Source organism: Bacillus rossius, chromosome 7 (genome assembly GCF_032445375.1).
Source record: "Bacillus rossius redtenbacheri isolate Brsri chromosome 7, Brsri_v3, whole genome shotgun sequence".
NCBI classification, from domain to species: Eukaryota; Metazoa; Arthropoda; class Insecta; order Phasmatodea; family Bacillidae; genus Bacillus; species Bacillus rossius.
In genome coordinates, this window is record NC_086335.1 from 60,499,413 (window position 1) to 60,787,770 (window position 288,358).

Here is a 288,358-nt window from a genome sequence, read left to right on the forward strand (position 1 = left end):
GCATTTTTTTTGTTTGGATAACACTGGTAGCACTGGAAGAATGAGGAATAACAAAGGACCCTAAGATTGCGGCAGAATAAATGAATAGGATAAGTCAGCATCCACGAACCTTCAAGTTTGTTGCTAAGTTTCTTTATTGCTAACTCTACAACACCATGTCCAATGTCAATGTTTAGTCGAGAGTTTTCGGTAGGTGTAATTGGTATGTATGAGGACACCGATGTGTGATGGGGAACCAGGGAGCCTCAGCGGCCATCTTTGATTAAGTCACTTCTGGCGGCAATCTTGGATTACGCTATTTTGTTTTCTAGGACATTCCGCCATTTTGAATTATGATGTCACGTCCCCCATCTTGGTAATCCACAATTATTAACTTAGAAAATTTGAAAAAAAAATTAAAATTTATATAATAAATTATTAACTATTTCTTAATGAAAATCGCGATGATACCATCATCGAGAACCCCACTCCTATGCTTTGCAATTTTCGTTATGATGATATCGAATGCCCTACTGCTGTATGTTGCAATTTTCGTTACTCTGCCATTTTAAAAATAAATTTATCATCGAAAAATAGAGAAAAAATATACCATCATAGTCTACTGGAAGCAGCCATCTTGTTTAGTGGAGACCGCCATCTTGATTTCATCTGATGGATGACGTCATCGAGTGTCAGTTTCTTAAGTTCATCAATGCATGTAACGATGTGTTTCTATCCTCTACCAGTGGTGTTATGAACCTTTTAGACCAAAAAATTTCACAAAATCTAGACATTTTGTTTATGACCATCATTTTTTTTCTTAAAGACATAGGTAATATATAATGTTTATATGCAGAGTCTGAGATATATGTTATCATATATCAAATTAATCGTTTCATCGTTATGGATTCGATGTTTCCATTTATTTCAAAGTAATAATACCTTGCAACTTTTCTTCCATCAAAATTAATTTATGTACTCTATCATAGTCATCACAGGACCATAAATTTTTCAGAGTCCTCACTCACAAGTAAGAATATCTTCTGAGCATTATCGTGTTTGCGTATTCGTATTTAAAAGCTGCATAGAAGCATATATTTTAAATGTTTGTGTATATATTTAATTTTTACTCTTCTACAAGTCAATGTTTACGTATTTTTATTTAAAAGATGCATGGTAGCAGATATTTTAATGTTTGCGTGTATATTTTCATATCTCAGAGAGAAATATTTAATTAAAATTAGCTTGAGAAACACAGGTGTTATACTAAAATAGCAAACAATATGTATTGACGCCGACCGCCAATGCTCCTCTATGTCGCATAGACCGCTATGCCTCATCAACGTCTCCTAGAAGCGTGTGCACCGAACGCGCCCGTGCGCGCAGCTAAGTGTAGTGCGTGCGTCGAGGCGATCGCCGTGCAACGAGTGCTGCGCCGGTGGAAGGATCCGGCCGGGTGTGGCATATCCTTCCGCCGCACTACAACAAATTGTTATAATTATGTTTTTCCACAGGATTTTATTAAACATTATTTTTCATTAATTAATAATTCAGTCTTTGCAAAACCATGTTTCACCGTGCGATTTGTCCCGAACCTGGCCGGTTCAGTTTCCCGCGAAATTCACACGTTTCCGCGGGAGGGCTGGTGGGGGAGGGGGGTCGCGCGCGGCGACACAGGCAGTGTCCTTCGAGAGCTCAACCAGGCCGGCAGCCTGCGCGCAACGCGGAACCTTCAACCTTTGCATTCACCGACATGTAGTTTTCCATAGTGTAATTTCTTTTCAACCTTTTGTACAGTTCCGCGGTCGGCCTAAATTTACCATGAGGTACTTAACTTAATTCAATCAGTGCTCCGAGATGAGTGTTCCACATCATACGTAAGTACTGTGGGGAGAGTATGTGGTTTTACGTCGGCGCTTCACGCCCAACCTAGCCTACAGGCTACTTAGTTTTGGCCCGCACGGGGCAGCCAGCAGGCGACACGTGCCATCAAACTTAATAACGATTCAGTCCCTGGGACACATCTAGACACCACGTAGAGTCGCCGGAGACACGGGCCTACGTGCTGCTAGCCCAGTTTATCAAGTGTAATATGTTAGTGGAATAGTTGTTCGCCTAAGTGTAATTCGTCATGTCAGGGCTTATGTATCACCGTCGTACGGCAGTGCGCCACCAAACTTAATAACGATTCAGTCCCTGGGACACACCTAGACACCACGTAGAGTCGCCAGAGACACGGGCCTACGTGTTGCTAGCCCAGTTTATCCAGAGCTAGGTATTAGTGTAGTGTATTGTGCTTCAAAATATCGTGTGCCATGTCAGAGTATCTTTTGTAACTTTCGCGTCACGTATACGAGTCTGCCCCTCACGCGCATAAGAATCGTGAGCCGCCACTGAGGAAGTGAGCTGCGCGTGTGACTAGTCGCGTCGGGCAAACCGTTACGGCCAGAACGGGCAGCACCATGTATTGGGCTGTGCTGTATTAAATTCACCAACTATCTGAAGAAGTTTTGTGTTATTATTCAGGCGTCCCGAGTGGCCTCAACAGCTCGGGGGGCCCTACTGCGTTGACCCCTACCTCTAGCCACAAGGCCGAACCCTCCCTGAGAACACGAACCGGACAAAAATTACGTTTAAATAATCAGAGGTAGCGGGGACGGCGTCAGTATATTGAAATAAAGTCGGACTTTGCATAAGCCAAACTAACAAAATATCTCAAGGGAAAAAATATATACATGTATATATATACAAAAACCGAAACTAAAAACAAAAAACGGAAACTATTTACGGAGTATATATTTATTCGTCTTGTAGAGTATTATATGTGAGAGAGACCATATCCAACACATAACATTTTACGTTTCAACCTTATGTCTGATCGCTGTAGTGTATATGATGCAGTTACAACACTCACCTCAGCCATTACTGCCTCGATGAGATGCACACACAACTCTAATACTAGAAATATATACTTAATTGATGTTAATTATAATCGTTTACCTAAAAAATCAATGAATTTTAATAAAAGTTAAAAAATTTAACATGTTACCTTTGAGAGTAATATGTGTCTTTCAATAAATTTAGACTAACTTTAGAACGATGGTTTGAATCTAAACCTTTGTATAAAATATACAATTAACGAATGGAATTATGTAAATTTAAGTGTACTTAAGTTTGAGTGAATTCATGTTAGTAAGCTTATATATGTAATTTATTCACTTTTATTGTATAAGATGATGTCTATTGAACTAAGTGTTAAATGACAATAAATGATTATGAATATAATTGGCCATCCTTTACTTATCATTGAACTCACAAAAAATGCTCAGGAATTTCTTGGCATCAAAAAAGTTGAGAGCCCTTGAACTGAAGCCGAGATACAAGTATTGCCTTCATTATGTGTCTATACTTGACACCAAATTGAATACAATAGGCATATTATATATTGTGGGATAAATGTCAGATACTCAGTATCAAGAAGCATTTACACTTTAGAGTAAAAAGGTCTGGTATCGCAGGAGTTCAAGTTTTCTCTCAGACACCAGGTCTCAGGTTGGTCAGAGTTTACCCTTGAGATAAGGACTTGCTCGCGCCCAGCGTCCATCTTTAACGCCAGCCTAAGTGTGATTCTCGGCTATCCGTTGCAGACATCCATTGGCCCACTGCACCACCTGTCTGGTGTCCGAACACATGTGGAACAGGCATTAAATGTCGCTGTCAAGTTTTTTTACACCATTCCTCCTGACATCATAACCCTCTAGTTGCAACACTTGCTGATTATGACATTTATCAGAACAAACCTCACAATCGTATTAAGGACTCACTGAAACAACATCCCATAAATGGTATGTACAATGAAACAATGAAACAATTAAACAAAATTTAATACTTTCTATAATAAGATTTTACACTCAAAACCTAAATGGCATTTGGTTATAATTTTATCCTTCCATCCATCAATAGTATGAAGTTAAAGCAGAATTAAAATAGCAAAAACTGTTTTTTTTTTTCTAAGAAATAATGTTCTGAGTCACAGAAGTGTATTAATTATGAATGGTAACACTGGAAATATAAAAATAAAAACCAGATTGAAAAAATTTTGATTAATGAGTTTGTCTAATCCCCAACTGGGGTACAAGGCTGGAAGTCTCAGGCGGGGGTGAACCCCCCCCCCCCCCCTGGGCGCAGAGCGCAAACACATTGTCGCCGAACAGCTCCTGAAGGTGGGCAGCGCACCTGGCTGAGAGGGGCTGCGGCCGCGGGTCTTCGGGTCGGCCATCAGCGACGCCTGGCCCGGGTGGACGCCGGGTCTGAGGGGGTGGGAGGTCGATAAGGACGAGGGGGCTAGTGGGTGGCTTGATGGTGGTTGGGGAATGGGGAAACAGGAGCTCGGTGGTCGGCAGGTGCTCATGTGAGTAGGGGACAGGGGTGAAGTCGGAGGAGTGGAGGGGCTGTACGCCACTGAGTCCACAGTACCCGAGAAGTATCCTCGTCAATAGGCCAACAGCTGCTCCTTGCACTGCTACTTGTCTCTCTTGGGGTGCCTCTTGCCAGCCCTCTTGCTGGGCATGGAGAGAGGAGGGGAGGGGTCAGGTAAGGTACGAGGAAGGGAGTCAGCCAGAGCGAGCTCCCGAAGACCTTTTCAAAGGGGGGGGGGGGGAGTAGGAATCCTAGAGCGAGCTCCCGAAGGCCGCTCCAGGGAAGGGAATCTAGAGCGAGCTCCCAAAGGCCGTTCCAGAGGAAGAAAGACGAGAGAGAGGATGAGGGCACAATAACTTTCCCACTACAATATTGCTTTCCAAGCATATATAACTATTACACTTTGAGCGTAGTGTCATGTCCACCAGTTTGGCCTCGGCTGGTATGATAGCACAAGCCCCAAGTGCGCCACCCATCCTACATAATTTATGGGGAAGAAAGTTAGTTCGCGCCCCGCCCCTAGATGGCAGACAAAGGGGAACGTAAATTAAGGAAACTTTGTCTACCTGCCCAGCCTAATTCAGGACAAATATGTAAATACCCAGTGTTGTATCAAGAAGCCTTTAAATTATACAAGTGAATGTAAATAGCATTGTAATTCGAATATGTATGCACAGGAAGGGTACAGATGTGCCCTCCCTGATGAATATGTACATACATTTTAAATTTACGCTGGCTGAGCTAAGCCAGGCAGAAAGCTCTTCCCAGTAATTTCTGGGTTAATAAAAGGGACAGAAAACTTGAGCAGTATAATTTAGGCAGCGACCTCTCTGGAGGACCGCTCCTCCTTCCTACCTCTCCCTGCTCTTGGGCTACGACCCCTGCTCGGGGACCGCTCCTGCTCTCCCCCCCCCCCCCCCTCTGCCCGGTCTCTCCCTGCTCTTGGGCAGCGACCCCTGCTTGGAGACCGCTCTCGCTTCTCCCCTCTCCAATAACAAGAAAAAAACTTTTGATACTCGCAAACAAGAAATGGCTACCTACATACAGCTACAAGAATACAGCAACGTCGTGATTTAATCATCGTAATAGTATTAATGTAAAAACAAGCTGCAAATCAAGTAAATTGTTGTTACACTAAATCAAGAAACGTTAGCATAATTGAAAAGTATGCAGGATATCAATTACCTAACTACACAGAATAGCAATAAATGCCAGTTTGCGCCTTACTTAACGGGTCCTGTACTGTTTCATATTAACATCAATTACTCAAAATCATCCTCCCCAGCCAACAATTCAGGGTAGCCACCGCCCACACTAATATCTCGTTCTTTATGAATCCATCCAACAGTTATTAACATTAGATGCATAACACTGCTTTTTCAATAGGTATATCTGATTACATTTGGTCCTACGGAATTGCGACATTGTCTATTGCATCATAAATATCATATAGATAGCAACTATAATAGAGGCGATAAAAATAGTATTTCACTAAAATAATCAAACACAATTTACCTGTGAAAGGTTATCTTCATTTGCTTTTACTTCAGTAACTGGCTCTCAGTTTTCCTATAACTTCTGTTCACACAACCATACGCAACACACGATACCATAATATATTAATATATCATGCTTTTTAGATTGTCGCACTGGTTCAAAATTACACATTCTACTGCTAAAACAACCAAACTTTTGAAAAATTACAACAGATTCACCTACAACACTCAAAAACCAAATTAACGATACATAAATTAACAAACATTCAACTACTCGCAATGTAATCAAATGGCGAAATCAATTATGTTATTCACCAAGCAATATGGCGGACTTTCCCCCTCACCAATCCCTGACTGACTCAAACCCCTCAACTAAACGATGTGTTCATGTTCCATCTGGTCAATTTATCTTATCTTAATTAGGGTGGCTTACGGCGTTGCACCAACAGCCGGAGGGTAATTTGTCCTTATCAGAAATCTTATCATATCGTCAGCAATCAATTTTCTGTGTGTAAATTAACACCCATGCCTTACCCGGGACTCGAACCCAGGACCCCTCGCACCGTAATCCTGTCTGCATCCGACTATGCTATGGAGGTCGGCCTTCAAGGAGTATAGAAGTAGAGGTAGTGATAGTATTTTTCCATTTCAATAATGACAACTGTAGAGAAAAATTTAATTATCTGGATTAATTCCCTTATGTTATTATATTAGTTAAACAATAATTCAATCTAAGTACTTATAACTTCTCATGTCCACCATTATGGCCTCGGGCGACATTCAAGGCAGAGAAACAATTTTGATACCAACATGGCCGCCTCCCCAAAGAAAACAGTATCCCACAGGCTTCTCTACGCAAGCCTTGTGGTCAAGGCGACGATTGGTATCACAACCCTACCTAGATGGCAACAATTGATATTGCCATTTATTACAATATATATATTGTACAGTTGATGTACGACGTTAAATGCTTAACAGTGCTATGTAGTGATATTAAATAAATACTGATCATTATTGCGGGATGATAGGTGACAGATAATGGCCTGTTTTTGTAATGTGTCTCTCTTGTATCAGTAATTATTGTATGGGGTAAAATTCTATATTGAAAGGAAAACATGTAATTATTACACTTTAACTCTGCATAGCAGAGTTGCGCAGTAGTTTTTGATACCTCCTTTCCGGAAAAGGATTGGAGGCCACGACTAGTTTTGTAAATTTTAACTGAAACATAAAAAGGTTTATTCTTAAACCTGTATTCCACGATGGAAGTTTCCTTGGAAGGTCTTCCATGGCAGCTGGCATGGAAGGTTCTGTGGAATAAATATCGGAGCGCTGGCCGTTTCCATGGAAGTTTTTGTAATCGGTCGCGTTTGAATTTCCATGGAAGGTTTCATAAAATGTGAAAATTTTAGCCAATCAGAATGAAGTAGTGTGCCCCTAGTAGAGGTGTAAAAGTAACGAAAAAATGTGTACCCGTATATATTCGTTACTATAACAATTAGTACTCGTTACTTTCGTATCGTTACTCGTTACTTCTGATACCGCATGACATGGCACATGCTATGTTAAGTAACAGCATCGAATCGAGTCGTATTTCGTACGCGTACAGTATGACGTCGCGTAAATAAAAATAAATCGAATATAAACAATTAAAAATATTTGATAATTAACAGCTTTTGTTAACCAAGAAACAATTAACTCTCATTAGAGCGGCTTTATTATAATATATCTTTTAAGATAAGAACATAAAACGTGAAAATATGCGATTATAAAAAACAAAAACATACATATTTATAATTTGTAAAAAATACTTTCTTACGTTGTTTCTGTTCGAATCTAAAACTTTGTCTACACACACAATACCTTTAATAAACAGTAAAAAACTTGGACGACGAATTTCCAAATTATACTTTTATTAATAAACAAACATCGTTCTTTGTAAAGCTAGGCCTACACCAGGCACAGTCGTCCTTGATTCTACGTGTAATAGTTTCTTCCACGGAAACATCCATACCTGCTGCCCTGGAGGCTTGGCTAGCAGTTTCGTAGGAAGCTTTTAGAGGAGTATGTACGGATCCTTCCATCGTGGAACACGGGCTTTAGGGACCTGCGACTCGCTTCACAGTGTCACGCCCGCAGCGACTCGCGCCAGTGACACGCTTTGCAGCGACACGTGACCCGTGACATGCCAACCGCGCCGTTACTCTTAGCGACCTGCGATCCACGCCGCAGCGACTCGCACCGCGGTGACACACTCGTAGCGACACGTGACCCGTGACACGCATCGCAGCGACAAGCGCGAAGAGACGTGACATTGGCCCTGTTACTTATAGCTAAAGTCACCGCCGTGACACGTGACATTGCAGTCACCGTGACAGTAAATATTCCCCATCCCTACCTTTATGTATTCGTTACTATAACAATAGAGATGTAAAAGTAACGAAAAAATGCGTACACGTATGTATTCGTTACGATCGTTACGTTACTCGATACTTCTGATACCGCATAACATGCTATGTTATGTTGCAGCAACGAATCCAGTCGTATTGCGTACGCGTACAGTATGACGTCGCGTTAATAATAATAAATAGAATATAAACCATTAACAATATTTGATAATTAATAGTTTTTGTTAACCAAGAAACAATTAAATCTCATTAGAGCGGCTTTTTAATATTATCTCTTTTAAGATAACAACAAAAAAAACGTGAAAATACGCGACTATAAAAACAAAAACATACATATTTCTAATTTGTAAAAAATACTTTCTTACGTTGTTTCTGTTCCAATCTCAAACTTTGTCTACACACACAATACCTTTAATAAACAGTAAAAAAACTTGGACGACGAATTTCCAAATTATACTTTACTTAATAAACAAACCTCGTTCTTTGTAACGTAAATTCATCTAATATGCGCGCGCATGCGTAAAACATACGAAAAATGCGAGTAACGAGATGCAGCCGTGTGTAACGTTTCGTTACTCGTATATAGACGGAGCACCCGTTACTCAGTACCGAATACATACGGTTTGCTACAGCTCTATATAACAATTAGTACTCGTTACTGTCGTATCGTTACTCGTTACTTCTGATACCGCATAACATGCTATGTTATGTTGCAGCAACGAATCGAGTCGTATTGCGTACGCGTACAGTATGACGTCGCGTAAATAATAATAAATAGAATATAAACAATTGACAATATTTGATGATTAACAGTTTATGGTAACCAAGAAACAATTAAATTTCTATTACAGCTGTTTTATTATATTATCTCTTTTAAGATAAAAACGTGAAAATACACGATAATAAAAAACAAAAACATACATATTTCTAATTTGTAAAAAATATTTTCATATAAACAGTAAAAATCTTGGACGACGAATTTCCAAATTATACTTTACTTAATAAACAAACATCATTCTTTGTAATGTAAATTCATCGAATATGCGCATGCATGCGTAAAACATACGAAAAATGCGAGTAACGAAATCCAGCCGTGTGTAACGTTTCGTTACTCGTTACTAGATGTTGCACCCGTTACTCAGTACCGAATACATACGGTTTGCTACAGCTCTACTTATCACAGAATAAACGCCGACCTCGTATGCAATTCGAACTGGGACTTTTGCCACTAACCCTCCATAGAAAGTGCTTCCTGGGGAAACTTTGGATACGCTCAAGGGCATCTCATGTTGCCGGTTATATGCGGGCGGTGGACAAACTGGATTTGGATATTCCGGACGCTCTTAAACGAGCAGAGTCCCATATCGTTTCTACGCCCTGTTTAAACAAATATACTTTAACATATGATATTACGTTTCAACCGCTGCGAACTCAGGTCATAGGTAGTAAGGGACAACCGTCATATCTAACCGCTCAGGAGTTCTATGAAAGCGTGAATCATGTGCATTTGCATCGAACTATATATACAGATGCTTCCAAAACCGACACAGGGGTAGGAGCTGCCTATTACGATAGTCACACTAAAACTACTGGCTTATATAAACTGCCCCCTATAACTACCATTTACTATGCTGAGGCGTATGCGGTATATAAGGCATTGCAATATGTGCTCCGAAAAAAAATTCACCAATCTATTATTGTAACAGATTCATATAGTTTAATTCAGTCTCTCAATTCCACCCTTCTTCCTCGAGAACCTGTGGTCTGGCTTATTAAGGAACTTACACTCACCTTGTGTAGACTTAACATCAGTGTACAATTTTTCTGGATACCTAGTCATATCGGGATTCACGGGAATGAAATGGTAGACCGCCTGGCCAATTTGGCTCGATGCTGTGGTAGTACGGTTCCGGCGGTATCATATAATGTCCTTCTCCCTTACCTCGACCGGCTCATTATGGAGGAGTGGGATGCCGTATGGCGACGCTATGCCAGGGATAACGCAACCGTTTACGCGTCCTTATATCGACATCGACCGGTCAGCACGGATATCGTCTTTGATAATCAGCCGCGTCACCTCGCTGTCTTATCATTTCGACTCCGATCCAATCATACTGCTGCCCCTGCCCATTTGCATAAACTCGGTATTCAAGACAATTCTGACTGCACATGTGGTGCTGTCCTGGCGGATGTTAATCATTTACTTTTTGAATGTCGTTGTGTCCGTTCGCGGGATAACCTCTATGCTCAACTTAAGAGTCTTAATTTGCCTTTGCCCATGGCGTACCCTTCCTTGTTGTTTACGTCTACTTGTGAGGTCTGTATCGTGCTGTCCCATTTCCTATTCGAGAATGACATCCACATATGAGTTAATGGTAACGTCCTTGGGTCCCCTGTCCTTGGTGACCGGTGTATTATATTGACATTTGACCTTATTCCATGGCCTTCTTTCCATTGGTCGATGGGCCTCGACCGAGAAGATAGTTAGCAATGAATAGTTCCTGCTAGGTATTCCTACTATGCCCCTCCGCCTACGTGCGCTCCGCCTGGTATATATTTCAGTTGGATCCCGCTGGTGTTGATCTCTAGAAGAGGTGGTTTTTTGCAGCGTGATATTGAAGACATCTGGTTGTGAGGGACCATAAGACGTGTTGACCACGTGCGAGTATAGTTCTGGTTGTGGGCGAAAGCCGTTAACCAAAAAAAAAAAATAAATAAATAAAAAAAAATAAACGCCGACCTCCGTAGCGTAGTCAAATACTGTAGATGTGTAGAACAGTATTTGGCGTAGTCGGATGCACACCGGCTTACGGTGCGAGGGGTCCTGGGTAAGGCATGGGTGTTAATTTATATTAAGAGGTTTTTATGCTATGATATGATGAAGATACGAATGATTTAGTTCTGGTTGTGGGCGAAAGCTGTTAACCACAAATTAAAAAAAAAAATCACAGAATAAACCATGGGTAACAGAAGCGACAAAGTGGGTTTATACCCGTACTCGCTCATTGTTTGTTTACTATTCGGCCGCCATCTTTTCGGGGCGCATTTAGCCAATGCTGGGATAGCAGTTTAGTCGGATTTGAATTAAGTACTGTATTAGTGATTGCGAGTGAATTCTGGCATTGTAAATGATTTAATTATGTAGGCTTCACATTTGCGTACACTGATTAACATTATGTAAGGTTTTTTGTTTTGTTTTGTATTGACGTCTAGTCTATCTTTTTACAAACGTGTACACACAGAAGATCTGACAAGATGGACAAAATAAGCTAAACAAAAGGAAATAATGATATGTTGTCCTCCCATTAAGAGCTAAAACTTACAGACATAAAAGTTTCTTTAGTTAGGTACAGAAATATCACACATTCTTTCCAGCAAACGAGATGACGGACACGAAGACGCCTACTGGCTTTCAATCATTATTTAATAACATGTCGAGTTACACCAAAAATTATGCATTCTTTCTGAAATAAATTTGTTCCGTATTTACTGCACAATTCCCTGAATCACGGAACACAAGGCTAGAATGCGCACAAACTAGCTTATTTATTCCAATACAAAATAATAATGTTGATTGGAATCACGCATGGATACTCTAAATACTATGAATTCAAACATATTTGTGAAATTACGACAAATTATTGTATTTACTACCACACAAACTGTTCATTAAATCATAAGCCTCTTACTTTTAATGGGAAAACATCTTTTATTTACTAAAGTACTTGATACTTTTCAAGTGTACTCGTTTGCCGTTCCTGCTTCCTGATACAGGCGCGTATCAGTGCCTAAGTATCAGGTTGATGCGTTTCGACCCACCTCTACTTTATTTACTTTATGGTTCAAATGGTTCTGGAATCGAATCCCAGCTAATACATGGGGGTAACATTTAAATGTAGGTATTACGTTGAACATTAAACTGAGATTGCGAAAGAGAATAATGACACTATGGTTGTTCCTTACGTGCTTTTCTCCCCCCTTTTCCACATAATATATAAACAAATCTTAAACAACTCGGTGGCTGACGGACGCAACAGGAATTTGTAATAGCTTAACGTAAGTATGTATGTATGCATGTGAATAAATTCTGATATTGAAAGTAATACAATATATCGCGATACACTATATATATATGTATAGGAAAAGTAATGTCAGGCATATTTTTTTTTGGTAATAAATAATACATGATGTAAAAGGGAATACGTACATTAGGGTTTCGTCATAAATTTGTATACAAACAAAGCTACCTAACCTAATGTTTAGGTGCTGAAGAAAGCAAATTATTCCAAGCAACATTTACAAAAGAAGGTTCCAGTAGTAGGGAATGTCGCAATTATATTTTTAGAAAAATATATGTATTGAGATGTGTGGTATATCATTTGATAACAAAAATGTTTTTTTTTTTTATCGAAGAGAAATTATATTTTAGTTGCAGATAATCTTAAAAGGTTAAGAATATGCTAGGTGAGCATAAATGGAATGACTTTTGAACAGAAGGTCTGTCGACATGATGTAGTGATATTTGTCTTGGTGGAGAGCAGGGCAAAGAAGGAGAGAGGGAGGTTATATACCTATTAAAGAAGTCTGTAAGGAGATTAAAAAAAAAATGGCAGCACTTATCAAGAATCAGTTTCCATAGCATACCACAAAAATACTACATTAGATGTTTTGTTTTGATGGTTAAGATACCCTGGAGACGTATGTAGGTGTAAGGGAAACTTCACATTGCCCAGTTTCACTTATATGGTGGGTCAAAAGTGTAACTGGCATGTGTTGTTGGCAGAGATGCAAGAATGTGTGAAGTGGTGAGGAGTAACTTTGAGGAAAAGTTCCCGGAGATAGAGCAGACCCTGAAGGAAGCCACTTTCATAGCCGTTGATGCAGAGTTCAGCGGCGGGATCAGCAATGCTGTTCAGTCGAGCAAGCCGAGGTGAGTCGATGCTCGCAGCCGTCATTATCACAGGGGTAGACGTAGCCGTTTGCCAAGTGGAATACCCCTAATCCCCGTATCACTTGGGCTTAGGGCATGTATTTGTGCAGACAGAAAAAAAAACTGGAATACAGGGAAATCTCATGGAGTTTAAAGTTGGTCTTTAAAACCTGGAAACACAGTGAAGTTGGCCGATTGTAATGTACTAAATTGGATTGTTAATTTTTAGTACTAGTGTGATCCTTTAATTTGTTACAGACTGTCTGTATAATAATCACAAATGCAAATGTAATTGAAAACCAGTCTGTTTTTTAAGAGAATGATGGTTTTTAATCACAGTGAAATATTAATTTGTCATTCAACTAATCCCAGTCAGTAATATATTGTACAAACTTTGACCAAATATTGTGGTTTTTGGTTTTTATAAATGAGGCGGTGAAAGTAATAATGGTGTAAGTCAATTTAACAAGGTTTTGAGTAATAAGAGGTTTTACTAGTTACGCTACAATTAATTCTACGCCTTTCCGTTACATTTAATTATGTTCTATATTATCTTAGCAATAATGTATCTAACTTTTGCTACCATATATGTAACAATTATGTACACATGAGGGTGAGTTTAAGAGGGTTAATATAACTTACATCACTTTTCCTTCATATCTTTGGGCATGTTAACACTGCTGGTTTTAAAAGTGTAACAAATTGTATTTATATAAACATAGTGCATTAAGTAGTACATACGTATGTTAAGTATATAGCTGGCATTAGAAACAAATGTGAAGAACACATTGAAACACTGATGTAACATACATTAAAGCACTGAAACACTTTGTTGTTTTAGTGATACGTGTTGTTTTAGTCATCACTTTCATCCTCGTCCGTCAGAGGTCCTGCATCTTCAGTGACTGTAGCATTTACTGCGAGATTCTTGAAGTACGTATGGTGTATTAGTGGGATGAAAGGTAGCAAGTCACTCATGTCTTTTTTCTTCTGTACATTTACTGGTTTAGGTCCGCTGTGCAGGCAGTTTTGACCAATGTTTTGCAAAAGCCTGAGCCTACCTTTCTGTTTGCTTGGGAGTATACTGATAGTCGAGAAACACATTTCTTCATCATTTTCTCTTTGTAAAATAAAGTGAAAGGCTCATTACGCTGGCATCAAATCCACTGGATTTGTAACCACGACACATCATCATTATCCATATTTTGTTTTCTCTTTGTAATGGCTTTCACAAGGGTGGCTGTACTCTTAAAATTTCTCTAGCCATTTGTGTGACGAAGGGTTTCTTTCTTCGTGATTTTAGAATCGTTGAGTACCAATCTTCTGGCAAATAAATATGCTTGCCTTTGGAATTCTTTCTCAACTGACCCAAAGTCTTCGTCATTGGGTAAGTATGAGTGGCCGCTGACCATAAATTTATGGTCGAGAGTCTCAATCTTGTTGGTGTATTTTACCAACTAACTTTAACATCGATAAGGCAAAATTCCAGTTTGCGATTTTGGCCTGTACATGAATCACTGTATATGACAATGTGTTTCGCACTCACAGCCTGAATTCCTAAGCCTTTTTCGGGTTTCCTTTTTATTTTCATATTTTCGTCTTTTTCTAGTTTGTTTTGGAGTTTCCCTTTCCTCGTGTGAAGAACTTCCTTTCCTTTCTAATGCGTGCTTGCCTCCTTCCCCCTTTTCACTTCATGAAAAATATCCACAATTCCATTAGAGCAAAAGTAAAATTAATTTCTCCCAATACACTCTACCATAGCACTAGCCTATTTCCATTTGAATTCATGTGTTCCATAAATAATTTGTCTCTTATAGGTTATCTAACTTAAGAGTTAAATGATGGTAATAAATTAAAAGTACATCATAGCCAAAGTCACGGCAAAACTAAAAATACAAAACCAAAATAAAAAGTACTGTAGGTTTCATGCTATTTTGTAGGTTAGTTTATGTTTTCATTAACAATCAATATTACTTTCATTAATATTTACACTTACCAGCATCATCTAAACTTGATGGTTCCCATTCATCAGTTTCTGAATGTGCTAAAATACTAGGCTCACTGTCATCATCACTTACATCGCCAATAACACCATCAGCCATTGTAATGTTTACACTATGAACATTCCTCTCTGACTACGCTGTCCAAAGAGGAGGAAAAGTGGTGTAAGTCTGACTTGCACCACTATTCTACAACCTAAACAATACGTTCCCTTGACATTCAAACAAGTGCTGTTATCTATGGGCCTACAGTAAAAGTTATGACTTACACCACTTTCCCATCTTACAGAATATAATGCTGAGAACACGGGTATGCCATTATCTCAATATTTAAAAAAACCTGACACCATTATTACTTTAACCGCCTCAAATATTACAGACTGTTCGTGGTTCACTGTCTCGTCATTGTAAGCAACTGTGTTTGTCTGTGCCATGATGTTGTTCTGACCAATTACCTCCACGGAATTCTCTTGGCTGATTTTTACTTATTTTTCTGTGAGTTTGTGTATTAATTTTTTCTTGTCCATTCTTGCAGTTTTTCTATGACATAGGTACTGTGAAAACCAGCAATGACGTCAGTCCATAAAAATGTTTTCAATAAATTTCTTGACGCTTGGCAGAACCCATTGTCGGTTGCGATAAGTCTTTCGTGTTTCCTGCAGCCTGTTCGACTCGGCGAGCGAACGCTATGCGAAGCTGCTTCGGAACTTGGATGGCTGTATCATCATCCAAATGGGCCTGACCGCCTTCCGCTTCCACCGCGACGAGAACAAGTACGTCGCCTCCACCTACAACTTCTACGTCTTCCCAAAGCCCTTCGCGTCCGTCGACATGAAGTTCGTCATGCAGTCGTCGAGCGTGGAGTTCCTGTGTCTCCATGGCTTTGACTTCAACAAGGTAATGATGGACGATATATCACTATTGCCCATTCCATTAGTTTAGTCAACTAGTGTGGGTTTATTTCTGGGGTCACATAAACAAAATGTTGTCTTCTGTAGGTCTAGTTTCTGTGTATTGGTAATGCATTATGTGGCTGGTGTTTTTTTCCGTCAGGAAAATGCTAGTGCATGATTCAAGCGCAGTGATATAATCTCGGTCATCGCTCTTGCATTGTATGGACAGAAACTTTCCTTTATTTTAAATACCTTTGTTCACATTGCTTATTTTTCCAAATGTTTTGAGATTTTTTTTTAAATTTTATAAAAATTATTGAAAAGAAAAAAATTACAGCCTGTAACTGTGTATTTTCTTTATATGCAGAAATTACAATTTTTTTACCAAGAAAAAAAAAGAATAGTCTTTAAAGTGTTAAAAAAGTTTTTCAGGAATCCATGTAAAAAAAAATTTAAAGCATTACATTTTTTATCACCTTTTATGTATTTGGGTGATTTTTATGCTAAGGTAATATTTCACAGTTCTCATTGAAATATCAGGCGGAACTCTACACAGTTCAAACCAAACTTTTGCTGGAAATAAAGGCCTGTGGAACTACCAGTTAAGTTAGTAGCAAGCTGAGAAGACCAGTTACTTGTGGCATTGCCTAGCTAAAAGTTTTCTTGTTACTGTGTGGCCACTGAATTTTATTTTTATTTATGAAATTAATGATACAAATCAGCATAACTATTTCTGAGTTGCACATGTTTGACACATGATGCAAGGATGTGCAATTAGCTTGAAGTAGAGCTGAACTAGGGCAGGCAAAAAAAAAAAATGTTGATTAGGATATCAACTACAGCATGTTCCAGCTAAACTGAACATTTTTGTACCCAACTTCTGATACTCGAAACTGTCCACAACTATATAAAATTTAACTCGTTTATAGTCTACCTTACATTTTTTTTTGAACTGCCAAAGACTTTGGAGAGGACGTTTCATATCTAGCCTTGCTCACTGAAAGAAAAATTTTTTAGCAAGTATTTTGATACATCAAAATAAATGCCTATACTAATGATGTACCAAATTCAACTTTACTTTATATATTCTTATGGTGGTAACAACGACCATTGTTAGCTCCCACAGGAGATGGTAAATATATCAGAATTTTGTCGTAGCCTGTCAGAATGGAACTTTGAAATTGTGTACTTTTTATTTTTTTTTACAGAAAAGCTTATATGCAAATACATTTTTTTTAAATGTGATTTGTGCCCTTGTACGAGAAAGCTGGTCTTTGAGTGGTCAGTCAGGTCCTCCCTGTATGGCTGGAGGCAGTTGTGCCATCTTGCCAGTTCTCTGATGTGGACTAAGTATGTCACATTTGGCAGTGGCTCGTGTATTGAGTGACACACTTTACGGCTGGCCTGAGCTGTGCCGTTTCTTAACCTCTTTTCAGAACTGTTACCTACATTTCAGTGATGTCAGTTTTCAGCACTCAGCCTACAATGAACGGAGCTTTATTTATTTATTTATTTATTTATTTGCTGCCATCCTAAGGACATGTTTGTCCTTGATTAAGTCAAGCACTTACTGGGCTTTACTTTACGAGATGGAAGTTATACGAGAGTATTTGGAAAAAAAATTTTTTGGAATCATCTAGATTAACAAACATTCAATTTTCGAGCAGTGAAAATTAATTTTTGGTATTGTTTGGAAAACGTGTGTAAGATTTGTGAACATCGTGTAACGGTGGACCTTGTGTGTAAGTTCAAGGACAAACATAAATTTTCATAAATTTAACTATCTCTTCTTCAGAACTATAAATCATCTTGAATTCACATTTTTTGTGAAACTGACCTCAAAAATTTATTGAACTTTTCTGAACAGTTTTCTGTAGTGAAAGAAATTATTTTCAAGAGTTTTTTTTTTTAATGCTGATCAGTTTGTATGTAAGCCGGGTAAAAACAAGTCGGTTTACGGACGATAGTTTAACGTGACAACGTCATAACAAAACATTGATGAAATTATTGCATACTTTTATGAATAAAATTGAATCATTTTTTTTGAATTACCACTATTTTGTATGGATACAAAGAAGGAGTGAAATGAAATCTACAATTTAATCGATAAATTTACTTTTATTTGCACCCATTAATTCAAATATGTTTATTACCTTAATGAAGAGATCATTTCAACTACAACTTTCATACGTGCTTGCCATTTAACTTCTTCCAGTCTGTGTTATTCTGCTAAGGATAGGACGATGATAAGGAAAAAGTAGGAAAAACGCATGGGAGTGTTTCAAATTTGACGTGCCTCGAAAAAGTCAAATCGCATGGTTGTTCCAATTGAGTGGAAGAGAGATAGATGCGGCGCAAGCGTGCAATGACCATAATGGGACAATGTGCGTAATGGGACAATGTGCGTAACGGGACAATGTGCATAACGGGACACTTTTTTGTGCGTGCGGCCGGCGTTCATTAATTTATTCGACGTCACGTCAAAAGTAGAGGCCAACTGTGAGATGTACTGTGACGCTAAAGCCGGTGCGTGCGGGCGGGATGGTTGCAGCCCATGCACGAGGGCGTGGGCTACCTGAGCCGGCCGCAGGCAGAGCGGCTGCGTGCGGAGCTGGGGCGCGGCCCCCTCACGCAGCACGTGGAGCGCGCGCTGTCCCTGGAGGAGGAGCGCGCCGTGCAGCACTGGTGCTCGCGCGTGTGCGAGTGGCAGGACAGCGCCGTGCTGGGCGACCGGCTGGAGCTCCGCGCCGGCGACCGCGACGCCTACCTCCCGTATCTGCTGCACCGCGAGCTGCGCGCCCGCTTCCGCGGCGTCTGGACCTTCCCGGACGCCGGGCAGGTGCGTCGATCCGTTCCCCCGCACGTTTGCAGCCGATCCGATCCGTGTTTCGATCCCGTGGAAAATCAGGTTAAATTCAGAAATGAAGACGCAAGCTCTGTGGGTCGGTGAAAAAAAAAGCTTTTAACCCGGCAGGTTCGGGAGCACGGTCATGCCAGGTTGGCGATTTTTGTCGGATAATCAAACATTAGTTACAGCTGAACGTGAAATGTGAAAATTTTAGACATCATGGTAAACTCTGAGCGAATTGAGAATGCCGGCAGTGCAAGGTCAACGGCCGGAACCCACCGGAATGTATATCTGAACGCGAGCACTCAATTGGTGCCAGATTGCGGAACATGCAGAACAATTAAATGCCGGGATAAAGACCATTACATTGTACGATCTGATTCAGATTACCCGTCAGTTTGGTTCCTCACTTAAGACGTTCAGGCATCCATTAAGGGGGTATCTGATTCTCCTAGTTTGTTGGGGACATAAAATTGCTCTTAGAGTTCCCTAACATAAAGCAGATTAAAGCGTAGCTTTAGGAAGTGCGCTTTAACTTTTATGTAGTTTAATTTTTTGTTATTGGAATTCACCGTAGTGTCATAATTAAATGTCAAACAATTTTTTTTACGAAAATTATCAGCTGGAATTAAAGCAGTCCGTAGTCTCTTGTGTCATAAGCGTCTGTGTTCCTTCCAATTAAAAGGGCCATGGTGGTTGAGTCGTCAAATCACTCGCCTTTTATCGAGACAATCCGGGTTTGTTTCCAGTTGGGATAAAACGCAGATTTTCTCGCAAATGGACAACGTTTCAATGAGTCAGTAAGTTTTTTTTCACGCAGAGCTCACGTTTCCTCACCAAAGCATCCAGTCACTGCTCGGTCTTACAGTTTCACCCCTCGTCCATCTGTAGTGATCTCAATGTTTACATAAATTTAAACCACATTCACGTATCCATCCGTCTCTCCAACCATATCTCCATCCGTCCGTCAATGTATGTCTCCATCCGATCGTACATCTTTCCTTCCGTCCGTCCATCTACGTATCTTTCCATCCGTCCATCCATATCTCTTTCCGTCCGTCCATCTACGTATCTTTCCATCCGTCCATCCATATCTCTTTCCGTCCGTCCATGTATCTCTCCATCCGTCCATCTATATCTCTTTCCTTCCGTCCATCCATCCATTTGGCCCTTTAACTATGCCACTACAGTAAATGCCAATATCAAACATTTCTCTGCACAAAATTATGAAGCACGTTTCATAAAGCCAAAAATTAATCAGCTAAATGGGGGCACTCTTTCCAAAGAGCCATCCACCCAATAGGTTTGTTTGACTCGAGGTCTCTCGTGCTCCTCGGGAGTTGAAAGAGTTGGGAGCAAGTTGACCTGAGGGCAAAAAGAGTCGGTAACTTTTAATACACGAAGAAAACACTATTTGTTGTAAAACAATGATGGCGGTAAATATAGCAGACATCGTGAGAAATTTGTTTGGAAATGAAGATGAAGCTGCTATTGATTTACTATATATTGGATTACAAATTATGAGAGAGCTTGATGAAGGTAAAAAAAAAAAAATGTTGCTTTTTGACTTAAAACCGCCTGTGGTATGCATAAGCTAACCTGTACTAGGAAACGTTTGCAAATATTGTGATTGTTAAATAAAGGACGCTAAATAATTATATTGAAATGTTTTTCCGCTTCAATGTCGTCATCTATTAAAGTATTACCGTCATCACCAAATGTAGCTTGATAACATTTTTGACTCCATCGTCAAATTCGCGCCAAAACAACCAGCAGACGACTTGCCCTCGCAACTCTTCCTCGCGAGGAGGAGCATCGAGAGCATGACCTGAGTGACCTGAGAGCAACTTGCCCCCGCGAGTAAAACGACCATCCGCTATGTTGCTTCCGGAAAAGGGCGCCCCGAGAGTTGACAGGTCAAAAGAGACCTCGAGTCAAACAAACCCCAATGATGTTGTGAACAGGTGCTGGTGGTGAAGGTTTCGGAGAGCGAGCGCGAGCGTTTGGAGGAGCAGGAGCGCCGGGAGAACACCCTGGACCGGCAGTTCCTGCAGTCCGCGCTCGGCTTCTCCAAGGTGTTCGGCCTGCTCGCCGACCTCAAGAAGCCCTTGGTGGGCCACAACCTGCTGCTGGACCTCATGTTCATGTACAGCCAGTTCCACGAGCCTCTTCCAGGTACTCGCACTTCGTCGGCGACGCTGTAGATCTCTTGCCGGCGAGTTTCTCTAAGGATTTCAAATTTCGGGTTTTACTAACCAGAAAAACTTCTCAAAAGGCTTGAATTAAATGTCTATTTAGATAAAAGGTTAATATTTAACAGGAAAACTTATTCATTGACAACTTTTTAAGGCTCTCTTAGCCAATTTCGTTATGTCATATTTTTCTCCATTGCAATTATTTAAGGTTTTCATTTCATTTTTTGATTAGTAGCAAATTTTATTGGTAATGGACACTTGTTTGACTTCTTACATCAATAATAATTTAATACTCTAGTGACAAAAGTTGTAACGAAACATAAAATGAGAAAGAGCTTTAGTGACAAATTAATGAGAATAGCCCTTAGATGATTGTAATGACAAGAGATAACCATCATGACTTTGCTAGTACTGTTAATTTAAATTTAGATTATTATTTACTATTTTTTTTTTAATTCCTGGGTTTATAATTATAGTAGCATCGTGTTTATAAAATTTCCTGTTTAGTTAAGAAGTTTGCCTTTAAATTTATTCCGGTAGCTCTCTTGAATTTTTGGTTGGGTTAAAAGTTTTCTCAGCAGGCATTTACTTTAAATGTCATGCAAGTGATCATAATTCTGAACAATTTTGTGTCTCTTTACACGTTTTAGATATGTAGTATTTAATAAACATTTGTTGAGAAAATTTGATATATAACATGGAATGCAAGAGAGCTATTGAGATGAATTTAGAGGAAAAGCCCTCAAAATAAAATAATGACAATAAAATAAAATATGGCAGAGGAGGCAGACTGAGCCTTAATCATGCCCACAAAACTTATTTTCATTATTATTTTAAGCGAGTGGCCAAGTGTCTTGGCTCCCACCAAGGTGACCTGGGTTCGATTCTTGGCGAAGTGGTAAAATGTAGCGTAAGTTGTCGAGCGAGAGCGGATGGGTTTTTTCAGGGTACTCCCTTTCATCCCCCCTCCCCCTCTTTCCCAACCCAGTTCTCATCCCACCATCCTTTTCCGCTTCGTCGTCTAGCGACCTCGACCTCGTTCATTCAGTATTATTTTACCCACGTGTAAAGTTTTGACTCGTTAAACCTTATCCCATCAGAAATGTCGTAACAGGGTTCCAATGTATTTATTCTGTTTCCTCATACCTGTTGTAAACTTTTATAGTCATTACCATTAGACTAAAACATTTGTTTATCAGTGCTTTATGATAATAATGGGTTAAGATTATTTTTACACTGATTCTTTATTAATAATCAGAATGTTAAACCACCAGTTATAATTATCAAATTTTAAATACCATAGTGTCTAAAATTTAAAGTAATTTTAAATAAATGACCAAAATAATTAATAATATATTTTAAGGTGAGTGGAATCAGAAAATATTGTAACTGAGCCATCACTATAGATTATTTTTTTATTTTTTTTTATTTAGATTTCAGTTACAGAGATAACTCACTGTATTAATTAACATTTTCTTCCAGTGATCTAGCGGTGATATATTTTTCAGCACAGTACTTGAAGTTCAAGAAGAAAATCTCAGAGCTGTTTCCAACTGTGTTCGACACAAAGTACGTCAGCTTTGAACTGATGAAGGAGCTACGAAAAGAAGGTATGTAAATATTGTAAAGTGTGAATTGGTCCATTCAATTTTGTATGTTACTTAAGTACCAAACAAGTCTGATATTTTGTGATGTTTAACTTAGCTATCGGCAGGAGTAATTTATTGAATGTGATGGAAGTGTGTAACCACAGTGCTGCTGTCTGCGGCGGATGGCGCAAACCCAAGTTCACAAAGCCAAAGGGAAACTTCATATTATTAATCGTTTATTGAATTTTAACAAGATGGGCAGTATTTCAATAAAATTTCTTGTCGAAAATTAGGTCCAAAGCCATAGTTTATTATGTTTTTCAAGGTTTTTTTTTTTTTTTTTTTGTTTTATCGGAACTGTTTCATTATATAGTTTAAAATTTTTGTCTGCTAATCAAATGATTCAATAGTTGACGCAACTGCTCCGGCAACAAATTATAGTGGCGGGTGCAGAAACTACGTGTGATTCGCATCCAGAAATGTAGTTGAAAACGAAACTTGTGTATATTTATCACGTTCAGCATTATTTTGAAGTATTATATTTTAAAATTAATGTCTGAGTTTCGTATTATAAGGTGTTTTGCAACATTGAAAACACATGAATCTGCTTGTTACCGAGGTTAGATGCTATACTTCACTGGCAAATATTGAAAGACTCGTTCACATTTTATTTTTGTATTCATTAAATGAAGCTGTATATGAATGAACGCACTGCATATTATTGTGGTTTTTTTTTTTTTTTAAGTGGCTCATGGTTGGGTTGCTAGTATTTATTTTTCATCTACCCAAATTTGTACTACTCAATTCATATATGTTTTATATTTTCTATTGATTTGAATGTGGTCTTTTTCTGTGGAAATGCAATTTGTGCTCATTTGGCAGATAAGTGGGTCTCGAATATTCTGGAGGAGATGTACACATACTTCAAAGAAGCTCGTGGCCGCGAGATCGTGATGTATTCGCCGCTCGTGGAGTCCACAAATGGCTTCCACTCCAGTGGTGAGTTTACTCCTCGACACGCACAGCACAGCGCTACAATAAGCAGTTTCATGTGTGTTTTGTTTTGGTATCATGTGCACAAGGCCGTGTAAGGTATGGCTCAGATTTCATGAGCTCAAAGTTATTAACAACTGATTCGGAGCCCACTACAATGATTTGAAAGTCATGCTACTCTAAGCCTTTCTGTGCATGTTTGTGCAACTTTGACCCTGCCCTTAACCAAGTTCGCAGAAATTAGCATTTCATATTGGAGCTACCCCTCTCTAGCCATGTTATCATTTCGCTATTGTGTTGTTAATTTGGAAATTAAACTTCTTTACAGCCAGTAGACTTAAAAGTAATCTTTTAATGTTTTAAATTCAAGGAATGTCATTTCTAAACAAAGAAAATATGTACCAAAGTGCATGTATCATAAAAATTAATTTAATTTGTTTTATTGTACATTTCTTATTGAATCACTTTGAAATGACTAATGCTTGCTAATTTATTTATAATGTTCTGCATGTATCTGCTTTGATCAATATATTACAAATTACTTTATCGTAAAAATGTAACACATATATTTTACCACTATTTTGATGGAATGAGTATTAAAAACAGCTTTTATAAAAATGAAAACAATAACACTATGAAATCTTCTGTTTTAAAAACTAAAAATAAACCATGGACTAAAAATAAAACCTTAAAATCTTGACTCTACACTTAATGCTTGGGGAAGTCATTTGCCTATATTTTTCCTGGGTCACTTACTGTAGGTGTTTCTCTGTTGGTTTTATTTTTAGCCATGTTACTGTTTAATTTCCAGATGTGAAGAAGAAGTTTCATGAAGCCGGTTGGGACTCATACTGCACTGGATTCTGCTTCGTAAAGATGATGCACATAATTGCTTCCATAAGCCACAGCAGGTCAGCAAGTTGTACGAACGACAAAATTCAGTAATCATAGGGGTGGGTGAAGAAATCAAATCTTAAGTATTCAAGGAAAAAATTAGAAGAAAATTATTGGATGAAATTTAATAAAATTGAACAATTTAACACAAGACAGCTCAGAAGTCCTGTTATTATTTTAGGTTTTTATGTTTTAATACTAAATTTAATATTTTTTTTTTTATTTCTTGTATACTATATAATTTTTTACCCTTTGAGACCTAGATTCGAATTTGAGTAGTATATTCGAAGAACTGTTTTTGTTTTGAATTTTTTTAAGATATCGATCCAAGAAAATTGGGATCTGACCTGTCAATAATCAACTCTTGTCGACGTGTGCGCCTTATAGGAATTTGAACGCTTGCAGATGAATGGCTCAGTGCAGTGTTCACACTTTAACCAACTGCAGAAAATCTGCTCGGTATCAATCCAGATCGCTGGGTGGTAAGAGGGGGGGAGGGAGTTGAGTGATTCCGCCCCTCGACTTCCTGTAGCCTCATCGGCAAATTGGAGAGATTGTTTTTCTCTTCGTTTTTTTTTTTTTAATGATATAGCATAGCTCACCATTTTTGATGGTTGAGACTGTCATCCAATTTCATTTAAACTTTAATGCAAATTAAGTACATACTACTTTAAGGAGAGTGGTCCTAGTTCACCTGAAGATAATCTTGGTTTTGAATTCTCTGCAATAAATAAACTACTTCCATCATCATTCCTGAAGTGTTACAAGTTCTTCTAGTAATATTAGTAAGTGTTGTTCAACTTGCATTTTTGCATGCATTTCCGTGAGCCACATTCGAAGACAAGTGTTTCAAAAACTTTTTTTAAAAATGCAGATGTTATGTGCATAGAAGCCCACGAGGTTCTTTTGTTGTACACATTGTGTTTCACTTGTTTAACTTTCACACTGTGAAAGAAAATAATATAAAGTTGTTTCCCATTTATTTTATTTTCAAGATAAATACCTATGAACTATCAGAAGAAGCCCAGGGTATAAATTTTTTCCAAATCGTGGGGGTCTGGGGTGTCTTGTGACTTACATGTTTTATGAACGACTGTGATATCCATGCGTTGGTTGCATGCGTTACTGGCTAGATACAAGATTTAATGGTTTTATTTTCAGGCTAATTTCATTTTTAAAAATGGAAATTTCTGTGTAATTGGTTTTATTTTTTAGGAAACCTGTTATTAAAAAATAGCATATTACTGGGAAAAAATATGACTTTTAAATGTTCCATGATACTAATTTCTCCAAAACAATGTCATTTTGACAGAATGTCTGATGCTCAGGACCAGTGAGGAAAGTATAAACTAAACCCAACCAAGCAAAGCCTATACATTATTAGTGTAGGTCTCAGTCTCTATTACAGTACGCACATAATTGTAGTCGGAATCACTCTGTTCGGCTCAGGTTTAGTTGGGAAAATTCAACGTGGTTCGGGATCACTCGGAAGTGATTTGCGTGCTTTGGGTTTTTTTCAGCATAACTCTGCAGTCGTCAGCAGCAAATTCAATTTTGGCCTGTATTTGTATTGAAATGTTCTACTAAGCAATGTTTGCTGCGAAGGGGTTTAGCATTTAGTAATCGTGGGTGATACTGCTTGGTAAGCCAGTGCCTGCAGTGTCTCGTGTGCACCGGATTATCGGAAGTCCAGTGTGTTAAGCCACGGCTTGCATGGCATCTGCTGCTCACGTCTTATGTCTCGTGATACGGCGTGGCACAGAACCTAGCATGGGGCACTTGCTGGGGTCAACACTCCTGGTCCGAGATAACAATTATAACAGCCATAGTCGCCCAGTTATTTCCTTGTAGGAAATAACAGGAGGTTAGTGAATATAATATTGCTACAAGGTATTAAAGCTTGGGAAGATATGACTTGTGCCTTGTCATGCAAGAAATTTGGATAAATAACATTACATTGAAACCATACCAGATGGCTGGGACTAATCATTTTTTAAGTGGAGTGATAGAAGCTGAAAAACACCATATTGGTTCTAACAGTTTTATGCCATAACAATTTTTTATTGAGCAATATTGAAAATTGGCCTTCACACATTACGAGATTTATAAAGACCGTAACATAGTGGCTACTGACAGAACTATCATGGTTGTAGTCACGCCTGTAAATTAATCCAGTGACTTCGCAAGGCAAACTTTTTGTAGCAGCCAGTCACTTTTGTCTTCAGTCATTCCTTTGAATGATGTTATCTTGCTTTGACAAAGCCAAAATTTTGGAAATCAGAAAATTTTTACGGCCTTGAAACTGTTGGAACAGGGATGGCGTCTTTCTGTTCCTGTCCTCCCTCCTTTGAAAGACTGCTTTGGCGGGAGCACGCACGGCTAACGCAGGCGACCGTGGCGTGCAGGCACGGGTTCCCCAGGGCGCTGACGAGCTCGGAGCACCTCGCGGCCGTCGCCCGGATGAAGGGCTGTGTCAACATGATCCGAGCCAGCGTTTCTCACGTGGTACGTCCCTGCTGCGTTGCACCAGTCGTGCCTGCCGATATTCAACGTCTGCCACCGGCGTTATCAGGTTGTCTGCAGATCAGGAAAGTCACGGTTAAGTCCCAAATGAACACCAACGATGCCGGAAGTCACGAAACTTTATAATTTCCGGCATCCTTTCTGTTTACTTGCATTTTTGTTTGTTGACGCCTCAATTCAGTTGTAGTAGGAGATTGTCCACTTAAGTCACATAGAAATAATTTCTTAAAAGGCTTTAGTTTTTCAGTATAACAATCGGCACATTCTTGCTAATACTAGTAGATTTATTTTGGGTTATGTTTAATATTGCATATTATATACAAACAATGCCCCTGTGATTTAAAAAAAGAGTAAGAAAATTTACCTAAAATGTTTTAAAAATCTTCTGGCAATTGCCAAATATCTGTAGACTACCTGATCACATTTAGGCAAAGACGCTAGAATTCAATGCTGGCCAGCTGAATGCTGTTAGCGCATGCAGATTTGCGACAAATAACCTAGCAACCTGGAATGACACTACAGTAATAGTTTACTAACAAACAGTTGGATTATGTATTCTGTTATCTCATGACAAACCATAATTTTTTTTTTAATTTGAATCACTTTAGTTTTATTTTACCACAGATTCCTATAGTGGCAAAAAAAGTTTTTACGTACAGAAAATAAAGTTGTTTTCATTTTCATAGTGTTGGTATTGTAAATTTTAAGCAAATACAATATTGATTGATAACACATACTCTGCTATCTATTTGAATATCATAACAACGTCAAGTTTTATCACGGATATCCTTTAGCTGTCCGGTATTATTCTTCAGAGAATTTGTTTAAGGAGATATATGATCACTGTTTAGTGACTGAAGTAAATTATTTTTAAAATTACATTGATAGCAATGAGAGGTAGCTACGTAATCTGTGAAATATGTTAATATTGATAGATGTACTAGGTAATTGTTTCACACTTTTTTTTCTTTCAATTTTTTAGACATTAAGTTTTTTGTGATATAAACATTGTGAGCAAAATAGTTGAAAGAACTGAAAGATTTTTTTATAGTGAAAGTGGAAAAAATACTTAAAATTTCAGTGTTTGTTTTCTGTGTTGATGCCCATGGGGTTTGTTTGGCTCTGTGATCCCTTATTTACTTTACCAGTTACTAAATTTGTTCTAACCCATACATTTATTGGGTATGTGTAATAAATCAAAATTTAGTTTCTGTTGATCATGGTGTAAACTGTAAAGTCAAGGATTTTATCATATTTTTCTTTATTAATATAATTTTTTTATGAAGTACTTAATGTAGATTTTTTAAATTGAAATTACCTTTATCTTTCAAACTTTTAGTCAATAATAACCGAGCAGACAGGCTGTCCGTTTCATCTTCAAGCATCAAGGCTTCTTGAGCTTATCTAACGCTGTGATTGTTCGGTCAAGTGAGCTCACAAACTGCCAGTCACAAACACCTGACGTGAACACAGCTGAAGGAAGTGCATGTGTGATGGCAGAGCGGTGTTCTGCTTAAGTTGAGCGTTCGCAGTGCCTGCTGGGAGACGACCCTCCGTCGAGGAGACCTCGGCTGTTGCACGTCGCCGCCAAGGGACCCAGAGTCATCAGCAGCTTGGAGGTGAGGCGTCTTGTGTAACAACGTTCACACAAACTTTGTCCATCTGGGGGGGGGGAGTGTGTGGATCACGTGTCACTTCGTGCACCGGCCTTGAGGTCGTGTGAATGTGTGTCAAGCTGGCGACTGCTTTGTTCGACACAAGAAAGCTACTTCTTGGATGTGTGTGTCTAACGCACGAATATTAGTAGGACAGATGTCAGCAGGATAATTTTACTGCTTTATTTGGGGCAAAGTCATCAGGGGAAACCATGTACACAGGGGCAGATAATTTTGTCAGGTCTCATTATATAATTTACAACTTTTTAATCCTCATAATTTAATATATATATATATATATATATATAGAGAGAGAGAGAGAGAGAGGTACATACTTATGTATGCTTATTTGAAGTTATACTTACTTGGCATAATAAAAAACAAACTTTAATTTTTTTTTTCAAACAATTAATATAAATAAAATAATTGAAGTGATTTATAAATACGGTTGGTAAAGTATAAATTGAATCAATTAAAATATTTAAATAAATACTCAGTATTCAGTATAAATATAAACAGTATAAACACTATAAAAATAATTATTTAATTTAGTAAAAAACACAAGCTAAAATTTAAGTAATAATGAAAATCAATAAATATGCTGTTTATTCTAATTCAATAATTTTATTTATTTATTAAATAATGTAATATTTTATCAAATAAATTATACATACGGGAACACAACCTCACAAACACTCATAAAAATGACCAGGAGACTACTAAACCTTCCACAGACACACCCCCTGCTAGCGACAATGGAAGCTTACACACAACGTGACATCGTTATACATATGGGAACATAACCTCACTTATATTAATACACTTGAAAAAATTTAAACCTCATTTTGCTACCCTGTTTTGTGGAACGTAAAATCAAAAACAGTTATTAAATCTTACATATAATCAGCATGTTTCCTTAACTTTTGAATGTGAAAAGACTAACCTATTTACAGCATTCGAGTGTTACGAATTATTGAAGCACTGAGTGGTGTCTGGTCAGGCGGACTTGTGTATCTATAATAGATTTTCATGTTGGCCTTCCTACGTCTGATCTGTGTAGATTCAGCCTCGGTTGGGTAGTGTGTGCGGGTTTTTGTACCATAGGAGACCGAATAAGAGTTGTATTTTTAAAATACAAGCAGTTCAGTTCTGAGTTTAATTATGTAGTAACTAATTTCATGGTTAAAATTGATAACTGATTTACACACATTCAAACAAAATGGTACATTACTTCGAATATCTTACAGACTTGCTCATAGCTCGTTCATTATGATTTAAAACTTCCAAGGTTGACAACTCTGCACATTACCTACTTGGATTACTTGCAAAATGATCATTTTCACTTGATATCATCCAAATAAAATTGTCCTTTTTTTTGTGATCAACAGTTGGCAGCACTATTTGCAGCGTTTGGCGCAGTTGACGTAAAGCTGTGCTCCAAGAGAAGAGCCCTTGTCGCCGTGGGAACACACAGAATGTGAGCATAATATCATGGTTCTTTAAAAGGTGTTTTAAGGAAGGTAAATACATACATACATTTATACCCAATCCTTTGGAAATTTATAATGGGTCCCTTTGTTACGTGTGAAAAAGAATTGTGCTTCAGATCCAGAATTACTAATTCATAAAAAGTGCTTGTAATGTATGTCGTGAATTTTGTTGGATCTTGTTGCACCTAAATCATGCTCAGGCATTTTTGTAGGTAAATATAAATAGGTATATTTATTATTTTTTCACTACTTCAGTGAAAGATCTTAATGTGGTATTCTATGGATCGGCTCATTCTGTAACTTGGCACCAGTTAACCTCTCACATTCAGATGGTTTTGGGTGAATGCATTTTTTACGTAATGATTTTTTGAAGATGATCAGTGCTTTTGCGTCCTTTTTTCTTTCTACAGAGTACCTTATTGTTTTGAATACTATTGTACATGTTACGTTGTCTTTTGTATTCCCGTTAAAACTATACAACGTTCCAATCCAGCCAAACCGTAGGAATTAGAGTATCCGGTCTTTAACTGCCACAAAGGATTTTTCATGTTTATTATTATTGTTGTAATTTTCTATCCATAAATTTTGTTATTTTGTGTTGTGTCTATCTCTGTGGTGTTTTTTTATTTTTCCTTTTCTTTTCTTTTCTTTTCTTCGTCACTCTAAGTAGTATGTAGCACGCTCATCTTCCTTTGTTGGCCAATTGCCGATTTGCCTACCTGCTGCAGGTTCCCCTCAGGTTGTGCTTGCCTGCTCTTGGTACCGACGAGGGGGAGTGTCCAAGTACTTGCAGTTGACCATTTTGTCCTTGTCTGTATGTGTTGTGCTCACCGCCAAAGCCCTCTGCTGTTGGTGGGCATGTAACAATTAAAATAATAATAATTATTATATTTTTAAATTATTATTCTGGCAAGGAAGTGGTCTCAAACCTTGAAGACTCCTTGCTGTTACTTGCAAGTAAAAAAGTATTGGGTTTAAATTTTTATTTTAGCCCCTATGATTTTCACAAAAATGTGTATCTAGACCGTTGGGTAAAATTTGGCTCTTTATTGTTTCGGACATGTCTCACACCTCGACTTCTTACTTGTGCTGTTGATTTTGATAACGTTCTTGAGTATTTTCCGAACCCTAAACGCATTATTATGTTCATAAATATATCTTTGTATGTGTTAGCTCTCATTATCATGTAAGACTTTTTTATTTTATTTTATTTTTTTGTTGGGTAAACATCTTAGTTTATAGTATACGGAAAATTGTATGAGGAATTTCGTGAAAATGGAAAATAAGTCAATGAACGACTTGTAACACAAAGATGGCTGCCCCACGTGTAGCAACATAAAAACCAGTATAATAGTTACTTTCGTAATCATTAGGGTTAGGGTACATACCAAATGTGTTGGTGTGCCAAATGAAACTTTATGTTGGTGAAACTACAGCCGAATATATTTTATAAACTATTAATCAGTACATTTATTAACCTCTGCATTATTTTAAAGAATTCTGCGTTAAAGTTTGTGTCAAAGAGTTACGTATAATAAGTTACTTTGCAATTTGAGAACTCATGAATTTACTCGTTACCGAGGTTAGATGTTTACACATCACTGGCGAGCAGGGGGGGGGAGGGTATTTTGCCCCCCCTCTGAAACCTTGAAGTGGGGGCAAACGGGGGCAAAGAAAGTGCTGTGTAATCAATTTTTAGATAATAAAACTGCTTAAATAGCACCATTATCCACCTTGAAATACAAATTTTCCCGGGGGAGGACCCCCGGACCCCCCGCTTCAATAGGGGGGATCGATGATTCTTTATAAATAGGTATATTGCCCCCCCTTTGGAAATTTAGTTGTTTCGCCCCTGCTGGCGAGTACTGGAAGACTCGGTCACATTTTTTTTTTGTTTGTTTGTTCCTCTTAGTCGGTTTTTGTTTATCCAGAGAGCTGAGTTGAAGGAGGTTGACTTAACGAAGTTCTACAGTGCTGTTACATTCAATGTTGTATGTATTAAGCGAGGGAATGTTTTCAGAGCCAGAGATGCCCTCAGCTCCTTCAAAGGCCACAAGGAACTGGATGTGAGCCTTTACAGTCCGCTGAGACACTCGTTGCTGGTGCGAGGGCTCCTCTGGTGAGTGTCTTCCGAAACACCGAATTTGGCTGCTCAATTTACCACAGTACCATACTGTAATATGTACTGATCGGCATACGTGGGTATTTGATATCATCAGTTCTTTTTTAAGAATTGTCGGCAAACAACATCAATTTTTAACCAATTATTCTGATTTTAAACTGCAAAAGACCATATTTTCCCGCACATAACACCACCTAGATTTTCAGATTTGTAATCATTCTATTATTACTTGGAAAGTTATCTAATTTTGGCTTAGGTGACAATTACATCAATTGGTTCTCTATTTATCTTAAAAATATAAGTTTTTTTTTTAATTTGTTAACAATAATAACACCTCTTTATTTAATACTGGTTCTGGAGTCCCTCAGGGAGGTAGGTAGATTGTCATCTGTACTCTTCAGTATATTTATTAATGATCTCACTAAGGTTCTTAATCACTGTACTGGTGTACTGTTGTACATATGTAGAAAAATTATTACTCTTAATTATTGTTTCTTAATTCAAACTTGAAATTAACAAAATTAAACTTAATTGTGTTACTAAAGTGGCATACACGATGCGGTTTACAGGCAGAACATGTAGTTTTTTCAACTGAGGTGTTCCCATCGCTGTTGATTTACGTTCTTCCAGCTGGCAAGATACAAGTTTGCTATTATAATACAACCCCCCACTTTTAGTTTCAACTCTTTTGTTAAAAATCATCACATTATTTTCGGGTGAATACGTTTTTACTCTGTAGTGATGTTTAGCTGTTGGACCAGTTTCCCTGCCAAGCACAAAAATAATGTTTAGAAATGTTCCAACTGAGGACAATTTTGTTGTTTGACTGCAGATCTTTTCGGTAGCCCAGATTGAAAACGATTATGAGTTGTCTTGCGTGTTTGCAGGATCGGGCTGGTAACGTCTCTGGCCGGCTGTAGTTGGCTCGTGATGAGGAGTCTGAACAAGAACTGAACTCCAGCACCGGGCGACCGGATAGTTTCCATCACCGTGAATGTAGAGGGAAGCTGGGAACCAAACGCTGATCTTATAGCAGATGATGTCGCAAGCTGCAGCCAGGAGGTTGTGCATGCTGTGATAAAGCCAGAAATCATACATCTCACAGCTGAACATTAAATAGCTTTAAATTTCTACTACGTATGTTTGTGCTACAACTTTATTTTTACTAATTGAATTGAAATACAGTATTACAGTGAGTAAGTGCCAGTGTTGCAATCAATTAATGAATCTTGAGAACCGAAATTTATTATCCTGAACCTGATTATGTATTTATATTTATTATAATGGGAAAACTACCGTATTGGCCCGAATATAAGGCGACCCCGAATATAAGGCGACCTGCAGTTTCAGGAGGCCAAACAAATGTAAAAATAATTTTTGGTATAAATTAATGTGAAAATTCATTAGACATACATTTTGTGTTGATAAATTGTTTTTGCATTTATGTATAACAATTAATTTATATTTATCACATTACTTATTTAAAATAAGTTTGAATGGCCTACCCTAAAAGTCAAAAGAAAACAATTAGAAAATATTTACATTTTTAAGTATTACACTAGAAATCTTTTCGTATGTTTACTCTAATGAAGCTGCATAATTGTCATCTTCAGAGCTGTTTATTTGTCTAGGGCTCGTTCCCCGCCGTTCCACCAATGTGTGATTGTTCATTTTTCACAGTTTACTGTATCTACGAATTTAAAATTTTTACAATGGCTATTAATCCCTCTTAAAATACAGCATTTAACTTTCCGTTTGACTTAAGCTACATATTACCACAGAACAAGGCGTATTACTATTTAGTAGTGTGTTAAACGTAAAAAAAGCAAACAAAGAATGCATCTTGCCGGAACAAAACAAGTGGCTAGCTGACATGATGAAGCATACGGCCAAGAATAACTTCGGTTACGTGACCGCGTATATTTGTCCATATTACTCTCTGACAGAGAGAGTCTGTTCTATGAATTTGAAAGAATAATCTATTATAATTATGAAAGGTTTTTACATAAATAAAGAGTGGATTATTAAAATAGCTTTTGAAGCAACGTACCAAATTCCTATTAATATGGCGTCTTCGTGCGTGTTCGGCAATGTTCGTTTTACAACAAAGAAATATTGTGGAAAGACAGTTGGCAGCCGTGAATTTCCAAACATTACATCCCAAATGTTTGTAAACGTAAACAATCGTTCTGAAAATAACTGTGATGTTTTAGTACAAATATTTCCGTTAAAAATCTGAAGAAAAATTACCGTAAATGTTAACACGCGATTGTACACAAAGTACAAATATGAATTGTGAAATAAAAGGTTGCCATTTTGAGATGCTTCAACATTCACGTTTTTACTCAAGAACAAATATTTTAATTTTCAACTTCAAACAATTGTCAATTACTGCAATATTAGGTGGATTTATGGTTTTTCCCCGTGTGAGGTAACAAAGTTTTAGTTAATATAAAAAATTGTGAACGTTTTGTTAAACAATGTTTCTACTGTAGCTTTCAGCTTGGAACTAATGTTTGCGGTTCTGACGTCTTGGGTGCGAAAATAAGGCGACTTCCAATTTTTGCATCTCTCGTTTATGTAAAAATGGTCGCCTTATATTCGGACCAATACGGTAAATTATTTTGGTCCTAAAACACTAAAATAATATTTTTTACTGCATACAGACCATGAAAATGGTTTTAAACGTAGTGGGTAAGCATGTAAACATTTAAATGACCTTTTTGAGAGAATTTTTTACTGTGTGTAGAACAAGAAAATGGTTTCCCACCTGTGTGTCATATGGACTTTTAATTTAGATTGTTGAGGAAAGTTTTTACTGCATACTGAACAGGAAAATGTTTTTTCACCTGTGTGGGTACTATGACTGGAGCTTGCACGAGCTAAGTACACCAGGAACTGCCAGCCTAGAAGTTGGACAGTGCTAGGTACAAGCCGTGAATAGTGTCGGGCTGGTAACCCGAGGCTTAAGATGACATCCAGATGGAACCTGTTTGCAGAACTCGTTATGTGGATACAACGCAAATCGTTTATACATGAGGGCTGTTTTTTTTTTCCAACCTCCAATGAGCTGTAAAAAAAAAATACATGACATAATTTTATCACCAAAAGTACAGTAGGGTCTTAATTATTTTATTACATAATCGCAAAAAAGATCGAAGCATGTGTCATATCGTGACACAAACTTCTCTATGCCTTCATCGAAGAAGTTAGCCACCAGTGAGATGAGATACAGAAACAGCATCTGGATCTCCCTCTCCCTCAAGATGCCGCTGTGAGGCTTCCGTGTCAAATCGTATTGCAAGAGATGCAAATAGTAGGGCAGAATTATGATTTTTTTGCTTGAAGAAAATATCAATATTAATCTTTAAAAAGTAGTGATTTTAAAGATATTAAGAATTAATAACTCTAAAGCTGCACTGACTGAACTCACTGTCAAAAATTTTTGAAATTTGTGGTGCTCATACATTCTTCTTTCTTACTGACTGACGTAATATATGTGCTAAATAAAAACCACGTATTCCTGTGGAAATTAAGCCAAAATAACATAGAACTCCCCACAAATTTAGATTTGTTGGTACGCTAGAAGCCATGGTGGCTAGCCAGGTTACACTACACTTTAAAAAAATACTAGTCCATTACAGTACCCAACGTGTATGATGTGAAGATAAAATTTATAACCCGTTCAGATGATCCAACCGATAATTTGTTACAAAAATATATGGAAAAATTTTATAACCAAATATATTCAGCAGGTAAATATACTGCATTATTTTTATAAATAGTGATATAAAGTAAATATTGCTGAACTTAATTCATATTTGCCAACTAAAATAATATTGTCAGTGCTGAACAAGAGATTACCATCAGCACTCATTACTGCTTTGCAATGCTAGTGCAGTGTCTTCTCATCACTTCACCTCGTTAAGATCTGTCATATTCAAAAGTCGTCTTCATGTTAAAATTATTTATTTTTGCTTGGAATTAAGGTAACAGTAAAAAGTATATGCTTTAGGTATGCATTGGTCTCAATATTGTGTCTTATTTATAGTACTAAGTGACATTCGTGGGGATGTTTTGCTGGAGTTTCTTTGGGAAACATAGGAGGACTGGATAGAGTATCAAACCCATGTTCTCTGGAGTGCCAGTGCATTTCCTTCTCAATACTTCACCTCACTTTGCATGAGAAATGTGAGCTGAGGTTTATTAATATTTTTTCATTTATTTTTTCACATTCATTTTCATGTTGTTAATCTCTTTATACAAATTTTTTAGCATGAATGGGGCTTTGATTAAGCTATTGGTTTTAATTCAAATGCTTGATATTTTCATAGCATTATTAAATTTATAAATATTCCCATTGCTAATCAATGCAAGAGATAAAATTCAACTGTTTAAAGAGTTCAATTTGTTTCACACGTGTTAGTAGAAACATCCTGGATGTGTTGTGTTTCAAACTATCTTACTGTCATTGCTTGTTTTATACACACACACACACACGCACGGGTGCATCAGGTGCTATCGCAAGGCATTATAGCTTGTATCAGCGAAGGAATGAACTTCTTTCGGTGACATGTTAAATCTTCTTCCTTACTTATCTGTTATCTACTTGCATATTTTCCCTATCAGTGTTTGCATAGTAATGGTAATTGTGTTTAGTTTTTTAATGTAACTTAATTATTATATGGTTATAAATAACCCCTCTCGTTGTTAGTACGCAAGTTTAACTTACATATTAGTGTAGATGAACAGTATCCTACTCATGACAACTTAGCCTCAAATATGGTCATGCAATTTATATTCAAGAAACATCTTCGACCAAAGGATTTCTGACACTGACTACAGCTAAATGGTGTTTGGCATTGACCCAAAATATACTCACTACTCTTATGATGTTTAGCAAGTTTTCCTTCCTTGCCGTAGTTTTTTTTCCACCCAAAAACCTCATTTATTAGGTTAAAAACATACAAAGTAACATAAAGCACTGCACATGGTCCAAGGGCTAAAAGGTGACATTAAAAACGATGATGGTGATGTGGTTGGACTCCGCCAACGACGAGTGTTCCTGAGGGCTGCTGGGGTTCCAGTGTGCTCCTGATTATTCATTGCGAGACTTCTACTGACATTCTTTGAGTTTTTCTGGTTATTCATGAGAAAACAATCCCTGCATGTAATTTTTTTCATTCTTTGACAAGCAATTTTATTTAGAGTTTTGTTTACTTAGTGAATTTCTGTTACCTAATTTGCACTTACAATATAGTATATACAATAGTATCGGTGACTATAAACGTGAAAACCCACGATCATCTATAGCAGAACACTCCTTGGAAACTGGACACAGCATTGATTTCAACCAATTCCACATTCGACAGTACAAGAAAAGATACATTCCAGAATCAGTAGAAATATTAAAACACCCAGCGAACATAAATAGAGAAGATGGCTACAAATTAAGCAGAAAATGGGATCCACTCTTCAGAAAACCTTATAACCTAGCTCTGCATCTAACAAAAGACAGGTCACATTTGGTTGGCCAAACAGCCCAGCCAATCCGAAGAGAAGAGGCACCTGATTTGCCATCACCCCCAGCCAATCACAGAAGCCCAGCTGCGATTGGCCAAACCAACAGGCTAACTAGACAAAATTAAGACTGTGATTGGCCCACAGCTGCAGCCAATCGGGAAACACTCCTCTCAGGCTAGAGTATTAGTCAGAAAAATAACCTCGGTAGCTAAGTCTACCCTAATGATCAGTAACGGATCCAGAGGGGGGGGGGGGGGCTACGGGGCTCAAGCCCCCTCCAAAAGCATCTGGGTCCACTATGGTTTTAGTGTTTGCCTTGATAAAGCCTAGCCTCAGCTAGGTCAAGCCCCTCCCAAGCAAAATCCTGGATCCGCCACTGCTGATGATGGCGACTGCTCTGTCAACCGTAACATCGGTAATATATTAGCCTTGGCCGTGGCTACAACCCAGAAGCCAAGCTACTTCAGACAATGGCCGCGAAAGCCTGCGAACTTTATTATACACACTTCATATTTAACAAACATACCTACTATGCCCATACATACCACTATTCATAGAAGAAAATATGCATATTACTTGACGCCGTCCCCGCTACCTCTGATTATTTAGACGTGATTTTGGTTTGGGTTCGTTATCTCAGGGAGGATTCGGCCTTGTGGCTAGAGGTAGGGGTCAACGCAGTAGGGCCCCCCGAGCTGTTATGGCCACTCGGGACGCCTGAAGAATAACACAAAATTTAGTTAGTGAATTTAATACAGCACAGCCCAATACATGGTGCTGCCCGTTCTGGCCGTAACGGTTTGCCCGACGCGAATAGTCACACGCGCAGCTCACTTCCTCAGTGGCGGCTCACGATTTTTATGCGCGTGAGGGGCGGACTCGTACACGTGATGCTAAAGTTACAAAATTACACCCTGATATGGCACATGGTATCTTGACGCACAATACACTACACTATTACCTAACTCTTAGTAAACTGGGCTAGCAGCACGTAGGCCCGTGTCTCTGGCGACTCTACGTGGTGTCTAGGTGTGTCCCAGGGACTGACTCGTTATAAAGTTCGATGGCACGCGTTGCCTGCTGGCTGCCCCGTGCGGGCCAAAACTAAGTAGCCGGTAGGCTAGGTTGGGCGTGAAGCGCCGACGTAAAACCACATAATCTCCCCACAGTACTTACGTATGACGTAGAACACTCATCTTGAAGCACTGATTGAATTAAGTTAAGTACCTCATGGTAAATTTAGGCCGACCGCGAAACTGTACGTGAAAGGTTGAAAAGAAATTACACTATTGAAAACTACATGTCGGTGAATGCAAAGGTTGAAGGTTCCGCGTTGCGCGCAGGCTGCCGGCCTGGGTGAGCTCTCGAAGGACACTGACGGTGTCGCCGCGCGCGACCCCCGTCCCCCGCCAGCCATACCCGTGGAAACGTGTGAATTTCGCGGGAAACTGAACCGGCCAGGTTCGGGACAAATCGCACAGTGAAACATGATTTTGCAAAGACTTAATTATTAATTAATGGAGAATAATGTTTAATAAAACCTGTGGAAAACATAATTAAAATAATTTGTTGTAGTGCGGCGGAGGGACATGCCACACCCGGCCGGATCCTTCCGCCGGTGCAGCACTCGTTGCGTGGTGTTCGCCTCGTCGCACGCACTGCACTTTGATGAGCGCACGAGCGCGTTCAGCACACGTTTTTACGAGACGCTGATGAGGCATAGCGGTCTATGCGACAGAGGAGCATTGGCGGTCGGCGTCATACTATAAGGACTTTATTTAAACAACCTGAGAAATTTCTTATGACATGTGCGCACAACTAGAGTAGGTACATAAATGTAACCTTAGGTGCATCATGCCTACACTTCACCATCCAAGATGGTACCTTTTTATATTCCAAGATGGTGGAATGGAGCGAATTGATAGCTTTTTTTTTTTGTTGCGCCCTATGCACATAAAGTTACAAATCCTTAGGTGCACAATTCCTATACCTCACCATCCAAAGTGTCGCCTTGTTTTATTCCAAGATGGTAGGGGATAGGGCGCATTAATAACTTTCCTTATGCACTTCGAGCATGTAAAGTACACCTCTTAGCAGACGAAAAGCCAATCCTAGCGGACAGCTCTTGAATTAAAGAGGGTGGTCGGACGAAGGTGAGTAATATCCTAGTAGCACTCTATGCCAACTAATTTTTGAAATTTGGCACACAACATGCCAATTAAAGATAGTCGACTATGGCACCCTCTGAGAGCATGTAGGAGTTTGTAGTTGGCAAAGTTACAAATACATTGAATCAAACAGAAATAAATATATGTTAATATTTACATGATGTTGATGTCTTGCACGGATTTTTACTGGAGTAGGCCAGCACTGTTTTTATGAAATGACTATAGTTACTACAATGAGGTAATCAATAAACACAAAGATGCTGGTTCTCCACATGACAGCTGTCCGCCCTTGGTCGCGGCCCGATGAAGACTGAAGACTGCCTGGTTTTTTGAAAGTGACGAATGGTTGGGGGAGGGGGACAGAGCCGCCTCCCTTCAAACCACGTAAAAGAAGTAAAACTAATTTTACATGAAACATAAGAACCAAACAATTCACAAATCTCTCGAATAAAAAATCTAATATTAAATTAAGTGGCTGAATGCCTACAAATGTTTTATTTAATACTGCATAAAATTAGAGTTAAAATTACTTGTCAAATTGGAGATTTTCAGTGTTTACTGTGAACCACTCTGTAAATATATTTAAGATTGATTTAAAATCAAGATGTGTGATCAAGAATAACTATGCATAAAGTTAGGTCTCAGTCCATGAGGAAACAATGTCATTCACAAAACAGGGTGCCCTTAATGGACCAACATACTTGTATGAAGCACTATCCCTTGTAGCACTAAAGGGATTGATGCAATTTACATCAGATGGCCGCTTATCACAACACTGGTTATTTCCCTTCCGTGTCGGCCAGTTGTGTCGTTGGCTCATGGGCGAGGGTAAGGGGTACGTTTCAACAGTGGGGTCTGGTACTGGCAAGGTGGGGACCGGGCTTTACTACCACAGGAAGTATGATGTCAAAACATATGCTTGATTAGCGGCCAATAATGTCTGCAGTATCTCCAACGTAATGTATATGTGCAGAGCGATTAAAAAAAGTTCTTGTATCTGGCAGGCCTGTATGCTAAGGTCATGCAGCCTCTGCGGCTCCGTGCCACCGAGGCCGCACTTCCAATACAAGCACGTCAAGAGTGGAAACAACTCAGGCTGAGTTTTGCGACATAGGCGCACAGTGAACACTAGTGGTCTAATTTTTAAAAGTAGTTCAAATTCAGGACCTTATATTATATTCATATTTTAAAATAACTCTTTATATTCTATTTATTGGCAGAACATGACAAACTCCAGGGTTTATCCATTTGGATAAATTCACTGATATTTAAAGTAAGCAGTTGCTTCCGATTGAAACAGGCCAGTCGTCTGTGAAACGCAGAGATGTTGTGGATGTGGAATTAAATGTTTTTACCTAGTGCTAGCTCATAAAAGAAGAGTAGCCTCCCACAGAGAGGTGAGTCACTGAACACGCAATGCTGGCAATTATTATGGATGTTCCACAATCATTATGGAACCACAGTGTGATTTTTTATTTAGTAAGGAAACAGAGAACTATAAAAACACGTTATGCATTATCGTACTGACGAGATCCGTCAGTGTTCTTTCGTTGATCGCACAGGCTGTTATACCACATCGTTACCTTGCCGTCGTCCGGGGTCTCGGGCTCGAGTCCCGGTGCGGCTCCTAGCGGGAATGGCTATTGTCGATGTAGTGTTTACAGATGGGCGCCAGACTAGCTCTGTTTCTAGTCGGTAGGTGGGTCGTGGGGTCGGTTGCTCTGCGTGGCCCACTAGAACCATCGGCGGTGTTGCATGGGATATGAGGAATTCCCTACTTGGTGGTGGTTTCGGAGTCGTATGGTTAATTGATTAGGCGCTGAAGTAGTGCAACAAATGACATGCGTCGTTTATTCATGCGACTGTGGGTTTGGTGTAATACCGTTGATTACACACCACGTCGTACAGAGGGTGACGTCACACAATACAGAAGTTACACAATTACACAAAGTTAGTCTGAAAAGTTACGTAATAAGGCGTGGCACAAGTTTACAAAAATGTTACGTGATGGTGCATTGCACAAGTTTACTGAATGTTACGTGGTGGCGCGTCGCACAAGTTTACTAAAAAATGTTCCAGGTTCAAGGCGTCGCACAAGATTACTAATTGTTACGTATTAGCGTGGCACTAGGCGGTTCTGAGCCTGGTTACCCAAAAGAAGGGTGAGGGCGATTGGAGGCGGCCAATCCCGTATATCAATGTCTCGAGGCGGTGTTCGCGTCCACTGTAGTGGAGCGCGGACCGCAGCTAAATTCGTCCAAGTTCCCTTATTGGGTGGTGTCAGCGCCGGGGCGACTGGTTTTAGTTCAAGTTCTGTGGTTCGGGAGGCGGCCCGTGCCGTATACTGAAACTACCCCGCAGACCAAGTGTGGTGCAGGGGGTTTTAAAAGTTATGCGGCCGGATTAAGTCCTGGACCGGGTACGCATGGAGAGATTAGTAAAAAGAGGTTTCGAGGATGTGACTATAATTACCAGAAGGAAGTTCAATGCAGACAATGGATGATGTCTCTCCGTGGGACGTGCGTCCGCCCCAGTCCACGAGTCGCGCTGTACTGGCGTGATGTCATGGCGTCCGGCCGAGGCTCGGTGTCCCTCGTGCCAGGGTTGACCTCATTACGTTATTTTCTAATGTAACACGTTAATAAGAGATTTTAAGGGCGCTAAATTCCTACATTAATTATTAAGGCTAAATTAACATTACTCATCCCTTCTAAAATTTAGAGTTAGTATGTTTACGAATTATGTCCTTTAAATTATACGTCACACCAGAGACTTTTCGTCTCTTGCCGGACTGCTCCGGTGGGGGGTAATAACGAAACACAAGGTGGTTAATAATTATGTCACATGGATTAATTAACTAATCTAGGCAGAAGGCCGCCAGGGGGACACACACACGTATCGACACATTTACACACGTGAGTGTCCGGGCACTCTTACGTCTCACTTTCGTTAAGCCATTTTTAATTTATACGTAATATTGTTTAGATTCTGTGTGTGTTTTAGCAACGTGGTCGGCTGTAATGTCGGTCTGTTTATTATGGGGCCGGGTTCTACCTTGGCTGCTGGTGCCTCGCCTGACTCGGGTGGGCCATGGCTAGGGGCGCGTTCCGTTAGCGGGGTTGAATACTGGCGGTTGCAGGTCGGGTTTTAGGGTAGCCTTCGGTCGGACGACGTCAACCTAATAGGGGAATAATGTGCGCAGCCAGGTTAAATGTGTGAACATATGTACTGCATCATAGCATAGCTAAGTGCCACGAGGCGAATATATGTCACTGCCTATGGATTTGACGCCCGCGCAACAATATAATAGGGCATAATGCTATTTTCATTCCAAACTTATGTACCAGCTTTAAGATAACACTCTCAAGGAAATAATGACATTTCTTTATTTAATGATGAATACCTACTAGATTGGTGCGATAGTGCTTCGAGACATGGCTCCTGTTGCATGATTGGATTATAGTTCCGGTACCACATGGTAGCCACAGCTAGGGGTCGTCTTCACGCGAAAATGTGCTCTTGTCGCCTCACCTAGGGTATGGGATAAACCACGAACATATTTGACGCAATTGGGGGGCTCTCAGGGGCTGCGCTCGCAGCATTCGTGCAAAATACCTCGTCACTACGACTGCTGAAAGACCTGTTACCCCAAGAGGACACTTCATCTCCTATGATCGTCGGGATCATCAAATTGCACCACTGTATGATCACCACCATCACCACCACCACCTCTATAACACAATTCCAACCTTTGTCAATGCACAATTCTCTATTCAAGATGGCACATTACTACCACCTTAAGTTGTCTGAAATATAAATTCCTTCTTTTCCTTTACGATATTTATAAAACATAATTACTTAAACAAAACCTAAATATATGAAATTTTAGGAGAATTTTAAAGTTTGTGTGATTTTTAAATTTTTATTGTGCTAATAATAATTCGATACTTTTGGCTTGTCGACTTTAAGCTTTCAATTTCGGAGACTGGTTGAAGCTTATGAAAATTTACTAAGCTTTAATTTTTTTTACCTGCTGATGCTGACATTTATTTGTGTACTCTGTGTTAATTTGTAGCGGGGTTTCTGGGACAGCCTAAGTTTCACCCCCATAGATCGACATGCCCTTCGGGCTGGTTCGTACATGTTCGGTTTTATTTATTTATTTATTTTTTTTTTATCTGTACGTTAAAAACAAACATTGCAATATTGATCAAAAAATTGTTGACTAATGTTATTTTATATTTTTTTAAGAGTAAAACACATGTACACAAATATGTTACTAATTATGAGATTTTCAGGTAAGTTATTGAGCTATTTCTGTTTGATTTGTTAGGAGATTAGTTTGTTCCGTTTACAAGTTAACATTGCTTGTGTTATTCTTGCCAAGTAATCATTTCTTATATAAATTTTTGTACACTATAGGCTTATCTTTTTAAATTTTAGGTAGCGTGTGGAGATTTCATCTTATGTTCATGAGCGCACAACGTATAAAATCATAAGAAATGTTTTCTGGTGGTGTGTAGCAGTTAACCGCATTTAAGTAAAAATATTTTAAAATAATTGTTACCAGAGCTGAATTACATTGAGGTGAGTGCACTTAATATAATTTGGGGTATTGCAGGAAAAATTATAAATTCCTAAAGTGTTTTTTACTTCCTGACATGTTTAAAATTATTATTCTCTATGAGGGTTGTTTGATACTGCAAGTAGTTTAACATGTGGATAGGTTAGGATTATTTATTACAAATCTGTAATATTGAGATACTGCCCTTGGGTTAGCTGGATTAAAAATACAGTGAAATTTGTTAGGTTAGTAACATTATACGTACAGTGATTCTAAGTACAGTGGAATTTACATTTGGTTAGCTTGGGATAGCACCAATTAAAAATTCTGTAAAATCAATTGAACGGTTGGATGTTACTAACCTAATCTAACCAACCAATATACATTTTACAGTGATTTTTTAGGTTATTATCTCACGTTGCTGCTTTTAGTATGCAAAATAAACTTTGGACACTTTTTTTTTTAACTTTAAATATGTACCTGTATTTACTCTGAAAAAAGTTTTTTCTAAATTCAGACTGGTTTTTGAGAAATCACTGTTTATAGGTTACATTACATTACCTGTGCAGTAAAGGGCCTGTCACCATGTTGTTCTTTAATTGAGTTGCAGATCTTGTTGTTTTTCATACACAAATTGTCTATTTTTTATTTGGATATTGCAATGCAGTAACGTAAATTAACACATTAAAAAAGTTATGTGACTCCTTATTGTGCATTCCAAACCCAAAGCATCAGTCCTTGAGAGCGATATTTTTTAGCAGTTTATAGGTGCAAAATTCTGATTTTTTACGTGAGACAACACATAACCTGACATATAAAATAAATTTTCATTTTGTAACAAATGATTCCTTTTATACGTCAGGTTACGTGCTATTGCAGGTAACTAATCTGCGCTTTCCGCCTCCATACTGCTATAAAAAATCCCTGTCAAGGGTTGGCGTTTTGGTTTGGATACACATTAGAGACTCGTAACTTTTTTTAAAACTATTATTTACGTTTCATTAGGTTATAATATTCAAATAAAAAATATATACATTCTTATATATATGGAAAACCACAGGATCTGCTATGCAATTAGAGGGGAAAATGGTAACAGCTGCTTCACTGCATAAGGTATCTAGCGTGACCTGCAAAATGTGATTTCTTGAAAACCAGTAGGAATTAAGAAAAGCTGTTTACAGTTTTAATAGAGGAAGGTTTTTAGTGTCTGAAACGGTATTTTCAAAATTTTATAATTTAATTTATGGATAAGCAGCAACAAAAGAAAATTACTTTTTTTAAATTTAGCTAACCAACCATTCACATGATTTTACAAATTTTGTATTGTTTATACTTACCTACTTTAACATTAAACTACTGTTAAACAATTTATTTCAATTTTTTAAAAATATATTTGGGAATTAGCGCAGTATAATCGAAGACGTTTACTGTATTGATGATTGATTTACTTTATTGATGCACAACGAAGTTGTATAATTGTTGGATTGGTTAAGCAAATTCAAGCATCAAGGGTACTGATCAATGGTTTTTAACTTTATATTTTCTTAATGAATCCATTGGTAAAACGTTAAAACACTGGAATGGCTAAATTTCCATCGACTGCTTATGTTTTTTTCCGCATGCTCACTTGAAAACAATTACAGGGTTATACTGTAGTTCACAGTTGCAATACTTGGTTAGGTTAGTTACATAAGTGCTGTTAAATCATGAAAATGGTTAGGGAAAGGTAACTTCTTCATAACTACTGTAAAATGGTGTAAGCAATTATTCTTTAGGTAAGTTTACCTAGACTTTAAAAATAATTTATTTGGCGAAGTACATAGTACTAAGAATTACTATTTATCAAATTTGGTTTGTGTGGAAAAGTTGTTACTCTAGGAAATTTCTGAATCCATCTTTGTAGGAAAATAAACTAATATTATTAGAAACAAAAAAAGAACAATGTGTGGTATATTTTAATTTTCTAACACCCTCTGAACTCTGCAGTTATGCGATTACCGATAATAATTGTAAATCATTGCAATATACATCCGACACATTTTGTAGTGATTTCACAACTGTATTATGAAGTAATGCCATCGACTGCTGCAAAATAACATGCTGACATCTATTCTTGTGTAGGCATTTTGTTGATACGACTAAAATATGAACATATAGGATATATATAGAATCTTACAAATTTTGGTAACCTACCTACTAATACTCTCCCCGAAGACTTTGGTTAGATACTTAAAAAAAAAAAAAAATTAACTGCTTATGTGACATGCATTACGTGAAATTAATTCAACTTGTAAACATTTTGCTTGAGTTAAAGCCTAGATTTGCTTAAGCTAATAACAAGCAATTACATCACTTGAGGCCCTGAGAAACAAACTTCTAAAATTGTGTAGTTACTTGGATTGTTAAATACCTAGTTTTTCTGCAATAATGGGCACAAGAGCAATAGAATTATGTTTTTCATATAATTTTTTTTCACATAAATGAGTTTTTGTCAAAAAGTATTTGGAAAAAATATCTATTTGAAAGGACAAAGAAAAATGTTAATTGTAGTACATAAATGAGAATTTACCAAAATATTTAATGTATCAAATTTCTAACTAAAATGGTTTTGAAATTAATTTATCATTCTGGTATGCATAACTTTTTTCTTTGATACATTTATTTATCAGTTTCATTTCTCTTTAGTACAATATATATCATTTAACTTTGATTTCTTTTTTGTTTCAGGCTTGTGGAGAACAGCTTTTTTTTATCTACTCTTTGGCTGGCCAATGTAAATAAGCAATGATTTCGTGAATGCAGCGAGAGAGTTTATTTGATGTATTTTTAAATCACTGATAATATTTATTGATGTATTTTAAAATCACTGATAATATTTATTGATGTATTTTAAAATCACTGATAATATTTGTTTTGTGGCTGGAAGATGGTAACCATGGTGACTTGTGAATTTTTATGAAGATTAATAAAAAGCAGTAAAAATTATTAATGGTTGTCAGAAGGAATTTTTTTTTCAATAATCAATCAAACATCTACACTCTACAGTAACAATTTTCCTTAACTCAAATAATATTTCAATACATATCTTATAAAGTATTCATATATGTACAATACAGACCAATTTTGAGCTAGTCTGATATCAGTATATTAGTTATTATGAACATATACTATCAGAACTACCATTTGCATATAGTGCACATACATACATAACACTAGCCAACAACCATTTAAAAAAAAACACTACTATATACACTTACATAAAAAACAAACAAATCATAGACAAGTACAGATTACGTATTCACTATTATATTCTAGAGCCAATTCCAATAAGTGTATTATCAATAAAAGAAAATAATTTTTTTTAAATAACAATATTTCAATATGAAGGAAAATCTGTATTCTGAAGTTCTTGTATATGTTTGGTATCAATCAATGTAAATTAATCAATCTTTGATATAAAAAAAAATCCGAAAATGATTAATAAATTAAAAAAATTATTGCCTACCAGCTCTGGGTTTTGCATGAAGGTTCAACTTCTCTGACTTCTGAGATTACAGACAAGATTTTAATTAATAATACTATTGTCTTCATTACTAGATTATCTTTCAACCTATAATTTTTTATTTGAATCAGTTCATTGAACTGAAATATTTGCAGCAATTTCTTTAAATGTTTATGAACTTGGATTATTTAAAATACAAATGTAGGTAGGCTTACTAGACCTTTAATGCCATAAGATTGTAATCACATAGGCCTAATTTCACATTTACAACTTAAGTCTTGGAGCTGATTTACATTAATATTTGTGCTAGACTTTGTAATTCTTAAAATTTTATTTTCTGCAATGTTCCAAAGAGCATTGCTCTATTTTGGAACAAAACAATTTAATCTGACAGTTTGTTACAACACTATTCTTCATAAAACAATGCACGTTAGCCTGTATAATATGAATTAGATCTAACATAAGAACTACAAACTGCACATTTGCACTTAAAATATTCATCAAACAGTTAGGGAAAGAGATTAAACATAACATTTAACTCTTAAATCGTCATACTTCATTTTAATTATCACACTTATGCCTGTATGTGAACGGGATCAGAAATTAGCACTGCAAATGCACTTTTAACACTAATAATTAATTATATCAAACACAAATGATATCAGTAACATCATACTTCATTTTTGGTGTTACAGTAAGCTTCCATAAATGTTTCTTTTTCTCAGAACATACATCAGAAAACTTTTCTTGAATTTAAAAATTACAATAAATTTTTAAATACCTAATGATTTGTTAGATAGCAAACCTTCAAAATATGATTTACTTCCAATTTTTGGATTAACGGCATTGAAGTTTTGTATTGTTTGCCATGGAAAACAATGGAAATAAATAAACAAATAAATAATTAAAAATATAAAGACACAACTGAATCAGCTGTAGTTGAACATACAGAACCAGCGAGGAGAATAAAAATATGTTAATATGTTCACTAAAGGTATGCAATGGATGGAGGATGCCCTACATTAATAATAATTAGTAACAGAGAACAAAGCAAATTTGTAGAGAAGAGACTTTTAACAGTAGTAGAATAATAAAATTCCGAAAAGGGCTGTTTCAAAAATTGCAAACATTCCTACACATAAGAAGCCCTTAATCTCAAAGGCTTCATTCAGTACACTGGTCATTATCTGCTGCTCACGATCTGTAAAGGTAAGGTAATTAAATTAATGGTGGAAAAGGTAATAAGCATTAGGTTTGTGGTCTTATAAATGTGGTCATTAGAGGCAAACATTAGGTCTCTGGGTTTGATTCTCAGCAGGGTCATTAATGGATCTTTGGATAGTGCGGAACATAGCAAACATTGCAGTGGTTAGTTGGTTTTCTCAGAGTTCTTACATTACTTCACCCACCCATTCTGTCATATCATTAGCATTTTATAGCCCTTCATTTTTTTGTAATGATCTAGAGGTCACCAAGCTGAAAGCTAAATTAATTTCCTTCATTGACAGATATAAGGGTTGAGGATTTGAAGCAAGCAAGATAAACATTTTAATGTTGCTTGCTTCGTCTTCTACAGAAAATTGAATCTAATATTTTGAATTGCTCCTGTGCTGCACTACTTCTGACTGAGAACGAGTAACCTGCACTTTTTAAGGCATCAAAGAAATTGTTATAACCGATTTCACTGTCTACATATCCCATAATAGTGTTATATTTATCACTTTTGGTACAATTTTGCAATTTATCTCTTGCTAGATCAAAAAACGATATCATTGTTCACGTTCAAAAGCTGTAGCTATAGCCCGCGCTTTTCTACTACCGAAGTTACCCGATCGAGCGACGTACTTCGGAACTGTTCGTGCATGTCGATCTATGGGGGTGAAACTTAGGCTGTCCGGGTTTCTGCTGGACAGCCGAAGATTCACCCCCTTAGATCGACATGCCCTTCGGGCTGGTTCGTAAATGTTCGGGTTTGTTTTCTTTTTTTTTTCTGTACGTTCAAAACAAACATTGTATTATTGACAAAGAATTGTAGACAAATGTTATTTTATATTTTTTAAGAGTAAAACACATGTACACTAATATTGCCTTGTTACTAATTATGAGATTTTCAGGTAAGTTATTGAGCTATTTCTGTTTGATTTGTTAGGAGATTAGGTTAGGATTATTTATTACAAATCTGTAATATTGAGATACTGCCCTTGGGTTAGCTGGATTAAAAATACAGTGAAATTTGTTAGGTTAGTAACAATATACGTACAGTGATTCTAAGTACAGTGGAATTTACATTTGGTTAGCTTAGGATAGCGCCAATTAAAAATTCTGTAAAATCAATTGAACGGTTGGATGTTACTAACCTAATTTAACCAGCCATTATACATTTTAGTGATTTTTTAGGTTATTATCTCACGTTGCTGCGTTTTGTATGCAAAATAAACTTTGGAGTCTTATTTATTTTTTTTAATCTCTAAATATGTACCTGTATTTACTCTAAAAAAGGTTTTTCTAAATTCAGACTGGTTTTTGAGAAATCACTGTTTATAGGTTACATTACATTACCTGTGCAGTAAAGGGCCTGTCACCACGTTGTTCTTTAATTGAGTTGCAGATCTTGTTGTTTTTCATACACAAATTGTATATTTTTTATTTGGATATTGCAATGCAGTAACGTAAATTATAACATTAAAAAAGTTATGTGACTCCTTATTGTGCATTACAAACCCAAAGCATCAGTCCTTGAGAGCGATATTTTTTAGCAGTTTATAGGTGCAAAATTTTGATTTTTTACGTGAGACAACACATAACCTGACATATAAAATAAATTTTCATTTTGTAACAAATGATTCCTTTTATACGTCAGGTTACGTGGTATTGCAGGTAACTAATCTGCGCTTTGCGCCTCCATACTGCTGTAAAAAAATCCCTGTCAAGGGTTGGCGTTTTGGTTTGGATACACATTAGGGACTCGTATCTTTTTTAAAACTATTATTTACGTTTCATTGGGTTATAATATTCAAATAAAAAATATATACATTCTTATATATATGGAAAACCACAGGATCTGCAATGCAATTAGAGGAAAAAATGGAGACAGCTGCTTCACTGCATAGGCTATCTAGTGTGACCTGCAAAATGAGATTTCTTGAAAACCAGTAGGAATTAAGAAAAGCTGTTTACAGTTTTAATAGAGGAAGGTTTTTAGTGTCTGAAAAGGTATTTTCAGAATTGTATAATTTAATTTATGGATAAGCAGCAACAAAAGAAAATTACCTTTTTTTAAATTTAGCTAATCAACCATTCAAATGATTTTACAAACTTTCTATTGTTTATACTTACCTGCTTGAACATTAAACTACTGTTAAACCATTTATTTAATTTTTTTTAAATATCTTTGGGAATTAGCGCAGTGTAATCGAAGACGTTTACTGTATTGATGATTGATTTACTTTATTGATGCGCAACGAAGTTGTATAATTGTTGGATTGGTTAAGCAAATTCAAGCATCAAGGGTACTGATAAATGGTTTTTAACATTATATTTACTTGAGTCCATTGGTAAAATGTTAAAACACTGGATAGGCTAAATTTCCATCGACTGCTTATGTTTTTTCCTCATGCTCACTTGAAAACAATTGCAGGGTTATACTGTAGTTCACAGTTGCAATACTTGGTTAGGTTAGTTACATAAGTGCTGTTAAATCACGAAAATGGTTAGGGAAAGGTAACTTCTTCATAACTACTGTAAAATGGTGTAAGCAATTCTTTAGGTAAGTTTACCTAGACTTTAAAAATAATTTACTGTATTTGGCGAAGTAGGTAGTACTAAGAATTACTATTTATCAAATTTGGTTTGTGTGGAAAAGTTGTTACTCTAGGAAATTTCTGAATCCATCTTTGTAGGAATATAAACTAATATTATTAGAAACAAAAAATACAATGTGTGGTATATTTTAATTTTCTAACTCCCTCTGAACTCTGCAGTTATGCGATTATCGATAATAATTGTAAATCATTGCAATGTACATCCGACACATTTTGTAGTGATTTCACAACTGTACTATGAAGTAATGCCATTGACTGCTGCAAAATAACATGCTGACATCTATTCTCGTGTAGGCATTTTGTTGATACGACTAAAATATGAGCATATAGGATACATATAGAATCTTACAAATGTTGGTAACCTACCTACTAATACTCTCCCCGAAGACTTTGATTTAAAAAAAAAAAAAAAAAAACTGCTTATGTGACATGCATTACATGAAATGAATTCAACTTGTAAACATTTTGCTTGAATCAAAGCCTAGATTTGCTTAAGCTGATAACAAGCAAATACATACATCACTCGAGGCCCTGAGAAACATACTTCTAAAATTGTGTAGTTACTTGGATTGTTAAATACCTAGTTTTTCTGCAATAATGGGCACAAGAGCTTAATTTTACAATTCAATGTTGCTGAAGCATCAAATAGAATTATGTGTTGCATATAATTTTTTTTTCACATAAATGAGTTTTTGTCAAAAAGTATTTGGAAATAAAATATCTGTTTGAAAGGACAAAGAAAAATGTTAATTGTAGTACATAAATGAGAATTTACCAAAAGTATATGTGAAAGTATCAAAATTCTAACTAAAATAGTTTTGAAAGTAATTTATCATTCTGGTACGCATAACTTTTTTCTTTGATACATTTATTTATCAGTTTCATTTCTCTTTAGTACAATATAAATCATTTAACTTTTATTTCTTTTTTGTTTCAGGCTTGTGGAGAACAGCTTTTTTTATCTACTCTTTGGCTGGCCAATGTAAATAAGCAATTATTTCATGAATGCAGCGAGAGAGTTTATTTGATGTATTTTAAAATCACTGATAATATTTATTGGTGTATTTTAAAATCACTGATAATATTTATTGGTGTATTTTAAAATCGCTGATAATATTTGTTTTGTGGTTGAAAGATGGTAACCATGGTGACTTGTGAATTTTTATGAAGGATTAATAAAAAGCAGTAAAAATTATTAATGGTTGTCACAAGGAATTTTTTTTTCAATAATCAATCAATCATCTACACTCTACAGTAACAATTTTCCTTAACTCAAATAATATTTCAATACATATCTTATAAAGTATTCATATATGTACAATATAGACCAATTTTGAGCTATTCTGATATCAGTATATTAGTTATTATGAACATATACTATCAGAACTACCATTTGCATATAGTGCATATACATAACACTAGCCAACAACCATTAAAAAAACACTACTATATACACTTACATTAAAAAAAACAAATCATAGACAAGTACAGATTATTCACTATTATATTCTAGAGCCAATTCCAATAAGTGTGAGGGCGTACCGGTGTTACGATTTGAATTATTGGTGGAAATAGTGGGCGCCACCACGTGAGTGGGCACGTGGACCCGGCTTGATACTCTTGCTCAGGGCGTTACGTGGCCCGTGTGCGGCGAGATATTAGCCCTCCTGATACCTAATTCAGCACCTGTCCCTACCCGAGCCCGCTTATACTTAACCGCAGTGGGCTCTTAGGGCGTCCCACACGCCGCTGACTGGTTAAGGACCCACGTGGCCCCCTCCGAACACAAAGACACGTGATTCAATTAAGTTGGTTTTATTTACTTACACGTTACACGCCCTCATACAATCCTTCCGTGATACTGTTAAAAAAACGCCCGAGGCACGAATCGGTTTAGTTGAGGAGGCGGACCACACACGTGGTTGCCTCAAGCCTTTACTTAGAACACAGGTGGTTAAAAACTCCGGAGAGTATATAAATCACTAATTAAACAGCCCCACCGACCGAGAGAGACCCTGAGGGTGAAGAGAAAACGATTTGAATTAATCAACTGAACAGAACTACTTATCGGTGAGACAACGGTGATATCCTCGGGGTGTCTGCAGAGACGTCCGCTCTCGGCCGGCTGTAGAAGGAGACGGGTGAGACAAGGGCTTGCGGCAGGAAACATGGCGCTCTTTATAAAATTACCAGATACACATCCATGACCAGACCGTCTGTAATAATTACTTATGTGATAAAATATAGTTTGAATAAAGTTATGTGTTGGTTCCGTCGTCACCCGCTAGGGAGCGTTCGTGGCCGTGCTTGCACATACTTTATTACAAAATATAACATATTAATAAAACAAAAGGCACTTACTTACTGAATCGTCATGACACTATTTTAGGGGCGAAAAGAAAAGATTACAATAATATTAATTATAAATAGGTGTGCGGCGCACTGCAGCTAAGCGCCCTCTTGCCGGGCTACCAACACACGCACGCACTCGCTAGCGGGAGGTTTGAATATGAACAGAGGATGGAGGTGTTTGGGCGGTGGCATATCGGATTCGAAAGGGGGCCGCAGGCCCGGACGACGTCAAGTGTATTATCAACAAAAGAAAATAATTTTTTTTTTAAATAACAATATTTCGATATGAAGGAAAATCTGTATTCTAAAGTTCTTGTATATGTTTGGTATCAATCAATGTAAATTAATCAATCTTGATAAAAAAAAATCCCAAAAATGATTAATAAATAAAAAAAAATTATTGCCAACCAGCTCTGGGTTTTGCATGAGGGTTCAACTTCTCTGACTTCTGAGATTACAGACAAGATTTTAATTAATAATACTATTGGCTTCATAACTAGATTATCTTTCAACCTATAATTTATTATTTGAATCCGTTCATTGAACTCAAATATTTGCAGCAATTTGTTTAAATGTTCATGAACTTAGATTATTTAACATACAAATGTAGGTAGGCTTACTAGACCTTTAATGCTATAAGATTGTAATCATATAGGCCTAATTTCACATTTACAACTAAGTCTTGGAGCTGATTTACATTAATATTTGTGCTAGACTTTGTAATTCTTAAAATTTTATTTTCTGCAATGTTCCAAAGAGCATTGCTCTATTTTGGAACAAAACAATTTAATCTGACAGTTTGTTACAACACTATTCTTCATAAAACAATGCACATTAGCCTGTATAATATGTGTTGGATCTAACATAAGAACTACAAACTGCACATTTGCACTTAAAATATTCATCAAACAGTTAGGGAAAGAGATTAAACATAACATTTAACTCTTAAATTGTCATACTTCATTTTAGTTATCACACTTACGTATGCTTGTATGTGAACGGGATCAGATATTAGCACTGCAAATGCACATTTAACACTAATAATTATATCAAACACAAATGATATCAGTAACATCATACTTCATTTTTGGGGTTACAGTAAGCTTCTGTAAATGTTTCTTTTTCTCAGAACATACATCAGAAAACTTTTCTTGAATTTAAACATTACAATAAAATTTTAAATAATGAAATGTTACATAGCAAACCTTCAAAATATGATCTACTTCCAATTTTTGGATAAACACCATTGAAGTTTTGCATTGTTTGCCATGGAAAACTATGGAAATAAATAATTAAAAATATAAAGACACAACTGAATCAGCTGTAGTTGAACATACAGAACCAGCGAGGGGAATAAAAATATAATAAAATATAATATGTTCACTAAAGGTATGCAATGAATGGAGGATGTCCTACATTAATAATAATTAGTAACAGAACAAAGCAAATTTGTAGAGAAGAGACTTTTAACAGTAGTAGAATAATAAAATTCCGAAAAGGGCTGTTTCAAAAATTGCAAACATTCCTACACATAAGAAGCCCTTAATCTCAAAGACTTCATTCAGTATACTAGTCATTACCTTCTGCTCACAATCTGTAAAGGTAAGGTAATTAAATTAATGGGGGAAAAGGTAAAAAGCATTTGGTTTGTGGTCTTATAAATGTGGTCATTAGAGGCAAACATTAGGTCTCTGTGTTTAAGTGCTCACTTTTCTATCACCAAAGTGATCTGGGTTTGATTCTCAGCAGGGTCATTAATGGATCTTTTGATAGTGGGGAACATAGCAAACATTGCAGTGGTTAGTTGGTTTGCTCAGAGTTCTTATGTTACTTCACCCATACATTCTGTCATTATATCATTAGCATTTTATAGCCCTTCATTTTTTTTTGTAATGATCTAGAGGTCACCAAGCTGAAAGCTCAATTCATTTCCTTCATTGACAGATATAAGGGTTGAGGATTTGAACCAAGCAAGATAAACATGTTGATGTTGCCTGCTTCGTCTTCTATAGAAAATTAAATCTAATATTTTGAATTGCTCCTGTGCTGCACTACTTCTGAGAACGAGTAACCTGCACTTTTTAAGGCATCAAATAAATTGTTATAACCGGTTTCACTGTCTACATATCCCGGAATAGTGTTATCTTTATCACTTTTGGTACAATTTTGCAATTTATCCCTTGCTAGCTCAAAAAACGATGACATTGTTCACGTTCAAAAGCTGTAGCTATAGCGATTTTTTTTTTTTTTTTTCCTAACCTAACTAAAACTAAGTGTATTTTAGAGGGGTCCGGGTTAGGGAGGGACCTAGGTGCGTCTCAGGCCGAAGCCTATACGCCTAGTCATGCTGGGATTAGCCATGCAAGGAGAGGGTCGCATGCATCATGTGCTAGGAGGGGATTGGCCAGCCATGGCAGCGATTGGCGCCATGACTAACTCCCCTCACTCTTAAATCTAGACTATAACTAGAGATAGGTTGGGCCCAGGTAAAACCTGCATAGACACAGGGAAAACCCTGGGCACATTCATGCGGGATGCAAATTGGCATGCATTACGTGTAGGAGTTTACAGGAGACAGAGGATGGTCTGGATGAAGTGTTGGACAGAGTAGAAAAGAGTCTACCATGCGGGGGTTGGGAACTTGGACTCGTAGTCCGCTTTGCTTTTTATCCAGGACTGGATTTAGTGACCAGGGACGCAAGCGCCCCTGGTGGTGAGTGGTTGCACTGACCACTCACTCCGCCGCCAGTCAGCACTAGCTATAGCCCGCGCTTTTCTATAACCGAAGTTAAACGATCGAGCGACGTACTTCGGAACTGTTCGGGCATGTCGATCTAAGTGGGTGAACCTTAGGCTGTCCGGTTTCTGCTAGGGATGCAACATCGCTCTTAAAAACATCGATATCACGAACATCGATGTTCAAACGAAAAAGTATCGATGTAAAAAAAACATCGCTCTGACAACCGATACATCGATGTTTTAACCGATGTTTTTAAATATTAAGAAAAACATGCCGAAATGATTAAAATTATAGTATGTATCCAAAAGCCATACTTACTACAGGTTCCTGACCACAATATCCACAACCCATTTACAGTTGTGTCTCATGCAGAACAAAAAAAAAGTATTAAAAGCTGTTGTCTGTAAAGTCAGTTTACGGACGATAGTTTAACGTGAAAACGTCATAACAAAACATTGATGAAATGATTGCATACTTTTATGAATAAAATTGAATCATTTTTGTTGAATTATCACTATTTTGTATGGATACAAAGATGGAGTGAAATGAAATCCACAATTTAATTGATAAATTTACTTTTATTTGCACTCATTAATTCAAATATGTTTATTACTTTAACGAAGAGATTATTTAACTAGAACTTTTATACATGTTTGCTATTTAACTTTAAGATCGTCTAGAATGTTTTACGCTTTTTCGCAATTAAACATTTAACGACGAAGTTTGTTCGTCGTGAAATTAAACGTAGAATTTAATAAAAATGCCCTTGCAGTTAATAAAATAAGTATTAGTAAGTTTAAGAAATAATTTCGGCTTTAATCTCTAACCCAGACACTCCTGGTGCGCTGGGGCTGAGATTAAAATTCGTTGATAATATTTTACGTTTTTATGTCTTCCAGTGCTCAAAATGATATACAATTGTGGCCCCGGTCACGAAATTTTATTTATAATTCATTCATAATAACGCCCCTCGCGATAAACAAAGGAAAATATGTATTAACGAGTGCCTGGTTGCCGCGGAAGCGGGTAGATAGCACGATTCGTTCGGCTCGCGTCCGTCACCATAGATGACAGCGCCGTAGGGGAATAATATGATTTCGTTTTTATAATATAATTTTATAACAAATACGCATCCCAAATACACCAAACTTATTTATAATGTGTTACAATATTTTTTTAAAACATTGTGCAAAATATACCGGGTATAATTAGAATTATTATGTGTAACTGTAAAACACCTTTGTGCGTACAAAAACGTATTTGAAAATTCAACATTACTTTTGAATTACCGTACCGATTGTGCTGAAAATCGGTGGAGGATCGTTAAATTACATAATATTAATAATTCAAACGACGAAAACATGAATGAAAAGTCAAATCGATGGTTGTTCCAATCGAGTGGAAGAGAGATGCGGCGCAAGCGTGCAATGAGCGTAACGGGACACATCGTAGTAGGTCAATGTGCGTTACGGGACACTTTTTCGTGCGTGCAGACGGCGTTCATCGATTTATTAGACGTTGTAACGTCAACAAACAGATTTGAAAATTCAACATTACTTTTAAATAACTGTACCGATTGTGCTGAAAATCTGTGGATGATAGTTAAATTACATAATATTAATAATTCAAACGACGAAAACATGATTGAAAAGTCAAATCGATGGTTGTTCCAATCGAGTGGAAGAGAGATGCGGCACAAGCGTACAATGAGCGTAACAGGACACATCGTAGTGGGACGATGTAAGTTTTTGGACATACTCCATTGCTAAGAACTTTTTTCTGTTGAAGAAAAACTAAAAAATAAAAAATAAAGAAATAAATAAATAAAACCCAAAAAGGACAAAAAAATAACAAAATTAAACAAAAAATTGCTGTTGTCAACACGGATATAAACACCACAAAATATTCCGTAACAGGAATATGGTCAACAAAACAAAGAAAAAAATGTACTAAGAGAACGAAAAAAAACCCACAAATGATGATGACACGGAAATATTGAACCCAAAAAATTCATCATAACGGTTGAAACGAAACAAAAACACGACAAAACGAAAAGACGAAACAAACGTTGCGTTACGGAACACTTTTTCGTGCGTGCAGCCGGCGTTCTTCGTTTTATTAGACGTTGTCACGTCAAAAATAGGGAAAAAGCATGAAGTGTATGTGAAGGATAAAAATGTAACATTAATTTTCTCGATAGAGCTAGCGAGACCGTTTCGGTACCAATCACTAGCTTGTATGCAGGGGCGCAACAACTAAATTTTCAAAAGGGGGGGGGGGGGGGGCAATATACCTTTTTATAAAGAATCATCGATCCCCCCTATTAAAGCGGGGGGTCCTCCCCCGGGAAAATTTGTATTTCAAGGTGGAAAATGGTGCTATACAAGCAGTTTTATTATCTAAAAATTGATTACACAGCTAGTGGAAATAACATATCCGACTTGTACAGCACTTTATTTGCCCCCGTTTGCCCCCACTTCAAGGTTTCAAAAGGTGGGGGGGGGGGGGGGGGGGGGCAAAATACCCTTGCCCCCCCCCCCCCCCTGTTGTTGCACCCCTGCTTGTATGTACAACAAGCTATGAAATTGTCTATGAAGTCTCGCTGCTTTTTCCCTATATTTTTCAAAATATATAATAAAATTCTTATGTAAACAAATATTTTTAACGGTATTTATTTTTTTCCAAATGATTTTACACATCTTAAAGTACTGGAAAAAAAATTGATACTGAAATCAACCAAATAGTTCAGTATTTACAACATTTTTGATACCTACTTAAAAATTTAGGTTTTTATAGTAAGATAGACAGTTAAAAAAATTGTATCTTGAAAACTAAATGTCGTATAGTAATGTTTTTTATATATTCAATTAATAGTCATTAAATGATAGCCAAAATATTATTAAAAATTAGGGCTATTTTAATGATGAACGATGTCGATGTTTTTCGACTTTTTCGTCGATGCATCGGCGATGTATCGCTCTTCAAAACATCGATGCTAACATCGATGTTTCATGAACGATACATCGATGTTTTAAAAACATCGATGTATCGTTTGCATCCCTAGTTTCTGCAATTGGACTGGAGAAGACCGTGGTCAAGTAAATGCGCTGGACAGCAACAGCAAAACATGGCGCCATACTGTATGGGAGGTAATTCTACTACACACGCTGAAAACATCACTTTTTTAACATAATTTAACGAAAATAAAAGCATATAAAAGAAAGAAAAATGTATGAAATATACAACATAACAACATATATGTACCATAATATTAACAAAAAAAGTTTTAAACAATAAAAAACTTAAATTGTTGAAATATCAAGATAAACACAGCCCATATATTTTACAAATTTCTTTATATTTAAACGTCTCCAGGACTCATACCATGTATTGGCCGAACATCAGCCATGTACCAAATGAAAGCTGTCACCTTACTTAACAAAATATACTGTTCAGAATTTTTGTCTGGGCCGACACTTTTAATGCCGACGGACAGCAACAAGATCGCGCGCCCAGTTTCACTTGCAGGCAGAAGCTTCACCCGCCCATTACAGGCCTTGAAAAAAACATTTTACTTCTCCGTTAAAAAGTGAAATATGAAAATTCAACAACGAGGTCCTAAGCACAAGATATAAGGCTTTTTATTTAACCTAAAAAATTTGTAATTTAAAAACATTTTTTAAAATTATTTAAGGTCAAACAAAGTTCATATTTCAGAAAATGGCATTATATTATAACGACTCCAGGACTCATACCATGTATTGGCCGAACATCAGCCATATACCAACTGAAAGCTGTCACCTTACTTAACAAAATATACTGTTCAGAATTTTTGTCTGGGCCGACACTTTTAATGCCGACGGACAGCAACAAGATCGCGCGCCCAGTTTTACTTGCAGGCAATAGCTTCACCCGCCAATTACAGGCCTTGAAAAAACCATTTTACTTCTCTGTTAAAATGTGAAAAATAAAATCCAACAACGAGGTCCTAAACACAAGATATGAGGCTTTTTATTTAAACAAAAAATTTGTATTTTTAAAAACATTATTTAAAGTTATTTAAGGTAAAACAAAGTACATATTTCAAAAACTTGCATTATATTAAAACGACTCCAGGACTCATACCAAGTATTGGCCGAACATCAGCCATATACCAAATGAAAGCTGTCACCTTACTTAACAAAATATACTGTTCAGAATTTTTGTCTGGGCCGACACTTTTAATGCCGACGGACAGCAACAAGATCGCGCGCCCTGTTTTACTTGCAGGCAATAGCTTCACCCGCCCATTACAGGCCTTGAAAAAACCATTTTACTTCTCTGTTAAAATGTGAAAAATGAAAATCCAACAACGAGGTCCTAAACACAAGATGTGAGGCTTTTTAATTAAACTAAAAAATTTGTATTTTTAAAAACATTATTTAAAGTTATTTAAGGTAAAACAAAGTACATATTTCAAAAACTTGCATTATATTAAAACGACTCCAGGACTCATACCAAGTATTGGCCGAACATCAGCCATATACCAAATGAAAGTTGTCACCTTACTTAACAAAATATACTGTTCAGAATTTTAGTCTGGGCCGACACTTTTAATGCCGACGGACAGCAACAAGATCGCGCGCCCAGTTTTACTTGCAGGCAATAGCTTCACCCGCCCATTACAGGACCTGAAAAAACCATTTTATTTCTCTGTATAAAACTGAAATATAAAAATCCACCTAAAGGGTCCTAAACGCAAGATATGGCGCTTTGTATTTAATTTAAAAACTTAGTATTTGTTAATAGTATTATTAAAATTATTTAAGGTCAAAAAGGTACATATTTCAAAAACCTGCATTATATTAAAACGACTCCAGTACTCATACCAAGTATTGGCCGAACATCAGCCATATAACACATGAAAGCTGTCACCATACTTAACAAAATATACTGTTCAGAATTTTAGTCTGGGCCGACACTTTTAATGCCGACGGACAGCAACAAGATCGCGCGCCCAGTTTTACTTGCAGGCAATAGCTTCACCCGCCCATTACAGGACCTGAAAAAACCATTTTATTTCTCTGTTTAAAACTGAAATATAAAAATCCACCTAAAGGGTCCTAAACGCAAGATATGGCGCTTTGTATTTAATTTAAAAACTTAGTATTTGTTAATAGTATTATTAAAATTATTTAAGGTCAAAAAGGTACATATTTCAAAAACTTGCATTATATTAAACCGTCTCCAGTACTCATACCAAGTATTGGCCGAACATCAGCCATATAACACATGAAAGCTGTCACCATACTTAACAAAATATACTGTTCAGAATTTTAGTCTGGGCCGACACTTTTAATGCCGACGGACAGCAACAAGATCGCGCGCCCAGTTTTACTTGCAGGCAATAGCTTCACCCGCCCATTACAGGCCTTGAAAAAACCATTTTACTTCTCCGTTAAAAAGTGAAATATGAAAATTCAACAACGAGGTCCTAAACACAAGATATAAGGCTTTTTATTTAACCTAAAAAAATTCAAATTTAATAACATTTTTTTAAATTATTTAAGGTCACACAAAGTTCATATTTCAGAAAATGGCATTATATTATAACGACTCCAGGACTCATACCAAGTATTGGCCGAACATCAGCCATATACCAACTGAAAGCTGTGACCTTACTTAACAAAATATACTGTTCAGAATTTTTGTCTGGGCCGACACTTTTAATGCCGACGGACAGCAACAAGATCGCGCGCCCAGTTTTACTTGCAGGCAATAGCTTCACCCGCCCATTACAGGCCTTGAAAAAACCATTTTACTTCTCTGTTGAAAAGTGAAAAATGAAAATCCAACAACGAGGTCCTAAACACACGATGTGAGGCTTTTTATTTAAACTAAAAAATTTGTATTTTTAAAAACATTATTTAAAGTTATTTAAGGTAAAACAAAGTACATATTTCAAAAACTTGCATTATATTAAAACGACTCCAGGACTCATACCAAGTATTGGCCGAACATCAGCCATATACCAAATGAAAGTTGTCACCTTACTTAACAAAATATACTGTTCAGAATTTTTGTCTGGGCCGACACTTTTAATGCCGACGGACAGCAACAAGATCGCGCGCCCAGTTTTACTTGCAGGCAATAGCTTCACCCGCCCATTACAGGACCTGAAAAAACCATTTTATTTCTCTGTTTAAAACTGAAATATAAAAATCCACCTAAAGGGTCCTAAACGCAAGATATGGCGCTTTGTATTTAATTTAAAAACTTAGTATTTGTTAATAGTATTATTAAAATTATTTAAGGTCAAAAAGGTACATATTTCAAAAACTTGCATTATATTAAAACGACTCCAGTACTCATACCAAGTATTGGCCGAACATCAGCCATATAACACATGAAAGCTGTCACCATACTTAACAAAATATACTGTTCAGAATTTTAGTCTGGGCCGACACTTTTAATGCCGACGGACAGCAACAAGATCGCGCGCCCAGTTTTACTTGCAGGCAATAGCTTCACCCGCCCATTACAGGCCTTGAAAAAACCATTTTACTTCTCTGTTAAAAAGTGAAAAATGAAAATCCAACAACGAGGTCCTAAACACACGATGTGAGGCTTTGTATTTAAACTAAAAAATTTGTATTTTTAAAAACATTATTTAAAGTTATTTAAGGTAAAACAAAGTACATATTTCAAAAACTTGCATTATATTAAAACGACTCCAGGACTCATACCAAGTATTGGCCGAACATCAGCCATATACCAAATGAAAGCTGTCACCTTATTTAACAAATTATACTGTTCAGAATTTTTGTCTGGGCCGACACTTTTAATGCCGACGGACAGCAACAAGACCGCGCGCCCAGTTTCACTTGCAGGCAATAGCTTCACCCGCCCATTACAGGCCTTGAAATAACCATTTTACTTCTCCGTTAAAAAGTGAAATATTTAAATTCAACAACGAGGTCCTAAACACAAGATATAAGGCTTTTTATTTAACCTAAAAATTTTTGTAATTTAAAAACATTTTTTAAAATTATTTAAGGTCAAACAAAGTTCATATTTCAGAAAATGGCATTATATTATAACGACTCCAGGACTCATACCATGTATTGGCCGAACATCAGCCATATACCAACTGAAAGCTGTCACCTTACTTAACAAAATATACTGTTCAGAATTTTTGTCTGGGCCGACACTTTTAATGCCGACGGACAGCAACAAGATCACGCGCCCTGTTTTACTTGCAGGCAATAGCTTCACCCGCCCATTACAGGCCTTGAAAAAACCATTTTACTTCTCTGTTAAAATGTGAAAAATGAAAATCCAACAACGAGGTCCTAAACACAAGATGTGAGGCTTTTTATTTAAACTAAAAAATTTGTATTTTTAAAAACATTATTTAAAGTTATTTAAGGTAAAACAAAGTACATATTTCAAAAACTGGCATTATATGATAACGAGTCTAGGACTGATAGCAAGTATTGGTCGAACATCAGCCATGTATCAAATGAATTCTGAAATCTTTCTTAACAAAATATTCCTATCATAATTTTTTACTGGGCCGACACTTTTAATGCCGACGGTCCTCAACAAGTTCTTACGCCCTGTTTTCCTTGCAGGCAATAGCTTCACCCGACAAATATGTTGATATTTTTATTTATTTCATTATATTTGAACCACTATTATAGATTTTATTATTTATTGCATACTTAATTATTGTATATAAGTTTTTGATATGTCTTACTAATACTGCAAGGGGTGGAAAATTTTCAATCTGCGCTGCCATCGGAAGAGGACGTGTTGTGGAGCTGCTCCAAGGGTTTATGACGAGCGCAACGACCCGACCTTTCAAAGTATAAAGAAAGGTTTCCTTTCTGCTAAGACGCTCAGGCTATAAAAGTGTCAACTCATCTATAAACTTAGTCACCCGACTTGGCTACACCCGGGAAGCTAACATCCCTATAGCCTTCTTGTCGCCGGGCGTACATTCGCTAGCTTCGCTCGCGCGTGCTGTCGGCCGGGAGTGCCCTGCGCCCTTTGGGAATCACCTAAGGCGTGCAGTTCACCGAAGGGGAGTTGATGCGGGAACCGTAGCGTTTACTCACGGCATGCGCGGGGTGTGTCGCCCTGCCCAGGCCCTTGTCTAGGAAATACAAAAAGAATCACAAATCTGTGAAAAATTTGTCCATAGCTGAATTTCTGCCAATTGTTAGAGTTGACTATGCTTAATAACATACCTGAAGTTTACCGTTGTAGACCTTATGCGTATCACCGAAAACGTGCAGTTAAGTCCTAGAAGTTAGAGTCTTACAGCAGTCCATTAAAATGATTCCCGTTTACGCAGTTAATAACGTAGACTCTCTGTAAGTGCATAAAAATAATCCAGAAACACTATTCAACACGATCACGTTAAAAAAATTCAATGTTGAATAAAAAGTTGAAACAAAGTCGATAACGTTATTGATTATGTTTTTTTTTAAACATTCATTGAAATAAAAGTATGATTTACATACAAAACAAGGGTCGGCGTGTGTGCCGTCCTGCGGCGGTGCTTTGGTCGCAGCAAGCCGGCGCGACGAGCGTTGCACGCGACCTTCATGGCCAAGTTTCAAAGTTCCGAAGATTTAGTTTAGGGATTGCTGCAGATATGTTACGTTTATTCGATTTAACAAAAAATCCGTTAAATTATCGCAAATAAGATAATAATCTAATATTTTTTCTTAAGTTATGATGGCTCCATAAAGTTGCAATAAACAATTTTGTTAGAACTTGTTAACAGGAACACCCAAAAATACCAAGTTTAACAATTATGTATACAAATATCTAAAAAAAATTGGGAAAGCTTTCCTTCTCATAAAGAACGATTTAAGCTTTTATTTTTTATTTGACTAAATCTGTTTGAAATGGGAAAATCGAAACACTAATGAACTTTAAAGTAATAACTCTAGGCATCGGACGCATGACGTCACATTGGAGATGAGGCACAATATCAATATTTGAGAGCATGTTTTCAGTTCGTAAACTTAAAAAAAAAATGCTTTAGTAAAGACTGAAAAACCAGATTAGAAAAACTAAGTAAAGAATTTAAAATTAATACCAATACTAATCAACAAATAAATATATGATAGTTATTGTCTTATTCTATTACTTCAGTAACGTAATCTATTTTTTATCCAGGCTTCATGGTCTATTAGAAACAAAACATTTACAGTTTTCATAGCGCCCATAAAGGTTTGTGGTTTTTATCTTAGGTAAATATTTTCATTCTGATGTATTGTAATAAAATCAAATAAACTTTTGCATCTACTTACATTAGTTAATTGGAGGAATTTACTAGCGATTTTTATCTTTATTTTTAATATCTTTGTTGCCTGTGACTAAAACACTCCAACACAAACGACTTTAGCATGAAGCCTAGAGCAGTACACATTGCGACGCTCTAACGGCTCTAGCGACCCAATAGGTTATTGTAGACAACTAAATATATACCATTTAAAAACTAATAAATATCAAGAAACTTAATTTAAAAGACTTTCAAGTTCCTGTAGTTTATATATATATTAATTCCTGCGATTTTGTAAAAAAAAAAAAACATTTCGCAAAATTTTGTTGATACAACTTTCTTATTTTGCATTATATATATATATTAATTCCTGCGATTTTGTAAAAAATATAATGCAAAATAAGAAAGTTGTATCAACAAAATTTTGCGAAATGTTTTTTTTTTTTACAAAATCGCAGGAATTTATATATATATATATATATATATATATATATATACACACTTCTAAACTTTCAAAAGTATAAAAGATTTTGAAAACTAATTTTATTTGATAACTGAGAAGATACAATAATAAAAACGTTTGTAGAATTCATATTTGTAGAGCGCAACAAGGAGCTAAGATTTAGGACATAACCGCTAGTTTTCTGAGTGATGCACAAGGTATGGGGCGATAAACTGTTGATATGTTACTACAGAACGTTGATTCTAACTCTACTAAATAAATTCAGCGTTTATGTTTTTTTTATATTAAAAGTGTTAGTTTCCTAAGAGCTAAATTCACCGCAGCCCAAGTGACTTCAGCACCTCCCGCAGTAGAATAGGCCTACACATTACGCCGCTCGGAACGCTTCAGCGCCAGCGGGCAGATCAATGGAGTCACACTCTTAAGCAATATACCATTTGTTAAAGCTTAAAAAATATGCAACTTCGTTGGTTTAAATGAATTTTACGTGGGGCCTTTCATGTTTATGTAATTGTATTTTTATTTTCTTAAATTAAAAAAAAAATTGGTTGTCTGTAAAGTCGGTTTATGGACGATAGTTTAACGTGACGTCATAACAAAATATTGATGAAATGATTGCATACTTTTATGAATAAAATTGAATCAATTTTATTGAATTATCACTATTTTGTATTGATACAAAGAAGGAGTGAAATGAAATCTACTACCTATTTAATGAAAATATATTTAATCTTTATAAATGTGTTTGTTTTTAACAATTGAAGTTAAGTTCCTAGAACATTTTGGGCTTCATTATGAGATTATACTATAGAAATTGCATTTACAAAATTTATTTTTGTGGGTCAATGCAAGAAATTGTAACTTAGGCCTTAACTGCACGATTTTGGTACAACGCACAGGGTTTGCAGCGGTAAACTTTTGATATGTTACTAAGAAATATTGATACTGCTGCTGTACAAAATTTCAGGTTTTATGTAATTTTCCATATGTTAAAAAACTTTGTTTCCTAAGACCTAAATTTGTTCCAACCCGAGCGACTTAAGTACCCACACGGTAGGATACACACTACGACGCTCGGAACCTTTCAGAGGCCCGGTCAATTGAGTCAGAGAATTAACCAATATACCATTTTAAAGCTTTAAAAATATGCAACAACGTTTGTAAAAGGGATTATTACGGCGGACCATATATCTTTATGTTAATCGTGTTTTTAATTCTTTCGTTGTGAATAAAAGACACTTCTTATTACTTCATCGAATAATATCGTACCTTTAGTATTAACATTTTGAAAATGTTTTAACATAAATGTGTAAAATGGTGTTTCTAGATTATTTGGATGCATTTACGGAGAGTCTACGTTAATAACTGCGTATACGCGAATCATTTTAATGAACTGCTGTAAGTCGCTGCCATCTAGGACTTAACTGCACGTTTTCGGTGATACGTACAAGGTCTACAGCAGTAAACTTTCGGTATGTTATTAAGCATAGTAGGCTCTACCACTGTGCAAAAATTCAGCTTTGGGAAAATTTTTCACAGATTGAAAGCTTTGTTTCGTGGACGACTCGGGGTGCTCGCCTCGCAACAAGAACCGGGGGCGACAGCTGCAGGCACTCTGGAGCCGGGGCGCCCGCCCGGGCTGTGTGCCTGCGGGGAGGGCGTAGAGGCAGTCAGTCACGCCCTGGAGGTTTCCAATACAGGAGTTCTTTGTTGGGAATATAGTGAATACCAACTCGCGGACAATTCGGCGGAAGTCGCTGTTGTATCGTCGGCCCTGAGAAGATCAGTGGAAGCCGATTTTTCAAGTCGATAATGGGAAAGGAACGAGAATATTATAATAATACAAATTTGACAAAAAGTTGCGTGTAAAACGTTACACTACCAAAGCGTTGTGCTCTTATTTATGACAACTTGGTATTGTTCCACGTGGTGAGAACAAAACATGCAACACGCTTTGTTGCTGGTAAGACGAGAGTCGTAGCGCCAAGGTGCCATCCTTAAGGACGTGGTTCAGGTGTATAAAACATTTTCTGCCATTGCGATATTTCACTGTTATTCTATTTGAAAACGGGAAAACTTCTATTGCTGCCTATTCGAAGACTTAACTTTGCTATTGCAATTAAAGCTAACGATAATTAGATAAAATAACTTTTAACTCTAAAAATAGGAGCTAGAGTATGAGTCAAAATGCTGTCAATCAGTGTTGTTATGTAACAGATACCTAACATTTTATTCATACATGATAATCAAAATATGTAGTTTCATTGTTTTTCTAAAGTATTATCCCTAAAGTCTCCTACAGATACAATTGGATCATAGTGCTCCATTAATGAGGAAATAATTATTTTCTTTATTTTGGTGAATACATGTGATGACAAAATTAAAATTTTTAAGTGAAATAAGTATAAATACTGCTAAGAGTAAAAGAAGTTTTATGGATTACTTAGATGCTTTGTGCGTTTCCTTTTTTTTCTTAACCTAACTAAAACCAAATGTATTTGGGAGGGGTCTGGGTTAGGGAGAGACCTAGGTCCGTCTCAGGCCGAAGCCTATACGCTCTAATCATGCAGGGGTTAGCCATGCAGGAGAGGTCGCATGCATCATGTGCTAGGAGGGAATTGGTCAGCCATGGCCACCATTAGTGCCATGACAAACTCCCCTCACTGACTACTCTAGACTAACACTAGATAAGGTGCGCCCAGGTGAAACCTCTATTGACAGAGGGAAAACCCTGGGTTCATTCATGCTGGATGCAAAATTAATGTATTAATTAACAAGCAGGTTGGTTACGGGAACAGAAGGGTTGTTCTGGAAGAAGAGTTGGACAGAGTAAAAAGCACTACTAAGCGAAGGTGGTGAGCTTGGACTGTTTGGTCCGTGTTCGCGCCATGATGCCAGCCAGCACACATTCTTAAACTAGAAATATCAGTATGAATGTGTACATGTGTATGGGATTATTCTTGGGCGCTTCGCCATTCAAGGTCTCAGGAGACCAAAAAAGTGGAAAATCAGACGATAATTCGAGCCCTGCTGGGCCGAAACACGACAGTATTTTTCGCCTACACGGAAGGACCTACAGGGAGGGCTGCGTCGGTGTTGGGCGTTGTATGTCAATTAGAACCATATTATACTTAATAATACTTAATACTATGAGCTGCCAGCTTAGGATTGCAAGAACTGTGCTTTTTCGCTGGCTCAGTATATGTGCTTAATGAAGCACCCCCTCAGCAGACTCTCGTCTGACTGATAAAGGGATAACATCATCGCCGATGAGGGCCGCGGGGCCCGAATGCCGCATCTTGGCATCGAACTCCGCGACCCTTTAGGAGTACCAGGTGGCTTACTGCCGACCCATAACCTCCTGTTTTGCCTAATGTGTTTTCGGTTTTGACTTTTTGTGTGACTGACTTTTAAATAAGCTGCGAAGCTGTGTTTTGTTGCAAGTGACCTGGTATAATCTACTTTAATTTCGTGTGGTGACTCTACTTTAAACTCGTGTGTTGTCCAGCCCTCCCTTTAAGTTTAAAATTTAAATTCAAAGGGGGGGAAGGGGGGTGAATATTAATTTAATCTGAGCAGTTGGCCTTAGCTGCTCAGTTTGTTTTGATTTTTATTTACTTGCTTGAAGAGCGTGTTGATTTATTTATTTGCGTGTGGGCAAAGGCTGGACTGATTTACTGTGTTAGCTACTGTGTTGTGTGTGTGGCGAGGTTCCTAGACCGTGGGCTGCTGACCCCCTCCCTTTAACGGGAAGAGGGGCTAGGCCGGCGGAGGGGACAAGTCCCCTCTGCCCACGGCTGGCTCGGTGTGTACCTAGCGCGGCTCAGCACCGCAGTTAACATTTCTGCCAACTGCAGCACTGCGCCGCGCGGAGCAGACTGCAGCTCGGTGCGGCCCCAGGCCCTGGGGAGCTGCGGTCTGGTGTGAGCTGGTTCAGCTGCGAGCTGTGCGCCCTTGGTGGCTAGGCCGGCCTCCAGGAGTCGAGTGGCTTCTTCAGGTGTTGCAAAAGCCACTCGGTGAAGGCCGGTGGGGCGCCCTGTTGCCTTGCTGCGTATGCGCCAACACTTGGTCGGTTTGTGGCCGGCCTCGTGCAGTGCAGACTCCACTTCTTCGGTCGGTACCCCAGCCCCTCCGCCGCCCCGCAGGACGACAAAGTGCCAGGGCACTCTCTTCAGTTGCGGAGGCCGCTGGCGATGTTCTGCAGCAGGCTGCAGTCTTGGTTCCCGCGCATCAGTGGCGGCCGCCTCCCTCTTCTTGGCTGGAGGGGCCGGCGTCACTGGGCGGTCTCGAGGCGTGCGCAGCTTTTGTTGACTTGGTGCTGGTGCTGTGGCTGCAGTGCTGGTACCTTTCTCTGCCGTAAAAACGGCGGTTTGGGTGCCAGAGTGTTTCCACTCGGCTGGGGCGGGCGTCTGACACGAGGTGTGTCGGAGCCCTGCTGGTTTGTCCGTCTGTGTGCTGCAGTCCTGCAGCTCTGGAGTGAGCTCAGGCGTCTGGAATGAGCTGTCGTTGCTGTGGTTATTCTTGTTTTGCCTTGCTTGCTCCTCGCATTGCACCACATCCCAGTAGATGCCCCATCCGAGGTAATCCGGCGGGTCTGATGCAATGCGGACGACCGCATTTGTTGTACGAATGCGGTACCTTGAGTCCCGCACTCTCTTGAGACGGTCAAGGCAGGCCGAATCACGCAGATACACCAACGCCTCTGTGGTGCCTGCTGCGCTGCGGATCGGCACTACATCTACTTCTGGCTGGTACTCTTCATCGTCGTAGTCCTCCACGTATCCAGTGACCAGCTCGCTCAGCTTCCCCGGCTCGATGGCTGGATCCCACTTGATCGTGCAACAGAAAGCCGGGGAGCCGATGCCAGCGGGCATGTGTTCCTCGTAGATCTTCTCGTAGAAGTCAATTATTCGACCACTCTCTGAGCGCATCGGCGACCAGTCCTTGAACTCTGCCTCTAGGCTGGATTCGCATTGCTCGGTGTGCTTGTGGCCGCGGTGGTTTCCCCTCCTCTTTCGGTGCGGGTTTGGCATCTTGCTGCTAGTGAGGAGAGAGCTCGACCGACCAGGTGCTTTTTCGCTCCGCGCGCATTGGCCGGCAGTGCCGCTTATATTTTTGTCTTACGTCCGGATCAAAATTTCCGAGCGATAAAACATGTGGGTTTTAACTATTTACGCATTTATCGTAAAATGTTTCTGGGGTTCGAATGTAAAAGTCTTGCAAAGTTTCCGTGTCCGTTTCACAATGCAAGGCTTCTGTAGGGTAATACATTGGAGCGTCTGTAGCTATTCGAATACATTTATTCTGAATTCGCTGCAGCTTTAATAAATGTGTTTTCGCAGTGGTTGCCCAGACTGGGGCTGCGTACGTAATAATAGGGTGAATCAGTGTTTTGTAGAGCACAGTAAACCGTTCGTTACTGTGCCTCCACATCGCCTGCTCATTACTGGATATAGTGAGCTTAGTCTAACCTCAGTTTGAATTCTCTAGGCATCTATATGATGGTGCCAGAGAAGCTTCCTGTCCATGTGGACGCCTAGATATTTTACGACGTCCTTGTGTGGGATTTGTTCGCCAAACAAACGTATTTATGGCCTGTGTTCTACAGGTGGAAGATTTCCGCGAGTAAACACAATAGCTTCGGACATCGTTGTGTTCACTTTGCTAAGCCAGGTCGTACACCATTGCTAGCACACAGCTAATGCATCCGTTTTTTTCCTAGCCTAATTTAATCTAAGCTAATGCAGTCTGGTAGTGGCTAGGTGAAGTGTGTATGATCTGCTATACAGAAACGTGTCGTTTGCATAGCACATAGCAGCCTAACTTCACTAGGCGGTGTTCGGGGCGTGGCAAATCTCTAGAAGGCTATATATGTTAAATAGAACAGGGCCTAGAATACTGCCCTGTGGTACGCCTGCTCTTATTTGTTTGATGTCAGACATAGTTCTTTAAGTTGATACTGAAAACGTTCTGTCTTCTAGGTAGGACGCGACTAGCTTGGTATAGCAGACCAGGAAATTAGTTTGATATAGTTTGTATAGATTAGCCCCGCGTGATAAACTCTGTCGAAGGCTTTTTCTACGTCTAAAAACGTCGCAACTACATAATCTTTTACGTTGAAGGCGCTTGTTATCGCTTCAGTGAGGCGTATGAGTTGGTGCACTGTCAAGTGATTACTGCGAAAAATCGAATGGCCTAAGTGTACAGGCCTGCCCGATCCGCGGACGAATATTTTCACGTTCTGCGCGCATACTTTTCGTTGGTGATACTGCCGACGAGCGCGGGTTTGAATGGTAGTTTGATGATATGAATTGACAAACTGCTAGACTGTGTGTAATATAGTTACCCAAATAACACTAAAACAACAAAAATGAATTAAATAATAAATAACCATCTCTTTTAAAACTATAACGTGTCAGAACTGAGTGTTATTGTGCAAACAAAGACTAATTTTAGCAAAGATTATTGCACGAAGTAAGGAAGGTAGGGTTATATGAATAGTCAAAATAAGTTTTTATAGCAACTGATCTTGAGAAAATTATTTTTTTGTTTGTGTAGGCCTCAACTTTGACAGCTGAGTAAAGTTTATTTAAACAAAGGCACAGCATTTCAATAAGTGTTTTATTTTTTAATGAATTTCTGAATTATAACCTTGTCACAAATTTTTATGTAGGATACATACAGATGCAAGTTTATTATAAACTGAACTATTAGTATTAATGTTTATACGTTTCATTTAGAAAATAAATTTAGCTCATATTGTTACATGAATTAATATATCTGATACGCTTACTTGCGTTATTAAAATAACTTGCATTAACTTCGGAACAATTGTAACGTGTCCCAAATTTTCGGTTGTAAACGCAAACCAAATATTTTCATTTAATTATATTATTAATTGATGTCATGTTATGTTGATAGAACTAACAAAAAACGGCGAAATATAAATTCAAATTTTTGATATTCGTGCTTTATTGTTTGGCTATTTATTTTGGCAATTTTTCATAGTTTAAGCACTTATGAAAATATTTACATAAAATTCTTATAAATGTTTTTTGAGATTCTTTAATTATGTGTGATGATTCTGCTAATAGTTGTTGAGATAATTGAGGTAGATTACCGGTATTTTACCATTGGTTTTGTATTTTGTATTACGTTAGCTACTTTTAAAATACTTTTAAGTCATTTGGATGGTTGGTTAAGTTTTGTTAGCTTAATTTAAAACATTGTTTAATCGTGTGAATGGCTGGAGGGATAAGGTAATTTAATTTCGAACACTGTTCAATTATTTGAATGATTGGTTGTATACAATATTCATTTAAAATACTGTATATTGGTGTAAATGTTTGGGTAAGTTACGTTAGCCACATTAAAAATACTTAACGGCGTTCTTCGGGATAGGTGTTATTCAAAAAACCATTAAATGTTCTTAATGGAGAACCTTCTCTAGAAAATTAGCATTACTTGAAATAGGGATAACAATCTGCAGGTAGAGAAGTAAAGATTGTGTTAGGTAAGTTCCGGGAAGAGGAGTGGCAGATTTTGCATTTAAAACTGCAGAATAAAAAGTACGAATTTTTGAAAAATTTAAATATTTAAGCTTTGTGAAACGATTAATAACCATGCAACATTTTTAAATAATCAATATTAATATTACAAGAGTGACATATTTTTAATTATATAATCTTGATTTTTGAAATAAATGCTTTTTTTTTTCGGATGAGGTTGTACTAACCAGCGAAATGATTTTTTTTCCGTATCTAAACTACCGCGTTATTATTTTCCTGCCTAGTATTTTGTTAGTACAATATATAGTACACAATATATAGTGCACAAAATAATTTATTACGGTTGTGGCAAACAACAGTTAACTGGTGTCACTGCTACAAAAGTTTAACATTATTTAGCCAAACTTGTGTTGTGAATGTATTACACTGAAATAAATAATAAAATCACTTCAGGCTATATAAAAAAAGATTGTCAAAATTAAATGATATCGTAGCTTTCGTCCATTCGAAACCTAAATTGGGCGGAGACAAAACAAAATACAGAAAAAAACTTATTTTGTAATAAATGAGGCAATAAAATTAGTTATAGGTATCTAATTTCTTAATTTATTTACTTGAATGGAAATAAATTTGCCATTAGAATCATCATTTGTTGATAACCGCCGTTCTAACAAAATGTAAAACTCAGATTAACGTATATTTCCGTATACATAGCCTACTTTAGCAAAATATCTCCAGAGTGACGTCACAAATTGCTAGCCAGTGAAAGAGAAAGGTGCGCAAAAGGATACATATATAACTTCACGATGATTCACCCGTTATGTTCACAGTTGACAGAACAGAAGAACGAATGAATATCAAGCAATGATTTGTGTAACATTTTCTTAAGTGTTATGAGTACGTAATAAATATTCTCGCAGAAACTGTATGGTGTTATGTAGGCTGAAGTATCTATTTATTCGATTTTTTATTTATTAGAAAACAATTTGATCCGATTTCCGCATAGGTAGTTGAGAAGTGTAATTAGGATAATAAATTTTAAGCTCAATATTGTGCTAAAACAGATTAAGATAAATTGTAATTGGAACCGAATTAGGGGTTCATATGTAAAAATACAAATGTTTGTTAAGTGACACAATATTTCTGTAAACCTTTGTGTTCTGTACCATTACAAGAAGGAACAACCATATTTCTATACATTTGAGAATAATAACAGTAGTATTACAGAATTATTTTTATTTGGTTTCATATAGAACTTCTATAAGCACTCGAACTATGGTCAATGGACTGGGAATGTTTAGTTTAATGCCGATTATAATTTGTTGTGTTTGTTGCCAGCCAAACTTGTTTAACTATATGATAGAACCTTACACTTAGTACGTGTGGTTTCCAAGTGATGTTATGTTCTCTGGATTATGTAATTACAGTTTCCCTTATACGAATGTACCGAACAAAAATAAAGTGTTGTGGTGTATACCACCATTGAAATATAAGAAACCTCTTAGTTAACACTAGGAAAATAACAAATGCAAGTGACAAGTAGCTCATTTGACATTGAACAAGAGGATCGTTCCAAAGAGAGGTTGCACCCTCCTTCCTGAGCGAGCCTTTTGTGACGTTGCAAGTTGTTTCTTGTTTCATTACAAAGAAAAATTGAAAAAGTAAGCCATAAATTGCACCATTTTAAAACATATTTGCAACATTGCAAATAATTGCTTGAATATCTTTCACACTTGGGGTTGGCTAATGACTAAATTTCGAATAAAATTTTCTATTTACTCATTGATATAACGTTACGTTAACCATGCAAGCACATTTGTTGAAATGCAGCATGTACTTTGTATGGTGTACAATTAACAGCATCTTTCATGTACTTTATTTTAATAATTCTTGGGAATTTTTTTTCCAGAACTAATTGATATGTTCTCGCCCCTTAAATACAGGTAACGAGATGCTGGCCCGTTACCATCACATGCAAGGTCTCAATAGTATATAAACAACATTATTCTAATGTATTGTTATTGTGGTGACTAGCGAATGAATGCAGCAGATTCCAACTCTTCAGAATTGTTTCCAGTAGACGCAGCGTCGCACTGCGTGGCTGCGACTGGTTGATAATCGCTGGCTCCTCTGTGACATTGTGGGCATTGGTGAATCAAGCTTGTCGTGAATGTCAGTGCGCTTGCAAACTGACTCCCCTGCTGCAGCTCATACACCGGTCGTCACTGGATTCTGATGTACTTTGTAATAATTAAGATAGTTTCTGAACCAGAACAGTTGATAAGCTACGGTCCTGAATCAAAAAAGGTAAATTTAAAATGTGTCGTAACTTTATCTTTGAGCCTCATTTAGAAAATGTTAACATACTCACCTTTCATTGTTAGGTACATATTTTTTTACACAATCCCGCATAACCCTGCAAGTTATAAAAATTCTTCCAATGTATGAATTTCCCAATTACATACATATTGATAATGCCGAATGTGGACTTTATATATATATACACATGCATACTTACACATATATGTATAAAAATTGAAAGAAAATGTTTGCTTCAATGTCTCCCCTATAAATAATAAATGAATTACCTATATGATTAAATATCCGTGTTCTTAGTGGATATAACTAGGAAAATCTGCATAATTTGTATGTATTTTGGTAGTTATTAAAAAAGTACAATTAAACTTACAATATTATGAATTGTCATACCTCTAATGTTAAATTTTACTCTTGTACAGATAGCACACTGTATCTAAGTAACATAATTAAGATGTCACAGATATAATAATTAATACTTACTAATTTTATTCGACAATGTGTTTCCGATTCATTTGACTTCTTGCAAATGGGTTATAAATTAAGTATAACTCCAGAGACGTACCAAATTAGGTTACCTTGAGAAACTCATGACGTCAGCGTGTATGGTTTATGTGTTAGGGAAAATTTATTCAAATACTGTGTATTAAAAAAGTGCATGACATGGTATATTATTGTTTTATTTTGAAACAATTAACCCCAATTATTGCGAACACCATGGTAATATGCTTAAAAAATGTGTGAACTCTGGAGTGTATGAGAAGTTATTTCCAGGCCGGCCGTCGAATCGTCCGGTTTTAGGATCGAGTATCAATGACAGAACTTCGACTATCATCCCTTTTCTACGTGTGTCTAAAGCCAACCAGGAGCGTGGAGAAACCCCCCTGAAAAGCCTGACTCGAATGACAATTGAAATGTTTTCCTAACTTAAATTAAACTAAGCTAAAGTGTGTGGGAAAGGGGCCAATTTAAGGTAGGACCTAGGCGTGTCTCAGGGCAAACCCTATACACTAGAATAAATACCAATTATTTAAGTTAAATACAAAGCGTCATATCTTGCGTTTAGGACCTTGTAGTTGGATTTTTATATTTCAGTTTTAAACGGAGAAATAAAATGGTTTTTTCGGGGCCTGTAAAGGCCGGGTAAATTTATTGCCTGCAAGGATAACTGGGCGCGCGATCTTGTTGCTGTCCGTCGGCATTAAAAGTGTCGGCCCAGACAAAAATTATGATTAGTATATTTTGTTAAGAAACGTTACAGCTTTCATTTGGTACATGGCTGATATTCGGCCAATACTTGGTATGAGTCCTGGAGTCGTTTTTATAAAATGAAAGTTTTTGAAATATGTACCTTTTTTGACCTTATATATTTTAAAGAACACTATTAATAAATACTAATTTTTTTAGTTAAATACAAAGCGTCATATCTTGCGTTTAGGACCTTGTAGTTGGATTTTTTTATTTCAGTTTTAAACGGAGAAATAAAATGGTTTTTTCAGGTCCTGTAATGGGCGGGTGAAGCTATTGCCTGCAAGGAAAACAGAGCACGCGATCTTGTTGCTGTCCGTCGGCATTAAAAGTGTCGGCCCAGACAAAAATTCTGAAAAGTATATTTTGTTAAGAAACGTTACAGCTTTCATTTGGTACATGGCTGATATTCGGCCAATACTTGGTATGAGTCCTGGAGTCGTTTTTATAAAATGCAAGTTTTTGAAATATGTACCTTCTTTGACCTTATATATTTTAAAGAATACTATTAATAAATACTATTTTTTTTAGTTAAATACAAAGCGTCATATCTTGCGTTTAGGACCTTGTAGTTGGATATTTATATTTCAGTTTTAAACGGAGAAATAAAATGTTTTTTTCAGGGCCTGTAATGGGCGGGTAAATCTATTGGCTGCAAGGAAAACTGGGCGCGCGATCTTGTTGCTGACCGTCGGCATTAAATGTGTCGGCCCAGACAAAAATTCTGAAAAGTATATTTTGTTAAGAAATGTTACAGCTTTCATTTGGTACATGGCTGATGTTCGGCCAATACTTGGTATGAGTCCTGGAGTCGTTTTAATATAATGCACGTTTTTGAAATATGTATAATTTTTGACCTTATTTAATTTAAAGAATACTATTAATAAATAATATTTATTTAGTTAAATACAAAGCGTTATATCTTGCGTTTAGTTCCTTGTAGGTGGATTTTTATATTTCAGTTTTAATCGAAGAAATAAAATGGTTTTTTCAGGGCCTGTAATGGGCGGGTAAATCTATTGCCTACAAGGAAAACTGGGCGCGCGATCTTGTTGCTGTCTGTCGGCATTAAAAGTGTCGGCCCAGACAAAAATTATGATTAGTATATTTTGTTAAGAAATTTTACAGCTTTCATTTGGTACATGGCTTATGTTCGGCCAATACTTGGTATGAGTCCTGGAGTCGTTTTTATAAAATGCAAGTTTTTTAAATATGTACCTTTTTTGACCTTATATAATTTTTAGAATACTATTAATAAATATTCTTTTTTTAGTTTAATACAAAGCGTCATGTCTTGCGTTTAGGACCTTGTAGTTGTATTTTTATATTTCAGTTTTAAACGGAGAAATAAAATGGTTTTTTCAGGGCCTGTAATGGGCGGGTAAATCTATTGCCTGCAAAGAAAACTGGGCGCGCGATCTTGTTGCTGTCCGTCGGCATTAAAAGTGTCGGCCCAGACAAAAATTATGATTATAATATTTTGTTAAGAAATGTTACAGCTTTCATTTGGTACATGGCTGATATTCGGCCAATACTTGGTATGAGTCCTGGAGTCGTTTTTATAAAATGCAAGTTTTTGAAATATGTACCTTCTTGACCTTATATAATTTAAGGAATACTATTAATAAATACTATTTTTTTAGTTAATTACAAAGCGACATATCTTGCGTTTAGGACCTTGTATTTGGATTTTTATATTTCAGTTTTAAACTGAGAAATAAAATGGTTTTTTCAGGTCCTGTAATGGGCGGGTGAAGCTATTGCCTGCAAGTAAAACAGGGCGCGAGATCTTGTTGCTGTCCGTCGGCATTAAAAGTGTCGGCCCAGACAAAAATTCTGAAAAGTATATTTTGTTAAGAAATGTTACAGCTTTCATTTGGTACATGGCTGATGTTCGGCCAATACTTGGTATGAGTCCTGGAGTCGTTTTAATATAATGCAAGTTTTTGAAATATGTACTTTTTTTGTATTTAAATAATTTAAAGAATACTATTAATAAATACTATTTTTTTTGTTAAATACAAAGCGTCATATCTTGCGTTTAGGACCTTGTAGTTGGATTTTTTTATTTCAGTTTTAAACTGAGAAATAAAATGGTTTTTTCAGGTCCTTTAATGGGCGGGTGAAGCTATTGCCTGCAAGTAAAACAGGGCGCGAGATCTTGTTGCTGTCCGTCGGCATTAAAAGTGTCGGCCCAGACAAAAATTCTGAAAAGTATATTTTGTTAAGAAATGTTACAGCTTTAATTTGGTACATGGCTGATGTTCGGCCAATACTTAGTGTGAGTCCTGGAGTCGTTTTAATATAATGCAAGTTTTTGAAATATGTACTTTTTTTTGAATTTAAATAATTTTAAGAATACTATTAATAAATACTATTTTTTTTTAAATACAAAGCGTCATATCTTGGGTTTAGGACTTTGTAGTTAGATTTATATATTTCAGTTTTAAATGGAGAAATAAAATGGTTTTTTTCAGGGCCTGTAATGGGCGGGTAAATCTATTGCCTGCAAGGTGAACTGGGCGCGCGATCCTGTTGCTGTCCGTCGGCATTAAAAGTGTCGGCCCAGACAAAAATTCTGAAAACTATTATCTGTTAAGAAATGTTACAGCTTTCATTTGGTACATGGCTGATATTTGGCCAATACTTGGTATGAGTCCAGGAGTTGTTATAATATAATACCATTTTTTGAAATATATATCATATTTGACTTTTAAATAATTTTAACATTGCGTATAAAAATTCACTTTTTTTTAATATTATTAACTAGCCTTACGTTTTGCCTTTATGACTTCGTAGTTGTATTTTGGCTTACATTTTGTCTATTTTATGTTTGGGTAAATGTTTTTGAAACGCGAAAACTGTCATGGCCGAAATGTATGTGTGCGTCTGTTGCTGTTGCTGTCCAAATGCATAATTTTGACTCCGGTCTGGAGAAGTTGGTGGAGTTATTTATTTAAGCAAGGTATATTGATAATAGAAGAAATTTTGATGTTTAATTATGTTTAATCATTACTTAATTATTTGGTTACCTTATAGGTTTAGGTTAAGCTTTTAATGTCCTTTATTTTGTTTATATATTACTTTATTTAAATTACATGAACATGTAAACTCTTATAGGTTATAAAAAAACCAGTATGTTAAGGCTCCCAATACCTTTTTTAAACATCAAAGTGCCAAGACGGTTAAACATATATGTTGACGGTACCTTGCTGTACCAAACTACATTATTATTTTGAAATATTTGAGAACCGCTAGTGTTTTGAGTAATACTCGGATATCGGGGCTTTTTAGAATTGAAAAAAAATATTAAAAATATGTTTTTCACGCATCGCACACGTCTCTAAATTTGCTCTGAAGGCATGGTTTCTTAATTCCTATTGGTTCGTGAAAAATAACGGTTTAAAGCTTACATTACAATACCTGTGTTTTCACACTTTCGCCGCCAGTTTTCCCTGCCCTCCTACCCCGCCCAACATTTGATACACCACAACTAGCCTCTCTACCTGCCTTTTGTGGTTTAGAATCGCCCGTCCTTTTTTTTTTTTCATCAGATTCTTGGGGCTGATAAAATACTCTTCCATTTTAATTTCAATCCATTCGCCTCCACTTTCCCGTGTATGGGTCCCATACTGCTACAACATACTCTAGCATGGGGCACACCATGGTGTTAAATGCCTTCTCACTTAAGCTGCTGCCTCCCCCCCCCAATCACCCTCCCCCGTATGCCCAATGCCCGCCTGCTCTTGATCACTTTCTCCACTTGCTCCGCCCACCACAGGTTTTCTTGCAGCACTACCCCTAGGCCAGTTTACGTACTTGAAATATCGCAATTCTGTCTAACAGAACCATAAACTAGAAAGAGAGGAACTCGGTGATAGCATCTTCAGAATTTTATTTAATACTAGCTAATGCCCAGCATGTATTGCAGTGCCTCATTGAATTTTTCTGTAATTAGTTTTAAGTACCTAAGTACACATTTACAAAGCATCTCTATTTCTCTCTATACCTCTCTCTATATATATCTGAAGCCCTCTCTATACCTTTCTAACTCCATGTATCTGAAATATATCTATATCTATATAGATCTCCATATCACTCTCTCTTCCCTCAATCTGTGCCTATCTCTATCAATCTATGTATCTCTGTCTATCTCCTATCTCTAACCATCTCTCCCTATATCTTAATCTATCTGTCTCTATTTCACTATATGTCCATCTCTCTCTTTACCTCTCTATTTCTTTCTCTTTCCCTCTCTATTTTTCTCTCTTTCTCTATCAATTTGCGTGCCATTATTATTCGGACCATAGAAAATAGGAACAGCCATAAAATTCTTTCTGGTAATTATCTGATACTACTCATGCACCAAGGTGATACCGTAAATATCGCCTCTAGATTAGAACAAATGACAAAATCTACTAAAATATTAAATTGCCATGGATACAAAATCTGATACTACTTGTGCACCATATTAAATTGCCATGGATATGCAGAAGGCATCAACAACTCAAAAGCCTGTTGCCATAGAGACAAACAAAGCATCATTAATAAAATTATGAAATTTCATAAAATAAAATTAAATTCTGCTTCAAAGGTTGGATTTATCGAATCTAACCTAGATACCATAGTGACCTTCCCCATAATACGAAGGTCAAGTGTGCAATGTTACAACTCAGTTGGATGAACAATGCACGAATGCATAGAAGACGAACTCACACACACAAACATTCTTTTTTATATATAATATTTTCAGAAGAGCACCTACTGTAGAAAATTATCCTGATAGCCTATAATGATCACCTGCTTCTGGAAATTTGTCAGACACCAGATAGAACCAGGTTACATAAAGAGCTAAGGAAATTTGAAGTGCCTTGCCTTGATTATTGTGAAATCCTTTGTAGAAAGCCATATATACATAAAGTTAAGATTAGAATGTCTTAAATCCATAATGTAGATATTCAATATCAAGAGGTGGCAGGTCCACTCTATCCAAAACATTTTCCCTATATCCTGGCCTTTACTCACCGTGAGTTAGCGGGCCTTTCAGGTAGATATTATGCCACATCCATCCTTTTCCCAAGATAATTTTACCATTAGATCTATTGTTCACTGGCCATCGATAGAAAGATGTTGGCCAAAAAAAAAATTTTTCTTTCTGAAGTCACCAAGGAGCACAGCAGTCTTAATGACGTGTACAAAAAGTTGGATGGCTTGTGTGTTTTTCTGTTTAAAAAAAAAAAAAAAACTAATTTTGAGAGAGAACTAGGGTTTTTGAGTTTGAATTGGCTTTAGTTCTTTCAGAAAATTTCAAAATAGGATTATTATTATTTAAAAATAATTAGTCGGGGAAATTATAAACTTTTAGTCTGGGAAATTCAAGAAAATTTCATTGTAGATTTGTGTGGATAGCCTATTTGAGTTATTGCAGTGTTAAGGCAAGTGTGTTTGTAAGCCGTGGTTGGGCATGGAGCTGACTGTTCCCGCCGGGGTGACTGAATTGTTGCCCCTTGGAAGGGCAGCCCTTCAGGATTTTTCTGACAGTGGTTTATTTGTACAGAGACCGAAAGGGCAGCCCATCCAGTTTCTGAAAACACGCTCCTTTAAGAGTTTAAATAAACCTGAAAACTTGCCCCTTGGATGGGCAACCCATCAGGATTTTTCTAACAGTGGTGTTTTTGAAAGGTTGTCTGAATTGTTGCCCCTTGGAAGGGCAGCCCTTCAGGATTTTTCTGACAGTGGTGTTTTTGAAAGGTTGTCTGAATTGTTGCTCCTTGGATGGGCAGCCCTTCAGGATTTTTCTGACAGTGGTTAGTTTCTAAAGTGACCTGACCTAACCTAACCTAATTTAACCACTGTCAGAAAAATCCTGATGGGCTGCCCTTCCAAGGGGCAAGTTTTCAGTATTATTTAAACTCTTAAAGAAGCATGTTTTCAGAAATTGGATGGGCTGCCCTTCCAGTCGCTGTACAAACAAACCATTGCCAGAAAAAATCCTGAAGGGCTGCCCATCCAAGGGGCAACAATTGAGCTCCCCCTTCCCGCCGCGACGCAGCCAGCCATGCCCCGGGCGACGACGGACGAGAAGCTGAGGCTGCTCCTGTCGGACCTGGGCCGGGCCACGCTGCGCGGGGTGCGCAAGTGCCCCAAGTGCGGCACCTACAACGGCACCCGGGGGCTCAGCTGCAAGAACAAGTCCTGCGACGTCGTCTTCAAGGAGGCCGGCGAGAAGCGGAAGATGTCCATGGAGGCCTGCAAGCTGTTCACGGGCACCGGCACCAAGGTGCGCACCGTCCCTTCCAGACTGCTTCAGCCGCTTTCTTCTGAATCGTCAACTTGCTTGGCTTCTGGGTTGTAGCGGCGTCCTCGGTGAATCATTCGCCGAGGACGCGGCTGCAACCCAGAAGCCAAGCTACTTCAGACAATGGCCGTGAAAGCAGGGCCGGTGCAAGGTAAATTGGCACCCTAGGCGAGAAAAACCTTACTGCCCCTTCCTTCCCCCCCCCCCCCTGCCCGGGCCGGACACCCCAAAAAAAAATTTCCTTTCCTCAAAATACATCACGTAAGCCTAAGATTTTGTCAACAATCAAATGTAAGCATGCTTGTGTTTTTTTTTTTTACTGTTTTAACTTATTACACATCATAAACAGGTCACCGTGGAATTAAATAATTACTTATGTCAATATAAACATTCCAAACTGTTACAAAAATCCATTTTCATCTAGTTTCAGTAATCGTTGAACATATTATATGAGCTGTTATGTGTCGTGCTGCGCCGCCCCCAGCTACTTGGCGCCCTAGGCGGTTGTCTAGTTCGCCTGTATGGACGTGCCGGCCCTGCGTGAAAGCCTGCGAACATTATTAACCTGTTAGAATGTTATATCTTTCTCTAACTTTGGTTTTTTTTTTACTTAAATTATATTCTTTGTCTAATCTAATTCAACTACACATTGCTTTCTTAGAAGCCAAAAGATGCAATTTTTTTTATGAACAGTTTTAATGTCATTACAATTTTTTTTTTTTACTTTTGAATAGTGAAAAATGGTCTTTCTCAAGGCAGAGCACAAACATTTAGACTTTTTTTTTAAGGCTATGGTTTAACCTCGTTGATCCGGATCTCTGGATGATCCGGATCAGATTTTTAGACATTTTATTTAATGTGAAACATGAAAATGAAGATTCTAGTCTAAATCCATGCAAACAAAGACAGTTAGCACACGATAATGTACCTGACTGTGCTTCTTTCAGATGTAATGCATGTTTGAAATGGAAGAAAGTTGAAGAATTCTTTGTTAAAAAAAATTATGTGGAAAGTAATTTTTATATTTTTTTAAATATCTTGTAAACAATGTAGGGCATGTAGACTACGTAATTCCGCTACGAAACATTATTTTTTATCGTCGTTAACGGTAAGTCTGCTTATTAAAAAATTTTATTTTGCTTATTACTCATATACCTGGATTATCCAGATTTTCGATTGTCCAGATTGTCTTTGGGCCAAGTTAATCCAGATAGATGAGTTTTAACTATATATAATAGTGTTTATCTATATTATTTTTACAGTTACAGTAATTAAAAAAAAAAAACAAAAACAAATTCAATACTAAAAGGCAGTGACTTCACAGGAGAAACGTTTCGTAGCAGCCAGTCAGTATTAACTTCTGGCATTCTGTTTTAAGCATATGCTATGCTTTAAAGAAGCCAAATTTTGAAACTGAAATGACAGGTGATGTTTGTGCCCTAAATACAATTGAAACCAGGGGCATAGCCAGGGGGGGGGGGGGGGTTAGGGGTTCAAATCCACCCCCCCCCCCCAGCACCAAATCTTTAATTAATTTATTATTCATCACTCAAACAAATTTCATATTAAAATTAATAAAAAATTTACTATTACAATATTTAAATTTAAGAACCAAAAACTGCTAAACTAGCACTATTTTACACCTTAAAATCCAAATTTTCCGGGGGGAGGACCCCCTGGACCCCCCGCTTTAATACGGGGGGGCCATACTTCTTAACACCCCCCATACACAAAACCTGGCTACGCCACTGATTGAAACCAATTGGTATAGGTATTCCTGTTTGAAATTGACTGTTTGGTCAGCCTTGTGTTTGCAAGGGCTCCCTCTGATGATGACTCTCTGATCGGCACGAGAGCCTGAAGCGACCCCGGGGGGGCGTGTGCCACAGGTGTTCTCTGTGCGGGTGAGGGACAAGGGTCCCGACTACCGGGGCTTCGTGCAGCTGCCGATGCAGCAGACCTGGGAGCAGACCTTGGACGGCGAGGCACCCCTCGACCAGACTTCGGCCCTCTGCTTCGTCGACACCTGCCAGCGGTCGTTCGACACCAGCATCCTCAAGTGCCATGTGAGTGCGCCGAGTCGTTCGATACATAACCTGCCAGTCGGGTTTCTTCCTGCTGGAACATTCTTGTTAAATGTAAAAATACTCTTCACGCTGTCGTGTGTGTGTGAATTTTGTTGATTAAAATAATTGGAACCCTGATTTCTAAATGGAAACAGTAGAAGTTGTGATGTTTGTTGTAAGTGCTATTAAAATAAAGCAATGTGTGCATTGAGTGAGAAAGCTGTTCTTGGTCTTTCCACCTCTATATATCTTTTTCAGGCTGTGTTTACTTAAACCTTTATGTATCTGTTTTTTTTCCATACCCGTGAATTTCTATTTACTTCGCTTCCTGCCCAGTAAAATTCACACATCCTACCAAAAAATTATGTTGGAGGGCACCAGCTCATAAGAAACAATTGAATTCACTTAAAGCAGCAGGGACGTAACCTGGTAAAAAATGTCGGTTACACACATTGCGTACCAGTAGAGACGCCACGGAGATAGGAGTGCATTAAGTGAAACCTCCTTTTTTTTTTAGCCCCCAGTTTCTCATGCACAGAAATCAATATTTTCCAGCAAATATAAAATTTTATCTAGTAAAAGTTTAAGGTTTTTTTGCACGTATACTTGTTTGGGTGTGTTGCGAAAAAATTATGAGAGTGAATTTTTACAATGCGCGCATCATGCAATGAAATATTTACAGGATGAAAAAAAGGCTACATACAAATATAAATTATATATGTGCTTTTAAGTCTTATACTTTCGTGATTGATATTGAATACTAGTCCATTTCATTAAAAACATTTATTTATTGAGAATATTAGTGATAGAAATTGTGTTTATAAACTTGTGCAGGTGTATTTATGTAATTAAGGTTATGTTCCTCAATGTACATTTTATTTGCTTTATAAATGATATATTAAATTTTTATGTGATAAATAGTTAAAATTATTAAATAGAATAAATATTCAGCATATTTATTGATTTTTATTACAAATTAAAAAAAAATTCTCAATTATTTTACTAAATTAAATAATTATTTTATGCACATGCTAATTATAATATTGAATATGGAGTTTTCAGTATTGGTTAAATATAATTATTGAATTAGAATGCTAGAACAAAAAAATAATTAGTTAATAATTTTTTTTTGTGCTTCTTTTAAGAAAACTCTTTCCTTTTAATCTTTATCTAACCAAACAAAGCTGCGTATCACAGCTAGTTAATTAATAAACGTGAATGGTAATGTGATTCGGAACATTATGCACATGTTGACATGTCGTACACCAGTCTTGAACGGTAATCTGTAGCCTCTCTTGACGTGTGCTTGCGAGAGTGTTGGAGGTGCTGTGTGCCGTGTACAGGAGAAGTCGGAACCAGTGACCACGCTGACGTGTCAGCACATCCAAGCGGCTCTGAGGTGCTACACCAAGGCTCAGCCAGTGCAGCTCAAGAACTCCATCATCAATATTCTGAACATGAACAGCGAAATGAAGCAGGTATGACATGTCTCCTCTCATTTCCTGTTTTAAATAGGTACTTTTTTTTTTCCCGTCAAATATTTTGTTCATTAAAATATTAGGTCATGCTCCAATCTTTTCAATTTTATTTTCTGTTTAACATTTTTTTATTAGTAAAATCACATTTGGAATACAATATTTTAAAACTGTTGACAAAGCAAGATACCTATGTGATTCAATAAGAGGTGTACAATAAAACGTATTAAATTAATTTTTCTGATGTATGTGCTTTGGTAGAAATTTTTCTCTGGAAAAAAATTACATTCCTAGAATTACTTGCTTGATTCAATGAGATATTCTGGTGCAATTATGTGTATTAACTTGCATTTCAGTGTTATGTGGTGTATCGGCATGATTTTCAGTTTTATCGCAATTCACCACGTTATCTTGTCCCCACGATTTAAAGAGCGTCCAGTGTAATTCTTAAATGTTATTGATAGATAGTAAAACTGAGCGTAAATATCGCGGTGACGTCTGAGTGTTCTTGGTGTGCAGGAGTTGTGGCAGCTGGTTTCCGAGACGAATGGGCCCGTGGTCCAGAGAGTGTCCAAGAACATAATGGCGGTGAAGTGCAAGGCCAGTCCCAAGCACCCGCTCGGCTACCTGCACTTCTCGTTCTTCGTGACGAAGCTGAAGGACAGAGTCGAGAACAAGTATTTCTGTAGTTGCACCGCTTTCAAGGCAAGAACTTGTCTTTTGGTCAATCTGTCCTCTGTCCATCGTGCGCGTTTTCCTCATTGCAGTTTACTGGCGCAGAGCACAACTGTGTCTGCGTTTACGCCAACCTGGATTCTCAGTTCTACCTGATAGATGCTCAAGAGGTTTTTCGAACATTTTAGTATACATAAACATTTATAAGCACAATCAATGATAATTTTATTACTGGAAAACTACTTGACACATTTCATAAATTCTTTCACCTTTATAAAGCTACATTATTTCAGAAGGAAATTATCTATTTTAAACAGTTTCTTTAGAGATATACTAAATATTTATGGAAATGAGTTAATGAGAAGGCTTAGCAACCAAATGGATATCTAAATTTTCAATAACTATAGGTAGTTATTAATAATCATGAGAATAGAGATAGGTTTATAATTTTTTTAAATTTATTTTGGGTTTTATGTTCCATCGAAAACGAGGTCAGTAAAGACTGTTATCACTCACCAATAACAGCTCGTAGTTGGGGAATAAATAGGCCCTGGCTTATAGTGATGAACTACAGAATATATAAATTAAGGATTGCCAAGCTGGGGTTTGAACTCAGGTTCTGTGTGATGTAAGTTCAGAGTCTTACTATAGCACTACCTCACTGTGTATATTTATAAATATCTATAATTACTGATACTCATTTACAAAAATAAATACTAACTGATGTTACACAACTAAGCATCCCCAAAAATGAATATAAAACAATTAAATACTAATAAATACACTCAAGAATTTTAATTTAGTATAATTGGAACTAATGTTTTAAAATTTTTATTATCAGTTCCAATTTCCAATCATTCTTAACAGAAGAATATGTGGTGTTAAAAAAATGACTCTTAGCTAACTCTTCCTTAGTTCTTTGAAATTAAACACACAGATAATGAAATCTTTATTCCATAACATTGTCCAGCCGGGACTACAATCAGAAATACTAAAGAAATATGAAAGTTCTTTAAAGTAAAGAAGTTAATATTTTAATGTTAATATTTTGATTATATTTAACAGGCACCTTGTTTCACCAGAATTGTGTATATATTTTTGTTGATTCAGTATTTAAACCCGGTATCATTTTCTGCAAAGACCATGATTATTTTACAGGGGCAAGTAAAACATGCTTCAAATAGGGAAGATGGCAACTTCAAAAAGTGTGTTCACTTTTACGCCTGCATAGCAGCGTTTGCTGGCGATCCCAAACTCAGCGAAGAGTTTTCATTCTACCTGAGCCTTGAGAGAAGGGACATCATACCAATGCTCTCTCTTGCTGGTGAGAAAAAAATAATAATTTGATGGGACTAATTTTTTTCAAATTCGAATTTCTAATTCAAATCCCAAAGAGTACCTCAAATATAACCCTCGAATCCAAATCTAGGTCACAAGCGGCAAAAATAAAATAATGAACTGGAAAATAAAAATGCTAACTATGTTGTGGATCTGTATCCACCCATCCTTAGTTTTATTTACTATGGTATTTAGGATTAAATGCATTCTTATTCACTTGGGAATAATTTTTTTTTTATGAATAGTGATTTTTAAATAATCATGCATAGAATTTGCATTTCAAAATTAAATTAAGGATGTGTACAGTATATGAGACAAGGTTTTAAAATAAACTACATGAAATTTATTGTTTTGGTTCATTAAATAATTATTACCTGTTTCACACTATACTGTCAATTAAAAAAATAAATAAAATAGGGGTTATTCTACGTATACATTTTTTTCCTTTGTTTTGAAGGTCATTGCACTGTATGTAATTTTTTTTTGGTATTCTCATTTCAATTATTTTGACATTCAATCTAGAGGGACAAGATTATAAGGTTGATTGCAATTTAATACACCATTTATCTCCGAAATGTAACTAAAAACATGGCAATCTGACAAAACTTAGCTCAAATTACAAAACTGTTCCCTTTTATCATGATAAATATTCATATAATGTAATTTATTTAGTATGAAATTTGTACCAAAATGCACGTAAAATATGGGTAATTACGTTGTTTGATTTTATCTATTTTTAGTTACATCTTTTTAACAGTAATGACCTTGACATATGTAGTCTTCAAACACACAAAAATTTTGTCGATTTATTTTTTTAAAATTTTTCTAGACATTCTTATTACTAATTATTTTACTGCATGAGTGCGTCATGTGTGAATCAAAATGAGACTTATTTTGTTTGAAATAATTATTACACAAAAAAAATTAGTTTAGTATTTGTTTGAAAATATGCTATTTCTATGAGTAGAGACGATGTATGGAAATGAACAGGACCTGTTGATTGGGTCTGAGCCCGCCCGGGCAGAGAGCGGGAGCTGGGAAGGAACGGTCCCTCGGTGTTTCCAGGCGGCGACGGCCAAGGGCAGCTGGTGACCATCCTGCGAGCCAGCGGCGAGGACCCGTGCGACGTGGAGGTGGAGGTCCTGGGAGGGGTGGTGTCCCTGCGGGACGACGCTTCGCTGCTGGACGAGTCCGGGATAGCCGTGTCGGACGACGGCTCCCTGCCCCAGGTGAGCCGCCGGTCCGTGCTGCCGTGGTGTCGCCGTGCGAAGGGATTGGGTAGTGCACGGGAAGAAGGCCCCCGAAGGAAGACCAGGGAGGCGGTGGGAAGAGGAGATAGTTGAAAGTAGCGCAAGAGGGGATAAAAATGGAACCAGAGCGGGAAGATGGAGGCATTTTGCTTTGCTGGCCGGGCACAGACCGGAAGCAACTCTTGTCAGTCCAGCATGTTCAAAGTTCCGTTTAGCAGTGCTGTCTCTCTTTTTGGCTTTCCCCTTTTACATTTTTCCTTCAAAAGGCCTATTTGGGCTCTTTTTGCTCCTTTATCATTTAAATAAGCTAATTTTCTTGTTCCTTTTAAATTAATAAGTTATATTGTATTTTTTAAAAAATGAACATTGTTTTAAAATTTTTTACCTTCTATATCTTCACTAATTTGTTTTTGAAAATATGTTTTGTTAGCTATGAAATTTCAGTTTTTGTAGGCAAGCTTTTTATTTTTTATCAGGCATGATATATTAGTTCATTATCCTTTATTGCTGATTATGAAAGTGAATTTAAAAACCATCCTAAGTATAAGGTGTAGGTGGTTTGTGTTCTTTACGTGCACAGATTTTCTGTATGAGAATCAAAATATTTGTACCAGAACACCCTTAGGAGAAACGAAACCGTTCCTGTGTGTTTCCGCAGATTCACGGCCTGGAGATATTGCCAGACGCTCTAGAGGTGCAGATACATAGCATGGAATCGGAAACCCTGGATTTCTCAGATGTCGCTGAAGAATACATCTTGCAGAATGAAATGCAGCCTTCACAGGTATTCATATTTGATATTAGTTTTACTCTTGTAAACTATTCTCCCAAAATACAGGTTGTCCTTAAAATAATGTCCCAGTATCAATTATATAACAGTTTAATTTTCACAAAGTGATCAAATTAACGGTAAACTAACATAGTTTTTCTTACAAATGTTCAATATCCAACCTAAAGTCCAATTCTTCCCACACTTTTGTTAAAAAGTCTGCCGTAATGGAAGCAATAGCCTCTTGAAGTCTGTGTCTCAACTTTGGCAAATCATTAGGTAGCAGCAGAACGTAGACACTATCTTTTATAAAGTTCCAAATGACAACATTGCAAGGCGTTATGTCAGGTGAACGTGGAGGCCAGCAAAAAAGAGCTCTGTCATCTCGACGATTATGACCAATCCAACGGTCAGGAACTCTCGTACAAAGAGATTCCAATGGGGAGGGGCTCCATCCTGTTGCCAAATAAAGTTGACAGGTTCACCCTCTACTATTTGGGGAAATAGCCATTGTTAAACTTAGCTTATCTAAAACGGTTTGAGTTACTCTTTAATTGTGACCTTGAACCAACACACTACAATGCTTTCAGTTGATACTATTAAAATTTATAACTGGGACATTCTTTTATGGACGTACTGTACTGCAATAGTAGCTCTTCAACAATCGTAGAGGTAGTGCATCAATCTTTTAAACGGCTTGTGATTTGTTTTCCTCTTGGCTCCAGGCTCCGAGCGTGAAACGGAAAATCGCGGAACCGCCTTGCAGTCCTGTTCAAGGGAAGAAGGTGCATAACATAAATATCCTCAGGAGGCAAGGGAGCAAGAAGACTGCTTCGAATTCCATCGTTAACAAACATGGTTCGTACATTTTCTCGTTCATTATGCAATGTGCAAAATTGTGAGAGTTTGTACATGTTTACAATTCAAGGACGGGAATTCCAATACCTTCTTAACATCTTACAATTTTGTAAAAGTCTTAGAGTTAAAGATTATTAAAACTTAACTGTAGTCACTTTCTCTGCTGAATGGGTTTTGTTATTTACAGATCCTGTCGATGAAAGTTCAGTAGAAATTTCATTCCTTCAATGGCTGGCTTCAGTAACTGAGAGAATCAATCAGTCGATGCACTTTCAGTTTGATGGAAAACCAGAACCTTTAGTGTATTTTGTACCACAGGTAATGAACTATTACTTAATGCTGAAATGTAATTCCATTAGGGAATGGTCGAATCCCAATTGTCTCCAATCCGAATCCCAAAGAATGCCTCGAATCCACCCCTCAAATCTGAATCTAGGTTTCAAGGGTCAAAAATGAAATAATGTACAAGAAATAAAATTTTTAACAAATATAACATTTTTATTTATAGCTCTTGTTTGTTTCTGAGATTGTTGGCTACATTTTAAATAGGTAATTCCTAATTATTTTACAGTATTTTAAATGTCGCTAACCTATACCAACCAACCATTTTACAATATCCCATTATATTTATTATATTTATACCTAACATTTAATAAAATGAAAAACTATTTGAAGTATCACAATGCCATCTTGCAGAATAATTAGAAAACATTCCAGGAAATTAAGAAAAAATGTTTTCAAGTTCCCCTCCTCCTCCCCCCTTGAAAATAAAAACAGTTTTGGGTTTCAGAAACTAGTACCGTATGTAAAAATGTGTAATATTACTATATTTTTTCTTTTCAGAAAATGTTTTTTTTTTTTTTTGTTGCTATTTGTAAAATTGTGTTCTATTTAGCAAGAAAAACAAAGGTATTGTGCAATGTATCAGTAGCTCATCCGTTCAAGGGTTGCTGATTTGAACCCAAATTGTTTATGTAGAAAGATCTTTTTAGTATTTTAAAATTTTTTTTGTATCTTTGTATCTTCTTATCCAAGAATTTTCACGCTAGTTCTTGTAAAATGGTAGAAACTTAAGACAACAGTTTTTTTTTACAGCAAAGCAAAATTCAGCGTGTAAGAATTCTTTGGTTCTGTAATCCTTTATTTTTAAATTTTTTTTTTAAAGGTGTTTTTTGATTGCCTGCGGGAGAGAATCTCATCAGGCGGTAAGAAGAAGCGGCTACCCAACTTCATCTCGGGCTGCGTGCGTAAGAACGCAGTGCCCTTGGGGACGTTTACGACGTACACGTGGCACATCACAAACATCATCCATTTGAAGCAGATCTTTGAAACCCCACTGGTTAGTCTAAGTTCGTTAAGTTTTGAGAAACCATTCTTAGTTTGTGTCTCTAGGAGAGTTTCTTTTTTGTTAAATGAAACTTCTTCGGGCACGATGAGAGTAAAATTTAAAGGCTGAATTTTAATGCAACGTTTTCGTGAAACATTGTGAAACGTTTCTGATGCGAAAAGAATAGAGAATAGTCACTTGGCCAAAGCGGTATAAAGAGAGCACTATGCTATATACATTGCTGGGCTCATTTTCATTCTCCTCTTTGTGCGATGATTCGTCCCCCACCCAAAAAAAAAATATTTGAACCGAAAGAGAGAGAGAGAGAGAGAGATGAACGAAAGAACAAGATAGTGTGCGCATGCGCTTGTTTCAGAAAATAGATATAGGTATCTTTTACAGTCAGCTGTTGTTATATTTGCTACTAACATACTGACATTTCTCCTTGTTATACCAGTAGTGTAGCGAGCGCTGTTGAGATAGTCCCTGCATTTCCCGCATAGATAGCGCTACCTGTTATGAATTTCATATTTCGTTCAGAGGTTTGGTGTGTTCCAAAATTGCAGAAGTGTTTGAAGAAATAGTAACATGCTCAGTTTTTCTTTATGGTGTTTTTCAATACTGAGTATTATTCATTGTTAATTAATCATTTTTGATTATTCAATAATTATTAATATATTGCCCTGTTTTTAAAGTAATAGTTTTGTTAGTTCGTGTTTATTAATTAATTTATATTTTAAACATAATTTTAATAAATACAAAAAAGGTTAGGATTCTTAAATACTTGAAAAAGAAATGAAAGACATAAAATCTCACACTGTGTTGTTTTTAGAAAATTGCTTCTTTCTCTCTTTCTCTGCCATTTTATTATTCCTTAAGATATATTTAAGAACTATCACAACATGTACTGAGTTGTACATGCACTTTTTTTAAAATTAGTACTACACACACTGCATTACTACTAGAAATACACTTCTTAATATAAATTTCTTTCAGGTACCGTTGGAAATCACGAGAAGTTTCGTTGAAAATCACGATGGAACGTTTGCTCCCTACAACAGGCAGAAAGATGAAAATGAAATTTTCAGGAAAGTCAACAACCAGCCCCTGATAAAGCCTTTAGAACTTAAAACGTTTCTAAAAGTTGGTAAGTGTGGAACTCCTTGTGCAAAAGATGTCATATTTGTTTATTTCAAATTATGTTGCTCATTTGAAACTTATAGAGGGAGAAACGATAAGCAAAAGATGCCATCTAGAATCAAAACATGTTTAGGTGGTAACAATTTTACTTCTTTTAATCATTTATAATTAGACATTTGAGTTTGTTAGGGCACAGCTCTTACATAATAGAACTCCTGATGTTGAGTGACTTTTTACGTGCTTTAATAAATATTTTTTCACTGTGAAATCAATAGGTTATATAGTAAGTCACTATTTCACCATATCAGAAATTTTTTTTAATTTTTTTGCTCCCTGCCTTAAAGAAGGCAAATTTTCAATAATAAATTATAAAACACTATATAACCTAAAATCTGTTGAATCTAAAAGGACATGTGCTAGATTCTATGTCTTCTCCTTAATGCAGCTTAGCAGTAGTAGACACATTCAGTGCTGTTTGCTTAAGGTAGAGAGGGCCATTTTAATTTTTGTAGATGCACTGTCGAAAGACTGAGGTATACTGTTTCGACCCTTTACTGTGTCATATTAGAAGTTATTCATGTCATGAACGAACCAGAGGGCACACAGCTGAGTGCGACCTTGGAGTCAGAGAAGTGTTCGAGACTCGCATTGTCCGACACCTCGACTACGCGTCAAGCATTGTGTGATATAAAATTCATTGATGTGCAGATAATCTAGCGCTGCATGTTAGGACTGCTACAAACATGTGTACTTTTTGTGAGTTGTGACAGACTAAATGCACGTGCAAAAATTTTGTTGTGTTCTGTTATCTCATCACGCCGGTTTCTTTTATTGTACGAATGACTCGACTTTTTTTTTTGGTTGATTCTAAGTTATGTTTTATTTAGTTTAAAGTGATTAATATTTTTTTAATGCATTATTATTCAGTTAAGAGTTGTTTTCGGGGGAAAAAAATTGAAATAATAGATTGAAAGTTCGATGAAAAGAAACCCTGTAGTTTTCTTCCGCTGCCTGCACTCGATAGTCTGCAACGTCGTCACACGCTAGTTGTTTGTAAACGGTGAGCTGTGTTGTCGGTGAGCGACGATGCCCGTCTCCGCGTGCAGGAAACACGGCGCCCGACCAGGTGGAGCCGACCCCCTTCATCATCGAGTGGACCCCGGACATCCTGCCCCAGAGCAAAGTGGGGGAGCTGCGACTGTCGTTCGAGTTCGGCCACCAGCGCAACGGCCTGGTGGAGAAGCTGCAGGTGTCGCCCCGCGCGTGCAAAAAGAACTCCGAGATCCTGGTCTCCAGGCTCCAGACACCCGTCAAGAAAGAATATCTCTACACGTTTGCATCATAGTGTTTTTCCATGTTTGTGTTTTATGTGCTCGAGTTTTTTATAATTATTTATACTTACAATCTAATTGCTCTCTATTTATGTTAGATTTTTTTTTTATACGTGGAAGCATTATCGTATCGTAGAGAAAGTTCCTTGCCGGTGAAACACCCACTGTCCTCTCATCTGAGTTGTGGAACGTTGTCAGCTGTTGTGTGGCAGTCTCATTTGCAAGCATTTAAAATGCCTGTAGATGACCTTGAAAACAAAGTTATGATATTCATCTTCAGTAAATAATTTTTTTTTTGGCCAGTGATTAGGTTAAGTCTACCGTATTATATTTGTGTGTCTGAAATAATGTATCTGTATTTGACAGAATGTTTTTATGTTCTGACGTGGCCTGGGGCTGTCGTGATTGAATGGATGGTCGATTTAATGGTGCCTGGTAGAGACTCTTAATCTGGGGTTGTGACGTCGCCCATGTGTGACGTGACTTGTATCCGCCTTAAAACTGCCCAAATCCCCTGGACCTGGCCCCCTCTCAGCGTCGGGCACGCTATGCTAATTACTCACGTGGGCTCTTATGGCACCCCACACGCCAATAGGTATCCACAACACACACGTGGTCAGGCAAATGAGGCGAACACGAGGTAGGCGAAATAGAGATTCATTGCTCTGTGCTTGATACAAGTTTTTTGTAAAAAGTTAATAATATAAAGGTTAAACTGTAAAAAGCTTTGCGGCATGATCTGCGTGCGGAGGTCCAAACTAAGAGATTCACGTTGATGACAAAAGTCAGTCGAGCGGATATAAAAGTAAATAAATTAAATCAATTGAGCCCATTGGTAGGCTCTGATGATAAACGTAAATGATTGAGATTAACTAATGGAAGACAGAATTTCTTACATCAGTGATTACTGATTACCAAAGATGAAGTCCTCGGAGAGCTGGAAACGTCCTACTTGGGGTGGTTATGCTAAACGACTGGGGTGAGACATGGCCGCAGAGGTGGTTCGTCAGTACTGTCGCGCCAAAACTCGAGTACCATTTAGCGAACCCGAGTCGTGCAGCTGATATTCATAAATTTTGAACAGAATACCTCCTTTGAAATCACAAGATAATTAATTAAACCTTTAAAACCCTTTTACAATTTACGTAGACAATTACAACTGAAATGATAAAATAAGGAATGGTGTTTGGCAGTCCGGTTCCGTTGTTGTCAAAAGATACAAGCCTAATAAGGTTGTACGACACCTGACACTTAAAATAAAATAAAAATGTTTACAATGTTAATTATTATTATTTCTGTAAAAGAAAAAGTTATTATTATCAATGACTAGAGCCATGTGATTTTCGCGAAAAGATTTTCCGACCAGCTGTGTGCTAAAACTCTGTAGCATTTTCTGTCTCTCGTGGTTGGCTGGGTTTATTCCAGGTGCATGTTTCTACTGTTGGCGCACCAATCACAGCCACCCAGTGCGGAAGCAAACTCGTCCTGAATGGCCCGGCCAGACAGGGCGATGGCTTCTCTCGCAGACGGCCACCAATCACAAGGGAACAATGGCATACCTTGTTGCAGTCTAACGAGTGAGCAGATTATTTCGCGAAAAACGCATGCCCCTATCAATGACTTATAGCACTGACACTACCGCGCTATCTTGTGGTTGTTCATGGTGCGCACACGTGCATATCGCTGGAGGGGAGTTCAAATGCTATAAGGAGAGGTAATGGAGGGTGGCAACACATCTGACTGTGGGAGCAGCCCCGGACGATGTCAGTTCTGTATTTAATGCTCATCAGCACACTTCAAGTATCTACGTAAAATATTGATAGTTTCTAAGTTAGTGCTTGTAGTGTGATTCATTTATGTATGCTTTCATAATTCACATACGGAACTACAGTAGTTCTTTGTGATATTTGGTCAAACGTCTTGTGAATCATAAAAAAAAAGTCTCTGTAATAATTTTTCTTAAAAATTGTTTCATTTACATAGTCACGTAAAGAATTAAAAATAATTGTTTTTAAACTTATGTTCAAAGGCAAGTCATTGCTGCAAAAGTTAATTTTGCATACAATTTACAGTAAGTGCAAAACAAAAATTGACTGAAACATGTTTTTAGATATTTTTAGTTGCTATAACAAGCCTAGGTATATGCAATCAAATAGATCAACATACTAGTTGTTAAAATATTTATATTTGCATCAAAATTGTATGCAAAACCATATGTATAAACATGTAATATCTTTAGACTGATAGTAAAAAAAAGTTAAATACATAACAGCTTGATTCATCACTTGTTTTTATTAAAAGATAATACTTACCCACAAAATGCAAATTTATTTGTGGGTTGAGATGGCTCTTCAATATCATCAATTTAATTTCATTAGTGGCTTTGCTGGAACACTCCTATGTTACAGCCACGTCACTTGAGGAAATTACGAGAAATGGGTGGGCAGAACATCACTTAGAACTACCTATATTGACACCAGAATAAAATCAATACAAAATGGGGCAAGACATAACCCCCCCCCCCCCCCCCCCCGGGTGAAAATAATGTTCCCCTCCTTGCACAACATGCCAACTATGCATTGTTCTCTCTCTGTTTTTCTGTGTTGTTTTAAATCATCCCGTATATGACTGTATGGATATTATGCCTTAACATTTATAAGTTGATAATAATAATGTAACATTACAATTAGGTCTGTATGAATATTCAAATTTTGATTTGAATTTGAACCAAACGACTGTTATTCGCCGCACAGGCCTAATTACAACTTTTTTTTTTGTTAGTAAAAAGTTGAGCTGTGTTGATACCAATCCCGATGACACATTATTGTTCAATATTGACTGTGTTATCAGAGAGGGATCTCAGAAATGAATTTCAGATACTTAGCAACAATGCTACGACTACAAATTCTCATTTTATTTCACGAGAAAGGTGGGGGGAAGTTTTGGTGTCAATACCCCTTAAACAAGAAAGATGAAATAAGTCGGGAAGAGAGTTTTGCTAGCAAATAAGTCGGGAAGAGAGTTTTGCTAGCAGCCTGGCAGCACAGAAGTTGCCGTACAGTGTATGCAAGAAGCAACCGGAAAGAATACAAACACGGGAGAGAAATGTTGAAAGAATGTGGGGGGCGGAGGGGGGCGGTTAACATGGTGGCCACAGCTAGAGGTAGGTTGCCCATACACTGAATAGCGTGGCCACCAAGCCAGCAGTATGTATCAGGAAACCAGCAAACGAACGAGCAGTACAGAAACTCTTTAACTTCCGAAAACTGTCGAAGACTATGTGTTTGCCTAGAAAACTGGAAACAGATTAATTGAAAAAACTGTCAAGCTCTGCCTGCAAACCGTATCACCTATGCCACTGAAGTGTGCTGCTGTGGAACCACTCCCAACATTTTTCAGTTCTCGCTAGCGATCTTAGGTGCAAGAAGAAAATCGCGATCTTAGGTGCAAGAAGAAAATCCAAGAGGTAAAAGCTAGTTCAATTACTAGCAAGCAGTGAAGGAGCTTATGATTGTTGAAAAGCAAATTAGGTTTAAAACGGTAACAAACTTGGTTTTATTCACAAGGATGTGACAGTGTATGGTCACGAGACGTTAATTTAAGATGCACCGAGATTGTGCAATCAGTGGGACATTAAAATCAAAATTTCCCATTTTTCAAGTGTGTGTTCTACAGACTTGAAACAAGGTGGGGCAATGCCGAGTATTTCAGCTAATAGTTTTATATAAATAAATATTTTGAATATTCTACATACCTATGTAAATGGATTTAACATTACCAACCATGAATTAGATAAGGGAATTTAGCAAATCATAACTAGCAAAAATAAACACAGATACCTGTTTTATATTGTTACTGTAAAGATATTTTTATTAAATTGTGACCTTGCATATCAGGAATGTTGTTTACATATTGACATTGTGAAAATAAATTGTTTAAATATATTCCAATCAGCCAATTACTGTACAAACATCTTTTCTAAATATAAAACAATATTTAAAAAACATTTAAAAAATCCCATAATGACACTTGGGAGTCTTTACTGCAGGCAGCCATTAGACACTTTGACTCCCAGCTTGGAACAGACCAGGGTGAGAAACAAATGTCTTGAACAACATCTTTATGCACAGTAATTTGGACAGGAGAACTAGCTACCTTATCCTTCCACGAAATAAACTGTATAGTCTTGTTCCAACAACCGACGGCTACAAATTTCCTTTCCGGCTCCATTCGGACACACGAGACACCTGGCGCAGGCAGTTTAATCTCGGCTACGGTCGTGAACGTACCAGTCTTCTCCAGCTTAAATACCGGAATTTTTCTGGATACGTTACCGCACAGACCCAATCCCAAGGTGTCGTCAAACTCCAAAGCTATCGGGCATTTCGGTAACAGGTACTTACTGATGGAATGCTCAGCTCTAAGGTCCCATAGATGTATTTCACAGTTCTCGTACGCGGCGATAACGTAGGGTACCCCGGACAAGTGTACGAGCTTAGCAGTCATGACTTCCCCGAGTTTTCCCGGTCCGTCTCCTCCGGAGCTTGGGAGCGCTGAAACCTTCCCCGCCGTCTTGGCGGAGTACACCTCCAGCGTCCCGACGCGCTGGGGGCACACCAGCAAGTCGTCCCCGCCCCCGGAGACGCACACTCGGCAGAAGCCCGAGTAGTCGAGGGCGATGGAGCGCAGCTGGGTCCACGCGCTCTCCCCCTGCGACCACAGCCCCACGCGACCGGACCTGTCCTGGGTGACGAGCAGGTCGCCCGCGGAGCTCAGGGACAGGCACTGCGCGGCTCCCGCGGCGAGCGTCGGCACGCCGTCTGTGCGAGCAGTCTCCAGGTCCCACGAGTACACGTTGCCGTCCTCGCAGCCGCACAGCAGCACGTCCCGCCCGCCGGACTTCCAGAAGTGTGCGCAGTGGATCGCCGGCAGGGAGGACCTCAGTATGTACCTCGGTTCCGGATCCGACATACCTGCCATCTCGTGCAGCTCACCTGCAAAGAAAGTACTTCGCACACATCACCCACATCCTAAAAATAGCGTACTGCTCTCGAAATCAAGAAAAGCAGAAATTACTGGAGATGCTGGCAATGTGCAGGTATGTTGAAACCAGTGGTGTAGTAGCCAGGATTTGTGTATGGGGGGTGTTAAGAAGCATGCCCCCCCCCCCCCGCCCCCCGTATTAAAGCGTGGTTGTAACAGCTTGCAGTAGTGAAAACCCTGTTAAGTTTCTTTTTAATGTGGACCGTTATCATTTCACTACCTGTTGAAATTGTAGTCGTAGGTCTGACTTACTAATGCACATGTATTGTATTATTAGCAGTGTGTTAATCCTATGAAGCTGTGAAGAGTGACACATTAATACTATACAGGACTATCGGGGAAAAGGGGGAGGTGAGAAAGGGTAAAATCACTTAGGCCTGAGGAACAGAGGGGCCCCAGTTGAGTTTTCAGAATTTTTTTTTAATACCTTGGTTTACAGCGATTCAATGAAAATTTCAAATATATTGTAAATATAATTCATAAGAACCTTACAAGTAATGTGATATGCACAGATTATGTTTAAAGTTATGGCCTCAGTGAAGTTATCAGTCTTCAGCATTTTTTTAAATTGTGAATTCGGAAAAGTTGTACATTAATTAGTAATGAAATTATTTTCCCCCGGGCTGTTAGTTTCTCTCAGTGGCTCTGATTATAAATGTTATAGTTGTGCCAACTATTGTGCCACTTTGTGGCAACCAACTTGAAAAACATATTTTCCCAGAAATGTTGCTAACTTTAAATGAGTGACCAGATGAGGATTAGCATTTTCAATTCTAGTCATCCAAATTGTTTGCATCTGAAATCTGTGAAAACCTTCTGTTATATGAATTTCATATGTTTACTTTATTTTGCTTCCCTGTAACTATCTATAATGTTAAGTTTCCTAATACGAATGGACCAAAATTCATATACCATACAAAACACAACTCTGAACTTTATCCTCAGAAACATTTCTTGCTTCACTATTATGTACAACTATCTATTAACACGCTAGTAGAATATAATCCACTTAATGTTTATATCAATAAGACCAATCTGAATTTTGTTTAGTACTGCTGTCTAGAACTGGCCTGGCAATAGAAATTAAAACCCAATAATAGTGGTTTCAGTTGGGCTATCTACATTGAAACAATGGAATTATTTTTTCTGCAGGATGTTTACAAAAATAATGAAAATCTTACAAACAATACAATCTACTGTAGTTATAAATATACACATGAATATTATAATATTATAGGGTTTTTAAAGGATTTTGGTGGTGGTGGGGGGGACGCATATACCACAATGATCAACCCAATACTAGAATATGCAGATGCGACACATTCCTAGGGACAGAGAAAGATATGGAAAAGAATTTAGTCATGGAAGGGGCAGAATTGCAAGCCATTAATGATTATGAACATAAGATGGAGCATGCTTCACAAGAGAAAACAGATGGAGAGGCTGGTAAGATGGTTTCAAGTTTTGAAGGAGGAAGGAAGGTGGTGTAAACTGTACAGTGGGTTACAAAAAGGGTTCTACAGGGGAAGAGGGGATTGCGAGGGAAGGAGGCATATATTATAAAATAGGGACAAGGGAAAGAGTTAATTCCTGATGAGCACTAGGACAAAGGGAAGAAATGTAATAAGTTGGAATTTAGGGAGGTAAGAGCATTTAGAAAGTATTTTCCAGAGGGGGCGTGATGGGGTTCTCGAAGGGCTGTGGTGCCTTTTCACCGGGCAGTAGCCCAAACGCAATACAATCAAGTTGTTATTACAAAATAATATAAATTATATATATATATCCTGAGATAAAGGTACTGAATTTTAGCTGGAAATTATTTTATAGTAGAGATTTGCAGAAAAGGAATTTAATGGTTTTAAAAACTTATTAATGTATCTAATAATATAACATACGTTAGAAAAATCTTCATACGTTTTTTAATGATACCGATGACAAATATAATTATATTACTTGCTTTATTACGACTATTTCCAAATACCTACAACAATTATTTACATACAACAGTTTGACCAACATTTACTTCTTAAAATTCGTTCAAAGACAAATATATTAATTACAAGAGGCCAGAGTTGGAGCGTTTGCTAGCGAAAATATGGGTCGTAACCCCGTAATATCCTTCAGACACCCAAAATTTGACAGATATGCTCCCAATTTATTATCTATAATAGATTTTAATTACGCTCACTATTGGGTTTTCATCCGGTGCAAAGAGTTCTCCCTTTTTCTCACCCTCCCTTAACGCCTCTTTTAATCGTCTTTCGTCTCCAGAACTCCTTCCTCCAGCTCATTCCACTCCCTCCACCTCCCAGTTACTTATACGCTTATGGTCTCCTTTTTCACTTGCCACTTCCAGCTATAATCTTCTCTTGCTACTTTTCACTTTCTCGTAAATCTAATCACCTCCGTCTTATTAACATTCAGTGAAATACCATTCTTCTATGCCCAATGTTCTAGCCTAATAATATCCACCTGCAGGTGTACCCCTTCCCCCACTACCTTATACACCGCATAATCGTCTGCAAAAGCTCTCATTCAGCCTCCATTCCATAACCTATATTTTTAATAATTATTGTGAGAAACAGGGACCCTAATTTACTCCCTGTGGCACTGCTGATATCACATACACCGCTTCAAACATTTCCACTCGCACTCTTACCCGCCCCTAGGAAGTCTCCTACCAACTTTACCACCCTGCCATTCTTTATAAATAACTCTACATTTTACATTAGTCTCTTATGCGGCACTTAATTAAACATATTATCACAATCGATGATTTGACAGATATCTGCTTCCTTCCATCCACCACTTGCATCATACTTTCCAGCAAACCCATAATATGTATTTCACACTAAAACTCTCTCCTGAAACCACTCTTTATATCGTCCACCCACCCTACATCATCCATTTCCCCCAATACATACTAGCCCACCAGCCTCTCCATTACTTTCCCTATACAAACCTTCAGGTTGACTGGCCTGTTATTTGCCGGATTTGCCTCCCTTCGTAAATATACACCCTACCAGTTCCTTCCACTACTTTGACAAGTTTTGTTTAAACATCACTGTTAGGAATTTACATTTTACCTCCTTGTCTCGTAATTAAAGCACAGGTCCCAGCCCTGTCCGCAGCACACCGCAGCAGTGTCACTTCGGCTCCATGCACGTGGGAATGTTATCCCGGCACCCTGGTCTCCAGTCCCACCCGGGCCACCACCGAAGCCAGACGCGGTTGTGAGGTGCTCCATTTCCACCGGCGTGCCTATCAGCGATTGTCAATTGTATGTGTTGTGACTACGTGAAGCATGTGCCTTCAGGGGCCCTCTGCCCAAGCTTCAGTAAGGAAACGGTTTTTTCTACGATTGCAACCACACACCGGACATTCCGTACCCGGTGTCACTTTGCGAACTATGTGTTTTTATGTGTAATCTGTCTTCGAGCCATCTTCACCCTATGCCGCGACATGGGGTTGTGGGAACTGTAATGTTTAATTCAGTGTTTGGTTAACCATGTGACCTTTCATCAGAGCATCTACTTTCAGGAACTGTGAACGGTGTCAAACTGCCGTTCTCTACCTTCTTGTTTTATCGATTAGTAATTTGCCTTTGCGAACTACAGAGCTCTCTACCATTCATCTTCAAGTGTGACTATAGTCCCGCTCATGCCAGGGACATGCCAGATGGTTAGTCGATATTTGTGTAGACAGGATTCGGTGTACTGGGACGAACCTTTGGCTCCTGTGCTATACAAGCTAAGTATGCGAAAAACACAGCGAAAAGATTTATTTTAATTGGTATTAAATCTAAAAACAATAAAAAACCATATTTAACTCAGTTAAGTACGTCTTCCCGAGTGGCCTACATCTTGGGCGGCTCATGCTGGGATTGATCTGCTGCCTCTACCCACATGGCCAAAAGCCCCTCTGGGAATCCTCATACACTAGTGGACGATAAAATATGCTAGTTGGTACTCTTGGCACAAATCAGTAACAGATCAACTAGGGAGACAGGTGGACACGCGTCAATACAAGTTAATGAAGCGAGACACAGGTCCGCCATCTGGATGAAATAAAGGAAAAGTGAGCACTACTCATGCACAGACTTTTGGTTACAGATCGGTTTCCTAAAAATAAGTTAATGTGCCCTGTCCTCTTGTGCACTATGAATGCTATTAGTTAAAAGCTATATCATATTTTATAATTAACCTCTATATTTGTTTGCGTAGCCTTCAAACAACCGTGGAATGTAGGAAAGAAACGTAGAGTTCATGTCTGGTTTACTACTGTCTTCTATGTGTTAGTCTATGAGTTTTAGTATTATGATTATGTCTGTTTTATTCGATGGTATTTTCTATATTTTTGTTTTTGTGTAATGTACAGCCGCGAGTGTGGTAATTTACTGTGAAGTGTTATTTTATTATACCTTCAAGAAACTTCATAAACTGAATTTAAGTAAATACGTTAAAAAATCCTTTGTGTAGTCTCGTTGGTTGCGAGGATTGTGTGTATGCATGGTAATGATATGAAAAATGGCGCAAAGATTCAGCGGCCCTCAGCCTAACGCAAATTCTGGGCCTGCCCCACAAAGGTATCCACCGCCTCCTGTTCCACCGCTAAGGCAGTATGCTGGACCTACATTCCCGGTGAGAGTTTTAAGTTTAACTACAGGTATCATTTGTAAGTAGTTGGGCGCTTATGGAGTTTCAACATTATGTCGTAGCCCTAAGCATGAAGTTCACCGCGATAGTGCGTGGCCACACTGTAGTAGATTATAAACATTTTTAAGTTTTTCCGTATTGTTTTTAGTGTTTACCAACATAGACTCGGGTATAAATATCAGTATTACCTTTAACGAGTCGGCGTTGCGATGTGGCTGACGTATTGATTTTACACTGAGGTGAAGTTAGATTCGAATCTCAGATTCGTTTTCCAGCGCGTACCATAATTATAGTACAGCACGATAAAACCGAACGAAAATGATCCAGGGCTTCAGTGCAATAAGGACATAAGAAAATTGTATGGTAAATATGTACTTAACAAGAAAATTTTATTGTAAACAAATTAAAAAATTAAAACACCTCACAGATCTTAATATTTTAATTATATATATATAAATATATATATATATATATATATATATATATATATATATATATAATGATATATATGATATATATAATCATATAATATACGATTTAAAGGGTTACTGCTCCATGGACAGCCCTGTTTAGTTAGCAATATTCACTGCCAAAGTGTCGAAATCGCCAAGTTCAAGAAGTTATTTAAGGTGACTCGAATTACGTACCCTATAGAATCGTACCTCACCTTAAAAAGGACTCATTTGAGTACACCATAGTATATCAGATTCGTAGCAAAATCCCATCTTTGAGAGCATATAATTTAAAAATGAATAAATAAAAGTGATTTAAAATGAAAACAGAATTTTCTACCTAATTACCAATAACACCACCTTAAACTACGCTACTCTGGGTACAACTCAGTATACCAGATTCAGATTCATATCTGTTTCTGCCTCTTTTACAGCCCTCCGAACTTGGCACATTTAAACACCCATTGGTCAAAATCGCCAAGTTTAAGGTGATTTAAAATGAAAACCGAATTTTCTACCTAAATACCAATAACACCACCTTAAACTACGCTACTCTGGGTACAACACAGTATACCAGATTCAGATTCATATCTGTTTCTGCCTCTTTTACAGCCCTCCGAACTTGGCACATTTAAACACCAATTGGTCAAAATCGCCAAGTTTAAGGTGATTTAAAATGAAAACCGAATTTTCTACCTAATTACCAATAACACCGCCTTAAACTGCGCTACTCTGGGTACAACTCAGTATACCATATTCAGATTCATATCTGTTTCTGCCTCTTTTACAGCCCTCCGAACTTGGCACATTTAAACACCCATTGGTCAAAATCGCCAAGTTTAAGGTGATTTAAAATGAAAACCGAATTTTCTACCTAAATACCAATAACACCACCTTAAACTGCGCTACTCTGGGTACATCACAGTATACCAGATTCAGATTCATATCTGTTTCTGCCTCTTTTACAGCCCCCCGAACGTGGCACTTTTAAACACCCATAGGTCAAAATCGCCAAGTTTAAGGTGATTTAAAATGAAAACCGAATTTTCTACCTTATCACGAATAAACCCACCTTAAACTACGCTACTCTGGGTACAACTAAGTATACCAGATTCAGATTCATATCTGTTTCTGCCTCTTTTACAGCCCCCCAAACTTGGCACTTTTAAACACCCATAGGTCAAAAACACCAAGTTTAAGGTGATTTAAAATGAAAACCGAATTTTCTACCTTATTACCAATAACACCGCCTTAAACTGCGCTACTCTGGGTACAACTCAGTATACCAGATTCAGATTCATATCTGTTTCTGCCTCTTTTACAGCCCTCCGAACTTGGCACATTTAAACACCCATAGGTCAAAATCGCCAAGTTTAAGGTGATTTAAAATGAAAACCGAATTTTCTACCTAATTACCAATAACACCGCCTTAAACTGCGCTACTCTGGGTACAACTCAGTATACCATATTCAGATTCATATCTGTTTCTGCCTCTTTTACAGCCCTCCGAACTTGGCACATTTAAACACCAATTGGTCAAAATCGCCAGGTTTAAGGTGATTTAAAATGAAAACCGAATTATCTACCTTATCACGAATAACACCACCTTAAACTACGCTACTCTGGGTACAACTAAGTGTACCAGATTCAGATTCATATCTGTTTCTGCCTCTTATACAGCCCTCCGAACTTGGCACATTTAAACCCCCATAGGTCAAAATCGCCAAGTTTAAGGTGATTTAAAATGAAAACCGAATTTTCTACCTTATCACGAATAACACCACCTTAAACTACGCTACTCTGGGTACAACACAGTATACCAGATTCAGATTCATATCTGTTTCTGCCTCTTTAACAGCCCTCCGAACTGTGTTGTACCCAGAGTAGCATAGTTTAAGGTAGTGTTATTCGTGATAAGGTAGAAAATTCGGTTTTCATTTTAAATCAACTTAAACTTGGCGATTTTGACCTATGGGGGTTTAAATGTGCCAAGTTCGGAGGGCTGTAAAAGAGGCAGAAACAGATATGAATCTGAATCTGGTATACTTAGTTGTACCCAGAGTAGCGTAGTTTAAGGTGGTGTTATTGGTATTTAGGTAGAAAATTCAGTTTTCATTTTAAATCACCTTAAACTTGGCGATTTTGACCAATGGGTGTTTAAAAGTGCCAAGTTCGGGGGGCTGTAAAAGAGGCAGAAACAGATATGAATCTGAATCTGGTATACTGAGTTGTACCCAGAGTAGCGTAGTTTAAGGTGGTGTTATTGGTAATTGGGTAAAAAATTCGGTTTTCATTTTAAATCACTTTTTTTTTTATTAATTTGTGAATTATCATGCTCTTTAACGTGGAACTTTGGTACGAATCTGATATACTATTGTGTACAAAAATGAGTGCTTTTTAAGGTGAGGTACGTCTCTATAGTGTACGTAATTCAAATTACCTTAAATAATTTCTTTAACTTGGCGGTTTTACACTTTGGCAGTGAAAATTGCTACTAACTAAACTGGACTGTACATGGAGCAGTAACCTTATTAATATGTATAATATATCCCAAACCCCCCCCCCCCCCCCCCCCCCCCGGTTCATAAACCTATTAAGATCTCCGAAGTGTTTATAATTATTTAATTTGTTTATAAATAATTTTTCTTGCTAAATACACATTTGCCATATAATTTCTTTATGTCCTTCTTGCACTGAAGCCGTGGATCATTTTCATTCGGTTTTATCGTGCTGTACTATAATTATGGTACGCGGTGGAAAACGAATCTAACTTCATCTGAGTTGATTTTACTTGTTCTGTAACTTTAGGCGATTTAGACTTTGCAACTTTCATGGAGTCCTTACGGAGGAGTACGTTTACTTGAAAAAATAAAATGAATCGTGAATAACATGAATAAAATGAAACAAGCATTTGTAGTAATGTACATAAATTTTTTATTAAAGTTTTCATTTCGGTATTGACATGAGAGAAGGGGTTTTCAAAATGATCAAAACAAATTATTCATAAATTAAATAGAATTCCTCTTTTTTAAAAATTAGTTAATTTTTGAAAATATAGTTTTACTAGGCTTTTATTAGGTATAATTTGTGGATTGTGTATAGTTACCTACTGAATGGCAACTCTTCATGTTTTAATGATGCTTTGAAAATGTTTTGTAAATTTTTACCGTCGCTTTTCCTTAAATAAAATAATAAAATTCTAAATGTTTTTTTTTTAAACATTACAAACTTTTTTTAACTTGAAAAGAACATTTCAAAATTCCTACTGGTTTATGGAATATTACCATTTTTAGGTTATATTAGGTACTATGTGCAACAATGCTGCTGTCACAGTGTTGTGCTTTATGTTAGCATAACGGAGACTGTTTTCAATGAGATATTGGCCTGATCACCTGTGCTTTCTATATTGATGTATATATATACATCCCTATCTTTGAGAAAACAGTCTTGGCTCTGCTGTGCTTCTAAGGATCTCTCGAGAAACACAGGATCAAGTTGCAGCTAGTATCAAGTAAACATCAGGGCAGTGACACAGGATCAGGTATATCTCTCGTTAAAATCTTTTTCGTCTATGCTATTAAAGCACAAAATAAATTTATGTCTCTAAAGAAAGTTCAAGTGATCGGGCCAATCTTTCATCAACAGTCTTGGCTTTACTAATAACAAAAATATAGTGGTACATGGTTAATGACTATGTCATTGCACACAAGCTACCTATGTAATCGATAAATGATAATTTTTCAGAAAATAGTAGGAATTTTGAAGCACTGTTTTCAGGGTAAATAGAGGAACATCAGTAGTGTTCAAAAACAACATTCTAAATTTTATTTTTTTATTTATGGATAAGCTACATTGTTAGAAATTTACCAAATGATTTGTTTTGGCAGTAATTATTTAGGAGCGGTGTATCAGAGAAAAATTAGGTAACTAATTCTAAAATTAATTTTTTTACTTCCTGATATTCTCTAATTATTCTGAAAAACTGCATTGCGATAGTGTACCATTTAAATGGTTGGTTTGGTTAACTTAATTTACAATACTGTAAAAGTGGTAGCTGGTTAGTTATGTTGGCTACATTTAAAGTAGGTAATTAGGTAATTGTTTCCTACCTTGTATCTATTTTTATCTCTTGATCCTTATCGTATAATCCTGTATTATATTGATCCTGTGGTACATGGTACTTGCTGTTTTAATGTAGTGCGTGGAAAGATCTTGGCAAAAAAACAAAACAATATAAAATAAAAATACATGGTAATGTAAGTAGCTTGAAATTCAAAAAGTTTTCGTCTTTCTGAGATTCCAACAATGATTCTAATTGCTTTTTTCCTGCCATTTAAAAACTCTTTTTGCTCCAGGTGAGTTACCCCACCATGTAATGCCATAAAAAAAGAAATGTATGAAAAAAGGCTTACTAAATTAAAACAGTAAGCATCATGTACCATAGGATTGATGTATACAGAATCATGCTATCTGGATCAAGGTTTAAACTTGGATACATGATACAGAACTTCTACCTTAGAAAAAATGCCATGAACAAAAGAAAATTCAATTTCATTCATTATTATTGATTAGGTATTCCTGGTACATTTTTTTTTTGCTTCTTTATCAGACAACATAGGTAGTATTTTTTACTTCCTTTTTACAATGAATTTCTTAGGATTACAGAAATATAGATAGCATAGCTAGTGGACTTAATTTCCACAGCATGAATGTCTTTCCTCTAGCGTTACGAGTGAGGTTAAGTCAGTTTAATAGTTGTACGAAAATGTTCAGCTGTAAGAAGCATGCCTTTTTGAGGTCAGTGCCAATGAGTTAGACACACAGGTAAGGATCTTCATTCCTTGATTCCTTTCGTTATGTAAAATGTGTATATCAATGTGTTTTGTGTTTAGACCCAATGAGATTTGAATCATTAGTTTGCCCTACTTCACTTGCTGAGTGTAGTTTTTGTTTATTTAATGTATTAAATAAGTGTTTTAGAATTGGTCTCAAATAAATCTGTTTGTTAAAATTATGTTCATCATTCTCAGGAAATTATTTTGTAAAAAAAAAGCACTTGCATGAAAATTATTGGTATGGGGGATTAGAATATTTGTAACAGGCCTATTCATAAAGTTGTGGTCGTTAATGTTGAAGTAATTTTAATGAACACACATATTTGAATGTTAATGGGTAACTTCTACTGGTAGGTAAGGTAGAATTTGGTTTAAATTGATGTTACTGGCATGGTAGTTTTGTAATTTTCAAACTCTTTAAGTTTTATTAATGGGTTGTGTGATTCTTTGTCACTTTGTACGTAACCTTGCAACTGGTTGGAGTGGGGATGTTTGACCTACAGGAATACTGAACTTCATTGGCACAGTTGTGTGTGACATGTTTTTTTTGCGTAGATTAAAACATTAAAAGACTCTTGAACTATAAGTTATAATTTTAGTAATCAATGTAAATCGTAGTTAATTATAAATTTTATTGAAATAACCAAAGAATGTGACATAATTGCAAGTATTTTAGAAACAAATATTTGTTGTTTTTCTTATCGTAAATATGTAGTGTACGGATTATCGTCAAAAAAATTTTAAAAATCTGAAATAACGTTTATTATATGCTCTTTTACATCCTCTTTTCATTACAGCCTGCGGAGATAAGTAATTCCAATTACTTTTGGAGATATTGGATTTTTAAATTTTAATCACTATACCTGTACATTCACACGGCATTCACCATTGTTTTTTGTTTACGAGTATCAATTGTTTTTTATTGGATAATGTTGTCACGTGATAGTTCGTGATAGGCCAATATTCAAATGAACCAATAGGTGATGCTTGCATTCTCTTTTGACCTCTCAGTTTATTTTATACTCCACATAAAATGTAAGTTATCATAGACTGTCCACATAAAGGCCAGTCTACAATTGCAATATCCTAAACTAAGTCTGACGGACACTGATCGCTGGTTGGTGACCCTTTGATGTCATGCGTGGTGTGGGTGATGGTCCAAATCTCCCTGGTCTGAAAACATTGGTCAACTTGAACTTTTTGTCCCAATATGTGTCTATTGGTAGCCTAGAACAAGAAAACACTCACAATATTGGGTTTCCTGTTCCCGTTTGAAAAAACATGCATTAAAATAATAAACAAGAAAACAATTGAAAAGCATTACTGTCTCTTGTGACTTCTTTAGAATCCAGGACATTTGGACATCGGACATCACAATGGTAAACTGGGGAGTTTCCCATGCAAAAATGTGACGTCCTTCACATTAGGGTAAAGAAAACAGACGCCAACAGGTTCAGACTATTGTAGACGGGCCTTAAATCATGTAGGAATTATCTCTGAAAAAATTTTAGCTTTCTAACTTGTAAATTGGCAAGTTCCTGCTAATTGTATATATATTTTGCATTACTGTTGCTTAGATAGAATTTTGCTAATCATATCTCTTAAAAATAATACTTTGTGATGTAAAACAAAAGTTATTAATTTTTTTTAAGTCCTGAAACTTATTCACCAGGTTTTAGAAAGACATCTGGTTAACAGTTTCATAAGGAATTCTTCTGGATAGTCGTTGGCCATGACTGTTAGTGGGTCACACTCTTGTGGAACCCTTTGGCACTGCCCAAATTTATGAGTATTGAGTGGGTGTCCAGGTGGTTCGGAACCCACTGTAATCTTGAGAGGTCCACCTACTCAGGAGTGTATTTGTGTCAGTGATGTGGGGTGATAAGTGCGACGCTCGCTAGTGCTTTTAGCGTGCTGTCGCCTCTGAACTGGTGTGCAGTCTTTTCTCGTGCATAGTGCTACTATGAGATTTTAGCGGTAACTCAAACATTAGATGGCGGATAAATGGGAGAACTTTTAGGAATCTGTACTTACTGGGCGTTTCATGTCTAAAAATGATTCTGAAAATACTCGTCTTAGCCTTTTTCATTCTCCTAAAAATTCAGTTTGAAAATAAATGTGGAAACTGAACTACTCATCCTTCCTCAATTTGTTCTTAATGCTTTTCGTAACCAAACACCACTTAAATATCTTGCAGTTTTCAAATTGTGTGGATTCTCCTGAAGCTCTGCACACTGTATGTTTGTTCTGGAAAGGGAGGGGGGGGGGGGGGGCTCCTAAGCCTCTATGCATGAGCACGTGACCTAAAATCCTACTTCTTTCTCAGGGGAATCTTAGGTAAGCAACTGGTAGCTGCAGCAGGATGTATTTATTATTGACGATGTAGCCTGATCGTACGTACTTAAATAGTGAAATAATAAATGTAATCTGTTTGATGTGATTGTAACTGTGTACCTATATTTGAAATCTATTGGCTCTCATGGAATTAATCATTTTGGGCACCTTGTGACGGATGGATTTTCTTAGTAGTAAATTTATCTGGAGAGTAAGTTGTAGTGAGGGCCTCCAGACCTAAAGACTTTGGGTCGTGTCGACGTTGAGGCCATTAAGTGAGGGGTGATGAGGTGAGAATGGAAGCAGTGCGGGCCATGGGAGGAGAACACCACGCAGATGAGGAGGTGACGATGACGACGACGGGCGTGCGTGGGCGGTGCGTGTTGCAGCCGAGGCCAGGGTTCACGACCGCCTCCCCCATGGGCACCGCGGCCGGGCCCAACATGATGGCCAGGCCGCAGCAGCAGGCGCCCTACACGCCCATGAGGCAGGGCCCCGTCGCCCCGCAGACGGGCGGCAAGCGCGCGGCCGACGCCCGGCCCCCTCCCTCGCAGCCCAAGAGGTGAGCTCCCCTCCCCTTCTCCGGTCCCGCGGCCAAACTCCCCAACCCATACGCTGCTTACGCTTCAGTTATTTTTTTTTCATTTGTCAGTCTGATGGTTTAAGTCCTCAGTATAAATAATTTTTTATACGAAACACACACACACAAAGCCGCTGATACTAAAAATTGGCTTCACCCGCCATGGAGTTCTTTATTAATTTTTTTTGTAATTTTTTTTTAACAAAAAAAAATATTACCAAAAAAAAATTGAAAATTTGAACGCATTTCCAAGCTGTGTGTACCTACTCGGAAAACAACTTTCAGTGTGCGAACCGCGAAGAAAACTAGCCGAACACTGTGACTTGATAACTAACAAGTGATATGTGCTTCAAATTGTAATCTCCACCGAAATTCATACACTTGTCCCAATAACAGCTGCAGTAAATTCTTTGGGTGTCTGTCGCGGCCACATTAGGTCACGCTGCTTTTCTGCCGTACAGTTGAACACCGTCAAACCCCATTTTGAAACTGAATGATGCATGTGTGCGATTGCTATCTAGTCAATATGAAATTAATATCACAAAACCTGGAGGATGTTGGTGCCTATTAATATTCTTGGAGAATACTTGCTCTCTGGGTTCTGCATCGTGCAGATTGTAAAGGGAATTATTAGCCTAATTGTATTGAATTCTTTTCAGAAATTCTAATCTTGAAGCAGCTCATATCATCATAAGTTATACGAACAAGATATAGGAACAATAATTTTAAGTAAGTTAGCGACTTACTTAATGGCTCTCTCTTGCTCTTATTGGATATTACTGAAAAGCATTTTTTTTATTAAAATCTACACAATAATATAGATTTAATATTTATGATTTACTAAAATTTCCTCTCAGTGCAGAGATTTTTAAAATGTATGTACTTCAGTAATTTAAAATGTGAACCAATTTTTCTTCCGTGTTTAGAGCTTGAATCTGCTGCAGGAAATATTATGTTTTTGACATCACACAATGTGTGTATTTTTGTATTGTATTTAGTGGTATGGCATGTTTGAATATCTTCATTAACGGGTGAAATCTTCACTTGCAGTGAGTTCTCCCACTCGACGAGTAAAAAGAAGAAGAAGTTGGCTGATAAAATCTTGCCGCAGAAAGTGCGTGACTTGGTTCCGGAATCGCAAGCGTACATGGACCTCCTGGCTTTCGAGAGGAAACTGGATTCTACCATTATGAGAAAAAGACTTGACATACAGGTAGTTTTTACTTGTAATTTATCTGCTGTATTAATTATTTTTAACTACCAGACTTATAAATGTAGCTGTGGTGATCAGGCTGAGAAACTTTTCACTCTAGGATCTAAATGTATAAGGTGCAGGATGTCTGGTGAAAGATTAGATCAATGGGGTTTTTTAAAAATAACTTAACACTGATTCCAAAACTTAAGTACATTTATTTTCAAAATTTAATTCTCTAGAAACAGTAGTTTTTCACAGATAAGTAAACCTCCGATTCTGAACTATAGAAATTATCTTCAAGTAACGACTTATGTAAGCTTCTTGGCTTCTGGGTTGAAGCCACTTCCAATGCAAACATATCATTGACGTTTCGGTCGACATTGCAGTTGTGATCATCAGGGTAGAGTTCCCTTCTGAGGTTATTACAAGTTCTCCTGCCTTTGTAATGCTCTCGCCTGAGAGGGGAGTGTTTCCCAATTGGCTGCAGCTGTGGACCAATCGCGACCTTCCTTTGCTCGTGTTGGCCTGTTGGTTTGGCCAATCAGAGCTGGGCTTCTGTGATTGGCTGGGGCCAACCAGAGGCGACCTGTCTTTTGTTCTCGGTTACCAACAGTCCTTGTAGTAAATATGTACATGTATATTCTTGCATCTTTCAGGAGGCACTGAAACGTCCGATGAAGCAGAAAAGGAAGCTCCGTATCTTTATTTCCAACACGTTCTACCCGGCCAAAGAACCGGCCGAGGGGGAGGATGGAAGTGTTGCGTCTTGGGAGCTGCGTGTGGAAGGCAGACTTCTGGAGGACAGCAAAAACGATCCCAATAAAGTATGTCTCGGGATTAAAGTGGCTATTCCTTTGCCCTTTGAAAATTTTGATTGCTTGTAAACATATTAAGTAAATAAGTATCTAATTTTTTATTTGGCTCGTTAAGTTCATGGCCAGTGTCGCCTATAGGGTAAACACTAGTATACAAAACTGTGCACATGGTCTTGTACACTTTGACTGTGGTGAATCTGGGTCGTGTGAATAACCACGGAGTATGCCGGCGACTAGTATACAAAGACTTGTGTAGTAGCTAATGTGAGGACGATTCTATTACAAGTCCATTGTGAACATGCAGAAAAATATTCATAAAATCATCAAGAAATAAATCTTGATATTCATTTTCACCTGTTTATCAATTCGAGAACAATTTTGGTTATTACCCCTCTACTTGAAATCTTAATACAATATTTTTAATGGATTTAAATATTAAAAAAGTTAATTTTATTTTTAGTTTTTTTTTTAATTTTGTATTTAAAATGTTGTGTTCACTGATGAAGGAAGGATGGATAAATTAAATAGATTCATTGAAAAGATGTCTTGTCTAGCACATAAGCTTGTAACTTGGGTTTTGTTGGCAGGTCAAGAGAAAATTCTCTTCGTTCTTCAAAAGTCTGGTCATTGAACTTGACAAAGACCTGTATGGTCCAGATAACCACTTAGTAGAATGGCACAGAACTTCCACAACCCAAGAAACAGATGGCTTCCAGGTGAGTTATTTGTACTTGACTTTTAATAAATTTTGGTTAGAAAAAGTTAAAAGTTTTAGTGTTTTTTTTTTGTTCAGAGTTTGTTTGATATCATGCATAAATTATATAAAATCTTTCAGGTATAAAAATCATCTTATTTAGGAAACTTTTTCGCAAATCTATCACTAGATTTGTTTGCTTTTTAAATTTTAGTGAGACTTCTCAAACTTTCTGTATTATTACTTTTAGAAATACGTTACTCCAAATCTTCAGTTGCCCAGTTGTCCTAGTTTAATTAACATCTGCTTTCAAGGCTGTCACTATCTTTTACTAAAATAGTAAAGGTCAGTGTTAAAGGTATCACCAATCATTTAAATTTTACATTTAAAGTAACATGCAGATCCTGATTTTGAATATTTGCACAACCTATCCACGTGAACCAAATCAGTGTGGCTTAAAAGTTCGTTCTTAGGTTATGACTTTCAATTGCTACCTTCTTTTACTTGTTAAGATTTTTGTGACTAGGTGTGTTGAAGTTTTCTTTTGAAGTTTAAGTGTATTTGAAATACAAACACGTGACACTCTCAAATGCAGCGCATTTGCAGGTAAAACGACCAGGGGACAAAAATGTACGCTGCACAATTCTGTTGCTGCTCGATTACCAACCTCTGCAGTTCAAGCTAGATCCGCGGTTGGCAAGACTGTTGGGCGTTCACACTCAGACGAGGCCAGTGATCATCAGTGCATTGTGGCAGTATATCAAGACCCACAAACTGCAGGTGTGTTTAATCATTTAGATAGTTGTGATAACAGTTACCATTCAAATAATTTTGATGATGGTGATGATAATAAATATAAATAATATACAAATAACATTAAAAACATATTCTAAAGTTTTAGAAATAATTTCTTTTTACAAAAATAAATATTTGGAAATTTTAATGAACACTTTGAATCAATATTATGAGATATCACCAGGCATAGAAATTATTCTCTGATTAGGTTTAAACTGAATTTGCTTGTCTTGAACACTGAAATTACCCAAAGGTGATAAAATACTACATTTATAATACCTAATTATATTTATAAATGATAACACTCTTAACTGTATGCATAGCGAGATGAGACAACATGAAATGAGTGACTTTACACACAAAACAGTAAGAACCAATTTATCACCTTGGCACCATACATTGATACTACATACATAGTTTGTCTACATAGCAATCTTAATCAGTTTTTGCTGTAATATGAGCAAAAACTATGACTAAAAGTTTTTTTTTGGGGGGGGGGGGGGGGGGGGAGGGTTTTGTTTCATAGACTTTTTTTTATGGAGTGTGTTTATTGATACTTAAATTTTATGAATTATCATACGTTGTAATTTATAGTGAATTGCCTTTAAGTTTTAACAAACGTAAATATACTTTAATTGAGCAATCAAAACAGTTATAATTATAATCTCAGCTTACTTAATATATATTTGTGTGTTGATGTTACTTTAAGCTGGCTATAAATTTTTTAGTGTTTACTGACCTCTTTAGCTGAGTAATGTGTAATTTTTTTTTTTTCAATTTATTTCCCAAAAATAAATAAAATAAAAATGATTATACACCACCTTTATGATTAAACTCTTAACATCATTGAGAATGGAAGCAGATAGCAAACAAGTATTTCATCACTTCTTGTTTTTAAAATATGTGTTGTTAACATTGATGCAGGATGCTCACGAACGAGAGTACATCAACTGCGACAAGTACTTGGAACAGATATTCACTTGCCCAAGAATGAAATTTGCCGAGATTCCACAGCGTTTGAATCCGTTACTCCACCCTCCGGATCCAATTGTCATCAACCATGTGATTAGGTGTGTTACATGACCTTGATTAAGAACTCTGCACCACAAACTGAAATCTATTATGTGCTGCTGAGAAATGTGCTAAAATGAACCAATCTACATATATTATGTAAATCACTATTAAAAACCAAAAGTGAGAAAAAAAATATTTTTTTTTTCATACATTGTTTTGATAGTTAAATGTAATATTTTAACAAATACTTGGAAAATTCATTCATGCATTGTCATTGTATATTTCATGTTATTGGCTTATTGGCAATAAATATACCTTTGAATTTTAGGGTTCATTTGCATTGGCTGCAAGCTATTTATTGGCTTTTTTCATCATCAAAAATTGCAGCTCATCTGACTGAACTTTAGCCTTTCAATTGTTCATTGAGCACACATAAGGATTTCAAATTGGTTTAAATGTGAATATAAATTATTCTTTTTGGTATTTGAAATATTAAATACTCGGAAAGACCTAATTTGTGAACAGCACTATATTTTCAAAGCAAAAAATAATTGTATGTAAAGACAAGATTTTATGGTTTTATATTTACAAAAGCTGTTTTAATAATACTACTTACTCCACCAAAATAGTGATAACATTCATATGCTTATTTTTTACAATAAAATAACTTGTAATAAATTGATCAAAAACAGAACAATAAAAATAAATAAGCAATCATTTTTAGTTTAAAAGTGATACAATAAGAACTGCACAATAAAACAAATTAAAATTATGTTTCTAATTGCACTTGGAACCTATTTTTTTAAATCCGGAAATGACATTCTTTGACATTCAAACATTAAAGGATTACTTTTTTTTTTTATGATTTGAATTATGTTGTTAAATTCTACTTAATTATATGATATAATTTTCATTTTGCTGCACATGGTGTATTAACTTGCATTTCGGTGCTATCTGGTATTAACTTGCTTTTTGGTGTTATGTTTGTTTTATTGCAGTTCACCACATAATCTTGTCACTAGTCATACGAAGATGTGTCTCAGAATCAAGTAAATTTTGAATTGTGTTGACTGTTTTGTTTTTACATCTCTGTGGTAGTCTCCCGACAAATTGCTGTGTTCCACCGCAGGCCCAGCTTTCATCTGATTGCTTCAAGCACTGTGTGTTTTCTGTACTCTGTAGCGTGGAAGGAGCTGAGCAGAAGCAGACCGCTTGCTACGACATCGATGTTGAAGTGGACGATACCCTAAAGACTCAGATGAACAATTTCCTCTTGTCTACCGCAAGTCAACAGGAAATTCAGGTATCATCCGACCCTGACGCAGTACTGTAAACTTGATAGTTTGTGTCCCCCAATCGTTGATCAAGTTGAAACATTCTCACTGTATATCTTACGAACTGTGGTTGAATAAAAACTGTTTAAAATTTTTTTAAATAGGTTTGCGATTTAAAGGATTAACTATGATATGCAGTACTAGACATTTAAATCAGGTTATAGCTTTGCCAGTTGTTAGTTTTCATAGTTTTATGTGGATCTGTAGCAAGAATGCAGTCATGTACCATTAGCTGGGATTATATGCCTCCTTAATATTCTGAAAAAATCCTTAATTTGTCCCAAAATTGAATTAGGGCCCTTTAAAGTCTTTAATTAAACTCATAATTCTTAAGCAATCTTTGTTATTAAAGACTGATAGCTAACAAGTAATGGATAAATGCTGGTATTTTATTGTTCTTTTGTTTTCTATTTGGTAGCAAGCAATGCTTTGCGCTTGCTTGCATTGAGAAGTATGTATATTGTTTTAAGTTTTTGTTACTTCTCTAATTTTTTTATTAATGTTTTTGCATGTGAGTCGTTATATTGCAGTCAGCGAGGAAAGTAATTAATGGTTACTTCAAATAAATAGATACATGTGTTTTTTTTTAGAGTTTGGACAACAAAATTCATGAAACTGTGGAGACCATAAACCAACTGAAAACCAACCGGGAGTTCTACTTAAGTTTTGCGAAGGATCCACAGCAGTTCATCAACAAGTGGATCATCTCCCAAACCAGGGATCTGAAGGTCCCTGTTCAGCCCTTGTTTTACACTTACTGTCAGTCCTGTATGATTGCATGGTTCACTTCACTGTACTTCTTCTTTCAATATAAGATGTCTGAACTTTTTACCTTATACGTATTTTCTTATAATTTTCAATATAATTTTTTATTGGATATTTTCGTGACAGTGAAAGAAATGGTAGTTGTTAAAAATTTATATGGAGATATTTTTAATTTAAATATATTTTGTGTTGTAAATTAATTGTATGTAATTTAACTGACAAAAACATTTTTATCTCTGTAAACAAATTGAGAATAATAACATAAATAGTACAGTAGAACCGTGTTATAATGTTTTCCTGCTTATATCATCATATTATTTTTGAAGTCCCAACATTTTCTTCATAAGGACAATATTTATTTCCTGCATATAACATTTCATTGCATACTGCTTATAATTTGCTTGATAAATTTCAATACATGCAAAAAAAAAATTTTGAAACATAACTATTCTAATACTTATCCCATCTGTGAAGTTTAACATGCTAAAAGGTTTACTTTATACTTTATGTGCATTTTTGTTTACAATCACTGCGATATCATAGATGTAGATTGTTCAAATAGGATTGTGTAGCAAAACAAAATGTAAGTGTTCCAAAACACTTTACTACATGTTAGTGCTGGCTAATGCTGTATATTTATTATATCAAAGGTACACACCGTTTGCAGTTGCGTGTCTGTCGGCACCCTTGTCTTGAAGAAGGAAAAAAAAATTACAAATCATTCTATTCCTTGCCATTCTAGTGTTTTTTTTTTTTTTTAAATATGTATGTACATATCCTACAACTATTCAGCAATGACAAGAATAAAAAACAAAGTGTTTTCTATTGCAAAGAATTTTATCGTTATCAAAAATTGTGAATCTTGTACAGAAATGTTGCAGTGTGTTTTTAAATGCAAATAAAATAGAAGCTGGAAGCTTGATGAAGTTGAAAAAAATGTTGGCTTGGTTAAGCAAATTCGTGCATCGAATGTATTTTTCAGTGGTTTTAATTTTAAATTTGTTTAGTTAGCTTGATGAGTCAGTTGGTAAAAAGTTCAAACTCTGACAATTGCCCTGTAACGTTTTCCAGCTTATAATGGTTATTCCTTATGCCCCCTTTAAAAACATAACGGGGTTATACTGTTATAGAGAACAAATAAAAGCTAATGATAGTGTACGTTTGTGGAGCAGCAATCACCGTGCTATAACTGCAGTGTTTGGAAATGGTGTTTACTCCACGTTGCAAACATACAACGAATGTCCTGCCGTAGTCGAACGAAAACTGGCATATTGTCGCAAGATAAGTACTGGAACATTTTGCTTGTGCTTTTGTGTTGTAGACGATGACGGATGTCGTGGGCAATCCGGAAGAAGAGAGAAGAGCAGAGTTCTTCTTCCAGCCGTGGGCCCAGGAAGCCGTGTGCAGATACTTCTATACCAAAGTGCAGCAGAAACGTGCAGAACTCGAGCAAGCTCTCGGCATACGCAATGCCTGAGCTGCAGTCGGACATTTTGGTGTTTTGTATCCTGCCTGTGTGTGTGTGTGTGTTGCAGATTTACATAACTTTGTAGTTTTTACCTTTATTAAGTGTTTTAAAATTCTTTCTCAAAATACAGTTTGGCGTAGACTATTTTAGACAGATTTGTTTTCAGTATTAAATGTGTTACTAAGTGGTGCTGTTTCCTTTATCCTTCTCAACCATTTAATTTAACGTGGGTAATTGTAAGAATATTTTTGATACTATTAGAGGCTGGTAATTTGAGACAGATATTAAGTATTCAAATTATGACAAATACAGTATACTGATAAACAAAATGCATGGTATAATTTTTGCTGTTGGGCTGATCACAATGTCTGCCCCTGGTGAAGGAAATGATAAGATCCATCATCCCTGGATGATTGAGACATAACCAGAATAAAGGAATAAACAATCTGCCATCCCATTGACAAATTATTTAAGATCCAAAATTATGAAGAAGAAAAAAATTTGTTTCCAAGAATGTTTGTAGGGTTTACAGTTTGTTTGTACAATTATTTTTAATTGCAATTTATGGGTAAATGAGTAATGCAGAGAACATTATTAAAGCTTGCTATGGTAAGAGACAACCTATAAATAAGAATTCTATACATAACACAATAGCAATAAAACTTCCAACTATTTACACTTAAAGTAGTTGTACATACTAGTATGTTAAAAAAATTTAATGTGTTTTGCTAACTCGTGGTATTCCGAAATGATGTTCTTCCACTTAACTTCAGATGAATTTTGCTGTATAGTGAAATTTTAGTTATTTGGTAAAGCATTTTGACACAATCTTGCACACTATACTTTGTTTTACAATAATTATGTATGAAAGGCAAAAGTAAAGGAACTTAAAATATTGGTATTGAATGGAAATAAATATTCGAAGGAGTAGATAATACATTATTAATTTTTCCCAAAATTTCTACAAAAATCTAATCTCCTGGGGATAAGATTATATGGTGAATTGCGATAAAATCTAAACACTAAAAAGTACCTATGTCAGTACACCATATAACACTGTATTGCAAGCTACCTATGTATAATTCACAATGAAATGAAGTGCAACTAAAGTCATGAAACTAATCAGTATTTTTAATCAAAATGTAATTTAAATCACAATCTAATATTTAATATATATTAAATTCAATGAAGTTATTTTTCAGCATGTAGTGGTACCAAAATATATGTAGTAAAGAGATTGAGGTAAAAAATTCAATTTTTTTTAATATTATTAGAAATTACAACTTTGGTACTTTTTTTTAAACACAAATATGTAAATGCTGATTTATTTTTATTGGTAAGAGTACATATTTCTGTCCTAGACATATTTATTACAAATTATTATATTGTACAAGTACATCATATATGGGTCAAAATGAGAATGTTCTGATGAAATAAACACTATGAAACATTAAGCGTGTTACCTATTTGTTCAGTAATTTGCTATCTTTGTGAATAAATAGATTTCATAAAATATAAGACCACCACCACTGAAATCTCCAGTTGAAACAAAATTGGCCTAAAAATAAAACCATAACATCTTGTCTAACCATTCCCACCAACGACAGGAAATAATTTGAAAGTAAACAAAGTGGTTCTGTCCCCCCCTCCTCTGCTGCTGCTTCCCAACACTTCCTATGTGTAAATATTTTATTGTAATCACCACCACTGCCTGATAGCTGACAAGCATTCAGACTAGTTATAGGTCAATATTGGTTCTAATGGAATCAAAAGGTTCAGAATATATTTCTTTCCATAGCAAAATAATTAAATTGCAAGTGGTGTATTATTTTAATAAGACCATCAAAATGGATTTGTTGATTGATACCTTGGAAAATTATTTCAGCAGATTACTTGGGGATTTTATTTACTTTTGCCTATTACGTAGTCGGTGTATCTAGCCTATTTAATAGGAGTCTTGTTCAATGTAATAAAGAGTTTTGTTATTAAATTAAAAATGGTTTAACATTGGAAATGAATGGCAGATATTAGGCCTAAATTAATTAACTCTACTTTTTACTACCTTACAGCTAAAGTTTTCAACATCAAGTACATACAATAATGTTCTGTAATACAGTCTGATCTGTTTGATAGGATGTTGAAACTACTGGACTGGGGGGCTAATGGCCCCTGATTTGGTTCCTGGGAAGGTTTTAATTATTCAGTGTGGAAGAATTGTGTTGCCTCGCCAATACTGCACAAGGTAATGACAAGCCATTGCAGTCTTCTCTCTCCACAGTGACACAATGGTCATCTCTCTGTGGTGATGGCCGTGATGCGGTTTTCAAGCTTATCATCAGATTTAATGAAAAAAAAAAAAAAAAAAACGTCGGTAGGCCTACGCTGAACATATCACGAGATGAATCTACAAAACAGTTGGGAGAACCCATGTAAAATAACTTTACACATAACACTAGAAAACAAAATTACAATTCACAAAAAAAAAAAATTAACACAAAATTTAATTATGTTGCCGAACGGCAACATTGGGCAGCAAATCAGTTCAAATATTGATTTTGAGCTCCTCAAAAAAATAACTTGTTGAGTTCATTAAACATACTCCAGCTGTTTAAAAAAACACACAGGAAATGCATGCAACATAACACAGCTTTACATAATACACTAAGAAAAAAATGACAATGTTTCAATTAATAGTTTTGGTTTAGCGAAGAAAAAAAATTGCCCTAGCCTTACACAATAATCACAAAACATAATGTATAAAACATATTCTCCATAACAGAAAGCAATCATTTAGCCCTACAGAAAATAGTACAAACATAAAATGCCAATTATAACAATAGGCCTACAGAAAGTATGCAACACACAATGAATTCACTTTTTTTGGTGGAAGTTTACAAAACAATTATTTGACTCCATCAAACACAAGTGAACATTGCACTTTGAACAGGTAATTCTGCTATAGCCCTTGGGGCATAGCTTACAGCGGCCCTTCTTAATTTGCACTGGCCAGTGACCAATGGCATCGTACCAAACATCACTGATAGGCACCACTGACCGGTGCACTACTTTCTTCTTTGAAGAAGATGGGGATGGTGAATCCAAGGATGGCCTCCCGCGTTTCCTCTTGACATCTACGGAAACAGACGTCAACCCAACAGCAATTTGTGCCGGAAACTCTAGAAGTGAGAGATGCTTGCCTGAAATTTTAAGCTGCTTGCGATGCCTGCGGTACGAGCCACGTGTTCACGACAGACACATTGATGGTCCAATGTAAAATGCTCATGTACCCTCGTTTGGACTTCAATGTGATGCGGTACACTTCGATCAGCATATCTGCCAGATCCACTCCACCCATGAACATGTTGTACTTGTCTACGATGTCAGGACGAGAAACTTGTACTCGCTTCTTTTCTTTTGCTGACCACCGCTGACAAGTACCAACAGGATCGACAGCACAATATGTTGAGTCAAAATTTATCGCTTTGTTATCGATCCACTTGACGACCACCACACCACTATTGGCATCTATAGCGTAACTGTTTGACCCCCTTCCATTCTTCTTGAGGTCTTTGTCAGGTTTCAAAGGGCAGTCTGGGATCCTATTCTCCCTTATTGTGCCAACACACCAAATACCTCTCTCTTTCAACTGTGTAGCAAGGTGAACAGAACTAAACCAGTTATCAAAAATTTTTTTATAATTTTTGTTGTTGGGGATTGTGGAAGCAAGTTCAAGCACAATGTTTCCGGAAATCCCAATCCCAAAATCGGTACACGTGCTGTCGCCTTCATAAATACGAAATGTGTGCATAATACCTGAGGCACCACATCACGTAAACACTTTGTAGCCCCACTTATGAGGCTTGTTTTTCAAGTATTGCCGCAAGCTAGAACGCCCTTTGACCGGGATGATTTGCTCATCTACGCTCTGCATTTCTTCGGGCGGGAGACTTTGCAAAACATTTCCCATGTGAGAGAGTATGGGACGCACTTTGAACAATCGATCCCTCTTGGTGTCTTTCACGTCAAGCTCATCATTGTCCGCAAAGTGTATGTACCTTCGGATGGACTCAAACCGATTGCAGCTCATCATGTCGGTAAATATGTAGTTGAGCGGTATTTGCAAAAAAAAAAAAAATGTTAAAAATCCGAAAATACCTTTATTATATGCTCTTCAACTTCCTCTTTTCATTAAATGTGGCGGAGGTAAGAAATTCCAAATACTTAAGGAGATATCGAATTTTTAAATTTTATTACAATACCAGTGCATTCATGTGGCATGCACCATTGTTTCATGTTTACGAATATCTATTTTTTTATTGGATAATGATGTCACATGATTGTTTGTGATAGGCCAGAATTCAAATGAACAAATACGTGATTATTTAGTTCATTTATTGTTTAAAACGGTGTATTAATTACCGCCTCCAACTTAGGTGAGTTTTTAACGTTTCTAATTTTAAAGCCTTATTTGTTATTTCAATATTGTTGCGAAAGTAATAAGTAACAAAAAAAATTTTACGTGAGTTGTTACTGTTCATCCTTTGTCCCAGTTTGTTAGGTCAGGTCAGTTACATTATAAATACTTTAAAACTAAAGAACCATTGAAATTAATTCATATTATTTTTAATGTACGCTTAGTTTCAAAGTATTTATAATGTAACTGACCTGACCTAATCAACCATTTTCATTAATTAGGCATTCAGCAACACATGGCAATAAAAAAAAATGGGTCTGGTCGAATGATTACACAGGTCTTGTATAGCAAAATAAGAACGGCGATATCTCCTAAAGTATTTGGAATTTCTTATCTCCGCCGCTTTTAATGAAAAGAGGAAGTTGAAGAGCATACAATAAAAGTATTTTCAGGTTTTTAACATTTTTTTCCGCAAATACCGCTCAACTACATATTTACCATGTCAGCTACTGGAGGATATCGACTCTCGCTCTGCCAAAACATTCGGTATTGGGGCATACCAATAAATACCACGTGTAATAATATACCTAAATATTGTTTTATTTCGCATGAGCTGAAATTTGGTGTGACGTGATCCTTTTCAAAGGTGTATTTATTACTCTGATAGGTAATATTATCAACAATATCATCACTATAAAACTTATTGAAATACTGTAGCAGTGACTGTATTTCTGGCGGAGGGTCTGGAATGGAATCGAGCCACTTTTTCTCATCGCACAACAGTTCCTCTGGAAAACGCCAGTCCACAAGTGCTTTCGCTTTCTTTGATGGTTTCTGCTGACTTGCAGTATTTTCAACAGTTTGTGCAGACAATGTCTGTGTCTTGGTACCTGAAGATCCTGGGTAAATATGTATTGTACGGATTAGCGCCAAAAAAAATCGTACAAATATGAAATAACTTTCATTATATGCTATCTTACGTCCTCTCTTCAGAACCGCCTGCGGAGATAAAAAATTCCGAAAATACCTTTATTCTGTGCTCTTAAACTTCCTCTTTTCATTAAACCCGGCTGAGATAAGAAATTCCAAATACTTTTGGAGATATCGAATTTTTTAATTTTCATCCTGTGAACTCGTGCGGCGATAACGGTTGCTTGTTTACAAGTATCATTTTTTTTTTTTTTTTTTTTTTGCGATGTTCCCAAACGGAGAAACCTAAGATGCACATAAAGTTCTGCCATTCCCGATTACACCCGAACAATTCACCTTCGGCCAACCTCGGGTTTATTTATTAATATTTCTGTGTTTATTTTAATGTAGCTATACTAACCTAACTAACCATCCAAATGGTTTTAAAGTGTTTTAATGTAGCTAACTTATCCGACCACTTTTAATATTTCAATTCATTTTTCCTGCGCAAAAATAAATAAATCCCGAGGTTGGCCGAAGGTGAATATTCGGGTGTAATCGGGAATGGCAGAACTTTATGTGGATCTTAGGACTCTCACGTGAACGAATACATCATGTAAAAAGAAACTTACGTGAGTTTATTCTGTTCATCCTTTTTCCCGGTTTGTTAGGTCAGGTCAGCTACATTATAAATACTTTAAAACTAAACAACCAATAAAATTAATTTTATTATTTTTAATGTCTGTTCAGTTTCAAAGTATTTATAATGTAGCTGACCTGACCTAATCTACCTTTGTCCCATTTTGTTAGGTCAGGTCAGTTACATTATAAATACTTAAAACTATACAACATGTAAAATAAATTGATATAATTTTTAATTTTGGTTTATTTTGAAGTATTTATAATGTAACTAACCTTACATAATGGAAAATTTCTGTTATTTAGACATTCACGCGCACACGGCAAAATATAAAATGGCGACGGTCAAATTAATACACACGTCTGGTATAGCAAAATAAGAACGGCCATATCTCCAAAAGTATTTGGAATTTTTTATCTCCGCAGGCGGTTCTGAAAAGAGGACGTAAGATAGCATATAATGAAAGTTATTTCATATTTGTAAGATTTTTTTTGGCGCTAATCCGTACAATACATATTTACCACTGCTGTGCACGGTCTTATTTCACTTGAAAGTACTTCGACCTCTTCAACATCTTCAAAGAACACCATGTGTTCAAATGCATCTGGTTCCTTTCGGGGAGACCGCCCAATCGGAACTGAACTTTCCTCGTCAGACTCGCTGTCGCAATCAACATCAGAGTTTGTAAAATCAGGCACACTTAATTGTAATAACAAATCATCATCAGCGAACGTACCCATTGCAAATAAATTATAGAACTCTCACTCTTCTGTCCGTTGTTGCCATTTGGCAACATAGGTTTTCCACAAATAATTTTTACGAAAATCATAATATTTACTCTACAGACCAAGTTTATAATAGTGCTCCTGCATATAAAGAATCAACTTGACGAGATAACAAGTGTCAATTAGCAAAATAACTTATAAAAAATAAATTTTCCCCGAACACTGTTTTTTCAAAACAATAACAATGCAGCAGCCGCCAAATAAGCAATTCAATTTATCATCACACAACAGTGCTGCCAATACGTAGATAGTTGATTCCATCACGTAGCCAGATGTCTGCCCAAAGAAAAAAAAAACAAATATATTTTTTTAAATATTTTATCTATGGTACGAAAGTTACTGTTGCCATATGGCAGCAGTGGGAATGAATGGGCTAGAAAATATCCGAAGTCATCAGCGTATGCAAGATTGAAAAAAAAAAAAAATATTAAGTAGGTATGTAATGTTGGCCAACTTGTACGACAATTTTTTTTTAAATTAAAATTGAACCACGAAAAACAATGTGGATGTAAACAAAAATAAATGCTTATAACTGTCACCGTATTTTGGTGTGGCATGAGCCGGCTTTGAATTATATACTAAAGGATTTCTTAGAGTTGTAGTTTAATATGTTTAAATTTGGGTTTGATGAAGAGAACGAAAACGAAGGTAGGCTATGTTCAGCTTAGCGGTTATGGCTGTCTCCTGATAGTAAGCATGTGCCCTTAACCAAAATAATCAATTAAAATAATGTTTTCAGTGAAAATTTTAAATTGAAAGGAGGAAAAAGAATAAACTCATACATTTAACAATTTCTGTTAGTACTTTGGTTTATCATTTATCATAGGGTATATGGAGTTAAGTTTATTTTTGAATGAAAAGGATAAAATTTTAGATTTTGTTACATGTATTGGTTTATGCTCTTCAGTGTTGCTTCCATAAAGATGAACATAGAAGTTGTACTTTTTGTCACAAAAATAGCAACACTGATTAGTAATAAACCTGTTTGGTGAGTACAGTGCTGGTACTACACTGCTTAGGCCATGTTCAAATACAAGTATGCAGTTTTGTACAAACAACCTTGCATTCTTCACGTGTCCTTGTGGCGTACTTGATAAATCTGGGTGGTTTTAACGGTTGGCTCTTCCAAAGGTTAGCCGGCTGAATGGGTTGTTTATATTTTATATTTCAACAAATAATTTTATTAGAAAATCAATGTTTAAATGAAATGTCTAATTTTTAACTCTATTAGTGTTGCACAAATTGACAGCAATTTACCTTATGATTCTACCTTTGTTTCATAGGAACGGAAATGTGTAAACATGGTGCTGCCATCTGTGGCGGATGGCGCAAAACAAAAATCATAATTATAAAGGGAAACTTTATAGTATTAACTGTTTAATGAATGTTATCAAAATGGGCAGTATTTTAATAAAATTACTTGTTGAAAACCAGGTCCATAGTCGGGGTTCAGTATTTTTTCAAGTCTTTCGCTTTCATTGTAGCAGTTTCATTATATAGTTTATAATTTTGGTTCGCAAATCAAATGTTTGAATTGTCTACTAGCTGCTCCTGCAGCAAGTTCTAGCGGTGGAATAGAAAACACAATTTCTGTGTATTTATCATGCTCAGCATTATTTTAAAGAATTATTAGTGAATTATTGTGTCTGAGTATCGAATTATAAGTGTGTTTGCAACATGAGAACACATTAATTTGCTCGTTACCGAGGTTAAATGTTTACACATCACTGGCGAGTACTGAAAGACTCGTTCACATTCTTTTATTCAAGTTATTAATACCAGTCAAATAATTTAAACTGACCATGATTTTACACGTATTTAATTGACTTAAATGTTATATCAAAAAAGTTGGCAGAGTTTATCTAACTCGAAGTACGCAAGAAGAACGTACATTTACTTGATTACTTTAAGTTTTGACAGCCCTTGTTACGTCACTTCCGGGTACAAGTATGTATTAAGTATGTACTTCAGGCAAATTCGGACATGATCTCAGTGCTTGTCAGTGGGAGAAAGAAAATAAATGAGTGAAGATGAGGTACCTACAGCCTGTCTCGTCATGTCGTACGTTGCAGTATTATTTGAAACAGCGTGGCAGCATCGTGTGATTTTCCAGCCGTGGGAAGTCCTGGTGCCTGTGCCCAAGACTTGGAGTGGCTTGCAGCAGAGGAAGTACACCTGACCGAGCGTGCCATAGCTGCCGGCGGGAAGCCCGTGAAGAAAGTGAACCTTGTGTCGTACGGACAGCTCCAGCTGACGTACGTTGCTACTGATGATGCTGTTGCCAGTCTGGCAGAGTTGCCAGGCCAGGAACTCATCGCCGAAGCTGAAACTCTACGTTCTGACTTGTTGCCGGCCAAATATGAAGGTATTCTCTCTGTGTTATTTACATGAACGTGCGTTCATTGTTTGTATTATCGAAGAAAAATTTTTTGAGTGCTAACACAAGTATTTTTTTTAGGTTATACACTTGTGGGTTTTATTCCATTAATCTCCTTGAGTTGTTCTTAGTTAGTATTTTTTTGATTGCCCTTAAATATTGTTACATTTTACTATACTTGGATACTATAAAACTTGACAGTTGCGTAAAATGTTTTAAAAAAAATGTGTTAAAGGAGTTTTTATACTTTTGTTTTAATCTCGTAGGGTAAGCAGTGTTTGGAATGTCACTTCGTAATGGTAAGGTTGTGGTTCTTATGACTTCTTACAGATGATGCAGTGACTCTATTTCCTAATTAATTTCTTTTAAAGTGTTTGAATACTAAGAACCAACCTGTTACCAAAATTTAAAAAAAAATTTGTTTTTTGTGTTTTTTCTTCCTGTTAGAAGGGGGACGGCTGGCTGCCTCTTGCCACCCCACTCCCTGAACTCCCCCTCTGCTATCTCCCGACACCTTCTCAGATGCCAGTGCTTGTATCAACTTCAGTGCTGTTTAAGCCTAAACACAAGCACATTCAGGTGACGGCGGAAAGCCTGCGAAGTTCGCCGCCTTACTTTCCGCATTGCTGCGACAGGTGGGCTGAAGATCTGGGAATGCACGCACGACCTCGCCAACTTCCTCGCGAGCCAACCAGACGCCAGCCTGAGCGGGAGGAAAGTGCTGGACCTGGGCTGTGGGGCGGGGCTGCTGGGGCTGCTGGCTGCGTCGCAAGGAGCTTCCGAAGTGCACTTCCAGGACTACGTGCGTGACGAGCTGGAGTGCTGCTCCACGCTGTCGGAACATTGTCCCTGCAGTGGGAGGTCTTGGGAACCACACATTACTTAGAAAGTCACAACTTAGAAAACTTGGAAAAATCCATGTAACTTAGAAAAACACAACTTAGAAAGATCATAACTTAGAAACACACAATGCAGAACCACACAACTTAGAAACGTCATAACTTAGAACTATCACAACTTAGAAACACACAATGCAGAACTGTCATAACTTAGAAACACGTAACTTAGAAACACACAATGCAGAACCACGCAACTTAGAAACGTCATAACGTAGAAAGTCACAACTTAGAACTATCACAGCTTAGAAACACATAACTTAGAACTGTCATAACTTAGAAACACACAACGCAGAACCACGCAACTTAGAAAAATCGTACTGTAGAAAGTCATAACTTATAACTGTCATAACTTAGAAAATTCTAAGTTATGTGTTTCTAAGTTGTGTGTTTCTAAGTTATGACAGCACCCCGGAGGTCTTTAATCAAGCTGTGCTGGATTGTGGTACGTCAATGTACGAAGAGTCATTCAAATGTAAACTGGAAATTTTTGTACAGATTTATTGGTGATTTACGAAAATACAAATGGTATGCCTCATTTTCCTACATAGATTACTTCAACAGAAATACAGTTTCTCCATTGGATGTGAAGCATTTTGATCCCTTTGTGAAAAAAAAAAGACGATTGCAGTAGCCAATTGCACATGTACTGTTTGACTGCAGCGTCTTCTTAAAATCTTTCCCCTCCTATGCGTCCTTCAGTGGACCAAATATGTGGTAGTCGCATAGTGGCAAGTTTGGATTGTGTGGTGGGTGTTCAAGAGATTGCTGGACGCCGTTTATGGCTGTGACATTCCACTTCGTCGCACAATTTAGAAACTTCTGGGCCCAATCTAGCACTTGGGTTTTGCCCAGAGTTGCATCACCAAACTGTGCTTGGAGTCTCTTCACCATTTCACTTGAATTCACACCTTTGTTGGCAAAAAAATCAAATAATAACGCATCACGCAACTGACGCTGGTGCTGTTATAACGATACTGATGTGACGGGACATGAGTGTGAGTGAGGGTTATGTGCATGCCTATCCCCTCTCCATTCTCCTGCCACCGATTCCCCCTCACGTCACTACTTGAGTCAAATGAACAAAATTCCAGTTTATATTTGAATGACCCTCGTAGCTGTACCAAAGAAGTACTAATTTACAGTACAACAATACTTTAAAACCAGGTTTAATAAGCTGCTCTATTGAAGGAAAAAATACAGATGATCATTAGTCTTCTTCTAAAATTCTAAAGTTAAACTCAGAGTGAACTAAAAATCCCAGCGATGCAGTAATGCAACCTAAGTTCAACAGCTGGTATTTACTCAAAAAATTCTGATGGCAAGTTTACAGGACGTGTTGACCATATGCTGCGTGATTACAAGACTTTTCACTGCATGTTAAAAAGAGATTTTAGTGTTAATGGATAGAGACAAGCTTTTATGGTTTTATTTTTAATCCAATTATATTTTTAAAATAGAGGATTTCAATGTTATCATTTTTATTTTTATAAAGGCGGTTTTTTAGTACTTGCTACACCAAAATAGCAGTAAAATATACATACTGAAATTTTACAATAAAATTAATTGTAATAAATTGCTTTAACACAGATAGGGGAGAGTGGGGCACTTTCAGCATATATTGTTATTCATTTTATTTTAATGTTTAAAGTTGGTACAACCTTTTGTACATTTGGCAACACTTCTGACAAACAAATGCAGGCTAGTTGTGTTGAGGAATAAACATGTTTATGGTTTTTTTTTTGTTTGATTCACATTGATGGTAAAAGGTAATAAAATCATTGTTGTTGTAAATTAATATTTCCTGGCAGTTTTTTAAACAATGTAGATAAGTATTTTTTAAGCAGTCATTTGAAACCTTTGTGTAATACAAAAAAACTTTGTGATCGTGTTAAACAGAAGAGGTTAGGGCTGATGAATTATTAAATTGGCTTTTGTAGGATGGGGCACATTCAGCATGTATTGATGGGGTACTTTCGGCATGCCGATTGTACCCCATGGGGTTCTTTCAGCATGCTGGCTGCACTCCAGTGACCATATTCGTAATGGATAATTTACATGGCGATGAAAATCATTTGTTTTAGATGACAAGAACTTACACCAAGAAGACCCACAGGGCAGGAATAAGTGAGGACAGCATCAAAAGAGCCTTAATCGATGTCTTCAACAACACTAGAAGCAGCAGAAGTGTACCAGCTCAGACGTCAAACACTTCAAAGTCGAATCAAGAAAATTCTTGGGAAAATGTCTAAAGAGTATTATTTGCGAAAATACAGTAACGAAGACTCGGGACAAGAGAGTGAAGAGAGTGTTGAAGAATTTAGTAGCAAATATGCTGCAAGACAAATTTTCACAACTAAGGAGGAAGAACTACTCGCAACCTATGTAAAAAATTGTGCTGGTCTGAACTATGGTCTTAGCTACAAGCATGTTCGGCAGCTTGCCTTCGAATATGGTTCTAAGCTGAATAAGAAGATGCCCAAGAACTGGATATCAGACCAAATGGCAGGTTTAGATTGGATTAGAGGATTTTTATCACGACAAAAGAATTTATCGTTGAGAAAACCCGAGAGCACCAGCCTGTCCCGAGCATCGTAATTCAACAAGGAAGCAGTAGATAGTTTCTTTCACAATTATGTAGATGTTTTGCAGAAACACAACTTCCCTCCTAGTCGAATATACAATTTAGATGAATGTGGGGTTACAACAGTTTTAAACCTACAAAAATTGTTGCTGAGAAGGGTAAAAAGCAAATTGGGATTGCTGCATCTTCTGAAAGGGGGGAACTGGTAACCTTCGTAGGAATTGTGAATCCATCTGGTGGGTTCTTGCCACCAGTCTATGTATACCCAAGTTTAAGACATCCGGAAGATTATTTAGTTGGTGGGATTTCTGAAAGTCTTGCCCTTGGTAGTAAAAGTGGTTGGATGACTAGTGACTTGTTTCCACAAGTTTTGAAACATATTGCCAAACATGTCAAACCATCAAAGGAAAACAAACTTCTACTTTTATTGGACAACCATGATTCTCATGTGATTTTGGGGGCAATCAACTATTGTCGAGAAAATGGCATTGTTCTTCTATCATTCCCACCACATACCACACACCGCCTCCAGCCACTGGATGTTGGTGTGTATTCCCCTTTCAAAACAAGTTGTTCACAGGCATTTCATGATCACATTCTTTCAAGCCCAGGGAGAAAGATAACAATTTCAGATGTAGCTCAGCTAACAAAGACAGCAGTCTTAGCTGCGTTCACTCCTTCAAATAATGCAAATTAATTTGAGAAAACAGGGTTGTGGCCTGTTAATACACAAATATTTACAGAAAGAGATTGCATGCCAAGCTCAGTTAGCTCAAGTGGTTGTTCTGATAATGCTCTATTCAATCCATCAACTTCATTGGCTAGCACCAGTTGCTCTAATAGTGTTCAATCCCAGCCATCAACTTCGTTGAACCAGCCTACGACAGGACTCCTAACAAAACACCACAATGTTGTTAGCCCTGAACATGTGCGTACTTACCCTAAGACTCCACAGTCAATGAAGACAAACAAGCGACGAAACGCTGGAAAGTCAAGAGTATACACTGACACACCAGAAAAAAACAGAATGGAGGAATTGGAGAAAAGAAGAAACAACAACAATGAAAAAAAGAAGTGTCCTGTTAGTTGAAAAAAACTTTTTCCTAAAACCAAAGTGGCAAAAAAAGAAATAACTCATTCAACATCTGATTCAGATTCCAGTGAAGATGCAAGTGATGAAGAACTGCCTTTGCCATCTTGGAGTGAAAGTGATGGAGTTGACATTGGTGATTTTCTTCTAGTGAAATTCGCAACCAAAAAAAGTGTATTCATTATGTTGGCCAAGTGATGAAAATTGGTTCCTCAGAGTTCACTGTTATATTTCTGCGCCGAAAGGGCTCGTCCAGCTACTTCCATTGGCCTGCAGTTCAAGATGAAAGTGAAGTGGGTATTTGTGACATTGTAACTAAACTACCAAAGCCAATTTCAAAAGGAACTGCACGCACATCTGACATTTTCCATTTTCCTTTTGCATTTCTGCCATTGGTTGTTCTCTAAATTGAAAGGAAACACATCTGATGGATGTTTCATTTTGTATCTTTTTTTTAACATTGCTAATGTAAACACATACTCAAATAAATTAGGTGCCAAATCTACCCCATGCTAATAATGAAACTACCCCACTGGTGGGGCAGATATGGCAATGTGTAGTGATGATTTCAAATGCCTGAATTCATAGCTTTAGGTAAGTTTAGAACTGACAGAATTGTTACATTACTGTGCAATATAATGACATTGATAAAAATTATTATATTATATTTGTCAACTCACATTAATAATTTAAAAAAAAAAGTTTTTATTCAAACATGCTGAAAGTGCCCCACTTTCCCTACATTGTGAACAATAAAAATAAATAAGTGAGCATTTGTGGTTCAAAAGTGATTCAATAAACGATGCACAATAAAATAGATGAAATTAATATTTTTTTGACTCGTTGCAATTTGGTTCAACCTTTGTCCGGAAGTAACGATATTCCTTGGAATTCAAACATTAAAAGATTACTTTTTTTTATGATTTGAATTACATGATACAACTCGGATTTTGGTGCTATGAGGTGTATTAATTTGTATTTCGGTGTAATGTGGTGTTTGCTTTTCGGTGTTGTTTTAGTTTTATCGCAGTTCACCATATAATCTTGTCCCTAGTAGTGGATTGTAATTGGGGTTGTCTTGTGGACGCCAAAAAGCCAGGTTGGAACCCTGCCGAGAATCGAACCTGAGTGGGTTTTGGGAGAGTTGTCAAAATATAGACATGCCGTCCATTCCGATGCTAATGTAGATTCTTACCTTCGTTCTGAGCTTGATTTTATTCCTGGATCATTGGTGTACAAAATTTGTGAGTTTATGATTAGTTACACTATATTTAATATGTCATCATGTATATGATAGCTGAAGTAGTTAAGTTACTATCTAAAATTGCTTTAAAACAAAATAAAAATACTGCATATTTTATGACTGATATATGCTGTAGTTCAACTATGTTAAGTACTTACAGAGTAAAAAAAAAATGTAACGTGTTTCTGGTCCCTCTGAAAATATTTCCAGTATGTGCATACTTCACTCGACATTGTAAATAGACATGTTTGTTTTTGTGAGTGTTTATTTCCTGTTAAACATAGTGTAATTGTGTAAATGATGTGAAAAAAAGGAAAAAAGGAATTATATATGAATTTTTAACTATCAGTATATTAGGCAGTTTTAAAGAATTTCAGCCTGATGTAGCTACAAGATTCCATAAATTATAAAAGAATTGTAAAAAATACAAAAAAAATTTTTTTTTTTGCTTAGTCAGAAAGTATTTGATATTTAATGTGGAGATGTGAAATGTAAAACAGCTATTGTCGCTGCTGTGTATGACTGGCTTTCTGTGTGTTGTAATGGGGAAAAAAATAGGTACATTATTGTAGCCCACTCAGGATTTCAATAATCCTTCTAAAATAATCTCTCCATAACCATATATAGCTAAGTTGCTATAATTTCGTGATTGTCTTAGCTCTTGGAAGGGATGGGTCCTGACCCCACACACTACCTCCTTGGTGAACCAAAAGCAAGTGTTGTACTGTTTGACTTGAGTTCTCTGTACATGTGCTGCAAAATGCAGAATGTTTCAGTGCTGGCTAGCGTGACCTCGCAGAACGTCTTTCTGAATGCAAAAGAGAACGCAGCGACGCGTCTTCGATTCTTTGCCGGCGACTGGCAGTCTTACCTTCTGCTCACGGATGAGGAGTTCAAAGAAGAAGAGTCAAAGTTTGATTGCATTTTGTCTTCAGAGACGATCTACAATCCCAGCAATCATGCCAAGTTGTACTCTGTTTTCAAGAAAAGGCTGAAAATAAATGGAACTGTGTATCCTTTAAAATACTTTTAAGTACTTGAGTGTTCGGGTCAAAGTGTGCTTAAGAATATTTCTTTATTAAAAATCTTTGTTTTCTCTTCTGGAGTCAATTCTGTGATAGCATTCAGTGTGTGTATGGTTTAATGGTTAACATTAACTATTTATTGAGGATAAAAATCAAGACAAGTAAGATTTGAAACATTCTTTGTCTTGTTTACTTTTGACTGTTAGTGTTAGTGGTGTAACAGGGTCATTGCCAAAAATATCATTCAGGTAAGACATTAAAGTGAAAAAAAAATATACACCCAAAACACTTTCTGTGCAGTCTAGATAGCTTTCGCAGACCTGAGATCCAAGATCAGACTGGCCCAGGTCTGTAGATGGTATTGGGTTTGAGATGAAACCAACATCCAGGGCTTAAGACAACCAGGTACCATGGACCGAAATCTAACAGGGGGCCAGTCACTCTGATCAAACTGGCAACCTAGGCTTGAGAACTTTGAAGTGGGACCTGCATACATTATGTTAATGGTTTAAAACTGTAGAGATTGTACCTATAAGTTGTATGTACCTATACATTTTTTTTGTACAGCCATAACAGTCTAGTAGCTTCCTTGCTGCAAAGACTTATTATTTCGGAGTCGGTGGAGGCCTTAGACAGTTTGAGCAGTTACTGGAGGAAGATGGTGTAATGGAGAGTTCGGTTTGTTGGAAGTGTTCTGAAGGTTAGTGACTCGGTAGAATGTGTTACCAAAGGAGTACTTAAATTAATACTTTCCATAATACTTTTTCTTTCTGGCAGGGTTTGTGTATAGACATTAGCTAATTTACTTGGCTGTCACTGGTGTTGCTTGAAAATTTTGTATTTCATGTCATTCATTTTTATCTGCTGATAAAATGTTTCCCTCTTTGTATTCCTGTTAAAATGTTAATTGATTAATGGTGTTTTTTTTTAGTTGCAGTCTTTGTTTTGAAATCGTGTGTCTCTTTGGATGCAATTTCATATTATTTTTATTGTTACAGGTGTGCAACGAGAAATATTGAAGATTACTTTCAAAACTAAATAGATTTTATGTTTATTGTAGAAAATAAAGCTATGTGTTATATTTTCTCTACAGTTAAAGAGTTTTAATAAAAATCTATAAAACTAAATTTTTTGTGTTGTATTGTAAGAATTGTTTTTGTGTTGTATTGTAAGAATTGTTTTTGTTTGCTATTGTAAGGGATTGAATCATTCTTGTACCCGCTACGTAACGGTCTGAGGTCCTGAAACCACCAGAGTAAACGCTGGAAGGAAGGGGGAGAGGGATTAGTTAAGCCCTTTTCACAATACCGCGACGTGACGTCATACCTAACCAGCCAATCACAGCTACATCGCCCGCGATGCGCGACAGCTCACTTGGCGACGAGGCTGTTTCGTCGCTTCGGCGATGTCGCTAATGACGTCAGAAATAACAGCCAATCAGAAACAAGATTGTGGTAAAGAAGAATAAGAACTGAAAACAAGAGGTAAGAAACGATGTATTGATGCATCTAAGTAATGTTAGTAAACAACACGTGGATTTTGTTCAATTGAAATGAGTTTTGAAGAGTGTCCGATTGATGAAGCTCAGAAAAAGCCGTGTTTGTACGATGTTTCTAGTAACAAATATTGTAATCAGACAGAGAAAAATAATGCTTGGCTAGAAATCGCAAATAGCTTGGAAGTCCAATGTCCAATGTGCCATCGTTTATTATTATTTAGTAATAACAACACAGCTAGTACTCTCCGTCTGTGAATATTACGGGCTTCGCGATTACTATCCATAATTAAATGCTTCTACCAGTCAGTCATTGTACAAAAAATATAATAACACAATCTGAATATTACCGTCAAAAACTTTTGTTTACAACCATGTTGTAAAATATCCCCAGCAGAGTGCAGGCTGGTTCGGTTTCTTTCGCCAGCTGCATGGCGATCGCGTCGCGCTATTATGAAGTGCACTAGCTGGCGACATATATTTACGTCGCTGCCTTCGCTACATCGCGTCGCCAGATCGCGTCGCATCGCGGTATTGTGAAAAGGCCTTTAGGGGGAAGGTCAAGATCATTTTCAAAAGGAAAGAATTTGAAAGCAAACAGCAGGCAATGTAGGTAACAAAAATGTGAAGCAGTCAAGAGTAAATGGTATTGGTGTGAGCAAAAACTGAGTTCGAGGAAAGGTAAGCTGTGAGAATCCCTTAAGCTTCCTACTGTTTTTATGGAAATATGCCTGGCCGGTGGCACACTATTCAGTTGAACCGGAGAGGTTGCCAGTGTCTTCTCTGTGGTTTCTTCTAGAGAAATCGTTTTATGTTCAATTTTGATAAGTATAGTAATTACTCTCCTGATACTTGCATTTGGCACTCTAAGAAAGGCGGCAGAAAGAATATTCAGCCAAGAAAACATTGCAGACTTTTAGACGTAACGGCAAAAACGCAGTGTGACACCGGCCTTAGGCTGGGTATATAAACTACGAAATGAACACGACGCAACATGCAACCAACGCAATAAAATAACAGTCATTTATAAAGTACTCAAGACAACACAACTATTACTTAAAATTGTAAATAATAATAATAATAATTTGACCCCAGGCTTCTTTTGATAATTCATGTTTATCATGAAAACAAAACAAAAAAAAAAAGCCAATAATTTGATTTAAAATTTTATTTTCTTTCACTGTAGGAAAGTTTAACGGGGGTAAAAATTATGTATTTAATAAAAAAGAGCATCATTCTTGTATATGCACATAACTTCTGCGTCTTTAAAAATTATCGGAACTAATGTGGCCGTCGAAAACGCAAGAAAGCTGGAAGTTGAACGATAGATAGTTGCATTTCGTTATTGTGTCTTGCGCAATTTGTAAACCGGTAGGTACTCTTTCTTGTTGCGTGGTTTATAAATCAGACCTTAGCGGATAAAAGTGAAAGAAAATATGAGCGAGTCTTTCAGTAGGTACTCGCCAGCTATGTGTAACATCTAACAATTCACGTGTTCTCATGCTGCAAATAAACTTAATACAAAATTTAAAGTGTAATTTTTTAAAATAATGTCTAGCAAATTGTGTTTTCAACTACATTTCTTGACGCGAATCACACGTTTCCGCACCCGCGGCAGCTACGTCGATTATCGAATCATTCTGAATGAAGAGGGAAGTATTAAACTATGTAGTAAAAACGCGAAAAAAGATTGAAAAAAAAAATTACCTAACTCCGGCTTGGCTCCTGATTTTCGACCAGGAAATTTATTTATTGCTAAAATTAATTAAACAGTTAATACCGTACTATAAGATTACTATTTGGTTTTGTGAGCTTTGGTTCGCGCGACAGATGGCAGCACCGTGGTTGTTACTCATTTCCATTCCTTGACTTCCCGTTACTCCCTCCAAAAATGGCGCATACCGAGAGCTAAGATGTTACACAACAAATTGCGCGCCTCCCCGTTTAACAAGGGCGTTGGTGCTGATGCGGTTGCTTGCTCAATGAGACGGCGCGTCGCGGCAGAGGAAGCTGTTATCAGTGGTTAACTGCCGCTAGTTGCCGGGTTCTTTCCCGTGTTCTTGACGCGCGGATAGTCGGCGTCACCGCTCGATAGCTCATTGCTTCCTGTTTGCTGCGCAAACTGTGAGTGTGGCGAAACTCCCCCAGATGCGCAGTTACAGCGGCTGGCTGTAGAAACTCCCTCAGATGCGCAGTTACAGCGGCTGGCTGTAGAAACTCCCTCAGATGCGCAGTTACAGCGGCTGGCTGTAGAAACTCCCTCAGATGCGCAGTTACAGCGGCTGGCTGTAGAAACTCCCTCAGATGCGCAGTTACAGCGGCTGGCTGTAGAAACTCCCTCAGATGCGCAGTTACAGCGGCTGGCTGTAGAAACTCCCTCAGATGCGCAGTTACAGCGGCTGGCTGTAGAAACTCCCTCAGATGCGCAGTTACAGCGGCTGGCTGTAGAAACTCCCTCAGATGCGCAGTTACAGCGGCTGGCTGTAGAAACTCCCTCAGATGCGCAGTTACAGCGGCTGGCTGTAGAAACTCCCTCAGATGCGCAGTTACAGCGGCTGGCTGTGGAAACTCCCTCAGATGCGCAGTTACAGCGGCTGGCTGTGGAAACTCCCTCAGATGCGCAGTTACAGCGGCTGGCTGTGGAAACTCCCTCAGATGCGCAGTTACAGCGGCTGGCTGTAGCAACTCCCTCAGATGCGCAGTTACAGCGGCTGGCTGTAGCAACTCCTTCAGATGCGCAGTTACAGCGGCTGGCTGTAGAAAGTCCTTCAGATGCGCAGTTACAGCGGCTGGCTGTAGAAAGTCCCTCAGATGCGCAGTTACAGCGGCTGGCTGTAGAAACTCCCACAGATGCGCAGTTACAGCGGCTGGCTGTAGAAACTCCTTCAGATGCGCAGTTACAGCGGCTGGCTGTAGAAAGTCCCTCAGATGCGCAGTTACAGCGGCTGGCTGTAGAAACTCCCTCAGATGCGCAGTTACAGCGGCTGGCTGTAGAAACTCCCTCAGATGCGCAGTTACAGCAGCTGGCTGTAGAAACTCCCCCCAGATGCGCAGTTACAGCGGCTGGCTGTAGAAACTCCCCACAGATGCGCAGTTCCAGCGGCTGGCTGTAGAAACTCCCTCAGATGCGCAGTTCCAGCGGCTGGCTGTAGAAACTCCCTCAGATGCGCAGTTCCAGCGGCTGGCTGTAGAAACTCCCTCAGATGCGCAGTTCCAGCGGCTGGCTGTAGAAACGCCCTCAGATGCGCAGTTCAAGCGGCTGGCTGTAGAAACTCCCTCAGATGCGCAGTTCCAGCGGCTGGCTGTAGAAACTCCCTCAGATGCGCAGTTCCAGCGGCTGGCTGTAGAAACTCCCTCAGATGCGCAGTTCCAGCGGCTGGCTGTAGAAACTCCCTCAGATGCGCAGTTCCAGCAGCTGGCTGTATAAACTCCCTCAGATGCGCAGTTACAGCGGCTTGCTGTAGGAACTCCCTCAGATGCGCAGTTACAGCGGCTTGCTGTAGAAACTCCCTCAGATGCGCAGTTACAGCAGCTGGCTGTAGAAACTCCCTCAGATGCGCAGTTACAGCAGCTGGCTGTAGAAACTCCCTCAGATGCGCAGTTACAGTGGTTGGCTGTAGAAACTCCCTCAGATGCGCAGTTCCAGCGGCTGGCTGTAGAAACTCCCTCAGATGCGCAGTTCCAGCGGCTGGCTGTAGAAACTTCCTCAGATGCGCAGTTCCAGCGGCTGGCTGTAGAAACGCCCTCAGATGCGCAGTTACAGCAGCTGGCTGTATAAACTCCCTCAGATGCGCAGTTACAGCGGCTTGCTGTAGGAACTCCCTCAGATGCGCAGTTACAGCGGCTATGTAGAAACTCCCTCAGATGCGCAGTTACAGCAGCTGGCTGTAGAAACTCCCTCAGATGCGCAGTTACAGCGGCTGGCTGTAGAAACTCCCTCAGATGCGCAGTTACAGCGGCTGGCTGTAGAAACTCCCTCAGATGCGCAGTTCCAGAGGCTGGCTGTAGAAACTCCCTCAGATGCGCAGTTACAGCGGCTGGCTGTAGAAACTCCCTCAGATGCGCAGTTACAGCGGCTGGCTGTAGAAACTCCCTCAGATGCGCAGTTCCAGCGGCTGGCTGTAGAAACTCCCTCAGATGCGCAGTTCCAGCGGCTGGCTGTAGAAACTCCCTCAGATGCGCAGTTACAGCGGCTGGCTGTAGAAACTCCCTCAGATGCGCAGTTCCAGCGGCTGGCTGTAGAAACTCCCTCAGATGCGCAGTTCCAGCGGCTGGCTGTAGAAACGCCCTCAGATGCGCAGTTCCAGCGGCTGGCTGTAGAAACTCCCTCAGATGCGCAGTTCCAGCGGCTGGCTGTAGAAACTCCCTCAGATGCGCAGTTCCAGCGGCTGGCTGTAGAAACTCCCTCAGATGCGCAGTTCCAGCGGCTGGCTGTAGAAACTCCCTCAGATGCGCAGTTCCAGCGGCTGGCTGTAGAAACGCCCTCAGATGCGCAGTTACAGCAGCTGGCTGTATAAACTCCCTCAGATGCGCAGTTACAGCGGCTTGCTGTAGGAACTCCCTCAGATGCGCAGTTACAGCGGCTATGTAGAAACTTCCTTTAGATGCGCAGTTACAGCAGCTGGCTGTAGAAACTCCCTCAGATGCGCAGTTACAGCGGCTATGTAGAAACTCCCTCAGATGCGCAGTTACAGCGGCTGGCTGTAAAAACTCCCTCAGATGCGCAGTTCCAGAGGCTGGCTGTAGAAACTCCCTCAGATGCGCAGTTACAGCGGCTTGCTGTAGGAACTTCGTAAAGGCGCGAGGACGCAACACGCAAAGAAATGTGTATATAAACATTTACATAGATACGCACACATATATGAATCCATGTACTCATATAGGTCTATGCAATAATAATTATATATGTATATACGCTATTTCAAAGAATTTTTTTTGTTAAATTTGGTGTCCCGAGTTTCATATAGGTTTATTTGCAACGTGAGAACACTTGAATTTGCTCTTTACCGAGGTTACATGTTACACATCTCTGGCGAATAAATGAATAATCGCTCACTTTTTTTTCATAAATAATTTTTGCCAAGAAAATTTAATTTTTTTTTTAATATGTTGAATAAAAATCGTTGTTTGGATTCACTGCGCGATAGTTAATAACTGAAAACGATGTACGTGATAAAAATAAAATCGGAGCCTTCTATACATATTACTTCTGTATTTTTTTTTTTTTTTTTTTAAGTTTTCTGAACACTTGACTTTAAATTAATATAGAAGGCGGAATCGCAAGCCGAAATGCAAGAAGTTGGTAGTTGACCGATGCTTATGTTACGTTTTTGTGTCCTGCGTACTTTATACGCGTATTTGAAAATGTTTTTAACATTTTCGCGTCTTGAGTTTCTCGCATTCTTGCTTTTGCTGCGTGGATTGTAAACCTGGATTGATGCTACGGAAAATGCTTGATTCACTGTAATTTTTTGTTTTAATGGAAGAGACATATTCATGTTAAATTACAGATATTTGTAAATTTGTACATTTAAATGACAACAACTGCATCACTACACAATAGTGTTCGCAGTTATACTGGGTTCGGATTATCACCCGGGCCTTTATGCTTGGTGTTGTCCTAGTACCTCCAATAGTTTAAGTTATCTGTACACTGTTCCCTGAATAACTCTCCGGTTTTTTATCGCACACATTAATAAACATGTCAACACAAAAATTAAGTTAAATGATTGAATATTCGATTATCTTTTACATGGTTCAAAAATTATGCTTTAAGAAATATCAATTAAAATATAAAAATATGCGCTAATATTTGTAAGAAATACTCAGTATTATCTCAAAAACGTATTTTCATATATGCAAAATAACCATAGCCACGTGTTGTACATAGTTACAATATCTTTCTTGTAGTATTAAAAACAATTTCTTGGTAACTAATTTCCAAAGGAATCTTTTGTAGAGCAGAGAAAAGTATTTTCTTTGTAACAAGGACAGAAACATAAAACAAACAGGTAGGTCTCTTAACATTTCAGGGCGAACCGCAAAATGACCACATCCGTTTAGCCTACCGACCGTTTATCGGAGTCAAAATGAAAACCATATTGTGGCTCATTCGTTCTTTGAAAACATTAATTTGGACATACGCCATTGATCGTTTACTCTGTATGTCATAGAGAAAACCAAAGACAAAGAAAAAATTTCAATACACAAACACACAGAAAACAAGCATTTGACATCGCTGATTTTGGCTTGTTTTTCTGTGTGTTTGTATATTGAATTTTTTCATTGTCCGTTCTTCTCCGTTTTGTTCTATTATATACAGTGTAAACCCGCTAAGGCTTATGTCCAAATAAGCTTTTAAATCATAGTGTGTTCTGTTCCATAAGTCTGCAAACAGCACGCATAAAATTTTTGTTCGGTCATACAGGAGATTTATCGCAAATGAGCCCATCTTCCAACACCCGTTGTATTCAACCGGACTTTCGATAAAATCGCGCCGCATTCCGAATTAGGCCCGTTCTACAATGACACGTAAACGGAGACGGACCCGTACGGACTAGTTCGGCAGTGCTGAGCTCTTACGTTAACGGTGCTCCGCGCGACCAATAGAAGCCGAGTATTTGTCTGCGGTGGTAGCCATGTTTGTTTATGTTCTAAATACGTTAAAAATTGTATCGAGTAAGTACAAGAATAGCTAATGTTCCACTATCACTTTGTGGTTTATTTTTTTGACGTGATATCTTATAAATCGATGAACACCGGTTGCACGCACGAAAAAGCATGACTCATTGTCACGTGCAAGCTTGCAAGAAACGGCCAACCACCGTGCGAGAAAATCTTATAAAATATCAAACAGGTTAAGGCGGGCTTTTTAAAAGCAGCAATTTAAAAAAAATTGATTTATTTGTCCAATTTCGTCATTCCAAATTAACAATTTATTGACATTGATTTGATTTCTGTTTATTTCTATAACTAACAATAACTATTATTCGTGATTATATCTAAAGAAATTATTTAAATTAAATTTGCAAAAACTGTAAATAATATTTGAAAATTAAAAAAAAAAAAGTATGCAATTCTTCATCGATGTTTTCTTATGACGTTATCACGTAAAATTATCGTCTGTAAACCGACTTTACAGACAACCCCCTTTTTTTTATTATTATATATGTAAATTCTGCCCCTGCCAGAATCTCGAAGAACAACAATATGTATATTTTAAAATTCAATGAATATCTCGTAACCTTGAAAAATCAGTCTCAGTGGTTGCAATTTGTTACGTTCCCGTGCGTTGTGGAAGCAACAGACGCGGTCGTGAAATGTTCCTGAAGATCCGGCTCCGCACTGTAATTTTTTTTTGTAAACGGAACTGAAATATTAATTACTATTGGTAAATTACATGTTGGTAAATCTGTAAATTTACATGAAAAAAAAAATTGGTTGTCTGTAAAGTCGGTTTACGGACGATAGTCTAACGTGACAACGTCATAACAAAACATTGATGAAATGATTGCATACTTTTATGAATAAAATTGAATAATTTTTATTTTAATAATGAAAGAACAAACACTTGATATTATACTAGTAATCAGATTTTTAAAATGCAAGAATAATTAACCTTTATTACCGAAATTGTTGTTGTAATAAGCAATGAAAACCACATTAACTTTTCACTTCACTTTATAAACAGTCGACGAAACAGTTCACGCGTAGATGACTTGTAATTAATTTTAAAAATTGGCGTTTAGCTATAAAGTTTAAATATAATTATGAAAAAGTTTTCATATAAATAAACTGTAATAAAATATCTAACATAACCTATTATTACTGCACTCGCCGACAGATGCTTCTTTTTTAATAACAAAAGAATAAATACTTGAAATTATACTAGTAATCAGATTCATTTTCTTACGTACATTTGACGTAGAAATTATTTCATATTACACATTTATAAACAAAGTTTAAAGATTTCAATTCTGTCAGTGCGGTGCAAGCGTACAACGAGCGTAACGGGACACAGCGTAACGGGACATTTTTTCGTGCGTGCAGCTGGCGTTCATCGATTTATTAGACGTTGTCACGTCAAAAACTGCATCACTACACAGTAGTGTTCGCAGTAATGCTGGGTTCGGATTCTTACCCGGGCATTTATGCTTTGTGTTGTCCCAATAGGGCCTACCTCCGATAGTTGAAGTTATTTGTAAATCGTTCCCCGAATAGACTTTCAGCAGTAACTGCGTATATTTATAAGCATAATAAAACAAATTAAAATCGAATTATTGAATAAGCTATTATTTTTCTATAGCTAAAAAAGATTTTTTAAATAAAACTTTAATAAAAATATAAATTTTATTATCTCGAAAAAAAAGTTCTTAATAGCCATGCGATGTAAAAATTTACAATATATTTCTTTTTGTATTAAAAACTTTTTATTGGCAACTGATTTCCAAATGAATCTTTTGTAAAAGCATAGAATTTTTTTTTTCCGTGCTATTTTGTTCGTGCCATTCTGCCACTGCTATCCTGTCAACAGCGTCTGTAAACTGATCGAACATAATGTCTTGAACGTACGCCAACCACTGCTGGTTGTCAATCAGTCTGTGCCTGATGACGCGAGCGGATGCCGTTTCCCGAAACGTCACAACTGTTTCGTCATAGAAAAACCTACTGTGTTCATCCGTGCCGTCATCGTTGTTTGTCCTGATCACGTGGTCGGTTCCATGCTGGGATCGTCCGTGCTTCACTGCGTTGGTCCGAAGTTGTTTTCTGCATCGACTGTTCCTGTCGCAACTGCCTCGTTTGCTGTGCGCCTATTTTGTTCGTTTGCGCTGCAATTGTTTTAGCTATCTGTTGCCCCAGGATGCGACATTTGACATCAAATGATGTTGGCTTGTTTCCCATGTGTTTATGCACCTACTGCGTTAATCTATTCTGTCCATTTTAGAAGTTTTCCTATGGAAACTATCGCTAACCAGCAATTGCGTATGTCGAAGATACTAATCAGTTTTTTTTTTTAAATTGAGGGAATAATTCAAAGAACGCAGTGTTTGTAAACAGCTTTGTGTGATTACGAGCGCTTGGAAACAAACATGTGATGTGATGCTACGCAAGTTGACAGTTGGGAAACGGCGGTACTCCCCCCTCACGCAAATGCTCTCGAGAACTGACCAACTCGAGACAAGTTGTGTAACACAGGCTGCACTGGGTTCTTTCACACGAGGTGGGGGGGGGGGGGGGGGGGGGGGTTCGTTCTACTCCGAGTCTCTCGTCGACCTTTCAACCCTCTCGGGGCGCCCTTGCGCGCGTTTTACTCGCCGGGAGCAGTTTGGGCGGGACGGCCGTTCTTCTCGAGGTGCAAGGTGCTCCCTAGGTCACTCAGGTCACGCCCTTGATTCTCTTCCTCTCGAGGAGGATTTGCGAGTGTTGTTTCGGCCCGATCATCTACTTCTGCGTTGTTCGCAATGTCCAGTGTATTGATGATCGTATATTTATGACTTGATGTAAGCTTTTGGACATACGCCATTACTAAACACATGTATGTCTGTAGAAGAAAACTACAAAAAACAAAAAGACAAAAAACACAAATTAAGCAAAAAATTACTGTTTTCAACAGGATATATACACCACATAATATTCTATAACAGGAATATGGTCAACAAACAAAGAAAAACAATGAAAATTGGACTAAGAGAACGAAAAAAAACGAAAAAAAAAAAAAAAAAAAACAAAACACAAATGATGAATTGAACCCAAAAAAAAATTCAGCACACAGTTGAAACGAGACAAAAAAATATCGTACATTTATATCTCACGATATCTCGAATAAAGTATTTTTTGTTAACATGCGTTTATTTACTACAGGTTATGTGGCGTGTATTAGTATTGACGATCTTACGTAAAAAAAAGCAAAACATATAATTTGATTAAGCTCTCATCATTTGTGGCACGATATTAGATTAGGTACTGCAAAAACAGTTTCAAGACGTCTGCTTTTGTGCCAAGTATAAAAAAATAAAAGTCGTTCTCTTCGCCTATATGATAGTTACCAACTCTTTTTCGACACGACGTAGGTTCATTTGCTTACAACTCCTAGGGAGCAAAAAGACAGGGCGAGTAAAACCAACCCCGGGTATCAGGTGATGCAGGTAATAATAAAAGAGGTGCGTTCCAAAAACAATGCGAGAGATTTCAGTACCGTCCACTAAGCGCTGTGGCGGGTCCCGTCGATGGCGTGGAGGGTTGTTTGGGTCCTCAGGCAGAGATTCCGGCCACCCGACAGCTGCAACTCGAATAGCACGATACGTACCCAAGTAGTGATTCAAATCGACACGACAGATAGCGCTAGAGAGCGTTAATACTTATAATTAAGTACTTATTTATTGAAGTGTTAATGGGGAATCAATAATAAATAGTGGTAAAACATAAATTATTATTTAATATTTTTTTGTTAAATGTGTTTTTTTAAACATAATATGTTACCACCTGATCGCTTCCATAATGACTGAATAAAATAAAATTAGCAGATATAATATAGTCTATAATGTAAAGAAGAACTATTGTAAGACAAAAAAATTAAAATAAACCCTTTCCGCGTTCTGAAATTGTATCGAATTTATCTAGTGCTTCCGTTCGAGTTAAAAAAAAAACCCGGCTGACAATCGATTTTTTTCAATACATTTCTATCATCACGCACCTTCGATCACATTACTTCCTTTGTAGAATGGTAGATGGCAGTGTAGTCGGCGATTGTACACGGGTACAAAAAAAAAAAAAAACAACAACCGTGAGTTTGTAGTCTTTCAGAGATATGGTCGTAAACATTGTGACCAACAATCGAGTGAGTTTCAACTACGCGTGTGTGCTCTATTTTCTAGTCGTCACAGGTTAGGATGCATCGTTCCTTCGAACAGCGTTATGCAGTCAAATATAGCGGGAAACTCAAAAAAAGTAGTGCGTGGAGTCCCTCCGCGCGGAAGAAGTGAAACTTCGTAATGTGGAAATGGAAATAGGAAGGGGTAGAAATTGATTTTTAGTGAAATCATATTGTATCAAATGAAACGAAAAAAAAAAACAAGTAAATGAAATAATGAATATAATAAATTAAAATAGAACCATAAAATAGAACAACAAGTACGTATTTCAGCTAATTTCACGACGCTCACACTGTTTACTTCGCTGCATAGCAAGAATACCACGCGCATGTGCTTGGAATATTGGACGCTACTCGTTGCTAACGCTCGCGCTGGCCTGTATCAGGTACTATACTACGCGCATGCGTTCGAGTGCCACGGATTCACTCTCGCTCTGTCTCTTTCTATTCCACCTCCCCAGGAGCGTTGAACGTTTAACGCAACAGTGCTTTCATACCCTCTCCATGGTAGCGTTAAACGTTTAACGCAACCTTGTTGGAAGTCGCAATAGAAGTTTCACTTCAATAAATCCGGACCGGAAACGGTGGAACTGATCAAAACTGCGCACGGAAAAAGTGCTCTGTCAAATTCGCAGGGACTTCAAGGACGGAAGAGAAAATGTTGATGATGATGATGGACCGCCCGCGCGCCCGGCCAAACCCCACAGTCCATATCTGGCTCCCCGATTCCGAGCTGAAGTTGTGTCACAAGGGAACAAGTTTTGGGACAATCAGACAATTCAAAAAGTTGTGACGAGCGTTCTCCGCAGACTTACAGAAAATGACTTCGCCTATTGTTATGAAGAGTGGAAAAATTCCTGAAACCTCTGTATATCTTCCCATGGAGGGTCATTCTTTAAAGGATATAACATTGAATCGTATTTTTTTTCAGTAAACATGCATATTTTTTGTTTCGAGAATTTCATTAATTTTGGAACGCAGCTCGTAAAATCGCACTACAAGGCTGAATGACGACTACGGGCTCTACAGCTATCACTAGCTAGTGTCATCAAATGGGGGGAAATATGTCTGCGGCGTGATGAAGCTTTGTGTGGTAATCAGATAAGATAAAAGTTTATAATTTGGTAATTATTTTTTTTTTCAAATTAAAGGTTATTCGCGAAAAAAAAAACTCCCTTCTTACGCCTGCTCCCTACCAGACGTATTGCAATACCTTAATTCATGTTGGTACAGCAATAATTATAGTTGCTGAGGTGGAATATGCTTGAGTGTCTGCATCTATACCTACTGTGAATATATGGTGAGTCCAAACTACAATTCCTAATAATCCAATAGCAGCTATTGCAAAAATTATTCCTAAACCAAAAACTTCTTTTTTTTTTTACCTCTTTCATGTGAAATGATACGTGAAATCATACCAAATCCAGGGAGAATTAGAATAATATATACTTCTGGATGACCAAAGAATCAAAATAAATGTTGATATGAAATTGGAAGTCGTTACAACGTGGGACATGCGCCTGTATAGGTTAGGCCCCACTTGTTATTTCATTGACCGGATTTTACTCATTTAATCATAACTAAAATATATTGTTTTTGCATTATATCCCTTCGACGCCTGATTACTTATTTTTTTTCCACTGATTCGTCTCAGAACTAGAAGAAAATAAATAATAGTTAAAAAACTAAAAAACACGCTTTATATAGAAAACCAAACTAAAAATTAGAAAATAAATTTTAATATTTGATTAAAGAATAGTGTAAATTTTTTAAATAAATATAAATTAATAATAGTGTATATAAGAAAACATGTATTTTATTTAAAAAAAGCGTGGGGTGGTTTTTAAGATATTATCGAAATGATAATCCTTCTACTTATATATGTCAATAAAATATTTATAACTATTGACACCATGCACCCCACGCTTTTTTTCTCTTCAAGAAACTATATCGTTCACAATAATCATAACCCACTCTCACTTTTCATTTAATTAAATGTCACAATATTTAGTAGGATTGTTTATATCGCGCCAAAGACAAACTGAAAGAAAAAAGTTCGCACATGAGCGAAATGGTTTTCTTTACAATGTGTGAACTCTTTTCTTTCAGTTTGTCTTTGGCGCGATATAAACAAAGCCTACTAAATATTGTGAAATTATATAAATTGACAAAAATTTTATTTTGCAAATTGAATAATGGAATAATATTATCAAATTAGTGTATTTTCTTTGGTCCTCGATAAATCTACAAAGTTTGAATGAAATCTGGCCGTTTAAAGTGGGTCAAAATCTCACCGAAAGGAGTCGGTTACAAACATACAGATGAAGCTAATATAAAGCGTGTAATTAACTCAATTTACGGTCTGAAGCTGTTCTCAAATTGTTTTCTCAAATCAACTGAGAGCTAGAAAGTTATCCCTCATTCCTGAAGATGCCTCGTGCAGTGCAGAACCAGACGTCGGATACGTCGGTACAATACAAACCTCTACGTGGCTCAACCTCTGAATCAAGATAGTTTACTAGGGAAACGTAAAAAAAAAGAGTTTCTTTTGCGATGTTCGATTTATTTAGACAGAAATCTACTTTATCTTGAAATTGATAAGATAATAGAATACCTATACTGATTCGTTCTTTGGTGTATGCGATTTTTATGTACATACGCCTACTATTTTTCTCGTCACGTGTTTTTTTCTAAAGTGGAATTTACCGAGGGTGACGTCATTATTATCGCACTACTGTCCGATTTAAGTACGATTTTTGACTACACTTTGATCTGCATGAATTAATTTTTAAATGAGAATACAGGATAAAAAGAAATACATAACAAGAAAAGTACGTGTATCCCAAACATCTAATGTTATCAACCTACACAACCTATTATATAGACATTTCGAATTTCTTGTGAATTTAATTTTTCCTTGAACAAACGTAGGGGACTTGAATGTAATTTTCAGGAAACATATCTTGGCGATTAATAATTTCCTACTGTGTACGCTCGCGCGAACGCTAAGTATAGGTGGTAAACCCCACCTTAATTTACGGGTTTACCATGCCGCAGTTTGTTTAAGAGGCTCGCCTCCCCCCCCCCCCCCCCCAACTATTTTTTTCATCTAATTTTTTACTCGCGAACCTCGGTCCCCCTGTGGAGGTTATAACCGGGAAACCTTAGTCATAAAACACAAACCACTGCACTCGCACATAGAGTTATGTTTCAAGGTCATAGGGCTAATATTGTAGCTGTAATATTCACAATCTTAAACAAGCCTTCAGTTTCACTGCAATGTAGTCGGACACCTAAACAGTTTCGAACAAACCGAAGTTCGCTGCTCGCACGTGCAAACTTTTCGTTCGATTTTAGAGTATTTTAACTGCCACTGACCTGACCGAACCACCTTTTCATGTCAGATGTAGATCGTCAGAACACGCGCCAATCACACCTCGCGAGAATTCCGATACTTTGACAACGATTTTTACTCGTTAGGCCCGTTTCACACTGAAACGGAAACGTAACAAACGGCAAAAAATGAGATTGAACTTCATGGTTACAAAGAATTAATTTCATTGAGAAAAAAATTAATAGAACCGAGAAAAAAAAAACAAGATCAGGGGTTACAGTTATAATAAAAATAAACCATAAATATTGGCAGAAAACTATGTATTATTGTAATTAAAACAACCTTTTTACGTTTTTAAGGACCTTTCTACAATGGCACGCATGACATTGTAGAAATGAAAATGAACAATTTAAATACACGTTATTGATACATTGAGACTAAGTAGGTAGTTAAATACTATACACAAACAAAACATTTTATTCACTGAGTTTGAAAAAACCAGAAAAATTGCACACCAGAATTGATCTTAAATTTAAATAAGCAAAACATCTTTGCCAAAAAAGTAAAAGTTAAAATTCGTATGATTTATGGCAACAGTGTACAAAGTATACGTATATTAGGCACTTGTAACTGAGAGGGTCCACAGTACTTCAATTTTTGAAATTATTCTAGCCTAAAGCTGTATACGAATAGTGACCTAATGGATCCCTTAGCTAAGCGGCAGCACACAACTTACATCTACACGTGAACTGTTTCGTCGACCGTTTATAAAGTGAAGTGAAAAGTTAATGTGGTTTTCATTGCTTATTACAACAACAATTTCGGCAATAAAGGTTAAATATACTTGCATTTTAAAAATCTGATTACTCGTATAATTTCAAGTATTTGTTTTTTATTATTAAAAAAAGTAGCATCTGTCGGCGAGTGCAGTAATAATAAGTTATGTTAGATATTTGATTACAGTTTATTTATATGAAAACTTGTTCATAATTATATTTACACGAAAAGTTAATGTGGTTTTCATTGCTTATTACAACAACAATTTCGGCAATAAAGGTTAATTATTCTTGCATTTTAAAAATCTGATTACTAGTATAATTTAAAGTATTTATTCTTTTATTATTAAAAAAGTAGCATCTGTCGGCGAGTGCAGTAATAATAGGTTATGTTACAATTGAATTAAAAATTATGGTGATTCATATAATTGATTATAAATATTTGATTACAGTTTATTTATATGAAATCTTGTTCATAATTATAATTAAACTTTATAGCTAAACGCCAGTTTTTAAGATTAATTAAAAGTCATCTACACGTGAACTGTTTCGACGACTGTTTATAAAGTGAAGTGAAAAGTTAATGTGGTTTTCATTGCTTATTACAACAACAATTTCGGCAATAAAGGTTAATTATTCTTGCAGTTTAAAAATCTGATTACTAGTATAATTTCAAGTATTTATTCTTTTATTATAAAAATAAAAATGATTAAATTTTATTCATAAAAGTATGCAATCATCTCATCAATGTTTTGTTATGACGTCACGTTAAACTATCGTCCGTAAACTGACTTTACAGACAACAATTTTTTTTTGCGTTTATCTGTGTATATTACCTAACCTAACAAACTTTTAACTTTAAGCTGGACTCACGATTATCCGTCGCGTCCGTCCGCCTTGTGTACGTCCGTCAACAAGCCGAGCGATTCACAATGACCCGCACGTCCGTCGTTATATTTTTCTGCCAGCTAACTGTTGAGGCTTAAATTTTTGAGAAAATTTCTCTTGTTAAGGTTTACCAGGTTGGCGATCATGCACGCTTAACACTTATAAATGATCAAGCAAACACTAAAATATCATTTAAAAAATGTTTTCAAGTTACAGTGCATTTACATTTGTGCATCAGACGATTTTTTGTTCCAAATATCAAACTTGAAACGTGTTCCTAGGTAATTTAAAAAAAAAAAAAAAACACAATGCAGAAGAATCTGAAGAATAAACAAAAAAAAACTGAAAAAATAACCGCAATGCCTTTCGAACATTTGATTGGTCATCTGATTGGCCGCAGATCACGTGATCGACGGACGAGTGAGACTGATGAATGTGAGTCCAGCTTTAGTTTACGAAAATTTAGAGGTACCGTTAGCGAAAAAGACTTCAAAAATTTTTTAAAACCCCAGCTTTGGACCTGATATTCATAAAAAAATATTAAAAAACTGCCCATCTTGTTGAAATTCATTAAACAGTTCAAAGTTTCCTTTTGGCTTTGTGAACTTTTTTATTCGCGTTATGCGCCACGGATGGTAGCACCGTAGTTGTTACACATTTTCGTTCCATGCGACTTACGTCGCATTCACGAAATCACTCCTTCCAAATGTCGGATACCTTCCCGAAAGATACCTTTCTTACCTCCGTTTTACTTTTAACACGGAGATAGGCAAAGCGGCGAGGTGCTTGAAGGCGGACGGTCATGGCGCCTGACCGCAAGCCTGTGAATGTCGAGAACAGGCGGTTATAAGCGCGGCGGCTTACGGCGTCCCGCCCAGTGTCGCTGCGATGTTGGGACCTGGTCGCCTCGCAGCCGTGCCTCACGTCGTCGTCGCGTGCCTCGCGCTGTGCGCCGCCCGTGAGTACCCGACACTCTTTGCTCATTGCACGACTCACCCCGACACTCTGTGCTCATTGCACGACTCACCCCGACACTCTGCGCTCATTGCACGACTCACCCCGACACTCTTTGCTCATTGCACGACTAACCCCGACACTCTGCTTATTGCACGACTCACCCCGACACTCTTTGCTCATTGCACGACTCACCCCGACACTCTTTGCTCATTGCACGACTCACCCCGACACTCTTTGCTCATTGCATGACTCACACCGACACTCTTTGCTCATTGCACGACTAACCACGACACTCCTTGCTTATTGCACGACTTACCCCGACACACTTTTCTCACTGCATGACTCACCCCGACACTCTTTGCTCATTGCACGACTCACACCGACAATCTTTGCTCATTGCACGACTCACACCGACACTCTTTGCTCATTGCACGACTCACACCGACACTCTTCGCTTATTTCACGACTCACCCCGACACTCTTCGCTTTTTGCACGACTCACACCGACACTATTTGCTTATTGCACGACTCACCGGACTCCACCGTTTCTCACGTGCAAAATTTCAGCTCTCGGTATACGACGCGACGTTTGGAAGGAGTAATTTCGTAATGCATAAAAACCACTGTGCTGCCATCTGTGGCGGATGTCTCCAACCAAAGGGAAACTTTAAAACATCAACTTTTTAATGAATATTTTTAACAATATGGGACAGTATTTTAATAAATTGTTTTTGGATGAATTTCAGGTCCAAAGCTGGGGGTTAAGGATTTTTTTTGAAGACTTTTTCGCTTTCATCGGAGCCATTTCATTATATAGTTTAAAATTTCGGTCTGCGAATTAAATGATTTCGACAGTCGACGTAGCTGCTCCGGCAGCGAAATTCTAGCGGCGGATACGGAAACTAAGTGTGATTCGCGTCCAGAAATGAAGTTGAAAACACGATTTTGCGTTTACATTGTCCACGCTCTGGCGAGTATTGAAAGATACGCACACATGTATATATGTGTGTATAGAATAAACGTGACTTTGGCCATAATCGTAAACATAATCTCCGCGTATCGCATAACTTGTATGGTTTATAATGAATACTTTTAGCACTATACTTGGAATTTTCGTCCTATAAAGGGAGTAAACACACACGTTAATAAAAAACTAAAATCTATCGGACATACCCGTGTCAGGGCCTTCGGAAATTTGAATCTCCACCCCCCCTCCTCTTGACCCAGGGAGAGGGAGGGAGGATTATGACATTTTTGAAACTGCAATTGTGAACAAGACGACGGGTTTTTTGAACATTTATGATGTCGAAGGGCGCAAGTCTGTATAATTCCTTGGACGAAGCTGCGGAATGTACGGTCCAAGGGCTTTGCGCGCTGGGTTTACCGACGCAAGTCATCGGCGAGGGGCTTTTAATTCCATAAAGAGGAGAAGGGGGGGGGGGGGCGGAATACCCCGCGCCCTCCCCGCGCCGTTCGCCCTGAGGAAGCAGCCACGGTGCGCGAACCCACGTACCGTCGGCGGTCTTTTATCCGGCACTATCCCGCTCGGCACGTTCCGTAATCCGGCACCAATCGAGCCGTCGCTCACCTCTGTCGCCAGGTCGCGCCACTGATCTGCCAGCGTCTTTAGTTCGCTCCTTACTCATGTTGCATACATCATACACGCGGTATTTTCCGCACGTGTTTTTACTATACTCATTGTTAAAGATTATCTAATCTGTGCTGTCGCTTTTTCTGGACTCGCGTGATAAAAGCGTTTAAGTTGGGCGAGGAAAAATGTTTAACGCAATAATTTTTTTTTCTTTCTTTCAAAAGTACAAAAAACATTCTTCACTCGTATACTATTAAACTAAAATTTGTTTTCATGCTGAAAACAATATTTATTGCATGATACTAACTAGAACGGAACATTGTGTTTGATTTCCCTGAGTATACTATGAGCTGTATAAAAATAAAACTCTTACTATATGTTATGTAATGTTAGTGCAATCGTTATCACTTCTGGAAGTTATATATATATATAATATAAAAATGAATCGCAAAATATGTTGGTAAGCGCATAACTCAACAACGCCTGGACCAATTTGGCCAATTTTTTTTTTTTTAAATGTTCGTTGAAGATCAAAGATGGTTTTTACGGCGAGAAAAATTCGAATAATTGCCGGAAAAACCCTAAAACCAGCCCTTTTCTTTTTCCCATACAAACGTTTTCTAACTAAAACGAGCACTCATTGTTGTTTAAACAATGTAGGTATGTTCCTAACGTCAAAGAGTCAATTTGCACTTTATTACCTCTGTACAAAGTTCAATCATATCTATCAAAACCGTGTGCGTTGGAGCACAGATAAACAAAAAAAAAAAACCGAAATCGAATAGTTCAATTTAATCGGCTTCGCGATATTATTTCATTTGTTTTACTTTAAAATGCATCAGTTTTCAAGTCATTACATCAGTCAAACAAAACCAGCGTTACCAAAAGTATTTCATAAGTTTAAGTTTTTATTATTTCATTTCCCTATTTTAAATACGGCTTGAAGGATTTGACTCCAAGTCATATCAAATTAAAAAAAAAAGTTGAAACAACAACAACAAACTGTCAATGTCAGTTTTTTTTTTTATAGGTCACCTACCCTAATGAGTTTGCTTTTGTCAACTTATACACGAAACAAATTCTTACCTATATAGTGTTTGTTTTGTGCAGTGTTTATTTACCTATGATCGCTAATTATTGCATGTGACAAAATAATCTATAATATAGATATGCCTCCTATTAGACGAATCAATTTAGGTAGAAGAACCCGAAATGCTACAAACCAAGCTAATTACCGATCTAATCATGCACTACAATGAAAATAAAAATTATTATATTTCACATGATTAACAATAAAAAGATTACTTATTTTTTTTATTTATCTTTTTATTTATATGTTTTATTTAATTATATTTCTTATTCACAACACCCTATCACCAGGGTGACGGTTCTGTTCAGGAGAATTTTTTGCCCCGACTATAAAATATGTAGGAACAAAAAAATGTCACATTACAAATCATTTTGACAGGACTTTATTGCAATTTAATTAGGCAGTACGAAGTCTGCCGGGTCAGCTAGTATATATATATATATATATATATATATACATGAAATGAATTTTATATATATATATGTATATGTATATATAAAATTATATATATATAAAATTCATTTCATGTTAGGTCTTTTATCTCGACAGCAGTACCAACAGCCGGTGCAATGATGCAAGTTCAATCGGCGCTACAGTCTGGCTCAAGTAACTCGTCTCATTTTTTTTTTTTTTTTTTAACAATTCTCGAAAATAGTACCAATGATGCCCATTTTCCAATTGCCACTTGCAAAGTCATCACGTGATGTTTACGAACAGTGACAACCACATTAATATGTTTACAAACTCTGTTGATGTTACAGTAGCGACAGCAGGACACGTATTTGTAGGTACTATGTTTTTTTAGACTTGTCAGATCTGAGACAAGTTGCACGAAACAGACTGTAACAAGATATTACGTGAACGCTCACACACCTCTCCCCTCCCTAATCCTGCCCCAACACAACAAGAAATTACCAGCCTGTGGCCTTGGGAGTGGTTTTTTCTTCTTTTTTACTTCATACTGACCTCCAGGCGTGTCTGCAATTTGTACGTCACAAAAATTTCCTTATACGTCACACAGATGAGCAAAAAAAAAAAAAAAAAAAAGTGTAGTGATAGACTTATTGGTTTTGAAAGCATTCAGGACTCAGCTGTTTATGTTTAAAATGCAGAGATCGGACTGTGCGTTCTTCATTAAATTTAGGTGTAAATAGTAGTTATTAAACAAAATAGCATTTAATTAATTGGGCTACCCTTTCGAATCTATTTTCCCACTCGAATAAATATGTATTGTAATTTTATTTATACAATTACATGTTTGATGTATGTACAATATCTTGGGGAGGTTATCAGGTTTGAAATTTTTATTTTACTTAATTTCCTTTAATATATTTCTTCCTATCTTTTACTTCGAATATCGAATGCAAAATCTAAGAAATGGATAGTATTTGAGGAATTGAGGATTTGAATGGCCCATTCCTATAATTTATTTCATCGAATTCGTCTTGTATTTTGAATTTTTTTTGTAAATAGTACACTATTTTTAAGAGAAATATTTTTCGTTTATAGGTTATTCTAAAGAATAATACTACATTAAAAAAACATGTTGTAGGAAATTTCATATTAATTCATACGTGTCAGCCACTCGAAATAGTTTCATGTGTGTCTGCCCTCGAAAAGACTTTAGATGGCCACCACTGGTCTTGGTGACCGTAACTAAAATGAAAGTTTAGTTAGTTTGGATAAGCGACATTTAAAATACCTTGAAAGCGTCAAAATGGTTGAAATCTCGGGAAAAAAGTTTTCCGACCGTAGAGTTGTACACAAGAGAGAGAGAGAGAACTTCGGATATTATGTTCGTGATTTTTTTTTACGAAGGATGACGTGGTGAAAACAACAGAGCGGGGATTCCTCGGCCAGGAAAACTTCAATAGACACGCCGCGTCATGTGAACGGATAGCGATTACCGACTGTTTAAAGTTCAGTGCGAAGGTTTGCGGGGAGAGAGGGAAATGGATGAAGGGGGGGGGGGGAGGAGGAGGAACATGTTATGCAATGCTTAAAAAAACAAACATAACGTACAGACGACGGGAAAACTGTCACTAGACTGGTATGTGTTGTTCAGGTTATAGTAAAATCCAAGCGAAACAAAGGCCAAATGATGGGACGAATTACTATTTTTTTTTCTAAAACTCAGTTATGAAATTCGATTCTTAAAAGAGTGCCTCCAATCTGCATATAGATCCCAAGAGCCAGGAACAAATTAATATATTAGCAAAAATCAGAATTCTATGTTTTGAAATAACATTCAAACCGTTAATTTATAATAAAAAAAATGTGCACGTGTACGCGCGTTAGAAGTTATGCTTACTTGGCGTGATAAAAAACTAAATATAAATTTGCTTGCAAACAATTAATATAATTAAAATAATAAACTGACTGGAGTGATTTAATAAATACGGTTGGTAAAGTATAAATTCGATCAAATTAAAAAAAAAATTAAAAAAATTCTCAGCATATAATACTAACATAAACACGCGAATAAAATTAATTATTTACTTGAGTAAAATAATAATACTCAGTATTTAATATTAACATAAAAACGCGAATAAAATTAATTATTTACTTTAGTAAAATAATAAAGATGAATTTTAATTAATAATGAAAATCAATAAAAATCAATATGATCATGAGCAAATTTTTATAAGAAATACTCCGTATTAGTTTGAAAACGAATTTTATATACGCAAAAAATAACCATAACCATGTGTTGTGCAAAGATACAATGTATTGTTTGTAGTATTAGAAGCTATTTCGTGGCAACTGCATTCCAAAGGAATCTTTTGCAAAAGTGCAGAAAATTTTTTTCTGTGCCGTGCCTTTCATCGCCGATGCACCTGTAACATCAACATTTTCTTAAGATACATTTGAATAACCCTAGCTATAGTGGCGCTATCTATAGAGTAGATGTTTAAACAGTACTTGGGTACATGCCGGGCTGTTAGAGTTGCCACACGATGACCCAGTGTCAAGCCACTGCGACGGGCTTTAGGGACCTCGTTCATGCATGGGGGAGAACCTGTAACTGTCGAGACTGAGACATAGTTTTTTTTCAAGTAGTTAGGGGTCCGCCCGCTTGTTAGTAGCTTTTATAACATATTGCTAACATTGCAACATTGATCGTGAGAAGTAATGCATGAGCTACTATCAGGCAAACAAATCGGTGAAAATTAATTCATTCTTGTTTTGATAGCCAAATACCAGAAATTGTGTGACATACCAGAAAATGTTTTGTATCTCCTACTCATTTATGTAAAATGTGACTTTTTTAAAATTACAAAACAGAATTAAGTGTTTTTTCGCACAGTTAAATTCACTTTTACTAAGCAGTTAGTCTTCAAGTACATAAATTATAATTATTAACCTTAACAATTTGTATTAGAACCTCTATCCCGAGTTTGTTTTTTCTAGTAGTTATGGGCCCAACCAACAGATAGCGTCACATGACGTGCAGAACATAACCTCAGTTTCCACTGCAAGAGCCGCACTTCTGTATCTCCCTTCTTGTTCGCAGACAAGCTGCGCGCCTCGTGCCCCGACATGGTGACGCGCGCTGAGTGGGGCGCCCGCAATCCGCAGGGAGCAGTGGAGCCACTGGCCGTCTCGCCGGCGCCCTTCGTCGTCATCCACCACGGGGGCACGCGCACCTACTGCACCACCCAGGTCCGCCCAGCTCCCGGGCGTCGACGTAGCTCGCTCACCCCGCACGTTCATTCCGTCAACGCTCCATCCTCACCCGCTCACCCCGCACGTTCATTCCGTCAACACTCCATCCTCACCCCCTCTCCCATCACGTTCATTCCGTCAACGCTCCATCCTCACCCGCTCACCCCGCATGTTCATTCCGTCAACACTCCATCCTCACCCCCTCTCCCCTCACGTTCATTTCGTCAACACTCCATCCTCACCTGCTCTCCCCGCACGTTCATTCCGTCAACGGTCCATCCTCACCCGCTGCCCCCGCACGTTCATTCCGTCAACACTCCATCCTCACCCCCTCTCCCATCACGTTCATTCCGTCAACCCTCCATCCTCACCCGCTCCCCCCGCACGTTCATTCCGTCAACGCTCCATCCTCACCCGCTCTGCCCTCACGTTCATTCCGTCAACGGTCCATCCTCACCCGCTGCCCCCACACGTTCATTCCGTCAACGGTCCATCCTCACCTGACGACCCCGTTTTTGGCGAGACGCCACGGACGGAACAGGTCCCACCATCCATCGGCTAGAATTCCAACCTTTAACTATTCGCCCTCACTTTTACTTATTTTTGTCATGTCATGACACAAATCATATCTCCTAGACCTTTTGTATGCCTCGTTACAACCACGCACTTAATAATGGGCTCTAGTTTGTAAGCACCGCGAGGTAATTAACTTATTACTTCGCGCTGGCGACTACCACCATCGCGACAATCACACCAGTTCGCGAGTGTTGACTCCAAGAAGCAGCCAGAGCTAAGCGCTGTGCCACGTCAAGCCAAAAACAATTTGACACGGAAGCCATATTGCGAGTGAGATCAAAAATTTTTTAATTTCCAGATGGCATTGAGGCTCGCACTCAGAGGCCATGTTGCTAGTTTTATTTTATTTTCCTCTAGGCATGAAGGTATGAGTCAAAAATGGCCAAAATTGATACTTTTTTAATTATATTCAATATCCTACTAATATCATAAATGTTAAAGTTTGTGTTTTTGTTTATTACCTTTTAGCTCCTTAACTGCTGAACGGGTTTTCATTAAATTTGGTAACTTTAGGTCTTGGAACAGCAAATAAAGTGCTTTTAATGCCGTTGAAAAAATGCGTAGTTACTGTGGGATATAGGTGTGTGTGTGTGTGTGTGTGTGTGTGTGTGTGTATATATATATATATATATATATATATATATATATATAGGAGAGAGCTTATTTTGTACCACTTTCTCACGAAGGTTTTTTTTAGTTATTAATGTAAAATTCTGCACAGCTTGTCCAGAAACTAATAAAGGTGACATTTACCCCAATGTGCCTTGGAACGTGAAAGAAAGAATGCATGCTCCAACATGCGGTAATGCAGCAAGGTCTCCGTCGCAACGTGGTCGATGCAGAATGGCACCCTTGCAGGCGGAGTGCTCGCGCGTCACCCGGGGCTACCAGAACTACCACATGGACACGCAGGGCTGGGCGGACATCGGCTACAACTTCCTGGTGGGCGAGGACGGCCGCGTGTACGAGGCCCGCGGCTGGGACCGCACCGGGGCGCACGCCCCGCCCTTCAACAACCAGAGCGTCGGCATCTGCGTCATCGGCGACTTCTCGGGTGGGTCCCCTTCACAGCCCCTCGTCCCACGACTGCAACCGACCCTTGAGATGTGCAGACATATAGGCTACATCGTTTAGCTTTTTTGAAGTGAAAACTTCTATGGGAAGGTTTGGATAGAGAAGCCTAAGATGTACATCAAGCTCTGTCCCTGCCCGAACACGCCCGAATATTCACCTTCGGCCAACCTCGGGATTTGTTTTATTTTTGCGCAGGAAAAATGAATTCAAATATTAAAAGTGGTCGGGTAGGTAGCTTCATTAAAACACTTTAAAACACTATGGACGGTTAGTTAGGTTAGTATAGCTACATTAATATAAACAGATATATATATATATATATATATATATATATATATATATATATATATATATATATATATATATAAATAAATAAACCCGAGGTTGGCCAAAGTACGAATATTCGGGCGTGTTCGGGCAGGGACAGAAGTTGATGTACATCTTAGGCTTCCCGTTTGGATAGGGAGTAAATTCATGTAAGTCGTCATCGACATGGTCACGTGACGTGTTTACGATAACACTATATATATATATATATATATATATGTTCCTATTAGTATAACTTATTGCGCTTTTAAATCGTAAGTATACGATTACTGTGCAGTAAAAAGTGAGTATAAAATATATTAATATTCTTATATAGATACATAGTTTGAATAACGAAGAAAATGGAGTCTTTGCAGCAATATAACTTAAAAATTAAGAACATAATTATTTATTTTTTTAATACCTACAATTACTATGCAATGCGTAGTATTTTAGTATTTTAGTATTTTAGTAATTTAGGAGTTATTTTACTGACGTGATAAAACAAATTTGTTGTGTGATAATATTTTTTCGTAAAAATTTCGAAGAAGTTTACACTTCTGTCGGCAGTCCTCATGCCTGCATTGAAATTATTATTTTTTATTTAATTTTCATTGGTAGATACAACGTCACATAATTTTTCGGGTTACACTTGAGCACTAAAATCCAATCATCAACGTGAAGCAAATGTATATTTATTAATTTAGTTATGTTTTGTTACATGGCTACCTTCGGCTTAGCCTTGGATGGTAGGCACAAAAACAAATAACACTAACACACACAGAGAGTGATAACAACAATACATAAAGACAAAGAGAAAATAATAAAAAAAAATAAACAAAAGATAAAAAAGTTCCTTAAAAATTTTAACAAAAATTATATACATGTGTATATATTTAAAATACAATAAATACAGCTACCGAAAACAAAGACATAGATAGACATGCAAAACTTTATGATAATTAACTACTAAATAACATAGAAAATATAACATATATTTATTTGACTCTCAAAAAAATTGCAAATTTAATTTGGGATAGTAAAGATTTCTTTAGATTTTTTTGAAGTGAATACTTGTATGGGAAGGTTTGAATAGGGAGTAAATTCATGCAAGTCGTCATCGACATGGTCACGTGACGTGTTAATGTTTTTATATTTCAAGGATAAAACTTAATTTATTCTATGTTTAAAGATACAAGTTTTTAATTTTATCTTTATTTTCCAAGGAAATTTTAACGTTATTGTGTTGTACATATTGTCAGTAGACCTATTGGATATTTTTTAGTAGGTAGTTAAGTTGAGGTTTTTTCTTTTGTTTATTTATTTACGATGTTAATTTCTTCAAATGTCAGGTTATTTATTTATTAGATACAATGGTGATTATTTGTATATTTAAGTTAATAATTTATAATTCTTTCAATGAAAAAACTTCATTTATTCTAGTTTTAAAGTTATTATTGATAGGGGAAAAACTTATGGGTTCACGTCACCGACATGCTAGTGATATAATACCAAAATCATTTTCTTGCGTACATTTGACGTAGGAATGATTTCATATTACACATTTAAAAACAAAATTTTAAGTTTTCACTTTGCCACCGCGCTGCTGCGTAACTCCCGCAACAGCGCGATTGGCAACTTTTCCCCACACTCATGCCCCAAGGCCAACCAAAGGTAAATAGCTTATTCCCCGGGCAATGTGCGAGTACCATTATAAAAACACAAAAAATTAAGTGCAGTCAACATTTACTATCAGGCCTACCTAGAATTACAACCCCCTCCACGTATACATTGCACGAAACACATAGATGCCCTATACAAAAAAAAATATGTATAAAACTATAATAAAAAAAATCTAAAGTTTGTTTCAGTCCTGTGCGCGCACTTTACCGTTTGCTCGCGGCTCATACGGCAGTCCGCATGATAATACGTAAACGTACTTGAACTGTGTCCGTGCACTCCATCCAAATATGACTATGTGGGCCCGAGTGACAAGTTCATTAACTTCTTTAAGTTCATTCATCCACTACAAAAATTATTGCCGGTCCTGAAGAAAGTCAAATTATGTTGCGAATCACAGTCTATTTTAGCATTGAGTATTTCACAGCCCCGACCTTCGCCTATTCTCGCCATAACAAGTATGAGCGTCGACTCCTTACTTTGAGCATGTTGAGTGGGGCCCCAGCTGGTGGTCAACGCGCCTCCGCGACGCTGCCACACTGCGGGCCAGACGGTCGCACCGAACCATCCTCCTGCTGTCGAGTCCGGCTTGCAAGTCCCGTACCGCACACTCGCGCGCCACCGCTGAGCGCGTCACTCGGCTACGTCACCATCGAGCTTCTTCGGCCGTTCTCGGGAACACTCGAAACAACGACACCCACACATGACTAGACGGCCGTTGAGCAAACGGTTTCACGTTCTTAGAGTCCTCCTAATGCAATTAAATAAAAAAAATACTAATAATCATAACTGTGAATAATGAAATAACAATAACCAAATAATTAAATTATTAATTACAAAAACAGTTACCGGAAACGGTAACAACTTCTGTTGACAGTCCCCATGACAGACTTCTGTTTTTTATCTAACAAATGAAAGTATTTTCCATACTTATTGAAATTTGTAATGATTCTGTATAAAATGTCATTTGTTTTGCTTAATGTAGATACATATTAAAGGTTGCTGACGACTTTTGAAATCCCAGTTTTTTTAAGAAGATAATTACAGTTTATTGTATTTATGTGTTTCAAGTTTAATTAGTTACCCAATGGATCCGCGAAAAGAACCGTGGATCAATGAATAAGTTCACTGGTCAGGTGAGGCAGCTATAAGGGAAGCCTATTTTCACAGACGAGAGAGCCAAAACCCGAAGTTCCCCGAAGCTCATGCTTTTTTTCCGTATCTTTAATGTAGCTATCCTAACCAAATCAACCGTCCACAATGTTTTAAAGTATTTATAATGTAGCTAAACTAACCTAATTGACCATTAGTATCATTTTATCAACACCACCATATTTATTTACAATGGACAAAAAAAAAACTGAAGATGCACGATCGGACGTTTGGCTCTCTCGTCTGTGAAAAGAAGGCTTCCCGCAGCTATAATGAACTTTAAACAAATATTGTAACACGGACAATATAGGAAACTCGTAAGAAATACTCGAGACAAGTGATGTCAGTGAACCTGGTGGCGTGAAGTGTAACTACGTTTTTTTTTTAAAAATATGTATTACGTGCTTGAGAGTAATGACATCTGACGGCGTGGAGTGAAAATAGTTTGAAAGCAATAGCTACGCGATGCTAATTGGCCAGAGTTTCCCACAAATTGTCGTATTACGATATGGAAAAGCCTAATATGTCCATCAAGTTCTGTCCCTGCCCGAGCACGCCCGAATATTCACCTTCGACCAACCTCGGGTTTTGTTTTATTTTTGCGCAGGAAAAATGAATTAAAATATTAAAAGTGGTCGGTTAGGTTAGCTACATTAAAACACTTTAAAACACTATGGATGGTTAGTTAGGTTAGCATAGCTACATTAAAATAAACAGAGAAATATAAATATATTTATAAATAAAGCCGAGGTTGGCCAAAGGTGAATATTCGGGCGTGTTCGGGCAGGGACAGAATTTGATGTACATCTTAGGCTTCCCTACGATATGTGCTTGTAACCAGTTGTAAGCTCTGGAGCAGCCTTGCCAGTGGCGTGAAGACGCGGTGGGTCCGCAGACCGGCTGCCGAACGAGGCGGCGATGCGCGCGCTGCAGCAGCTGGTCTGGTGCGGCGTGCAGAAGGGCGAGCTGAGCGCGCAGTACGGCCTGCTGGGGCACCGCCAGGCGCGCCCCACGCTGTGTCCCGGGGACGCCTTATACCGCGCCGTGGCCGCCATGCCGCGCTGGGTCGCCCTGCCGCGGCCCCAGCTCGCCGCCGCCTCCACGACTACCTCCCCCGCCGTCAACTCCGTCTGAACACTCCTGGGCGAGGGCGCACGTTCCTCCGCAGCCGCCTTCTTCAATTCGAAAATAACATAACCTAAAAAATAACGTCGTGCAGCAAAGTTGTGAATTCAAAATGGCCGACGAAAACAAAATGGTCCACATGAACAAAATGGCCGTTGAACACAGAGATCAGAGAAAGTTACAGACGGAGCATAAGCTTTGAACACTGTGTGCCAGTTTGTTCACGTAAGAAGATGGCGGACATTTGTATATTTAATAAGTATATAGAAATGTGGTTTGCTACATACTCTTTGTACACAATCATTTTTCTCGAGTCAACAGTCTTTATTTGTTTAATAGTCATGCACTTTTCCACCACCATACATACATTGCGATTTTCTTCATGTCACGATATGGCGGCGACCTGCTTCCCCCTTACGTCCCCTGGCTTCAGCAGAGATACATACAAACTATGTTTATCCTCCATCTGTAACTTTCTCTAATCTCTGGTTGAACACAAAATGATGGTATCATAGTGATGTGTGCAGGGGACAGCCACGTCTGCATGATTGCATGATAAGTGCGTGAATCAGTTTTTTGTTTCCTTTCAGTAAATTATTGCGCGATTATTGGTCAGACGCCCGGAAAATTGGCTGAAGTGTAGTGTAACCATTGTGTGAACAGTTAAAAAAAAATCGGAGATTATAATAATTACTTACTAATCATCATTTTTTTGGGCGGAACATCATGGCGATGGTGAGGTTAGAAAGTGACTTCAACTACGTCCCAGCATCCCGTCTACTGACAATTCCTAACGCCATATATTGTATATACTCCAACTTGGGATAGTAGATCTGTAAAAGTCTTGATTCTGGAAATAAAAAAAACTAGTAGTTGATGGAAAGCTAGTGTGCGTGTATTCTTGACCGATTCCACATAGTGAAATCACCCTACTAACACACATATTTAAACACTGTGTCAAATTAAACTGAAATAAATAAAATAATAATTTAGCATTCAAATAAAATGGAAATTTTAATAGATATGATGCAATGGTAAATTTACACACATTTAAAATCAACGAGCCATTGATTGAATATTATTGTTTTGTTATATGAATAAGTACTACTTTTATTAATTAAATAATATATATTTTTGTAAGACTATCATTTTAACGTAACAAACCAAGAGTAGAGAGTTATGTCACAAGTGAATCTGTTTGTGAAAAAAAAATTGGTTGTCTGTAAAGTCGGTTACGGACGATAGTTTAACGTGACAACGTCATAACAAAACATTGATGAAATTATTGTATACCTTTATGAACAAAATTGAATTATTTTTATTGAATTATCACTATTTTGTATGGATACAAAGATGTAGTGAAATGAAATCTACAATTTAATTGATAAATTTACTTTTATTTGAACTCATTAATTCAAATATGTTTATTAATTTAAGGAAGAAATTATTTTAACTATAACTTTTAACATGTAAGCTATTTAACTTCTTCCAATCTGTGTTATTCTGTCAAGGATAGGACGATGATAGGAAAAGTAGGAAACGAATGGGAGTGTTTCAAGTTTAATGTGCCTCGAAAAAGTCAAATCGATGGTTGTTCCAATCGAATGGAAGAGAGATAGATGCGGCGCAAGCGTACAATGTGCGTAACGGGACACAGCGTAACGGGACAATGTGCGCAACGGGACACTTTTTCGTGCGTGCAGCCGGCGTTCATCGATTTATTAGACGCTGTCACGTCAAAAATGTAACACAAACGACGGAATGATAGTCTGGCAGTATGACCCAACACTGGAACACACACCGAAACCGCATCTCGGCTGCTGAGCAATGACGTGGAGGAGTAAGTCGTCTTGGCAAGCGTCTAGGGCAGCGAGGCCGCGCGGGGCAAGAAGCCACGACTACAGATGACTAGCAGGGGTCGGGAACCTGATGGCCAGCTACTCCTCCCGTGTGGCCGAGCAACAGGAGTCGCGCGCAGAGCTCACCAGAGAGGACGGACAGGAGCAGAGAAGGAAGGACGGCCTCGACTAGAGGTGCAAAAGTAACAAACAAAAAAAAAGGGGGGGGGGGGGGGTTTGTCTGTAAAGTCGGTTTACGGACGATAGTTTAACGTGACGTCATAAAAAACATTGATGAAATGATTGCATACTTTTATGAATAAAATTGAATCATTTTTATTTTAATAATAAAAGAATAAATAGGCTACTTGAAATTATACTAGTAATCAGATTTTTAAAATGCAAGAATAATTAACCTTTATTGCCGAAATTATTGTTGTAATAAGCAATGAAAACCACATTAACTTTTCACTTCACTTTATAAACAGTCGACGAAACAGTTCACGTGTAGATGACTTGTAATTAATTTTAAAAACTGGCGTTTAGCTATAAAGTTTAAATATAATTATGAACAAGTTTTCATATGAAAAAACTGTAATCAAATATTTATCATCAATTATATGAATCACCATAATTTTTTAGTCAATTGTAACATAACCTATTATTACTGCACTCGCTGACAGCGTAACGGAACACAGCGTAACGGAACAATGTGCGTAACGGGACACTTTTTGGTGAGTGCAGCTGGCGTTCATCGATTTATTAGACGTCACGTCAAAAAAAACATTCTAACGATAAATCCCATAATACGAAAAATGCGAGTAACGAAATGCATTCGTGTGTAACGTTTTGTTACTCGGTGCTAGATGGCGCACCCGTTACTCAGTACACCGAATACATACGGTTTGCTACAGCTCCAGCCTCGACGTATTAGCCAAGTTCTCCGTCCGCAAGAAGACGTCACCGCGCGGCGCGGGAGAAAGTATCCACACTACATCTGCGATGAAACACAACACACGTCCTGGACAGACTGCAGTGCAGCTGACGTGGCTGTTACCGCGGCTGGCACGGACTCTTCCAGTCTCCTGTGCGGGGGTCTCCCGTAGGAATCGGGATCACCCAACGCACGGGAGACGCCTTGCCCGATGCCTGATCCGAACTCAACTCAACTTTTACACTATCGCGAAAAAACGCTGTTTCAATTTGGCTAGCCCACACTTTGCATTTAAAGTTAAACATGAATCTCAAAATTGTAATAAATAACATAATGTGGACATGCTCAATGCTCACAACAGACTAAATAAAGCAAACTATTCGGTGCAAACAAAATGGCGGGTGAAAAAAAAAGCTGTCGAAAATAAATGCCCGACGAAGACAAAACGGCGCGTGGAAACAAAATGGCTGGCGTAAACAAAATAACCAATGAAAACAAATAGTTTGTCATTTGCATATTGTAAACTTTTTATTCAATATCAGAATTTTCTATTTTAATCCTAGATACAAATCTGATAATGTTTATGTAAAACAAATTCTCCATGAGCGCCATATTAATTGAAAAATGTTGATCTCCCGAAGTTTCTATGTGATAACTCATATACATTTTTTAAAGAGAGGAGATTCGTGGCCAATGCGAACTGGCATTCATATCTGAGAGCTATCGCGATAAATTTACAGGAAAAGCCCTCAAAGAACATGAAATAACTAACATGACATTTCAGACGAAGATTTAAGGTAGAAAGCACTCGTTAAAATATTTCATACGTAATGTATCCTAATGGACATTAAAAAAAGTCACACTTTCGATATTTCAAAACAAGAGACATAACAAAAATGGTCTAAAATATACATATTAGGCAATTTATAGTTATAATTTATGCACTTAAAATGTGCAGTCAAGTTACGACGGTAGCCCACACGTCAATACGTATTTTTACTCCCCTTCTGTATGCATAGAACACATATACCTTGGGGCTATTGGGAAAAGTGGGTAGGTACAGTTTCTGAAATGAGTATTTTGTAATAACCAAAACGAAGAAAACGATTCCTGTATCCAGAATAAATCAGGAAGTGACAAAACATTTTATTCCTCATCAATGTTTCAGACATTAAAATTTTTTGTCAATTACAGTTTTGTCTTATTGCTGGCAGCAAAAAAAAAAAAAAAAAAAAAAAAAACATATTCTCTTAATGACCAACTTTTCCCAGTAACCTCAATATATTATGAACAGTAACACGAATTTATATACATGTTTTTATTTTATTTTATTTGACGAAGGCAGCAAGTACTCTGTAAAATTGACATTTGCATTTCTATCTTATCCTGTTTACGAACTACAAGCCTGTGAAACCCATACAAATGTGTTGTGTTGATGGAGGTCCTTATTTAAATTAATAAACATAAGGGGAGAAAATTCATATTTTAACATAGCTAAACCTATTTAAGACGCTTTGACGTTCTGTACCTAGGAGGTAAATGACATCACGTCATTAAATTGCAATTAGTAAGGAGAGCAAGTTTGATAATTGTTTCAACTTTATTTCCAGGTTAATTCGCTAGAAATAGCATTTCTTTATGAAAATTCAGCACATTATCTTTTGTATTCTTAAGTATCTTTTTGCAAGATAATATATTTTTAAATTGTGCCAACTCAGTTTCATTGACCAGTTTTCCTTTGCCTCTGGGAAACAGACATGCATTATATAAATAAACCAACACTAGATTTTCATCTTAGGGAAAACTTTAAATTTATCTATGAATTATTTAGTATAGATAACATGGGAGTGTGTGACACAAATGAATTGTGAACACATCCTATTTGAAACTGCTGGACATATTTTTTCATTTAAAATATCTGATAGGACAGTGTAGAGAAGTAATAGTTATTATTTGATGTTATAGAAGGGCCTTGGCCCTTAAGGCCTTCGCCACGATAGCGACTGTTGGTTTAAACAAATATTTATTTTTTTATTTAATTAAATTAATTTTTTTTGTCTGTTTGAGCCCCCGGACCAGAACTCTATTGAGTGCCGCCCAGGGACCCTTTGCAATTTTTTATGGAGTATCTGATCCATGCGGACCTTTACCTCCTGCCTAAAAGTTTCAACAAATCATACATCAAATTGCAGGTAAAATAACCTAGATGGTGGAACAAGGCACTCGAGTGGTTCAACTGAGCGGTGGTGGACACATCAAAAACAAGTCCAGAATTCCGAAGTGACCCTCGCCACACGGCAACGCCCGCCACTTCGCCGCCCACGCCTTAGCCCTGGGCTCGAGCCCGAGTCTCCGAACTAGGAGGCGAGTGGTCCCATGTTACTCACCCCCTCCCCGGTGCCAGTGAGGGCCCGCCTACCACAGTCCCAACTTGTGGGCGGTGGTTCGTGTCCTCATCCCAATGTGGTAAACAGTCCAGTCTACAACTGAGATGTCCGATGACCGAATATACGGATTTGTAAAGTAGTCACCAGAGCGCCAAACTAATTTCTTTTTTACTATTTTCATGCGTTATATACGTGTACGCAGGTAAGTTTTGAACATTTAGTTGACTTGTGAAATATATATATATTTTTTGTATTCTGTAAGGCAAAAGTAAATGCTAATAATCGTTCGTAATTTTCTGTTTGCCTTTCGGTACGGAAAAAGGAAACGGAAAACTCCACTTATGTTCATTCTTATATGCTAACAAAGGACACAGATGGGTACGAAAAGTTCAAGTTGACCAATTTATTCGGACCACGGAGCTTTGGACCAGTGTCCAGATCATCCATGACGTCAGAAGGTCACGTGGCCCAATCAGCGACCACTTGGGACGACACTGCTACCGCATACGGGCCTTAAAGCTGACCGCGTGATCGATCCCCTGGTCGTCGTCAGGTAAGTATATCGATATCCAGCGATGCCTTGCATGATTCAGACCTTCATCAGCTATTCGCAGCCGGGTCGAGGCGCTCTGCGATAGGTCACGCGGATGACGTATTTCCCTTTTTTTTCCTTAAATTCGCAAGAAATACAATAAGTCCCTTTAGTGCAATGTCAAAGGATTCCTGTTTGGACACTTTTATGAAGCTTCACTCTTTCCAGAGGGTATCCATTTGGAGTTGCAGCGTGCTTTAATATTGAATACATCCGTCAATTAATAGATACACAGGAAACATTTTTTTATGTACTTGTATTAACGATTCATTTGAAAACCAGTTGCCAAGATATAATTTGTAATACTACAAGGAAGCTACTGTAAGTTCCTATGGTTATTTTTGCATGTTTTTTGGAAACAATACTGAATATATACTGTTGCGCTTACGAAAATAGTTAAATACTGATTGATTTTTAATGAAATTATAATTTTTTAAAAATATTTACAACAAATCATACATCAAATTGCAGATAAAATAACCTAGATTTTCTTACAAATGTTGAATATGAGCATGGCACACATACAACCTAAAGTTTAATTCTTCCCACACTTAAGTTAACACGTCCCGAGTTATGGAAGCAATGGCCTCTTCAATTCCGTGTCTTCAACTCCGGCAAATCATCAGGTAGCGGCGGAACGCAGACACCATCTTTCATAAAGCCCCGAGAGAAAATAATCGCATGGCGTTATGTCAGGTGAACGTGGAGGCCAGCGAAAAAGAAATCTCTGTCGTCTCGACCATCACGACCAATACAACGGTCAGGGACTTCCACATTCAACCCTCTCTCGTACAAAGAGATTCAAACGTGGCCAAATAAAGCTTACTGATTCACTCTCCAATAACTGGGGAAATAACTGTAAGGAGTCGCCATGCGGCGAGTTCTCGCGCATGCGCTCATCTAAAACTGTTTGAGTTGCTCTTCAATTGTGGCCTTCAACCAAAACTCTAAAACGCTTACAGTTAATACTATTAAAATTTGGAACTTGGACATTATTTTACGGACACACTGCATTGTAAAATCTACTGTATAGATGGTGGGCCCTAAACTACTTCAAAAAATTATGCCTCAGTCTCGGTAATTAAGAGTTTATGCCCCGTGGTCTGTATCGAGGTCAGTGTCCTTAATGGAGATTCGAGCTGTTCACGCGTGGCGGAGCCACCGTCGTGCGCACCATTAGTAGGTTACTGGCAGCGGGCCGTGTTGTTAGCAACCGGCGGTCGATCAGGCAGATCGAATTTGAACTTTCCTTCAACCACCCCCCCCCCTCCTTCCCCCCCACAAGCACCCCTTCGCCATGGACGGTCCTTCACAAGGACGGGGGGTAAAGTCGCGGCCGCGAAAAAATGGTTGGTTCGTCGGACCACCCCTCCCCTCCCCTTCGACACGTCACCGAGGTGACGTCATTTGTCTGCGCGTGAATGAATGGATAAATCGAAGAAGCTGCGTGAAATAGCTGCGTGCGGCGGCGAACAACATCAATCTTCCTGACTTCCGGTGTCTGCTGACGGCTTTTAGGGAAGAATCAAGAAGCTCACCCACCTGAAAGTTTGTTTATTTATTAATTTGTTTCAATTTAATTTTGGCTAACGTCTCATTAATATTGAAGTCATCTTAGACGGACACAATCAACTGACACAATGCTAGGAATTCGGGGAAGCAAAATGTCCCGGCCTATTGTGAGGAACTCTCCCAGTGGATTCATGGAATCAATGGAAAACAGGAATCAGGATGGCCGGCCAAGGGATTCACAACCCTAGCAGGACTTCCGGAATTCGAGCCAAGAACTCTACCATAGCGCCACCTGGCTTCAAACAACGATAACAAATCAAAAACAAACCTCTACCGCCGCTGGTCGCGATGACAGAGCTCTTTTTTCCACTGGCCTCCACGTTCACCTGACATAAGGCATACGATTTTTTTTTCCTTTGGGGCTTTATAAACGATCGTGTCTACGTTCCGCCGCCACCTAATGATTTGCCAGAGTTGAAGACACAGAATTGAAGAGGTTTTTACTTCCATTACTCTGGACTTGTTAACCAAAGTGTGGAAAAAAACTGGACTGTAGGTTGGATGGGTGCCGTTTAACTTAAAGGTTAAAGGTCAACACTTGTAAGGAAAAAAAGTGTTATTTTACCTTTAATTTGATGTATGATTTGTTGTAAATAGTCTAAAATAAACTGTTATACCATTGAAAATTGTACATTGTTTTTAATCTCTTCCAGTTGCGTGATATTTAAAGTCCTGATTTGTTCACATGGTTTGTTCAGGGCACTGATGGACTGTGAATTCGAACACGGCTTGTAATTATTAAGCTTCCAGCCAAACTTCCCCTGCAGTTCTAGAGATGCAACAAGCAATGCACAAACACGCAACCCGCAGTACAGTCGTTTCGAGTTCGGGAGGCGGTACGCACTGCGACGCAGCTAACATAGTCCATAGATCAGTGGTTCCAAAACTTACTCAGCTGGCGACCCACCTTTCCTTATAGGAATACCTCCTCGGTCTATCGGTCCGTGGTGGAGTAAAGAAAAACATTATTTGTATCGTATCCCTTCCTTATGTATATATAATTTACCATCAAATATTGCATATATATACACTTTTTTAACATACCGATTGATTATTGATAAACAATTTGTGTTCTGATTTGAAAATGGTTGACAAAATATAAGCTCTTTGTAGCAAAACAGCTATTTATTTAACAATATATACGTGTTTGCACACAATTAGATTTGTTTAGATTTTTCTTATATTTTCTGATGGTTTATTCGATGGTTTCTGATAGTTTTTTTTTAGGATCGCTTCGCGACTTACCTGTAACCCTTCCTGCGATCCACTGGTGGGTGGTGACCCAACGTTTGGGAACCGCTGGTCTAGATCACTGCCCATTGAAATAAAGAAAAAAAAAATGGGTGCGTGTACTTAGGTACGCGCGTGAGAAGTCATACTTCTTTGGCATCATTATTAAATAGTTTTTAATTGCATGCAAATAATTCTCCGTGGTAGCGTTATTCTCCATGGTAGCGTTAAACGTTTAACGCAACCATGTTGGAAGTCGCATTAGAAGAATAACTTCAATATGTAGGTATTGTTGGAATATTTATTTACTCGGATACATTTAATATAGAAGATTTTCCTGTCCAGAGACGACCGACACAGCGACACAAACCCGGAGATTGGCGAGGAAGCCCGCCAGTGACCTTCAGCGAAGAACCATCCCGACGTCATCACTGGAGAGGTGTGGGTGATCCCGGCTCAGTCCGACCTGGGACTCAACCCAGGTACTCCGGGAGGCGAGTCCAGGTGGCGAGTCCAGGTACTGGGCACACATACGGTGCGCAGAGCTTCAGGAAAAACAACGCGATTTCAAAACTACTTAAGATATCCGAGTGGGGCCTATTTACGAATAGCATTTAAGAGTTCGCTGAGGGCCGAAAAGTACTTTTAATTTCGGATTAAGTTTTTAAACTGTATTTTTAGAAGCGTTAAAATGCCTAAAACGCGTGTTTTCAGAGTAATTTTTAGGCATAAAACAATCAGTACAGATTCTTGAAAGCACTTAAGGGGCTTGCATAACACCTTTATCTTCATTTCTCCGCCATATAATGTTACGGTCACCGCTCAAATTTCACAGTTATCCTGTGACGACGAGAAGACTGCGCGCCAGTTCAGAGCCTTGCGCTTAGAGGCTACATCGCGCTAGAAGCACCAGCGAGCGTCGCGCTTATCATCCCGCCTCACTAACACACATACACCCCTGACGAGGCGGGCCCCTTAAGGAAAACTGCCCCGGCAACGAACTTTTTTAAGTTGAAATACTTAATAAACTTTATGAACTTCATTATTTTGAAAGATATTAAAAACCCGATATATTTACGGTTTTATGTGACATGTGTTTATGTGTCTGCTACCTCTGGAGTTAGTGGACTAAGACGGCAGAGCTATGAAGAAATTAATTTTTGAAGGGAAATTTCTTTACTGATGGAGCAACCATTTTCCACCGTTACGAAAATTCCGATTGCATGAGGGGAATAGTTGGGTGCCAGTTGGGTTCAACGCGAAATAAGTCTTGAACTCATCAACCCAAGATGACCTACAGTTGAACTTTCGAAGTTTGCATTAATCAAGATAGGTCCAGGCAAGTCACACTAGTGCGGCGATAATTTTTTTCCCTTTCCAATTACAACATCATGTAATACAAATTCTATTATCAATCACCATTATTAATAAAAAAAAATCTCAATTCTATTTACTAAAGTAAATAATAAACTTTATAAACGCGGTCATGTTAATATTGAATACTGAGTACTTATTTGAAATTTTTTTTAATTTTATTAAGTTTATAATTTACCAACCGTAATAAAATTAAATCTTCAGCAATTTAATTATTTTATTTCTATTGATTATTTGCTTGCAAAATTAAAGTTAGTTTTTGCTATCACGCCTAGTTATTTTAACTTATAACTCGCGTACATAAGTACACGCATCCATATTTTTTTTATATGTCAAAAATATCTGTGATTAATATATATATCTTTCCTGTTTTTTAAATGTATTTTTATAAGTTTATCCTTCCTTGGACTCCTGAGAAGGGCAAAAAAAAATATTTTTTTTCAATGAACATTTAAATCTGGCTTGGAAAAAAAAAATATTTTGATAAAGCTGAATGATTTTATGATTGATTCTAATTTAAAAAAAAAAACAGGATACGCAGACGCCCAGCTCGACAGACGTGGCACGAGCACAGACCCTGCGAGGCCTCGGAGGCCTGTGGCTGTGTGAGTAACAGGCGATTTGCCTAAAGGCGGTTTGCCTAAACATGAATTCGTTACGGCGATTTGCCTAAAGTCGTTTCGCCTAAAGGCGTTTTGCCAAACGGAGTTCTGCCTGACGACGATTTGCCTAACGGAATTTTGCGTATCAGCGGTTTGCCTAACGACGATTTGCCTGATGGCGATTTGCCTGATGGCGTTTTGCCTAAAAGAGGAAAAAGCGTTTTGCCTAACGGCGAATTGCCTAATGGCGATTAGCCTAACGACGTTTTCCCTAACGGCGTTATGCCTGACGGCGTTATGCCTAACGGCGTTTGCCTAACTCCTATTTGGCCAACGGCGTTGTGCCTAACGGCGATTTTCCTAACGGTTGTTTTGCCTAACGGCGTTTTGCAAACCGGCGTTTTGCCTAAAATAAGGCAAAACGTCTCTAGGCAAAACGACACATGCCCGGCTGTATTGCCTGGAGAGGGTCGATGTCGGGGAAGGGTAAGGGGGGGACGGTGGTCTACAGCGGAGCGGACGCGAGTGTCCGCCCGCGCGCCGGAGGCGTTCGCTCGACGCACGCCTTGACGCGCCGCGCCCCGCCCCCTCAGTCCGCCCGCGGGCCCAGCGCTGCGTGGCAGCTCGCGAGACCACGTGACCACCCGCGTCCCGCTGCTGCTTCCGCCGCGGCCGCTGACATCCTCGCAGGTACGCACGGAGGAGGAAGCAACTCTAGTAGCCGGTTTGGTTTTTTTCTTGAAGTAGTTTCGGGCCCCACCCGCTAGATAGCAGCTTTCATTATGTATCACTAGCATTGCTATATTGGTTGTGATAAGTAATGCATCAACTAAAAAATAAAAACCAACGAAAATAAGAAAAAAACAAATGAACACAGACAAAATATTTTAATCAGTTGTCATTGATTGCCCCTGAAGTGCAATCTTTCACCTAGTATTTGCTTTAAGACCCGAGTTTGATAAACTTATATTTAAAAAAATGTAATGGGTTTGGACTCCCAGACCACTTGAATGGACTCTTTCAAACAGAAAGTCTTAGATAAATTACTTAAAATAAAGGGGGATAATGCTTGTTCAAGGGGGGGACGATATAGGTTGGGGGGGGGGATGTTGTTATCTGCAGCGTGAGGATAAGCGCGACTCTGGCCGCAGGACTCCAGGCATGCGTGGCGCTCGGAGGTAGCCCTGACCTTCAGGAGCGCTGCTGCTTGCCGGCCATGTCGCTGCAGGTGGAGGCGGCGGTCCCGCCGCCCCCGCTCGCCAAGTCCCGCCGCCCGCGCGGCCCCCGGCCCGCCGCCCACAGGAGGAAGCGCGCCACGCCCCCGGCCACGCAGAAGACCGCCAGCGGGCTATACGTGTACTCCAACCCCCCCAGAGGTCAGTCGGTCCCCATCGCTCCCACCACGCCGCTCATTGTTCCGACGGGGACGCACCACAACGCCGAAATACCACAACGCCGAAATGCCAAATTGACCACAACTTCCGACAGCTAGAAAACTGCTGTGTACCACAACGCCGAAATACACTAACGCCGTAAAATGTCATTGCAGGACTGCCACAAAGGTTAGGTTAGGTTAGGTTAGACTAGGTTAGAATAGGATAGGTTAAGTTAGGTTAGGTTATATTACGCTAGTTTAGGTTAGGTTAGGTAAGGTTAGGTTTGATTGTGGTATCTCGGCGTTAAGGTACATTTAAGAAAAACACACACAAATTCATTCAGTTGTTATTTCGGCGTTGTGGTACACAGCAGTTTTCTAGCTGTCGGCGTTGTGGTCAATTTTGACATTCGGCGTTATGGTATTTCGGCGTTGTGGTAACGACCCGTTCCGACCTACACGGCCGGCATCCCCACGTTCCCCTCCCACATGTGCGCCCTAATAGGGTGGGGCGGGAGTAACATTCCAGAATCTCTTAAAAAAAACATTCCAGAGCTATTGAAAGGAACAGAACTGTTAAGGATCGCTTCCTTTCGTTTGATCGGGAGGGAACGAGAGCTTCGGCAACAACCAGGATACACATCAGCCACGTGGAGGCAAGGTCACACGGCGAACAGCGATAAAAACCGAAGTAACAGCGAAATTAAGTCAATAAACAGCCAAACACCGAAACGAAAAAAACGAAACACACATCAATTACTTAATTAAAGCTATTAAAAATATACAAGTCATTCCATAAATCTTTAGTTGAGGTTTTTTTTTATCTAAAAACCTACAATTTTTATTTAGGACGTAAAAAAATGATTTAGTTTCTATCTATTTTTCTTCTTCAGAGTCAAGTAAATAAAAGCAGTCTCTAGCTGTCAACATGCAGTCATGGGTAAATGTCTATAGAAACATTACAAGAAAATATACATGTATAACCATTTTGATTTTTTAACATTGCATAAGTATATATATATATATATATATATTTGATTATTGAATATTTTAATTCCAGATTCTTGTTCTATTTACTCTCATCAATGCACTGTATTGTTTAATGTTCACATTTAAAGTGTCAGTGTCTAAAACTATTAGACAAATAAGTATTAAATTCATAAAATATTTCATAAACAATTAACGATAATGTTATGAATTTATTCTATACTAGGTAATGACCGACATGCGTTGCTACTAAGCCTCTTTCAATTTTTTTGTAATTGGTTTGAAGTATGTACACATATACAAAGCATCTATCTCTATCTCTCTCTATATATCTCTATTCTATATATGTCTATATATCTCTTACCACAACTATCCATTTCACTAAATATAAGTTTCTATCTCTCTCTTGTATCTATGTTTCTATTCATATCTCTATCTTCCTATCTACTCGTATATCCTTCTACGCGTCTCTCTACCTCTCTCTATACATGTATATCTCCCTCTGTATTTCTCTATACCTCTCTCTATCTCTTCCTATCTATATCTTTATCTTTACAGAACAAAATACTTAGCACTCAAACATTCATTATATATATATTAAAATAAATTATTATAGTTCGTTTTAAGAGTGAAAAAATACAACTAATTCATACAGATCACGATACAAGAGTTCAGGAGTGTAACACCCTAGAGGACCAGAGATGTTGATATTTTTTTCTATTTTTTTTACCTGTCGCAGGTGTGACATAATATATAAAAACACGCAAGTATTCGATTGCAACGTTGTGTCAAATTTCAAAGCAATCCTTGAGGAACTTTCTGAGATTGAAGATTTTGAAGGAACAAATATTCACAATTGTATGTATATTAGATGAGGATAAGACAGAACTGGTTGCCCGCAGTGCTGAACATGAACCCCAGCGTGATACGACAGTGGTTGCGCGGCGGCGAGCTGGACCGGCTGCAGCAGGTGGTGCTGGAGGGCCAAGGGCACAAGCTGGTGGGCGAGTACTCCCCCGACCCCAAGGTCAGGGCCTTCCTCAAGACCGTGCCCTCCGTCATGGTGAGTGGCGCGCTCCTGCGAGCAACCTCGCACTGTTAGACAACCCCGCACTGTTCGACAGCCCCGCACTGTTCGACGACCTCGCACTGTTCGACGACCCTGCACTGTTCGACAACCCCGCACTGTTCGACAACCCCGCACTGTTCAAAGATCTCGCACTGTTCGACGACCTCGCACTGTTCGAAAACCTCTCACTGTTCGACAACCCCGCACTGTTCGACAACCCCGCACTGTTCGACAACCTCGCACTGTTCGACAACCTCGCACTGTTCGACAACCCCGCACTGTTCGACAACCTCGCACTGTTCGACGACCCTGCACTGTTCGACAGCCCTGAACTGTTCGACAACCTCGCACTGTTCGACAACCCCGCACTGTTCGACAACCTCGCACTGTTCGACGACCTCGCACTGTTCGACGACCTCGCACTGTTCGACAACCTCGCACTGTTCGACAACCTCGCACTGTTCGACAACCTCGCACTGTTCGACAACCCCGCACTGTTCGACAACCTCGCACTGTTCGACGACCCTGCACTGTTCGACAGCCCTGCACTGTTCGACAACCTCGCACTGTTCGACAACCCCGCACTGTTCGACAACCTCGCACTGTTCGACGACCTCGCACTGTTCGACGACCTCGCACTGTTCGACAACCTCGCACTGTTCGACAACCTCGCACTGTTCGACAACCTCGCACTATTCGACAACCCCGCACTGTTCGACAACCCCGCACTGTTCGACAACCTCGCACTGTTCGACGACCTCGCACTGTTCGACGACCTCGCACTGTTCGACAACCTCGCACTGTTCGACAACCTCGCACTGTTCGACAACCCCGCACTGTTCGACAACCCCGCACTGTTCGACAACCTCGCACTGTTCGACAACCTCGCACTGTTCGACAACCCCGCACTGTTCGACAACCTCGCACTGTTCGACGACCCTGCACTGTTCGACAGCCCTGCACTGTTCGACAACCTCGCACTGTTCGACAACCCCGCACTGTTCGACAACCTCGCACTGTTTGACAACCTCGCACTGTTCGACGACCCCGCACTGTTCGACAAACTTCCCACTGTTCGACAACCTCGCACTGTTCGACAACCTCGCACTGTTCGACGACCCTGCACTGTTCGACAACCTCGCACTGTTCGACAACCTCGCACTGTTCGACGACCCCGCACTGTACGACGACCTCGCACTGTTCGACGACCTCGCACTGTTCGACGACCCTGCACTGTTCGACAACCTCGCACTGTTCGACAACCTCGCACTGTTCGACAACCTCGCACTGTTCGACGACCTCGCACTGTTCGACAACCCCGCACTGTTCGACGACATCGCACTGTTCGACGACCTCGCACTGTTCAACGACCCTGCACTGTTCGACAGCCCCGCACTGTTCGACGACCTCGCACTGTTCGACGACCCTGCACTGTTCGACAACCCCGCACTGTTCGACGACCTCGCACTGTTCGACGACCCTGCACTGTTCGACAACCCCGCACTGTTCGACGACCTCGCACTGTTCGACAACCCCGCACTGTTCGACGACCTCGCACTGTTCGACGACCTCGCACTGTTCGACGACCCTGCACTGTTCGACAGCCCCGCACTGTTCGACGACCTCGCACTGTTCGACGACCCTGCACTGTTCGACAACCCCGCACTGTTCGACGACCTCGCACTGTTCGACGACCCGGCACTGTTCGACAACCCCGCACTGTTCGACGACCTCGCACTGTTCGACAACCTCGCACTGTTCGACAACCTCGCACTGTTCGACAACCTCGCACTGTTCGACGACCCTGCACTGTTCGACGACCCTGCACTGTTCGACAGCCCTGCACTGTTCGACAACCTCGCACTGTTCGACAACCCCGCACTGTTCGACAACCTCGCACTGTTTGACAACCTCGCACTGTTCGACGACCCCGCACTGTTCGACAACCTCGCACTGTTCGACAACCTCGCACTGTTCGACAACCTCGCACTGTTCGACGACCCTGCACTGTTCGACAACCTCGCACTGTTCGACAACCTCGCACTGTTCGACGACCCCGCACTGTTCGACGACCTCGCACTGTTCGACGACCTCGCACTGTTCGACGACCCTGCACTGTTCGACAACCTCGCACTGTTCGACAACCTCGCACTGTTCGACAACCTCGCACTGTTCGACGACCTCGCACTGTTCGACAACCCCGCACTGTTCGACGACATCGCACTGTTCGACGACCTCGCACTGTTCAACGACCCTGCACTGTTCGACAGCCCCGCACTGTTCGACGACCTCGCACTGTTCGACGACCCTGCACTGTTCGACAACCCCGCACTGTTCGACGACCTCGCACTGTTCGACAACCCCGCACTGTTCGACGACCTCGCACTGTTCGACGACCTCGCACTGTTCGACGACCCTGCACTGTTCGACAGCCCCGCACTGTTCGACGACCTCGCACTGTTCGACGACCCTGCACTGTTCGACAACACCGCACTGTTCGACGACCTCGCACTGTTCGACGACCCTGCACTGTTCGACAACCCCGCACTGTTCGACGACCTCGCACTGTTCGACAACTTCGCACTGTTCGACAACCTCGCACTGTTCGACAACCTCGCACTGTTCGACGACCCTGCACTGTTCGACAACCTCGCACTGTTCGACAACCTCGCACTGTTCGACGACCTCGCACTATTCGACAACCCCGCACTGTTCGACAACCTCGCACTGTTCGACGACCCTGCACTGTTCGACAACCTCGCACTGTTCGACAACCTCGCACTGTTCGACAACCTCGCACTGTTCGACGACCTCGCACTGTTCGACAACCCCGCACTGTTCGACGACCTCGCACTGTTCGACGACCTCGCACTGTTCGACGACCCTGCACTGTTCGACAGCCCCGCACTGTTCGACGACCTCGCACTGTTCGACGACCCTGCACTGTTCGACAACCCCGCACTGTTCGACGACCTCGCACTGTTCGACGACCCTGCACTGTTCGACAACCCCGCACTGTTCGACGACCTCGCACTGTTCGACAACCTCGCACTGTTCGACGACCTCGCACTGTTCGACGACCTCGCACTGTTCGACGACCCTGCACTGTTCGACAGCCCCGCACTGTTCGACGACCTCGCACTGTTCGACGACCCTGCACTGTTCGACAACCCCGCACTGTTCGACGACACTGTTCGACGACCCTGCACTGTTCGACAACCCCGCACTGTTCGACGACCTCGCACTGTTCGATGACCCTGCACTGTTCGACAACCCCGCACTGTTCGACGACCTCGCACTGTTCGACGACCCTGCACTGTTCGACAACCTCGCACTGTTCGACGACCCTGCACGGTTCGACAACCCCGCACTGTTCGACGACCTCGCACTGTTCGACGACCCTGCACTGTTCGACAACCCCGCACTGTTCGACGACCTCGCACTGTTCGACGACCCTGCACTGTTCGACGACCTCGCACTGTTCGACGACCCTGCACTGTTCGACGACCCCGCACTGTTCGACGACCTCGCACTGTTCGACGACCCTGCACTGTTCGACGACCCTGCACTGTTCGACGACCTCGCACTGTTCGACGACCCTGCACTGTTCGACGACCCCGCACTGTTCGACAACCCCGCACTGTTCGACGACCTCGCACTGTTCGACGACCCTGCACTGTTCGACAACCTCTCACTGTTCACAGCGCTGTACCATTTGTAATTTTACAAAGCTCAGCCTTGCAATTTTACAATAGAAATACCTAATTGACAACTGGGATTCCAAGGACTTTCCTTTTAAAATTACAAAAAAAAATATTAATTGTACGCTATAATTATAATAAACATAATACTATTTTGTAATAATTAATAAAAGTAAAATAAATATTAATTTTTTCGTAGCCATAAAGTATGATCTCCACTAGAATGAAGATACACCTTAACCCACACATTCAAGGTTTGATAAACTCCATGTATCATTTATATAAATTGTCCACTTCGGTGGACTGAAAGGGTTAAATTTACGAAGAACGTTGTTTACACATTCACCAGGGATCTTCGTAAATTTACAGTTATCTAGGGTGCTAAGTTCATTGACTTCAAATATGATTCCTTAAAAATAATATTGGTATACTAGACAGTGCAGTGGCCGATGTTATATGTGGCGTTCGAAGCAAGGCTACTAGTCGAAGTCTTGACATGATGCCTTTTCCGGAAAATTTATAGTTTTAAGTTTTAAGTTAAATTTCTGGTTTTAAGTTTCACTGTCCCTAGACCCAAGAAACGTTTGGATTTCTCGTCATTCACGAAGACCATTATGTTTTTAATGCAAATTTATATCTGATTTAGTGTTCTAGGAAATAATTTAAAAAAATATTTTTTTACTAACTTATATTTTTATGTATTATTTCTTTTGTATCTACTAGATTGATATTCTGAGAGAAGTGTTCGCTCGTACCTAAGTGATCGTCAGGTTTCCTAGCGTAAATTTCCTTGAGGAGAAAGGGGGGTGGGGGGGGGTTGCGGCCTGCCGAGAGTTTTGCACGTGAGGTTAACCAACTCGCCACCTCTGGATACTGTACATATACCTACTGCCCTTATTTCGACATATAGTCTATGCATGCAATAGGCACAAAAAATTAAAAAAAAAAAAATATTCAGAAAGTTTTCCACGAACTAAAAGTTTTCACGTTATTACGTTTATCAACACCTCTTCATAGTCACAATATTGTAAGCGCAAGAGAACAAGCGAGCTCCCACAGTGAGAGGGGCTTCTTAATTCCAGGCATCCCTCCCCCCCCCCCCCCAGGGTGGCGGGGGGTGGCTAAACACTTGGCCAGGACCACGTCCGACACACAGAGCAAGAAATAGATAGTCACAACTCAATCCTATCACTAACACTCTTAACTTTTTTGACGTGACAACGTCTAATAAATCGATGAACGTCGGCTGCACGCACGAAAAAGTGTCCCGTTGCGCCGTGTTCCGTTACGCTCATATTACTCTTGCGCCGCATCTATCTCTCTTCCACTCGATTGGAACAACCATCGATTTGACTTTCTCGAGGCACATCAAACTTGAAACACTCCCATTCGTTTCCTACTTTTTCCTATCATCGTCCTATCCTTAACAGAATAACACAGATTGGAAGAAGTTTTAAATAGCAAAAATGCATAAAAGTTATAGTTAAAAAATAATCTCTTCGTTAAAATTAATAAACATACTAAAATTAACGAGTGCAAATAAAAGTAAATTTATCAATTAAATTTGTGGATTTCATTTCACGCCTTCTTTGTATTCATACAAAATACATAGTGATAATTCAATTAAAAAAATGATTCAATTTTATTCATAAAAGTATGCAATAATTTCGTCAATGTTTTGTTATGACGTTGTCACGTTAAACTATCGTCCGTAAACCGACTTTACAGACAACCAATTTTTTTTTTTTTTTTTTTTTTTGGAAATCAGCGAACAGTGTGGTATTTAAAGGTAACATAACAATCTAAAAAATCTTTTAACGTTTGGAAACCTTCATGTAAGGAAGAGTCATCCTCGGAGACGGGTCTGGCGAGTGCCCCCGCGTGCCCCGCAGGCGAGCATGGAGACGCTGCACGACCTGGTGTCCAAGGACGACCTGGAGGGGGTGCGCCGGGTGCTGGAGCGGGACCTGCAGGTCTCCAAGGGCCGCGCCCTCGCGCTGTGCAAGGACCAGTCGGGAGCCGGCCTGCTGCACAAGGCCGTGTGCCGCGACAACCTGGCCGCCGCGCGCCTCCTGCTCGAGTTCAACCCCGCCGCCGCCAACCTCAAGGACAAGGTGCGTCTCGAACACCCGGGTCCTTCCGCCGACGTGTCGGTCGACGTTGCGGTCTCCGTCATCAGGGGGCAGGTGCCCGCTGTTAGGTGCTCGGTGGGTTAACTGCTCCCTGGCGATGACGACTGCAACGTCGACCGAAACGTCCGGTGAAAATTATTCGGCCGAGGACGCGTTCTACAACCCAGAATTCCAAGCCACTTCGGACGACGGCCGTGCAAGCCTGCGAACGTCATTAATATTAAATGCCGCCTTCTGGTCAGCCGAGTGGGGTAGGGGTTCGATGGTGGTACACATGCTGGGATGGGTAGCCTCAGCCCCTGTGTATAGCCAAAAGCTCTAACGCCCTCCCTGGTTGCGTATGCGGCGTGATCCGCATCCACGCCCGTGGAAGCACCGGGGCGGCAAGGCTAAGAGCGCCGGGTTATAAAAGAAAAGGGGGGGAAAACTCCTGTGTCATGAAATCAATCATGTAAAAATTTATCTTATATATATATATATATCATAGTGACAATCACGAAAGTTAAAACACTTAATAAATAGTTAAATTCCGCTCGGTGATTTCTTCGAATTAGTTAGTCGTCAGTGAGGAGAGAGGTACAGGTACAGCGCCTGGATCTGTCTCTCCCTCGCGACACCACTGTGAGGCGGGTGGACTAACAGCGCGGCGCATTCTGCCCCGCTATTCGCATCTCCGGCGAAAAGTGTTGAAGCGGGAGCCAGTGCGCCGCGCTGTTAGTCCGCCCGCCTCACAGTGGTGTCGTGAGGGAGTGGGAGATCCAGGCGCTGGCCCTGTATCTCTATTCACTGGCGGCTAACTTCATAGAAGGAGGCATCGAAAAGCTTATGTTATGATAAAAAAATTGCCTCGATCGACTTGGTAATTATTTAGAATAATAAGTAAGACCCTGCTGTACTTTCGGTGGTAAAAAATAATTATGTCATGCAAATTTGTCATTTTTATAGCCCATTGGAGGTTGAAAATAAACATCCCTACTATATCTGAATAAGAAAATATTTTAGTGTTCACAATATGTTAAACACTGAATTATAGAATTAATTTTGTAATGTGTTGGAAAATGAACAATATTTTTTTTTCTTGAATGACAACAATAGAATAATTTAGTAACACATTTTCCTAATAATTTCTGTGCAAAATGTTACAATATTTTGACATTGTTTTGACTAGTTCAAGTAAGTGAACCATTCAAAATTTATTTTTAATGCATGGGCTCATTATACATTCACTCATGTTTAGTATTTTCATGCGATCTTAAGCACAAGCGGGAAGAAATGAAATAAAATATATGTACGGAATGGTAAGATTTAAAAATTTAATTTTTTTATTCTTTCCAAATTCCATAATCGCATTTAATCGACGATATTAATTCGAATTTTCCCATAGTTAAAAACCAGAATCGGATCTTTTTCGATCTTAATAAATTCAGCTGGACCGAATTTCAAATTCTTTTTTGGCCATCCATAGGACAAGTAGGTATGTAGCTACGTCGACTATCGAATCATTCGATTTTCAGAGCGAAATTTTAAACTGTAAATATGATGAAATGGCTCCGAGGACCTCCGAGGACCTCCGAGGACCTCCGAGGACCTCCGAGGACGCAGGGTGGCGGGTGTCGTCCAAGCAGACCGCGCCGACGACGGGGCGATGAGGCCGCCCCCCCCCCCCCCCCCGAGGGGCCTCGCGGGTTGAGGTCTCCTGAATAAGTCATCGGCCACTTCGTCTGGGGCGCGGGGCGCCGGCGCCCTTGTCCTCCCCTCCCTCCAACCCTCCCTCGGCCCTGGCTCAGTCGCCGCCGGCAGTCCGGAGTGACCAGCGGGCAGCTTCCAGAGTCTCCGACGCTCTCGTCTGGAGGTCAGTCCGCGAGTCCGGTGGTTGGGGGGGGGGGGGGGGCGCATGTAACTTAGGTTCACAACTCTTAAAATTCATCAATACTCCCCCAGGCATGTGATCCCGCTAGGGCGTTATATCCTGGTTAGGAGAAAGATGGATCTTTTACACGCCTGACACTGTTGTTACCAGTGCCCAACAACATGGGTTCCGAGAACTAGGAAATAGATTCGCCATTTCCAATCGCGGCATGTTACTGGTGAGCGCACGGCTAGGTCAAGAGGTTGAGGAGACCCATCCCAACTTCGGCCCCACCGACCCGCCCCCCAGCAACCCGACGGCCAATTCAAGCAGTTTTATTTATTTCTTGACGTAAAACGTTTGACGTGGACGTGATCGTCAACTTCAGTACTTCGAACGCCGTGCGCGCGCTCGTTCCTGGCTTCCCCATTTCCCCTTCCCCATACAAAGTAATTTTCGCTATTTATGTTTTGCTGATTCTGGTGTTTACTGCCTTTTGGGACACCTGCCCGCACACACCCGTCATCTTGCATCCTCCCCTACCAGAAGGGGGGCCCATTCGTCCGCAGGTTGTGTTGTGGGGCGGCTTCCAATTAGCACGCCGCTACACGTCTTAAAAATAACACCGAGACATACATAAGGGTATCAGAACAGAAAATCCGTACCGCAACGAAACGGTCTATATACCGTCTAGCCTTAAATAATTCCCTGACTATTGGTCTTTTAGAGACGTAAGCGCGGTGTCATTATTTAAACGTGTTCAGTCAGCTCGCTGATACGACCTTGTGGTTGGCGGGAGGAAATGGGGAACCGCGCGGATTTGGTCAACACCGCTGCTCTCGCTCCTTGCTACTCGGAGCAGCTCTCGACCCAGACGTGCCGGCGTGGTGAATCCTGTGTTTGTGTGTAGAGTTTATTTAGATGGTTCGATCCAAGCCAAGAATAGTGTGTTTTGGAGAATATATATCTGTAAAAATGTGAAGTAAGTATAGGAGTGCAGTATGTCGGCCTCAGCCCGTGCAAGAGCCAGTTGAAAGTATCGCTGGGGAGAGGAGGCCGCGGGCCAAGCACAGGCGCCGAGAGAGACTGTCTCTGGAGCCTGGCAGAGCCGCCACGGCGCCCTCAGTGGACCCCGACTCCACGAGCACTCCGCCGCTGTCGTGCCTGCGCCGGTGGACGTAGCGGGCAGAGGTCAAGCTAAGAGCGACTCGCCGACAGACGTTTCACGTTAAACCAACGGCCGTGAGTCCCGACACAGCCCCGCCCAATTATTTTTTTAAAATTTCAACGGGGTTGAGGGGTTAAGGCCCGTCTACAAAAGGTCCGAACCCGTGTCCGTATCCTAATACTAATGTGAATGACGTCACATCGTCACGAGGAAAACTGCCCTGTCTACATTATTGCGATGTCCGATGTCCGAAACCACTGATTTCTAAAGTGGTCACTTAGAGATCAGTAAATAATATAAAATGTCACAAATATGCGTTCGGCGATTGGTTTTTGTTGATCGCTTTCATGCATTGTAAATGCTCGTGCAGCTTAGTTTTAAAATATTAATTTAAATTGTGAAAGTTGTAAGAGTTCAATAATATTTATTTATTTATTCGGTAAGGCAAAAGTAAATGATAAATTAATTCTAATCACACTGCCAAAAAAAATAATTTGTTTGTCAGGCCTTTTGAATAACGCCGGTAAGAAACGGACAGCGCTAATCAATACTTCGTCCTTGGCTTCCTTTTCCTACCACATTTTCCGTTATTTTCTGTTTACTTTCTGGAAACAGGAACCAGAAACAGCAAATATCGTGAGTGCTTTTTCTTCCATGCTACCAAAGGACACAGATTGGGACAAAAAAAGTTCAAGTTGACTATGTAATGTTTTCGAACCAGGGAGTTTCGGACCATCGTCTACATCACCCATGACGTCAGAGGGTCACGTGGACCAATCAGCGACCAGTGTCCGACGTTGCAATTGTAGAAGGGCCTTCATACGCCCACGAGGGGAATGGCGGTGGACTTATGGACTTAACGAACTCGTATTTGTGCATTGTTTGAATGATTCTTGCATCGGGGAAGATTTATTTAACACGTCATGCTAAACATACGCCATTGCTGTTTGTCATAGAATAAAACGCGTCGGGAATGAACAACAAAGATGACTTGTTCTCCGTGTATCGATCTTTTTGTTCATTCTCGGGGTTCTTTTTTTTCTGTGACAACTTGCGTAAACGAGCGATGGAATGCAACAGACATTTAAGTTAACTCATCTTGTGCTTGACCAATAACACAAACAACTCATTTGAGGTGGTTGGAAAAAATTAACTTGGTTTTACATCATTTCGTCGAAAATGTATACGTTCACTTCTGCTTTAAAACATTATTATTACTAATGAATCGAATCAAAATTTTCTCGAATCCAAATCTTGAATTTTAATTACAAAGAGTACATCGAATATACCCCTCGGATCCGAACCTAGGTCTCAAGGGTCGAAAATAAAATAATTTACAATAAATAAAATAATGCAACTTTTGTGTCAAAAAAATTCAGTAACTTTGCGAAATAAGTTTCCCGAATATATTAATACTGTAATTTTTACATGATTGCATATTTAAAAATTTGAACAACATTTTCGGGAACGGTAATAGGATGGATAGAAAAAAAAACACAAAGAAACCTAGTAAACTTCAGAGTAGTACCACTACTGAATTTTCGAAAGAATTTCCTCCTGCAGTATTTTTTTTGTTGACTTATAATTTTAAAAAAAGAACAACAATATTTTCGATTATATAAGACGGTTTGAGGACTCGACCGGACCATTCATAATTATAATACTACCTTTTTCTGTAATTTTACAAACATATTACTAGCCTTTAAAAAAAAACATGTACACGAATAAACTTTTTGATGTGTAGACATGTTAATGTTTCTGGTTAATATTTCAGTATTGACATAAAAGTATAACTTCTAACGTGTTCGGAAAATTGATTGTATTGACTGTTTAACGAATTTTAACAATATGGACAGTATATTAATAAAATTACTTGTCAAAAATCAGGTCCGAAGCCGGGGTTTAGGATTTTGTTAAGTCCTTTTTTCGCTTTTATCGGAGCTGTTTCTAATAGTGTGAAATTTCCGTTTGTTTGCAATAAGCAGGAAACTTAAAAATAAAATATACACACAGTTTTCCATAACACATAGTTTTGACGTTTACGTTTATCAAACCCGTTTCGCAGTCACGATTTTGAAAGCGCAAGCGGGCGTCCTCTGATCCCCCCCCCCCCCCCCCAAGGGATCAACGTCCATGGATCGGCAACACGTATTTCATTATTTGCTCTGATCGGCGAATAATTATATAATTTATTTTTGTTTCCAACCATCTGCATATATATTTATTTTTATTTCTCTGCATGCAAACATGTGGGCAGACGGAAGCCTGCGCCAGAGTGCAAGCAGTGTGGTTCCTAGCAGAGGAGTGTTGTTCGCGGTGCGCAGGAGGGCCGCACTGCGCTGCACTACTGCTGCCGCACCTCGGCCCCCGAGGACTGCTGGGCGCTGCTGACGGCAGCCGGCGCCGACCAGGGCCTCGTCGACAGCAAGGGCCGCACCGCCGCCTACTACCTCGACCACCCGGAGGAGGCGTCGCCGGCCGAGGCGCGCCACGTCAGCGCCGCCATGAAGAGGTTCACCTCGGGCAAGGGCGGTCAGTGTCGCCACTGTCCTGGCTGATATATAGTGTGGGCCAGGAGTCTTGCGATTATATAGTGCAGGCCAGATGTCTTGTGACTATATAGTGGGGGCCAGATGTCTTGAGACTAGCCTATATAGCGGGGGTCAGATGTCTTGCGAATATATAGTGGGCGCCGGAAGACTTGGGACCAAATAGTGCCGGCCAGGAGTCTTCGACCATAGCCAGAAGTCTTGTGACTATATAGTGCAGGCCAGATGTCTTGCGAATATATATTGCGGTATAGAAGTCTTGCGACTATATAGTGCCGGCCAGATGTCTTGCGACTGTATAATGCAGGCCAGATGTATTGCGACTATATAGTACGGTAGAGAAGTCTTGCGACTATATGGTGCTGGCCAGATGTTTTGCTATTATATAGTGCGGGCCAGATGTCTTGACTATATAGCGGGGGTCAGATGTCTTGCCTATATAGTGCGGGCACAGTATGTACTTCTATAGTTTCCTACATTTAAATTTGTATGCAAATAAAACACCACCTGAAAAATCAAACCACCTTTTTCAATAAAAAAAAACATTGCACGAAACTGGTTTTGTGATAACAAATCCAGTTTTTGATAGTTATCATCTACTAATATTAACATCATTGCAAAACTTTTTCTGTAGCAGTTTCCATAATAAATTATTCAAAAGAAAATTTCATTTCTCTATAAACATTATTCAAATTTAGCCAAATTAATCCCCCCCTCCCCACAACTCACCCGGCTCAAAGAGCAGTTAGCACGTCCCTGGCGAGAGAAGCGTGAGAGTTGAGCTGAAGTAAGGGGAAGTAGGGGAAGGCAATAAGTATCAGTGTGGCGCTGCCAAGGAGGTTGAAAAACTGGGCGCAGTTTTTACTCAGAAAGGCATATCCGATCGGTCAAGGTGATTCAAGATGGCGGTCGTAATGTAATAATTCAAGGGGGCGGTCGGGGTCAAGGTCAAGTTAAGGGTCATCCAATATGGCGACCGTGACGTCATAATCCAAAATGGCGAACCCCGAAACCAACACCACACCCGGGGCCCAGCTCTCGAGAACATATTTAAATATTATTAATACTTCTCAAATAAACGAAGAATTCTCTGTAGTTCCAGAAAAAGTGGTTTTCGCTGAATCTGCACCAGATTATCTCTAACGTGCTAGTCCTGTGCTCCGCTGATAACAGGGTAAAACACATTAAGTGAAGAAGAGTATTTTTTTTCCCCTTCTGGCGACTAAGCCAGTTTTTGAAGGTTTTTCTAACACTCTAGGCTGATTCTGATGGTTGTTTTAAACCAATAAAAGCAAGCAAGCTTAATTCTTGTAAATTCACGAAGATGTGGCGTCACGCTCTTTTGGCTAGGGTCGCGGGTTCGATCCCAACAGCTCGGCATGACTATTGGTTTCTGAGCATCATGTCCAGTAGCGGACGCGAGGGATATCATCTCTTTGTCCGCTGTTTGCTTTCAGTTTCTTTTCTTTTGTTGGTGGGGATGATGTTTTTTGATGTGTAACATCTTAGCTCTCGGTATACGGTATTTGGTAGGAGTAATTTCGTGAACGTAACGCAAGTCGCAAGGAACGGAAAAAGTGTAACCACGGCGCTGCCATCTATGGTGGATGGCGCGAACCAAAGTTCGCAAAGACAAAGCGAAACTTTAGTGAGTTCTAACAAGTTGGGCAGAATTTTAATAAAATTCCTTGTCGGAAATCATGCCCAAAGCAGGGGTTCAGTATTTTTTTCCAGTCTTTTTTTTTAAGCTTTATTCGGAGCCGTTTCATTAAAATATCGTTCTGTCCGAATTTCGTATTAAGAGTGTATTTGCAATAATGGAACACATTAATGTGTTCGTTGCGGGGATAAAGATATTACACATCTGTGGCGAGTACTGAAAGACTCACCAACGCGTTTTTTTTTTGGTAGGATTTATTAGGATTGGGGAGGGGGGATTATACGTGCGCCCTGGCCTACATTCAAGTGATTCAGAATTCACCGTGGTCATCTAAAGCTATGGACTGAAAAATTTCACGACTTCGACAACCTCCAGGATGTACTCCACCATCCTCTAGATCCTCCATTACTATTAACTGGGGTGCTTGTGATTCGATACTTCCTTTTGTTGGATGTTTTACATTGCACCAGAATCGTTCATACAAACGCTCTCGGATCACTGAAGACGCGTGAAGGTAAACGTGTTGACACGACTTCTTAGCCAATCGCAACATGAATACGCGAATATTTTTGAAGTGAAAACTCCTATGGGAAGGTTTGGATAGGGAGTAAACTCATGTAAGTCGTCATCGACATGGTCACGTGACGTGTTAACGATAACACTATATCTGTTCCTATTAGCATAGAAACTTATTGCGCTTTTAAATCTTTAAGTATACGATTCATGAGCAGTAAAAAGTGAGTATAAACTATATCAATATTCTCATATAGATATATAGTTTGAATAACGAAGAAAACGGAGTCTTTGTAGCAATATAACCTAAAAATTAAGAACATTATTATTTATTTTTTTAATACCTACAATTACTATGCAATGCGTATTTTATAGTAATTTAGGAGTTATTTTACTAACGTGATAAAACAAATTTACTGTGTGATAATATTTTTTTCATAAAAATTGCGAAAAAGTCTCCGAATTTTATCAAAAAAATATTTTCTTATAACAAATTTGTTGTGTGATAATAATTGTACGTAAAAATTGCGAAAAGGTTTTCACTTCCGTCAGCAGTCCTCGTGATTGCTTTGAAAAAATATATATTTTTTTAATTTCCCGTCCAACTAAAAGAGCCGCAACTCCCGCGGCCATCCAGACGGCAGGCAAGTGTCGGGGGAAAGGCGTAGCTGGAACCGACCTCGTTTCCGACCCGAGCCTTCCGGGCAGCGTGGCGAGGAGAACAAAACACACTCGCGCCCCGGCTGCGACGTGGCGCCGGCCACGCTAAGTGGGGCGCGAGAAATATTGATGACGGCTGGTCGATACGAGCTCGATACCCCTGACTGCCCTGTTCGGGGAATGGAAGGTGAGAAGGGAGGGGGAGTGGTTGATATCGAGCCGGCAGTTGCAGCCCGCGTGAATCACACGACGTAGGCCGACTCCACCTGGACAGGTGGTACATGTCCACTCCATTCTTACGCCGCGGCGTGAACTTAAAACTGTTTAATAATGATTAATTGCAAGTTTTTTTTTTAAGTGAAACTTCTTTGGACACGTTTAGAGTAAAACTTCAAGGCCGAATTTTAATGATACGTGTTCGTGAAACATTGTCGTTAAACGTTTCTGACGCGAAAATGACAGAGTGTATAGATATACTTGGCCAAAGAGATATAAAGAGAGCACTATGCCATATACGTTTCTGGGCTCGTTTCCATTCTCCTCTTTGTGCGATGATTCGTTCCCGAGAGAGATAGATGAACAGAAGAATAAGACAGAGAGTGTGCGCATGTGCTTGTTTCAGAAAATATATATAGGTATCCTATGCAGTCAGCTGTGAGTGCCTTGAAATGTATATTTGCTACCAGCGAAATCGCATTACTCCTTGTTCGACCAGCAGCGTAGAGAGCGCTGTTGAGACAGTCCCAGCATTTCCCGCTTAGATAGCGCTACGTGTTTTGAATTTCATATTTCGTTCAGAAATGTGGCATGTTTCAGATGGCAAAATTGTTTGAAGAAACAGTAACACGCACAGTTTTTCTTTATGATGTATTTTAACAGTGAGCCATATTTATCTAGAAAATTGCCTTTTTTTAATATATTTCTCCCTCTGCCGTTTTATCCCTTTCGATATACTTAGGAGTCGAGGTTTGAATTGCCAAAGAAGTTTCGTTTTGACACGTGTATTGAGTTACATGCGCTCTTTTTGATTTTAATGATAAACTACGTGTGAGAAAAATAAAGAACTACTCCAGAGATTAGCACTGGTTATTAGCGCAGTTACTTAAAACTTAAGAATCTAACTAAAACGATTATTGTTTAAGCATATGTTAGTAATTCTGAGAAGCATATCTAAAAATATAATTTAAATATTTTTATTTAAAAATGTGTCTGTCACCATATTGTTTCCGACATTTTGTTTAAAAAAAGTTTTAGATTCGTAACTAGTTTCTTTCAAAAAGTGTATGTACCAATTTTCGTTTAAAAACTTTGACTAATAAGAGCGCTAGGATTTTTTGTTATATGATTACTTAATCGAGACCACTGTGCGCCGTGACAGTATTCAAGTTCATACGCTACTAGATGAAGTTATTACCTGTAGAATTTTAGACATCTACAAATGGTATTAAACAGTTAAACAGGTTGTTAACATTTATTTTTTATCAACTAATAAATTAATACCAACGAACAAATAAAATTCAACTGAATTTATGGTAATCTAATTTATGCGTGAGGTTGAAACTCCCTTATAAACATTTTTTTTTTAAATACTAGTTTGTTAATTTAACATGTTATTTCTATTTTAACATATAATGAAACCCATTTTACGAGTAATTAAATTACTCAAGTGCTATAAGTATTACTAAAGGCTATAATTCCAAAATATTTTCAATACTAGCTGCAGTACCCAGCGTTGCCCGGGCTGAACACAGGGTGAAGGGGAACTGTTTAGAGATCAGATGTAGTTAGTAATTGTCTTCTTAATTTGAATTTCAAGTGTGCAAAATAATTTATATCACTTTCAGATCCCGACAGAGGTTGTTCTGCCAGTTTATAGTTATTTACCTGGTCTGTATGTAATCTAGACTCTATAAAACAATATAGAAAAAAAAAAACTGAAAAATAAGGGATTACTAATATTGAAAAGATTCCATTAACTAGCTAAGGCTCGGCATGCATTGCAATGCCTCATTCAGTTTTGTTTTGTAATATGTTTTAAGTAGTTACACATATACAAATAATCTTTCCATGTCTCTAAATATATATTTATCTCTATCTACATCTATAGTCCTATATATCTATGTATCTCTCTATCTGTATTTATCTCTTTATATCTACATATATACCTCACACTATCTCTATGTATTCTATATGAGGGTACTGATTGATTCGTTGTTAATATCACACGGGTGTTTTTTACTTGTATGGGAAAATTAAGAATGATAAGGCATCTAGTGCGTGGCAACAATGTTAATAGGCAATAGGAAATAAACTTCTAGCGCCTGCACTTCTAGCGCCTGCGGCATTGTCAACACACACTTCGTACGTGTACTGCATGTTGTATCTAACCCCCTCAACGCATTTGATTCTAAATTGGACTTTTAGTAAGGATCCCTAATGTTATTGATAATATAATATAGCATATAGCCTTCCTCAATAAATATACTATCCAACACTGAAATAATTTTTCAAATCGGACCAGTGGTTCCTTAGATTAGCGCGTTCAAACAAACAACCAAACAAACAAACTCTTCAGCTTTATAATATTAGTATGGATAAGGATGTCACTTTGAGGGAACAGTACATACAAATATACAGAATGAGTCTGAATTCGACCGAAAAATATTCGGCCGCAGGTTCATCACGACAAAACAAGTTGAAAACCTTTTTTACGACTTGCGGTGTCAAGTGCTTCCCAAGTTTGGAGTATGTCTTTAAAGTTGGAACTGAACAATATTTCTATTGTAAATAATAAAGTATTTAAAATGGAACGCTAGTAATGTGCATTGGTAGGTCAAAGCACATAGGTGTGGTAGAGTCAATGATCGACCTCTGTTGTCACGGTGCCCATCTTGAATTATTACGTCACAATAGCAACTTTTAGTTACACTGAAATCACAATCTTGACATTGCACCCGCCATCTTGAATTATTGATGTCAAGTCCGCCATTTTGAATTGGAACGTCACGGCGGACATATTGGGTGACATTTTGTATTTGACCTTGGCCTTGACATTTGACCTTGATCTTGGCTTTGACATTTAACCCAGACCTTTGATGACGTTTCAGTCATATTTATTTTCAATACTTGCTACTAGGAGCGCTAATACCATGTAGTACACAGAACGTCTGCTAAATAGCGCTGCTGCCATCTTTTTTCAGTACTCGATACAAAAAGCACTTGTGTCACGTAGTACACATATATGCTAGAGCGCGCTGCGGCCATATTGGTTTAATTTTTACCCGATAGAGTGCAGTAATATTTATTACCCTGGCATACGCCATTTTGTCAGCAGTCTTGGCCACCATCTTCAAAATATGTAATTATTAACCTAGAATTTCATAAAAATTTAAAAATTATTAAAATATCGATTGACTATTGATTTAAATTTTTGGTCCGATACTTGTTCGGCGTGAAAAAAATATAATTTGAGGTAAAAAATATTCATTTATTTAAAATTACATTAAAAGTGATAGGTTTTAGAAATAAAACACCACGAGATTTTTATAATGAAAAAAGTTACTACGCATATTCTACAAGTACAAAACTAAACAAATTACTACCGGTTCTCGATTTCTGCATCTGCTACCCACAAATTAATGCGAGGTGGGAAGTCCCACGACTTGAAGTAGGATTGTTCATGACGTAAGTGCCTGTCTATGAACATTTTATTACAATTATTACAAATGTTTTTGTATTTTTAATTTTTTCCGGTTTTTTCTGGATAATAATTATGGATTTTCAATAAGGCGTACATGATATCGTATTTTAAAAAGGTGGAAAGTTCTAAAAAACAAAATTTCAGATGTTACATCATATTAAAAATGGCAGCAAGTTCTAGAAAACAAAATGGCGGTCAGGACAAAAGTCATTCAATATAGATACAGGGGTCAAGGTAAAAGGTCACGGCCAAGGCAAAACCCATGGCTGACATGACTTCACAATCCAAGCTGGTGACCTACTCTTCGACTCCTCACCTGGAACGATGTATCCGGACCTACTATTATATCCTGCTTACCAAGAATATTTTTGTCAGTTAGTGTTTCAAGTTGATCAACTCAATATTCGTATATTTACAAAGATATTTAAAACTCACTAAGTTCTCTCGATAATTAATAATAATAACCAATGTTCTGCGTATTTATTTTTATGAAAGTATACATAAATTAACAATTTCCCGTAATAATCAGTGAACAGTTTTCTTCGTAAATGCACATATATATTAATAAAGTCACTAAGGTCCCTGGATAAAAAATAACCAATGTTCTTCGTAAATTTACGAAGGTGGTCGTAAATTCACGCGATCCTGGAATAACTAGTGAACAGTGTTCTTCGTCAATTAAAAAAATATATATATTCGCGAATTAACAAGATACTCGCATAGTAAGTAAGTAACTAGTGTTCTACGCAAATTCACGAAAATCTCAAGATAATTCGCAACCAGTGTGTGCTACCAACAATGCTCTTTTTCATAGTAGTTATTCTCTTCACCTGAAATAACGCAATTCTCTTTTGAAGAAATTTCTTCTGCCGTGTTTACTCCCTGGCTGCCAAGGTTACGTCGTGGGTCTCTGCATTCCGGATCTTGATAACTGCAGCGTCAAGTTTAAGTTTTTCTCCTGCTATTTAATAAATGGGTGCATTAGTTTTCTTAATACCTGCACTTATTTATTTTCGTGTTGATGAGCAGAACAAAAGTCTTATTTATGGTTTTGCCTAAACATGATGTTTGTCGAATGTCGAGGCGAGAGCTTCGCCCGGCGTGGTGTTCTCGCGGCACCCGCGCGCAGGGACGTCGGAACGTTTTCATGAGGGGGGGGAGGGGTGCGTAAAGATGTATCACACTTACCTCAGTCCTAGAGTGGGGGGTCCGGGGGCTCTCCCCCGGAAATATTTGGAATTTTAGACGCCAAATTATGCTATTTAATGAGTTTCCGAACCAAAATATTAAATATACCATTCCAAGAATTTGATGACGTAGTATGTATTAAATATGGATTAAAATATCGTGGGTAGTGGGTGGCAAATAACCTAACCCATGTGATCTACCCCTCAGCTTCGGCCTTGGAATTTAATGTCAATAGATATGATTTTCTAATCAGTGTGATCACCAACGCAACGTTTGTAACTACTGGTTGAGAAAAATACTACTAGGACCAAACATTTATTCTGGGAAAAGGAGGGGGGGCGAAATGCTACTCTCGCCCCCCCCCCCATGCATAACAGCACGGGGGCGACTCGCCCCTGCTGCCCCCCCCCCCCCCTGTTCCGACGTCCCTGGACCGCGCGGGAACGTGTTGGCTCGTCTTACCGGAGGGCGTGTGGGTGTCGCGGCGGGCACAGGCTTCGTGGTGACCAAGGCCAACATCCGCATCTGGATCCACGACCGCGACCTGGGGCGGCTGCAGCAGATGCTGTGGGAGGGCCACGGCAACAAGCTGCGGGTGGAGACGAGCAACAACCCGCGCGTCAAGCGGTTCCTCGACGCCGTGCCCTACATCATGGTGAGTCGCCGTCGCCGTGCTACTTTCCCCTGCACATCCCGCGAGAACACCGGCGGTGGCAAGTCAGGGGAAGGGGCGTGTGCGATCTTCACCGCGTGAGTAAATAATTGAAGCAAAAATACCTCTGTAATTTTTTGAACTGGAACTTCTTTGCTGAAGGGGTGACAGTTTTCGAGCGTTACGAAAATTCTGATCGCATGAGGGGAAATGTAGGGAATGCAAGGAAATGTAGAAATGACGCAGCATACTTGCGCATTTTCATGTGCTATCCCCACTCCGGGGCCGTTGGTGCGGTCGGTGATCGCTGGAACAGCCTTGAGCGGGCTCCACGTGGCGGCGTCGGCTCAGGTTGAACCCTGCCATGCTGCAGGGAACTGAAATAATCATGCAAAATTACAGATACTGATAAATTGGTACATTAACATGTTCGCAGCTATGCTGGGTTCGGATTCTTGCCCTTGTGTTGTCCCAGTACCTCCAATAGTTAAAGTTATTTGTAAAGCGATCCCTGAATAGCTTTCCAGTAATAACTGGACACATTAATTAGCATAATAAAAGATTGATTATCCGTTAATCTTTTCAATGGTTGAAAAAAAAATGTTTTTATAATACATCAATAAAAAATTAAAATTGTGTGCCAATTTTCGTAAGCACGACAAGAAATATTCAGTATTGTTCCCAAAAACTTATTTTATATGTGATAAAATAACCATAACAATGTTTTGTACAAATTAACAACAAATTTTCCTCGTATTATTACAAAGTAATCGTTTTTAAAAGTAAATAATTTTTTTTTCTGTGTAAGAATAAACTTTCCGCCAGGGTAGCAATTTTTTTTTTGTTATAATGAAGATTAACAGCGATTCCTTACTGAATTGTTAATATCTTTTTTTTTTTTAACAACATTCAATTCATTCGGCATGTTTTTACAGTTTTATTTGCTAACCAATTGATAGTATCAGGCACACACCCCTAGATTTTGCGTCAGGCGCTCATCATCTTAGGGTCGGCTGCTGCTGCTCCGAACGGCGAGGAGGGCTGCAGCCGCGAGTTCTCGTGTCTGGCGTGTTCCCCAGGGGACCATCAGGGACGTCCACGCAGCTGCCGTCTCCAACGACGTGGCGACGTTCAAGAAGAAGACGGCTGACCCCGTGCCCGGCGCCATGCTCTGCAGCAAGGACCAAAATGGACTCAACCCACTGCACAAGGTGGGGGGGGACGCCATCGACCAATCGCCAGCTCGATAGATCCTCGCACTTCTAGGGGCCCGCCTAGTCAGGGGTGTATTTGTGTCAGTGCGACGCTCGCTGGTGCTTCTAGCGCGGGTGTCGCCTCTGGACTGGCGCGCAGTCTTCTCGTCGTCAGTAGGCCAAAAAGATTCGAGTGGTAACAATAACATTATATGGCTGTGAAATGACGATAAAGTCTCTTGGGTGCTTTCACTAATCTGTACCAGATGTTTCATGCCTGAAAATCATTCTGAAAACACGATATTTAGCCACTTTCACTCTCCTAAAAATACAATTTTAAAAACGAAATGCAGAAACAGCTAATAATCCACCCTCAGCAAATTATGAAATAATTTTGTTAAACAGATGCCATTCATTCTTACCTCTCGAGCAGTTTCCAAATCGCGTGGTTTTTTTATTTTCTGAAGCTCTCCACACCGTATGTGTTCCCGGGTAGGAAGCGGCCTTAAGTTTGAAATATTAGAAACTGATCTATTACATTACTGCAAATCAGTTAAACTTTCCCATCTTGAATGTATCTTTTCTGCAGATTTCGCTTTAGAATCTTCTATCATGAGCGAATATCCTTAGTGAATCTGATTGATTCCCCAGTCAGCAACATAAAGTTAAAATACATTTAATTACATTTGTTTGCCTGCTACAAATAATGAATTCATATTCGGAGAGCATGAAACAGACAAAATTGTCAGGTATAAACATAAAGACGCCATAGTTTATTATATTTCGCCTCGTCACGTCATTGAATATATAGAAACCGAAAAAAAAAAACTCTTTTAAAAGTGGCGAAGTAATGCAAGTAAAGGCTGACATAAATGAAGAGATTGGAGGCTGGCCATTAGTGTAGCAGTTTTGTTATTCTTACATTAATTGTTGCCTATAATTCTTGAGTGCACATTATTGCCTCCATTAACTGTTGTACTGAAGATTATTTGGGCGCACAATAACAACTGAACTAAGTGACATTCATTTTGACGTGACCACGTCTAATAAATCGATGAATGCCGGTCCACGCACGAAAAAGTGTCCCGTAACGCACATTGTCCCGTTACGCTGTGTTCCGTTACGCTCATTGTACGCTTGCGCCGCATCTGTCTCTCTTCCACTCGATTGGAACAACCATCGATTTGACTTTTTCGAGGCACATTAAATTTGAAACACTCCCATTCGTTTCCTACTTTTCCTATCAACGTCATATCCTTAACAGAATAACACAGATTGGAAGAAGTTAAAAAGCAAACATGTATAAAAGTTATAGTTAATCTTCGTTAAAGTAATAAACATATTTGAATTAATGAGTGCAAATAAAAGTAAATTTATCAATTAAATTGTAGATTTCATTTAATTTCTTTGTATCCATAAAAAATAGTGATAATTCAATAAAAATGATTCAATTTTATTCATAAAATTATGCAATCATTTCATCAATGTTTTGTTATGACGTTGTCACGTTAAACTATCGTCCGTAAACCAACTTTACAGACAACCAATTATTATTTTTGTTTTCAGGCTGCGGGCCTGGGGCACACAGAACTGGTCGAGTACATCCTCGAGAGGAACCCCAAAGCTGCCAACATGACAGACAACGACGGGAAGCTGCCGCTGCATTACGCGGCGGCCGTCAAGGACGACGGCAGCACCTACAACTTGCTGGCGGGAGCCACGGCCGACGAAAGAGCTCTCGACAACGTAATAACCCATAATGATAGTAACAACGTGAGACGCGTGCGCACTTGACGGCTGGGGGAGGGCCCGAGGGATGCTCCCCTACTGACGAAGGGCTGACGCGAATTGCGATAATTGCTTCGTTGCTACTATTCAATTGTCAGGAGTGATTATCGTATTCCGACCACACCAGGTGCTGTTTTGAGGGCGGTATTCCAAGACGTTCGGATAAGGTAAAGAATAAACTTTGTTGCCTTGTTGGAAAACAACCGTAACCTAACTCGCAGGCCATATTCCAGAACATGTCCAAACCGAATCCCAGTAAGAAACCGGATAGGCAGCTGTTTTAATAAACTGTGCCCTATGCGAGGCTAGAAACTAGTTTCAAAGAATTCTAGCGGACGTTTCGCAACCATCGATACAATTGTAACGGGAAAAATACTAGAGATAGAAGCACCATCTCACAAAAATAGAACGGCTTTTCCAATACTCCCAAGTACTTTTAAAGTTGCTATTATTTCTTGTTATGACCATTAAAGTGTACAAAATGTATTCCAAGATAGTCTCTGCGGAATGGCCATGGATAAAACACGATAATCCATTCCATAAAGTAAGGGAATGACCGTGTTCTACTAAGCACTGTTAGGGTACAGATGCAGCATATTCAACACCTAAAACCCTTATTTTTTGTGTTTTGGAATGCTGGCCTGAGTGGAGGGCCCCAATTAAATCAAGAGTGAGTGACTGGGCTTGGTGTGATCCAACTGAGGTGTAAGCCTTAAGACCCCTACACACAATCAGTCAAGCTCCCAGTTTGGACTGCTCAGCCCGAATTGACAGTTTGGACTGAACCAGTCTTGAGGTTTCTGTTGCTGTTGGATGTATTGTTTCATCGTAGCGTATGGAAGAAACTTTGGATGGTGCAATTGAACTTTTAGTTAGAGAAAGGAGAAAAAAATAGCAAAGTAACCAAAGAGTATAACAAAGATGACTGCTACGACACTCAGCTGATGGGTTGATTGTTTGGAGTCACATGACAGTTGGAAATGAAAAGATGCCGTTCCCACACATGGCAGTTCGGACTGAAGCACTTGAGTCCACAGTCCGATTTGATGGGAAACCGTTAGTTCATCAGTCCATCAGTTCCGACTGATCAGTCCACAGTTCGGACTTACCATGTGCGGGAGCCATTATAGTCTCATGTCTCTTGCGTCTGCCATCTCTTGTCTCTCTTGACTGTGCTGTACTCGAGGTAAGCCAGTTCACCCGAGCATGTCTTGTCTGCGATATTCGAACACAAGACGTCGGTCCGGTGAACTCACCCGAGTGATCGAGTCTCAGTGATGAATTATGGATAATGTTCGATATTTTGACTTATTTTTTTTATTTATAAAGCAGATTGCAGGCTTTCGTGGCTGTTATCTAATTAAAATAGATCTGGAAATTTCATGGATTTAGTTGGTGTCAGGCTAAAATTCATAGTGACTTAAGTACTCTCATATGTTTCTCTATTGGCAGTCTAACTGATGACCAAAAGAATCCGCGAAAATTCCGGGTCCCTTCTAATAAAGTATCTTGGCTTTTGAGGTTCAGCCACATTGAAATGGTATATTGTACTGACATTTCACTTGGCATTGCAGCAGGTATCTTTGAGGTTGAAAATCAACTGATGTTTTTATCAATCTTGAAGATGCCTGCTGCAATGTAGAGTGAAACATCGCTACAATCTACCACTTCGATGCGGCTCAACCTCAAAGTCCAAGATAGCTTATAATTTCTATATTACATAATATTGTTTGCATTACAATGTCTGAAGTCATAATGTGTCTTATTCTATTCTTAGTTTTCAGTGTGCATTTTAATGCGCATTTACTCTCTCTTTCGTATACACGAGTTCTGCCACTAGCACTGTCCTTGTTTCCTGGGAGCATTTTGCCAAATATATGCCATAGAGCGCAACTGTTGTAAACACAGCTTTATAATGGAATTAATTTTTTTAAAAAAAATTTGTCTGAAACATTATATTTTGTAAAGGAAAATTTGGAATGTGTAGTTCGTAAATACATTTTTTTTTGTTTTATTTCAAGAGTTTCATTTAATTATATTAAATTTTCACTTCAAAGAAAAATATAGCTGAAATATGCCTTTTTTGTTTTATTATCTTTGTAAGATGTGTGCAATGGGAGTGCATTAGCCATTGCTAAGCACATGTATGTCTGTAGAAGAAAACTACAAAAAACCCAAAAGACAAAAAAAAAACAATAAATTAAGCAAAACATTGCTGTTGTCAACAGGATATAAACACCACATAATATTCCGTAACAGGAAATATGGTCAACAAACAAAGAACAACAAAGAAAAATGGACTAACAGAACGAAAAAATCCCCACAAATGATGAAGGCCCAAAAATATTGAACCCAAAAAAAATTCAGCACAACAGTTGAAACGAGACAAAAACACGACAAAACGAAAAGACGAAACAAACACAATAGTTTTTCAAAACAGAAGAGAACGAAAAAAAACAAAAAAAAAACACAAATGATGTCAACACTGTTACGGAATATTATGTGGTGTTTATATCCTGTTGACAACAGCAATTTTTTTTGCTTAATTTGTGTTTTTGTCTTTTGGGTTTTTTGTAGTTTTCTTCTACAGACATACATGTGCTTAGCAATTGCGTATGTCCAAAAGCTTACATCAAGTCATGCCTTTTTTCGTTTCAACATTTTCTTGTCAACAGTTTGTTTTACGTGATCTGATAGCATAGCTTTGAATATATATAGACTGTATAGAAGTCGCGAGTGGATAGGATTTACTCTACGTTTTTTCAGAAGCGTATGATGAGCAGCTTGGGAACTTCACCGCTGCAGTGCGCTGCCGTAACGCCCTGTATCGTCTTAGTTGTTATCTACACGTTAAGAGCGCAGCACTGTCGCCCGCTGTCATTCCCCCGCACCACCAACCCAACATTCACTGCAGCTCAAGGTCGTTCAACGGGAGGGGGGAAGTGGGTGTTTGAAGAGTTCGACACTTGTCCGCTAGGGACCACCGCAAGTCGATGCCCTAGAGATGGTGGCGATTGCGGCGGTGAATTAACCAACTACATCAAAACCGTATTAGAAATGTTAACCTGGGCTGGCGACTTCCATACAGTATATATATTCAATGAGCATAGTGACCAACTGCTGCTTGGTGAGAGTGACGCGAGAGTGATGCGAGAGTGAGACCGGCGGGATGTTGCCCGCAGAGGGGGAAGTTCCCGGGCTACTACCGCCTGAAGCCCGGCGAGGCAGACCCGGGGGCCCGGCTGAGGGCGGTGCCCGACGCGCCGCGCACGGCCTCCACCTTCCCGCCCGCCTGGGACTGGCGCCTGCTCAACAACATGGCCTACGACTTCGGGCCCGTCTCCGCCGCCCAGGGGGACGACTCGGGCCACGAGGCGGGCCACTCCGCGTCCGAGGACACGCTGCCGGGCTCCGACCGCTCCAAGACCCTGGTGAGGGCGCCTTCCTAACCTCTTGTTTGTTTTTCAAATATCTTATATAATAATTCAGGCTCTGAAGCACACAATGATTTTAAAAAGTGTCAAAATTACTTCAGTACGAATCGAGTTATACGCAGGGCAGGTGCAAGGTAAATTGGCGCCGTAGGCGAAAAACTTTAATGCCCCCACAACCCCTCCCCCCCGGGCCGGTCCCCCCCCCCAAAAAAAATTGTTCTTGCCTCAAAATACATCACGTAAGCCAAATATTTTGTCAACAATCAAATGTAAGCAGGCTTGTGTTTTTTTTCTTTTTTTTACTTATTACAAATCACAAACAGGTCACCGTGGACTTTAGATAATTACGTATATCAATATAAACATTCCAAACTGTTACAAAAAATCCATTTTTAATCTAGCTTCAATAATCGTTAAACATATTATATGAGCTGTTATGTGTCGTGCTGCGCCGCCCCCAGCTACTTGGCGCCCTAGGCGGTTGCCTAGTTCGCCTATATGGACGCGCCGGCCCTGGTTACACAAACATTGCACACACACAAAAATATTGTTTTCCTCCATAAACACTAGCCGTAATAAAATTTTATAGAAGAATAAAAAATAGAACATTTTTTTGCTAACTATTCATCACATGCATATAGTTTATGTAGTGTGTGTGTGTGGTGTGCTTAAAGTTTTTCCCGGGTGAGAGTTTGATTGCCTGAGTCTCGGTGTTGAGTTTTTGGGGTCGATTCCTGTTGGCCGCACTTTGGGGGGGGGGGGGGGGGGGGTGGAATTCTCATTCCTGAAGTGTGATTTCCATTCACCTGAAACTAACTTCAAGTCTGGGCAAAAAGTCTTAAACTAGTTTGGCATCCCATCTTGGCTACAATTTTCGAGCGTTATGAAAAATTCCGATCGAACGAGGTATTTGGTGTGTGTGGGGGGGGGGGGGGGGACCAGCAGAGCAGAAGAGTTTGTCAGCGGCAGCGCCACTCCAACGCATGTGCTGGCGGTCGAATGGGAAGAAGGCAAGGGGGGGATAGGTATGATAGTTGTAACGGCCAGAAGGGGAGACGCAGGGGAGAGATATAAATTACGCAGTAGTGATGCTACTGAAATTCTCGTAAAGCTGCATGTGTTTGTCTACTCCTCGGTTTTAGTAATGGCTAACGATTGACGCTGCCATATTTCGTTTAATTTAATTTAAAGTATGTATCTACAATTTACTTATTCGTCTGGAAATTAGTTCATGATTTGTGCAATTAACTTAATAAGTATCATTCATTTTTATGTGAATAGTGGGATTGAAAATGTAAATAATTTATTTCTATCTATACATACCTAATAAGCAAGAAGTTTCACTTGTGTCGTGCGTGGATTCCAGGCACACTTTTTTTTTGTAAATGTAACTGAAATAATCGTGTAAAATTACAGATATTTGAAAATTTGTACATTTATATGAAAATAAAATATTTTTTACTACAAAATAATTGAAGACAGTAATACTGGGTTCGGATTATTGCCCAGTAATTTATGCTTTGTGTTGTGCCAGTACCTTCATGCATTAAACTTATTTGTAAACCCATCCTTGAATAGATGTAGTAATAACTGGGAACATTGATAAGGATAATAAAACCAAATGAAGTTTTTTTTTTCATTGCCTGCCTCAGTGTTTTTTTTTTTTTTTTTTTTTTTTTTTGCTCAGAAGCCATCCAGCATGCACTAGTACACAATACTTCTCAGGGGCGGTTTCTGGCCATATGGCTCGAGGCAGCAGGTCCAATGCTCAGCAGAGATACCCTGAGATGTCAGCCACTCAGGACGCTGTGCTAATGGTGGAATGAAAGGATGTTTCTTCGGAACAGTATTTACGAAGCATGTGGCCCTTGTATGTGGTGCTGTCTCCACGCATGACCTGTTTCAACCCTAGAGCTGGTGCTCCACCCGACGCACCATAAGTCACTGACCAGTCAGTGATTAAGGCCTCCGCTTACCGGGGCACACACACGGTGCGCAGAGCTTCAGGAAAAACAACGCGATTTCAAAACTACCCAAGATATCCGAGTGGGGTCTGCTTACGAAAAGCATTTAAGAGTTCGCTGAGGGCCGAAAAGTACTTTTGGTATAGGATTAAGTTTTTAAACTGTAGTTTTAGAAGAGTTAAAATGGCTTGAAACGCATGTTTTCAGAGTAATTTTTAGGCGTAAAACAACCAGTACAGATTCTTGAAAGCAATTAAGACTTGCATTACATCTTTATCTTAATTTCTCGGCCATATAATGTTACGGTCACCGCTCAAATTCCACAGTTATCCTGTGACGCCGAGAAGACTACACGCCATTTAAGAGCCTTGCGCTTAGAGGTTATACCGCGCTAGAAGCACCAGCGAGCGTCATGCTTATCATCCCGCCTCACTAACACATATACACCCCTGACGAGGCGGGCCCCTTAAGGGGCCCGCCTACCTAGTCACACAGACGGTGTGCAGAGCTTCAGGAAAAACAACGCGATTTTAAAACTACTCAAGATATCCGAGTGGGGTTTGTCTACGAAAAGCATTTAAGAGTTCGCTGAGGCCCGAAAAGTACTTTTAATTTCGGATTAAGTTTTTAAACTGTATTTTCAGAAGCGTTAAAATGCCTAAAACGCGTGTTTTCAGAGTAATTTTTAGGCATAAAACAATCAGTACAGATTCTTGAAAGCACTTAAGGGGCTTACATAACACCTTTATCTTCATTTCTCCGCCATATAATGTTACGGTCACCGCTCAAATTTCACAGTTATCCTGTGACGACGAGACGAATGCGCGCCAGTTCAGAGACTTGCGCTTAGAGGCTATACCGCGCTGGAAGCACCAGCGAGCGTCGCGCTTATCATCTCGCCTCACTAACACACATACACCCCTGACGAGGCGGGCCCCTTAAGGTGGCATCCTAGACCAAGGGAGAGGCCATAGAGAATCACAATGGTGTTCGTAGGTGGAGCCATGGAGTTCCAGCACTGGAAGGTTTGAGATGGTCGGCACAGAGTCTGTCATGAGATAACTTGCACTACATAAGCCCCAATCACAAATGCAAAACAACTAATTACTTAATGTGGAGTCTGCGGCAGAATGACTAGTACACTACATCAACAACGTTTAAAGTACAAAACGCTAATCCCTGAACAAAGAGATTTGTCATAGGATGTTTGTTACATTACACGATTTTAATCACAAATGCAAAACATGTGCCCCTGAATGCTGGGCTCTTATAAATGTGACGATTAATACAGCAAATAGCATGTCCGGGTGGAAAGCCCTTAAAACACATGTGCCACGAGGGTGCGAAGCATAGACAGCCACGAATGTCAGCTGGCGAATTAAATTAAGGTGAAATCAGTGTGCAAGTTTCGCCTGTGGACGGCTCTGTGCGGGCAGAAAATATTACCTATTTATTTTTTTCAGGGAGATGACAGCAATTTCGGGACACAATCTTCAATATCAGAAATGCAAGAAGTAAGTAGAAATTTTGATTAAAATCAGTTTTCATTAAACATTCCATTTATTAATATCTTTGAATCAGCAGCAAAGAACATGACTTCACAATGTAATGGTCGTATAGAACTAGTAGGGGAATAATTTGCTCCCTTCCCTATCATTATACTTAGATGTATAATTACTGATGTATAAGAACCTTTATGAATGCGGTCATTCATGGTTTATAAGTAAATTTTGCTGGATTTAAATTATCAAGTTAATAAATCTTAACAAGTAAAATAGACACACAATATATATATATATATAATTTATAACATAATTATTTACTCAAGCATATATTCTACATACATTTAAACCTATGATGGTGATAAAGAAATATCACTTCTGATTCTTCCCTTAAAAATGGCTGGATCTGGATCCCCTTCTGACATAATGATAATTTAAGAAATCTAATGCACAACAGTAATTGTAACATTTTTCTAATTATATCATAGTGTTTGCATTCCTAACACATGTCATATTTCATATGATTTTCAAAATTGTCGAGGAATTAAATTATTCTGTATATGTAAATAAATTGCAGTTGATACTTCGCAAGTTATACGGTTGCATTAGACCGGTGAGCCATACATGATTATAGTAAGGGTTACGAGGTTGCACCTCCCGCTCCAAGATGCTGCCAGTATGTGTATGAATGGCTGTAAAATAACACACAAATCACACTTAATGGTGCTGTACATCTAACTGATTGACTGAAACAATATATTTGAAAACACAACACTGGCGGCGATCGGCCGTGATGTGACCGGACGGACTGCTACAGTACAGACAGGGCTTCTAACCTGCTGAAATTAAGGGTAAATGTTTTGACCTCAAAATAAAATAACTGAATTTGTATTTTTTTTAAGACTTTGAATAGTGGAACATTGTCTTCGGTAGTGTGCATAGTTGTACAATCAATATTGCAGCGAATTTGTAATAATGCCAACACAGGAATCCAGTCACATCGAAGCCGGATACACCAAGCTAGGACCAGGTAACGAAGGAGGCAAACCACCTATTGAAGAAGACGAGGGCATGGGAGGAGACGTGGAGGAGAACGAGCAGCAGGAAGCGGAGGACCAAGAACTCGCAGTGGAAGAATCAGGGGACCAAGGAACAGCCGCAGGAAGAGGGGACGAGCAGACAGCGGGATCAGACATGGAGAATGGAGAGGAGGCTGCAGTGGAGGAGGCAGAGGGGAGGGCGGCCGACGAAGAGGACGCGGACCAGGAGCCCGCTTCACTAAGGTTCAAGTATTCTTATTAACTATTGTAAAATAAGCCCTTGTGATTACAAGTTGTTACAAACAGGCCTATCACTTGGATTTTCGTAATTTGTCACCAACAAGTAAAGGTTTCAGCTGTGCGTGACAAGTGCAGAAGTTGGTAGGCCTACACTTGAAGCTAGAAAGATTAGACGGAATAACCTCAACATTATAATTTAAGTCCGTCCTTTTTAAAATTTTAATTTGCGAGCACGAAGAACTAGATCACAACATATTTATAACGGAATTATCAGTAAACTTCCAGATGTATCTCCGTACCTTTGGAGAAAAGGTAAACAAGTAGGGAGAGCAAGGGCATTCCGAGGCATTCGGGCTTATCCTTTAGTGTGTGTCACAGAATGCCCTTGATCCCGCTACTTAGGCAAATAGTAGTAAACAAGTGACAAGTTTTTGAATCACAATAGTAAATATCCGAAGTATTTTTTTTAGTAGCAAACAAATAATTCACATGTGAAGCTATGGAAATTCACTTGTTACAATTTGACACGAGTGCTTCTGTGAAACACATGCACGAACTTGTAGAATGTGACCTGCAGTTCCAAACTTGTGCTCTGGCGCAACAGGCCCGAGCAGGACGAGCGGGAGACAGCCGGGCAAGACGACGAGGCCGTGCGAGACGCTGAGACGGGGGAGTGCGAGGTGAAGGACAGCTCAGAAGCCACTGGCGAGGAGGAACCTGGTGCTGCCCAAGTGGACAGGTGAGGAACACTGCAGACATATATTCTCAGGGGCGCAACAACAGGGGGGGGGGCAAGGGTATTTCCCCCCCTCTCTGAAACCTTGAAGTGGGGGCAAAGGGGGCAAAGAAAGTGCTGTGCAATCAATTTTTAGATAATAAAACTACTTAAATAGCACCATTTTCCACCTTGAAATACAAATTTTCCCGGGGGAGGACCCCCGGACCCCCCGCTTCAATAGGGGGGATCGATGATTCTTTATAAAAAGGTATATAGCCCCCCTTTTGGAAATTTAGTTGTTGCGCCCCTGTCTATTCTCGCACTGTAGAAACATACCCACAGAGAGGGAGAGAGAGAGAGACAAAGACACAGAGGGTCACATAGACACAGAAAGAGACACATAGAGAGACAGGAAAGACAAAAAAAAATGGGGTGTGGCTGTGTCATGGACATGGTCGTGTGTCGCACGTGAACACGTGTACGTAAGAGGTAATATTTTCTATACGAAGTATAAAATACGCTATTTTTTTTATTCTAACACCATATATATTCACTGTAACTATTTTACACTAATATTTTATATGTGCAATCGATAGATTTTGACGAGAGCTGACGATTGAAACGCAAACGAACGTCGTAGCTTTTCCGAGTCAAAAGTTATACTAAATGGAAATCTCGAAACGCAGCAAAGTGACCTTGAAAATGGCGGCGCTTCCCCCCCAACCGTACTTAGTGTAACGAATTATTTGATCCTTTAGCTATCCAGTGGTGTAATTAAATTTTGGATGGAGATGATAGATATGTAGCTGCAACATCAAACTGTATCCCCAGATTTTGTTATCATTCAATTTTTGAATTGCCTCCCACTATAAAAGCCATTTTTAAAGACGCATTCACGTCAAAAGAGCGACAAAAAGACGAAAGTCAAAAATACAGCCACACACACAGAGAGAAATTGGTGGTTGGCCTCCAGACGTGTTTGTATAGTTAAAGTTCACATTTTGAGGGGCTTGCCTATAAAGGGGTGCACTTGTGTTATTGACCCGGGGAGATAAGTCAGATGCTAGCTGGCGCTTCTGATTCCAGTGCAGTATCGCATTCAAGCACAAGACTGAGGACTGGCGCCCAGTCTGCTCGTCGTGCGTAGGACAACTATTAGATTTGAGCGGTACCTAATGGTGTAACGCAAACCACTTGGAGTGCTTCGAAGAACCTGTACCGGATGTTTCATGCCTAAAATTAATTTTGAAAACACACATTTCAGCCATTTTTTACGTGACAACGTCTAAAAAAACGATGAACGCCGGCTGCACGCACGAAAAAGTGTCCCGTAACGCACATTTTCCCAGTTACGCTGTGTCCCGTTACGCTCATTGTACGCTTGCGCCGCATCTATCTCTCTTCCACTCGATTGGAACAACCATCGATTTGACTTTTTCGAGGCACATTAAACTTGAAACACTCCCATTCGTTTCCTACTTTTCCTATCATCGTCCTATCCTTAACAGAATAACACAGATTGGAAGAAGTTAAATAGCAAACATGTATAAAAGTTATAGTTAAAATAATCTCTTCGTTAAAGTTATAAACATATCTGAATTAATGAGTGCAAATAAAAGTAAATTTATCAATTAAATTGTAGATTTCATTTCACTCCTTGTTTGTATCCATACAAAATAGTGATAATTCAATAAAAATGATTCAATTTTATTCATAAAAGTATGCAATCATTTCATCAATGTTTTGTTATGACGTTGTTACGTTAAATTATCGTCCGTAAACAGAATCTACAGACAACCATTTTTACTCTACTAAAGTGACAGTCTAAAAACTAAATACAGAAACAGAACTACTTATCCGCCCTTAATGTAACCTCACATGCTGTTCGTTAACTGAAACCACTCTGATATCTTGAGCAGTTTTCAAAATCGTGTTTTTTCCCCCCTGAAGATCTGCATACAGTATGTGTGCCGGGGAAGGCGGTACCCCTTAATAATCCATTGGAGTGATAAAATAAAATATTAAATAGTTTCCTTGAATGAAAAAAAAAAACTAAATAAAATACACAATCGAGGTTCCCTGTGAAGTTTCGCAACTGCAACAAACGTGGTGACTAAACGGCACGGCAATGCTCTACGTTATAGCCACATTGCCAAAAAGTGAAAATAAAAACAATTGATATTCCACGCACAGGTTTGTTTCACTTAAAGAAAATAATGAAAAAGTAAAAAAAGTTGTAGTGGGTATCGAACCCAAGTCAGCAGATTTCAAAACCATGCACTTGGCCACTTTTTTTTTTTTTTTTTAAAGATGGGTGACACACCAGCGAGTTTTGACAGTCACCAGTGTGCCAATCATCTCCCGTGGGTGCTTGCTGTTCCCGGGGGTGGTTGCTGTTCCCGTGGGTGATTACTGTTCCCGTGCGTGATTGCTGTTCCCGGGGGTGGTTGCTGTTCCCGTGGGTGACTACTGTTCCTGTGGGTGATTGCTGTTCCCCGGGGTGGTTGCTGTTCCCGTGGGTGATTACTGTTCCCGTGGGTAATTGCTGTTCCCCGGGGTGGTTGCAGTTCCCGTGGGTGATTACTGTTCCCGTGAGTGATTGCTGTTCCCGTGAGTGATTGCTGTTCCCGTGGGTGATTACTGTTCCCGTGGGTGGTTGCTGTTCTGCAGGTGGGCACGGGACGAAGATGGTGGCGGGGGAGACGCGGGGCAGACTCCCGCCTCCGACGCCGCCTCCGACCCCGACCACGCCCAGCTCTTGGCTGGCGGGGAGGAAGAGCAGGCAGGCGGGGGCGAAGGGCCAGTTGAGACCGATGCCCCTGAAGGTGCATACAGTAACTGTTCCAAGGTCCAGTTTTCTGCGGGCCTAGAGTAGTTCTTAGATAGATGCATCTCTGAAAAAAAAAAAAAAAGCTTTTGCCTTGCTGTGTGGGTTTATTCTTTTGTGTTCAGTTTCACTGTGTACTACATTTATTATTTTCTGGCACGCATCATGTAGATCAGTATACATAAATACATAACGTGAATCTAGTGTAGAGTGTTAGAAAGCATGTGATTAGGCTGCTATGTGATGATGTTGAATTTATATCCTGTTGGTTTGTATTTATGCTGTTAGAACTAGATTCATGATCGCTTTGAGAAAACCTAAACAGATAACGAAATCACAGGATGGGCATTTTAGTGTAAAATTTTGTAAAATATTTACTATTTTAACTCCTCTAATGTACACCCAGTTTTTAGAAAATATTAATGTTTTTGTCTTGCAGTGTTTGAAGTTATATATTAGCGAAATTAAGTGTATTGAACCATATATTATTCAAGTATATTAAAGTTGTATTGATAAAATTATAAATGTTATTACTTGAATTATTAAATATACGTAAGATTAGTCAAATGTTTAATGCAATATACAGTTTAAATTTTCAACGTATTATAAATTTAAATAGCCAACATTCATTGTATGTGCTATAATACTATTAATGAAGAATGTTTAATAAACATAATTTGATTTTATTCTAATGAAACTTGTACGTGTTAGATTTTAAAACAGCATATTTTTGTATTTATTACCAAATGGTATGCTGCTTGCTGACTGTTACAAGTTCATTTGAGTCTTCATTTACTAGTTTGCAGTTTTTTTAATTAATGTTGTGTGATGTCTAATAGGAGCTGATTTCAGATTTATTTATGCTTTCCAGAACAGTCCTGATCTCGGCTACCCTCTTTCAGTTTACTTTACTTACTTTTCTTATTCTCCATTTACACTAGTCTTGTCATCATCCAAGTTTCGAATACATACACGAATATCTATACGATGCAATCCAGAAGGCATTCCAGTGACCATAACATTTTAATGTACACAAATTATATTGTTATACAAAACCAGCTGTTTAAAAGTTGTGTGATTCTTATCAATTTAAAGAACTGCCTAATTCAAAATAAAAAAATAATTGCTATAGTGGAAACACATAACTCCATGGGGGAAAAAAAGTTAATTTTTTATTCCAGAAATTAACCCTCCATCATTCTGTAATGACGATATGACAGTGGCCTTTTTGACCACGATCATAGTTGGAATGGAAAAAAAACAAAACAATATGTAACTTAGAACGAGTTAAGTAAAACATTTTTATGGACATACGCAATTGTTGGTTTTTCACTGTCTGTCGCACAGAAAGCATAAGAATGGACAAGAAAGATGTATGCACAAATATACAGAAAAATCAAGACAAACGCCTGTGCCAAATGTGTGGATGCATTGAAAGCACAGAGTATTCCTTGGAAATAATTAGCCGAAAAAAAAAAATTATCACGGCACAGATCAACTCAGTGGGCTGATGACGACAAGATAGTTGTTAACAGGAACAGAAACTACAGACAAACAAAAACATTGACAACAACACGGTGACAAATAGATGAACCAAACGATGATACAAAAAAACAGATAATCTGTACAACACGACAACGACGGTACAGACGAACACAGGATTCTTCAAACAAAGACAGTTGCTACGTTTCTGGAGGAGATATGAAGACAACTCAGTGGGAACTAAAATTGTTCACAGTTTTAGGGGGGGGGGGGGGGGAATTTACGCCTCTCGTATTTTCATTGATCTCCTGCATGCAGGAAAGAGTACTCCTCTGTCAATGCCAGTTGGTGTCATGCCGTATTCAGACTTGGAATTCAACTCCGTAGTGATAGATCTACCTTCTGGTTTTGATAATATCGCGAAGTTGACAAAGAGCAATAGGTTTTTTTTTTTAAAAAAGAGTAATATTCCCTCCAAAGTTTAGTTTATCTTAATTTCCAGGTAACTCCTCAGTAAATTAAGTCAGATGTGTTTGTACAGGTTTATTTTCTCTTAGAAAATCGCTGACTAGGTAATACCGCTGTTCTTACCGGAAGTACAAGTTCGGAATACGAAAACTGCAGAATCTTCCCACTGCTTCGTACAGATTACACTGTTTGAAGCTATTCCTTTGACAGAGAGGGGGGAAAACAATGAGAATTATTTCAGTTATAAATTAATTACACTTTTAGCAAAGGACAAACTGTGCTGCTTGTGTTGAAGTTCGTCAGATGTAAACAATTTAACAAAGAAAGATTGTGCTATGACCATTAAAACACTGATATCTGAAACGTTTGTGTATGCCCATAGGTACTGTAACAACTTGTGACAAGCAAAAATTTTGATGCTGACAGAGATAATTAAAACCTTTTATGTCATAGTTTTTTTTTATATTTGTTATTGGTAAGAATATTCCATTATACGTATAGTTACACTTTTTTTTCTCTATTGCATTTGAAGAGTAAAATAAAATTCAGCGATAATATTGTTTTAAACAAAAGTTTTGTTTTCTTAGAATAACTGCCTAACTTACACAAACTTAAAAAGTTATCGTAGCTTATCAATAGTTTACTATATAAATTTTTAATCAAGTTGTTCAGGTGTTAAAGGCTAGGGTTAGTTAACTATTTGAATATGAAACTATTTTTAATGTAGGCATTAAATGAGTTCAAATAAGTTAATAAATTGTAGGAAATCATAACAGTAGGCTATCCAGAACATTGGAATATTTCAGATACTTTTAATAGTATATAATAGGTCTTATAAACCTTCAATTCACCATTTTCCACGTTCCTTTTTTGATAACATATTTTCTTGCAAATACAGTTTTTTTTTTTTTTAAAGAATTCCTGTAAACGTGTTCAGTAGTTCAGCACTCGTTCACGTCCTACATTTGTAACGTGAAGAAATAAAGATGCTTCCGTTTATAAAAAAAAATTCAATTGAATATTTTTAAAATTTATTTCAAAATATTCCCCCTGAAAATATTGTAAAAATTTACATCCTAAAAATTAATAGTTTGTGAGGAGGAAATTAAAGGGTTGGATTCCCGTTTGCATTTTTTTTTTTTTTTTTTTTACCAATATCAGTATGTCCTATCGTGGATTTGCTGTAAGTTATTATTGAATGTGAACGATGATTGGTATTGCGGAATATTTGGTTTTCCGTACGCCGAACCCTACTGAGAAGAGGAATGGCTTTTGGTATCGCACTGAGGATTCAATTAAGGTGAGTTTCTTTAATTAAGCTTTCATTTAAAACTTTTCATACTGGAAATGTGTTTTGCTATAATACAAAATGATATTTCAGCGTTGTATCCCGTTAATCACATTCAAACAAATGTATAGCTTAGATTAAGTTCAATTATTTTTCTTCCTCCCAGTAGAGAACCTACCATTTTGATGTGTTAAATAATTTCCAGATGGAAAAAAAAACAGGAGTCTACCTGAGCAGTTCTTCAGTGCATTTTTTTTTACCATTTGAAAGTGCCTCGTTGAATTAAGTATATATTTATCTACTTACCCGATTGAAGTGGTTAAGCTAAAACAGGCCTATGTCTCTGAAAAATTGTCAGACGTAGGGTATTACTTCGCATGGTTTGACAAGCGCAGATAGATAGCGTTCACATTTCTACAGGTCCCCACACACGATCAGCCTAGCTCCCAGTTTGGACTGAGTTGAGGCCCTCTGCACACACGGTCAGTTCATGCGCTCAGTTCGGACCGAGCAGTCCGCACTGTCAGTTTGGACTGACTGAAGCCTTCCCCACACACGATCAGTCTTGTGGTTACTGTTGCTGTTTGATGTATCGTTTCACCGTAGAATACGAAAGAAACTTTGGATGTTACAGTTGCACTTTCTGTTAGAAAAAAAAGCGACCAAAGAGTATAAACACAACGTCTGCCGCGACACTCCGTTCAAGGACTGATTATTTGTATTGAAAGTTTGGACTGGTGAGATGCTGTTGCCATAAACGGCAGTTCGGACTGGGGGGTCCTCGAGCCCACAGTCCGATTTGATGGGAAGCCATCAGCTCGTCAGTCTGTCAGTTCCGACTGTTCAGTCCACTGTCCTTGCACACACACGGCAGTTCCGACTGATCGTTTGTAGGAGGCCTTAAGAAGAATGTATAATAACGAGTCAAAATTACGCAGGTTCACCTAAACATTACAAAATAAATTAGAAAAATGGAAAAGCTAATTTGGAATTTTCCAAGAAATAAAATTTTAAGTTAGTCTATTACATTAAAAATTAAAAATTTCGAAAGGAAAACATAAAAATACCAACTTCAATCATCTTTTTTATGAAACTAAATAACAAAAACTTTTGTTGCGGATGTAATTGCACCTATGTTTGTGGTTTTTGAGTTGTGTTCGGTGCTAGTTCCCTTAGCGCTACGTACGCTTTCAGAACAAATCGACGAAAGCGCAACAGACGAGCGCAGCAACGAAGAGGAGGATGTCGGCGAAGAGGTCAAGACTGAAACGAAAGAGGAGGAGGTCAGAAGACTGATAGACGGTGGGAACATGGGGGAGTTGGCAGCAATGATCCTGGACGGGGAGGGGTACAGGCTGGTCGGGCGCGCGTCCAGTGACCCCGAGCTGCAAGGATTCCTCAACAACGTCCCCGTGTACATGGTGAGTCGCTGAACTGCTTTCAGGTGGGTCGTTACCACAACGCCGAAATACCATAACGCCGAATATCAAAATTGACCACAACGCCGAAATAACAACTGAATGAATTTGTGTGTGTTTCTTAAATGTACCTTAACGCCGAAATACCACAATCAAACCTAACCTTACCTAACCTAGCGTAATATAACCTAACCTAACTTAACCTAGCCTATCCTAGCCTAACCTAACCTAGCCTAACCTAACCTAGTCTAACCTAACCTAACCTTTGTGGAAGTCCTGCAAATACATTATTCGGCGTTGTGGTAATTCGGCGTTGTGGTACACAGCAGTTTTCTAGTTGTTGGCGTTGTGGTCAATTTGGCATTTCGGCGTTGTGGTATTTCGGCGTTGTGGTGCGCCCCCCTTTCAGGTGGACACGTTGAACTTGTGCGCGAGGTCACGCACAGTCTGGGCATGTTTCGGTCGAGGCCTCTTCCTCGTTCAACCTGAACACGTTGGCAAAGTGATTAAGAATCTCTCTTCTACACACAGGCCTCTGACTGTCTGTTGAGTGCTGAGAGTACAAATCGAGAGTACAATAAGCCCTTTACCAAAAAACGCGAGATGGGAGAATGTTCCTGGCACAAGTTCGTGCAACATTTTACCGACTGCAACCAAAAAAAAAAATATATATCTTGTAAACAAACACAAACGTCACGGACTACGAAAAAAAAAAAAAAATGGCACCAAATATTTGTGACGAATAGTTGCGACCAAAATTTTATATTGTTGCAAATTATGTCTGGCTCGAATCATTTTGTTTCGAAGTCTGTTTTGCTGATGATGGCTTCTCAACTGTTTCTGCTTTAAGTGACTAATATAATTAAAACAAACAATGCAGATTCATTTTCTATCTCTGCTTAGATTACCGAGCAAGCAATCAAACATGTTTTCTATATAAAAAAATAAATAGGATCCACAACACATTCATTCAATTACAGTAGGCAATCGTTTTTGGATTTGAATAGACTTTATACCAACTTCCGTGTAACCGTACACTTTCGCCTTTGTAAACATGTTTACTTAAACCTGTTCACCTGAAGTAGTAAACCTGTAACCGCGCCCAAATTTCTCTTTTAGCAGTCTTATTCCCTTGAAAATTGCAATAATCATGAGAATTGTCCAAAGATGATCAAATATAAGGCCACATTTCACTCGAGGTCGTCTTATATTATAGAAAAACATATATTCGATGTCGTATTATGTTGTAAATCATATTCACGGTCGATGAAATGTTTATTTAATTTTATGATTGTTTTAACATAGTGCATTTAAGCAAAAATAAAATAAACTTGAATCTAGCTGGTGTTACATTTGTTTCAATGGTCAATAGTATAATGACAAGTACGCATTTGTGACGGGAAGCTAAAACTTAGTAGGAATGATGAATTCTAAGATTAGTATCTGTAATGTACTGAAGTTATAATTCATGATTTTAGTTCCTATTGATGAGTATAAAAGAATTCATATGACTCATCAATGGTATAAATGTCATTTGTCAAAATTAAAAAATTGTATAATTTAATTTTATATTTTATATTTTAATTTATAATTATAATTACTTATTTTTTTATTACTTCAAATCGAAATCCAGATCAAAAACCAGGCGTGACCGTGCATGCGTTACTACACGGAGCGAATGGCCTACGCCATAGACATTGGAAATAAATTTAAAAAAAAAGGGGTTGTCTGTAAAGTCGGTTTACGGACGATAATTTTACGTGATAACGTCATAAGATTAAATTGCTGTTTTTAAAAAGCCCGCCTTAACCTGTTTGATATTATAGAAGATTTTCTCGCACGGTGGTTGGCCGGTTCTTGCACGCTCGGCTCAGGCGGAACGTGACAATGAGTCATGCTTTTTCGCGCGTGTAGCCGGCGTTCATCGAATTATAAGACGTTATCACGTCAAAATCTGTATTTCATGGAAGTTATTTGTCACGTTCCGCTTGAGCCGAGCGTGCAAGAACCGGCCAACCACCGCGCGAGAAAATCTTCTATAATATAAACAGGTTAAGGCGGTTTTTTTTTTAACTAATTGTTCGTAATTATATTTAAACAAATTATTTAAATTAAATTTGCAAAAACTGTAAATAATATTTGAACATTAAAAAAGTATGCAATTTTTCATCAATGTTTTCTTTTGACGTTATCACGTAAAATTATCGTCCGTAAACCGACTTTACAGACAAACCCCCTTCTTTTTCCAAGTTCACCGTCCGTGACTTGCAACCAGGCTCGAGGTAGACAGTCCCCAACAGCGATGCCAATGGTCTGCGGGTATCCTCCTGCCGACCAGTTTACAAGCGACGATACATACACGAGCTTCGTTAGCCAGAGTTAAAGGGACTAGAGTGTTGTTTAAGAACAATTGATGTACATTAAAACGTAAAAAGATACATCCTTAAAACAAAAATTGTTTCTCGAAATATTTCAATGTGTGATCTCCCAGTGTTATTTTTTTCAGTAGCATGAATGCCAAAAATAACTCTGATGCTCTCGGTGAAAGAACATTGTCAAATGTACGTAAGCTTAAGTTACGGAATTGTTTAAGGTGACTGATGCTATAAAGCAGATGAAGAAATGTGACGGCGAATAAATTTTCTCTTAGGCAGAATCACTTTAATTTTCATTTCATCGTGATGATTATCTTCTGAACACGTTTGCAACGGCGGCAGTGTCAGGGTCAGGGGCGTAGCCAGGGAAGGGGGGGGAGGTTAGGGGTTCAACCGCCCCTCCCCCCTTAGCACCAAATCTTTAATTAATTTTCTTATTCATCACTCAAACAAATTTCATATTAAAATTAATAAAAAATTTTTACCATTACAATATTTAAATTTAAGTACCGAAAACTGCTAAAATAGCACTATTTTACACCTTAAAAACCAAATTTTCCCGGGGGGGGGGACCCCCGGACCCCCCGCTTTAATACGGTAAGGGGGGGCGGCATGCTTCTTAACACCCCCCCCCCCCCCATACACAAATCCTGGCTACGCCACTGGTCAGGGTCGAGGGTCGAGGGACACGGAGGGGTGAAGGGTGAGAGGTGAAGGGCGCGCGCGTGTGTACGTGCAGAGGAAGATCTCGGCGGTGCACGCGGCGGCCCGCGAAGGGAGGCTGCGGGACCTGCAGGCGGCGCTGGACCGCCGCAAGTTCGCCGTGGCGCGCGACGGGGCCTCGAGCCTGGGCGCGACCCCTCTGCACGTCGCCACCTTGTTCGGGCACACGAGCGTGGTGCGCTACCTGGCGGGCCGCTTCCCGGAGACCCTGGCCGCCCGCGACCTGCTGGGCCGCGCCCCGCTGCACTACGCCGCGGCCGTGCGCGACAACGGCCACTTCTACCACCTGCTGCTGGGGCTCGGCGCCGACCCTGACCTCGCCGACCACGTGAGTGCCCGCGCGCCGACAGCTAGACCACTGCTGTGTGCCACCACGCCGAATTACCACCACGCCGAAATACACTAACGCCGAAAAATGTCATTGCAGGACTGCCACAAAGGTTAGGTTAGGTTAGACTAGGTTAGGTTAGACTAGGTTAAGTCAGACTAGGTTAGGTTAGGCTAGGCTAGGTTAGACTAGGTTAGGTTAGGCTAGGTTAGGTTAGCATAGGTTAGGTTATACTAGGTTAGGTTACGCTAGGTTAGGTTAGGCTAGGTTAGGTTAGGTTAGACTAGGTTAGGTCAGACTAGGTTAGGTTAGGTTAGGCTAGGTTAGGTTAGGCTAGGCTAAGATAGGCTAGGTTAAGTTAGGTTAGGTTATATTACGCTAGGTTAGGTTATACTAGGTTAGTTTAGACTGGGTTAGTTTAGACTAGGTTAGGTTAGACTAGGTTAGGTTAGGCTAGGTTAGGTTAGGCTAGGCTAAGATAGGCTAGGTTAAGTTAGGTTAGGTTATATTACGCTAGGTTAGGTTAGGTTAGGTAAGGTTAGGTTTGATTGTGGTATTTCGGCGTTAAGGAAGGTACATTCAAGAAACACACACACAAATTCAATCAGTTGTTGTTTCGGCGTTGTGGTACACAGCAGTTTTCTATCTGTCGCTGTTGTGGTAAATTTTGACATTCGGCGTTACGGTATTTCGGCGTTGTGGTAACGACCCGTCCCCGTGCCGTCATTGCCTGCAATCAGTCCCACGGCCGGGTTACACTGTTTCTCGAAGTTATATGTACACCTCTTTAGGTGCGTTATGGAAAAAAAAAGACGATGAGGATGAATTTTTATGATGCGCGCGCAGATTACAACGAAAATTTTTTCCCAGGACGAAAAACGTTTACAAATAAAAATTAGATATGTGCTTTTAAATCTTATACTTTAGAGATTGAGATTGAATACTATTCGGTATCATTAAAAAAATCTATTTATTTTGAATATTAGAGATAGAAATTGTGTTTAATAACTTTTTTTTAGTTAGTTTATATAAGTGAGGATTTGTTCCCGTATGTGTAATTTATTGGAATTTTAAATTATTACATTATTATTTAATAAAAAAATCTAATTAGAATTAATCTTTAATATGTTTATTGATTTTTTTATTAATTAAAACTCATTCCGATTATTTTAATAAATTAAATAATTAATATTATATATGTGTTTAAATTATTATTGAATATTGATTATTTGTTAAATTTTATAATTTGATTGGATTATTAATTTACCAACCGTATTTATAGTATCATTACAGCCCTTTAATTTAATTTAATTTAATTATTTGCATGCAAAACTTAAGTTAGTTTTTTACTACGTCAAGTAAATATAACTGTGCATAAGTACACGCACTTTTTTTTTTTTTTTAACAAACTTTGGTTTTCACTGCAACCATAACATTATATATGTAGTTTAAAATTTCGGTCTGCAGATCGAATGATCCCAATGTCGACGTAGCTGCTCCGGCAGCGAATTCTAGCGGCGGGTGCGGAAACCACGTGCGATTCAGGCATCTTCACTCTCTTAAAAGCACTCAAGGGACCTGCATTACACCTTTATCTTCATTTCTCCGCCATACAATGGTACGGTCACCGCTCAAATCTCACAGTTGCTGTATGCACGACGAGAAGACTGCGCGCCACTTCAAAGCCTTGCGCTTAGGGGCCCCCCAGTCGAATATTAGTTTAATCCATAACTTTATATGTTATGGTACAGATATGAGTGTGGAACTATATGGCTATATTGTATATACTATATTTTGGTTAATACTTATGGATCTGATTTATTTCAGCTGGGTAACACTCCAGAATACTACCAACAAAATCCCGATGCCTTATCTCATCAGCAACTTCTTAAGGAATACGGTGCTTCTGAGACTACAGCCGACATTCTTGCAGACAAAGGTAAGAAAACATCATGGTTTATCATCCTATAGCAATAATTTAAGGTAGTTTATGTATTTGAACAAACCAAACACCCTAGGTGTTGCCCTTTAAACAAAGTAACGTTCTACAGTAGAGCACTTTAAATAAGCTGCTAAGTTTAGTCTACTTTGATAGAAAAGTTGCAAACACTTCCCCCACTTCCACTGTTAGACAAGAAAATGTTCTTAAAGACAATTCACAAATATATTTAGGCAAATAAACCAAAGTATGATTTATTGTGTTTAAGGCCACCATTTTGATTATTTTTATTTATTTATAATGTTTTATCTAGTTACGCTCATTATTTCGTGCAAACAAATATGCTGATACAGCCCTTCATTGTGATTGATAGTTAGAAACGAACCAAAATATAGTTATAAAATACATAGTTAAAATGATTGAATAAACACACAAAAACTTTCATAAATACCACATATGCAAACAGAACTCTAGTTGTATAAGATTTTCAAAAACTGACACAGACAAGTACTATATTCGCGTTGGCCATTTTTTTTTTAGAGAGAAACTTGTATTACTCGTCTGAGAATAGAATCACGTAATGCTTAACTGTATCCAGAATTGTAACCCAGTGAACGAACATTTTAACAAGCATTTTATGAAGCGTTTCAGTTCACAACAAGTAAGAGAAGACAGCGGTTTCTTTTATATTATATATATTTTTTTCAAAATAAAGGTCAGTTATTCCACTTTACAGGTGGCCATTTTTAATTTTTCCTCTGCTTTACAATCATGGCTACACTGGCCACAGGAGTTTCTGCCCCCCTCCCCCACATGCCAGCATTAGAGCCCTCCCCAATCACATCCACCACTTTCTCCTAATTCATTGCTTGTATACGTACCTACACAGGGAGGAACAGATGAAAATGAAACCATTATAACTTCCTCTTAGAACGCAGTTTTTTTTAAATACAGTATTTTCTATATGCAAATTATATGGGTGTATAACAAGCAGCAGAAGATTGAATGAATTTTACTAGGAATACATATATATATATATATAATTATGCTCTCAATCTAAGAAAACTTGTGATATAGAAGTGGTAATTTTATAAGTATTGTAGCTTTGTTTTAGGAATTGAAACATGTAAGATACTGTCTAATTATTTATTATAATAGTATTTACTTGGTTGTGTGTTAAGACATCCTAGAAATGTATTGACAGCCTTGCCTTGCCATTAAGATAACCGAGACACAATATTGTACTTGGTACCAGGGGCGCAACAACAGAGGGGGCAAGGGTATTTTGCCCCCCCCCCCCCTCTGAAACCTTGAAGTGGGGGCAAACGGGGGCAAAGAAAGTGCTGTGTAATCAATTTTTAGATAATAAAACTGCTTAAATAGCACCATTTTCCACCTTGAAATACAATTTTTCCCGGGGGAGGGCCCCCGGACCCCCCCCCCCCCCGCTACAATAGGGGGGATCGATGATTCTTTATAAAAAGGTTTATATTGCCCCCTCCTTTGGAAGTTTAGTTGTTGCGCCCCTGCTTGGTACTACTGGCGCTGGACCAAATGCAATCGTGTGAGACCTGACTTGCATGTTCGACTCCAGTTCCCAATGACGAGGTGTCCGCCAGGAGAGACGTCGACGACGCCGACCTGCTCGAAACGCTGGAGCAGTGTTACGCGCTAGTGAGGGACGGCTCGCGGCCGCACGCCGACACTCTGCTCGGCCGCTACCTGAAGCGGCCCGTGTTCGACCGGCTGAAGCCGCGCGTCACCCGCATGGACCACAACCTGCTGGACGTGATCTGGCCGGCGACAAGGAGCCCAGCGGCTGACGACCCGGACCTGGAGGAGATCGCCGAGGACAACGGCCGGGTGGTCGCGCCCGACTACGAGTCGTACTTCGTGTTCGCGGACCTTCTGCAGCCGATGGCCAAGGACCTGCACGGGCTCGTCGTCACGTACGAGCTCAGCACGCAGCCGGGGACCATGTTCTTCGAGCCCGGCGGCGACGCGCGGGACGCGGCGCGGGTGAAGGTGGACCCGACGGGGCGGTGGGTCGTCTCGGGACACGTTGAGTGCACCAGGAACGTGAATCTGTTCCCGCTGCCGGCGTGCATGAGCCTGTCCCAGCTGGAGTCCCTGGAGAGGAGCGTGCTGGACCTGCTGGACCCCGAGGTGGACGTGGCCGACGCCATCAGCTCCAACGAGAAGGGCGCCTACTACAGGATGGACGAGGTCTTGGCCGACGGCTCGGGCCTGCGCGCGAAGCTGGAGTCGGAGGACCTGGCGGTCCCGCTGTCCGACGCCAACCACGAGGGTCTTCTCCACGGGGCGCACTGGCCACACGGGAGGGGAGTCTACGTGCGCGCGGACTCCTCCGCGGCCGTGTGGATCAACGTGCTGGACCACGTCCGGGTGCTGGCGCGCGTCGACGCCACGGGCAACGTGGGGCAGGCGTACGAGAGGATCGCCGACTTCGCCGCGCTGCTCGACGAGAAATTCAAGTTCAAAAGGGACCCCTACTTGGGGTTCCTGGTGTCCCGCCCATCCGCGCTCGGGAACACTCTGCGGTTCCACCTGACGATCTACTTGCCCAAACTGGGCAGGGACGAGGACAGACTGAAGCAGCTCTGCTCCGCCAGGTGCCTGAACGTGCGACGGGCCCGCGGGCGGGAGAACGCCTTCCGAATCAGCAACAAGCAGAGTCTGGGCATCAGCGAACTGCAGACGTTCAGGGAATTCACAGCTGCTGCCTCCAACATAATACAGATGGAGAAAAATTTGAACACGAACAGTAACCAGCCTCAAAACAAGGGTGGAGGCTTTTTGAATATATTTAAAAAGAGGTGAGGTTGTTCAACTTGCAAATTCTCGTAACGGTAACTCCTGTTTTCAATGCGAACTTTAGTTACATAAGGGAAAAGTTGGCACATTTATTACATCAACATGCCGGGTAAAAGTCCAATTTGTACTTCTTCTGTGAATTCTGGAATTTACTAGAGACCTGTGTGAAAATTTTAAACAAAACGAAATGCAAGTATAATCCCGCAGGGGTGGAATACTAGCCGATATACATCCACTACCGTGAAACAAGGAAATAGTGAAGATACTTTTTTGAAATGTTCATAGACGTGTTTCACCAGACAATTGAAGAATATCAGCTATGTTGATGCACTATATCGGATGCGCTATTCACCCTTATTGTGACATGGATGCACAAAAATTTATTCAACGAAGAATAAAAACTTCTTGATGCTTCGAACTGATAGCAGTCCATACTACACGATGATTTTCTGCCGCTGTTGCAGATACGATGATGATAAAGCTTTGCTCAGGGAAAATAGCTCCATTAAAAAAAGATAAATTTTTTTTTAGTTATAGTGGTCTGTTTTGGTTTCCACAATCTTTTATGATTTTATGATATGCCTCTCTCGCAATAGACAAACTTATAATACCATAAAATGTTTGCTAACCTTCTCTCATGTATTTAACGAGGCTTCTGTCAAAATTGATGACCTGGATTAATATTTCCTTTAAACTCTTAACAAGTTAAAACTAGTCACTGCTAAACTGTCATTGACATGTTTATAATTTCGTCTTATAATTCTTTGATTTTTTATTTTAATCACAGCTTGATAATTCTTCAAAAGTGGTGATACATAAAAGGCTGCAGCTGCTTAATTGCCTTTGTTTCATGTTTAATTTTTTCTATGGTATTTGAATCATAAACATAAACTGTAGCTTTGAACATGTAAAGCTAAAATAAGGGAACTTGTGTGAATGTTTTGTTTTGTTTTAAGACTGTATGAATTAATTGGCGGAGAAAACTTGTGGTGGAAACGACATTAATAGCATTTTTTCATTAATTGACTCCATACCTAATGTGTGATGAAATATTTTTTTTCTATTCAGTATATATTTTAAGAGTCAGTAAAGCTAGAAATTCTAGGTGTATTTTTTAAGGTTTTACGTATTACCTGATTTCATAGTGGTATTTCACTATTGTGTTATCACCTAGGTTGTCTTTACAGTGATGTAAGGCATTCCTTTAGAATGTTGGTATAGAACTTATGTTTGCATTTATCATTATTATTAATATACCTTAATCAGTATTTTGTAAACAATAGAATAATAGCCCCTTAATAGTGTATTTTTATTCAGTACTTTTATTAATTTTACTTAAACACATAAATTATTTTCTAAATAGTTTATACAACAGGAAATAATTTGTTATAAATAACTAAATAACTTTAAATTTGACGACATAAAACATATTAGCCACTTTCTTTTTTAACACCTACGATAAGTTAGTATGGTTAAGATTTGGCACATTAATATTTAATGAAAATGTTAATGTTAATGCATGATCAACAATTAAAAAATTCAGAGTTTGGTTAGGCTTTATTAAATTTTTTTTAACAGCTGTGTAGTGACTGTACTTAGACACAAAAGCAAACTTATGTTTCATCTATGTACAATTTTTGTCACATTTTATATCTGTGTAAATTGTTGTTAAGCACAATCAATGTTGGTAAATGTATTTGTATTGCACAAGAAATTGTTATAGAGTTTAATTTTTTTTTTAAGGTTGGAAATGTAAATTTGAAACGCTAAAGCCAGTTTTAGCTTTGAAATTTAAATGTTGCTTTAAATGAGCTTCAGCTACGTGTGTTGTAATCGTGTTTGAGAATATAGGGCCTGCCTACGGCACGGTTAAACTTCTGGGACACAAATTAGGTCAGTATTCTAAGTACAGTTTCTTCAATCGCTTACTTATGCACCTCGTTCAGTGCAAATGCATGGTACCCAGCAGAAGCCATCCAGAGAGACCGCTGAATGAGATTGGCTTGGCTACAGTTCATTGGCAGCCAAACGAACGATTTTGATAGGCCTGCTTCATTATTATACGGTAGTCGGCGCTCTTTAATATTGGCATTCTTCGGTTCGACACATTCTATAATCCAGCACCGATAGAGTCAAACAGAAAAACATTTTCACCCGATGGATTCCTCTTTTATAACGCTTTGCATATAACATTTGCACAGTTTTGCAACTGTGTACGTACAGTTTATAGCCACAGGAGAGCTAATTGCAACGTGTTTTAATATAATTGCACTGTGTACTAACTTTTTTTGGCAATAATGTTAAAACTATAATTACGATCGATGATCCGGCAAAATCGATAACTCAACACGCTCTTGGTCTCAGGCATGCCGGACTACAGAGATTTTACTTTAATTGTTTTGTAGCCTTCTGCCAATAAACAAAAAAAAAAACAATGCACTATCAAGAGAATAGAAATTTATACCTATTATTCGTTGATCACGCAAATACCTGTGTGGCAAACAAACAGACACAGATAATTTGCCTATTCTTACTCTAATTTACAGGGGGAAATTTTTTTTAGGGACAGCCAGCTTACACATTGCACTTTTTATGGAGATTTTGAAGTGTAACTTCTTTGCATTCTTCGTAGGGTAAGTCGAGGCGTTGATGTAATCAGAGCATAACGAAAATTAGCGTAACGAACAAGAGGGTTACGCAAAGTGAAACGATTGGTGCAACTGCATTGCTATTTGGCGCCATGTTTGTTACACATGCACTTTTATGGCGGCGAATTAGGTGTGGCGAGACCTTATGCGCCGTTTGGCAAACACCACATCCCCCCCTCCGTGTTCAGCACACACTCTAGTGACGTCACTGTCAGCTCACTTCCCCGCCTCTAGTGGACCTGAGAGGAACTAATATTAGCTGCGTAAAAATGTAAAGTCTTTAAAAGGAGTCCAACCTGCACAACTTATTATGTAGCCTTAAAGGCCCTTGCACACCTTCCAATGCAGTCAAATCTCCAATTTAGGAAAGGAGATAGTTATATACACTCTAAAATTTCTTTCTTTTGATCTTGTAATTAGTCAGTCCTGATCACACACTCGTAATGGCGCTGTTTTGTTTGAAAAAAAAAAAGGTGTTTCTGCTGCAACATTTTTGTTCCCTCAGAAGGGAAATTTTGGCCAAAAAATTAACAAAGGGAAAGAAAGAAATTATTAATTTTTTTTTGTATTCGTCAAGAAGACCGTTATAAGCAGTGTTTCAGGTATCTGTATTTGAATAAAATTTATGGCTGGTGTCCCACAGGCACAGGTTTTTTTTGTAACACTCCAGCAGTTCAATAAATATTCCTCTACATCCCGTCTGCAACCATTTTACTGTCGAAACAAAACAAAATGGAAAACGCGTTCAACAGCTTTGCAGTCCACTGAAAAGAGAACAAAAAACTACTCGGAACCGAATCCAGATGGCGCTATATCGGGTCCTAAGTCGTCTGGTCGGATGGGGAAGATCATCCGACCTCTTATAAATCGGATTCCAACTCTTTTTTTTTTTTGGTTAGGACGACCGACGAACACACTACACAATTTGTCATCTTCATCCCACGTTTGGGACATCGGATCGATATTGGATTGGAAGGTGTGTAGGGGGCTTTAAAATTAATTCAAGTTCTTCATAACAAATTTTCAAAACCAAATTAAAATATACAGTTATCAAATATAGCTTAACGAGTTACCAACGCCAAATTCGTTGCTAACACTCTTAGGCCACAATAAAGGTTAAAATCTAATCACCTTAAAAATATATATATAAAACTGAGTTAGGATTTAAAAAAATTCGGTGCAATTTTACTAACAATAAAATAACTGATATACAGTGTGTTCTTTCAAAAGTCTGAAATCATTACGGTTCAGAGCGCGCTGCTGGTTCCACTCTGAAGACACGTGTAGCGGGTGTTTCCAAGCACAGTGAAGTTGCTCGTCGGAATGTTGGGTACCTGGCACGTGCACTTGTTTTGTGGGGCTTTAATTGTGTTGCCGGCACGCGAGCATGTTCGAGAGGCACGCACTAGCACACTTAGTCACTTTGTAGTGGTTTTTTGTAGCTGCAGTGGAGCTTGTAGTGACACTTGCGAAATGTAAATAATTGTTAGTATTGTAAAACCGTTGCAACTGTGCGATTTGAACTAGATGTTTTTAAAATACTTTTTAAAATACTTTTATTTATTTTCGTTTAAAATATGCCATCATTTATGTTATATTATTATAGATACTAGAAACAGAATGAAGTTAGCTTTGGCAATGAATTGCCTATATAATATAGCTTTCACCTTCTCAATAGAAGCTTCATGAAGTTTCTACCTTAGAAATTGTATTTAAAAAAACTAAATAAAAAAGCATTTTCCAGAATTTTTTGAAGTCAGGAAACCATGGTGGTGGTGTAGAGCCAGAATGTTAGAATATTGTTATTATTGTTATATTTTTTGGTGTCCTATACTTATTTTTCACTGAGCGTATACTCAATTTTCAATCCTATTTGTAGATATTTTTCCCCCGAGTTTTGGGAACATTATTTTTATTTACTTCTAATCTTTATATAAATAACATACATGTCTGTCAGAGGAAATATATACATTTTTAAAAAAAACTGCTTGTATTTATTATGTGAAATAACTATGTATAATATGTACAAACAGTAGCTAACAAATAATATTTCTTGCATTGAAAATTTTTCAATGAGTGAAACAGGTAGTTTTTCAAACCTATAGGAGTCAGTAGTCATGAGCTGCATTTTCTTAATGGTTTTATTATTATTATTATTATTATTAAAGAAACAATCTCGAAGTATATTCCATACTTAAAATTGACATTCAAAATTAGTTAGATTATGAATTTTACCATCAACATGATTAATTACAAGCATGCATCATGTCAGCAATGCAGTATGTGTGCCGTTAGCATAGTGCGAGCGTGATCAATTTGTAACAAACTGGAAATTAAGAAGCAAGCTCAAAATAAATCCAATAAAAAATATTTAAGCACTAATCTGCGAGTGTTTTAGTAGTACTTCCACGTGTAAATTTTTATATTTTTTCAAGATAATTGTTGCCTACAACAAAAAAAATGACTACAATCTTGAAAACTATTACGATAATTATAAATCGTGAAATGTAATTTTTTCTTAAATTATTCCATTAGTTGTACTAGATAAAAAATATTTTTTTTTTTTTTTAATTTTAAGTTGTACAGAAATATTTTTTTTTTGTCCTGCATAGTAAAATTCTGTTATTTAGGTTCCTTGATGTGTCCAATTTTATCCCAAAGTATTTTATCAAGGCCAAAAAACAAGTCTGCGTAGCGTCTGTAAAATTCAGCTGTTAAGGGGGTGCCTCCCATTTCAGGTCCAGATTTTATATTTACAGTAATTGCAGATAAACTTGTAGACTTTTTCAATTGTTTAACTTTCACGAAATGAAAAATATATACAGCACATACGTTTTGCATAATTAACTGCCAAAGTTACATTTTTAACGTTTTTGGGTTGTACAAATAAAGATAATTTAATTTATTGCAGAACTGAAACTATTTAGGTTTAACTACAATGCCACTGGCTACTTCAAGAAATGGTTTGAATTTCTTTCAGAAAATATAAATTAATTTTACCTGGCATTCCAAATTCTGAAATTTGTTATGATTTTGACAACCAAGAAACAGGAAATGAGTTTTTGTGATAGAAATGCAAACCACATCATGAAGTAGCCAGTGGCATTGCAGTTAAACATAGAAAATTTCAGTTCTGCAATAAATTAGATTCTCCTTATTTGTACAGCCCCATAAATGTTAAAAATGTAACTTTAGCATCTAATTATGCAAAAAGTATGTGCTGTATATCGTCTGTCATTTGTAAGAAGGGGCCATCTTACATTTTTGTTGAAAATGAGTTAACTGCAGAAATACATGTTTTCTTTCATCCTTCATGGTCTGTAAGAAGGGGATAACTGTATCTCTAATAGTTTTTAAGATATGACAGGGGCTAACCATAAATAATTAAAATACAGTGATGCATTACAGTGTGCTCATTTTGTTTTTCTGCTCTCCTGAAAAGTTTATGTTTTGTAGGTTAGCCCCTTCTTACAAATGACAGACGATATATTTTTTCATTTTGTGAAAGTTAAACAATTGAAAAAGTCTAAAATTTGATCAGTGATTAATGTAAATATAAAATCAAGACCTGAAATGGGAGGCACCCCCTTAAGAGCGTTGATCGTGTGGCCTTCCTTCACTGGTGTCGGAAGCGTAGCTGCACGGTGCTGAGGTGGGCCGGTGTAAGCAGGGGCTGCAAAGCGGGGTTGTTTCCTTGCAGGCGACCCCACTGCCCGCTCCGACTCCAGGGATGAAGTCCCAGTCATCTGGACGGACGAAGGCCGTTACCTCGCCTCCGGTGAGTTGCAGCTCATTTCTCTAGGGGAGCTATACTCAATTACGGTGTTTCTATAATTTCCTGTTTTTGACGTGACAACGTCTAATAAATCGATGAACGCCGGCTGCACGCACGAAAAAGTGTCCCGTAACGCACATTGTCCCGTTACGCTTGGTCCCGTTACGCTTTGTCCCATTACGCTCATTGTACGCTTGCGCCGCATCTATCTCTCTTCCACTCGATTGTAACAACCATCGATTTGACTTTTTCGAGGAGGCACATTAAACTTAAAACACTCCCATTCGTTTCCTACTTTTCCTGTTATCGTCCTATCCTTAACAGAATAACACAGATAGGAAGAAGTTAAATAGCAAACATGTATAAAAGTTATAGTTAAAATAATCTCTTCGTTAAAGTAATAAACATATTTGAATTAATAAGTGCAAATAAAAGTAAATTTATCAATTAAATTGTATATTTCATTTCACTCCTTCTTTGTATCCATACAAAATAGTGATAATTCAGTAAAAATGATTCAATTTTTTTCATACAAGTATGCAATCATTTAATCAATGTTTTGTTATCACGTTGTCACGTTAAACTGTCGTCCGTAAACCGACTTTACAGACAACCAATTTTTGTTCGTGATTTTAAATTTTAAAAAAAATTCATAGTCCGTAGACTCTAAAAACGATTGTTTACTCAAAAAGTCCATAAAAAAGGGGGGTTGTCTGTAAAGTCAGTATACGGACGATAATTTTACGTGATAACGTTATAAGATAACATTGATGAAAAATTCCGCACTTTTTTAATTTTCAAATATTATTTACAGTTTTTGCAAATTTAATTTAAATAATTTGTTTAAATATAATCACGAACAAACCTGTTTGATATTATATAAGATTTTCTCGCACGGTGGTTGGCCGGTTATTGCACGCTCGGCTCGGGCGGAACGTGACAATGCGTCATGCCTAATAGTGCGTGCAGCCGGCGCTCATCGATTTATAAGACGTTATCACGTCAAAAAAAATGTTAGCGAGTCTTTCAGTTTTCCTTAAACTGACATCTCTGTTTCATTAATTAATTTAATTCACTTAATTAATAAATAAACCCAGTTACATACGTTATGCAGTATATAACTTTCCCTTGAATATTAAATGTAAGCAGGTCGCACATCGCCTCTCTACCACTCTGGTTCTGGGGTAGAGCGCCTGCCTTGTGACTTGTAGGACCCGGGTTCGCGCCCCGGCTCCTCCAAGGCGGATTGCCCAGACAATATGGTGACATTTTTCTGGTAGGAATACAATCCCTTGTAACAAGTCAGGCTACTAAAGAAACGGTGGGTGTTAAAAAAAAAACCTAGCATGGTGGTTTCCAAACGGGGAGCCCGTTACTTTTCTTAGGACTCCCCATGCGGAGGCCATTCCGGGGGTTTCTCCGGGGTCACGGAGTTTTGCAAAACAGATCAATTTTTTTTTTTTTTTTTTTTTTACAGATTTTGGTAGCTAGCATGTTCAACATATTTGGTACAAACATACAATGAACAATCATCATTAAAACAAATAAAATAATAAAGCTATAGAATTTGAAACTTAGTAATAAACTTAGGACTTGTTATGAATTTAATGTAACAGAATTTTCCGAAATGAAATGTATTTTTATGCTTTTGTCAGCCCTGGGACAGCCTCTGATGAAAGGACTCACGGAAATAGCCACTACTCGTCCGAGAGATCCCATCGCATACCTCGCTGCGTATCTGTACAACTATGCCAACAGGAACAAATCAAGAGTTGGAACTCAGGTAGATATCTCTTCGCGCTTCAACTTGGAAGCTACTGCCCCTTACCATGTCACTGGAGGATAAGTTTATGTAAAGAACAAAGTAAAAATAGTGAAACCTGACTCAAATATCCTTGATATTTCCTAACAAAAATAATAAATTAGATGTTACCAAAAATATTTTTGGCTGCACAAAATACGTCGAAGACAGAAATGATCTTGGAAAATCGCACAAAGAAAATCCAGACACCATGACAGGATAGAAGATTCTGACTTTAAAAAAACAACATAGTTCTATTTGAAAAATCTGTCAACAAATTAAAAAAAATCGTCCCTTCAAATTAGTGTTATTTTACTTCTATTTGTGATTCTCACCAAAAATGGCACTTTTAAATAAATATAAACTATATATTGTTTACACATTAGCTTTAGACATCAGTCTTTACCAATTATATATATATATATATATATATATATAATGAACTTACGTTATATGTTAAAAAAAATTGTCTCAGCTTAAAGGCGCAGGTAGATTTCGACATGCAAGTAGCTAGGTTCTGTAATGTACCATTAGTAAAAACTTCCATTAAAATTACATAGTATTATCCATTTATTCACTTAAGCTAGGCATTAAAAAATTTATTCACCTTTTGCGATGGTTGTGGTTATAAAAAAGTTTCAGAATTTTTTTTTGTATGTTTGGAGATTTTCAACAAATTTGAATAGGGTCATGTTTTGTCTACTAATGAAGTAATGCTATTTTTTTTTTGTTTTATGACCTCGTTTCGTTCTTATTATAAATTGTTTCACATAAAAGTTTTATGAACTATTTTGAACGTTTAAGTAACTCGAAACTAAAGGAGTAGCCTACGTCTAGTTAAGTTAAGCAATTTTTGATGTCTAACATCTTAGCTCTCGAAATATGGATTTGGTAGGAGTAACTTCGTGGATTGAACGGAAATGTGTACCCACGGTGCTGTCATCTGTGGCAGATGGCGAGAAATCAAGGTTCACAAAAAGACAAAGGTAATCGGAATTCAGGCCCAAAGCCGTGTTTTAATATTGTATCAAGTCTTTACCACTTTTATCCTAGCAGTTTCATTATATAGTTTTAAAATTTCTGTCTGCAAATGGCCGACATAGCTGAACCAGCAGCGAATCACAGCAGCAAGTGCGGAAACTATGTGCGATTCGCGTCAAGAAATGTAGTAGTTGAAAACACAATTTGCGGCATTACCTTAAAGATTACTACTTAAATATTTTTTACTGCCCAAAATTAATTACTTATAGTTTTAATAATGTTTTCCCCCCTTGAGAGAAATATTATTTATTAAAATTCTATAAAATCGGAACGAAATATCGAATATTAAAAAATTAGGCACTAGACTATCGATACCAAATTCTTGATATTTTGAAATTGATATATCGATATTTGCGATGTGTCGATATTTGCGATATATCTATATTTGCGATATATCTATATTTGCGATATATCGGTATTTGCTATATATCGATATTTGCGATATATCGATATTTGCGATATATCGATATTTGCAATATATCGATATTTGCGTTATATCGATGTATGAGTGCCGTCCCCAGACGTGAAGGAGCGGCTTCGCGCTGGTTCCAGGAGTCCCGCGTGCTGCTGACGTCGGCGCCGGGCGTCGAGGCGCCGCAGGAGCAGGAGCAGGAGCAGGAGCAGGAGCAGGACCTGGACCTGGACCTGGACGGCGACGACGCCGCCCCGCCCAGCCCGGACATCCCCGGCAGCGCCTTCGCGCCCACGGAGCGGGTCAGTCCCCGGTCGCCGAGCTCGACGGCGCACTTGCGCTCCCAGTTTTCCCCGTCGAGCGACTCCCGTCAGATAACACCCCGAACATGCCGCACCATCAACGTTTATTTGTGGGAACTCTCCTTTTTTTCATCTTTACATGTTGCCTCGTTCGAACCTAAAATAATAAGAACATCAGGCAGCCGTTGCAACTACCAGGGCGACCGGCCGCTAGCGCATAGAGAAGATTGGAGTAGGGGAAAAGGAGGGAAGGCAGTACAGACCACCAGGGAGGGGGCAATAAGAAGGAGAGGAGGGAGGAGGGAAGATTCTTGTTTAGCGATGACGTCACATTCATAAATGTCTTCTTGCAGCCGGCACATAATTTTGAAAATTAAATTATGCAACCACAGTGGAGTTGCTTTCTTTCTTTTTTTCTTCTTCTGGCTTGCAGCGGCGTCGAAGGCGAAGGCCATCATGAGGGTAGCAGTGTGACTGCTTCCCAGTGGCTGGACTGTGGCGTGTGTCGCAGGACGAGCACGGCCAGAGCATGCTGCACTTCGCGGCGGCGCGCACGCACGGCCGTGGCGCACTCCTGCAGCTGCTGGACGAGGCTCAGGTGAACCCGGGCTGTAGGGACGCGCTGGGCCGCACGGCGCGCGACGTGGCGCTGCAGGCGCGCCTGCCGGAGAACGCGCGCGACATCGACCGCTGGGTTCTCTTCATGGCCGCCAGAGGTAGGCCCCCGTCCCTTCAGAAGTCACAGCCAGGTATTGAATTTTTACATACCACTGACATCTGTTGTGACTAAAAAAAAATGATGTAAGGATACATGATAATCATGCTGAAATCGTTCTGATATCAGGGGCGCGCCGGGGGGGGGGGGGGGGGGGGGGGGACGGGCGGGACCGGACCCACCCCCCCCCCAGGGCTAAAAATATTTTAATATTAAATTCATAAAATGAAAAAAATAAATATTTAGACTTCATAAAACTGACTTTTATGAAGTTACGGCCAGTATTTTTAGATAGCCTAAATCAGCAATATTGAACACTTATTTTTCAAAATTTTCCCGGGGGAGGACCCCCTGACCCCCCGCCTAGCTGGGGAGTATTCCATACCCCCCAGGCCCCCCGGAAAGGCCCTAGCTTTCTGCCTGACCCCCCCCCCCCCCCCAGAGCAAAATCCTAGGCACGCCACTGACTGATATAATACCATAATCATTTTCTTACATACATTTGACGTGGAAATGATGTCATATTACACGTTTTAAAAGCAAAGTTTTAAGTTCTCACTTCTGTTGACAGTCCCCACGGATGTATTCATAGCCCAGCTCAAGACTAAAAGCGGAAGTACGATAGCTTGTCGGTCACGTGTCCGTCAAGAGTACGAAGTTGGGCAAGCCTTTTTTTCACAGACGAGAGAGCCACACCCGAAGTCCCTCGAAGTTCATGCTCACTTTTTTTTCCGTTCTATCTCATTCTATAAACCGGCGTGGCATTAAATTTTGCGGTCGATTAGGATAGATTAGCTACATTATAAATACTTTGAAACATCGTGTATGGTTGGTTATATTAGGTAAGTATAGCTACATTAAAAATACTGTAAAATCATTTTCTGGTTGCTTAGCAAATTACTTTTTAATATGTAGCTATCCAGGGCTAGAAAACCGTTGACATGATTTCACAGTATCTTTAATGTAGCTATCCTAACCCAATCAACCGTCCACAATATTTTAAAGTATTTATAATGTAGCTAACCTAACCTTTTACAATGAACAAAAAATCCCGAAGATGCACGATCGGGCGTTTGGCTCTCTCGTCTGTGAAAAGAAGGCTCCCCCAACTTCGTACTCTTGACGGACACGTGACCGACAAGCTATTGTACTTCCGCTTTTAGCTTGAGCTGGGCTATGAATACATCCGTGGGGACTGTCAACAGAAGTGAAAACTTAAAACTTTGTTTTAAAACGTGTAATATGACATCATTTCTACATCAAATGTACGTAACAAAATGATTATGGTATTATATCAGTACGATTTCAGCATGATTATCATTTATCCATACATCATTTTTTAGTCACAACAGATGTCAGTGGTATGTCAAAATTACGTAAAAATTCAATACCTAGCTATGACTTACCAGTGATGTCAGACCTAGGTCATGTATTCACGTGGTCAAATTAACTTCACTTACTGCTACTACAGCGTCTCGGTGATGCGAACTCACAAGATTTTACCCATCCAAAAAAAGAGTCCAACGCGCACATGATGCAGTCGAGTATATAGAATGTATTAGTGTCTATGTGCGTATACATGTACACAGGCCACTGCGATTCGCCAGTCTGGCGCAACACGTCACTAGCATGCAGTGGCGTAGCCAGGATTTGTGTATGGGGGGTGTTAAGAAGCATGCCCCCCCCCACCCCCCGTATTAAAGCGGGTGGTCCGGGGGTCCTCCCCCGGGAAAATGTGGATTTTAAGGTGTAAAATAGTGCTATTTTAGCAGTTTTCGGTACTTAAATTTAATATTGTAATGGTAAAATTTTTATTAATTTTAATATCAAATTTGTTTGAGTGATGAATAAGAAATTAATTAAAGATTTGGTGCTAAGGGGGGGGGGGGTTAACCCCTAACCCCCCCCCCCCTGGCTACGTCCCTGCTAGCATGTCGATGACGCGAACCCATAAATTTAGCCCCTACCAAAAATCGCCCAACGCGGCTAAATAAGTTTTCACTTCAAAAACAAAGTAACGCATACCACTTTTTAAAAAAATTTTTTCCGAACACTTTGCAGGTGAGACAGAGAAGCTGCTGGAACTGATGCTCGAAGGCTACGACCACATCCTCGACGTGACAGACGAAGACAACAGATCTATCATCGAAGTCGTAGCCGAAAGATCCCTGCCCGACACGCAGGCATTTCTCCAGTCCATCGCGCCGTTCGAGGTACGCAGTGCGCTACGGCGCCACTTCCCAACCGACGACCATTGCATTCCGGCGAGGAGTAGATCAGTTGTGTTGGCTGCACTGTGATGATGTCTGACATGGCCGTAGCCAGGATTTCGTGAAGGAAGGGACCAAGTATAGCATCTATATGAATTTTTATGAGCAATTTCCTCTTTATAATTGAATTTTAAAAGAAAAAAAAGTGATTGTCAAATTAAAATATTATGTAATAGTAGAATTTTGGAGTTCCAGCGTTCACATATAGAATTTTAAGTACGTGATGACTTTGTTCGGGGGCCGTCAACCCACGAATACAGCATTCGGTCAGACAGAGCTAGCGTGACGCAGGCTAGCACAAGCCAGCACAAGCATCGCCAGACCCGCCCAAACCGCGGCTGATGGCAAGCAATACCGCCAATACACACTACATTGTATGCTTTAAAAAATCTCTTAATGTTCTATCTCTACCTTAAAGGAAGCTAATTTCCAATATTAAACAATCTCAATTAGGTATGGCCTAAACTAAAAATGTTGGAACCAATGTGGTGTCGTTTAGTTCTTAAAAAAAATTAAAAACATATGGCATCATTCAGCTATTTAAACCAATATGGTGTCTTCAGTGGCGGATCCAGGATTTTGGTTTGGGAGGGGCTTGACTTAGCTGAGGCTAGGCTTTATCAAGGTAAACACTAAAACAATAATGGACCCAGATGCTTTCAGAGGGGGCTTGAGCCCCTTAGCCCCCCCTCTGGATCCGCTACTGGGTGTCTTTTAGTTGGTGAAAATATTAAGTTGTCTTTTAGTTATTGAAACAAATATGGCATATTTCAGTTATTGAAACCAATGTGGCGTCATTAGGTTTTTTTTACTCATTTCTCTACCTTAATTCTCTGGACCTGACACGGCAGAGACCCGGAAGGCGAGCCAGTGAAACTAAAACTAAAGAATTTGAAGAATTTCATCATTTCAAACCAAATTTCATGACTAATTAAACTCAGTTTGATAACATCCCCTTGGAATCAAATGCCAGGTCATTGTCCTGCATATCCTGCCTTCTATATTCTTCCATGTCTTTTTATTCCATAAACATGGATTATTTTCGTAATCTTTCAATAAACCTTGTTTCCGTCGACTTGACAGTTTAAAGCATAACATGGAGAAAAATTAAACTTCACAAAAATGCAAACGCTTTGTTTACCTGCGCATGCGCGAAGTCAGCGACATGTCATCAAAAACAGCCGAGAACCGAACACGTAGAGATGTTGTCGCCGACCCAGTGAGCACAGCTTGGCGTGGCTGTGTGGCACGCCTGAACGGCGGGGTGTTGGACAGGGGGAAGCCTTCTTTTCACGGACGAGAGAGCCAAACCACCGATCGTGCATCTTCTGGTTTTTTTTTTGTTCATTGTAACTCATGATAACTAATGGTCAATTAGGTTAGGTTAACTACATTATAAATACTTTGAAACATTGTGGACGGTTGATTTGGTTAGGATAGCTACATAGATACTGTGAAATCATGTAAACGGTTTCCTGGTCCTGGATAGCTACATATTAACAAGTTATTTGTTAAGCAACCATAAAATGATTTTACAGTATTTCATATAACCAACCATCCACAATGTTTTAAAGTAGGTATTTATAATGTAGCTAAGCTATCCTAATCGACCGCAAAATTTAATGCCACACTGGTTTATACAATGAGATAGAACGGGTTGGAGGGGGGGGGGGGAAGCGAGCATGAACTTCGGGGATCTCCGGGTTTTGACTCTCACGTGTGTGAGAAGGGGCGGGGTGGCTGCGCAGGAGCGGCGCGAGCAGCTGCACGAGGCGGCGCGCGCGGGCGACCTGGCGCGGGTCAGGGCCGTCCTGCTGCCGGGAGACGGCGGCAAGGCAACCCTGCTGGCCGTGGGCAAGAGCCGGCGCGGCCGCACCTGCCTGCACGTGGCCGTGCTGCGCCAGCGCGAGCCCGTGGTGCAGTTCCTGGCCGGCGAGTTCCCGCAGACCCTGCGCCTCGGCGACAACGTGAGCCGCGCCCCGGGGCGGGGGTGGTTCCAGCACTCGGCGGAGGGGAGGGGACGTTTTTTTTTTTTTTCCTAACCTAAGTTAAAACTAAGTGTGTAAGGGAGGGGTCTAGGTAGGGAAGACTCTAAGTGCGTCTCAGGGCAAGCCCTATACGCTCTAAACATGCGGGTTTTTAACCATGCAGAAAAGGTCACGTGCATCATGTGCTAGGAGGGGATGGGCCAGCCATGGCAGACGTTTTCGCCATGACTAACTCCCCTCACTCTTAATTCTAGACTAAAACTAGATAAGTTGGGCCCAGGTAAAACCTCCATAGACAGAGGGAAAGGAGGTCAAACACTTGTGGGAGGGGAGGTCAAACATTTGTGGGAGGGGAGGGGAGGTCAAACACTTGTGGGAGGGGAGGGGAGGTCAAACACTTGTGGGAGGGGAGGGGAGGTCAAACACTTGTGGGAGGGGAGGGGAGTTCAAACACTTGGGGGAGGGGAGGGGAGGGGAGGTCAAACACTTGTGGGAGGGGAGGGGAGTTAAAACACTTGGGGGAGGGTAGGGGAGGGGAGGTCAAACACTTGTGGGAGGGTAGGGGAGTTCAAACACTTGTGGGTGGGGTGGGGAGGGGAGGGGAGGGGAGTTCAAACACTTGGGGGAGGCGATTTCAAACACTTGGGGGAGGCGATTTCATACACTTGAAGGAGATGATTTCAAACATTTGGTTGGGGAAGGGGGGAAGGTTTTAAGAATAATTTGGTGTATGTACTTAATGTACGCGGGTCGTAAGTTATACTTCTCTTCAGTTTAAGACACTGAACTATTCAGAAATTTACTGTAACAAAAAATAATTATTAAATTATAGTAACTGATAATTTGTAGTTGTGAATAAACTATACATACGGGAACATAAGCTCGCTTATGTAAATAGCACTTTGAAAAATTTATAAACACAATTTATATCACCATTATTTATATAAATAAATTTAATTATATTTCATTTATTCTATCCTGTCAATTTTTTTGGTGCATGCTGTGCACGCATCATAAAAATGCATTCTCATTTTTTTTCATAACGTGCCTATATAAGTATAACTTCAAAAATAAATAAACTTTAAATAAAAAAGTTAACATTTATTAAGCATTAAAAAACTATTTGACGAATAAATTTTCAAATTTTTCTGAGTTAGGTCCTCCGGACCACGTGGTTGAACACTTTCAAATTCAAAGTCCTAGGTAAGTATGTTTTATTGAGGGGGAACGATTGTAGGTTTTAAGAGGGAGGGGGAAGGAATGAACACCCTTGATGTGAGTCATTCATTCTCCCCGAAGCACACGTCCGAACAATCCACCTTTGCGCAGTAAATGAATAATTTTTTTGTTGTTGTTTTAAAATTAAAAGTAATATTTGGTTAGATGTTTTACATAATTAATATTCTCACATAAACACATTCTTTAACCCCCGTCCTCCCCCATCCTCCCAAGCCGACAAAAGAAGGAAGGTTTTCGCACATGCACAACTATAACAACTTGTTTTTTCTTCTTTATAATTTTGCTCAGCTGTTTCCTAGGACTTTTTTTATACATTTAAAATAATCTTATTTTAGGGCACGAGGGGCGTTACAAATGGTAGCATAGCGTGCACACTATAACTGCCGTTTACAAACATGTGCTTATTTTGATGCATTCCAGCTGGAAAGGACTCCACTTCACTACGCGATGGGGCTGGAGAAGTTTGAGTCCATCAGCACGATCCTCATCAAGGCCGGAGCAAAGAGGGTTGCCAAGGATTTGGTAAGCACACAAAACTGTCGACGAAGTAAATAACGCCTACAGACATACTTGCACAACCTGCGGCATCCTCAGTTTCTCTCAACATTTAAATACAAAAGCATGTCTATTTAGAAAAAAAAAATAATAATTGAAAAGAACGCTTTGATTTCGTCACATGTTCACTTGCGGTGTTAGCGTAAATTTAATTAAATAGACGCGTTTATAAGTTGATAAAGTTCAGGTAAGGTGTTTAAACACTCGTTAAACACAATAATAATACTTCTTGATATTATGTGAAATAAGCAATAGTGTTTATAGTACTAGAAGCTGGAGTGGGCTGTGTCTACAGCTGGACTGGGGTAATGTATGTTCACTGCATTTGGTGAGAATTGTTTATCACGGGCAGTTAAACAAAATAAATACCGTACTCGGCTTGTAATTGAGGACATAGTCTGGAAACTAGAGGTGGGTTGTTACAGCAATTTTCGGTATCTGTTCCAACCTGTTTCTGATACAGTAATGTACTAGTTACAAGTAGCTTATACTTCTGTATCAGCTAGAGCATAGCGGTCCCAGGAAGCAACAAGGTATCAGCATTCTCGTTACAGGTTACACATCCTCTGTGCCGTCATCACCAGCGTAAAAAAGTATCGGTGTTCTCTTTCCACGCCTTTCGTAATCTACAGTCCCCCCCCCCCCCCCCCCCCAGTCATACTTCATTCCCCCCTTTCCGACGTTAAAGGAGTATTTCTCACTCCCTTGCAACCTCCCCTCCCTGTTCTTACTTCTCTCCAACAGTAAAAATAAAAGCTCCGCGTACGCAGATCGTACGACCGTAAGGAGAATCTGATACATTATTTATCACGCCTGGTAATTCTCTACCTCTTTTATGCTCATGCCCGCCTAATACAGCCAGTATCAATCAGTTCAACATTCACTGCAGTTCGTCCTGGCCGTGTATTACTACGTACATTGTTGCGGGCTGTCATGCTTTGTAGTTAGTATCTTTATAGTGAAATAAGGAATGGATAAGTGCAGGAAAAAGACTTCATTTGTGTGGAATTTTTTCACGGAAAATAATGAGTTTGCCAAGTGTAATTTGTGTAAACAAAAACTGAGTTATACATCAACTAATCTGAAGAAACATTTGAAACGTAAACATCCAACTGTACAGTTACCTGATCAGAATCAAGATAGTTTAACATCACTATCACTGTCCAGAAGTAGGAGCGATGATCCAGACATCGCGAATACGACACCGTACCTCAGCCAAAAAAAGATTCGGCCAGATATAGGAATTCCTTCTACAAGCAGTTCGTCGGTTCCCAAACAAGCTGTGTTGGAAAGAACCAATGTGCATGACTGTAAAGTAAGTGATTTTGTTGTAAAAAAACTTTCTGTTTCTGCTAAGAAGAAAATTGATGACCAGCTGTTAAATTTATTTACTGTAGATGTTCAACCTTTCTCGGTTGTTGAGGACGGAGGGTTTCGAGGATTTGTTTATGCACTAAATCCGTCGTATACATTGCCAAGTAGGAAAACTATAACAAACACATTGTTACCAGCTGCTTATGATGTGTACAATAGCATTCAAGAAATATTAACAACCACTGAAATTAGTTCTGTCACACTAACAACAGATTGTTGGACTTCTGTTAATACTGAAAGTTTCATGGCAGTGACATGTCATTTCATAGATTGAAATTTCAGATTGATTTATTTGGTGTTAGATTGTTGTTCATTTTCGGAGTCCCACACCAGTGCTCACTTAGCCCAGGAACTGAGTCGTGTAGCAAAAGAATGGAGGTTAGAAAACAAATTTTACTCTGTGTTTCTGACAATGCAGCGAACATACAGAAAACTATAATAGACGAATTGAAATGGAGGCATTTCGCTCTGCGCCTCTCCTTCAACGCCTTCCCCTGCGCTTCCTCCCCTACATTCTTTCCCTTCTTTATCCCTTATTTGTCGTGCCGCTCCCTCCCCTTTCACAAGCTCCGCCCAAGTGACCGTCATCTGCGATCGGGTTCTGCGCACATTGGCCGTGGTGTTGTTTTAGGCGAATTCTAAACTGATACTAAAGTACTTGATACTTGAATAGTGTACTCGTTTGCAGTACCTGATACAGGCATGTATCAGTTACAAAGTAGAATGTTGATACTCTGCAACCCACCTCTACTGGAAACGTCATTTCTGAAATGAGACTCAGATGAAGCAACGATGCAGTTTACAGATGGTGATGGCAGAAGTGTCTCGAGATAATCTACAAACCATCGGTAACGTCCGCCATGTTTCCCGCGCGTAAGAACAAGAATTTACTGCACGAATTGTCTAGTGGAAGGAGGCCAGCATATGAACGTAAGATTACCGATGTCGCATTTACTAGCAGAATTCTGCATTTTGTATTGATAGCAGTTTTTTTCAACAAGTAACAACAACCCAGTGGCGACCCTAGACTTTGCATGGACATGGGCTTTTTACTTTTAGAGAGGCCTTCCCCCTTCCCAAATTAAAAAAAAAAACTCTTTCAAACAAAATTTGAAGCCAAACTGGAACTTATATTTCGACGATGGTTTTGCTTATTTACCTTAAGAAATGTTGAAATTCTTTCTCGGTAAATTGTCTTTGGGTCAGTTTTATATATGCTTACGATCAAATTCTGGTGGAATCACGTAATTATATGTGGCAATAAAATATTTAAAAAAAAAAATTTCTAACACGAAATCATGAATTGAAATTTGTATTAACTGGCACTTTCATTGACATGATAATAAATTTTTAATTTTCTTTTTTCCCACTTAAGTCCATATTTTAAAAAAGAAGTCTAGACAGACAACAAAAATTAAAATGAAAAACATCGGCGCAGGGCCTTGGAGTCGCCTTTTTTTGTCGATGCTGTATGTGATGTGAGTGTAATTGATGATGAAAGCAATGACTTCAACCCCTACAACCACCTCCAACAATGTTACCCAATTATCATATTTAATTATATTATACCAGTGGTCAAACCTATCACTGTATGTTTCCGATATTTTCTTTCAGAAAGGACGCCAGCCCACATATTACTTCATGAATAAACTCGACATCGTCAAACTGCAAGAAGAGGAAGAAGAGTTGGAAAAATCGGAATGACTAGATAAAAAAAAAGTCCTTGCCAGACAAGTTATGTTACACTCCTGCACTTAGTTTCAGTGTAGAAACAACAAACATTTTTAATGACTGATTGTATAACAAAAACTTGTATATTATTATATTGTTTGTATTACTTCAGCGTGAAATTACTGCATATTAACTAGAGTGTTTAAATTTTCCCACTGTTTGTTCACGTGTATCAAGAGTGGTGTTACTACGTATTATAAATACTTATATGTTATCAATTTCCAGTACTTCTCTATCATAAACAACTGATGCTGTTATAATACCTATAAAAATCCCTGCTCTGTGGCTTAGAGGACTTAAATGTCCTTCCAGGTGATTATAGAAGGATGTGGGTAAATTTTCCAGTTGGATAAGGAAGTGTCTGCAACCTGCTTCCAGAATGATTATGTTAAACTAGGAGGTTGTAAGGCTCCAAAGGCACCAGTTGAAAAATGATGACCATAACAAACACTTTAATTTAACATATACTAATTATTTCTGATATATATATATAATAGGCCTATAAGAAGTTTAAAAGGGCATAACTAGAAAAAAACTAATCAGTCAAAAATGCTTTTGGGCATACAAACATAATATTATATACATAAAAGACAAAAAAAATTTTTTTAATAAAAAAAAATTATAAATTCAAACATAGTAAGCATATCAAAAAAAAGGAGAAAGAAACAAAGGATTTCGAAAGGGTACAAGTACAATATTAAAAATATCACTAAAAGATTCCCAGTAATGCAAACTTGTAGGTACTTCAAAAAATGAAAATAATTTTCACAGTTTTTCATTTAGAGCTAAACTTTCGGAGATAAAAGCCTTTTTTTAGTAATTTTAAAAGCCTTAGGCGCCCATTGAATTATGAATATAATTGAATTATTAATATAACAAACACTTTAATTTAATAACTAAGGTGTGCTCCTCTTATGTAGATGTGTTTCCAATGTTACTCTATTGTTACACTTCAACTTTTTTTATACTCATCTCTATGGGGTAGTCTAATATTTGTTCTTCATAGTACGCTTGTCTCCAACGTATACCTACATATCTCTGTGGCGTTACACGATAATTAAGTCAGTAATGAGCGTAACTATATAATAGGATTTTAATGACTAATGTGCAACATAGGCCATTTCGTACTTAAACTTCTACGTAAAAAAAGTTGATCACATAAATAATAATCCTTCTAAAATATTACCTACGAATTGCAACGAGTGGAAAAATATTTTTAAACTATGTAGTTTTAATGTAAATGAATTCCGATTTACATATAGGCCTAAAGCATTTACTGCATAAATTGTGTGATTGTAATTATAGAGAAACATGCTTACTCTAAAGCAAAGAATTCAATTAAAAATTCAAGCATACGATTCACAATGTTACTAAAACTTTTATTCGAGGGGATATTCGTAATGTCGTATTTGAGCTAATTTTTGCCACGTACTTCAGCAAGTAGCCTACTTACAACTACTGTGACCACTGAACAGATTAGGTTTTGACTGATGTTAAAAAAACTTTTTTAATAAGTAATCAATTTTGGCCAAATTTATATATGCTTGTTGCAAATAATAGAAGTAAAATTATGTAAGCGATAGTATTGTAAATGAATGAATAACAAAAGAAACCATTCTTATTGGGTAGTTTTATATTTAAAAAAATATTATTTTATTGTAAATACACTTTATCAATATTTTACAAAACATTATAAAAAATAATTATAAAAAACCAGGATTATTTTTCATTCAGAAAATCTCTCATCAATTTGTTGACAATCACAGGTTCATCCTGCTGCACAAAGTGGTTCGCGTCTTTCACTATTTTTGTGGAAAGGTTCTTTATGCTCTTCTCGGCCATTTCAACTGTAGCAATTTCAATGAAATCATCTTTTTCCCCAAACAGGAACAAACCTCTTGGTGGGTCTTCAACAGGCTTTGGTTTCAAAGATGAAGTGCCAATTCCAAGCATTAGAGCCCGATAGTAGTTCAAAGGGCCGGAAAATGCTCCTACAACAAACACACGAAATATTAATTTTAAAATTAAAATTATAATTATTTCAGAATTTGAATTTGAACAAATACTTCTACATCAGATACTTGAAATAAATGCAGCATATACATAAAACCATACACAGATACACATTTAGAAATGTAATTTTTTTCCTGAAGAAAATTTTATTTCTCTTCAAATTTTCAGAAACAAAACCAAGTTGTGGTTATTAATTACATAGAGCAAACAATGTCAAAATGGAGGTTTAATAATTCCAGTTAGTTATATCCGGGCTTTGTCATTATTGAGGTCTGCTACAAATTTTTTCGTAGTCTTCTTGGAATACATTATACATTTGAATATAAGAAATTTGTAATTTTGATTTATATCTATTAGATATACAAATTTTTTATAAACCTGTAAAATTTTTATTGAAAGAAAACGAAACCGAAACATAAAGCCTATTGCCTTTCTCGTTGTAACAAACTGCTTCTGTAGAGTACAAATTCTCTTACAATTCAGTATGCTAAGTCAATGCATGAGCTTGCTTTAATATTAACATGTATTTTATGACCAACTGTAAATTTAAAAATAAATTTAATTTGTTTACGGTAACATACTATTAAATCAGAAGAAAAAATATTTTAATAAAAATTACCTGCTTTGCTAAAAGTGTATTTGAAAGCTTCGATGTCTTCTTCAGTCTCCTGTGGTGTGCTGGAAATTTTCTTTTTGAATATTTCGTCAAATATTCTTATATCCCACGATCTCAAAACCAGGGCTGGGAGAATCGGCAGGAGGTAGAAAAACATATACCTGTTCGAAAAAGAAAAAAAAGAAATACCGGTAACATTTCCAATTCCGTGCACATCGTTTTAAAATTTAACTATCTTGCTAAAGTAAAATATACTTTGACATTAAAACCATTAATTGTTCAGATTGCAATAGACATGCAAAATAGAGCTTAATAATGTAGCTGGGGGATTGAAGTCTAGTAGCCTCACAGGTGATGCCATGCCTTGAGCAGGCATCTTAGCCATGTAGCACCCACTCGACCTCCCTGAATATCAAATTACAAAAAAAAAAAGGCTTCTATTAACAGCACCTAATGTTACGAGTCTGCCAGCGACGAGACTTGTCAGCCAGCTCGAATACCAATAAATATAATCAGGTATAATCTCTGATCATAAAAAATTAAGAAATCTCTTACATAGTTGTTTAATACGTCTGGAGGGTAATAGCGTGGATTGATACAAAATACACTATTGTGAATAAAATTAACAAGTGCAGGTCCACGTAAAATACGTTTTATCACTTCCTTACAGGAGAAGGATTTTGTCTTCAGGAAATTATTATGTTTGTTTTCAGTCATGTTCTTATGGAATCTGTATAATTTTAGAAAACAATACTGGTCAAATAAAAGTTCAAAAGACCATGTTAACCAAAATTAGTAATTCTTGAAACATTAATAGGATGAAACAAGGAAATTCGTAAAAAAATTAATGGCTTAAAAAAATTGGTTGTCTGTAAAGTCGGTTTACAGAAGATAGTTTAACGTGACAACATCATAACAAAACATTGATGAAATGATTGCATACTTTTATGAATAAAATTGAATCATTTTTATTTCAATAATAAAAGAATAAATACTTGAAATTATACTAGTAATCAGATTTTTAAAATGCAAGAATCATTAACCTTTATTGCCGAAATTGTTGTTGTAATAAGCAATGAAAACCACATTAACTTTTCTCTTCACTTTATAAACAGTCGACGAAACAGTTCACGTGTCGTGGATAGATAGCGCGATTCGTTCGGTTCGCGTCCGTCACCGTAGATAGAAGCACTGTAGGGGAATAATATTATTTCGTTTTTATAACACGATTTTATAACAAATACGCATCCCAAATACACCAAACTTATTTATAATGTGTTACAATATTTTTTAAAACATTGTGCAAAAGATCCCGGGTGTAATTTGAATTATTATGTGTAACTGTAAAACACCATTGTTCTTTAAAAACGTATTTGAATATTCAACATTACTTTTAAAAAACCGTACCGATTGTGCTGAAAATCGGTGGACGATCGTTAAATTACATAATATTAATAATTCAAACGACGAAAACATGATTGAAAAGTCAAATCGATGGTTGTTCCTATCGGGTGGAAGAGAGATGCCACGCATGCGTACAATGAGCATAACAGGACACATCCGGAGTGGGACAATGTGTGTTACGGGACACTTTTTCGTGCGTGCAGCCGGCGTTCATCGATTTATTAGACGTTGTCACGTCAAAAATTCAGGTCTTGTATCACAAGTCATTGATTTCTAATCCCCAAACACGTAGCTCAAATTATTATTTTTTCCACAACCTAGAGTAGTGGTTATTTTGTAGTCAGCTTGGAGCTTCTGACAAAAAAAAAGGGAGTGAAAATTAGTTAGGCTTACAGTAATAAGTCAAATTAATGAGAGCACAGCAAATCTGGGTTAGTGCAAATACTGATTAGCCGGAGGACCTGGGGGAAATCAACACAAGACAACATACTCACAGAAAAAGTTCTATATAATAAAGATATATATATATATTAATTTTTTTACAACTTGAAAAACACGTATACAGTCCCAGTAAACAGGCGGTCACGTTGCGGTAGTTACAAATGTTCGCGCACCAATTATAACAATAACTCTGCCCGTTTTTCTTGAAAAAAAAATTGGTTGTCTGTAAAGTCGGTTTACGGACGATGGTTTAACGTGACAACGTCATAACAAAACATTGATGAAATTATTGCATACTTTTATGAATAAAATTGAATAATTTTTATTGAATTATCACTATTTTGTATGGATACAAAGAAGGAGTGAAATGAAATCTACAATTTTAATTGATAAATTTACTTTTATTTGCACTCATTAATTCAAATATGTTTATTACTTTAAAGAAGAGATTATTTTAACTATAACTTTTATACATGTCTGCTATTTAACTTCTTCCAATCTGTGTTATTCTGTTAAGGATAGGACGATGATAGGAAAAGTAGGAAACGAATGGGAGTGTTTAAAGTTTAATGTGCCTCGAAAAAGTCAAATCGATGGTTGTTCCAATCGAGTGGAAGAGAGATAGATGCGGCGCAAGGGTACAATGAGCGTAACTGGACACAGCGTAACGGGACACTATTTCTTATTAGACGTTGTCACGTCAAAAAATTTAAAATGTTTGTGTTTCATTCCTCTGGACTGTCGAAGCAAGGCTTTAATATGTTGTCGTTGTTGCTCAGAATCGACCCAGAGTTAAATGGGGCAGATTGAGTATCCGCCGTGCAAGAAGGCGGCAACCAGGGGCTCGGGACTCACCAGGACTTGCGAAACTGCGCCTTGTTGGTGGCGAGCAGTTCCTTGAACACGGAGACCGGCGGGGCGTTCATGACGACGTACCGCTCCAGCCTGTCCGGACGGGCCTGCAGCACGGCCCACCCCACGAGACCGCCCCAGTCGTGGCTCACCAGGACGCACTTCTCACGGCCTGCGTCCCGTGACAAACAAACACTCCCGGGGTTGCCCGAAGGCGACACGTGCACGAGACAAACTTCCTCAGCGGTGGCTGGCTGCTGACGGCCCGCCTGAACCATCCTTCAGCTTGAGAGCCCGTCTACAATAGTCCGAACCTGTGCGTGGTCCGTGTCCTTATCCGAATGCGAGCGACGTCACATTGTCTCACCGAAAACTGCCCTGTCCACAATTGCGATGTCCGATGTCCGAATGTATTGATTTATAAAGTTGTCACCAGAGCGCAGTAAATGTGCCAAACAAAATGTTTTTGTTTATTGTTTTGATGCTTTGTAGTTTGAGATTGAACTTATGACAGTTGTGGGAGTTCAATATTATATATTTATTCAGTAAGGCAAAGTGGCTCTTCTTGACTTACAACACCTTCCATTTCCTTCAATAACAAAAACAAACACAGCGTTTTCAAACGGGAACCGGAAATTCAAATATCGTGAGTGTTCTGTTCTTTTTCTGTGTCCGAAGTACACAGGTTGGGACAAAAAGTTCAAATTGACGAATGTCTTCGGACCAGGTAGGTTCGGACCTTCGCCCACTTGACGCATGACGTCAGAGGGTCACGTGGACCAATCAGCGACGAGTGTCCTTCGAACACAGTTTAGGACATTGCTATTGTAGACGGGCCTTAAGATGTACATCAAGTTCTGTCCCTGCCCGAACACGCCCGAATATTCACCTTCGCCCAACCTCGGGATTTGTTTTATTTTTGGGCAAGAAAAATTAATTCAAATATTAAAAGTGGTCGGTTAGTTTAGCTACATTAAAACACTTTAAAACACTATGGACTCTTAGTTAGGTTAGTATAGCTACATTAAAATAAACAGAGAAATATTAAATATATATAAATAAACCCGAGGTTGGCCGAAGGTGAATATTCTGGTGTGTTCGGGCAGGGACAGAACTTGATGTACATCTTAGGCTTCCCGAGAAATACTGTTGTGTATCACCTGCCTTTGTTAGCAAACACGTGAAGTTGTCAGCAGTGACCAGAATCCACAAAACCGATCCTCACAGATATACGAGAAAAAAAAAGTATCTGTACATTTTCCAATAATAATCTGTTTTAAACTTGTTATTTTTTTTGTAAATACTTAAAAAAAAACTAATTTTATTTCATTTCTTTACCACACGCAACAATTATATTTATTAGAAAACTGTACAGGACATTAAAATTCTCTTTTTATTCATGTGAGTATGGTCCTCTTGAGCGTCGTAGCAGTTGCGAAAATTATACCTGGCACTCAAAAGGGGCAAAGTTGGCGATCTCTGAACTACATCATTGTAACTTTAAGTTGGTCAGGAAGAATGAATAAATAAATAAATTACGACTTGACGTCCCGGGAACATCGAGGTAATTAGAACCTACGTAAAAAAGGGGAAAAAGGGGGGGGGGGAATAAAACCTATTTGCTGTTTGCTTTCAAATTATTTCCTTATGCAAGTGGAATTGATAACTATTTTTTTTTAGGAATTCAGAGGGGAGGGTTATATGCCACCATCACTCCCACCTTCTACGTATGCCCCTGGTACTGATGGGATATATGCGGGGGGGGGGGGGGGGCAGGAGTATTTTGAGAAAATCCACTAGCTCACGCAAAAGTTTCCCACTCGCTAAAAATCCTCGTTCTACCTCGCCGGGATTCAAACCCGAATCGCCTTGGTGGAAAGGGAGTTATCTGATCCATTAAACACCATGACTCCGGAGAGGAAGACAGATGAGTTAATATATATATATATATATATATATATATATATATATATAAATTCATTCGTTCAAGAACTTTGTATCCTATGATTTTGTCTTTATATCCAAACGTACCTCCAAAATGCTCAAAATGTGGTTTAAAGGTTTTTTGTTTTTTTATTTCCGAATTTTTCTGTCAACCTAATGCGAGCAGAGAAAATGTAAACGAAATCTATGGATGGTACGTGTATACAAAAGTACATAAATATAAATAACATTCTTGAAATTTTTTTACCATTATTGGTGAATTGGTTATTCAGAAAGATTGAGTGGGGTAGGCCCAACTAGTAAAATTTTTTAATTTAAACCTCTTTTGCTACCTCCTGCAAGCCAAAGGCGATACTGGCAAGTGATGCATTTCTTCTAGGCATTATGCACAGAATTGATTTAAAAAAAAAGGACAATTTAACTTATATAATAACTTCACAGTTCAAGATTTTTTTGAGATACATGACTGTTTTTATAAAGACAATTAATGAAGCAAAACTTGTTTAATGGAAGTCCATGTGATTTTTTATGAAATATTTCATAAAATAACACTAAATAATTATAGTTCATATTAGTGATTTAGGTAATCACCATACATAGTCAAATCGTATGACATGGAAATTTTTACTAAAAATTCAATAAAATCATGCCAAGTCACAACCAATTTTTTTAATTAAGTGCAATAGCCAACATTTAATTAAAATTTCTTTTGTAAAAGTGCTAAAGAAAAAATTGGTTGTCTGTAAAGTCGGTTTACGGACGATAGTTTAACGTGACAACATCATAACAAAACATTGATGAAATGATAGTTTAGTTAAAATACTCAATTTAAAAGCTACTTTTGAAAAGCCCGCCTTAACCTATTTAATATAATAGTAGATTCATAGGCCACTCGAGTGGAAGAGAGATAGATGCGGCGCAAGCGTACAATGAGCGTAACGTGACACAGCGTAATGGGACAATGTGCGTAACGGGACACTTTTTCGTGCGTGCAGCCGGCGTTCATCAATTTATTAGACGTTGTCACGTCAAAGCAGAGGTAGGTACCTAACTAATAAAAAAAATTAAATATCAATGCATGTTACCTAAAGCTTCAATAACCTTTACAACATCATCTACGAGGTACTTCAACTGGTAGTTGCGAATTCCAGAAGGTTTGTCCGAGTCGCCGTAACCTCGCATGTCCATTGCAACAGTCCTGGATTGAGAGAGACGAGTCATAAAACACTGACTTATGCTATTGCACGTAAGTTTAGAATGTCTGCAAATACATGGAAACCAATGTAAAGAGACTTTTTCAGGAACTTTCAATAAACATTTCTTACAACTTCTATACATCACCACGTCATTTCATTATATATAATAAGCCAAATCAAACATAATACGAAGTAGATATTAACAGTAATATGCCTATTTCTATGTTAGAAAACTGAAATCTTTTGACTGTTTACTGAGACCAAAAAAAATCCAAGTTGGCAAAATTTTCGTGACTTTCAGCACCTTTACTGTTTATTTTGAGAATTCTTTAGACATGCGGACCTGCAGACAGCCCTGGCATAGTGACATAACAAGTTACCTCTTAAAAAATTAATATTATTCAACTTACCAGTAATCCTTGCTGAATTCTTTGATTTGGTACCGCCACGAATACCAAAATTCTGGGAATCCATGTAAAAACAGCATAAGTGGTTTCGATTTGTCGCCTTTCTCGACATAGTGGATTTTGATGCCCTGAAATGATTTCAAAGAGAACTAGCTTTAACATTTTCTTGCAAAATTAAATTAAGCAAGGATGTATATTATGTGGTACGGTCTTTTCCATTCGAGTGTTGTTCTCTGTGGTTTCTTGAAATCAATCGCAAGCAATGCTGGGGGTGGTTCAATTCTGCTATTGGCTTCCCCAGAATCTACCTCCAGTCAGTGTTCAGTGTTTCCATCTGAAAAACATCGGGTCGCTTGCACGCGCTCCGGCAATGCCGTAGCCGGCGCCGCGTGACTCAACGGATATTTACGGAGAGCTGCGCGCACAGTCGGGTCGGCACGAAGCCGGGCAACTGGAAAAGTGGACCACGAGTCCAAGTGCCCAACCCCCGCATGATAGACTCTTTTCTACTCTGTCCAACACTTCATCCAGACCATCCTCTGTCTCCTGTCAATTCCTACACGTAATGCATGCCAATTCGCATCCCGCATGAATGTGCCCAGGGTTTTCCCTGTGCCTTTGCAGGTTTTACCTGGGCCCAACCTATCTCTAGTTATAGTCTAGATTTAAGAGTGAGGGGAGTTAGTCATGGCGCCAATCGCTGCCATGGCTGGCCAATCCCCTCCTAGCACATGATGCATGCGACCCTCTCCTTGCATGGCTAATCCCAGCATGACTAGGCGTATAGGCTTCGGCCTGAGACGCACCTAGGTCCCTCCCTAACCCGGACCCCTCCAAAATACACTTAGTTTTAGTTAGGTTAGGAAAAAAAAAAAAAAAAAAAAAGAAGCCGGGCCAGCTGTCGGTCCGTAACTGGGAGGGAAGCCTTCATTTCACAGACGAGAGAGCCACACCCGAAGTTCCCCGAAGTTCATGCAAGCTTTTTTTTTTTCCCCGTTCTATCTCATTGTATAAACCGGCGTGGCATTAAATTTTGCGGTCGATTAAGATAGGTTAGCTACATTATAAATTATTTAAAACATTGTGGATGGTTGATTATATTAGGTAAGTATAGCTACATTAAAAATATTGTAAAATCATTTTATGGTTGCTTAGCAAATAAATTTTTAATATGTAGCTATCCAGGGCTAGGAAACCGTTTACATGATTTCACAGTATCTTAAATGTAGCTATCCTAACCAAATCAACCGTCCACAATGTTTTAAAGTATTTATAATGTAGCTAACCTAAACTAATTGACCATTAGTTATCATGAGTTACAACGAACCAAAAATGAAACCCCGAAGATGCACGATCGGACGTTTGGCTCTCTCGTCTGTGAAAAGAAGGCTTCCCTGACTGGGCAGGCTGTGACCAATGCTATCTTATCGGTGCTTACAACATTTGTTAAACCAACGAAAAAAAAAATATATCATGAAATGTACATAGCGTACTGCCAACATAAACTGAGGACCCATGAAGATTATGACGAGACAATGAAACAGGGATGGAAATACGCCATTAAAAAAATTAAATACATGCTCCTGAACAACGTGAAACCTGTACAACAGCCATCTTGCCACCAGGAGTAAAAGCTATTGATACCAGATGGGTATTAAAAAAAATAGAAAACGAGACTTATTGCTAAAGGTTTTCAGGAAGAATCATCACATAATATTGTTACGAACGCGAGAGACAAGTCCACGCCAGGTTCGGAGCTGGCTGGCGGCCCCGCACGGCCACTGACGTCACGCGCCGTCCACTGACGTAAGGCATGCCACACATACATGGCCAGATTACAAGGGTCCTCGCTTACTGCCCCCCCCCCCTCAGCACCACACGTAACGTCCCGCCTTGGGCTGTTATCACCTTTGGCGTCCTGGGAATTTCGGGTGTACAGACGCCACCGCGTGGAGTGGCGTGAATAAACGTCGTTATTCTCGATGTTTCGGAGGTCGAGACTGCCCGGGATGACGCGACACGCGTCACAGCTACTCTCGTCGGTTCGAGAAGGGCTCCACAGGTACTTAAGCAGTGACGCCGGCCTCAGCGGTAGTTCCGAATGGATTCCGAGCGAGGTTCGAGAGTTCGGGGAGTTCCGCGAGTGAATGGAAGTGCGACATTTGGCGAAGAGGTCCAGAGAGTGGCGCGACGCGGAGCAACGGGATCGCGAGAGTGCGACCGAGTGGTGCGAGAATGTGTGTGTGGACAGGCGCGAGTCGGAAAAAAACAATCACATGTCGTAACGAGTTGCAGTATTAGGGACCATTTTTAATGCAGGCAACCTAACCTAACCGACTAATTTGTAATATTTTCACCCAAACGTACCACCAGTTAAATATTTAACTACAAACATTTTCGAATTTTTATTTGCCATTCTCTGAAAAGCGTATTTGCTTCAGAAGTACCAATGTTTTTAAACAATGACATAAAACTTTTAACCAAAATCTCGACATTTTGATTTTAGGTAAACAGTGTGAAAAACCCCGAAGAGAGAGAGAGAGAGAGAGAGAGAGAGAGAGAGAGAGAGAGAGAGAAAGAAAATAAATTGCACGAACGCATTCTTTGGTATGGAATGGTGTGAAGCTTAGGTTTTCTAACGAGTAAGGACTGCATGAATTAATTAATAAATAGGCATACTAGTATCACTGTGTATTTTATAATGGTGAGTATTTATTGTGCAATGACTTCCCACGCCCAATTATTTTAATCATTAACAACTATGACACACGGCAATCTCTGACAACCTCAGGCTGGAAGCAGTTATGCAGAAGATGGATAATTATGACACACGACAATCAAAGTGATCTCAAATAACACATGCATTTAGCAATAGAATTACCTAGATACAAGCAAAGTGAGAAGGATGCAAACAGAAAAATTTAAATTACGTCCTTATGTGCGAAACAAAACAATTACTTACGTTGACTGTAACGTAACAGTGAGAACCGTACGCCGGGTCAAGTAGACAAGGCGGTGGTTCGGGCCTCTCCTTCACTGCAAATACATTTTTCGAAGGGTTTTTCAGCCACCTCCAGAACACGTGAGCACAGACGATCAATCCGTAGTACAGAGCGAAACAGTAACCGATAATGATATTTTTCAAAGACATTCTCCCTGCGTGTTATCTCAACCGCCAGAGAGCAGCGCTGTGCCCAGCGGCTGCGCGGAGAAGAGAATGGGTGAACGAAACAAACGCGCATCGCCGAGGTTAACTCGTGTGGAATGACATTGCAGTCTGCGCGCCAGTCCAAGGTCGTCGCCTGTCGCGATCTCCCAATGATGAGTAACACGTTTTATCTCGCGTACTCAGAAGTAAAAGAAATGACTTGGCAAGTTCTGCCGTGTTATCTTTATCCTACGAAGTTTTGCTTTGGCCCGGGATCTTTTCTCGCAGCATGCACTCGGAAGCCGGTGAATTCAAAATCTTCACATTGTCGGCTTTCTCCTTCAAATGGGCCAAAACCGACCACTTCCGCAACTTCCCAGGACCCAAGTCATCGTCAGACGCCAAGGGCGCCCATACCTATGGGCAGGGTGGGTCCTTGGCTCCCCCTAGCTTTCAGGCAAAGAAAACAATTATGTGTTCTTGAGCATTTTGGGCAAATTTTAGGTCCTTTAAGGCCATTTTTGACCATTTCTTGTCATTTGTGATGGTTTACCCCCCTCCCCCTACAAATTCTGCCCCCCCTTACAAACTTTCATATGGGCGCCCTTGTCAGACGCGCCACACATGATCATTATTTAAATTTGATTTATTTCCCCGCTTCTCCCTCACTAAATTAACACGTAGTACTTAAAAATAGAAGCATAACTTTCTTTTTTCTTTTCATCGTCCCTGGCATGTCCCAGCGGTAAGGAAGACCTTCGTCGAGTCGTTTGAAAGATTAGGAATTCGACTTAAAGGGGGCCGTCTGGTCGGTGTTTATGTGTGTTAGTGAGGCGGGATGATAAAGCACGACGCTCGCTGGTATTTCAAGCGCGGTAGAGCCTCTAAGCGCAAGGCTTTGGACTGCCGCGCAGTCTTCACGTCGTCACAGGATAACTGTGAAATTTGTGCGGCGACCGTAACATAATATGGCGGAGAAATGAAGATAAAGGTAAAATGCAAGTCCGTTGATTTCATTCAAAAATCTGTACAGGCGTTTCATGTCTAAATATTGTTACGAATTATTAAAATGAAATACTAAATCGTCGTGGGAAAACTACTGGGTTCGTAAATGGATAGCACAATAAAAGATATTACTACACAGTTTTATTGATTGCGAATATTTACATCACTAACAAATAATCTTCTAAAAATGCCTAATAATCAATTACACTTAAAAATGTTTACTCCCCAGTCATTCGGTTTTTACACACCGCACATCTCGCTGGGCCGCACCTCTGGCGCAACTCTCGCCACAGCTCTCCTCGTGGACCTCCGCCGCGGGACTACGTCACCGCGATCCGCTGTCGCACTTCTCTTCGCTCAGGATCCGCTGGACGCTTCGCTCGGAACTCTCGGGTACGACGCTTCGCTCGGAACTCTCGCCGTACCCGCGGCACTCTCGCCACCCAGCTATAGCCGATAAACTCTCTTGCCCAGGAACTCCGACGCACCCGCGACACTATCGCCCCGAAACTCCACCACACCCGCGGCTCTATCGCTTATATAGGCCCAGGCGCCACTTCTAGAAGTCGTGAGCGCGGCTAGGGCCAGTCACGTCATTCCGCGCCGACCCAACGCCAGATTTATCGAGAAAGACGTCGGTAGCTTGCACGACAGCTGCCAGGTGTCAGGTTAACACAGCCAAGATAGAGCACGCGCGGGGAGTGGAGGGCTGGAAGTAGGTAATCATAGTATGTTCTGGTGCAGTGACTGGTGGAAGAAGGATTCAGGGATTCGAGTAGGCCATCTTGGATTTCGTCACTTCCGGCGGCCATCTTGGATTTTACCTTGACCTTTGACCCCGGCGGCAATTTTGTTTTCTAGAACATTCCGCCATTTTGTTTTTCTAGAATATTTCACCATTTTGTTTTTCTAGAACATTCCACAATTTTGATTTATGACTTCACATCCACCATCTTGAAAATACTCAAATATTAACTTAGAAAATTGGAAAAAAATTTATAAAAAAATATTAATAAAATTTTAATTAAAAACTTGATGACTTCGTCACCGAGCTCCTCACTTCTGTGCGTTGCACTTTTCTTTACGATGCCATCATCATCAAGCTACCCACTCCTACCCATGCTGCTAGAGGCAGCCATCTTGTTTAGTGGAGGCAGCCATCTTGTTTAGTGGAGACCGCCATCTTAATTTCATCTGATGGATAGTGTCATCAGGTGTAGGTTTCTAAAGTATGTTAGTGTATGTAAGGTCGAGTTTATATTTCTTACCAGTGTTGTTATGATCCTAATAGACCAAAACATTCACAAAAAATTTTGTTATTTAAATCACATAGTAATTTAAAGACATACAATGTATGTAGGGGTCAGTATATTCAGCTCAACACGAATAAGCGCAAAGCAGCAGCTAATGATATTGAGAAGGAGTTATTTAAGTTGGCTGTGAACTCTACCTTCGGGAAATTAATGGAGAACAAGAGGCGGAGGCTCAAAATGGAGTTGGTGTGTTCCGAGAAGCAGTTCAAGAAACTGGTGTGTCGTCCATCACTGTACGAACCAAACTTGTCTCTAGTCCACCTGAACCATGAGACCATAATATTTGATAAGCCAATCTATGCCGGACTGGCCATACTAGATCTTTCAAAAACTCTCATGTACGACTTCCACTACAATACCATGAAACCTAGATACTATGACAATATTCATCTGGCGTACATGGATACAGACAGTTTCGTATACGAGATCCAGACACAGGACTTCTACCTTGATCTCAAAGCCGACCCTAAGTTCAAGTCTGAATTTGACACCAGCTGCTACCCTTCCGACCACCCTTGCTTCTCTGTCAACAAAAAGGTTGTTGGAAAATTTAAGGATGAGTGCGGGGGGTAAGTAATACAGGAGTTTGTCAGTCTGCGGGTCAAACTCTATGCCTACAAGTGCGGTGACCAAATTGAGAAGAAGGCCAAGGGCATCCAGCGCTGTGCAGTCAAAAACTGTATAACATTCGGTGACTACCTGGATGCTCTGCAGGACCACCGCACAAGGAGGGCAGGAGTTAGAGCCATACTGTCGAGTTTTGTTATAACACCAAATCATGAATTGAATTAGGTACATATTGACCAGCACGTTAAGTTACAAAATGATTAAAAAAATCTTTCCTTTTCCCATTAATGTCCTTATTTTAAACAGAATACTAGAAATACAAAAATAAATAACAATTAAATGCACCAGTGTGGGGCTCTATGATTGCCCGACTTGCCCTTTCCTGGAGCCACCACTAGTTTGGCCCACTGTGTTTGCCCACCTCTCTGATGACCTCATTAATATGTCGTTAACGATATTTGACGAGAATGCGTCTGTACACTTGTCACAATGTTCATTACGTGGGAGATCGGAGCGACACAGAGGGTGAGTCAGAACCCCACCGAAAAAAAAATTTCTGCAGCAGGTTCATCACGAACTACATAACGTTACGACGGCTGGAGCGGCTAGCTGGCCGCGCCTCAACTCTGGGGAAACCCCGCTGCGACCCAGCTGACTTTACAGGTAGTCTTGGCAGGCAACGTTGCGAGAAGTGGCGTAGGGACACTGTTGCCCTCGCGACTTCGACGACACGACACTTTGGAGGGCTGTGAGACCTTCCCGGGTCGACACTTGGCAGTTACTTAGAACCAGAGATCAAACAAATACACATATGGAGCATAAGGTACGATTCATGCTGAGAGGGGAGGGAGAATTCCAGATAATAAATTACAAAATTTAGATACCTACTTTGATATCATTGTTTAAGGTGTTATTTTAAATTATGTTGACAGTAATTTTATATAAAAGAAAGTGAATACATACTTTGTATTTTCTTGAATATAAAAATGAATTTCAAGCAGTCTAAACCAGTAAAAACATTTTCAACGTTAAGAGCAACCAAACAAATCATTCCCATTAGTTTTTACGGAACTATAATTTTACTAAAAATGCAGTTGTGAATATCTTACAAAAAATATCTTACAAAATAATTTGTAGAAAACCTTTTTATAAAAAATAATCATGATTATTTTTCATTCAGAAAGTCTCTCATCAATTTGTTGACAATCACAGGTTCATCCTGCTGCACAAAGTGGTTCGCGTCTTTCACTATTTTTGTGGAAAGGTTCTTTATGCTCTTCTCAGCCATTTCAACCACCACAAGTTCGATGAAATCATCTTTTTCCCCAAACAGGAACAATCCTCTTGGTGGGTCTTCAACAGGCTTTCGTTTCAAAGATGAAGAAGTGCCTACTCCCCGTATGAAGGCCCGATAGTAGTTCAAAGGGCCGGTAAATGCTCCTAAACAAACACAAGACAATTAATTTTAGCATTACTATATAATATTTCAGACTACTAACAGTAATTTTAAAAACTTTAATATCATGTAGTATGTGAAATTTATGCATACTCACGTAACCACATACATTTACATGTATATATTTCACTTTTCAATCAACAATGTTTTGAAATGTCGTTATAATTATCAGTGGTAATTGTACTCTTCTAGGAATATGTAAATTGCATTTAAAAATCAGAAATTTGAAACTGTAACCAATTACAAAAACAAATAACTTACTACAATTGAGCACAATTACAATTTTCCAAAACTACTTTTCGCAAAACTTGCTATGAAAACCTATATTTATATTAATTCTGTATTCAGTATTCTTGCCTTTGTAATGAATATGTACAAAAAGGTTAAAATGAAAAATAATAACTAGAGCTCTTCTAATGAACTTCTCTGTAGATTACAACTTCTCTTGCAATTTAGTATGCTAAGTCACTTTTATAGCTGTTCATTGATATTTACATCTCTCTTGACACATTGTAATTACAAAACATTTTTCTAACTTTTTTCTAAGGAAACATACTTAACAATTAGAAAATTTTTTTCAAAATTACCTTCTTTGCTAAAGGTGTATTTGAAGGCTTCGATGTCTTCTTCAGTGACCGTTGGTGTGTTAGATGTTTTCTTTTTGAATACTCTGTCAAATATTTTCATATCCCACGATCGGATAAACAGTTCCGGGAGGATGGGCAGGAGGTAGAAAAACATGTACCTGTTGGGGGAAAAAAAATGTACTGGTAACAATTGCAAGCCTGTGCACATCAATTTAAACATTATTTCTCTCGCTACAGCAAAAAAAAAAAAAAAAAAAAAAAAAAAACTTTCAATTTTAAAACCATGAATTAGTTCTGAGTCATTTAATTTTGAATGCAAAATACCATAGGAAAATATTGAGTTATTTTAAATTTGGCTAAAAACTTCTGAAACCTCTGACTTTACCCACACCCTGTCACTAATCCTGATGCTTTGTGTGACAACACTGGTGTGTGTGCCACTGAGTGTATGCATCTGCACATGTCAGCAGTGGCTTAGGTAAGCAATAGCTATGTTCTTAGTGTTCTTTACGATAACATAAGTGCGTTCCATTAAATCATATTAATTGGTATCATTATTTGAAACTTTAAATGGCAAGTTACATAATATTCCCAGCTCGATCATTTGATTATTTAGTTGCATATCTTATTGGTAATGATTTATTTTTTTCATGTACCGGTAGTAACTATTTAGAATGTCTGTTTTACTTTTGGTACTGTTTGCGTTATGATAATGTGTTCCATAACCAGCACAATATTATTTCCATGCCTTTGGTGCCAACCGCCACCATTCTCATCCCGGTCAGCTTCTGCCTGCTAGAGAGAGGAGTGTCTCTGCTATTCCTTTGCTTCTTTCAACCGTTTGTCGACCACAGGGTGTGAGCCAGTCATCTCAACCAAACTGATTACCTACTGTAAGGTATTTGGCTGTTTTATTATCAATTACTTAGAAATTATTGACTTGTGATACAACACCAAGAGACCCAAAACGCTTATTAGCTACTCATTACGGCTTCCTTAGCTTTCTGCCTTTCGATTCTTCACGGTTTAAGATACCGTACATGGTCTTCAGAACTTTTATTCTAAACAGTATCATCTTCCAAATTTACACCAATTCCAGAAGAGCTTGATATAAAATAAACCTACCTAGTTGTCTGATGACAAAAATTCTGTTCTTATAGGATATTCATAAAAACTTATTTTACATGCACTTGCTCTCATTAACTTTATTCAAAACCAAGAGTGTACACCTAATTTCAGATGGTGATGATGGGGGGGAGAGGGGGTTAGAACCACTTTGCCCACTGTTTGCTCTGAAATTCTTTCCATTTGTTGATGGGAATATTCAATTTTTTTTTTATTTTTTTTTTTATTTTTTTTATTTTGGAGGTCTGGGGGAATCATCTCCCCCCTGCATAAACTCCTGTTTAGAATAGCATACTTCTGCAGTTTAAAAGGCACATATAAGATATTTAGATAACTTATTCACTTATAATATTTCAGTAAGTACTGTTAATACAAGCCAATTATTATTTTTTAATGCGATATTCGGGGAGTCCAGCGAGCGAGTTTGCCATTCCCAGAAAACCAGCACTAGTGAGTTTCTACTGTATAAGAAGGTAGTAAGTACTCACGTACAACCCCAAAGTTTCCGTGAAAAGAGGTTCAGAATAGGCTTCTGTGAATAATGTTTTTTTTTTTTTTTTTTTTTTTTTTTAAATTCTAATCATTTTCAATTGAATTTTAACATATAGAAAAACTTATTTTTACCACCATTTCATACGTGTCCAAGGAAAAAAAGGTTCAAAATACAGTAAAATTAAAAAGAGAGAAATTTGTACGGAACTGTATCATAGGGGTGTCTTTTAAACAAAAAGAAATCCTGGCAATTAATTTTTTTAAACCAATTAAATTTTAATTTTTTGAAACTGGTTTAGTTGTTCCACCTGATTCATATACATAAAAACAAAGAGTATTATACAAATTTTAAATAGTACTCTCTCTTGCATTTAAAAACATGTCTGTATCTAATATTGCAGAAAATAATATCTAATATCTGTGTTATTGTTTTTATTTTTTATAAGTTCTGTTTTGTAATACTTATTCCACCAAATAGTGTAATGTTTATTTGCTGCATTATAAAGACAAAATAATAGAAATAAATTTGTCTAAAACAAATAAGTTCTGAACAATAAAAATAAATCAGCAAGCATTTGTAGTTTGAAAGTGATTCAACAATAAATTAAATCATTTATTCTAGTCCATGCACTTTGGTACTAATTTTGTCTAGAAAGAATTGCATTCCAAGAATTTCAAACATTAAAAGATTTTTTTGACGTGATAATGTCTTATAAATCGATGAAAGCCGACTGCACGCACAAAAAAGCTTGACTCATTGTCACGTTCCGCCTGAGCCGAACGTGCAAGCAAGAGCGTGGAACACGCGATAGAGAGGCACGATCGGCCTAAGCGTTCGGCTTGTGACGCATCTATCTCTCTTCCACTCACGTTATCACGTAAAATTATCGTCTGTAAACCGACTTTACAGACAACCCCCTTTTTTTTTTTTCATTTGAATTAAATTTCTGTTAAAATGCTGCTTAGTTCCATGAATTAACTTGCACTTTGGTGCTATATGGTGTACTGAGATGCTTTTCGGTGTTATTTCGGTTTTATTGTAATCCACCATACAATCTTGTCTCAAGTTATGAATAGTTAAAAAAGAGGGTAAGAAATGCAAGGGCGTAGGAACCGGGGAGGGGGGGGGAGAGTGGGGACGTGTCCCCCTGAACTTTTTGGGTGGAGGGGACTGTCCTCCCCCAACTTACTAGACCGTGATATTTTTATTTTATAATATTATTCTGCTCAACTTTATTTGTAATTTCTTCACTCAACAAATTTTATCTTAAGGAAACAATAATAATTTTAACATCGATGTATCCAATGGTTAGATACAAAAACTGCTTAAAAAGCGCTATATTGCACTTTTAAAATCAAAATTTTGTGGTGGAGGACCCCCGGACCCCCCGTCTTAGTAAGAGGGGAATGGGTTTACATGACATCAAAATCATTATTTATCCCCCCCCCCCAACTTTATGAACACAGCTACACCAATGAAGAAATGTAGAATAAAATATAAAATAATTCACCAATACAGAACACTAGCAGAGCCGCTGGTCGGGGACCCACCAGGACTTGCGGAACTGGGCCTTGTTGGTGGCGAGCAGCTTGCTGAACACGGAGCCCGGCGGGGCGTTCATGACGACGTATCGCTCCAGCTTCTCCGGGTGGACCGCCAGCATGGTCCAGCCCACCGCTCCGCCCCAGTCGTGGCTCACCAGGACGCACTTCTCACGGCCTGCGTCCGACAACAAACAAACACTCCCCGGGTGAATGCTGGGGGTGTCCACAGGCACTAACTACATCATAATTCTAAGTGAGGGGGTGGGGAGACGAAGGAGAAATGAGTTAACTAATTAAGGTTTATGGGGCTCCGCCTACCCGGGCACACATACGGTGTGCAGAGCTTCAGGGAAAACAACGCAATTTCAAAACTACTCACTATATCCGAGTGGGGTCTGCTTACGAAAAGCATTTAAGAGTTCGCTGAGGGCCGAAAAGTACAGATTAAGTTTTTAAACTGTATTTTTAGAAATGTTAAAATGGCTAAAACGCATGTTTTCAGAGTAATTTTTAGGCGTAAAACAACCAGTACAGATTCTTGAAAGCACTTAAGAGACTTGCATTACACATTTTTCTTCATTTCGCCGCCATATAATGTTACAGTTACCTCTGAAATTTCACAGTTATCCTGTGACGACGAGAAGACTGTGCGCCGGTTCAGAGGAGACACCGCGCTAGAAGCACCAGCGAGCGTCGCGCTTATCATCCCGCCTCACTAACACACATACACCCCTGACGAGGCGGGTCAGGGGTGCAACTGTGTTAATGAGGCAAGATGATGTGTGCGAACCCCGCTGGTGTTTATAGCGCGGTATCGCCTGTAAACTGTCGCGCAGTCTTCTCGTCGCGCATAGGACCAACTATGAAGCACCAGATGGCAGAGAAATGAAGATAAAGGTGTAATGCAAATCTATTGAGTGCTTTCAAGAATCTGTATTGGATGTTTCATGGCTAAAAATTATCATAAAAAATATATATGTTTTAGCTATTTCAACTCTCCTAAAAATACAGTTTAAAAACGAAATACGGACACAGAACTACTCATCCGCCCTATGCATATTTGTAATTTTTTTTTGTAAACAGACCCCACTCTGATATCTGGAACAGATTCTAAATTGCTTTGTTTCTTCTGAAGGGTAGATCTTGTAAACATTGAGGTCATTACAGTCAATGAGAGGAGACGGAAATGAAGATACTGATGAGATGAATAAATGGTGAGAATAGAAGTACACTGAGAAAACCCACTGGCTCATGGAAACTTTTTTCCATTTGCTAAAAATCCTCACACTACACCACTGGGAATAAATCCCAGATTGCCATGATGGAAGGCAAGTAATCTACCCAATCAACAAATATTTCTCCCGGCAGGGATGCTTAATAGATTTTAGATTACATACAAACCATCCATTTGAGATATATAGAGGTAAATATAAAACACTGGCACGACAAAGTCTGCCGGGTTCTGCTACTGACCATATATATAATCAATGTGTAGGTCATAGAAAAATTTCACCAAAAATTCACAAAAATATTATAGTTTTAAAGTATTTTTTTAATAAATTGAAATAGCCAACATTTCAATGAAATTGCTTGTTTAAAAGATGTGAAAAAGAGGTAACTATACAAAAAAGTTAAAAAATGAGTACGTATTACCTAAAGCTTCAATAACCTTTACAACATCATCAACGAGGTACTTCACTTGATAGTTGTGAATCCCAGAAGGTTTGTCCGAGTCGCCATAACCTCGCATGTCCATTGCAACGGTCCTGAATTGAGAGAGACAAGTTATATAACACTGTCTTGTGCTATTGCACGTAAGTATAGAATGTCTGCAAATACATGGAAACCAATGTCAAGACATTTTCAGGAACTTTCAAGAAAACTATATTACAATTTCTATATATCACAAGGTCATTTCGTTACATATAACAAGCAATTTCAAACATATTCGAAACAGGACTGTGCCGATTACTATGTCGGGAAGCCAAAATCTTTCCAGAGATAATTTTCAAATAATTAAAGTGAACAGACTCAAACTATATTTAATGAGTTACTATTTAATGAAATTATATATAAAAAAATAAAGTTTGAACAAAGTTGTTGGATTTCCAGAAGCCTTAGTGTTTATTTCAAGATTTGTTAATGACTTTCCAGACCAGTCCTTAGGTATCCTTACTTTTGCATGACTATAGTGAGCTTCAGACACCCTGGCACAGAAACAAAAAAAGCTCTAAACAAATTAATAGTACATAACTTACCAATAATCTTTGCTGAACTCTTTAATTTGGTACCGCCATGAATACCAAAATTCTGGGAACCCGTGCAAAAACAGCATAAGTGGTTTCGATTTGTCTCCTTTCTCAACATAGTGGATTTTGATGCCCTGAAATGATTTAAAGAAAGAGCTAGTTTCACGTTTTCTTGGAACAATAAAAAAAATATCTATGACTGTGAATCACATAAAATTAAATTATTTTATTAACGACAACTTAATTATTGGCAGCATTTGAACTGCTAGTCTGCCCATTCTGATGTTTCCCACGGTGTCTTGAAATTGCTTGCAAGCAAATGCTGGGATGGATCATCTTTGCTACATGCCCAAGAATCAGTGGCGTTTTAAAAGGGTTGGGGGGATGGAATCAACAACAGAGTCGCCAGTGACCAGTGATGAGTGAAGGGTGAATTAGTGGGATGGAGAATGCACTGGAGGAGGAAACCAGAGGAAACTAGAGTAACCCGAGAAAACCCACCAGCACACTGCAACATCCACCATGTTCCCTGCTCGTGATAAATCGGGTTTGACCCCGCATGGGGATCGAAACCGGTTTAACTCAGTGGAACGTGTTGGATCTGACCTCTCATCCACTGTAGCCCCACTAGTAACGATTACGTACAAATAAAAGACCAGGATTAAGTGTGTGTAAAATACTATATGAGGAGCCATGAATAATTTTAACATGTGGCATGGGAATGTAAGTTTTAACCCAACCTGTGGCACGAGCTAATTTATATAAGCACTGAGTCAGTAGGTACCAATGTGTGCTTCTATGGGCACTATAATCTTGGGGGCTCCCATCCCTTTGAACCTTTGTGTACGACCATGCAACTTTTAAATTTACCTTTAAAATAATGTTAAGGCCTAGATTCCCAGAGCGATTACAATTCAACTTGTCCCTAATGCTATGTGGCATTCCTGAATGCAAACTAAATTTAAAATTTGAATAAATTTGCTTAACTCTGTACATTTCTCTAGGTGAAGGAAGGACCACGAGAAGAAACATTATAAGATATAGTCCAATCATAAGAACATAGGGTGAGATGGGGTATATTAGTGGTGGATTAAAAAAAAAACAATCCCCCTTCCCCTTTCAGGCTTTGAACTTGATATACCTACTATTTTGACAACCTATTAAACTATGCACGCATCAAAGTGATTCTAATAAAACATCCATTTAGCAACAGAGTAACCAATATTACAAAAAAATTAAATTACGTCATTATCTGTGCACCAGAACCAGTACTTACGTTGACTGTAACGTAACAATGAGAACCGTACGCCGGGTCAAGAAGACAAGGCGGTGGTTCGGGCCTCTCCTTCACTGCAAAGACATTTTTCGAAGGGTTTTTCAGCCACTTCCAGAACACGTGAGCACAGACGATCAATCCGTAGTACAGTGCAAAACAGTAACTGATAATAACATTTTTCAAAGACATTTTTCCCTCGCTGTGGTTGCAATCTGCCGGAAAGCAGCTCCGTGCTCATGAGAGAAAAGGCTTGTGAAAGCTATATTCCTAGTTATCTTAAATGACTCTGCACGCCAGTCCAAGGTCACCCCACTGTCTGAGATGAGTAAGACGTTTTATCTTGTGTACTCAGAAGTAAAAGAATGACTGCAGATTTACGTTTCCTGCAGCATAGAGTAAAATACTCATGTACTCGGTATTACTGAATTCAAGAATTACTTCAATAATATTGTTTTTATGGTGCATACTATGTTGAGATATAGTCACTGATATCATAAAAATTAAACTTATTTCTAATGTAAGAAGGGAGAAAAATCAAGCAAGCCACATAACTGTGTGACAATTTTGTGTCGTTACGGACGCAGACGACACGTTTTGAAGCTAAAAAATCAAGTATTTGGTATTTATAAAAGACTATGGTCCGAGATTCAATTTAATTACGAAGGCAAATCATTTTATTCTGTGTTGAATTACTACTAAACATGTAAGGATTGTAAGGAAAAAAACGTGATAATTGATCACCATTCGTAAACAAACACACGTGTCAATGATTATAACCAGCTGACTTTGACAGTTCTGTTGATCACATAGAGTGAATATTGAGATAGAACACAGTGACGAAATTTCGTTGCAAGCCTCAATTGTACCTACAAATTCTGCAAGGAATGTATCAACAAAGAAAACCCAGAATGCAAAAAAAAATAATTGATTTTTATTCTCATGTAAATTAACTTAGCAGCTCAACTGAACTCGTACAGTAAAATTGCTTCAAAGCTAATTATTTGTTCTTATTTTCGCATTTCATCATCAGAAATTATATCTTCAAAAATATAATGCAGTTTATTTCTTTAGAGTGACATACATCTTGAAAAGACTCGTTGTTTATCTATACTTACTCGATAAAGTTTTGACTACGGTATTGTCCATGTTATTGTTTTTTTTTTATTTACATAGTAAATTTGATTTCGAATAGTATAAGCAAATTTGGTATAAGTCACATTAAATAGTAACGATATCAATTAAGAAAGGTGTTTTCTTATCTCCCAATGTTCTTGCGAATAAGTAAGGTGACGAGTTTTTTTTATCGGTATCTACCAGTTTTTATACCGATCAGTTTTTTTTCTTCCAAATTGTTATCGGCTTTCGCCCACAACCAGTACTATAGATACACACAAGGTTATACCGATCAGATAAATAAATTATAATTGAACAGTTCTTTCTAATGTGTGCTCTGTGATTGAAAACAATTCTTGACAGCCCCGTGGTTTTTGATGTTTTTAACAAAACATTTTAAATATATTCGGCTGTTTAAAATAATTTCAATGATGTCTAACAGTGTGAAAGCTTGCATCCCGAACTCATCTTATTCTATAGATATTGGAGGCACGTAAGTTAGAGATGCCTAAAAGTTCGTCGAAGAATCATTTGAATAAGGCGCTGCTGGGTTGTATTAAATAAGTGATAAAAAGCTTGACTGTTCAAATATAACATTGATTCGCCTTTTTCCTTCATGGGAAGTAAAAAAAAAGAAATATCTGAATGTTATTTTCATATTACACATTTCCTTGGATATCTCACAAAACAAACCTAACCGACTGTAAAAACAATTTTAAAATTATTTAAATGTACCTAATCCAGTGTTATAACGATTCTTTAATATGTTTTCCCCACATTTCTGTCATTTTTGCACGTTCTTAGAAGTGCTTCATTTGCAGGTTAGGTTTCCATAATGTACGTTAAAAAAAGTTTGCATGAAGTTCATGTGCAACAGAAGTGTAACTTTTTGCTTATTAGATATAGATAGAGATAAATTATGAGTACCTTTTTTATTGAACAAGAGATAATACTTGAAGATAGTAAGGATGCAGGTATGATCTCAAATGAAAAAATGCCTTTTTCTACATTCTGTACTCTTGCATCCATTCATTGGCACTTTTTGGTTCCTTTTTCCGCGGTTTATTCCTAAGTTGCCTTTGATAATACCTCCTATCTGCTTCTAACTTTTTTAATATTTAGGTATGACGTTAAATCACAATCGCCAGCTGAATAAAATGAAAACAAAAAAACACTCCAATTGAACATAAATTACACTTATAAAGTCTATCTCACAAGTTTGTAAGTCTTTTTGACATGTCAAATCACAGTGTACACATGCCAAAATATAAAGTACACTTAAAGCTAACCTATTAAGTCTGTAAGTATTTTTAAAATTTTTAATCACACCATTTACATAAAAAAGAATGATATATATAAATTTAAATGCACAAATATTTTCCACACGAATAAATGAATAAATAAATTGTAATTACTTTAAATTAAATAGAAGAATTATGGTAGCATCAATCGTTAGCCATTACTAAAACTGAGGAGTAGACAAACACAAGCAGCGTTACGATAATTCTGTAGCATCACTGCTGCGTCATTTCTATCTCTCCCCTGCCGTCTCCTCTTCCACCCGTTACAACTAGCATATAGCATGCTACGCTATATAAGTACCTATACCCTCTTGTCGTTTTCCCATTAGACCGCTACTGTATGCGTTAAAAGTGACGTTTCCGCTGATGTACTCTTCTCCTCTACCCATTCTCTCACCACATGCGTAACTGTTTCCCTCATGCGATTGGAATTTTTGTAACACTCAATAATTGTAGCCCCCCGCTGCAAAGAAGTTTCACTTAAAAAAAAAATTGTTTTGCAGGGATGAGGAAGAAGTACAAGGATGACTTGGAAGTGTTTACGGAAGATGACTTGAAGCTGAAGGAGCCGATCGGACAGTTCCGTGTGTGGTTCGAGGAAGCTTGCAAGAGACCTGAAATTCTGGAGCCAAACGAAGTACACCTCGCCACAGCAACAAAGTAAACACTTGATTTAATATCAGAAGAAAAGATTTTTGACTCTCACCATATAGGTGGCATGGTCAGTGGTACCAACTGTTATATATGCCCTTTTTTTTTTTTTAAATTTGGGCTACAGTTAGTAACTTTAAGAATCATAAAAAGAGTACATTGGTTGGGTAGATTAATTTTTTTTTTTTTTGAAATGTAAATGTTACTTGTAATGTAAATAAAGTGACAAAAATATATTTGAAACTTTTTTCCACGAGAGATTGCCTTGATTTTTGTCGCCACCCTACTGTTTTCTAGGTATTCTATGAAACTCGATCCAATGGTAATCCAGAGATCCCTATGAATATAGCGTAGCTGAGACTATTTTCAAAAGGGCAGGGACTTTAATTTCATTATGTTACAGCCAGGGCCAAGATAGTTTTCCAACCTAATTTATTTTACATTTCAAGTGAGTATTGAACAATATTAAAAAATATTAATTCCCTGTATTTTTGAAAAAAGCCTTAGCTTCGCTATATTCCAAAGTATATCTGGAGAACCATCAGATCAACTTGCAGCTAGTATAAAAAATAGTTGGGCGGTGGCAATAATCGGGAAAATTCCTCATGGAAAACAAGTCTCGGCTATGCTATTTAAGCACAACACTAATTTACGTCACTGTATTCACATTACGGGTAATATTTACAATAATTTTACAAAAAAACATTTTACACATATGGCTTCCCTTACCTAACCTCTACTCAAAATGGTTGTTACTGGAGAACCACTTGTGCAGATGTAATGTGCATTTACAGAATGATTAGAAAATATGTTAGGAATAATAAATTAAATACATTATGGAATTTTTAAAAAAAAAAATTCTGAAAAAGTTTAGGTTATATTAACATTTACCATTTTTATTTTGAGATTGTGTATTATTGAAAGTGATGGCGGTACATTCGATGCGTACTTCAACACATTTGAGAGAATTTCAGAAAGAAATCTGCTCTGGCCACTTTTTCCTGGACTGATTTCGTAAATCCATGGAAAACTGAATTAATGATGACTCATCTGGGATATGTTTTTGCCTGTGTTCCTTGTAAATGCTCTGCATTAATCCTAGGTTGACTTGTTCCGCAGCCTTATGGGTTATGGGTTATACCATCACGAAAGACTCTACGGGATTTATTGAAAATTATTTTGTAAATTGTGACGTTTGTAGATGTATTGTGTAGCAACCTCTGAGAAATTTAGGAAAACTAATTTTAATGAGAAGTACTTTAGAAATCAGTGTCTTATTGGACAACTGTTGCACATTTTACTGTAGGATCTGGCTATGATTACCAAAGACATGTTATAAAGTGTTCCCGGTGGCTTTATAAATAAAGGGATTTATATTGTGAAAATGGTAAACAGTTAGAATACGAGTTTTCAAGATAATTTTTATGAACTAAATTAGTTTTTCTGTGTATAACTTCATAATGGTACTTAATGATAGAGTTTGAAAGACTCTTGATTTGTATGCTGTTAAGTGTTTGAATCAGTTTTTTTTATGATTTAGGAACTGTAGCTTATGGCTATGGAATAATAAAATAGTAACATTGTAAAATTACATACTAAAAGTACCAGCGCTCAACAGGCAATATCTGCAAGTACTAATATTACCGATGCTGTCAACATGCACAGTAGGCCTGTATGTACAAATTTGAAGAAAGGTACTGTGAATATTGGAACGTGGCCAGACGACTAATTGCAGGCTGGTGTGTGCAATGAAAAGGTTTTGCGTTGTGGTTCCCAGAGATGGTGCTCCGTCGGTGCGGCCGGTACTGCTAAAAGGGTTCGGCACAGACGGCTTCAGGTTCTTCTCCAACTACAACAGTCGAAAGGGTAGAGAACTCGTGAGTAATAGCTTAGTTCGACTATTAAAATCTCTCCATTATTTTAATTTTCTAAATAAATGTATTCATATTTAAAAAAATAAAATAAAAATTTGTATTCATTAATCAAATTAAAGACAGGGCAAAACCTTGTTTTAAAGACAGTTGAATAAATGAAATCTTATGTTAATGACACTTGTAGTAAGATAATTTTGTTAGTATGAAAGTGAAAATCAGTGTAAATTTTTTAGGATTCAGAACTTTCACTGAACTTGATTTAACTGAATTGTGTTCATCCAACAAAAGTAATCCTGCATTGGATGAAAACATTGATAATTTAAACATTTCTAATTAATTTGATTGAACTACATGACTTAATAGGTTACAGAACAACACCAGAATTAATTTGACAATTTATAGTTGCCTGTTTTTATGAATTAAACTAAACAGCATGGCAATGCAAGTGTGCACGCGTTAAGCAACAAATCTTGCAGTTACTGTTTCAAAAGGAGCGCACTGTAGTAGCACACTGGCGGAGCATGTGAGCCATATCAGTTGATGTCCCCAATTAACTTGGAAACCTTTTATGTCTGAACCCACTCCTGACTGGTTTTATAGTGGTAAATTTGCACTATATACCTTAAAGAATCAAGTTTACCAAGCTTAGCAGGCTTGAAATCTTAAAAGTTTGTAAAAAAAACTTATCCATTAAAGTATTTATTAAAGCGATTGCACTATATAATTATAAAATTACCAGAAATACATTTTATTAAGAGCATTTCAAGGAATATTAAATGAACTAATAATAACCCTTGAAAATTTTATTTTTAAATATACAACTCTTATAAATAGCGTATATCTAGCCTTTTAAATTGATCCAGGTTTGTATGTTGCTGATTAAAAAAATAATAAAACTGTCTCAATAAATTTATAAGTGATGTTTTGTGGGTATGTGTATGTTGTTCAATTTATTGTTTTGTTTTTTTTTCTAGGCAGAAAACCCACGTGCTGCTTTGTCATTTTATTGGCCGTGCTTAAATAGATGTGTAAGTTGAGAATGGAATTAATAGCAAGCTACTTTATTAAATGAATCTTGGTGCCAGTTTAAATTATGATTATTGAAGCTAATGCTGCTAGAGAATTATTACAAATCTGACTAAATGACTTAATCCCAGACAATGTTGTTCATTTACGTAGGGAGATAGGAGAAAGGTAGAAGACTTGCAAAACAATATCACCACTTAGGTGTGGATGATATGTTTATGAATAGAAAGTGGGCTTTAAATTTATAAGACCTTAAAGTAATCATTTATTTTAATGATAGTAATTTTTTTTTTGTAATTGTGGTTGTACCATATAATAAAATTGCAAAATGTACTGTTTAACATTTATATAAATTCACATACTACATTTTTAGCTGACTAATTTGTGCCAGTAGAGTTAATTTTACTTGTGATATATAAATTTATTCTACGCCACATTTGAAGGGATCAGTTCTTGTTAAATGTAGCTGAGGGAAAGTGTTTTGTGTGACAACACAAAAAAATTTCTAACTCCATCTCATATTATTTAATCTTGAATTACAAAGTTGCTATTGGTTTAAAATATGATGTACTATTATGTATACTATTTCATTTTTTGCATCTACCACATGGCAAGGATCAGAGAGAAATTTATTTTTTACAGGTTCGTGTCGAAGGAAGAGTCGAGAAAATACCAGCCTCCGAGTCAGATGAATACTTCCACTCCCGACCAATCGGGAGTCAGATAGGCTCAGCAGTAAGTGAGCAGAGCAAGCCCATAGCTGGTCGGCAAGTCTTGATCGAAAAGGAGAAAGCTATGCTCGCAGAATATGGAACCAAAAATGAAGTTCCTCGACCATCATGGTGGTAAGTGTATTAATTTCATTTTTTTTTTTTCATGTAAATTGCAAATTTATTTTGCCTTTTATTCCACAACCCATTCAATAGTTGCTTCAGTAGTTATGATATTTACTATAGCTCACAAGTCTCGCAGATTATAATGAAACAAACACTTCTTGATGGTTCGTAATCATCGAGTGCTATACATGTTTCCGTACTACATAGAGAATACCGCGTGTCTCCACGAGTGTTCGTAGTTTGCCAGCAGATCCTGTAGTCTAGCTTGGTTGCCATCTTCCCAAATTTTTTTTTAAATAATTTTGGTGGCAATTGATATTTAGACATTGTAATTCAGACATGCTACATATACATTCCCCAATACCTATTTGGAGCTCTGTGTTTTAATTCAAATTGATTTTGTAAATAGCTTCTAATTAGTTGAAGCACCTTTTGATGAATAGAAATGGCAGTGTTTTACTTTGATGAAGACAACTTTATTCTTTGTAACTTTGTCTTATAATAATATTGGTATAGTAAATTGGTTAACGTAGTTGAATAATTTAAGCAATTGTACACATGTACGTATTTATTTCCTTTTTTTTTTTTTTTTTTGCGGCTAGTATTTGTACTCGTGTTTTTACTTTAAAGTAGTATGTTGAATGTAATTTTTAATTTTTTTAGTTTCTTGTTCCTAGTACATATAGTGATTTACTTTCAGGGGTGGTTACATTGTTGTTCCTGAAGCTGTGGAGTTCTGGCAAGGTCAGACGACAAGACTCCATGACAGAATACGCTTTCGCAAGCCTCGTGCCGGAGAGGAGGTGCCAGATGGGAGATTGCTTCACCAGGGAGATGATGGATGGGTCTACGAGAGATTATCACCATAAATCAATTGGGAACATAACCTCTGTCAACTGCCTACCTGCCAATTCTCTTTTTTTCTGCATTTTTGCTTATGCTCTTCCATTGTCTCATCTGTCTCTTCTGCTTCTTCTTAGATGATGTTCTTTCTTGATTTTGGTTGGCCTTGAAATTTGGCACATGAACTTCATTTCATGTGTAAACAAATGGTAAAAGAACCTGAAGTTATGACATGTTTCTTAAAGTTATTAATCCTACCTGGGTGTTATGTAGGGCCATATTGAGGTTAATAATCAATGGTATTTGCATAATATCTGGAGAATAATACCCACCATCTTTGATCTTAATTTTTTTTGCTGTGTTTTATAATTTAAATTATTGATGTGGTAGAGCATTAAGGAAGTATGTATATACATTTTTATTTGCATTGTTTTGAGTCTGGTATTAGCATATGACATCTGGGAGAAACAACTGAATGATTCACAGGGGCAACTGTAGATGACTTAGTATTTGCACTAGGCCACGATCTTGGCTTCGAAAAGATTCCGTAGATATGGACTGGCTTTTGTGAGGCCTAAACATTAAATAATAATTTTGCACTGAAATCTGTGATAAATTTTGAAAAATTCAAGATAGGAGGAGGATCTTTAATGCTCCCGTCTCACATGCACTGTTGATTTTTTTTTATTATTCATTTTGTGTCATTACTTTTATTTTAGGGCTATTTCTAAAATTTTAACTCAATACCTTGCATTTGTTGTTCTCCTACAAATATTTTCAACCGATATTATTCACTTTGTGTAACTTCATGGGTGTAAAAAAGTGTGGAAGACTTGGTAATTATCATAACTTTACGGAACTTTTTACACCAAATTAGTATCGGTTGAAAATATTTGTGACAGAACAAAAAATGTAAAGGATGTAAAGGTGGTGTAGAGTTAAAATGTTAGGAATAGCCTTGATGGAAAAATTGAAAAACTCAACATGGCGTGTGAGGCTGAACCTTAAGATCTCTTGTTTTATGAGTAACTGGAGACATTGGAGATGGTATGGGCTCATGATGGCTAGGCCGAGAGACTAGTTCCTTTGCTCACTGTTTTGAATTGAGGCGATGCACTTCAACAGTTAGAAATATTGCTCTGGAGTTCATTGACCAGAATTCAAAATTAAGTAAAATAAATATTTTGATGTGTCAATGGGAAGCTGCTAATCCTTGTACATGGCTTTAGTTGTTTCGTTAGTTGAACTGATGGGCCACGGTTTGGCTTTTTAGGGTGCAGGAGAAACGTTTACCAGCATCTAACACCTGCACTTGCGGTGTACTGAAGGAGCTTTGTAAGTCAAGACTTCCTATGAGTATTAGTTTTGTCTTTTTTTCAATTCCATTGCATCTGAAGGATCTTTTTTTCAATGCCATTGCATCTGAAAGATCATGGTGGGCATATTAGTGAGGAAATGAAATGCTGTTTATAGAAGATCATTGCCACGAGGTAGACTGTGCTACACTTGGAGCAAGGTGGCGCAGTGATAAGACACCGGACTCTCATTCCAGAAGACCCGGGTTATCAAATACCAGTACTGCTAACCTCTTTTCTGTTTTCCATGATATCCTGAAATCACTCCAAGCATGTTAGGGCAATTCCTTTCACATCATCGCTGGTTTTTTGATGTGTTTTTACTTTTTCTTATGACCATGCTGTCCACGAGATGTGAAACAAGTGAAATAAACAGTTTAAGCTATTTGCACAAAGTTACTTAAATTTTATTTTCCTTTTCAATTTTAATTTTGGCTTTTACTTTCACAGTATGTTCAACTATCATGTCCATATTTTAATGTTCAATTTAATCTTGTAAAAGCATTGATATTTTTTACTATCTGTATTATTTCAGGTGATAGATACTGTTATTTTGCTAATAATATACTAGGGATTGTTACAATAGTTAAAGTTAATTATAGAAAGTCTTCTATAAGGTTTAGGGATTTTTGTAAGAATTGCTTCTAGGAGAAGATATTTGGTGAGGGCAGTGCATCTCTAGCATTCTGTTGCAGCACACATTTTGTGAAAGTCGTTCAGGTAGAAATAGTCAGTACCACAGTAGTGTAACTGATAGCGACAATAAGGGACAAGCCATGAGATTAGTTTTTTTTTGTTGTAAATTTTTCGACTGTACTTAGTATCATAGACACTATTGGTATTGCAAAACAGTTTTATTAATTTTTAAGGGCCATGTAATCCCTTAGTGATATGATTACGAGTAGTAAGATATTGAATATCATTTTTCATCTATGGTTTAATGTAGAATTAAATCTGTTTGTCTTCTAAACGTTTATTATGGTTATTTAGTTTTCTTCATGTCTTCATGCTATTCATAATTATTTACATTTCAATTTTGTGATGGATCAAGTTTCCTTATATTTGAATTTCCTAGAGTTGGCAGATATACAATTGTGTATGTGTAATATATGCACCTACTCTATTTTAACAACCATCTGTACCAAATAAATATATTTTTTTTGTTGTTGATTTGTGGTTACATATTGTTTTTGTTGATGTATTTTTTTTTCCTTATATATCATTTAAAACTGAATGCAGAATTTATTATTTTTATTTATAATGTTTGTAACAGGGTAGCTACAGGCAGGGAAAACGGGATAAAGAGGGAATTTCAGAATGTTAGAGCAAAACTGGGAAATATCAGGGAATTTCTGCATATTGCAGGGGACAGTGTTTTGTTAAGTTATGTGGTTATAAGGTTATTCATAACAAATACATTCAAGGTGCTTGTTAAGTTGCGTCATGTGCAAGTTGTGGACTTAGATATTGTTTTGAGACTCAATATTTCTCGATTTAGCTTGAAAAATGAATTCCTTGTCTCAAAATTTTTAGAGAAATACTGACATGCAAAAAATGCAAAATACTATCAAAATGAATATTCCCCCTCCTTTTTTTTTTTTTTTTTTTTTTGTGAATTAGTAAAGTTTTTCCAAACGAATGTTACGTTAGGCAAACAATATTGGATGTATTACAGGATTACAGGCTGTTAAAAATTTGATGTGTACAGTGAAATAAACCAGGTTGAGACATGTGGTTCAGTTTGTTGAATACCCTAGGGGTGCACTAAGGAGGAATTTATTTTGAAATTCCATCCCTAAAGGGGTGAAAAAGGGTTGTAAATTTTGTATGAAGCAAAATACAACTCAATTATGACTCATCACGAATTCTCAGGAACTACAAGACATACAGACATGAAATTTGGCATGTATTTTATGTATTTTACCTTTTTCTACGTAGAAATCAGTTTAGAAAGGATTTTAAGAAAATCAGCTCCCAAGGAGGGTTGAAAGGGTGTTAAATAGTTAAAACTGAAAATTTTCCGGGGTATTAAAGATCAAAATTTCCTGCTCCTACAAGTATATTTCCTATATAGCCTACTTGAAACTATGCAGTGATGTTTCTTATACTGCATGGCCATCAACTGAGGAAAATCGGCTCGCAAGGGTGATTTAGCCCGGGCAACGCCGGGTAATTCAGCTGTACCTACTTAAGAGTGAACCTTGCACCCTTTTTAACTTTAAAATAATTGACTGTTTAATAATTTTTGTTCACATATTGAAATAGTACTGTAACGATTTAATTCCGAAATTTTCTGGGAAAAAATAATTATTAATTGCCTGGACGAGTCAGAGAAATTTGATCCTAACGTAATGCACCAATTAGGCCCCCGCCCACCCGGGCGCACACACTGTGTGCAGAGCTTCAGGAGAAGTGACGTGTTTTTGAAAGCTACTCAAGATAGCCTTGTGGGGTCTGTTTACGAACAGCATTTAAGAGTTTGATGTCTGGATTTAAGTTTTCAAATTGTATTTTTTTTTAGAAGTGTTAAAATGTTTGTTTTCATAGTGATTTTTTAGGCATAAAACAACCGGTACAGATTTTCCAAACCATGTAAGGATCCGTGCATTACACATTTATCTTCGTTTCTCCCCGATATATATGTTATACGGTCACTGCTCAGATCTCGTAGTACGACGAGAAGACTGCGCGCCAGTTCGGAGACTAGAAGCACCAGCGAGCACCCCGCCTCGCCGACACAGACGCAGCCCTGACGAGGCGGGGGCTCTCAGCCATAGAGTAAGTGAAGGGAGAGGCGCCACTCCCATAATAATGATCGTTCGCTTAAATTTGTAAACAAAACCCTTGCGATCATACCATTTCTTTGCAACTTGACAACGAAAAAATTACCGCCAAATACAACCTGAGGAAGGTTTAGCGCGTGATTTAATGGCATCACAAAGAAACTATTTATAATTAGAAAAGAAGTAAATTTCTAGTACTGTAACAGCAACTTAGATTAACACAAAATTAATAACAACTGAACATGTAATAAACTAAAGAGATCAAAACTTGTAATCTATTTTCCCCCGATGTTGGTGTAACATGGTATAATCCAATTTTTAAGGGCTCAGTTCGTCGTATCTACTGTCACCCCCGTGGTAGCGGCCCTCAGCCACCGAGCCGCGGGATGACGGGGTCCCGGCCCGGCGAGCCGCGACCGTCCGTGGCCTTGGCGGCCTTCCCGAGCCGTGAAGGTCGAGGCCGCGCCGCGCCGACCAGCCGCGACGGGAAACCTAAGATGTACATCAAGTTCTATCCCTGCCCGAACACGCCCGAACATTCACCTTCGGCCAACCTCGGCTTTATTTATATATATATTCATATTTCTCTGTTTATTTTAATGCAGCTGTACTAACCTAACTAACCGTCCGTAGTGTTTTAAAGTGTTTTAATGTAGCTAACCTAACCGGCCACTTTTAATATTTGAATTCATTTTTTCCCGCGCAAAAATAAAACAAATCCCGAGGTTGGCCGAAGGTGAATATTCGGGCGTGTTCGGGCAGGGACAGAACTTGATGGACATCTTAGGCTTCTCGTCCGCGACCGCCCTTGTGCGCACCTCAGGGATGTAATTGGACTAGTTCCCCCTCCCTCCCCTCCCCCGGGGCAAGAGCTCATCTTGGCGCGCCATTTCCCTCAAACCCCGACAACACTTCACATCGCCACCACGTTTTACCTGCACAAGTACAAATATTTTTTTATTCAACTTAGATGGCAAACAAATAGATTTATTTGCAATCATTTCATTTCCAATACATCGCAAGTTGGATAGTACGCGAAAAATAAGTTTTTTTTTTAAAATTTGATGATATACGTGTATGTATCTTTCAATACAAACTAATTCAGTTCATGTACCCTCCCACATTTTTTTGACGTGATAACGTCTTATAAATCGATGAACGCTGGTGGCACGCACGAAAAAATTATCACGTTCCGCCTGAGCCGAGCGTGCAAGAACCGGCCAACCAGCCGTGTGAGAAAATCTTATATAATATCAAATAGGTTAAGGCGAGCTTTTTAACTAATTTTTCGTGATTATATTTAAAGAAATTAATTTAAATTAAATTTGCAAAAACTGTAAATAAAATTTTGAAAATTAAAAAGTACCGTATGCAATTTTTCATCAATGTTTTCTTACGACGTTATCACGTAAACTTATCGTCCGTAAACCGACTTTACAGACAACCCCCCCCCCCCCCTTTATTTTTTTTTTAAATTTTGTGTTCAAACACTACGGTATTCAAGTGAATATCTATAGTTAAAATTCCTCTGCCTGTTCAGCGTTCTCTCCCTCCCCCCCCCCCCCCAATAAGTTGTTCCCGTCTGCCCGCCTGTAGTTACGTCCCTGACCAGTAGCGGATCCAGAGAGGGGGGGGGGGGGGGGCTAAGGGGCTCAAGCCCCCTCCAAAAGCATCTGGGTCCACTATTGTTTTAGTGTTTGCCTTGATAAAGCCTAGCCTCAGCTGGGTCAAGCCCCTCCCAAACCAAAATCCTGGATCCGCCACTGTCCTTGACCCACATCACACTGCCTCGTAGCAGAGCCGGGCGGTGTTCGCTGGCGTGGACCGACGAAGACGCCGCAGTCTTGTGCGATCTCTTCAGGCTTAAGAAGGCTCGTCACAGCTGCTGAAAAACTATGTGGCGCATTTCATATTGAAATGAAATGTGAAAGCTTGTATATCAATCTTGTGACTTAACATTTTTCTTAAAATAAATATTCGTTGTTAAATCAATTTCATTCCTCAATGGACTGATTGCAGCTTGGTTTTCAGAAGTTCTAATTACGTATTTCTAAAACATTTTTGATGTGACAACGTCTAATAAATCGATGAACGCCGGCTGCACGCACGAAAAAGTGTCCCGTTACGCACATTGTCCCGTCACGCTGTGTTCCGTTACGCTCATTGTACGCTTGCGCCGCATCTATCTCTCTTCCACTCGATTGGAACAACCATCGATTTGACTTTTTCGAGGCACATTAAACTTGAAACACTCCCATTCGTTTCCTACTTTTCCTATCATCGTCCTATCCTTAACAGAGTAACACAGATTGGAAGAAGTTAAATAGCAAACATGTATGAAAGTTATAGTTAAAATAATCTCTTCGTTAAAGTAGTAAACATATTTGAATTAATGAGTACAAATAAAAGTACATTTATCAATTAAATTGTAGATTTCATTTCATTCCTTTGTATCCATACAAAATAGTGATAATTCAATAAAAATGATTCAATTTTATTCATAAAAGTATGTAATCATTTCATCAATGTTTTGTTATGACGTCACGTTAAACTATCGTCTGTTAACCGACTTTACAGACAACCAATTTTTTTTTACTGGAACTGTAGTTTTGTCCTTTTATTAAATACGTGTCTTACTTTGTCTTCATGTCGTTACTGGGGAATTTGAGGTAAAAATTATTCATCGAACACACATTGCTGGGCGGAAGAAGAAGAAGAAAAAAGTCCAGCACGCGGGAAACACGGTGGAAGCAGAGAATAGCAGAGGAGAGGAGAGAAGAGGAGATGAAGACGGTGAGAGCGGTCTGTCCCGAGCCTGCAACTACAGGGA

At 38.5% G+C, this 288,358-nt stretch overlaps 11 protein-coding genes and 2 long non-coding RNA genes across 36 annotated transcripts; 10 read left to right on the top strand and 3 right to left on the bottom strand.

The window, feature by feature from the left end:
- The first annotated feature begins 11,342 nt into the window (after positions 1–11,342).
- Positions 11,343–33,634, top strand: LOC134534143 (pre-piRNA 3'-exonuclease trimmer-like). Of its 5 annotated transcripts, none has more exons than XM_063372257.1 (13): positions 11,352–12,197; positions 13,086–13,232; positions 15,895–16,129; positions 18,677–18,964; positions 20,938–21,148; positions 22,677–22,778; positions 23,640–23,756; positions 24,562–24,661; positions 27,050–27,149; positions 28,700–28,786; positions 30,211–30,299; positions 32,333–32,431; positions 33,322–33,634. In XM_063372257.1, the coding sequence occupies exons 2-13, from the start codon at positions 13,096–13,098 to the stop codon at positions 33,386–33,388; spliced, it is 1,632 nt and encodes a 543-aa protein (XP_063228327.1). In that variant the 5' UTR covers positions 11,352–12,197; positions 13,086–13,095; the 3' UTR covers positions 33,389–33,634. The 5 variants fall into 5 exon arrangements, with proteins under 5 accessions (XP_063228330.1, XP_063228328.1, XP_063228327.1 ...); XM_063372256.1 differs by having other exon boundaries at positions 11,353–12,358; XM_063372260.1 differs by lacking the exon at positions 18,677–18,964 and having other exon boundaries at positions 11,343–12,358.
- Positions 33,635–44,224: 10,590 nt separating this feature from the next.
- Positions 44,225–47,674, top strand: LOC134534145 (uncharacterized). The gene is made up of 2 exons (XR_010075445.1): positions 44,225–44,423; positions 44,569–47,674. It is a non-coding gene; the product is annotated as an uncharacterized LOC134534145 (long non-coding RNA).
- Positions 47,675–50,201: 2,527 nt separating this feature from the next.
- On the top strand, positions 50,202–54,628 carry LOC134534146 (uncharacterized). Its single transcript, XR_010075446.1, has 2 exons — positions 50,202–50,305; positions 52,950–54,628. It is a non-coding gene; the product is annotated as an uncharacterized LOC134534146 (long non-coding RNA).
- Positions 54,629–73,913: 19,285 nt separating this feature from the next.
- LOC134534150 (uncharacterized protein C2orf42) lies at positions 73,914–98,724 on the top strand. Of its 6 annotated transcripts, none has more exons than XM_063372272.1 (13): positions 73,914–75,358; positions 83,969–84,196; positions 86,104–86,280; positions 87,624–87,758; positions 88,275–88,460; positions 89,589–89,754; positions 90,834–90,997; positions 91,677–91,802; positions 92,513–92,645; positions 92,833–92,963; positions 93,811–93,984; positions 94,969–95,119; positions 96,219–98,724. In XM_063372272.1, exons 2-13 carry the CDS (start codon positions 83,975–83,977, stop codon positions 96,455–96,457), a joined length of 2,004 nt encoding a protein of 667 aa, XP_063228342.1. In that variant the 5' UTR covers positions 73,914–75,358; positions 83,969–83,974; the 3' UTR covers positions 96,458–98,724. The 6 variants fall into 6 exon arrangements, with proteins under 6 accessions (XP_063228342.1, XP_063228339.1, XP_063228340.1 ...); XM_063372269.1 differs by having other exon boundaries at positions 73,914–75,289; XM_063372270.1 differs by having other exon boundaries at positions 73,914–75,249.
- Positions 98,725–100,285: 1,561 nt separating this feature from the next.
- On the bottom strand, positions 100,286–103,675 carry LOC134534152 (guanine nucleotide-binding protein subunit beta-like protein 1). 4 transcript variants are annotated; one of them, XM_063372278.1, is made up of 2 exons: positions 103,401–103,675; positions 100,286–101,437 (listed from the first exon to the last, which is right to left on the bottom strand). In XM_063372278.1, the coding sequence occupies exon 2, from the start codon at positions 101,421–101,423 to the stop codon at positions 100,440–100,442; it is 984 nt and encodes a 327-aa protein (XP_063228348.1). In that variant the 5' UTR covers positions 101,424–101,437; positions 103,401–103,675; the 3' UTR covers positions 100,286–100,439. The 4 variants fall into 4 exon arrangements, with proteins under 4 accessions (XP_063228348.1, XP_063228344.1, XP_063228345.1 ...); XM_063372274.1 differs by having other exon boundaries at positions 100,286–101,451; positions 103,382–103,487; XM_063372275.1 differs by having other exon boundaries at positions 100,292–101,437; positions 103,382–103,484.
- A 1,864-nt stretch (positions 103,676–105,539) lies between these two features.
- On the top strand, positions 105,540–122,608 carry LOC134534153 (brahma-associated protein of 60 kDa). 3 transcript variants are annotated; one of them, XM_063372280.1, is made up of 10 exons: positions 105,771–106,126; positions 114,152–114,324; positions 115,393–115,555; positions 116,194–116,361; positions 116,940–117,068; positions 117,653–117,826; positions 118,766–118,911; positions 120,038–120,158; positions 120,780–120,917; positions 122,276–122,608. In XM_063372280.1, exons 1-10 carry the CDS (start codon positions 106,013–106,015, stop codon positions 122,429–122,431), a joined length of 1,482 nt encoding a protein of 493 aa, XP_063228350.1. In that variant the 5' UTR covers positions 105,771–106,012; the 3' UTR covers positions 122,432–122,608. The 3 variants fall into 3 exon arrangements, with proteins under 3 accessions (XP_063228351.1, XP_063228350.1, XP_063228349.1); XM_063372281.1 differs by lacking the exon at positions 105,771–106,126 and adding an exon at positions 105,540–105,563 and having other exon boundaries at positions 120,780–122,608; XM_063372279.1 differs by having other exon boundaries at positions 105,780–106,126; positions 120,780–122,608.
- Positions 122,609–129,628: 7,020 nt separating this feature from the next.
- Positions 129,629–139,512, top strand: LOC134534154 (histidine protein methyltransferase 1 homolog). Of its 6 annotated transcripts, none has more exons than XM_063372283.1 (6): positions 129,629–129,818; positions 131,284–131,535; positions 132,183–132,349; positions 138,127–138,371; positions 138,970–139,085; positions 139,384–139,512. In XM_063372283.1, exons 1-6 carry the CDS (start codon positions 129,779–129,781, stop codon positions 139,425–139,427), a joined length of 864 nt encoding a protein of 287 aa, XP_063228353.1. In that variant the 5' UTR covers positions 129,629–129,778; the 3' UTR covers positions 139,428–139,512. The 6 variants fall into 6 exon arrangements, with proteins under 6 accessions (XP_063228353.1, XP_063228352.1, XP_063228354.1 ...); XM_063372282.1 differs by having other exon boundaries at positions 129,667–129,818; positions 131,266–131,535; XM_063372284.1 differs by lacking the exon at positions 139,384–139,512 and having other exon boundaries at positions 129,667–129,818; positions 131,266–131,535; positions 138,953–139,063.
- A 2,281-nt stretch (positions 139,513–141,793) lies between these two features.
- LOC134534574 (uncharacterized) lies at positions 141,794–144,397 on the top strand. The gene is made up of 4 exons (XM_063373056.1): positions 141,794–141,839; positions 142,967–143,301; positions 143,404–143,613; positions 143,708–144,397. Exons 1-4 carry the CDS (start codon positions 141,794–141,796, stop codon positions 144,395–144,397), a joined length of 1,281 nt encoding a protein of 426 aa, XP_063229126.1.
- Positions 144,398–156,626: 12,229 nt separating this feature from the next.
- LOC134534156 (peptidoglycan-recognition protein 2-like) lies at positions 156,627–169,852 on the top strand. The gene is made up of 4 exons (XM_063372288.1): positions 156,627–156,706; positions 162,901–163,049; positions 164,487–164,682; positions 168,736–169,852. Exons 1-4 carry the CDS (start codon positions 156,637–156,639, stop codon positions 168,972–168,974), a joined length of 654 nt encoding a protein of 217 aa, XP_063228358.1. The 5' UTR covers positions 156,627–156,636; the 3' UTR covers positions 168,975–169,852.
- Positions 169,853–180,097: 10,245 nt separating this feature from the next.
- On the top strand, positions 180,098–250,295 carry LOC134534157 (uncharacterized). Of its 3 annotated transcripts, none has more exons than XM_063372290.1 (24): positions 180,098–180,184; positions 180,617–180,870; positions 182,759–182,919; positions 188,519–188,740; positions 194,100–194,307; positions 202,540–202,700; positions 203,777–203,908; positions 205,457–205,636; positions 208,861–209,109; positions 212,540–212,590; positions 213,566–213,861; positions 214,463–214,597; positions 217,247–217,401; positions 221,836–222,062; positions 225,174–225,485; positions 227,313–227,424; positions 236,608–236,685; positions 238,338–238,465; positions 240,077–240,238; positions 240,750–240,954; positions 243,015–243,166; positions 244,972–245,190; positions 246,871–246,972; positions 249,994–250,295. In XM_063372290.1, the coding sequence occupies exons 2-24, from the start codon at positions 180,711–180,713 to the stop codon at positions 250,081–250,083; spliced, it is 3,897 nt and encodes a 1,298-aa protein (XP_063228360.1). In that variant the 5' UTR covers positions 180,098–180,184; positions 180,617–180,710; the 3' UTR covers positions 250,084–250,295. The 3 variants fall into 3 exon arrangements, with proteins under 3 accessions (XP_063228360.1, XP_063228359.1, XP_063228362.1); XM_063372289.1 differs by having other exon boundaries at positions 180,101–180,184; positions 180,646–180,870; XM_063372292.1 differs by lacking the exon at positions 180,098–180,184 and adding an exon at positions 180,195–180,218 and having other exon boundaries at positions 180,646–180,870.
- A 1,444-nt stretch (positions 250,296–251,739) lies between these two features.
- Positions 251,740–262,670, bottom strand: LOC134534159 (epoxide hydrolase 4-like). Its single transcript, XM_063372294.1, has 6 exons — positions 261,946–262,670; positions 258,987–259,111; positions 258,466–258,578; positions 255,440–255,608; positions 252,743–252,900; positions 251,740–252,101 (listed from the first exon to the last, which is right to left on the bottom strand). The coding sequence occupies exons 1-6, from the start codon at positions 262,132–262,134 to the stop codon at positions 251,830–251,832; spliced, it is 1,026 nt and encodes a 341-aa protein (XP_063228364.1). The 5' UTR covers positions 262,135–262,670; the 3' UTR covers positions 251,740–251,829.
- A 3,402-nt stretch (positions 262,671–266,072) lies between these two features.
- LOC134534158 (epoxide hydrolase 4-like) lies at positions 266,073–274,534 on the bottom strand. Its single transcript, XM_063372293.1, has 6 exons — positions 273,747–274,534; positions 272,480–272,604; positions 271,875–271,987; positions 270,228–270,396; positions 267,060–267,217; positions 266,073–266,456 (listed from the first exon to the last, which is right to left on the bottom strand). The coding sequence occupies exons 1-6, from the start codon at positions 273,933–273,935 to the stop codon at positions 266,182–266,184; spliced, it is 1,029 nt and encodes a 342-aa protein (XP_063228363.1). The 5' UTR covers positions 273,936–274,534; the 3' UTR covers positions 266,073–266,181.
- Positions 274,535–275,106: 572 nt separating this feature from the next.
- On the top strand, positions 275,107–283,925 carry LOC134534160 (pyridoxine/pyridoxamine 5'-phosphate oxidase). Of its 3 annotated transcripts, none has more exons than XM_063372295.1 (6): positions 275,107–275,348; positions 276,664–276,820; positions 278,589–278,688; positions 279,660–279,713; positions 280,354–280,556; positions 281,248–283,925. In XM_063372295.1, exons 1-6 carry the CDS (start codon positions 275,237–275,239, stop codon positions 281,414–281,416), a joined length of 795 nt encoding a protein of 264 aa, XP_063228365.1. In that variant the 5' UTR covers positions 275,107–275,236; the 3' UTR covers positions 281,417–283,925. The 3 variants fall into 3 exon arrangements, with proteins under 3 accessions (XP_063228365.1, XP_063228367.1, XP_063228366.1); XM_063372297.1 differs by having other exon boundaries at positions 275,112–275,352; XM_063372296.1 differs by lacking the exon at positions 275,107–275,348 and adding an exon at positions 275,422–275,833.
- The last annotated feature ends 4,433 nt before the right edge of the window (positions 283,926–288,358 follow it).

Bases quoted from the DNA above. Each gene is read 5' to 3' on its own strand.
- LOC134534153 (XM_063372279.1), top strand. From the start codon at position 106,013: ATGGCGCAAAGATTCAGCGGCCCTCAGCCTAACGCAAATTCTGGGCCT. The intron at 117,827-118,765 runs GTGTGTTTAATC...ACATTGATGCAG, and splicing joins TCAAGACCCACAAACTGCAG to GATGCTCACGAACGAGAGTA. The intron at 118,912-120,037 runs GTGTGTTACATG...TGTACTCTGTAG, and splicing joins GTCATCAACCATGTGATTAG to CGTGGAAGGAGCTGAGCAGA.
- LOC134534143 (XM_063372257.1), top strand. From the start codon at position 13,096: ATGTGTGAAGTGGTGAGGAGTAACTTTGAGGAAAAGTTCCCGGAGATA. The intron at 21,149-22,676 runs GTACTCGCACTT...TATATTTTTCAG, and splicing joins GTTCCACGAGCCTCTTCCAG to CACAGTACTTGAAGTTCAAG. The intron at 27,150-28,699 runs GTACGTCCCTGC...GAGCGTTCGCAG, and splicing joins GAGCCAGCGTTTCTCACGTG to TGCCTGCTGGGAGACGACCC.
- LOC134534160 (XM_063372295.1), top strand. From the start codon at position 275,237: ATGTTTTTAACAAAACATTTTAAATATATTCGGCTGTTTAAAATAATT. The intron at 276,821-278,588 runs GTAAACACTTGA...TGTGGTTCCCAG, and splicing joins CACCTCGCCACAGCAACAAA to AGATGGTGCTCCGTCGGTGC. The intron at 280,557-281,247 runs GTAAGTGTATTA...ATTTACTTTCAG, and splicing joins GTTCCTCGACCATCATGGTG to GGGTGGTTACATTGTTGTTC.
- LOC134534157 (XM_063372290.1), top strand. From the start codon at position 180,711: ATGTCGCTGCAGGTGGAGGCGGCGGTCCCGCCGCCCCCGCTCGCCAAG. The intron at 182,920-188,518 runs GTGAGTGGCGCG...CGTGCCCCGCAG, and splicing joins AGACCGTGCCCTCCGTCATG to GCGAGCATGGAGACGCTGCA. The intron at 240,955-243,014 runs GTAGGCCCCCGT...AACACTTTGCAG, and splicing joins TCTCTTCATGGCCGCCAGAG to GTGAGACAGAGAAGCTGCTG.
- LOC134534156 (XM_063372288.1), top strand. From the start codon at position 156,637: ATGTTGGGACCTGGTCGCCTCGCAGCCGTGCCTCACGTCGTCGTCGCG. The intron at 163,050-164,486 runs GTCCGCCCAGCT...GCACCCTTGCAG, and splicing joins GCACCTACTGCACCACCCAG to GCGGAGTGCTCGCGCGTCAC. The intron at 164,683-168,735 runs GTGGGTCCCCTT...GTGGGTCCGCAG, and splicing joins CGTCATCGGCGACTTCTCGG to ACCGGCTGCCGAACGAGGCG.
- LOC134534574 (XM_063373056.1), top strand. From the start codon at position 141,794: ATGTTACACAACAAATTGCGCGCCTCCCCGTTTAACAAGGGCGTTG. The intron at 143,302-143,403 runs GTATAAACTCCC...TCAGATGCGCAG, and splicing joins CGCAGTTCCAGCAGCTGGCT to TTACAGCAGCTGGCTGTAGA. The intron at 143,614-143,707 runs GTAGAAACGCCC...GAACTCCCTCAG, and splicing joins CGCAGTTCCAGCGGCTGGCT to ATGCGCAGTTACAGCGGCTA.
- LOC134534150 (XM_063372272.1), top strand. From the start codon at position 83,975: ATGCCCCGGGCGACGACGGACGAGAAGCTGAGGCTGCTCCTGTCGGAC. The intron at 89,755-90,833 runs GTGAGAAAAAAA...CGGTGTTTCCAG, and splicing joins ACCAATGCTCTCTCTTGCTG to GCGGCGACGGCCAAGGGCAG. The intron at 93,985-94,968 runs GTTAGTCTAAGT...AATTTCTTTCAG, and splicing joins AGATCTTTGAAACCCCACTG to GTACCGTTGGAAATCACGAG.
- LOC134534159 (XM_063372294.1), bottom strand. From the start codon at position 262,134: ATGTCTTTGAAAAATATCATTATCGGTTACTGTTTCGCTCTGTACTAC. The intron at 259,112-261,945 runs GTAAGTAATTGT...AAATCATTTCAG, and splicing joins ACTGTTACGTTACAGTCAAC to GGCATCAAAATCCACTATGT. The intron at 252,901-255,439 runs GTGAGTCCCGAG...TTTTTCGAACAG, and splicing joins GCGCAGTTTCGCAAGTCCTG to GTATATGTTTTTCTACCTCC.
- LOC134534158 (XM_063372293.1), bottom strand. From the start codon at position 273,935: ATGTCTTTGAAAAATGTTATTATCAGTTACTGTTTTGCACTGTACTAC. The intron at 272,605-273,746 runs GTAAGTACTGGT...AAATCATTTCAG, and splicing joins ATTGTTACGTTACAGTCAAC to GGCATCAAAATCCACTATGT. The intron at 266,457-267,059 runs GTAATTTTGAAA...GTGTTTGTTTAG, and splicing joins ATACACCTTTAGCAAAGAAG to GAGCATTTACCGGCCCTTTG.
- LOC134534154 (XM_063372282.1), top strand. From the start codon at position 129,779: ATGTTTAAATTTGGGTTTGATGAAGAGAACGAAAACGAAG. The intron at 131,536-132,182 runs GTATTCTCTCTG...TTGCTGCGACAG, and splicing joins GTTGCCGGCCAAATATGAAG to GTGGGCTGAAGATCTGGGAA. The intron at 138,372-138,969 runs GTATCCTTTAAA...ACAGTCTAGTAG, and splicing joins CTGAAAATAAATGGAACTGT to CTTCCTTGCTGCAAAGACTT.